The sequence below is a fragment of the Blennius ocellaris genome (genome assembly GCF_963422515.1).
Source record: "Blennius ocellaris genome assembly, chromosome: 6".
NCBI classification, from domain to species: Eukaryota; Metazoa; Chordata; class Actinopteri; order Blenniiformes; family Blenniidae; genus Blennius; species Blennius ocellaris.
In genome coordinates, this window is record NC_137655.1 from 14,520,944 (window position 1) to 14,809,301 (window position 288,358).

At 41.1% G+C, this 288,358-nt stretch overlaps 12 protein-coding genes across 21 annotated transcripts; 7 read left to right on the plus strand and 5 right to left on the minus strand.

Moving 5' to 3' along the window:
- Window positions 1-2,703: 2,703 nt before the first annotated feature.
- Window positions 2,704-9,710, minus strand: tra2b (transformer 2 beta homolog). Of its 6 annotated transcripts, none has more exons than XM_080498244.1 (8): window positions 9,571-9,710; window positions 7,534-7,603; window positions 6,875-7,014; window positions 6,626-6,794; window positions 4,213-4,328; window positions 3,809-3,931; window positions 3,618-3,691; window positions 2,704-3,508 (listed from the first exon to the last, which is right to left on the minus strand). In XM_080498244.1, the coding sequence occupies exons 2-8, from the start codon at window positions 7,581-7,583 to the stop codon at window positions 3,443-3,445; spliced, it is 738 nt and encodes a 245-aa protein (XP_080354370.1). In that variant the 5' UTR covers window positions 7,584-7,603; window positions 9,571-9,710; the 3' UTR covers window positions 2,704-3,442. The 6 variants fall into 6 exon arrangements, with proteins under 6 accessions (XP_080354370.1, XP_080354368.1, XP_080354367.1 ...); XM_080498242.1 differs by lacking the exon at window positions 7,534-7,603 and adding an exon at window positions 4,450-4,638 and having other exon boundaries at window positions 3,618-3,688; window positions 9,571-9,704; XM_080498241.1 differs by lacking the exon at window positions 7,534-7,603 and adding an exon at window positions 4,450-4,638 and having other exon boundaries at window positions 9,571-9,704.
- Window positions 9,711-11,742: 2,032 nt separating this feature from the next.
- LOC308131452 (uncharacterized protein) lies at window positions 11,743-17,162 on the minus strand (the record flags this gene model as incomplete). Its single annotated transcript, XM_080498180.1, has 15 exons — window positions 11,743-11,875; window positions 11,956-12,037; window positions 12,121-12,299; window positions 12,374-12,491; window positions 12,581-12,730; window positions 12,812-12,871; window positions 13,039-13,090; window positions 13,178-13,269; window positions 14,386-14,510; window positions 14,587-14,668; window positions 14,821-14,999; window positions 15,142-15,259; window positions 15,356-15,511; window positions 15,592-15,643; window positions 17,040-17,162. The coding sequence occupies 15 exons, from the start codon at window positions 17,160-17,162 to the stop codon at window positions 11,743-11,745; spliced, it is 1,701 nt and encodes a 566-aa protein (XP_080354306.1).
- Window positions 17,163-18,708: 1,546 nt separating this feature from the next.
- On the plus strand, window positions 18,709-22,961 carry ankzf1 (ankyrin repeat and zinc finger peptidyl tRNA hydrolase 1). Its single transcript, XM_080498736.1, has 16 exons — window positions 18,709-18,756; window positions 19,096-19,241; window positions 19,312-19,430; window positions 19,512-19,614; window positions 19,688-19,884; window positions 19,973-20,082; window positions 20,378-20,531; window positions 20,777-20,999; window positions 21,099-21,197; window positions 21,281-21,445; window positions 21,550-21,681; window positions 21,791-22,073; window positions 22,191-22,302; window positions 22,386-22,553; window positions 22,635-22,705; window positions 22,821-22,961. The coding sequence occupies exons 2-16, from the start codon at window positions 19,121-19,123 to the stop codon at window positions 22,945-22,947; spliced, it is 2,184 nt and encodes a 727-aa protein (XP_080354862.1). The 5' UTR covers window positions 18,709-18,756; window positions 19,096-19,120; the 3' UTR covers window positions 22,948-22,961.
- Window positions 22,962-23,434: 473 nt separating this feature from the next.
- Window positions 23,435-27,988, minus strand: glb1l (galactosidase, beta 1-like). The gene is made up of 16 exons (XM_080498735.1): window positions 27,826-27,988; window positions 26,924-27,084; window positions 26,684-26,834; window positions 26,211-26,271; window positions 26,043-26,137; window positions 25,781-25,961; window positions 25,627-25,685; window positions 25,421-25,542; window positions 25,200-25,240; window positions 24,981-25,099; window positions 24,824-24,898; window positions 24,654-24,743; window positions 24,419-24,532; window positions 24,160-24,291; window positions 23,742-23,969; window positions 23,435-23,641 (listed from the first exon to the last, which is right to left on the minus strand). Exons 1-16 carry the CDS (start codon window positions 27,925-27,927, stop codon window positions 23,438-23,440), a joined length of 1,935 nt encoding a protein of 644 aa, XP_080354861.1. The 5' UTR covers window positions 27,928-27,988; the 3' UTR covers window positions 23,435-23,437.
- An 11,839-nt stretch (window positions 27,989-39,827) lies between these two features.
- myo10l3 (myosin X, like 3) lies at window positions 39,828-94,279 on the plus strand. Its single transcript, XM_080497657.1, has 41 exons — window positions 39,828-40,056; window positions 53,869-53,967; window positions 63,627-63,785; window positions 64,463-64,650; window positions 64,763-64,897; window positions 65,159-65,283; window positions 65,401-65,414; window positions 65,494-65,578; window positions 66,581-66,687; window positions 66,997-67,126; window positions 67,981-68,099; window positions 70,886-71,032; window positions 71,434-71,534; window positions 72,014-72,080; window positions 72,708-72,800; window positions 73,908-73,976; window positions 75,961-76,043; window positions 76,132-76,240; window positions 77,109-77,189; window positions 79,282-79,406; window positions 79,603-79,717; window positions 82,652-82,758; window positions 84,280-84,705; window positions 84,800-84,830; window positions 84,922-85,749; window positions 86,489-86,612; window positions 86,916-87,159; window positions 87,254-87,349; window positions 87,552-87,645; window positions 88,121-88,176; window positions 88,384-88,526; window positions 88,615-88,809; window positions 88,975-89,132; window positions 89,620-89,743; window positions 90,164-90,461; window positions 90,569-90,776; window positions 90,908-91,044; window positions 91,216-91,339; window positions 91,427-91,882; window positions 92,248-92,439; window positions 92,700-94,279. Exons 1-41 carry the CDS (start codon window positions 40,036-40,038, stop codon window positions 92,802-92,804), a joined length of 6,318 nt encoding a protein of 2,105 aa, XP_080353783.1. The 5' UTR covers window positions 39,828-40,035; the 3' UTR covers window positions 92,805-94,279.
- A 1,034-nt stretch (window positions 94,280-95,313) lies between these two features.
- pttg1ipb (PTTG1 interacting protein b) lies at window positions 95,314-98,592 on the plus strand. 2 transcript variants are annotated; one of them, XM_080497705.1, is made up of 7 exons: window positions 95,314-95,424; window positions 95,633-95,688; window positions 95,773-95,881; window positions 96,172-96,274; window positions 96,730-96,795; window positions 97,135-97,181; window positions 97,508-98,592. In XM_080497705.1, the coding sequence occupies exons 1-7, from the start codon at window positions 95,328-95,330 to the stop codon at window positions 97,534-97,536; spliced, it is 507 nt and encodes a 168-aa protein (XP_080353831.1). In that variant the 5' UTR covers window positions 95,314-95,327; the 3' UTR covers window positions 97,537-98,592. The 2 variants fall into 2 exon arrangements, with proteins under 2 accessions (XP_080353831.1, XP_080353830.1); XM_080497704.1 differs by having other exon boundaries at window positions 98,018-98,592.
- Window positions 98,593-99,059: 467 nt separating this feature from the next.
- Window positions 99,060-102,002, plus strand: sumo3b (small ubiquitin like modifier 3b). The gene is made up of 4 exons (XM_080498214.1): window positions 99,060-99,186; window positions 99,671-99,799; window positions 99,927-99,998; window positions 100,927-102,002. Exons 1-4 carry the CDS (start codon window positions 99,166-99,168, stop codon window positions 100,990-100,992), a joined length of 288 nt encoding a protein of 95 aa, XP_080354340.1. The 5' UTR covers window positions 99,060-99,165; the 3' UTR covers window positions 100,993-102,002.
- A 4,372-nt stretch (window positions 102,003-106,374) lies between these two features.
- On the plus strand, window positions 106,375-154,444 carry fmnl2a (formin-like 2a). 4 transcript variants are annotated; one of them, XM_080498025.1, is made up of 28 exons: window positions 106,375-106,961; window positions 121,211-121,294; window positions 124,675-124,755; window positions 129,226-129,302; window positions 131,771-131,854; window positions 132,951-133,103; window positions 136,863-136,971; window positions 137,197-137,273; window positions 138,297-138,390; window positions 139,484-139,558; window positions 142,510-142,620; window positions 142,865-143,014; window positions 143,236-143,337; window positions 143,475-143,787; window positions 143,988-144,185; window positions 145,144-145,164; window positions 146,147-146,271; window positions 146,399-146,601; window positions 146,876-147,110; window positions 147,212-147,280; window positions 147,365-147,445; window positions 147,537-147,666; window positions 147,816-147,979; window positions 148,062-148,163; window positions 148,552-148,647; window positions 148,986-149,109; window positions 152,174-152,273; window positions 152,672-152,808. In XM_080498025.1, coding segments are annotated over exons 1-28 (3,273 nt in total). In that variant the 5' UTR covers window positions 106,375-106,847; the 3' UTR covers window positions 152,673-152,808. The 4 variants fall into 4 exon arrangements, with proteins under 4 accessions (XP_080354151.1, XP_080354150.1, XP_080354153.1 ...); XM_080498024.1 differs by lacking the exon at window positions 152,174-152,273 and having other exon boundaries at window positions 152,672-154,444; XM_080498027.1 differs by lacking the exon at window positions 145,144-145,164.
- Window positions 154,445-155,012: 568 nt separating this feature from the next.
- Window positions 155,013-168,516, minus strand: prpf40a (PRP40 pre-mRNA processing factor 40 homolog A). Its single transcript, XM_080498391.1, has 27 exons — window positions 168,501-168,516; window positions 166,516-166,596; window positions 166,212-166,355; window positions 164,563-164,646; window positions 163,198-163,216; window positions 163,093-163,112; window positions 162,898-162,939; window positions 162,663-162,773; window positions 162,202-162,322; window positions 161,881-161,905; window positions 161,510-161,749; window positions 160,392-160,497; window positions 159,345-159,409; window positions 159,081-159,245; window positions 158,208-158,316; window positions 157,976-158,126; window positions 157,737-157,870; window positions 157,503-157,617; window positions 157,107-157,198; window positions 156,876-156,992; window positions 156,612-156,749; window positions 156,407-156,502; window positions 156,245-156,331; window positions 156,080-156,170; window positions 155,945-156,006; window positions 155,718-155,873; window positions 155,013-155,506 (listed from the first exon to the last, which is right to left on the minus strand). Exons 1-27 carry the CDS (start codon window positions 168,501-168,503, stop codon window positions 155,417-155,419), a joined length of 2,664 nt encoding a protein of 887 aa, XP_080354517.1. The 5' UTR covers window positions 168,504-168,516; the 3' UTR covers window positions 155,013-155,416.
- Window positions 168,517-194,480: 25,964 nt separating this feature from the next.
- rprma (reprimo, TP53 dependent G2 arrest mediator candidate a) lies at window positions 194,481-194,789 on the minus strand (the record flags this gene model as incomplete). The annotated part of the gene is made up of 1 exon (XM_080498653.1): window positions 194,481-194,789. One exon carries the CDS (start codon window positions 194,787-194,789, stop codon window positions 194,481-194,483), a length of 309 nt encoding a protein of 102 aa, XP_080354779.1.
- Window positions 194,790-199,982: 5,193 nt separating this feature from the next.
- Window positions 199,983-239,919, plus strand: galnt13 (polypeptide N-acetylgalactosaminyltransferase 13). The gene is made up of 12 exons (XM_080498392.1): window positions 199,983-200,253; window positions 204,823-205,114; window positions 214,610-214,778; window positions 218,182-218,348; window positions 220,619-220,826; window positions 223,203-223,373; window positions 224,002-224,119; window positions 225,995-226,175; window positions 227,605-227,744; window positions 229,958-230,056; window positions 230,982-231,116; window positions 239,382-239,919. The coding sequence occupies exons 2-12, from the start codon at window positions 204,973-204,975 to the stop codon at window positions 239,520-239,522; spliced, it is 1,671 nt and encodes a 556-aa protein (XP_080354518.1). The 5' UTR covers window positions 199,983-200,253; window positions 204,823-204,972; the 3' UTR covers window positions 239,523-239,919.
- Window positions 239,920-250,691: 10,772 nt separating this feature from the next.
- kcnj3a (potassium inwardly rectifying channel subfamily J member 3a) lies at window positions 250,692-272,950 on the plus strand (the record flags this gene model as incomplete). The annotated part of the gene is made up of 3 exons (XM_080498630.1): window positions 250,692-251,369; window positions 252,156-252,372; window positions 272,355-272,950. 3 exons carry the CDS (start codon window positions 250,692-250,694, stop codon window positions 272,948-272,950), a joined length of 1,491 nt encoding a protein of 496 aa, XP_080354756.1.
- Window positions 272,951-288,358: the final 15,408 nt, after the last annotated feature.

The following is a 288,358-nucleotide window of genomic DNA, read 5'->3' on the forward strand; positions in this document are numbered from 1 at the left end:
ACTGCTTACATTCACAGCGAAGGGATGGGCTTAAAGGAGAGCGGCAGAGGGGGTTATTTCATCAAATCATAATAAGGGCCGTGCCTTGGGTCCCTCCAGGCTGGGGGGGGGTAAAAAAAAAAAAAGGGCTACTGTGTGGAAAAGCGACTCCTTGTCACTGTACTTGTCGACTCAAACAGTGTCACCGATCCCCCCCCCCCACCACCACCACAGTTTGCCTTTTATTTATTTATGAGTGACACGGAAATATGGATATATGGAGCGAGTGTGTCCAATCCTGGGAGAGGACACCTGTTTCAGATATTGATTACCGCCCCTATGATGTTTATGAGGCTTTGGATGCAACTTAAATAAATAAATTAAACAAAAAAAAACGTGTGCGCAGTTTGTCTTGATACAATTATTAGACATTAAAGTAATTCGCAAACGTGATGGCAATTTCCCCATCTAACATGTAAAAGCAGGATACTCTTTTTTTTTTTTTAACCCACTGATGAGGAACTCCATACACTGTCCTCAGGCTACAGACATAGTGTAGCATCTGCGTCCTTTCATACATGTATTCATTGTGGTTGCAGTCTTGTAGGTGTGTCTGCATCTGTGTGTGTGTGTGCATGGGTGTGTTGAGGAATATGATTGAATGAGAGATTTTCAAACATAAGCCAGCGTGTCATGTGGAGGCTGTGGCTGCAGTGCCTCCCTCATGCATGGATGTGTAGTGTTGTACCTACACCCGTCAGCAGAGAGAAAGGGGAGGAGCCTGGCGGCCTGCAGCCATTGAGTGTTGCTACATGTGACTCGCCCCGCGCCTTGGAACGTTACTGCCACCCCGCCTGTAGTGCAGCCAGTGCCAGCACCAGGAGTGACCGGCCCTCGCCTTTGTTTACGTCAGTGTGTGTGGACAGAATGGACGTACCCCCCCCCCCACACACACACACACACACACACACGCACACTGTAGGCCCATTTACAGCTGCTTGATTACTTTGCAGATGACATCCCCGGCTGCAGCTGAGAGCCGTCACCCACAAGAGATGCTTCCTTCTTCATCCGAGTTCAGAGGGCCACATGCAGAACAACGAGGGGGGGGGTGTCTATTTCTAAAAAGTTAATTAATGAATGCAACATTTGTATGGCTGACTCCTGATAAAAAAAAAAGCAGTCAATTAATAGTCATTAATCCAATTTGGTGCATGATCCATCATGCACGTTTTCATCAAATCACTCCTTCAATGCTGCTTTAATGATGTCGCTTTAAATGCTGCATCCTTGATGTCTCACTCATATTCTCAGGTGTTAGCTTTGTGTAGTGTACACTGTGATCCCAGGTGGCTAAATCAGAAAGTGTTTTTTTTTTTTTTTTTTTAAAGCAATTGAAGAAGCTGAGCATTTTTCTTCTTTGACACTTCACATGGTCCCTCTTTGGGCTGAATCAAACCTCCAGCAGGGCGGCAACAGGTTTTGGACTGTATGTTTGACACCTGTTCTTTAAATTGTGATCAAACGCAGAGGTTACTTACAATCCAGCTTGCTTCATTTGGTCAAAACCAGTATATAATTAAATCACCTTCACATACATTCTGCTGTTATTGTTTGGTGCAAATACAGATACATTATCAACTTCTTTAGAGCCGCATTACTGACTAGACGAAACAAAACTTGAACAAGTTGACACTTCCTTTTTAAATTGTAACAATAAAGACCCTGTCAACCTCAGCGTTTCTCTTGCTCGTGGGCATTTCTGGGCGGAGTTTGGACATTCTCCCATCACATGGTTCATCTCAGGGTCTTCCAGTTTGCTCTCACGGCCTGGAAACATGCTTGTGGTCAATTGGTGACTCAAAAGTTGCCCCGAAGGTGTAAACATGATTGTATACTAATTCAAAGAATATGTGATTATTGCGGATCATGTGCAAGAATACGTGACACACTGAACCAGATCCATTCATGTGTTTTACGTCGAGTCCAGTTGGGTCATTGTGCTGATAAATCATTCACCCACCCAAAAACATTGTTTCCAGCCGGAGGAAAAATGAACCAGTGCTGGTTGGGATTGTGACACTGAGCAAAAATACCGACCAAAACAAGGAACACATGTACACACAAGCTTGTGGTGGAGGAGGGAAATAAGAATGCATTTTTCAAGGTGTGGTGAGCGGCGCGATGGGATGTTAACAGGGTCTTTTCACACAGTCTGCAAGCTTTCAGGATTTTAATTGGCATTACATGGAATAGCCCCCCCCCCCCCCCCAACCCCTCATACGCCTAAAACTTCACTTCTTTGCTTTTATTAATATGCATTATATTGAGAATTCAGTCCTGAGTTCTAAATACAAGTTTCTATTTATTAAACGTGGCAATGGATTTGCTCACTCTCAATCGGTGCAAATTACCACGGCACCATTCAGCACGAGAGATTTATACATTCCCACTCTTCTGTAACGCTGTTAAATCCAGTGAGAAATTATGCTATCTATTCATATTTGTCATGTTGCACAATAAAATAAAACCTGAAGCAACTTTGAGGGACTGTCAGCTTTACTGATCGCTTCCCTTTTTAGGTTGTTTTTATTCTGAATGACAAAACACGGAACCTCATCAGGACAACTCTCTTAACTTGCACTATTTAACCAAAAAACAGCATCTATTGTCTTGAAGGAAATCAATCCCGGAGCAGATATTAAAGAGTCTGAAGAAACAGAACATAAATTATGTTTTAATATCGTTTGTAAAACAATCCTGAGTAAATATACAGTTTGTCATTATTGAGCCTTTTGAAAATGGATGTTTTTTTTCTCCTTTTTCACCTTGAGTTAAATAAAAAATAAAAAAAATAGTTATATAAAAAAAAAAAATCCAGGAGCTCATGCCTTGCCATCGTGTCATGAATGCTGAAACAGGTTTGGTCACCTCTGTGACCAGCAGGAGTAGACGTTAAACGTCTATGAAGAAAACAAAAAAAAAAGATGTATTGATCCATGTACAAATACAGTCAAAAGTCTTTAGAGTGAGTGAATATTTAAAAGGATACTGGCTGCTATATGGTGAGTAAGCAGGCAATAAGAATCAATCCAAATAACTTAAACAAAGAATGGGGCAGAAACCACCCAATGAAAGGCAGGCTGATGAAGCCTCCTTGAATAACGTACATGGTTTTGTAGGAGGCAAAACGAAAAACACGAGTCAAGGTTGAGAAACAAAAAAAATACATCTTTCATTTAATCTGTTTGAAGATGGATTTTTCACTCAGTTGGATACAACAAAATTCAAACATTTACTGTATCATTTAAAACATATCTAGAGATGTAAAAAGAGACCAGGAGAAACTGCTTCAGATCCGATGATTGTGCACTATTACTAGTCTGAGAAATAAAAAGCATTATGATCACATTGAAGAGAAAAACAAAAAAACAAACAAACAAACAAAAAAACTACTGTGAGATCACTCATATCGCACGGGAGCGTGAGCTGTGTGAGCTCGCCAAGAGGAGAAATGGTCAATATCGACCTGCGGAATAAAAGAGAGTGATCAGACAAAAAGCCACACAGCTGCCCAATCCCAGTAAAAGAAATACCAACAACCGCAGAACACTTGATCGATCGTGAAAAGGACTTACGGGGAGAATAGGATCGCGATCTGGATCGAGACCTGTAAGGCCCTCCTCTGTAGTACGGTGACGGAGATCGCCTTCTAAAACCAGGCAAAGCAAACCGTTTTTTTTTTTGTACAATTTTCAGCTTCATGTTGTCCAACAAACAAACACCCCCGACAGCAGATGATCATTTTAAGACGAAGAGCGAGAGTCACCTGTAAGATCTATGGTAGTCCCTGTCGTCGTAGCGATCGTAGCCGCCTCTCTCGTAGCCGCGGTCGTAGCCACGGTCGTAGTCGCGGGAGTTGCGTCGAGGACCACTTGGGCCACCTCCGCCACTGAGAAAGACCACGTTTTACATTTCAGGCTTCAATTTACAATTTCCTACCCTCATTACCAAACTGCTTTCATGTCCTATGAAAACAACTCGCGAATCAATACCCATGTTTAACAAGGAGCCTTTACTTCCCGAGTTTTCACTCGTCTAAAACTATTTTCTCCGCCTTTCGCTGTTTGGCTCGACAGTCGCAACAGCGCCTCGCGGATCGAAACCCTGCTTCTCGTCAACCCATCTAATTATTCCACACAAGCAGCCTTTGTCAAGCGTCAGTCGACTTACTATGTGGGCCGTCCCATGTAGATTCCAGGGGTCGGAGTGTGAGCTCTTTTTGTGATGGAGAAGTCCACCCTGATTCTTCGCCCGTCCAGCTCCATGCCGTTGGCCCGGTCTTTCGCCTGACAGTGAATGACCATATTAATTACCACGGCAGACAAGAGGACCACTTTGAAAACAGGCCTGATGAGGGTTTTCGTTTGTCATTCGCTTAAGATTTAGCGCCACTCCAACTCTTGTTACCTCATTGGCATCGTCGGTGTTTTCGAAGTAGACAAAAGCAAAGCCCCTGGAGCGCCTCGACTGCTGGTCGTACACGATGCTGACGTCCGCCAGGGGGCCGTACTTCGAAAACACTTCCCTCAGATCTCTCTCTGTGGTGTACAGACTCAGACCGAACACTCCCAGGCAGCAGTTTGGATCTGGATTAGCCTGGAATTTTTTTTTTTTTTTACAAATATCAAGATCTGATCGTGACCATTTTGTGGTACAATCATCCAGTAAGGTTTCTACAGCCTAACATGACAGAGATAACTGCCAGAACAAATAAAAACAGTCGATACTGTATGCAAAATGGTGCTTTTTCCCCCTCCTCTCTTCCTTACATTGTGTGAAGATGTCAGTTCTGTTCAGTGTCCGTATTCTTCAGTGATGTCACTATCTTGGTTCCATTCTGCACAAAGCACAGCCAAAGCTTGCCTTTGTTACTCATAGGACCAGCTTCCACCCATCTCGCTTCTTTATCTGAACTATAGTCTCAGGGTTGGCATCTGCGTCTGTCCTGCGGAATCTTCGAAGGCAGTCTTTATAGAAGTTGAGACCCGAATGCCTTATTTCACTTAACGCTACATTTGCTAAGAAAGAAATGCTTCTGCATCTTCCGGGATCGAGTTTCTCTCTGCAGCCCCGACTGACAATGCAGAATTGCTGACCCTTTTTACGAGCCAGTGCACAGCCTCTTATCCTGGAGTGCCACCCTTCTGCTACTTCCATGGTCAAGTGACGACTACTTAAGAGGCCCTCTTCCGCTTTTAAATCAACATTTTTAGACTTGCATTTATGTGGTATTTGATTTTTCGGTTAAATTCATTTATCACTCAATTCACATGTGCTACTTTTATATTGTTCTTTGACGGTAAATGTGGTTTTCAAAAGTGCTATACAGATTGAAGCGCTTACTGCGCTGCATTCCATGTTGATTTAATTATTTTCCGCCTTCAAAAATAACAAGTGAAAGGCATAATTGTCTTCATCGGATGCCCCCTGGAATTCACCCTTTTCCGAATTTTGTACTGTTGACAAGCCAACACTCCCCGGGAGGTCGGACACTGGAGAGGAATGGGGAAGTGACATAACAGGAGGAACGCTTTCTCTCAATCCACAGGGAATGCTGCATTTTTAGATTGTGTTGGTCCTTTGTTTTGAGGCGATTTTCAACACAATGATCTAATATACATATAGTAGTAGACCTCATACGACATTGTGTGTCTACACAGACATACGTTAGTAAATCATCCACTACGTCATGTAGACGAGTCCCTACACACATAAGTAACTACTAGCATATGTCTACGCTGTAGGTGTGCTGGAGCAGACATTCAATATACGGGACAGGTCGACGGCAGAGTTAATTTATTAGTCCCTCATTCGTCCTCCGACGGGAAATCTCTTCACCAAATGGACCGTTTTCAGCAGCCACACAGCGCGGCGCTTGGAGGAGGTGATGGAGGGCAGGGGTGTAGCCCAGGGAGTCACGGTGCAGGTTGTTTGGACTGTTGGAGTAAACCACAGTACCGGAGGGAACGCACACACAAGGAGATACACACACCACACAGAAAGGCTCCTGCCAGGATTTGCATTGGGACCTTTTTTTTTTGTTTTGTTTTAATTTAACTGGGGGCTTCTGGTTGTGACTCCCTGTGGAGTCAGGACATGGACCACATCAGATCTACAGTCTTTATTCTGTCGTCTCCCATGGTAACTGATGTGGGCACAATTTCGTCGCCTTGACGATCATTGTTGACGTCTTGTCTTCAGACCGAATCTGTGCCATAGTTGCTGGGTTGATCGTCAATAACCCCCCCCCCCACCCCCCAATTACTTGCGGATGATGGCAGTATGACAAAAACATTTAATAATAAAAATACTTTTATTTTGTACTGCTTTTTAAAATATAACTTTCCAAATGTTGATCTTTGTGGCTTCTTATATTGTCAAAGATGTGAAAAGTAACTGCATAACGTCCTTTTAAAAACATTTATTTTTGCACAAAATCAACATTTTCTTTAGAGCTTTCAAGACCATCCGGATGTGTAGAAACCCTGTGTTTGAATTAAGGTGGACAAATTCAAACAGCCTGAAAGAATTTGGGTAATGCTGCTCACAGGGTTTGCCCAAACCGAGAACTAGTAAGACTTACACGATTGCCGATGTGCCTGCGGCGATTGGACATGGGTGAGCGACTGTGGCTCCTACGTCGCCGCTCGCCACTGTAGGACCTACTGCGAGAGCGGCGGCGATAAGACCTCGAGCGAGAGCGAGAGCGAGAGCGGCTATAGTGTCTGCGTGAGCCGCGGTGGGAATGGGACCTGCGGACACAGCAAAACTTTTATTTAGCTTCCCGTGGTCGTGGGCGTCCAACGAGACTTCTGGTGGGCTGCCAACTCACCTCGACCTGGACCGAGACTGGGACTTGGAACGGGAGTGGTGGGAGCCTTTTTTTGAATGGGCGGGTGAGCGAGCCGGGGAGCGGCTCGCCGACTTCCCCGAGCCTCGAGGACTCGCGCTCCTTGAAGCGGAGCGAGACTCCTGAACAAACCACACACACCAACACGCATCTCATCAGTGCATTCACAGTCATGGAGCGATCATCCAAAAACATTTCTACATGTTACTGATTAAGATAGGGAAGAGTACAAGAACAGAAACTGAATTTAAGACATAAGACTTACAAATGAAGGTTAATACTAGTTTATGTAGTCATGAACAGTCAGACAAAATTATGATTACATTTATCAATACAATATCAATTAGACATGGTTGAAAATAGAAAATTGCAAGTTGTTAAATAGATGTGGAAAGGTTAAATTTAATGTGTAGTGTATTTAACAAAGACATGCACGCTTTGACAAACAGATCAGAAATTTACTTAGCGCAGTGACCTTATCCAGATAACTTCCTTAACTTCATTTCTGTAACTTCATTACTTCACATTATTCTTCTTTCTTCAATTGTCTTACTTCTTCTTACTTCCCCCATTTCACACAATGCCCACACTTCTTCCCTCGTCATGATTTAGCATGCATTGAACATTTCAGGTTCACACACGTGAGCTTCATATTATAGACAATAAAGTGGACATGAGACTTCTTCCACATTTTCTTCGTCCAACCTTAACCTTAATGAAAAAGAAAAGGATGAAGAATATATGACTACAATTAAAACGGCACGCTTAATCAACTTTGATGAGTTATTGTTATCTTATGACATGAATGGGAATGTTCAAGACCACATTATACAAATTATCAGGGTTCAGCTTTACAAGTATTTCATGTTCAGCGGTTCTTCAATCATTATGTACCACAAGCCGCTTTAAGCCAGAACTGCATGAAATATCAAAACATGTGAACAATGACAAGAATAAACTGGAGGAGTAATAATGTGGGGAAATAAAACGCTGCAAGAAACCTTTGGCTTTAATGGGATGGCAAACACTCAGAGCTATACATGCTGAAGAAAACGCACAATACTAAACATGAACACTGATCACTTTGTTTAATGAATGGATGTGATCCAGTACAAAAACTGCTGCAAGACCTGCCTTTACTAAGACAACAATGCTCAGTTTTTGTTGAGATGGAAGAGGTTGTATTTGTCTACATGTTAGGTTTTGAGGTTGTAATCTGCAGCATACTGAAGGTGGTGAAGTTAGAATATTTTGGCCAGACGAGAGGATAATAAAATATTACAAACAAAGTTTATAATAAGGAAGCAAGTTCAACATCATAGCAAACCACAACCTCAAAAAAAAAAAGAAACAAACACATCTCCGAATTCCTCAAGCTAAAAAGAATATCATCACCTTAGTAAAGGGCAGAGCAGCTGTACTAGATCCTCGCACATCTTTTTTTTTAGACTTAATCCCGTCTTTAGCGTTAGAAAATTCCGTCAACATTGTTATAATTTATGTCATGTAGCTTGAAAGGCATCCTCCTGTACAGCAAAACCTAGAATTTGATCCAATATCAATCAATGGAGCCTTAATTTTCACCCCCCAACCCAATCACTGCTGTGTTAATGGAAACCCAAAAAACCTCAAGATGCAGCTCCAATCATTCGTATTGAGCACCTTCAGCAAAATACAGATGCAAGTGTTTTAGATTTACACACACTACAAAAATTCAAAATAAAACACGTGAGAGACTCAATGGGACAAATCTCTAGTACTAGAAGAAGTGATGTTTTCATTATTTGCTCTGCATAAACTTCTGCAGGCCAACTCTAATAAACATAAACACACACACACAAACAAAGTTGCCCTTAATTTTGAAGAGAAGCTGGTGGGATGAGCAGCTGAGGCAGGAGTCAGACTACACTACCAGCTTTAAATAGACATGCAAGAACTGAGGGTGCATGAATACAAATGAAATGGAGCAGTCTGGAGGCTGTCATATTGATATGACAAGTACTTCCCCACATAAACTCGTGTGGCTTTACATCAAAAACAATGAGAGGATGCAATTAAACTACATGCTACCACATAGATGTGGTTTGGTTCGTTACTTAAGGCCTGAATCAAATGAATGAGGTTTAATAGAGCTTAAAAACATTTAACATTTGCGTCAGACGGGCTGGAGCGACGTGAAACTAATAAACGTGCGGACGATATTTCCCTATTGAAATAATTACCAACGGGGCATTCATCTTATTAACCAACGCAGTTAAAATAGACGAAAACGAATTTTAGATCTGTGATTAAATCAAACACAGAACACGTTTTTTTAGTGGCCCGCGGTGGTTGTTTTTGAGGGTAAACTTGCGCAGCAGCTTCGTTCATTCAGACTGAAGGCCTGAGGCCTAACTCCCACAGAACAAGCTTCAGCGACCGCGTAACAAGCTGGCCACAGATCCACAGATTAAATAAGTTGACGAGACGTGGAGAAATTGCAAACAGACGACATTATTGGGTTTATCCGCGTTCGAGATTGCAAAACGAAAACAAAGAGATCAGTTTCGACTCGTGAGTGCATAGCATGCTAAGCTAAACAACATTGCGTTAACAGGCTCTGCAGCGTAAACGTCTGATCACTTAACACATTAGTGGGGCTTTACTAGAAGCTACAAAGCAACGAAGCGAATACATACCCGGCCTTTGTCGTTATCACTCATTTTTAGTGAGAGTGAGTGTATTAAAAACAGAACTATCAGCCCGCTGCTACCAGCTAAAGCTATGGCTACATGTGCAGTGGCGGTGTGGGCGGGTGAGTGCGGCTGGACTGCGGCTCCTCCCTCCGGTTCTCCCTCCGGTTTCCCCGCCGCTTCTTTCCGGGGGCTGTGGTTCATCCTGCAGACCCCGCAACAGTTCGTGCATTCAATTAACCGAGCCCCTCACACACACACACACTTGTGGAAATCACACAAAGAAAATAGTCACATTTAATCTTAATTTACTGATTGTAACATGTTTCCAGCGTTAGAAGGTTTCAACAATAATATTTGGCACTGAAATGGCAGAAACGACTCCCACAATCTGTTGTGAATGTTTGTTAGGGATAGATTGTTGAATTACAGCACATCCTGCATGGATGGGAAACAGCCACGAGGCAGTGATGAAGACCCCCACTGATCCCATGGAGAAGAAAGACAAGCAAGCCCAAAACAATATAAATTGTGGTTGTTTTGTGTCTCTGTCTTGCAGATGTTTTCCACTTTGTGGTCATTTGTCCTCTCCTCATTGACTCAAATCTCCTTTTGAGTCTCCTGTTCGAATTGATTTGTGACTGCACTGTGTTTCTTTCAAGTCATTTTGAATTGTTTATTTTCTTTTTCTTTCTTCACTTTGAGTTTCACAATGTCATTTTTGTCATTTTGTCTCATGGACCTTGTGGTCATTATACACCCATTTGTTTTTTGCCATTGTGTGTCTGTCTCTTGTTGATAGAGTCTTTCTTTTTGGCTCATGCCATATGTTAATGCCAGAGACTTTTACGCCTCTCAGCCCAGCAGTTGTGATCATGTCTATTGGTCACATGTAGCTAATATCTGGCCATCCATGGCCACTTGGCCAGCCTGCATGAGATGAGAAATTATTTCCATCCATCCATCCATCCATTCATCCATGCATCCATCCATCCATCCATCCATCCATCCATCCATCCATCCGTTTTATCCTGGGCAGGGTTGTGGGCTGCTGGAGCCAATCATGAGTGAGACCAGGGAACACCATGGAGAGGTCATCAGTTCATCAGAACTTGCTCATAAAATGTGAATATAGTATATACAATGCATGCAATACCACTGCTTTGTTTTCATTTTGACAGACAGTTTGGAGATTCTCCAGATTTACGTACTGAACTCCAAGGTGAAGCCATGCAACTAGTTCAAGGGAAACTGACACAAGGACAAGGTTTGCAGTTTGGATTGTCATTTTAAGAAAAAACACAGCGAAAAACAAGAACTTGACTGATGAAGAACAGGACGCTTATCAGAACCATCTGACATTTTAGTCAGGCATATTTAAATATTGAGTAAAATTGAGGTCAATCTATTTTTCAGCCGTCCACAGCAGTTCCTGTTTTTCATGTGGCCTCTTGGAAAAAATGATTGTCCACCAATGATGTAGATTTTAATCAAGTTTCACTGCATTTTTATTTATTTTTTTAATGGTGAGAATTATTCATCAGCCATTCTGTGAAGGCTTAATGAATATATCACCTTCATACATAAAGGAAAAGCCTTGTCAGTTTGAAAACTTATCAAGATGCTCCACCTGAAAGCAATTTCATTATTACAACACAGTAACGAGACAAGATCTTATTTCTTATCCATTACTGGAAACAACGATAGAAGCAAAACAGACCATCAGTCTCACTGGTGTGATTCTTTTTATTTATTGCAAGAGCAAAATAAATATGAAGGGGGTCGATAATGAAACAAACTGATTCAAAGACCGGATGCAATGATCTAGAAGGTGTCAGTTACACACAAAGGGACTGGTCAGTGTTGTGTCTGACAATTTATGAAGAGAAGCAGCAGTTTTAGTCTTAGGCGGTTATATCGCTCCCCATTGCAGATTTTTAAAAAATCAGATTAGGGTCGAAAATGAATGAGCACAAGCTAAAGATACATACTCGGCATTGCTATGTCTAAAACCCATATTACAGAAACACCCATGTATTCACTCTGGACTATTTCCCACATCTGACAGGATGTGATTGCCCAATCCAATTACTCATTGGCACCTGCAGCAAGGAGAAGAGACGCAATGAAGTCAAATATTTAGACTTTTAATCTCCTGCTGCCAGCGTCTGTATGGATTCACGTACCACAGTTATATAGCACATTTATCTTGTGAAGATCAAGTCCACTGGGTCCATCTCGTTGGCCAATAGGAATATAGGGATCAGGTTTGGGAATAATTGTTGGACCGCCATCTTCAGAGAAGGCATATCTGAAAGGATGAGGTGTACAGTGATGATGAAGCATGGCCATGAAAATCACACACTTGCTTTGCGTCACAGAGCAGCTCACCTTCCATAATGCATCACAGAGTTGTAGTCATAGGGGCTGTTGAGATTGTTTGTCACCTGCTTCCTGAAGTTGTGCATGTGGTCTGCGAAAACAAACAAAACATCCAATCCAGTCCAGGAAAAGATTTGGATAACCGAAATCCGAGAGGTGATTGTTTATTCCGACCTTGCATGATGTTTTTCCACACAATTGTGACGTAGTGGTCTCGGTCTGAACGGGATTGCTCATGTACAAAGCCAAGGGCATGCATCAGCTCGTGGGCCGCCACTCCTGACCACATGCATCCTGGAGTCTGCAGTGACAGGGTCTGACTTCCCCCCGTCTGCCCCAGAAATGACCAGCAGCTTGGGGGCAGAGAGATATGATGTTATTGTGCAAATCCACATCACAAACAGCCCTAAATGGGAGTCACGCTCACCCATATCGAGGCTGAATATCAAGGAAGCTGGCTTCATGTGTGCGATGAATAAATTTAACACATGTTCCGGAAGAAATGTCTTGCATCCCTGTTTCTATGGTGATTCTGTCCATGTCATCTGTCATTAAAAAAAAAGAAGATCAATTTGAATTCAAGAATATGGTAAACTGCATTTCTAACACCTTTTTTTTAGAGTGAAGTTCTTACCATAGATGGGTGACAGGATGTAAGGCACATAAACAAATCCATCCACCGATTTGGGCCACAAACAGGCATTACCGGGGCAGTTAATGGCACTCCTAACTGAAACTGCAATGTCTCCATCTCTGAATGATAATCCTCTGGGGGCTCGAAACCCTGATGAGAAATTTTGCATTTGAGTAAAGGTCATAATGAGATAAAGAATTGAACTAGAACAAGGATGCACTGCTTACTTACTGCGATTGACTTCCAGGATTTGATCCATTGCATTGATGTCCTCAAAGTCTGGAGTTTCATCTGAATACAAAAACAAAGATGAACTGAATTGTCTTCTGCTCCCATACACATACATTCTTTCATCAAAAGACTGTGTCCTGTTATCTGCATGCATTGTAAAGCAAAAGTAATAGTAAAGTCTTTGTAATGCTCACCTGAGTATTTCTTTAATTGTTGCAAGAGCTCACCTGAGTATTTCCTTTTCAACCTCACTTTGCCTTCATGCACACCTGTAGAATTCTGCCACACAAAAGTCCATCTCAATATATTTTCCCTACAAAGCATGGCAAGATAGAAAGGGGGCATTCACTTCCCGATGGTACTGACCTTAACAGGCAGCATGCTCGCCTGTGTTAACAAGCCAAACAAAACAAAAAGAAGCATCGTGGGAGCATACATGGCCACGGTTGTGTTTGAGACTGATTCACCAGTTCCAGTCCTTCAGTGCCGCAGTGCTTCACCTCTGAGTCTATATACCAGTTTCTCCTCTGTTGCTCTGCACTGATTGGATCCCCACTCTGTAAAGAAGCATGATTAAGACCTCTCATCATCCAGTGAGTGTAATTTACTGAAGTCCACTACTGAGCCGCATCAGGTGGTCCCTTTGCTGACCTTCACTTGTTGTCTATAGTTATCGCACATGAGATTCAGCACTTTCCGAAATGAGACGCCTGAAGATGTTTAGCTGTTGTATGGCTTGTGCTGCACCTCAGCAGCTGCTATCAGAATAACTGTCCACCCAGTCCCAACAGACCAGCAATTTGTGTCTGACTGAGCAGGCAACCAGTGATTTTGTGATCTACTATCAGCTGATAACGGCGTCGATAACAATAATTTTGCCACATGGGTAAATATAATCATAACAAAACCTTATCCTTTTCAAAATATCATTCCTATTTCAATCAAGGGGACAATTTTGACAGAGACCCGATGAGGTAAAAGCACATGTTAGCATTTTCTACAACCTTAGTTATTACAACTACTATAAAATGTCTGCATCTGAGTGAAGCAACAAATATGAACTCATCCGTCTATCTGTGTGTGTGTGTGTGTGTGTGTGTGTGTGTGTGTGTGTGTGTGTGTGTGTGTGTGTGTGTGTGTGTGTGTGTGTGTGTGCGCGTGTGTGTGTGTGTGTGTGTAATGAAGTTCATTTACAATCAATATTCTCCATTTTTCTTAGGTTTCATTGATAATAGGTTGATTGGAATACTTGATAACTTGCTACTATAAAGTCTTCATCATGTTCCTCTATCAAGCGTTTACATTATATCAACTCCATTTGTTTAAATACACAAAACGACACACAGTCTGGATAAGTGCAGATAGAAAGCTTGAATCAATCTTTATTGAAATAATTCACGTGATTCAAAAGCAGCTAATAAAATCCGATTTCAGTACAGTCCAGCTTCACGTCCGTTGTCGTCAGTTAATTATCATCGACGTCACCTGCAGAGAGACAAAAACCAATTGAAAGATCGGCACAGAAGCACACTTTCAATATGTTTTCCCCATTGTCCCCATTGCCAGGCACGAACCACAGTTATAAAGTTTGTTGATCTTGAGCTTGTCGATGTGGCTGAGACTTGATGACTGGCCCAGTTTTATCTTCTGGCTGTTCTTGGGGATGATGGTCGGCTCCCCATCCTGAGAGTATGCATACCTAAACAAATACATAATACATTTCACTCCCTAAAAATTCATATATATTTGTGATCCAAAATGAAGAAATCACTTACATCCCAAAGTGCATGATTGAGCCATAGTCATAAGGCAGATCCAGATTTTCAGTCTTGAACTTTTCAAAATTCCTCAGTCGATCTGTTAGGAATTGTAAGAGGTTGTTTTCAAAATCTTCTAAACGCTGGTTTGCTATACAGGTATAGTGACATGTTCATTATGAAAATTGACATCGAAACAGACACAGTTCTAGGGAGTTCTCCTTGTACAACGTCAACCCATTTTAATATTACCTCTCCATATGTTTGGCCACTTGATGGTGACATAGTTGTCTCGGTCAAAGCGGGACTGCTCATGCACAAAGCCCAGAGAATGCATGAATTCATGAGAAATCACTCCAACCTGCAGGCACTGAGGACTCTGCAGAGACACTGTCTGCCGTCCACCACGCGAACCAAGGTAGGACCAGCATCTGGTTGCATACACGGACACAGCGTAAGTTAGTCGAGAGTATAGTGACACGGAATGGGGAATCCATTTCTAGACACCACTTTAAATTGAGCTTATCTTGTTTTTACATCATGGCATTAAACCATTGAGGGGCTAATGCTCACCCAGATTGTGGAATGATGTCAATGTAGTCTCTCTGGTGAGTCATAGCAACGAACCGGACACAGGTGCCTTTCTCGACATTCTCCATTCCTTTCTTTATCAGCTTTGTCTCCATGTCAGCTGTTGATTGTATTTTTTTTGAAGAGGGTGAAAAGGTTATAGATATTTTGTAAAAACTTTGTAAAAACACATCAAACAAACACTAAATTCACTCACTGTATTCAGGCGAGACTCTGTAAGGAACGTAGACATGTCCATCAACTGATTTAGACCAAAGGCAGCTGCGTGCAAAGCACACTTTGGAGCGCCGTCCACTGGAAACGGCAATGTCTCCTTCTCTCAAAGTGGTTGTCCCGTCTATAACTCGAGAGGCTGCCCCATAGGCGGGAGAACATTTAAATCCCTCACAATTCTCATTCCGCTGCATGTTGCTTCAGTTTTGTGTCACTTACCCAGGAACTCATTGGCTTTAATGATTGCATCCATCGCCGTTTCATCCTTTAGCTGTTCGCGCCCTTAAAAAAGAAAAATAAGTCAGTGCATGTGTTTTGTCAGTGCAATTTCACCTGCACTGACAATTTAACTAAATGCAAATTGTTACCTTTATACCCAATGGGACCCCGTTTTGGACTCAACAAAAAGTTCTGCAAAAACAACAATAACACATTCATCTGCATTTCTGTCCATTTGTTTGTAAGTTAGTTAACGTGAATCTCGATCCCATTCATATTTACCGGAGCTTGAAAAGCTGAGACACAGATGGAAAACATGCTCAGGAGGATAATCCGCTCCATCTTTCCCAGTCAGACACTGTATGCCTTCAGTGTTGCCATTTGACCTCCGCTAACACCCATCTTTATAGGTGTTCCCAGCCACTGTCCTGAGATAATACCCATGATTATCTCAGGTAAATGACAGGGTTAGTGTTATTTGTTTGTGAGAGAGTTTAATCATCAAATTAGTTTGATTTTTCCATAAGAAACATCTTCAACACTGGCATAATTGGAGGTCTCACTGTGTATAATAACAACTTAACCTCAACAGCTAACTTTAAATGAAGTGTTTTAATGTTTAGTGCAGGTTTGGTAACAACAATTTAAGGCTTTAGACGTTGTGTACATTTACCATGAGGGTTGTTTTCTTTTTACTGATACTATGTTTACCCACCTTTCACGTGCGGCGTGAAATGCGTGTTTATTATATAATATAGGGGCATTATTGTAGCAAAACTATGAAGTGACATTTGTCAATGTGTGAAAGAATTTGTCAACATGAACCTGATTCAGCAAAATTTGTGCAAAATGGAGTTTTCAAATGATTCAAATGGTTTTCAGATTAGAAGGAATTCTAATCTAATCTATATTTGTACATGTAATAAGGTTTATCAATAAAGATATTCATTGTTGGAACATCTATGTTTTTGGCTGAAGTGCTGTAAATAAAGACAAATCAGTCGAGCTGCTTCACCATTCACTGACACCATTTAAAAAAATATTGCAAGTAATACAAATGTACCATACAGCTATACATTAGACTTTTAAAGAAGTCTATTACAAAGGGGAATATACATTCAACATTGACAAAAATGCAAGAATACCTTTTGAATAAATACATTAAACATAATACAAACGTAATTTTTTTTAAAGATAGTAATTGTTTGGTGTATGAGATAGAGTTGGGACGTATTGCTCTATTTCTGACTTAAACAGAATAAAAAGAGCTGAGAATTTACACTTGTGGGTGTAGAATTGATTAACAAATAGATTAGATTTACTCAATGTATAGTCGAAACCAAAAAATGGAAATTTGGTAGAACAACGCTAAATAATTGTTACACTTCTCCCATGAGAGGATTCTTGGCTGTAATATGAGGGTCTTTTTACCCTGAACTCAGGCTTACAGGGTCGTTCATTCTGGCTGTTCCCCGATATCCTGCCATCAGGCAGATCTGTGCCCCAGAGTCTGACTGAACGCACGCGACTTTGGGTAGAGATAAAAATGGAATCGGATGGAATCCCGACATCGTCGCCCGCGGTAAGTTCGTGTTCATGTTTTGTTTCGGTTTGCATAATTAGTGAGACGATAAAAACAGAATTTTACAGGTATATGTGGACAACTTCCATTAGCTGAGTTCATGGTGATAGGTAATAGCAATGAAAAGCTGGTGAGCTGGCTGTCATAACAAGGGATACATTTACTCAAATACCTGTTTGTTCCATATAGGCGAGAGTAATTATCTACCATCTATCAGGGGTCTACGAATACAAAGACACTGTATCTAATCTTGCATTCATGAATTACATTTCAGAATGGTAAACATTACATGGTATTTTCAGCTGATTATGTTCCTGATTTAAGCATTTTGATACTTCTTATACAGCATTTTCACACAAATCTTTACATTTTACAATACGATAGAATAGATTAGAAATACTTTATTAAACCCAGAGGGGAATGATTTCAAGCATTGCTTCCACAATATAAAGAAATAATGTTGAATATCAAATTTGACTGATTAACATATAACTACAGAGAGGATTACATTAACTGGAACACAGCAAACACTGTTGCTTATGTCCACAGGAAAGACTTTTTAGCCATTTATCCGCTTTCTAAACAGCTGAGTTTACTAGTACCTCTTTACAAAAAATGTCCGGTCATATTTCCAACACTGCTCAAAGACTCTGTGACATTGCGCCATCTGATGTCTTGTAGAAGGAATAGCGAGAGAAGAACGGGGAAACAAAGCAGTTCGCAGCCAAAATGGACGACCCTGTGAGCCTTCGCCCAGGGTACAGAAACCCTAATGTTTGCACTCTCTCGCTGCAGAAAAGTAGCAAAAATAAGTGGTTGTGAATTTGCTTGACACGAACGTGTCCGTGATATAAATAAATCTACAACCTTCGCTTGCAAATAAAAAAACATATCGCCCGAACAGGGACTTGAACCCTGGACCCTCAGATTAAAAGTCTGATGCTCTACCGACTGAGCTATCCGGGCTCTGAAAATCGAGCATTACAATTCAGTTATTCAACTTATCATATCACATGCCCGCTTAGATAATATATAAACTGAACAGTATATTCCATATAATTATTTCAGGATTCTACGTGTGAATAATGCAAAAGAACCTTTCTTCAAGATGAACAGTGAACTGCCAGAGTGCCAACGTGAAAAATGTCTTGAACAATGGCGTGCATATCATGCACTTCAAAAGAAATAGTATTCCGTGACAATCAAATACAGTGAGTTACGTCAAAAAACATTACAATCTGGGAAAATTACACGACACAAAGAAAGTACAACATGAGTGGCTTCGAATCACCGTTATTCCATCGAGTATTAATTTGTATTAGAATATTTTCTGCTTGTGAGGAAAGCATTTCCCTTTCTGAAGAGTTTTATCGGGTTTTATAATTCACATGTTGATGCTGTCGATTAGTTATTGACTATATACAATCAAAAAGAGATGAACATTTAGAGTGCTGAGTTTAATTCGTGATCGCCACACTTCTCAAGCCTTATTTGACGCTCACGAGCTTCCGTACACATGTCAGGAGGAAGCACACGGAAACATGACGTTCGGCTGTGACTTTCATCTATGGTTCCTTACAGAGGTAAGTGCCGTGTTTTACTTTTAAATGACTTGATTTTAGGAATACCGAATGTTCTATTATTGACTCCATGTTACGGAAGGTACGGAATATATATTTTTTGTGCGCCGATTACTATTATCTTCCAGCACTACACGTGGTTACATCAGCTTTATAATGTCAGCTGTGATAGTGGGAAAAAAAACAGCTTGAAGTTGTTTTCAGCTCGGGACAAAATTTAGTCACGTCGGGCTCAAAGTAGTTAATAATAGGTGCAGGTACTTATTGTGTGTAAGTCCATACCTGGTCTTACGTTTCTGGAAAACTCTGTAATGGTAACTGTGTTTGTGTGTTTCCTCACAGAAGTGAAGAAAACAACTAAAAAGAGATGACAGCTTGTCCTGAATCTCGCTCTGTGTTTGATCTCAGCTCACACGAGGAGCTGTCTGGACTGAGACAAGTCAACAATGAACTGAACAACGATGTAAACCCTCAACCAGCCTCGGACAGTATGTGTGAATTGTATGTTCACTGTGTGTTATGAGTGCTGCATATTTCACCGCTTGTCCCTTACTCAAGGTGTGGAAGATATAGGTCCCGAGGATGACAGACACCGAGACTGTAGCCTGGTTCGGGAGGTGTCAGACAAGATGGTTTGCTCTGCCTGTAAATGTCCTTTTATTAACCGGGAGGAACAGGTGAGCGCAATACTTAAACTCCACTTCGCTCAGTGAAAATAGCATCTGTTCATTTATCGATGAAATGACCATGTGTTTCAGAGGGAGCACTACAAGCTCGACTGGCATCGCTTCAACCTGAGGCTGAAGATGTCGGGACTGCCGCCTCTCTCAGCGGAGGAGTTTGAGAGGAAAACTGGAGCAGGTGAGGAAACCAGAGGCCGTGCAAAGACTGACTTATTGTCGCAGCTGATTCATCTCCAGTTATCACTTCACAGGAGATCTGTCCAGTATCTCGGGCTCAGAGTCCGATTCGGAGGACGACTCGGAGAGCGACAGTGCGGAGACGAGTGGCAACGCCACCGGCACTGATAATGAGACGTCAGTCTGGAACCACAGGCTCTCGAGCAAGGTGGTTTTCCAGAATGCGGCAGGAGAGTATTTATCAGTATATCGCTGCATACTGCAGGGAAAGGTAAGGGCCAATTTGTGGAGTTCAGTCTGTAATCTGTTCACTTTTTTTTTTTATCCATATTTATTCGTCTGTTGCTGTGACATTTTAGTCGGCAGAAGAGCACTATGTCGGAAGCTCTTTGCAGTTAATGAGTAAGAAGACGGTGTGGGTGATTCTCATGACAGGCGGAGGCCACTTTGCTGGTGCCGTTTTTGAAGGGTAAGTGACACATTATTGGTGGTTTTTTTGCTATTGTACACGTTCAAATCTATATTGAAAACACAACAAGACAGTTTCTCTTTCTTCATTTTTATTCTGTTCTTTCCTGAATAAAACTACCCAACTGGTGTGTTAGGTCATGCATCATCATATCATGACAGGACCACCCTTTTCCTAAACACACTAGCATCTTGGCATATTAACTGTAAATCTAAAAAGTCACTTACCCTCTTTAATATTATTAATCTACAAAAACAGTAAATCACCAACCCAATGAAATGTATTGATGTCACAGAAAACAAGTCCTTCAGCACAAGACGTTCCATCGATACACGGTGCGAGCAAAGCGAGGCACTGCTCAAGGACTCCGAGATTCTCAGAACCGAAGTCACACCCCGAAGTCCGCGGGAGCTGCTCTGAGGCGACACAACGAGGCGGCACTCGTCAAGGCAAGATTCTCAATCATTCAGCCGTACTGTCGCTGCGACCTCCCTCGACATGACCATGATGTCTCTTCCGTTTTATTCATACCACACGAACAAAGTGAGCTTTCAGTCTGACGTGCATTGAAAGCATCTTACAATAATATAACCACAATTTGTTTCGTCACGGCATCCGTGGTTTTGGGCTTTTATGTTTATTTAGTTAGTTTTTCCGGAGGCAGTTGCTTTCACACTTCTGTAACTTCATGCAGGAAATTCAGGATCTTCTGGTAACTTGGGCCGAACACTTGAAAGACGCTTCTGCGATCTTCGTGCGAGCGCCGAGCTACAGTAAAACCATCTTCTTCAGTGGCCGCGCGGCTCCCCTCAACAAGAAGGATCCCAGGATTTGCACGATTCCCTTCGCCACACGCAGGGCAACGTTTCGAGAGGTGCAGCGTGTACAACTGATGCTTTCTACTGTTCATGTGTACAGTAAGAAGAGCTTCATACTCTCAATAATGGCTAATCCTCTGCATTTTTTTTCTGTGTCGTCAGTGTTTTAACTATTGCTTGAAAAATATCTTGCTGCAGGGAAAAACACAGACTTGTCTGCGATTTTCAGTCCACCGAAGAAGGCATGGAAAAAGTCAGTCAAACCCACAGCGGAAACAAACACAGATAAAGAAATAGGTACATTTACCTGTGTGGATGAAATGTCCCGGCATCCTGCAAAAGTGTAATGTTTTTTTTTTTGTTGTTGTTGATATCAGCAGGAGAAAAAGTTGAGAGCTCAGAAGAGGATGAGGGTGGAGATATTAGACTGGAGATGGTGGAGCTGACGTTAGGAACGCTGCACCTCAGAGAGTCTGAAGTTTATCCCCACAGGCAGAACAGGAGGAAGAGGAGGAGGAGGAAGGAGGCTAAAATGTCAAGTGAAGGTGGGTACGATAAGGTTGAATCAGGTTAGATGGTCAGTCAAACCTAAAGGAAGTTGATCCAACAAAATGTAACAATTCTAAAATTGCCTTTCGGTCTGGGACAGAATTAGGAAAGGCGGAAGCAGAGCATCAAGACGAGATGCTGCCAGAGGCTACAGCGGCAGAACACACTCCTCAAGAGATGGACTCGCAGAACCGAAGGAAAAGAAAAGCGCAGAGTGAGAAAAAACACGATGGTGAGTTGGTGTATGTTCACTGAGGTACACCCTTTTCTCAATTCTGCAAAAACAATGTGCTAAATGTATGAAGAAGTTGCTTTATTAACTGGCTTTTTCTGTGTCGTAGACGCTGTGGGTGAGCTTTGTGATTACGGCCTGAGGGATGCACTTTTTACCGCCTGCAAGACCGGCGATGTGGACGCTCTGCGTGGGCTCCTCCAGCCACCGGAGGAGACGACGGAGAGTCGTGAGCGGTCTCAGAATGACCCTTCTGATGTGGCTGGTCCGATCAGTCTTCTTAATAAGCCCGTTGACTCATCAGGGTTCACTCTGCTGCACGTTGCTGCAGCAGCTGCACAAAAGGCAGCGGTCAGGCTGCTGCTCGACGCAGGAGCGGACCCAGCCTCCAGGTATGGCGATTTTATTATGGTTTCAGTTTGTTAAAAAAAAAAAAAGTCAATTTGATCATTTGCCGTCAATTTGATCATTTGCAGCAGCTATTTAGGATATTTTTGCATCCCTTACAGGGATAACAAAGGGCGGCCGGCATATATTGTAGCGCCTGACAAAGACACGCGTAATGTGTTTCGTAAATACATGGGAGAAAATCCTGACAAGTATGACTACAGTAAGGCTCAGGTAAGAGTGGACTGTCAGAGAGTTCACACCTCATGTAATAAATATGTGCAGAAAACTTACGGCATGCTTCTTTGCAACTGAAGGTCCCCGGGCCACTAACGGCTGAGATCGAATCCAAAAAGACGGAAAAGAAAAAGGCCCAAAAGTCACAGAAGAGACAACGAGATAAAGAGGTCAAGGAGGAGAAGAGGAAACAGGAGATGGAGGCCGAGGAAAAGCAGAGGTTTGCATCCCTGACGGATCGGGAGAAGGTGTGTAAACGTATATTCAGTGATTTACTTGTTTAAAAAAAAAAACTTTGAAAAAGTTAAATCCCTGTATTTTCATTGCAGAGAGCTTTGGCAGCAGAAAGAAGGTTAGCAGATCAAGTGGCTGCAACAGGAGCCGGTGTTTCTAATGTCAAGTAAGTTTCCCTAAAAGCTTCCAGTGAATTCAGCTAACATGTGGGACTTGGGGCAGTACTGCATTAGCCTCAATCCAGATTGGTGTAAATGTGTTTTTTGTTTTTTTGCCAACAGGAGGTGCTGGCTGTGTGGAGAATCTCTACTTGGGAAAATCCCATTTACCTACCTGGAGTATTCTTTCTGTTCTCCTCGTTGTGTCCAAACACATCGGAAAACAAATGCCCCTCAGAGCAAAACCTAACACCCATGTGAAAATCAGTGTCATTCTGAGAAAAGCTACTTCAAATATAATTGGATTTCTGATTTAGACATAGATTTTTTTTTTCTCTATTTCCTTTTCACATATTCATACTTTAGATTTGTTTTCTGTCAAAAGGAAATGAATCATGAAATTGAGGTACAATGTATTTACAAAAATGTATGGAGAAAAATGAGATATAACAAAAAAAAAACTTTATTGCATTTTTTTCTTCAGGCTAAGTTAATTTGAAAAGTCACAATAAAGTCGTCATTTGATCACAGTTGTTGGCAAAGCTATATGGGACGGTAGATTGTATCTGATGGAGAATGATTGAGTATGGCAATGCTGTATTAAAAAGTGCTACACATACTTTGCCTGAGTAAAATCCTCTTGTGAATCCTTAGAGAAATACTTCAACACTTGTCAGGATGGTGTTTCTCCAGCTGAAATGTGTGGAAAGTTCTTTTGGTGAAAAACTCATGGAGGTTTGTCAAGACTTTCCAGCAGTGATGTTGAGCAGAGGCCGGTCCATGAAGAGGACTCGGAGCTGCGACGGGGCTCTCTCCAGCTCCAGAACTGTGATGTTGTTGGGAAAGTTGGAGCTCAGTAGAGGGCCTGGGACATACAGAGTCTTCTGAGGGCCCCTGGCCGGCCAGTATCGTCCCAGGTTCACACCATTAATCCAAACCTGACCCTGATGTTAGGAAGAAAAAAAAGATGTAAACATTCTGAACGAGACTTGCAATAGATTCTTGATTCTCTAGAAGCATGAGCGAAGCCCACATTGAATTGACCTTTTTCCATTCATTGAGCTTGAGGAAGGTGTCCCACGATAAACCGTTGGGCTGTAAAGTCCCCGTGTAGAAAGCTGGCCCCGCAGAAGATCCTCTCAGACGGGAAGGAAAGGACTTCGGAGCGTCTGAGTGCGGCCATCCCGCAGAAATGGCTCCGTCGATATCCAAAGGGTAAATTTGCCAGTCTGTCAGTATGTCTCTACCAACGATCAAGTTGCTCAACAGGCCCTGCAATACACAGTTTAGCACCATCAAACACTGAGTAACATGAGCAGTCAAACAATCTCATGACGTAAAAAAACTTGGTCTGGGATGAAGGGTATGGTGTGTGAGAGGTGGCGGCGGGCCTCGATGTGCTTCAAGCTCGATGTGGGGGATTCAAGCGTATTCAATGTGTGGTGACTGATTGCTGCCTTGCCTTGTAGTCATTGATTTTGCTGCCAAAGTTGACTCTTCCCATGTTCTCAACGAGGATGTCGATGGTGTCCCCTCGCTGTCCAGTCACATTCATCACCAGCGTCGTGTCTCTCTCCAACAGTCCCTGGTAAACCTGTTGGTAAACCGAATATCAATGTTCACAGCCTGACATTGTCAAGCAACCCTGATGTTTTTTTTTCCCCCATGACCGAAAAATCTGATTGGCTGGTTGTTAACAAACGTTCACTGTAAGCCCTTACCCCATTGACGGACACATATGCACGGTCATGAACCCCATTCAGTGGAGAGATAAGTGGCGTGGGCTCCGAGAGGTCCCGGGGCAGCGTGGTCCGATACAGCATGTATCCATAGTACTGAGCACAATAGATGTGATGGGTTACAGACAGAAACGGTCTAGAAGTTCCCCATGTTTCAAGGGGTTTACGGTCACTACACTGCCAGTCGCTCTCCTGTTGTTGCCCTCAGAAAACATACCTGTTTCAACTCTTCGAACGTCAGAGGGTGTTGAGATTTGACCGGTCCCAGAGGTGAAATAATGTTCAGTAGTTCACTGAGGTTTCCAACCTGTCACAGTTCAACCAAATTAAGGAACATTAGTTAAATTGTGATTGTGTCTTCTGGAAACATCACCTAAAACATGCTACCTTTTGGAGGGTGACAAAGCCATAGGCAAACTTTGGAGTCGCTGGAGGCACGGGTCCAGAGGGAACCTCTCTGAACTGATGGGGAAACAGTGATGAATTAATTGACTTTTAATCAGGACATCAATCTCTGTGGGAGGCTGCTTTAATCAGATTGTACCTGTGCTATAATGTCTCTGATGGCCAGCAGCTTCTCAGTGGGGTCTCCCGCCTCCGTCAGCGGGGCGTCGTAATCGTAACTTGTCACCACTGAGCGAAACCTGGTGTCATGATCGGCACCTTTCGTGGAGAAGAGACGGACAGTCAAAGGCAATCGCTGCACGGCCAGCCGAGCTCTGAGCTTCATTTTGTAAACGGCAATATGGTCAAAGAGTTTTACCATTCCAGTAGCCAAAGTTAGTCCCTCCTTCAAACATGTACCTGGGAATTAGATGCTATGTTATTAATGTCCATTAATATGAAAACATATTTTTTCATGGATGTGAATCAAAGCGTTTTCTTAAATAAATTAGTAGAATTCAATAGCCACGCAGGGTTTGGTGACATTTCCTTTTTCAAAGCAACACTGATATTTTAATCAAACCAAACTTGTAGACATACATGTTGACGTTGGCCCCCATGGCCAGCATATCTCTGAGCACACTGCCGACCTTCTGAGCGTCGACCACAGCGTGCTGATCCCCCCAGTGGTCCAGCCAGCCAGTGTAGAACTCCGAGTTCACCTGCAGCATAATTTATTCCAAACTTAATTCAATCTCGTTTGCCTGTACAGCACATTGACATGAAATAATTGATTTATGACATACCAAAGGTCCTCGGGGTTCAAATCGCCTTTGTCTTTGAAAAGCATCAGTTATGTTGGTGTCTGAAGAAGAAAATAAATTCCAGACAACTTTCTTAAGTTAATCCAGTCAAATTGGGTGATGCCATTTCATTATTGCGCCGTACAATCACACCGACCTGTGCCAAAGTCCACAGTGGCATATAACCCTTGCAGGGTCCCGCATGTCATTTCCTTGTCTGTGTTTCCATCAGTGGTGAACAGCACAGTGTCTTCACCCAGGAAGAATTGGAACAGCGCTCGCAGGTGACGCATGTAGTTATAGTCACAGGCAAAGTAACTCCCATACTCATTCTCAACCTGCAGTCATTGGGATTCATTAAAACCAACGGCAATGAGCAAAATATCGGATAACGTGCAGCGACACAATCAGCACTCCACCTGGACAGTTATGATGTTTCCCCCGTTGATATAGAGCCACGGTTTCATTTTGGGGAGGAGGACTGCCAGCCAGTTGCTGACTGCCTGCAGATAATCTGTAGCAGGAGAAACTAATCAGTAGTGCGTTGAAAGTAGAACAGACGAAATACACACAGGTGTGTGTTTTACCTGTGTCGGCTGAACGAAGGATGGTGTTTGGTTTTTGAAGTAACCATGCAGGCAAACCTCCCTGGAGTAAGGAATATAGAGATAAACCAACAAGTAGTCTCTCAGTACATGATTTTAATGTGCATGGTCACAAGGCACGATATGAAGAATAACATGATTTTAATTCATCAAATTCAAATACATGAAATCTAGATTGAATCTGTGTAGAATACCCTGTTGTAGTGATTATGCTGTAATGTGCAAGGTCTAGCATTTTTATTGCTGTAGAAAGTTGCTTTTATGTTTAGCTTCCAAACAATATATTGTCATGGGGTATTATTGCTCACTCTGGCAATAAGTAACTTTGTTACATGAAATGTATTTCATTTCCAGGCTGTAAGCTGATAGAGTGGCTGTAATCTGTAAAAAAACAAAAACAAAAACAAGCCAACAAAAAAAGCACGCCTTCACACAGGAAAGGTTACATTTCTTACCATTTCCCATTCAGCACAGATGTATGGTCCAGGGCGCAGGATGACCAGGAGACCTGTCTGGTTGGCCAGATCCAAGAAATGTTCCAAGTCTCTGTCTCCGGTGAAGTTGTAGATGCCCTGCACGGCCTCATGGTAGTTCCAGGGCACGTATCTGTGAACATGTGGAGTAATAATGGGATGTTTATTAATAGAGTTCAGTTCGCGAAATAAAAATGTATGAGTGTAATGCGTGCCGCTTACACTTGGACAGCATTGAGTCCTGTCATGTACATCTTCAGGAGTCGGTCTTTCCAGTAGTAGTGGGGAATCCTGGAGTAGTGGATGCTGCCGGAGATGTACTGAAAAGGCTTCCCATCCTTTAGGAAACAGTCGTTTTTGTAGTCTATGGAGAAAGATCTTTCCTGGAAGAAAACCCATGTTGTCACTCTACTGACATTCTGTAATTTCCCCTTAAATCTATATTTATTTAAGTAAAAGTGGTGCGGCAATTTCAATTCATAAAGAAATCTCTACTGAGTGTTATTGAAGTGTACAAGGAAAAGTAAGGTAGCCAGAGAAAACCTACACATGCACAGGTAGGCACCCCAAGCTTGGACTCAAACCAGGGATATTCACAAGCATCTTTAATGTAAAGGGGCCTTTAAAAAACCCAAAACTTTTGAGAGAGTTTCACTACTCCAATACAGGAACTACAGTGAAAGGAAATAAAGGAACAAGACCACAGATGCCACTGCAATTCACTTTATACTGACAGCAATACATAATAATAATTTGATAATGTGCTATAATAAACATCTTGTACTAAGCTCAGAGCTGAAGGAATGTACAAATAAATAAAGAATCAATACAGTACAAGATAACGCCAAAGACAATTTGACAAGCTCTGTTATTCTCACTGTGAATGACTCATTACTTTTGAGGCATGCACTACAGGTAAAGGACTTTGGGAACGATGTTAAAGTCCGTTATAAAAAAAAAAAAAAAAAAAACATCCACCCATTACTGAAACGTGACATTTAAATGTGATCGGGGAAGGTTTCCTCTTTCTGAACATGTTGAAAACGCACGAGGGACGTTTTAAGACACACACGAACGATCAGCTGATCTTACTATTATTATTATAGCGGAGACTTCCTTCTTACCAAGTTTCCACTGACAGCTGAACAGACAAAGCTCCCGGCAGTGAGGAGAAAGACAGCAGCAGCAGCAGCAGCAGCCATATCCACTGCTTCCCTACAACTCATGCATCGACATGCTGCGTTATATACTATTGTGACTGCAAAATAAAACTTAGCTGCAGCATGTCTGTTGTCTGTGGAGGCGGCACTTCAACAACGTCCTGCGCTCTTCTGAAACGCCGTCATGTGATTTCCATTGATCGCCTGCAGGGTCCTAAAGTCTGCCATCGCTCGGTATATCGCATAGGCATGGTATCTCGTATTAGGAATGTATTTTTAGTCAAAGGGATCGCATCTAATTTCACACCAACACATTTCTCCCATATTCCAACACGAAAAACAATGTATAATTCAAATGAAATTGTTGGCAAATAAACATACAACTGATTACCAATAAGAACAGTTCGATAAAGCTGATAACAAAATACAACTAATTGGAAGACGCGTCTTTATTGGAATAAACAGAATAAACAATTTAACTTCTAAACACTTCTCAGTGTGATAAACATGTTTTCTGTTTAAATACATTTTTTTTTGCTTAACATCATATATCTGAAAAGATTACAAAAAAAAAGTGAATAAGTCACATGAAAAAAACTGTGTGGACAAATGGAAAATCCTTCCACTGGATGAGCCTCACAACATGGTGTCATCCTCTGTATTCTGACAACAATTCCCTTTGTATTTGGCACAGTGGAATGACAAAGCAGCCAGTTCAGGAATGGCTTGCTCCATTATTCTTTCCTTGCCACCTACACCTGTGTCTGTGCACCTTTTCTTCTTCATATTTCAACTGACCATCATTTAGATGTCACAAATGCATTCTTAAATATTCCCAGCTGAGACACATCCGACTTAAAAGCTGGCCCAGTGTACCATGAAATTCTATTTGCAGTTCACGTTTTATTTATTGAAATTGTTTGTTTTATTGTAATGTGATCTGTTTCTAGGGCCCTGTTACTTTATTATTTTACATGCTAGAAATAGATTCTTATTACTCCAGTTATACTTTGATGTCAGATAATTACGCCATGAGATAATTGTATTGCCTTTATTGACACTAGATGGCGCTTCAATACCAACTGGAGAACCAAACCGCACCGTCTCAGGTTTTCATATGGGGATTGTTTTTATTCTTAAATCCTGACATCATTAAGTGCTTTCTTATGCAAGCGTTCCATCTTTCTCTTTGGGTTGCTTCCTCATCCAACTCAGTGTCACAGGGAGCCAATCCTAAGATTTTGAGTTGCTTCAAAAACACTGTGAAAGGAAATGGGAGAAACCTGAGGTTTGCAAAAATCGGCCTCAGTCTCTAACCTGCAACGTCACTTTGAAACAAGACTGCGAACCACCACAACACTGTGTATCTAGGTCTGAAATAGTGCAGTTGAATGAAATAGGGACAACGCTTTTTTCAGTCTCAAAAGATTGTTTGGAATCTTTAATTTATAGACTTTCTTTTTTAGTCAATTTCACTGTATCAGAACTAATTTTATGCTCATATGAATTTGGACACACACAAATCCTCTGTGAACCATTAGATTAACAAAGAGCTCTTGAGAGGGAGCAAAGTAATGTTGCTGCAACACATAATGGGATCAACAGTTTATCTCAGTCTGACATGTAAACACAAAGCACTTCATCCTGCTAATTTGGGTTTATAATGTCTTCAACAGCTTGCTGGCTGGTCCCAGTAACACAGAGAGGCCCATTTGCAGATGCTTTTGTTCTTTTCTTTTGGTCATCTCCATGCTCTTTGCAGTAATGATGGCCCAAACCCTAATCTCATTTCCTGGCTCTTTATCAGCCTACATTTTCAGAAAATTGAAAGGGGGGGGTGCTCACAAATTGCAAATGGTAACAGATCTCCACTGCAGATAGGACCAAAGCCCCTGGCTCTGAGCCTCATTAGGCCACTGTCAGAGACAGTTAATTGTCCAGGGAATGAGAGGAAGAGCAACATCCATTGGCTTGTAATTTGGTCATGAGCATGATGGTGCCTGAGGAGCGCTCGTCAGCATCCCATCTTTGAATCCCCTGAGCTTGTAGAAAAACTGTTGTTCAAACCACAAAAAAAAAAAAAAAAAAAAAAAAGGAATCCCAGTGGCTAATGCACTGAGGACAGCACCAATTACCAAGACTGCAGGAGAAGTGTATGTCTGAAGGACGCAGAGTAACAAGCATTAGAGAGACTGTTGTCTCTTATTGCTCAGGTCACAGACAGATGAGATTAAACTACCATCCTCACAATGCAACAATATGAAATCAACCTTTTTTTTTTCCAATTCAAACACTATATTTTCAATTACCTTACAAGGTATCTCTGGAGACTTTCAAATAAAGACGCCTGCCTCCATTGTGCCAGGAGAGCCAGAAAAACACTCACCCAAGGGTTGGGCGTCATGAAATCATCTCTCCAGAGTCGGTAATTACATTAAGCCCCTCTGGCTCCCCACCCCCAGAAAAAAAAGCCCTCTTTGTAGTCTTGCTGGAAGCAGGTGTACTTGGATATCCTCTGCTCCTTCGTACTCCCACCTCCACCTAATATATTTTAGTTTATGTGCACCAGCAGATGTTAAACTGGACCTCCACCCGTTTTATCCCTGTCGTGACGAGCACCACTCAGCTAATGAAAACAGCAGTTTAATGTTTTTATAGTGGTGACATCAGTGTGAGCGGCTGACATTGGACACTTTATGTGAAAGATGGTTTAAGTAAAGCTGCCACAGAGACGTCAGGGAGGTACGTTATGAGAAGAACCTAATATTTTCATCTCAACTTGACTCTTTGAGACGGATTCATCTTTTTTAGACTTTACTTTATCGATCTCTAAGGGGAAATCATTTCTCAGCATTTAACCCTTATTATTCAAGAGTTGACCTTCACTACACGTTCTCGGGGTAGTGGGCTGCCACAGTGCAGCGCCCGGGGCTCCGTCAGGGGATTGGGGTGTTCCTCAGGGACCCACAGTGGTAACCTGTCGGTTGGATTTGAACCTGCAAATGTGCTCAAGTTTTGTTCCTCTAACCTCAAAACCACAGCTGTTATTATATTAAATACATAAAGACAGGTGCTTTTAAAAAATCTTAACATGAACATTTGGCGCATCACTTTGCTGTAGATTATGGAACATCTTTTTAAAAAAGTTAATTTCAAAATTTCCACAGCTTTATGACTGGGTATGTTGGTAAGCTTTGGATAAAACCTTACTTGAGCGTATTTTATTCCACTTTACCATCACATAATTGCAATATGACAAATAATCAGGCTCCATCCGCTCAAGTTGTCATCCACAGCTTGTAACACCCGAACCACCTTTTATAAAAGAAGGATTTGCAGAACCTTGAGCTCCTCCATGACAGCATCAGTGATCTGAAGTTAGAAGGCACAGTATTCCCAAAACTCTCTGGAAATATTTATATGCTTTGTCCATTATATGTACTTTTAGAACTATAATTTAATTCCTGTTTTTTACTGTAGAAAACAATCCAGCACCGTCCACCTTTGATTACAATGGCATCAGCTTTCTTAATCCTCTTTATCTTGAGCGCCGCATTCTCTCATTCCTGATCTGAACATATAAGGTCAAATGTTATATATTCACAGAACTGAGCTGCCTGTGATTCATACAGTTGAATCAGATGTCATGCTGCAGCCAAATGCCTCACCAGTCTTGGTATCAGTTATGAGATCAGGACCCAGTGAAGGGATGTACCTTGTCTGTTTTCTCAGGCTCTCGATGACCAGTGAGTCACTGCTGCTTTCACTTTAGAGCTAATAATGTGGAGGCTGAGAGAAGCTGATTCTGAGAAACTAAACAATAAACAAACACATGCCAGGAATATGACAAATGTCAGATGCTGTGTTTTCATTGAACGTCTCACTTAATTTTGCAGCTGCATTTTTAGCCCAATTCTGCAGATTGTTTTTGAAAGCAATCAAAACATCCATGTGAATAAATAGGGAGTGCTGCTATTAAAATATGAAGTTTTGTAAAGATCCAGGAAGTTGTCAGTGGAGGGGGGGGGGGTGTGAGGGGGAGATCGCTGGCACACATTCTTCGGTCTCGAGGAAGGTGTGGTATGCATTGAGGGCCGAGCATGTCAGAGGAGGAATGTTTGTGGTGAGATATAGTAATATGTGCTGCCAATTGGAGTTTTTTTTTTTTTTTTTTAAGATACTGATAAAGTGAAAATATTGACATTGAATCTCATTCCAAACTTTCTTCATCCATCTGATTTTGGCCATATGTTGACCAGCAGTTCTTGTATTAGTTACATTGATGATATGACTATTTGTAATTACGATAACTGCATATTTGACAACCATGTGAATGTTTCAATCTGAAAATGAACTATTTTAGGTTGAACAACTGGCAGCTACAGCGAACATAAAAACTATGTTATTTCACAAGATTGAATTCAAGAAAGATAGATAATGTGTATTGGAGCTAGTATTCTGGCTAGTTTTTCTTTTCCTTTTTCATACAACTAATTTGTTTTGATCAGAATATATGACATTTTGCAAGTTTTTCAAGTCACACATCTTTGTTTGTTTGAGCGCACTATTTATAAAAATTTTTTTTAAGTGTATGTATCCACTTGTAGAAAAAAATGGAACAAACTTTAGCAATCATCACATCAGCCGAATTGTTGTCACTTATATTTTCATCATCTACATGTTGGCATAAAAAAACAACAGATCTTGTTGACAAAGGTACGAGTAGCACTTCCAATTGGAGATCCGTTGACTCTGCTGTTCCCGGATCAGTCCTGTAATTCAATAAATGCTATGCTCAGATTTGTCATCGACCAGATTTACCCAATAATGTGCTGCTGTCTCCCAGGGTGATGTGATAAAGATTGAATCACCTTTGATGATAGTGTCAGATGTTCTATTTTTATTTCAATGTCTCTGCTCTCATTGTTTCGTCCATCTTACATAAACCAAATCTGATCCAATCAGTTTTATATCGTCTGCCCCTCCATAAAGCTCTGTTCACTGGACGTGTCCCATATTCTGATCCACTGCTCCCCTGACACAGGAAGCCCCACCCGGAAAGACGCGTTAGTGCAATGGCAATTTCACGAGTGAAATCTCACCCATCACATTATTACATTCATTTAAAATATGCCACTTTGACATCATACACGATCCTTCTTAGAGTGGAGTTCTTCTTGGCGTTCTTGATTGAAAGAGTTTTACAAGTTAATGGAAATGTGAAATAATTTTTTAGGATATCTTAATGCTGTGCACATTATTAGGACATCCAACGGCACAGTTGTATTATTATAGTGGTGCTCGTGACACATGAGCAAACCTGTCAGCACTGTGTGGGCCCATCTGATCATGATGATTAGATTTAGATTAACTTAATCAGTTTAGCTGGAAATCAAATGCTGGTGGCGCTCACACATTATCCCTTGTGATAAGTTTCTCCATTACTATCGTATGTATAAGTCCAGTATTTTCAGTTGCAAGCGTTTCATTGTGAGAGCGATGTGATTTTCAGATGTTATGCAAAAACTGTTCTTAAAAAAAAAAAAAAAAAAGTGGATTTATGAATGGCAACTAGAAACAGCAACAAAACAGAGAAAAACCAGCATCATGAAAACAGTAACAGATCCTCATTAATAATAGCAATATTGCAAATATACCACAGACGCTGAGGATACGGGCTTATGATAATGTTGTTGCTTGACGTTTGTCAGAGGGGCTGAACAAAGTGCTGCATGTGTAAAAAATTGTTCAATTGAATTAGCACTTGTTCACATGAACATATCAGGTAACAGATAACATCCAGCACATGGAGCAGGACTGAGAGACAGCAGCTGTATGGATGTTTTCACGTTCAACAAAATTGAGGCACAATGAGGTTAGTGAAACTTCAATATTCAGCAGTTGTATTCATTTCATGATTACAATCAGTTACTTGCTGCTAAAAGTAGTTTTAGTGCTGTAATGCATTACTCCATTCCCAACCACGATGACACGTAGCATCTTTTATATGAGGTAATGTCTGTTTCTGGCTAATAACATTTTTACATTTACACAACATCTCAAGTGAAAACACATTGTTTTTGTATTTTTGTTCTAGAAAAGTTGTGTCTGTTTCCACAGAAATGGCAGAAATGCTGAAAATAATGTAGTTTTCATGTGGATGCTGTCAGTTGTTTCTGTAATAAAACCACACACATGCATGCAGAGAACAGTATGCCAAGTAGACATTTGCATGGACAGATGCTATTCCGGGTGACTCTCAACTATAAAACTATGTGCATGTGCAGAAGAACTATTTACTATGGCTGTGGTGCACAGTGGAGAGTCGGAGCGCTTTCAAAAAAGTTGCATTTTCAGTGGTTCTGAGCACCACTGCTGTGAGTTTACACCTCATGTGACAGTACAGAGTTGGTCACACCTCCACCGTCCTTTGACATTCTCATGACAGTTTAGATTGACGTGGATCATCAGTGTTGTGTTTTGGTTGAATGAGACTTAACTGACTTCAGGCCTGAATCATGAAAGGCAGTCTGTATCATAATGACATAACAGTCGGATCAATGGCTGTTCTTGTTACCCACTGTTCAGGCAGTACACGGAGGGATGCTTTAAAAAAAAAAAATCATCCAATTGCTCGGTAAGTGATCATCATTGGTTGTGAGTGACAGCCCATTTCTGTGGAGAGACCAATCAGTCACTCCCACTCAGTGGGAACTCCACCACGTGTGCTCAAGCCAGACTATATACATCATTTGACACGAGGTTGTAAAAAGGGTACTTCACCAGTTCTCAATGACTTTGCCTGAGGTCTTGTCCACCAATGGGAGTGTCGCCACAGACTCTCTGTCTCCATCACCCCTCAGGACACACAATTCCTCACATGACATTCTCTTTTTTCAGTTGGCTGTCTAATGAATCCACAGGATGAGAAAAGGTTGAATAACCTTTACTTTTTTCTAAATTAAAAAAAAAAAGGTATTTCATGGACAACCCTTACAGTACATTGCTCTGCTGGTATGTGGTGATAGAAGCCAATCGGTGACCACAGGCTTTCTCAAATGGACCACACTGTGAGAGCAGGATGTGGGGGGGTTAAAGATTGAACAGTATTACTGTGCTGCCTGGCGGCTACTCACTTACAGCTAATGAAGTGAAACACTGGATAGATCTTTAAAACCTTTTCCTGCTATTAGATATCCTTCATCACCCTGTGATATTTATGGCTATTCCTGCTTTAAATTTTTTTTATTTTTTTTTATTGAAAGTGTCACAAAGACAGAAAGATGTTTACCTTACTTGTTTTTTTTATTTTAAGCAAAAGCAAAATGTTTATATTTGTCAACTGGATAAAGTTACGGTACAATGGGGTTAAAACAGCTAACCTCCACCGCTTCATACTAACTTCAGTCTTTTTTTAAAGAAACCGTATACTAATAAATGCTTAAATACAAACAATCTAATGATAATATTATAGATGATGCAATTTCAGGTTCAGGTGTGGAAAACCTTTTTAAATCATTAACACAATTCATTCAAGCAGGGATTTTTAATTTTGAGACCGAAATTTGGGTGCTGAACTTGTTCAGATGTTTCAAGTTAAAGAAAAAAAACAAACCTACAAAATTACCCGGGATGGTTTTACAGTGGAGTTGCTGCAGGACTGACAATTTCTCCCTATGAAAACAACTGGATGTAGTTTTTAGCTTCACTTAGTAAAATGGTCACTTTGCATAACTGCTCATTTGTCAGCGGAGTCACTCTACATTGTGACATGAGTGATTATCCAAATGTTGTATGTAGAAACTGATAGCAAGTGATTTCAAAGTAAAGGTGAATAGATTTGGCTGGAAATGATTTGGGATATCGGTATGTGATATTTTGGTTGATTTGTTGTGCTGTAATTGATATTGAAGGGTGTGATGCTGTAAAAATATGTGAATTAAATTTTTTTTTTAAAGAAAAAAAACCAATATGTCCTTTAAATGTGCATGTCTGAGCTTGAATGATCATGCAGTGATCTGTTTGTGTTTATGTTTACTTCACCTGCACAACTGCAGGTTTAGACCACAGCAGGACTGAAGAACAGCAGGTCTAGTCCCGTCCCCCGGTCCCTGTGGGAATGTCCATGGCCCAATGGATGTTTTGTTCTTTGTCTCCTCTCAGGTAGGATGAAAGCACACTTTGCTCCCATGCACGTCTTTGTCTCTGTGCCTGGCACACTGTTATATCCCGGGTTAAATTAGTCACTGATTCATAGAGCTGCTCTTTGACTATTGTTGTTGAGTTTTGGGAAAAGTGCAGTGGGTAATGCTTGGTGTGTACAGAGCTAATGATTAAAGGTTTAGGTCAAATCCTGAGGAAAATGATGTGGTTGTTCTCAGCACAAAGCCTCTACTGCAATGTATCACTGAGAAATGTGCAAACCGTTTCAAAGCTTACTTTGTACTTAGCCACAGAATGATCTTTTAGAAGTACACTATAATAAAATTTACTTTCCAGACATTTTAACTATACTTTAAACAGTCATGTACATTAAATGGTAAACCACTCCATTATATATATATTAAAAAAAAGAAACGTCTGTGTATCAGAAAAAAAGACTTTGATTACAGTGTGTGTTCACATGATAGCAGATGATCTGTTTTCAAGTCAAAATCGGGCAATTCAGGGAAGTTTTTCAGTTCATCTTAATGTCCCTGTGCTACATTACCTTTGGCACTGTGCAGGTATTCATCCATTATGACTTGTTCAATTGCTAAAGTGTGTACAGAAACACAGATGGACACTATTCTCATTTGGCTCTCAACAGTTTAATCAGTGATCACCAACTCACAGCAAGAAGCTTCTCAGTTATCTTACCTGCCACGATGCTAAAGCCACATGTTTCATATTGCCATGAATTGGCTCATGAATATGAAAAAAATACATTATCGTTTTGTTATGAAATAATACGCAAATACAAGAACAATGCGTCACATATCCAGAGTCTGAGCGCAACATTCTGCCATGCCTGTCTATTAGCCGCAACACAGTCAGCACTGATTACATAACAGGAAACAAATACAATTTACTCGTCTGGATGTCTTGCACGACTGTTCTGCATAGATTAAAGTGTCTGCCTGCCCACTATTATCCGGCGATCACGGCCGGGTGGCCGCTCTTACTGGCATAAGGCTGCAGATTAAAAAGCTTGTGTTTGCTGGGATTGATTGTATGAGCTTAAAAAGAAACCCAAATGGAAGTCAATCTAATGAGAGTGGGGTGAGTAAAATATTGATGCATTTGAGCTCAATAGAGCGACTGTTGAAATTGTAAGCTATATGGATCTTTACATACACACACACACACACATACAACACTGAATAGACTGGCATTGAAGATGGTTGGGTTGACATAAAACAGACAAAAAAGGTTCAGCAGGAGCCACACAATCTGAGACCCAAGGACAAAGGCTGAGGGGAAGGAGACATAACTGATAAACCTTGCAATGCATCTAATTTGAACCAGAAATACCGAACTAGAAACAAAAATTTACATCCAATAAAATGCCTTTAATAGTTCCAGAGCCAACATTACAGCCAGCATTCATATTTTTCACAACGCAATAGGATTTCTTTTCAACAAATAAAAGGAGAAAGTCATATCAGAAAAAAAGGTGTTCAATGACCCCCAGATTTGTTAACCCTGAACCCCTCTGGAGGGCCACTCCACACTTTGAAAGTCTTTAGTTTTGTGTGATCTTTTTGAATACCGGTTCCAAACTACACATAATATTGAAATGTATTTTTGCAAAAAAAAGCAAATGTGGGATTTTTCTTTTTGTAAGATATTTGCAAAATTGAGGCAAAAAGCAAAGAATATCATTTAATTTGATAAACATCAGAAACACACAAAATGAAAAATGCAAAAAAATTAAAGAGGAATACATTTAACAGCCTTGAACACTTTATGGAAGGTAAATTTAAAAGAACAATGAAAAACTATTTTATTGAATCTCTTGATATGTCACTCGAGAAAGAGTCTTGTTTTTTTTTTTACTTGAAATATAAAAAGCAACCCTTATTAATTCTATACTCTGTTTTGGTCTGGTTTGTTTCTATAGTCATAACCAGAAGTGTTTAAATTTATGCCATGCATCTGATATGCCTTTGGGGGCAGTGTTGAGCCGACAGCTTCAGAGTTTGGGACCTTTTTATGGCTCATTCTACTGATTAGGGTATATTACTTTTACATTCAACAAAGATATCACGCGTTGGACATTTAGTCATCAAAAAACTCATGAAACTCCTATACAAATTACAATACTGTTTTTGTTTTTGTTTGTATTTTAGAGATTATTGTTCCTAATTAAATTAACCAGCTAATGCCACCAAGGATTACTTTCCATAGCCATGTGTCTTCCACTTCTGTAGAAATAAATCTGAGTGTTTTTGTTTAAATTTGTAGTTTAAATGCAGATTGAAATATCGACTCAAATGATCAAATACAGGGAATAGAATGTCATTGGGTCTCATAAACTAAAGACTTTAAAAGATGTCTCATCATTTCCATATGGAAATTGCAATAGTCTGGGTCTGGTAATATTGTCTGGTTGCAGTACCCAAAAACTTATTTTGATGGCAGTGAGAAGGACCTCAAACATGTGAATAAAGATTAGGGTCACTCCCCCATCCTCCAAAATTTATGATGACTTTTTTCTCAGTATTGTGAAGATCAGGTCAGCAATATTTATGTGTGGATTGATACAAAATATTTCAGATAACACATGTTTTTTTAAATTGAATACCATTGATTCTATTACTACTCATACTGTTTTAAATAGACAGGTGATATTTGGTGATTATTTTCTCTGCAAAAATAAAGGTTATATGAACAGTTTTTGTCTTTTTTCCTGCAGGTTGCCATGATTTCTTTATCCACATTGATTTGTGAGGCTGATAGGGCTGTATAAGTGTTTCTCACCTGCTGGAGCTCAAGGTCATCATGTAGAAGGCTGAGAGGTTGACAGATGAAGTTAAAGCACTTCATTGTCACTGTTACAAAAAACAATGAAATTCAGTTAGGCACCCTCCGTATTAAAAGATAGATTATATAAACCAATGTTAAAAATATAGATTTGTGAACAATATGAACAAATGAAAAATGTACAAAAAAGAGATAACAGAAAATATGGACCTGAGCTGTGAACATTATACACCATAATATTTCAAATGACATGGTGTCTTCTTAATGGCTGATGGACGCAATAGACCACAACAAGTGACGTCATCACTACTGGAAGTAAAAAAAAAAAAAAAGAATAGACTGCATTGTTGGAAGACATTATTGGAACCCCTGCTGAAAAGCAGTTTGTCTTCAAATATGGTAGCATTAAAGATAAATCCCTGATGCCATGTGGGAGCAGTCTTTTAGGAGGATAAACTACCTGATTTATCTTGAACACAAAATATTATAGTTTCCCCTCACATATGAAGCGTTTGTACCAGCTGGTCCACACCAATAAGACATTGGGTAGACAATTGCTGACTAAAATTAAACCTTGCTTCGCCTCTTCCCCTTCCTCCTGGGTTTATTTTTCCCAGAGGAGGAAGTCAAAATAAAAACTCTGCTCGGCTTGTGTCCTGTGAAAACAGTATGAATGGGAGTAAAGCAAAAAACAAAAACAACGTAGTAAATACATTGGTTGCATCTCTCTTTGTGCCTTATTTTCTCCCCCAACATGACAGAGGTGCCTGTGAGGAAGATCACGGTGCAAGCGTTGCCAATCCATCCTTGAACTGAGCAGTGGGGCTCTTTGTAGAAAGCAGAGACAAAGAGGGCGTATGCGGGCCGCCGGAGGCTCCTCCTCCCTGCATAATGACCCGGCGGCTGGAGGCTCCATTGAAGCCGGCGCAGCGCTCAAACCAGGCGCAGCAGCAGCAGCAGCAGCAGACCGGCCGCCGCCCGGCTCGTTCCGACGCGGCGCACGCTCCTCAACTCAAAACAAACAAAACAAAACAAAAGAAAAAAAAGTGTCCTAAACAAGCCGCGAGATGTTTTCTCTCTGAGCAGAAAACAAAAGGTTGATCGCAGGGAAGCGGATGGGAGTTATTTGGGAATCCAGGCTGCTCTCCTCCTCAGCTGTGGTACCCTGAAGTCAGACTACAAAGAGACGAGAGGTCGAGCCCGGACAGGATGGATAGTTTCTTTTTAGAGGTAAGTTCTCCACAATTGCAATACTTTAGAAGTTACTTTCCTGCTGCCTTGGAGAGATCTTAGTCTGTTTATTTATTTGTTATGTTTTTCCATCCCGTGGCTTGATACAGCTTTTTTTTTTTTTTTTTAATCCACCCACATTTACCCACAGTTTTGGTTTTAATAGCTCATTTTCATTATTATTTATGGGATGCTGTTGATGGGGGCTCCCCACATGTCCCACCAAGCCTCTGATACACAAAACCCCCCTTTGTTGTTATTACATCACTGCCAAAGACCAACATTGCAGCATCAAGCGGAGCATTTTCCCTTTATTTGGTCATTTTACCGAGTTATGTAGTTAATGCTCTTGTCTGGTCCTTTCTGGGACGAGTTTGCATGTTCTGCCTGTGCATGGCTTTTCTATAGTCTGGTTTCCTGCAATTGCCTACAAACATACCTTCAAGGTTAATTGGTGACTCAAAACTCGCCTGTACATGTGAAAGTGAGTGTGTGTGGCTGTCTATCTCACTCTGTTGCACCCTGCCTTTGCCCAATGCCAGCTGGGAGTGGATCCAGGCCCCCAATGACTCTTTGATTTTGAAATTGGATGAAGCATTGTAGAAGATGTAAGGATAGAAAGCATAGCTGGCTCGACTTGCCAGTAAATGCTGAGCATGTGCCCGTGCAGGCGGAATGTGTCACCTGCTAATCAGCCCAGACTCCAGCACTCACGCACACTTAGGGGCCGTGTTAAGGCCGGCTCTCGGTCTGATTTGTCATCAGCTTCTGACTCACACCAGGCCACAGGCACTCACTCAGACAGATAGAGAGCGAGCAGGGATGCGAGTCTCCGCCCCTCATTCACCTCTGGTACCTCTGCTGACAGGATCAGCCCCCATCTGCTCTGCGGTGATGAGCCGTGTTATGACTCAGGATAGGTTCAGGGTGACTCCTGGGTTATGATCTATCTGTCTGAGCTGCTTCAAATACATGCAATCTATTTTCTAACAGCTGCAAAGTGACATCGGTTGTAACACTGCAAAAAAACCAGACAAAAAACAATTGGCCAAAGCGAAGTCATTATTGATTTTGCAATCACATTTAGTTGGATTAAACTTCGTGAATCAGTAAATTGGAGTTATTTATTGTACTCTCTTCAAAGTGTCTACTCTGCGATATGTCATAAGATAGACTTAAGTCTTGCGCTTCTTCAACCTAGAAAGCATCCTTCTGCATCCATTTATTAAAAAAAAAGTCTCTTGGAAATGTCAAACCACACTTTACTGAAACTGCTACTATTTGGCTTTGCAAGCAGCCAACTGTGTCGTGAACAGATGGATGGGAGCTGGATTCTGAGTCATAATCTGATTTTATTAGAGTGATATGCTTTACAGAGAAAGGTTATTATTTCAGCTCAGCTGTAATTTGTCCTTTATCCTCCAGCCATTGTGTGAGATTTCCCCAAAGACTCACTCCACTTGGTTTGTATCTAATGTTGTTAAGTATTTTGTTTAAAACAAAATAATACAAATTAAATAATAATAAAACAAACCCTGAAGACTCACTCTGTTATCTTTCAACCTGCTTGAAACAAAACAAAAAACTTGCTGCTTCCTATAGTTTTGTTGATGTGTGTGAAAGTAAAGAATTACTTAGAATCACGAACAAGGTACAGGGAAAATAGCATAGAATATGCGTACAAAAACAAACAAATCTTGACTATTCCACTTAGAATAGAATTGAAAAAACTAATAACTGTTGACTGTTTTGCAATATTGTAAAATATACGTCAGCAATATGAAGTGATGGACGACTGCAGCACAACTGTTTTATCCATGTTGGTCATTTCTAATCAAAGCTGAGGCATAATGGATGAATGAACTGTCCTGTTTTGTTGTTTTGGTCACATGCCAGCCTCTTGAATGCCACAGTGCAACAGTGTGGATTTAATTAAGCAGCATTTCTGGAAGTGAAGTAAGGCCAGGATTAAAGTCTCCTCTTTGGGAAATTAGTGCAGCAGGATGTCTCATGCATGATTTGTTGTATTTCTACTTCTCAAATAGCTGGAAAAGCGTAAATATTATCATTATTATGTTTGGCCATGGATACATTGACCATGTAATTCAAAATCGACATCTTTCTGCACCCTACCCCCCCAAAAAAAAATTTGGAATCTTTTTTACAGAGTGAAGTTCATGAAGAGCAACGCTTGTCACTCAGTTGTGGTCAGTGGAGGCGATGATGACAGGGGTGGGAGTCTTAGCAGAGTGAGAGGAGTGGCAGGTACAAGGATGTGGGTTCAAGGGTTTATCCTGAAAAGCCCATCCTGTCCGTCAGTGGCGGCTTCCCTCTCAGGGCCTGACACCATAAGACCCTGAGCACCGCTGCCTTAAGTCCACGCCCAATCCTTCGAATGGACGTGACCCACCAACACTCTCCGACACACGTGGTGTGTCGATGTTTTACGACCGGCTGCCTGCTAGACTGTGTCATCCTATTCTTTTCCACGTAGAATGAAATGTAAACCATCCTTTTACATGCTGACATGCGTATATTTCATTGTGGAGTTTAGTTTGAAGTTGCGTTTATAGATGTGTCTTCTCGTCTCTCATCCCGTCACCAATGAGAACACTATGAGGTCAGACGCACTCCTCCACATAGGATCACCTCTTCCGAAATGCTATACCTCTGTCAAACATCCTGTTGATGAAGCTGAATCCCAGTTGTTTTCTAAACTTGGTAATCGGTTCTTTTATAGCAGCAGCTGCTACGAACAGTAAAGCCACACGAGGACTCCTCCGCTCCCGTTAACTCCTTCCTTGCATTACACAACAAATTCCTTTCCCCAAAAGATCCTCTGACAGAGGGAATCCCAGATTCCCGGCCCTGACCCTGCAAATTCCCGGTCATGGCCGCCTGGCGTCCACACATTGTAGAACTGCGGTGGCAAAGGATTTAGGTTTCACACCATGACCGACACCACTGACCCCCCCTCTGTCTCCCCCGCAGACACATTCTCTCCATCCTGAAACATCCCTCACTGCCCTACGTGCTGTTTATGTCTGGCTCTCTGAAGCTGGAGCCATACATCGGCATGCTGGGTAGAAATTCTGTGGCGAAATGGTAACGTGAGAAAGGCCAACCTGTTGTAGTTGGACTATTTTTCTCCAGCGATGTTGGGGTCTTTTTTTTTTTTTTTTTACCCAGTTGTCACTTCCTCCAGCTGCCACTTTAAAGAGCTGAGAATCTGAGATCACTGCTCTCCACTTCCATGCAGATGGCTGATAGGGTAAGGAAAGAAATCAGGAAGTACAGTGAGGATGTGAAGACGGAAGGAAGGAAAGGTTAAAAGGTCACAAATGGGCCATGCAGTTCTTTGAATCAGTTCTGAGCAGCCATTCGAGTTGTAATTAAGCTGTGAATGGGAATTGTGTGTATGAATTAGGGGTTTTTTCAAACAATGGTGTTGAGGGTCTTAAAGTTGTGGAGAGTTAACTGCGCCGGTTGTTTATGATCAGACAGAGGAAGGTGTTATTAAGGCAGTGGTTTGTGTGCTTGTCAGCAGAACTCCTGCAGCTTTAGTACAATCTGGAGGTGGTTTAATCTGTCACAAGAGCGCTGGGGCTAATTAGCGGCAGCCATTGTCTGACTGCTCACCAGAAAACATGGATAATCCTCTCTCATAATGACACACATTTCTAGCGTTTGGAGAGTTGGTTTGGAAACCACATCTTAATAAATGATTTGGGAATTTCCTAAGAATCTGTTAAAAACAAACAATATTGTAACTGTGTTTTGAAGCTGGTCACAACACTGTTGTGACCAGCACTATTACTATTACTATTGTAACAACACTATTACTCCTGTTTCTAGCCTTTTCACCTCTGGCTTGTGTTTGCCTTCCCTGTGAGTCTATCAGCAACCTGACCCCCCGCCTATCAATGTGTTGACCATCACACAGGCAACCCGGTGCTGTGATAACCTCCTGCCGACACCACGCTGTTGACTTTAGGTTCATCTGCTCTTCAGACAAAGCTGTCTGTGTTTGTGGTTATAAAAGAAGAGGAAACCTTCATATTTGCACAGTTTCTTCTCTATCAGCAGATATTGTAGCATGGGGCATGTTTGTATGGGATCTCCTATGGTTGTGTCACCCTCAAACCTGGAGACATTGTTTAATCGTTTAGAAGACTTCCATCGTCGTTAGTTGAATGTTTCCATTAGGACAGTAGAGTGATTGCTGATTGTCTGTAACTGTGAGCAAAAAAACAAAAACAAAACCTCACTGCAACTGTAGAGCTCACAGACAGCCCACCTGGTTTCAATCCACACCCGCTCATTAGACACCCCTCACTTAGTGTTTAACGGTGGAATATTACTCATTTTTTATATGTTCACAAGACCCAACACCCATCCTTCCTGCCCTCCCTGTGACTGTGTGTTGCTCTGGGTGTGTGTTTCACTGCTTTATAATTCCCTTCAGGACACTTGTGCAAATCTCCAATATATGTGATCTCGTTCAGGCGTTGATGAAAGAAAACATCCCATCCAACGGTAATTTGTGTGCCTTATGAACACTTTGACATTCGTTAAAAGAGTCATTTCACATTGTGGGTGGTATGTTTCCTCCTTAGATAGCTCCAAAAATCAGAACGGGCAACCTTAACTTTTCTAATAAAACCTTAAAAGTCAACCTATAACTTGCCTGACTTGAGGATCAATATTTATTTAATCAGTAAAAATGAGATATTATCGGGGTTTTTTTTTACTCTTGTTTTCCTGAAAGGCCACATCTGTATGTCGGTTTGTATTTTCTGTACTTAAAAAGTGGTGACATTTTTTCACCTGGACTTAGGCATACATTAGGAAAATATGTCAAACTGTGCTTTTCCATGTCAGTGGACGTATTGCTGTAATCCAGTCGATCTGTCACCAGAGATTTGTGAATGACAGGTTTGTTCATATCGCAGGCTGACTGCATGTCTCGGTTGGTCGCTCATGTTACTGCTGCGGTATCTGTGTTTGGTTTAAAGTTTCAGGTATGCTGTTCCATCTTTTCTTTAGATCTCAAAGAGATTATAAGTAATGCTGTTCTCTATGATTACCAAGAGAACACAGACTGTAATCCCAAAGCACAGCAATCTTCACAGATTTGTGTGCAGTCTGCCTGTCCATAATTCATATCTAGTAAAATTCTAAGTTTTTTTTTTTTTTTTTTTATTTGCCTCCCCCTGGTCCGGCTGTAGTAATGGACATTTGTTGGCCTCCACCTTGGCCGTCCTACCTGGGAGACGTTATGAGATGATAATGAGTGTCGCTCAAATCCTCTCTGTTCAGAGGTCTCATCTGGCAGCTTAATAACAACCAACCTGTGATTACTGCTCCCAGCCCAGATGTTGACTTTCCTTTTTTAGTCCCCTATGATTACTCTGCACAGAGGCAGCCTATTATGGGATGGAACGTATGACTCTCGAACTTGCACCACCCCATCAGCATAGATTAAACACATTGTGACTGCCACATGGGCATATGCCCTGAGGTGGAAAATAGTTGGGCTTTTTTAACTGTTAAATTGTTGAGTCTCTCGTGATGAAATTACTACCAGAGTTGTAATTTCTGAACCAATTAAACGGAGCGTGCACCCTGTAGGGATTAAGTACACATGCCATATTGCATGGGCTGCCATCTAAGTAGTCTCACTGGAGCAAACAACACAGCATGGCACAATCCACAACCATGACATGTTAGCTTTCCCATCCATTCCCAGTCTGTTTTATTGGGTGTGGTGGGGGGTGGGTGTGGGGGGGTGGGTGTGTGTGTGGGGGGGGGCATGTAAGCCTGGAGCTGTTCACAGGATGATACACTGAAATTCACATAAAGAGGAATGTCCGCTGTGTATGTTTATCTCTCCCCCTTGAACCCGATGCAACACATACTTCCTGTTCTGAAAAACATTCCCCACATTCCCAAGCTAAAGAGAAATTTGAGCATTTTATTAGAGTTTATAGATTACATAAGTATGGCTAATCATTTACACACTTGCATCACATTGACCTCTACTGTTCCCAACCTCACTCATTATAGATCATCTTTTTGAATGTGATAAAACCAGAAATTTGATTTGTTGCCCCTGTGTGTTTTGCCGAGAAAGAATTGCTGATGTACTTAAAAAAAAAAAAAAAAAAAAAAAAAGGTTTTTTTTGTACCTCCAAAAATCCAGAAATGTCCCTATTGTCTTGAATGCCATTGCTTATTATGATTAGTTGGTTGTTGTTTTTTTCGGACTGTTCATCTTCATTATGGCTTTATCCAACATCAGGCATCAGGCACAATAGTCAATCCAAGATTACCATAGATACTCATCACAAAACAAACACAGAGACATGGACAACCGCACACGTTCACGCCCACAGTCAGTCGAAAGACCAATACACTCATTTTGCATGTTTTTGGACTGTGGGAGGAATCCAGTATACCAACACAGAAACTCCACACAGAGAGATCATGAAGAATCCACAAAGAAAGGTTCTCAAAGAAAGGTGATATGACGTATAAGCATGGCTTCTTCCCTTTTGTCTTTCACCTTCTATACAATACATCAAAAATGCTGCAAACTTGACATTTGCCGCCAACGGAAGTCTCACTGGACAGATTTTAAGCCACGATGAAAGAAATTGTCATGAATGTCTATCTTCAGTGTAGACGCCGTGACCGGAGCCTTGATACTTTGTTAGGGGTCCTCTAACCTCACAGAGCCACCTGGCCAATCGTGCCCCAAATATCTAATTCCGATCCAAACCCTGGCAGCACTGCCTGTGCAGCATTCCTGGAATATCTCGGGAATTCCTGCTGCGTGACGGTGTAGCAGTCACATAAATAAAGAGTGAGTTGATTATGTGGAAGCCAGACAAGATGTGGAATGGCATGTGATTAGATGTTATGATTCACGAAGCTAAGCTTAAAATCCAATCAAACGTACAGTAATCATATCATTTGTCTCTGATTTGCCCAATCCTGCAACTTTCTTTCTTGTTTAACAGCATCATAACCCAGAGATCAGCTCCTCTGCTTTGATCACTCAAGAACAGTAAAGGAATAAAAAAATATGCTGACATGGGATGAGGGGGTAAAAGCAAGTCTTTGTGCCAGCAGTCTGTGGCAGAGATGCAGGTGAAGACATAATTTGTTATGCAAATTCTCTTCAATGCACTCATTAGCAAGACAGTAGATTAGCACTGTCAGACGATAATAGGGAGGTGCCTGCCACTCCTCCCTCTCACACACACACGCGCACACACACACACACACACACACACACACACACACACACACACACACACACACACACACACACACACACACACACACACACACACACACACACACACACACACACACACACGCACACGGGTCTTTGTTATTTCATATACTCATATCAAGGTTGTTTCTCAGTTCATTCATTAAAAATGATGATAGAAATTGATTAATCGATAACAGAAAATTGCTGCCTCAATGTGTGTGTTTGCTCTCCATTAAGCTTGTGTCACAGTTGCATTCCTCATGTAATCACTGCGAGTCGTCCTGTGTTAACTAAACCCATTTTTGAATATAACAATGATGCATGGCAGACTGTCTAGTACTGTTAACTGATGACAACTCTTCTCTTATGGCCATCCGCCTATAAATGTGTTTACAGCTTGCTCTGCAGGGGGCTCAGGCTGCTCTTTGGAGTCAAGAACAATTGATGATTTTTCTATTCACCCTCTGCCCTCCACCGCAGGCTGGGGAAGCCCTGCTCCCTGTGGGACTCCTCCTCCTCCATTAGCTAATTTCTGATCAGCTGCTCTCTCCATCATTAATTCATACGTCTTCCAGCACAGATGCTCGAGGTTGCCTTTAATCGTCTGATTTCTCCCCTCAGTTGCCGCTCCTGCCCAACCCCACCCTTACCCCGCGCTAGCGTTGGGTATTGGCTGAACCAGCTACAGAGACAGACGGCACAGTGGCAGCATGTAAACAAAGGAATAGGAACATGTTGACAAATTGACATTTAGCGTCACACATCTGGTGAATCTTGACAACCAACAAACAAGTTGATTGTGAATCACTTGCATCCCTTGTTTTCAATAAAAGTCAAGCTGAGGTTCTGCTGTTTCAGGAGGTGAAGCTTATTTTTTCTAAATCTTATAGCCAAAGACAAGGACCTTTGCCCAGATTCGCCTCTCACCCAAATTCAGCCTACTTGTTTAAGCTTACCCACTGCTTTAGAGATTTGTCCTTATTCGACCCACTCAGAGTTCAAGGAAGGGATGCAGTTCGGATTCCTAAATTTAGTGGCAGACTGTTTTTTTTTCTTCTAAAACAACTTCCTGTTGTTAGAAATATTACTATATCTGATATCCTGAGCAATGGAGAAGATCTGGTATTTGATGCGTTGCCAAAATCGCCAGTCCACTCAGAAAGCCCAACTGGGTGATGATCCCATTTACTCATGGGGCGCTATGCAAAATTTCCTTTTGGTTCCCAGTGATGAGTCACTTCAGTGACAGTCTGCATTCCAATATTTGTTAGATTGGAGTATATTGACCTTCTTATCATATAAACCACGTTGCAGTGTTCTGTTACATTCCCCACAGCTGCTTCTTTGACTGACTCAATACACCATCTTGTGGTACATACTTGAATTATAAGGCTAAGCAGGTTGGGGTTAGTAGGAAAACATTCTGGTTTTATTAGGTACACAGTTTGTTGTTTTGTATCCTTATGCTGATTATCTGAAGTTATTATATTATATAGTACACCTTTAAAAAAAACAAACCACTGGAGAATAAGTAAATAAATTATGATGCTTTAATTATGCAATGTCAGCATGTTGACATGTCATCGGCTTTTCACAACTTGATTTATTGCAGTTCTTACATCTATTTAACGTTTCAGAATCCAGCCGATATGTGAGCTCATATTTGAATTTAAAGAGCCCTATATCTGTAAAAAAAATCTACAAACAGCCATCACATGATATAACTGCATGTGCTGGTCTGTTTACACAGTAAGTGCGTGTGTTTCAACCATTACTAAGAAATAAGTGTCCCCACACTTAATTGTTTTTTCTATTTTTCTAAATTAGGGTTTAAAAATTAGGGTTTAAAAAACTAATAGTGTCAATATAAGACATTTCAAGTGGGCCGTTTGACATAATTTCATGTAAATTATGCCGTTGATTTTGCACATGGGGCGACTTCACTTTTTTTCCTCTCACTTGTGTAAATACTGTCTTTGTGTGTAGATTTTTTTTTAATATGTATTGAAATAATATTTGTTGAGCATCTTTTTCTAAATCAGGTTTAAGTGTTCAGTGTGAACTTGGAGTTTGTACAGGCAGTAGCAGTGCAACCAAAATCAATACTCAGCATCAGCAAACGTTCTGGGAATTTGAGGTGGACAAGTGAAAGCGGCCACAGGTAGGGTTTCCTTTGTACCAATGTGTAGCCGATAGGCACGTTACTGTGTTACATTTATCTTCCTCCTTATCCGAGCCCAGCGAATGATATGCTTGTCAGGAATCCAGCTGGATGAACTCTTGGATTCTACCTGCAGCACCAACAGCTGTTCACTGGTGTCCCCTCGGCAAGCCTTCCCCCGGAACCACTCTGCCGTCCAAGAAATGAGCTTATCATAACTAATTGTTCAACTGTGTCCAAGTCGGGATCAGTTAATTAGCTTTCTTTTCTTCTGGCTGATACGATCACCTGATACTGCCTGCTCTTACGCCACACCGTAGGGCAGAGAAAGAGGCTTGGCACCTTGTACTGTGTATGTCCTAAAATATTTAAGGGACACTCATTAACAAATCTCGGAGCTGGATGTCATTATACAAGCTGCCGAAACTTAAGCCTCTGACTGTGGGATCACATCATTCATGTCGGGTGGTTTCTGTGTCAGAAAGCATGATGGGATATATGCACGTTGGCTGTTTTTTGGTGGGTCGCGTTACTATTGTCCACCGTTTTGGCTTCAGCAGTGCTACATCTGCAGCATTAGGTATCTCAAGCAGGAAATGTTCCATTGACCAATTCTCTTTCTAGGATGTGGCGCTGCGGACAAATTACCCGGCTCCAGGGAGCTGATGGGGGGTCTTGCTTAGGGAACCACAGTGGTGACACATTCGCTGAGAAATTTGAACCCGAAAGCTCCTGATCACAAGTCCGCCTCTCTAAACTCTCGGCCAACTGTTCTCGACAACACTTAACATTTTAGCAAGATCAGTCAATTTTGTTAACAAATAAGCACGGTACTCTTGTGATTGGTTGCAAAATGGTTTGTTGTGCTGCAATAGGCAGTTCCTGTCTGGGGGACCTAACACGAGCCGATACCAGTGGTCCTTTGTGTCCCAGCTGGCTTTTGTTTGGGGTATTTCCGCCTGGTTAATTTCTGAGCCGTCAGTCAGAGGTGGTTGCTTTTGTCCTGGCGTGGTGTCGGGGCTCTTGAGGATGGAGCAGAGAAGGGGGAGGAGCTTTAGTTAGACCATCTGTTGCAGGAACATTTCATCTTGACTTTATACCCCCTGGGTTCAGACTCTTTGGACACACACACACACACACACACACACACACACACACACACACACACACACACACACACACACACACACACACACACACACACACACACACACACACACACACAAAGATGCAAACAAATGGGCATACACATCCGATGGTGGCTGCACTGAGCACTCCAACCACCAAAAACCTGTCCCAACAATTAAGATACTTTCATTCAATTAATTAGTATTGCAACACCATAGAGTGGGTGAGTGTGTGGTTTTAAATATCAAATTGAGTGTTGCTGACATTTGGATCCAAAAGTAGGCACAAAGTAACGTTTTCTTTTAAGCCTGAGTAACTGTAGACAATTAATAATTGAAATGGGTGGGAAATATAACTAGGAGGTTACTTGTATTATCACAATGAGACGTCATCACCCAGCATTGACTGTCCATAGCGCTAGCTTAAGTCTTCTCCAGAGATCGTGTCACCATCTGCAGACGCTGCTCTATCATGCCGAGTCAGCATTACTGTCTTTATGGTTGAGCTTGGCACTGCCCATTTTCACCATATGTTGCTGGCTCATTTTATTTTTAGTATCTTGATCAATATTCTAGAAATGTGAACCATGTTACCCGAGCATGCTGCTTGGAAGAGTTTATGAGGTGATGACAAACCCTGTTTCTAAGAAAGTCCTTTATCATCTTTCACTATCAAGACTGGGGGATTTTTTTATGTGATTCACTGAAAGGTTTTCATTGAAGCAATACCGGATTGGGGGGGGGGGGGTGGAAGGTTACAGCATTATGAACCATCCCTGTGATTTCTTTGTCCCAACTTGCCTGCTGTCAGTATTTAAAAAAAATAAAAAAATGTTGTCGTATTGTAATCAAGATAGATAGCATACAACTGTCTCTTATCACTGTTAAAAGAGTGCAAAGGACCTCTCCATTAAAAGAGGAAGGGGACCAGCAATATTCTTAAGAGTTCAAGCCCATTCAATTTCCAGTTACATAACAGCAACTGATCTTCTTAAAATCTATAGAGTAAACACTATTAATCCCCTCAGTGGACTTCAGTGAACTCACGTGAAGCAGCTTTTCCCTGAACATGCCTGGCATACTAAGCCGGTGCCAGGCAGACACAGCCAGTCACTGGTGTGGAAGTCACCAATCGTCTCATATTAAATGGAAACTGCTTCAACGGTATGCCGGCGTGTTGCCGAGAACTTTTGTTGCACCTTTGTGTCCTGATGTTTGTTTGTCCACCTCTTTGTCCAAACAATAGCGAGGCAGGACATTATCAGTAGGCCCGCACCCTTCCTCCCCCCCCCCCCCCCCCCCCCCCCCCGCCACACTCTCACCCTCAGCCTCCTCCTCCTCATTTAGACGACCCCCTTTATCCCACTAACCGTAGTCCCCTGTGGTCTGAGAGCCACATTTAGCTGTGCTCCATTAGCCGACTGGGAAAAAAAAAGAAACCTTGATGATAGAAGTGGGTTTTTTAGACTGACTGGTTAGAAACATCTAATCACAGGCCCATTGGGCTTTTAAAAGAAATAAGTCCTTATTCAGATGTGTTCCTTGTTGTGTTTCAGCAGATTAGATTGCCCATAAATAATGAGCACATTTAACAAAAGGTTCTTGATCTTTTCTCTGACCCTTTTGGCAAAAACATTGTGCTCAATCCACGGATGAGAGCGCACACGTGGCAGCCTGTTGTTAATACTTAATGAGGATTGATGTCTAGAAGTGGTGACCTTGTATAAGGTTTCCTAGTGGAATCCATGCATATTGATCTTTTCTGTTTTATGCTCTGCTGGACACACAATTCACTTATGAGCCATGCTTCACTGACCACCTCGTCGGTGACAACTGTGATGAACAATGTTGTTTAGCTGGTTATAGACGAGGTTTCCTGCAGGGGAGGTCAGGACATATTTCACTAAAGTAGTTTTAATGCTGATTCAAAACATTTTGAAATGAGAATAATGTTCATGAAGCAGATGTTTATTTATTTGTGAATACATCTCTAGCACTGTGAAGGCAAGTGACTGCCTTGGTTAATGCTAAACTAATAGAGGCCGCGGGGAGCAGGACAGAGAGACAGCAGCTCTACAGCAGTTTCCAAACTTCAGTATTTGTAATTACGCCATAATGTCTTAATAGAGATTACCGGTAGTCACAGTTGCATCACTGCCAAAGTTGTGGTGTTACACTCAACACTGTACCAAAGATATTTTCAGGCCCTGCTAGCATTTGCTTTATGTCAAAAACGCTGACTGGAACAGTCTGAATTGCCTGGTATAAGCTTTTTGCCGAGAACCAAAAGCATTTATTACAAGAATTTTGGTTTAAAGACCATCAATTTACTAAAGATGTGTTACAATCTCTCATGACAAATGTGGATTTATTCATCCAAAAAGTTGAGACCACAGGGGAAGACTGCACAGGCAGAGCTTTGTTCTCGTCTGCTGCAAGTATTCCGAACGCAGCCTCGTCTATAAATGTACACACTACTGTACGGAAATGACAGTCCGTCTGAGCAATCAGCCTGAGATTCCTGTTATTGCTCCCAGTTACTGAGCAGCAAACAAACACGTCTGGGAAGGTCAGTGACTCCACATGGATACACAAACACAGAAAACCAGGAGGCCTTTGTTGGCTGCTGCCCTGGCGCTAATCTCTGTCTAGAACTAGGATCTCATCGGGGATCATGATGAGAAGTGTGCTGTGGATTGCCTGATGGAAATACAGAAAAGAAGAATAGGTGGCAGGCAAAGAAACATCCATGTTTATCTATTTTCTGAAGTGGCAAACACTCATTTTGGGGCTCATATTTTCTTTTAACGGAGTAAAGCAGCCACAGCAGCAAAGCCTCCTTGACAGTTTTACTGAGTGTGTAAGAGTCTAAGCGGTAGTTTGAGCCTCTGACACACCCTCACCATGCTGGCCTGGCACACAGATTGTTTCCTCTGAAAGGGAATCACACTTTAAAAGGGGCATAATGTCAGCCTGGGTGAGGCAGTAGCAATGTGGCACAAGAAATCCTGGGGAAAAGCTGAAAATGGAAAAAAAAAAACAACACACCGAGAGAAGATGAAACCAGAAGTAGAGATTTTCTCGGAATAAAACTCTCATTCCATTCCCAGCACATTTAATAATACTTGAATACCTGTATGTTTCCTCTTCAATCTACCGTAACAAGTTTCACAGTTTCTCGGGGAAATAAATGATTCGCCATGTTCAGATGTAATGTTGTGATGCTGGCTATTGTGTTGCAGGGGGCCCGTGTCTGGCTGAGACACAAAGAGCAGCTCCTCCCCTCCACCGTCAGCTGTTGTGACGATTCCTCCCTGGTCCTCAACACAGACTACGGGAAGGTAAGAATTTTCCTTGGATTGCATACCTGGATTTGCATTCAGCCGCTCTCTAGTCTCGCTATGTCATTGTTCCTTAATCAGAAAACTGCTTTTTTTAAAAATTGACTACTGGATTAAGTCCCCTTTTTTTTCTAATCTCATCGTAAAAACTAAATCTTAAAATCAACAGAATAACAAGTCTCTGAACCGTTAAAATAATAGCATCATTGCCACCACTGTATTTCATAAGCCATAACCAATCCAGTATACATATAGTATACACCTTTGTTTTCTATTAAAACAGCACAGGGCAGTATGGGAGTGTGGCCCATTGTGTATATGCGAGGACGGTGATTGTTTGTCCACATGTGCTTCATTTAAGCACTCGTCAGTGGGATCAACACCTCTTATAATAAAGGAAGAATGACAGGAATGGAGTCTCTGTGGCAAGTCACTGGCCTGAGCTTATCTTTTTGGCAGTGTATAGAGGTCTTTGTGTCTGGAGGAAATCCTGTTAAGAGAAGGAGGGATCGAGGGGGTTGGGGAGGGCAGACTGAAAGAAAGAGGGAGGTGGCAGCAATGAACTGACATGAAATTATTCCTCAATCAAACGTGTGTATGTCAGAGCCTCCGGTCAAAAGTGAGTTTTTGTGGCTCGCCTTTGTTCCAAACAGACCTCTCAAGCAGTACATATGGTGATCCTTTAGGTCATGTTGAGACGCTAACTGTCCACATAATGAGTCCAAATCCGACCACAGGTCCTTGGGATACACAGATTGTCTCTGCCCACAATAGGAAGTGTAAAAGCAACATCAGGTCATACTTGGTCGTGTTTCTTTTGACAAACCCACAGGAAGGATGATGCCATACTGAGATTTCCCCCACCTTTTGGTGATGTCAGTTTTTTGGGGGATTAGTTCAAGGCTTTCATAATTTTTATCAGTGTCCAGGCAGCCACAATCTTTTCTTCATTTTCACATGCAGTCAGAGACCAGCTGCTATACATAGTCCCGTGTGTATATATACTAATGTTTTAGATATTTCCCCCAAGTTTGATGAACTGGGAATGAAGGTAAAGGGACAACTGTCTTTACTCCTCAGATTCAGAATCAAAAGTACTTTATTCATCCCGAGTGGGATTTCTTTTGATGTAGCTCCACACAGAATGAATAGGACAGTTAGATAAAGTTAAATGAGTGACATTAAGTTAAAAGTTAATATATACAGTGTTAAACTCATTTCTTGTGACACAGGGTATACATGATGAAAAATGACTTTCTGGTGCAAAATATAGTGAAATGTCCAAAAAGATTCTCCTGTAGCTATTGCATTATTATTTTTTTTTACAAACTCACCCTGACAGTGTGGCTTTGAGGCTAATGCTTGTTTTGGGTTGGGTTTTTTTTAGCAATGAGGTAGCTAAATTTCATAGCGACATCAGCAATATCGTCCCGAGAAGGAATCTGTGTCCAAAGAATCCCTCATAACCAGGCAGTTTACCATCCATCCATGCATCCATCCATCCCTCCAGCCATCCAGGCTTTTTTATCATTAATTTTCTGTTCCCCTGTTGGTAAAGAGTGAAAACCACATGCACTACACTCAGTGACACGTGAATCAGAAAATTATACAGTGCTTGCTCCATGCAGCATATGTTTACAGTATTTAGTGGGGTTTCGCTGAGTACAAGTTCCATGTGGAATATCTGAGACTCACTGCGAGGTAGAAATCCTTGAAAAATGTGTTGGAGGGAACATATGAACTCATCCATGTGTCTCTGTAATGTTTTCTGTGGTCAGTGGTGGGGATGCTTGCAGTGTGAGAAGTTAGCCATGTATTTTCAGAAGATGGCTCTTGATTGAAGGAAAACAAGTCTCAAATATATTTGACCGCCACAATTGGCTTAAAAATAACATGAACTGTGATGCCATGGACTTTTTTTTTTCTGACTGCTGTTGCTGCAGGCATAGAACCCTACTGTCTCACATGCTCTTGACATGTGAGCTCAACATGTTGGTTATCAGACCAAACATATGGGAGTCTCCTCTGTTTCTCAGTCGGACGAGTCAGCAGCCAGAATGACAGGAATGTGTGGCTGAGAAACAGACCGTCTCCACCTTCAGGATCTCTGGCTGACCTCATGCGATCCCTGATCCTACCAGATGACTTTTTTTTTTTTTTCAGCGGTTTAAATGGCATTTCTGGATCTATTTGCTATCGTTTATTTAATCCAGCGACACGACTGGGATCAAAGTATTACACGTGGGTGTGTTGTCTGCTGGTTTGTCTTTGTTTCCTGTGTTTTAATGTCAGTGTGCCATGTCCGAGGGTGTTTTCTAAATGCATTGTGGCAGCGCTGCCCACTCAGCGGATGGGATATACTATTTTCTGCTGCCTCAGCGGCCACGCTAAGGTGCAGGCCCCAGTCTGAGTGCTCAGTTGGACTCCAGGGAGCACGAGCGGAGTATCATCTCCGACACGGCCTCGGCTTTAGCCGGCTCCTATCACATGAACCATCATATCTTCATTCATTGCTGTCTCTTTCCACACACAGTGGACGCTACTACAGACACATCATGACAGAGATAAATTGATGTGTATGTGAATTTTGTGCACAGCTGAGTTAAGAATTAATGTTTTATCTCCAAATGTAAAGAAATGCAGGGAGACAGTCTGTCATCTCACCTCGATACCTGCTGCTTGAGATGTTTCAATTTGTCCAACTGAATAATGTGTTGATCATTAACACTCCGAGTTAATAATTTATCATGTGACAGCCACTGTTGACTTTATCCTGTGATAAAAGCATCTTGTTGCTAGAAATCCTTTGGCAATTACTGTTATAAAATTAATAACATCTTTACAAATACTGAGGTTTCCATGAGCTTGTTGCTTTTGCAGCTTTTTCTCCACTGTTTTGGGATGAAACATTAGCTTTGATTTCAGACTTTTGTTGCTGCTTCTGCTAGTTGTAATTAAAGATGTCTTATGCGTCACTGTATAAACCTGCATCCCTGTTTAGAGCATTTAATTTCGACAGAAAACATGTTCTTTCCAAAATTTTTAGTAACCTTCACAACACTGATGACACCTATACACGGTAAAACAGGAAAATGTGTCACTTGTCGTCAGGATTTTTTATTAAGGAAATGTATTGACAAAGTGAGAAAACAAAATCTGAATTTTCATTTTCTGATGCTCTGGCCTTTTGGTGATTTGGATAAAGTCGGATGGCCCTTAATGACCTTCACTTATCCTTTGACTTTGACTTTAAATCAGTCATGTTTCTCAGCCGTGTTAATAATTAATCTCAATACTAAGTATTTGTTTGTTTTAGTTTCAAGATTTCCTCCAGTACCAGTGAATGAGGTGAAATGTGACCCTGACCAAGTGTGACTGCTAAAGCTGTCCAGCCCCTGTAGACATACAGTCTCTGTGGGTAGAAATAGGTCATTGATGCCCCCTCGGTCTTTTCTGGATAATTAGTCAATGGAGCCATTATGTGAGCTTTTATGTGAGTGATGCACATTCACGAGTGAGCTCACAGAAATAACACATTCAGACAACTGCAACTGTTAGAATCTGTGCATTAAGCAAACACATGTTTACTGGATTGTACACAGATAATTGGATATTTGGGAATTATAGTGTGAATATGTTTGCCTGATTTTTTTTTTTTTTTTTTTTAAACGGCTTATAACGTATAATCCTGATAATGGTATTTGTTTTCCCACCACGACCCCTTAGTCCCCCGCCCCATTTCTCCGGGGTCTGGGCGGGATCCCCCTGTAGCAGATGGATTCACTGTAAAGAACAAGAAAGAAAAAGAGAGGCAGGGCAAAAAAAAAAACAGAGGGACAAGCGAGACTGTGTTTGTACGAACAGGGCTGTCATTTTGTTCGTGCCCATGTGTTGCTCTTAAAAGCCTGAATATATCTCAACTGTAAACCATAAGTGTTGAGAGCCAAACCGCTTGACTCCACCTACACGTGAATATTCAGTGGGACTGAACAAAGCCAGGCAGCAGGGTGTGGTTTCTGCCAGGAGGCAACAAAAGGAAAAAGGCAGTTGAGCTGCAACAAAGTTTTAAAATCACTGCTACCGTTGCTACATTGTGAACAAAACACTTTAAGTCCTATTTGGTTTATAGCATTTTAGCAAAACATCATAATTTTTTCTTCTCAATTCATTCACATTCTGTCCAAAGTGGTGTTAATGGAAAAAAAAAACTTTCTTTTCTTTTTGAAATAATGCAGCTTTTACTTTTAATTGTTTTCTAACATATATTTTTTTTATTGATCAATTAGGAACTTATCACAAAAGGACTGAAAGCATTTTTATTTTTTTATTATTCAAAACCAGAAAACTGAGTGTTTTGCATGATTTTGGTCAGGGTGGGATTTTTGAATAAATCAGAGGAGGTGGGGATATTTGCAAAGAACGGGAGGGGGACTGGCATTCCCTCATCTATGCAAGTTTTGAAAAGATCATGGTAAAATGGGAATAGAAAGTTTAAAACTATTATCATGTCATATAAATACAGTGGAGACAAATGACAGTGTGACGGGTCCATCGACTGCTGGTCCTTTATATGAATGTTTATCTGCAGGCTTTCTATATTCCTTCTCATTCTGACTTAATACACAGAGCTTTCAACAATATAATTTATATTGAAAATAATCGAGAGTCATTCAGGTAAAATCTGAACGTGAAACAAAATGCATCATCCGACTTTAAGGTAGTTTGTTAGTTCCACCATTGATGAATGTTAAGTGTCATCTCTGATTTGCAAGATGAAACTCGAACAAGAGGATGGTGAAGATGATGGTTTTATTTGAAGACGACAGATTGTTGTATCAATGGGCTCATTGGACTTGAACAGTTTCACGCCTAGTCGACGCCAGCTGCCACGGGTATATGTCAAATATGCAGATTCATGGACTGATTTGTAATTGAAGATAAATGAAATGAACGAAGCTGTGGAAATAACTGACTAATTTTTCCGAGCTCACGACACAACAATTTCTGATAACGCTTTCCACTGTCGATTGTTGTTTTCTCTTGTTGCCTCGTGTTGAGCCGCGTGGCCGACCGCTCATAGTGTCAACACCGGCTCTGTTTGATAACAATTGATTTGTACAGCAAGCTACTTTGCTAATCAATCATGGATCACATGGATGTGGCATGAAATAGTCTCCAGCTGTCATGACACCCCTCAGATCATTAACATTGATGAGGCAGTGCGCCCTCTCGTGGAACGGCCCACTGCGGTCATTGTCAAAGAGCTTGATGAGATGGGTATCTCAGGGTAGATTAGCTGAAAAGCTACGCTTTGTTCTGACATTTTCACAACTTTACTAACTCTGATAATTCAGTCCGTTTCAGTACTCGGCCAGTTGATGTGTTGTACTTTGCTGGTAGCGCCACGTGGGATGACGGCGGCTGTGAGACAGCTTACAGAGGAAAATTGTTCCAGTATGCAGTACTAACTGTAATAATGGACTCAAACGGTACATTACTGCACCCCATAGGGCTCATAGAGACGGAAATGGACACATTAAAAAGCAGGGTATGTCTACCGTCGTCTACTCGGAGTTTGAGACGCTCCAGACACAAACTAGAGTGTTAAGAAAGATTGATGAACATTGAAGAGCCATGCTGTGGTCGTGAGGACAGTCCTTGTTGACTTATCTTACAGGAATGTAACCAACATTGAAACCGAGCCCACGGTGGGGTAAAACAGAGGAATGTGAAGCGTCCTTTGATACTGAAAACTGCGGTTCAGTTTCCTCCGAGTATCTCTAATGTGTCAGGCTGGGAAAAGTCCCAGAGTCTCGCGCCGTGAAATCTGAACAGTAAAGTATTTAAAGAAGATCAGAAACAATGCCTTCACAACGTGATGTGGGAAAGAGATAAACGCCGAGCACTTACGCTCGTGCTCGCGCACACAAGAATGTGAAGGGACACATTCTTGTGTTATGCTTGCAGCTCTTTGTGTGTTTTGCCGGAGCTGTATTTGTTGTCTTGACCTGAAACTTGAGGTGAAATTGAGAGTGTAATGGAGTCCCTCTGCTTCTCATTGTTTGTTAACCTGTATTATCTTTGCTCCCGGCCACCTCAACACCACTTTGAACTTGGAACTTTGGGAATGTGGAAAATGCACACATAGGCAGGGGGTCCTACAGTGTCTGTGTTCTTTTTGAGACATTTCAGTGCGAAATGGCCAGTAAGTCTTTATATACAGTCCATAACTGTTGTAATAGGTATGTCAAACCTACAATATATGCAATACTAGAAGTGTTTTCTTTTTGTTTTCTGTTTTGTTTAGTTGAATTAATGATAATTGAATTAATAGGCAATCAATCCTACTAGATAAAGCCTCCCCCTCCCCACTTTCAACATCACTGCTGTGGTGGATGTGGGCCACTTAGCAAGAGGAGTGGGCGGGGTTAAAGCCAAATGTTTAGAGACATCTGGCCACAAATCTGCAATCTTCTGCTCAAAGGATGACATCAGCGCTCATGCTGCTATTCTCCCAAAGGACTTCACCCATTTACAAACCTAAATAACACAAGAACATGATGACTGCATTGTTGTCGTGCGCTTCTCTCAGCATACCCCCTTTGTCTTGTGGCCGTCTATAAAGCTGAAATGGTACCAATTCAGAGCAGGCTTATCGTTTCACTTTCAAAGATTTCTAACATCATTGTCTTTATTTAAATTATGAATATACAACAGATAGAAACGGTTTTCAGAGGTTTCCATCTCTATATCAAGGGGGAAAAAAACACAGACACACAAAAATCTTCAAACTTGTGGGCACTATAAACTGATTATGCTAGTGCATTATCATCCACAGGATTTGGATCATTATCTAACTACATTTCTCTCAGCTTGAGAAAACCTTTATGAGTGCTTTACCTCATTAAAAGCTTGTATAGCTGGAATCCACTGCTCTTCTTTACTTTTATGGTCGGCACATTTTACTCTGCCGGAACATTCAAATAACAGCGTTAATGTGTCAACACTGTGTTAATTTTGCCATTTATCCTCTGAGCTGATGGAAAAATGTCTTTATCATAAAGTTCTAATTCAATTTATATTATATTTGCCACGTTATGATTTGATTGCTTATCGTTTATGGTCTGCAGTAGTATTTATTGATATTTACAAATAATTGTATGGCTTTCTAGGTCTGTCTGTAGAGTTGAAGTGTGTGTGTGTGTGGGGGGTGGGGGGGGTGGGAGTAGCTTGTTTTTTTTAATCTAAAAGGCACTTTAAATTTTTGAAAATAGATAAATAAATAAAGGTGTTATTAATTAATTGATTAAATCCATGTTTTGCTGCCACCTAGCGGTATTCGTGACGTATTTAACCAGTTACAGGACTGAATTACATGAAATTAAAATAAATTCACATAAAGAGCACAATTTCAAGAATCATTTTCTTACTGACTGACCTTGTTCATTAAATATAAACATTTTCAGACACAATTTACATTTTATATAATCTTTCTGCTACTGACATTACATCATTTATACTTTCTAGTGTATTCAAAAGAAATTAATTTGTCAACAAATCTCTGAATTTTGGAATAATATTGTTGCCACACATTACTGTTACTACTGTTTCATTGGCTCAAATGTACAATCAATATTTTAAATGGTTTTTTATACGTTAAAGAGAAATCCACAAAAGAAATCTTAGATATTTTTTATATTTTCATTTGATCTTTGTTCACCTCGATTATCACATTGTGACTAAGGTCTTTTTTTCAAAAACAAAGTCATTTTATTCAAAATAAAATTACTGAAAATCAAAAGTGAAGAAGCGAAATGTTTTACTGTTTAGCACACTTATATAACAATGAATTGTCTGATTTTCAGTGGCTTGCCATTGGTAGTTTGGAAGAAAGGTAAACAAATGCAGAAATTACCAAAGACAGTTGCTCAGTTTAAATATATAATTATGTACGTGGTTCAATCCAAACTTGATCTCTCTCTTTTACCAAAAAAACCCAAAACAAAACATTTGTCTCCGACTCATTACTTAAATCAATGAACTCTGCCCTTTAAAATCTTTCTCTAACACTTGATACAGAGGCCCCGAGGCTGTGTTGACTCAGCAGTTTTTTCCCCCCTGCAATCCAATGTTCACACCCAGCTGGGACCTTCTCGTCTCTGCCAGGGGAGGCAGCAGTAATGCACTGGGACGCCACAATCCCAACCTTGTGTCCATCAGCATTGATTTGGACACCACTTCCCATCAAGTGACCAAGTGGGTCGTTGTCTGCCTACTTATCTCATCCCATGTCTCGTGCATTAGGGGGGGTCTGATAGCCAGAGAGTCTCTCTGTGGCTCGCTGCTGGTTAATGTGTCTCTCTGCTTCACTCAAACCATAAAACACACTGACCGATCTGATCTACCTTTCAAGCACACACACACACACAAAAAAAGAGCTTTGAATGTCAAAACAAGGGCGTCTCCAGACATCACATTCACTCCACTGCTGCTGCTGTCTCAATGCAGCGCTGTCACACAGTGGAAGACTTATTGTAAAGCAACAAGGAAGTGAATTGGACAGCTCTACAAGAGAGGTCCAGACATGAATTAGGCTGACGTTCTTTGCCTGTCAGGTATGTCAGCAGCAGGCTCAGACAGGCACACATCAGGGATTCAGTCTGCTTTTTAAAAACATTTTTTTTATTATTATTATCTTAGTTCTTCCCGCCTGTGTGATCTTTTGGATCTGCCTACCAGCAGAGCATACAGCATAAGACTGATGCTGTGCCAGGAGTTTGATTAACATCGTAAACCTCATTTCCTGCCCAGATCTTTCAGAAGTTGACATTGTTCATGCGGTATTCAGTTGGTTTGGTGAAAACATTCACTATGCTGTTTTGCTCGGCTCTTGTGTATTACAATCCTGAAACAATCTGAACATATATTGATCGCCCGAACAGCACAATCTATGATTCATGTTTGGCTGTCTAACCTTTTAGCACCTAAGGCTACCCGATCAGCACGATGTTGATCAATAGCAATTTCGATAAAAGCAAAGGTTTACTAATAGTGGTAGGACATCATCCACTTACTACATTGATTATTGACCCAGATGTTTAATAATAACTCACCGCATTCGGTAAACAAGTTTTAACTGTTGAAATAATAAACGTCACAAATGTCAACTGGTTCTATATGTTGGATTTTTATATTCTCAGATTTTGGAGTTTTAGTGGACAAAGCTAGATGGAATTTGTTATTTCATTGAGACTGGGGGGCAGGGGCCTGTTTTTTTTGTGACATGAACTGATAATGACAATTGAATGTATGTCGTCACCATGTCGTCATGGTGTACTGAAGACGATTTCCAGTGTCTTGTTTAATTATGTCCATTTAATCAGGACCACAGGAGTTTTGGATGGCTAATATTAACCGTTTATCCATCCATCCATCCATCCATCCATCCATCATCCATCCATCCATCCAACCATCCATCCATCATCCATCCATCCATCCATCCGTGGAGTTGTCTTATAGAGTTCTCTACTTGTTGAAACCTGCACAAAAACTGATCTCACGTAACTGTAAGGCTGTTGTGTAAAGTTCAAAATGTGATATATAAATGGATAAGTGATTTTTTTTTAAATTCAAATGGGTGTGTGTGTGTGTGTCTGCAGGTTGTCCACCTCCAGAGGGATGAGCAGAGCAGGGAGACGGTGTACCCAATGCACCCCAGCAGCATCAGTGGAGTTGAAGACATGTCCACACTCACAGAACTGCATGAAGCCGCCATCATGCACAATCTCTTTCTTCGCTATCAGAAAGATAACATCTATGTAGGTCCTCCTCTGTGAGCATTAGCTCATTTTATAAGATGGACTGTCTGATTTTGCGTTATTCATGAAAAAATTAAAGTCAGGAATTGAAGGAAAGGCAAACAGAAAAAAAATTAAAAAAAGAAACAACATAGAATATACAGATAAACCCCAGGACAAAATGAACCTCTGTGGGTGTGGAACTGGATCCCAGTTTTGTTTGCTTCACCCAGCCCGCACTCTCACAATAAAACACTGAGATTCCCATGAAACGCTATCCAGGCTTTATGGGAATAATCACTGCCCAGAGACACATGGTAACTACGTTTTTAGAAATCCTATCTCTTTAATCTCATCTCGCAAGGCTTCACCCGCTGTGTCTGCATAGCATCGCAGAGTGGTATCATCGTGGAATGATGACCCACAAACACACTTTCGTGAGTCACTTTCCCCCAAAGCGCATTACTCTAGCAGGACCAGTAGTTCCTAAAATATGATCAGCCTCACTGCAAACTAGGACATACGCAGTGGTTAAGGAGAGTCCCCGACCCCAGGTACTTTGTCAGAGGAAGGTACTGAGTGGATCCATTAAACCTTCACATTGATTCCAATGTTGTGTTTTTGTTTTCTTTTTTTTGGATCAATGATACTGATCTGCTCGTTTACATCTGAAAATGTAATTTTTAAATCTCTTTCAGACCAACATTGGGTCAATTCTTGCAGCGGTAAATCCCTATAAGCAGATCGCAGGCCTGTATGACGGCGTCGCAGTCGACTTGTACAGCAAACACCAGATGGGGGAGCTGCCTCCTCATATCTTCGCTGTGGCCAACGAGTGTTACCGCTGCCTGTGGAAGAGACACGACAGCCAGTGTGTTCTCATCAGGTGAGGATCTAGTGTTTTTTTTTTTTTACAACAACGACAAAATATTTGGGAGAATTAAGAAACTCAAGCACGATTATAAAATGATCGACTTCCATGTCCTGTGCCTCCTCAGTGGGGAGAGTGGTGCCGGGAAGACAGAGAGCACCAAGCTGCTGTTGAAGTTTCTGTCAGTGATGAGTCAGAACTCGGCTGGTACGCCTCTTTCAGAGAGGACCATCAGGGTTGAGCAGGCCCTCGTCCAGAGCAGGTACCAATATGCACCCCCATTAACGTATGGCATCAAGTCTGTTGAGGTTATTTAATAGGGGATAAACGCTCCACTTGTCTTCTTGTTAACTCCAGTATAGCCATTTGATGAACTCTTTTATGAAATTCACGTGTATTATTAAAGTTACTGACTAATGTGCAACAATTAACACGCCACCCAAAGACACATGAAGCCTGATCGATGTCATTTAGATAACTCCAGATTGTTACAGTTGCTTGATTGTGCTTCTTCCATCTCCAGCCCCATTATGGAAGCGTTCGGCAATGCTAAGACGGTGTACAACAATAACTCCAGCCGCTTCGGGAAGTTCATACAGCTCCACTTTTCTCAGAATGGAAACATCCAGGGAGGCTGCATCATCGATTGTATCCTTCATACATTTACTCACACCTGCTTGAAATGAACGTCGTCTTTGTAATTTTCTGCCGCGGATGTACGACCACTTAATTTCCACTGTTAGTCCTTGACTTTACACCTATCAGATTTGCTGGAAAAGGTAACATTGTTGTTTAAAGGTTCAGTGCTCAGTAAGTTAAGTTTTGTTTAATGCTTATTAACCATCTTTTCCTTTAAAGAATCGAGTGGTTCGGCAGAATCCCGGAGAAAGAAACTATCACATCTTCTACTCGCTGTTGGCGGGAGCAGGCAAGGACCACCGAGGTTGGTTTATACCAGTGCTTCTCAAATGGTGGGGCGAGCCCCCCTGGGGGGGCGTGGTGGGGTGTCAGGGGGGGCGTGAGGCAGGCGCGACTTTCAGTATTAGTGTCTTTATTCATGCTTGAACGATAAAAAAAGGGCCTCCAGCTCATTTTATTAATTTATTTTGATAATCAGGCGATTGTATGCAGAATGCTGGTGCCAGCAAATCATACAGTGGTTTATACAGATCAATAAATAAATATTATCAGGTTCTCAATGGTAGTACAATTTGGGGGGGGGGGGGGGGCTGAAATTTTTTTTGTCCTCTAGGGGGGGCATGACAGAAAATAATTGAGAACCACTGGTTTATACAGAGTTCACCTTGCAGCCAACTGCATCGGTTTTCGTCACTGCTAATCCTCCACTGCACTTCAGACAAGCACCTTATTTATCTGCTTTTAAATGGAATCTTAAGACCCATCTCTTCTCTTTGGCTTTTAATACCATGTGAGCTGATATTAAGGTGAGATCTGATACGCTCATATCATCATCTAAATTCAGAATCAGCAGAGGTATTACTTTCACATCAGGTTGCAACGTCCAGCAGTGGGTGGAGAAATACAAGTTCGATCAGTGTTCAAAATTATGGGCAGGCAAGCCACTTCTTTACTCTGACAAATATTCTATCCATTTTGTCCATCTTCTGATGTAAGGGTCTGTCCTTTCATCACATGAATCTTTTTTTTTTTTTATGATTTCAATCCAGGTGTCCACTGAAGGCGGGCTTGTTTATACTATTTAGAAAGTAATTGCATTCTCTGCTGATGCTGTTAATGTTTTCAGGGGGGAAGCTGAAATGTCTTGTTTTTCCTTCTGAACATTTCACCTGAATACAGTGATTGTCATGTCAATACTGTAGTTACTCATTTCTGTTTACAGCACTTTGTGTTCCTGTGTTATCCACATTAGCTAAGAGGTTTTATGATGATTCTGTGTGTGTGTGTGTGTGTGTGTGTGTTGCAGACACGTTCCTCTTGTGTGAAAGTCCCGAGGCTTACCATTACCTGAGCCAGTCAGGCTGCGTGCAGGACAGCAGTCTGGATGACAAGCAGCTCTTTAACAGTGTCATGGTAAGATGAAGATTCTGGAACTCCTTTTTAAAACAAAACAAAACTGTAAATCTCCTATTTGTGCTCCAGAGGGCGATATAACCCTTTTTCATATTTTTTTAAACACTTCTATAATAGTCCTTAGCCTCATTTCTGGAACACACACACGCACGCACGCACGCATGCACACGCTCGCTTTGAAGGCACATTTTTTTAATCACACTCCCAATGATTTGTTGTCCAGTTTATCTGTTGTGAGCGAGGAAGCTTTGACATTTCTTGGTGATTCTTCAATGTTGACATGCTGGATATCTTGATATTATCTTGCAGGAAGCGTTGAAAGTGATGGAGTTCACTGAGGAGGAGATCAGAGATGTGTTCAAGCTGCTTTCTGCTGTCCTCCAGATGGGCAATATTGAATTCATGACTGCTGGTGGTGCTCAAATCACTTCCAAAGGAGGTAAAAGGAGTTAAGTTACCGGTAATAAAAGACCGATATGCTACACAGTGTGTTTGATCGACTTTCATGAAGTTGCAATTGCTTGAATGTGATTAGTGTTGTGGAAAGTTTGGTAAAAACACAGATATTGTGAGCTGCCATGTTTAATGTCAGGCGTGTTTTTTTTAACCTTTGAATTTTTGAGAAAACCCATAAAAGAACAGGGTAAAACTATGGAGTCATTTGATTAAATTATATTTTTTTTAGCAGAAGAATTATAATCATAAAATGAGTTTCACTTCAAAAGCTATGACAGTTGCAGACTGGATATGAAGAACATGATGTATAAATCCCAACAGCCATAAAAATAATGTCAAATAATGAGTAAACCATTAAGAAGTTTTACCTCCACTCAAAAAATGACTTTTAATGAAAGCCATGTTAGTATATATTCAGATTTTTGTTCTTCGTTTCAGTATTCCTGATTCAAGTCTGATGGAGTTTATTGTGGGAATAATTTGCTTTATGAAGCAAAGAACTGTTTCTGTTTTAACTTTGGACCGACGTGCAGTGTGTCTCATTCTCCTTGAGTTTGATTGACGTTGTACGTGCAGACGGAGCCACGGACAGGCTGTAACATGAGCCCGAGACTCCTTTGTTCCCTGAGTCTGACCCCTTTTGTAAAGAAACTGTGAACTACAGTGACTGCACACCACCACAGCCTGGCTAACAGAGTAGGGTTTCCTACGACTGTATAGGGTCACCGTCTATATGTCACGTCTGTTGTTCGACAGCAGTTGGAGTTACCTGAACTGTCTGGGGTCTGCACGAGTTGTACGTACACTATACTGTAGGTGTGCGTGTTTGTGTTTCAGTGGTCAGTAACGTCAGCGAGCTGCTCGGTCTGGACTCGTTCCAGCTGTCAGAGGTTTTGACCCAACGCTCTATGATCCTCAGGGGAGAGGAGATCTGCTCCCCCCTCACCGTGGAGCAGGTAACAACATATCAAAGTCTAACACCACTCCCTCCCACCCCATCATTGCAGGAATCACACATTTAACACGTAAAACCACCATACTTTTTTTTGCTGCTTTTCCATTCTGATGTCAGTGTATAGTCTTGGGATTGAGGACTGTCAATTCATCATCATCATCAAGGCACTGAAACACACTGTGGATGCAAAATAGTTATGCCCTCTGCCCACTTATCCCCTCTCCGATCCTGGTTGACACACACACACACACACACACACACACACACACACACACACACACACACACACACACACACACACACACACACACACACACACACACACACACACACACACACAGACTTTCTTTGCCGCGCTCCACCACATGCCTCCCCAGATCCCTTGCGTGACTCCCAGCCATTTCCTGCTTTTTGTCTGCCAGATTCCAGGCACAATAAAGCCATCGTGATAGTGATCTGAGTCAAAAGCACAATAGTCCCAATGACTGGGGGGGGGGTGAAGTCTGAGTCCTACTCATCTGGAGGCAGTGCAGCCAGGCACCAAGACGTGGCGATAATAACTCACTTGAGTCTCTCTGCTTTACATGTCTGCGTGCCGAGTCTGTGATTAATATGAATATTTCATAAATCTTTATTTGCGTGTGTTATCCTTGACACCATAGGCCACAAGAACTTTCAGACACATGGCATAATTCTTCGGGGCCCACTCTTCTCATAAATGTCAGCCTATATGCAGGACGGACCTTTACTATTATCACAGAGCTGCGAAAGCCACAAGACAGCTTTTCATGAGCAGACAAAGGCCTTGTGCTGTCACCCTGTTGCTGCTTGTTCTGCCTGGCCTTTGAAGCAACTTGTCTCTTAATAGAGTTCATTATTCCCGTCCTGGAGTCTGCAAGAATGACTTCTTCTCACCAACAGCCAGGGGTCACTCCCCCTCAGAACTGCCTTGAGTAACCCCCCCCCAGTCTCCCTCCGTCCCCTCATCCTGGACAAACAGCCATTCTTCTCACCCCTGTGACGGAGATCCTGGAGCCACCGCTGCTCCGTTCACACCCGCCGGTTGCAAGAGGTGACTGGGAATGATAGATTGCTCAAAAGCACAGAAGCATTGTTGTCCCAAATACAGTAATGACTGCCACGCTCTCGCTTTGTTTTCAAATCAAGCACAGTATGTATGCAGGAAGTTTCGCTGGCAAGCTTTTATATTCATACAAAGACGAATGTCTGGCTGTAAGGCTGACTTAATGGCAGCTGGAGCACAGCAGGTGACAGTTCACCGCTGATTACAAATGGATTCGGTTGTTTTAGGGATAAATGATGAGGGTAACTTATCAAAGTGACTGTCATGCTCATCTTTCTTCTACAACACCGAGTGTCGCGGGTTGCTGGAGCTGATCCTGGCTGACTTTGGGCAAAATGCAGACACTAGGCAGGTGAAATACATAGAGAGGCACGCACACGCACGGCTATTGACAATTTCAGTATAATTTACATTGACTTAACGGACATGTGTTTGGATGGTGAGGAAAGGGTGAAATATCTGGTGAAAAACCATGCACCCAAAGGAACAAACTCTATGCTAAAAGACCCCCAAGTTCAGACTCGAACCGCAGATTTCTCACGGATAGGCAAGAATGTAAACCACTTCTTCACCGTGCAGCCATTATCATGTCAATCAGAGTAAAGGTATCTTTAGTCACTGGAGACTTTATGGTGATTCTTTTTCTTCCTCAACAAGCCTAAAAAGTTTCCATTGTAATAGTTTAAAAAAAATCCCAAAAACGTTTTATTTATTCTTTTTTTTTTTTTTTGCTTTTACCTTACATTGTGTGCAATGAATACTGTGCACAATGGAAGTTGAGTCCAAACTTCGTATAATTTTATGATATGACAATAAAGAATCCTTGAATCCTTGAATCCTTGAAATTTATGGACGTTCAATGCTTTCTTAAATACCTTGATGTGTCTACATTTTTCTTACATTTTTCTTAAATGCAGAAATAATGCGACCATTAGGGAAGTGGTGGTTTAGAGGTCAGGGGAGCAGACTTGGGATCTGAGGTTCGAATCCCACAGCTGTCAGGTCACGGCTGTGGAGCTGTGAGCATGACCCTTGACCCCCAGCATCGACCTGAGTCCCGCACTGTGGCAGCCCAACGCTCCTAGAAATAGGGTGGGATAAATGCAGGGAAAGAATTTCCCAAGACGGATCAATAAAGTAGGAAAAAAACAAAAGTCCATTGTTATGTAGGAACTCATAAAATTGGTTGACAAATAAACTAAAAACATAGAGGGGGAAAAAAAGGAGTATTATGGATTACCTCTGTGTGCTGACTGAGGTTTTATTTCCTTTTGCAAGACAAAATTAAAAAAAACAAACTAGGGACAGCATGTTTGTGCAAAACTCTGATTGGTCTTTGTTTTCACATAGATTTTGTAATATATCACATACTGTCTGCGGTGCATCACCCTTCAAATATGTCGGTGACAAATGATGTGTGTTGTGAAAACAGTCAGACGCTGGCATAAACCGTCTTTTTGTCTCCAAACCACTATATGTTTTATGGACACATCACTGAGGCTTCACACACACCATCAATCAAACAGTCACACATTTCGCTCAGTCTAACCTCTTTTACCACCATCTGATAGAACTGATGATATGTGTGCAGTGTGGGGAAATGTTGTGTTTCGGAGCCAGTCTGCAAAGTTTCCTCTCTCCTGTTTTCTGTTCCTGACTTGCTGTTGATGGTGTCCTTCATCTGCTTGTGTCACGATGGGCAGGCAGTGGACTCGCGGGACTCTGTGGCCATGGCGCTTTACTCTCAGTGTTTCTCCTGGATCATCATGAGGATCAACCAGAAGATCAAAGGGAAAGACAACTTCAAGTCCATCGGCATCCTGGACATCTTTGGCTTTGAAAACTTTGAGGTGAAGGCCCACTTGTCGATTCATTCATTCGCACAGCTACTTTTTCTCCCTATCTTTTGTAATTTTTCTTTTTCTTTGCTTGTCTTTTTAGTTTGCTCCTATTCTGTCTGCTTGTTTCCTCACTGGTAATTGGCCACATGCACAGGGATCCTGATGATTCAGATTTCTTACTTTTTTACACACAGAACACTTGAATCATTGTGGTTTGACGTTTTCAAGCCTACATTGACTAAAAAAAGAATTTTTTTACTGTTGACAGCTTGTGTCCATCTGTTCTTTCACAGAAACAGATCAGCTTTAAACTTTATTTAAAGCAGATTATTTGTTTTAAATGTGTAGAGGGTGGCTTTAACTTGCAATAGAATTGACTGTTATGTGGGGTTTTTGTTTGTGTTTTGCAGGTGAACCGGTTTGAACAATTCAACATCAACTATGCCAACGAGAAACTCCAGGAATACTTCAACAAGCACATATTCTCATTGGAGCAGCTGGAGTATAACAGGTCAGTTATCTTAATTTACATCTCAGACTTGTGTATAGACAAATGCTTTGGAAGAAAAAAAAAAGTGGAGGTTTTCATGCCCTGGAGACCATTCTCCAGAGAGATAGGGCTGGGGGTGGGTGATGAGTAACCTCATGACGATATAGGCAAAGTGCCAGACATTTGGATTTGGCTCAGTTTTTCCCACAGCCAGTTGTTTTCTGGCATAACAGGCCAGTATCCTGGACATGGCTCATTTCATCACATGTTCAAGCTGGATAATACAGCCATTGTGTCCTCCCGATCGTTTGTACTTGAATGTACTTCTACACATCTTACTATGGTGTGTGTGTGTGTGTGCGTGCGTGTGTGCGTGCGTGCGTGCGTGCGTGTGTGTGTGTGTGTGTGTGTGTGTGTGTGTGTGTGTGTGTGTGTGTGTGTGTGTGTGTGTGTGTGTGTGTGTGTGTGTGTGTGTGTGTGTGTGTGTGTTATCTTGACAGGGAGGGGATCCAGTGGGAAGCCATAGACTGGATGGATAATGCCGAATGTTTGGATCTCATCGAAAAGGTAACGGTCAGACCCTGAGACAGCAAAGTCATCACCAGGATTGACCACTAACCACCAGCCAGAGCAGGGCTGACCCAGACACCACACTGTGCTCACACTGACTCCCATCTCCCAGCCTATCATTACAGAGTCTCATTTTGCCCGTTGTTTGCATAGTAACGAACACCAGTCAGCGGTCAGAGGTATGGTTGAAGTAAAACATGAAGACAATTTGTGTTATTTTACCACCATAGTTATAATGATGTTAAAACTGAGCCTCTACTGAGGCTGGCTTGTGTTGGAAAGAATTCTAGTTCAAAATCACATATAAGTAAGCTCAGAGAGAGAGAAAACACACTTTTTATCCCTACATATACTCCTAAATGTATTAGATGATTGTTGCAACATTAGTTTTGGTTGTGTGTAACTTCAGGAATGTGAGTCGGACTCGTTTTGCCAAACCCCCTGCCTGCTCAGTGAACCCTGTTTTTAAAAAATAAAATAAAAGTGAATGCATTGCTTTTCCGTTTCCTGGATGTATTGTTATATTAAAAGCTGCCAGATGTGCCCTAATAGGATCATGACTAGTTCCATCATGACTGTGGTAAGTATTACCCTCTCTGCTCCTCTGTCTGTCTCCCCCTTTAGAAACTGGGCATGCTGGCTCTCATCAATGAGGAGAGTCGCTTCCCCAAAGGCACAGACTACACCCTTCTGGAGAAACTGCACAGCCGACACGCAGTGAGTCCGTAGGCCGACACTGGCGTGGCCCTTTCACACATGCAGCAGCTCCAGAGACAGACCCTCACAAAGCCTTAAAAATGACCCATATCTGTGCTCCAAAGCTCCTTAACTGCTTGTTGAGGAAATGCCTTCGCCACCCACCGATCCGGAGAGCCTCAAAGAGTTAAAACTGTGTCCTGGCTGATGAAACACGCCTGCTGCGCTCAACGTCTGTGCAGCACTTGTACACACTCCCATGCTCTCGCTGTCTCTCACGTAGAAACACAATACTGAAACGTGATCGGCCATTCTCCTGGTCTGATCAGCGTTTTGTTCTCGCTGAAAAGACATCAGACTTCACAATAGCTGATGGAAAAAAAACAAGAGAGGGAGAGCTAAGAACTTACCTGACCTTTCCCCAAGGTGTTTCCCCTCACTGATGATGTATTCTGGAGCTCATTGTCCCAGGATTATTCATTTCACCTCATGCAGGGATCATCATGAAACTTTCTGATAATACAGCCATCATATGATACCATAGTAGATGTATTTATTCATTAATGTTAATAACTGTTATTCAATTTTATTTACTGTGATTGCGAACATATTCCTTCTTACTTTGAAAGTGGAAGTCAGGTGGGTGGGTCCTTGTGTGTGCGTTCATGTAGGCCTGTAGGCGTCACATCTGTCACGCTTTGCGAGATAATTATTTGAATCTGTTTCAATTACATTGAACACATTCAGTTTTAAAAATGTATGTTTTAAAAAGACAACAGTAATTCCCTTTTCTGACAATTTCTTGTAAATCCCTTTTTGCTGGAAACATCCCTCCATCTGGTTTCTTCAGAAATTGTGCCTTACTCATGTAGATCGAAAGTCAGGCATTGGAAAACTGCGAGGCACATTTTTCATTTATTAAATTTAGACATTTCAAAGTTTTACATTCATTTTAACAAGAAAATAAACTTCGCTGTAGCCTTGCATATGTGACTAACCGTGCAGTTGTCCTCTATACTCCTGGAGCACTCAGTGTACCCAGTGGGGTATTTAATGTTATCACAGCCAATCAAATGAATATGAACAACATTTCTAAAAATGTGTGGTCTCTTTGGTCTTTCCTGCCAGACAAACCCATACTATGTGAAGCCCAGAGTGACTGACCACCAGTTTGGCATCAAGCACTACGCTGGAGAGGTAATTAACAAAACACACACACGCACACAGAAACAGCTAAGTACAGCAAAAACAGTTTCTTTTGCTGCCTTACTTATTAGTTTTGGGAAGTGAGGTAGTTGTTGGATGGAGTTGGATCGTCTTTGGCAAAATCTTCTGCAGGACATCGTTGCCCCCCCCCCCCCCGGTTGCAATTTTCCCTGAGTTTGGAGAAAAGCTGCCTTTGGTGACACGATGACAGGATAAAGTGTAGGAAAGGGGCAAAAAGAGATCAGGAGAGTGAGGCAAATGCAGAGATTGAATGGGGCTGAAGGGGAGAGTGGCGTCAAGGATGTGGGGCATTTATAAAGAATGGCTTTATGAAGCCTGCCTGAAGACAAGGTCCCTTCAGTGTGATCGTGGTGGCAGCTCAGTCACAAGCTTGGCAAGGATGACTATGGTAATGACCGTCCAGGGAGGACAGGGAGGGCAGCCAGTTGTTTCTCTCTCTCTATCTCTCTATCTGTCTGTCTGTCTGTCTGTCTGTCTCTCTCTCTCTCTCTCTCTCTCTCTCTCTCTCTCTCTCTCTCCACTGTGCAAACTTGCTTCCCCTCAAAGATCCCTCTGTTAAAGCTGCTGTCGCTGGGAGTTTGGTTGAGGAAATCATAGCATCCTCCGAATGATTTGATTATCCCTGAGGCCCAGAGAAATGCACCTAATTCTATTAAGTTCCCCGTTGTCAAATGTGAACATTGACACAAATAAAAATCTCACTATATCCTATGAGCACATGAATTGCAATTTCAACATTAGTGTCTGAAAAACAACTAAATGGAGAAGCAATATTGAAAATATCATGTTTAATAGACCAAAACTTTTGTCGTGTAGGATCAGCTGTTACTTTTAGCACGGCTCCTGCACTGAACTGTGGGTAATATCCCTTAACAAAGTAATTTCTCAACAGAATCAGCAGAGCATCCTCATTAACAAACCTGAAACTGACTGGCACAGAGAGCCTTTTGTATGAGTCTGTTTCTTTTAGAAAGCGGTGGAGTGTAATTAGACTGTCTGCAATTTATAAATACATGTGTCGTCAAGTTAGGATCTCATGGTTCCCCATGAGCCTCGAGGTTTTGGGAGTGGGGGATGGGAATTGTGTTTGGGCGGCGTTATACAAACAAAGCTGTGAATAGAAGCACATGCGTGCAACATCAACGCACTGTACAAAAAGCTAGAGTAGTTTATGTGCTAACCCGCATTTTCGCTATACGTGAATTAAAGTGAACCGGTGGATCAGGGGTGAGTGCAGGAATGCCGTGTTGTTTAAGACAAAGGCTGAGCAGAACTCAACAGGTGACTGCACCAACACCGACGAGCTCTGCTGTGCCTCACAAGGCCCGCCCCCTTCGTTTTTGTTCACACCAAGCCTCAGCCTTGTAAATCACTCGAGTCGCACAAGGGGCATACGTGTGAACGTGAAATACGGATGCTCAGTTTCTATGTACACGTCAAGAAACAAAGAGACCTTTTTTCTCCCCTATGTGCACTAATCTGATCTAATGAATTACTACATGTAGTATTTTACAACTGGACTTGATTATACAATGCCACATTGACGTGCATGTTATCGCCTTTACATGTGTGGCAGTTTGATGTGCAGAAGCTCTACTTAACGGTGATTTTCCAAACATATGCAGACTCATAGCTTTTCTTTTAATTGTGTTCTGCACAAACTGTCTTATTGTATCAGGATCAAATCCTGCAGTTATGAATAGTATGCTAATGACAAAGCATTAATTGTTTATGTGTTATATTACATTGCATGTTAAGGATAGCAGGAACTGACATTTCTAGGTAACACTTTGTCCATCTTGTTTTACGATTGGCAGATCTTTTCAAATTCAATATGTTTCTATTTACTTTAGAGTGTTTATGTCTTTCTCTTAGCTCACATAACTGTTTATGCATTTTCATCACTCTAAGGGCTTTATTTCTCTTTATTGTTTGTTTGTTTTCAATTGTTTAGGTGCTTTACGATGTCCGTGGGATCCTCGAGAAGAACAGAGACACTTTCAGAGATGACATCTTGTTTATTCTGAAAGACAGCAGGTAGGCGCCGTGCACACTTCTGCCCTTGATACTCGCTGAATGCAACTGTCTGCAGCCACATGTTCTCTTCTGCATTGTTTGCCTGCAGGCTTGACTTCATCTATGACCTCTTTGAGCGTGTTGGCAGCAGAAATGGAGACGAGACCTTAAAGATGGGTACAGCTCGACGCAAGCCCACCGTCAGCTCTCAGTTTCGGGTAAGACAGAAATTTCCATGACCTACATTTCTCTCGAAGCTCCGCGCTCATGACTGTATGACTATGTCATCACACTGACAACGAGCTAATTGTCTCTCAGGCATGTGCTACTGCGTACAGTGCTCACTTAACCCTTAACATTGCGCTTGTTATCCTGGCATGATGAGTGTGAGCGCGAGGGCTCGGAAGAAAAGTAGAAGACTTAAATTATGGAGATACAGAAGAGGAGGAGAATGCTGCCTGTGTATTTGATCTGTAGCCGATGATGGGTGATGGGCTGTGTGAAATATGTGGTTATGAACTGAGCTGGGGGTGGAGGACTTAGCTTAGCATTTTCTGACTGCAGTGTGGAGAGAAGGAGCAGGGGAGGATTTGGCAGGCTGCCCTAGCCTACAGTTCCTAAAGCCAGGGGATTAGGGTTGATGGCTGGGCAGAGAGGGGCCAACCAGGGGCCAATCACGCTCAGCACTGCCAGGCCAGGCCTCGCTGGAGACAGACTGTCTGAGGCAAGCAAGGCTGAAAGACTCAGAGGTTCAAGGGTCCTCTGACTGTATATTTATGTCTGCATCCTCTATGCTTTATGGAAGTGATTCTGCAAGAGGTGAACCGTCTCAAACTAAATATACTCACCACTTTTACATTGATCCTTTATAAGCTAATGTTGCACAAACTTGTACTTTCCAATCAAGAAAAATTAAAGTAAGCTTTTGTTTGATTTGTAGGCTTTATTGTTGTTCTCATAGTTAATAATGCACTTATTGGCTGTCTCCTCTTTGCAAAGTAAACCACACAGAAACATAAATCACTGGTAACGATGTCTTTTTTTCACCACCTTGATTTCTATCCTCTTGTTGCTGCGTTCTCTCAGGACTCTCTCCATTCCCTGATGGCCACACTAAGTGTTTCCAACCCCTTTTTTGTTCGCTGCATCAAACCAAACATGGACAAGGTAGGTCATGCAAATTTCATTATACTAAAAATGTTAGTAACCCTGCCAGATCTTGTCAAGGTCAGTGCCTGCAAAGTTAAAGCTCCTTGATGCTATTCATAGTCGCTACTGCTCCGAGCTGCTATTGGTCTTGCCTCAATGCTCATATGACTCCAAGCGTGAAAAAAGTATTTGACTCTGATCACTGCATTGTCGTATAAATGATCCACAATGACAAATGCTTCTTTGCCTTTCTTACAGCAAATATTTCATTTCTACTGAACTCATACCGCAGTATTGCTTTCATGCAAATATTTTTTTTTGTACTTGCTCACATAAAATAGTTAGTGTACAGTGTATCAGAACATTCCTGTCACTGTGCTGTACCAGAGGTCAAAGGTCACGGCTGGTCCCTCCAGCTGCAGCCTCTTGGCTGATGCTTCGCTGATCAGACTGCATCAGTGGAATGCTAAGAAAAGACCACAGTAGTGTGGCCGCGGTGCTGCGTGCAGGACGTTTATTTACCACCTCCACTGCTGATTACCACATGCGAGCCATTTCAAAATATTTGCTCGCCATTATTGTGTGGCGAGTGTTGGTTTTCTTTAATTTCCCTGTGAATGGCTGCGGTGTTTTGACATCCTCTTTGCTACTGTTCATATTGCACACAGTGTAGTGAGTGTCCTCTGCTCTCGACTCCTCGCCTGATACTCTCTTTCCGTCATTCCACACCTTCTCGCTTACTTGCTAGCATGGAAACTACACTGTTGTCCTCTTACGCTCTATCTCTTTACCCACCTCCTTTTTTTTCTGCCTTTCTTTCTATGCCCCCCCCCCCCCCCCCCCCCCCCCCCCCCCCCACCCGTGCGTGCTCTTGTTGGCTCCACCCCACATTCATTCACCTGGCTTCGGCTGGTCAAGATTGAACAAGCCGTGCCTCTGTTAATCCTGCAGTATGACAAGATGGCATGCACAATCCTCTGGCATGATTACATGCATGTAAATATACACATAGACACAGTCACGCACAAAGAGTATGTTGGGTATTTATATATACTTGCCTTACATAAAAGCACTGTCACTGAGGGAAGGTTCGGCTTGTTTTTTATTGAAAAAAAACTCATGATGCTGTAGCTCTCCCAGCTGCTTATGTCTTATGCTAAAGAGCAGAGAGGGAGAAGTTTGTGTGTGTGTGTGTGTGTGTGTGTGTGTGTGTGTGTGTGTGTGTGTGTGTGTGTGTGTGTGTGTGTGTGTGTGTGTGTGTGTGTGTGTGTGTGTGTGTGTGATTTTGTGCATGCAAACATGCAAGTGCCTTTATTATCCAAGTAAGTCTGTTTCCATGCATAGTAGCATTAGCTTGTAATTAGATTGACACACTGTGGAATGCTGTGGTCCTGTACAGGGCTTATCCAGCACTGTGTGCCCTCTGGGTGACAAATGGCCTTCGTACGGGCTTGAGAGATTGGGCAGCCTGTGTAGAGGGGCGACAGTCATCACAGATCGTCCCTGATAAGAAAGCCGGAGGATTATTGGTAACACAGAGCTGCGAACAAAGCAGCTGATTATTTCAGGGAGAAGGGCCTCCCCGTCTATCAAGGTCTTGCTCAACACTGTTCAGGTTTCTCCTTGGATAGTGTGTGTTTCCTTTTTTGTAACCTGATTGTTAATGTAAAATGATAGCACTCAACATAGTAATTTACTTTTTAGTTCAAGTTTAACTCGACTCAGCAGTGAGGGCACTCAAAGGTGTGCCTGCACTATTTAGCTGTCTCACGTCTCATACTAAGTGCAGTGAAGGGCTTTTTTTTTCTGAGGGAACACATACTTTCACACTAGGAACCTGTCCAGGGTATTCCCTGCCTTCGACTACAGTCGGCTCGGATTGGCTCCAGTGGCCCATAACTCTCAAAGTGAACAAGGCGGTGGAGAAGATGGATGGATAGATATGTACTTTGCCATCAAAACACCAGTTGTTCTGAGTTCTCCATGCAAACACAGCTGTTACAATTTTTTTTTTTTAAATCTCCTGGAATCAGTGATCTGGTGGTGTTGAATTCATTACGATTGAATACAAATTGCTTGCTGTGTCAACTTTTTTCATTGTGATTTACAGAAGGCCAACCAGTTTGATCCTGATGTTGTCCTGAATCAGCTGAGATACTCTGGGATGCTGGAAACTGTGAAGATACGGAGAGCTGGCTTTCCTGTTCGTAGAACCTTTTCGGACTTCTACAGGAGGTCAGGACAATAAAGCAGACTCACACGAAACACTGTGGGAAACAGCTGAATTTGATTCAACTAAAAAGAAGCAATCAAATTAAAATATTACATGTGAAATGCTGTGGGAGACACTGTTTTGTAGTTGTTTTCATCGGCTTCCTCTCTGTTTGTGCAAATATGTCAATTTATGTCATGGTTGTGTGTGTTTCCACAGGTACAAGATGATCCTGAAAAACAAAATCCACTTGGGAGATGAGAGGGAGAATTGCTCGGAGCTTCTCAGTCTTCATGACAAAACCAAGAAAGAGTGGCAGCTGGGGAAAACAAAGGTGCAGCACGTAAACACACATGAACTCGTGCATACACAGGCCCAGACTTGTTTTTGTCACTTAAAAGGACATTGGATTGATTTAAACTCTGGGTACTTTGTGTAACCATAACCATTATCCCAACTTAGCTATATAACACTAAACCTAACCCTCATCCCTAACATTATCCAGAAAACAAAGTCTTAATCCTGAAATGTAATCTTTAACTTGGTGGTGAGAAGCTCTTTGTCTCCAAAAATGGGAGACTGGTTCTGTTAATGTGACTGTGTGAACCGATATTTGTCCCCTCGCTCGTAGTAATGTACGCAAGTACTAAGACATGCACGCTTGGGCCCGATAGAGTGGCAGTCTTAAAACAGACATGAACACAGCTGGGCAGGCTGAAGGACTAGTAGGTGAAATGTCAGTTTATGTTTTCCTGCAACACTTTGCAGGGCACGAGTTGGTCAAGTGCATGGTCTTGCAATTTTGCATGAAAAGTTAAATCTAAAAGTATAAACCTTAATTTTTTTTGTCACAGTTCCTTAAAAAAGAAATCTGAAGAGATTTAAAAAAAGAAAAGAAATAATAACAGTAAAACTTTTAATCTGTCATCTTCTGAAACCAAATGTCTCTCAGTACATAAAGCTGGTTTTATTCCCAAGCTGTTAATGTGTCCCACTGTGGCAGTGACTCATGTCCAGGAGATCTTTTTGACCAGCTGTGGTCAAACTGCAGCTTTCTTGTTGACAACCGCAGGGTAACTTGGCTACTCTTGAAATCCCTGACACTGTTACTGTAACTATAACCCATTGCAGGTTGTGGGGGTGGGGGGGTGAGAGGGAGGGGGGGGGGGGGGGGCTTACAGTAATCCTGAAGCAGCCTTGTTGTAGCTGGAAGACTTTGAGCATCCTGACACGCACTGAGCTGTTGCTGTAATAAACTGAACTCCCAGTGAGTGATTTGGAGGGAGACTGCAGTGATTAGAAGCTGCAGCAGCACAGAGGTTAAATGGAAGTCACATTTCACACTACAAAGCTTGAAAATTCATGATGGAATTCACATTTGTTGCAACACAGCTCTCAGTGATGCTTATCTATTTGTCTCTCCAGCCTTTTAATTCAAACAACCATAAATCCCCCTTTCTAACCACCAGATCCATTTGTCACTGAATGATTAACTTGAAATGACTTGCTCAATCTGGACAGCAAAACCTGTTATACTCTACATAAAAGGCTAAACGAGAAAGAAAACACTAAATGAAACAGTTTTTGTGGAGCTTTTTTGAACTCTTGCTAAATCCGCCTTTGACCCTTTGCTTCTTCCTGCTCTTAGTTGTGGTTGCTGTGTGGCTGTTAAATTACGGAGACATTACAAGTCTGCTGCTACCATTTTGGACAGTTTGGTTGTAATTCCCAATTTGGCAAGGCCACCGTGAGCCGTGTCAGCTGTGCACATGGTATGGTACCAGAGCGAAGACAAGACAAAAGATGTTTGATGTGAGCCACATGTTTGGCTCCTTTTTGAATCATAACCACTAACGTGTGCATGCCTATGTATATTAAATTTCTCACGCATGCACATAGAGTACATCTCTGGAGTCGCTGTGAAGTCTGCAATACATCCACCCTGCAGGTTAAACTATGTGTTTCCAGGATCAGCACTTTGACGTTTGGCTGACTCTGCTGACTGCTTCGCTTCAGTCAGTGTATATATTGAAAAAGAAAAACAGAGAGGCCAACTTTTTTTTTTTTTTTTTTTTTCAAAAGCAAACCTCTCAAAAAATGCATAGTGAGGTTGAGGATGTGATATTTCGTGCATGTGCTTGTGTTTTTAATGGCAACACTATATTTTGGGGTTTAGGGTAATGTAGTGTGGCTTGTGGGAAGGGGGCTACATTTCCTTTGGAGAAACAATCTGTGTGTAATTATATACGTGCCGATTGTGTGCAGAGGAAGTGTGTGTGCCGAGAATTAGGAGCCTGGGTGATGTTGCAGGGATTGTGTGTATCTGTGTGTGTATGTGTGTGATTGTGAGCCATTTATTTTACAGACGAGGGAAGGATGTGGACGAAGAGGAAGCTTCCTCCTCTCTCACAGACTTTACAGAGGCAGTTCAGGCTGCAGCTGTTGGAGCCTTTGATTAGTGGAACATCTGGGACACAAACGCGCACACATTGTCACTAAAAGGTCTTTTCCCCTCCTCGCAGACTGATGATCCTGCTGGCCAGATACAGATAGTCTCGTATAAACCCTCAGCTATTCTGGCCTGTAACCATAATCAGACTAAATCTGATTATGTTTTTATTAAAGCCGCGTTAGTGCTGTATGTTCATATTTCTTGACTGGTTTAATCCAAGAGAGGTTCCAGCTTCCTGGATGTCTGATGGAGAAAGTACCAAAGTCTCCAAGAGTGAAGGAAGGGTTAACAAAACTCTTTCTTTTTTCCCCCCCTTCCTTCATGAGAGCAAGGAGGGGTGTGGCTTTCTATCTGGACACCAGCCACCATCCCTCCCCCTCATCCCTTCATCCCTCCTCTCCCTACCTCTCCCATCCCCTTCCCCTCCCTCTCTGTGCCTTTCTGCCTGTACACAGTCGAGCTCCCAACGCAGTGGCAGCAGAAGGCAAATGCTCAGGAAGGACGTCCGGACACAATGAGGCTCTGCAGCAGCACTCGCCCTGCAGTCTCACTGCTACTTTTCCCTTCGGCTCCATTCTGCAGTCAGGGAGAGCAGCTCATCTGCTAGCCTCAGCTGCACCACAGCTTCCTCTGCAGTGGGCGCAGGGTGCTGCCAACAGACAACAGGGGCCCCCTCACATCTCTGTGGGCCCTCTTTTACAACCTCACCAAGAAGAGGAACTAATCCATCCCATTTTGTTTTTCCTTTCCCCTCACCCTCACTTTTCCTTCTCTGTGCGTCTCTCCCTGGCGGCCGTGGCACTCCTCGTCCCGCAGGTGTTCTTGAAGGAGGCCCTGGAGCAAAGGCTGGAGAAGGAGAGGGAAGAGGTGCGGCGCAGGGCTGGCATGGTGATCCGCGCCCACATCCTCAGCTATGTGGCAAGGTGAGTGGTGGAGAGTGGAGGAGGGGTGAATGAGTGGCAGCGACAGTTGTCAGTGTTTGTTTTGTAGTAGAGGTGTTCAGCCTGTGTGTGTGTGTGTGTGTGTGTGTGTGTGTGTGTGTGTGTGTGTGTGTGTGTGTGTGTGTGTGTGTGTGTGTGTGTGTGTGTGTGTGTGTGTGTGTGTGTGTGTGTGTGTGTGTGTGTGTGTGTGTGTGTGTGTGTGTGCTGGGGTGAGGGCAGATTGTGTGTGTTTGTGCAATGCCTTTGGATACTTGTTTACCTTTTTGTCAATACATGCATGTGTGTTATGTGGGCTTCAATCATGCTGTTTTGCTCATGGGCCAAGTCATTACAAATTGTGCACCCAGCTATAATCCAAACGAGACACTTTTCCATCTGGGTCTGAAACCTAATCGGGAGTCATGAAGAAATCTATCTTGTCATCCATGAACTCTTATTGACAAGTAAAATAAATCAATTTACTCTGGACAAACTGGAAAACACTGCGTGTTATGTGAGATGACTTTATTAGTTGCATTTCAATACTCAGAGCCGCAGGTTTTCCTGGGTTAAAATGTGATTTTGTAGATGTGCAGAAAACAATATAATTAACAATCAGTGCATATGGATAAGATGGTGCTGCAACCTTAGGATCTATTGCAGCACGAATTCATTTGATTCATTGCCCTATGTTTCAGTTACTCAAATGGCTTTATTTCAATAAACAGATACTATGTATAGGTGTACACTATATCTTCACCGATCCACTCTGCTACCTGACAGACAAGATATATTTCAATATGGTTGTGTAAAACTCTGCAAGCACAGACCTTCATAGACATGTAATGTAACCATACTGCACCTGTACTCTACCGTGTATAACGTTACATACAGTCCTCTGTAAGGCTCCATTTGGAAACTATAATAGGACTGATGACAGCGTTCAGGTTGTGGCTTTCCTTCCCTTCCGAGTCATTTGTACGAAGGACTAAGCCTCGGGACATTCCCGAAAGCCTCAAGTAAAGGCTTTGTACTATTACATGTAACATTATCTATATTTTGAGTCTGTTCTGAGACCAGTCAAAGGCCGTGAACTGATTGCTGTGGAGACTATGTCAGGTTAGGGGGGGGTCAAAAGGTCAGAGCTGTATGTGTGGTCCTGAGAAAGTCACGTGTGTTCATGTATGTGTGTGTGTGTGTTTATATGTGTGCGTGCGTGTGTGTAGTCAATGCATGTGCTGTGTGTGGGTGATTGGGCATAGTCACAGGGCTAAACACAGCAGCCCACACTGCCACAATAGGAACAGTACAAGCCCATCAGACCCCGAACATCGCATAGTTCACAAAGCACGGCCTGTGTACAAGATTGTTTATTTAAACAGAAACCACCCCCAATGGGCATAATGAGGGGGCCACGTACAAAGAGATTTGTGGGAGGAGGCACAAAATATTACAAGATGATGTTAAAAAAAAAATATGTTGTTTAAGCTGAATACAAATGTTTGTGCTTGATTTTTCCAACAGGAAACATTATAAGAGGGTTCTGTCCAGCGTCGTCACCATCCAGAAGAACTACAGGGCCCACTTTTGGAGACGTGCCTTCCTGCGTCTGCGCTTGGCCACCATTGTCCTGCAGAAGCATCACAGAGGCCGGGTGGCCAGATCCCTCTTTTTACAACTCAAGGAGGAGAAGCAGAGGCAAGAGGACGAGGAGAGGAGGAGGAGGGAAGAGGAAGAGGAGAGAAGGCGTGTAGAAGAAGAGAAAAAGAGAATGGAGGAGATGGAGAAACAGGAGGAGGAGAGAAGACGGATAGAAGAGGAGGAAAAGCAGAGGCTAAGGGAGGAGGAGCTGAAGAGGAGGGCAGAGGAGGCCTCGTGGAACGAAGAGCAGAGACTGATGAGGGAGAAAGGAGACAAACAAAAATTAATGGCGAATGGAGACGAGATAAGGTACAAAGTTTGAATATTTGTGATTTGCTGGAATCGACTTGGATTAATGCTTTAAATGTGCAACGTGACTGAAGTCTTTCTATTTTGTCTTTAGGAACTCATTGGTGAATGGTGCTTGTCAAAAGGTAAATAAAGTTTCAAACATGCGGCACAATTTAAGCTCTTTGGTACAAACTGCTTACATTTGCTTTCCTTGCTTACTCATCTTGCCAACAGAAAGAGCTTGCTCAGACTTTGTCCCACAGCCAAACATCGGAGGAGGAAAGCCGTCAAATGGAGGAGATCCTGCGACTCGAGAGGGAGATTGAGCGTCTACAAAAGCAGCAGGAAGACGGCGTGTCCCTCCTCGGTGATGTCTCCCATGAAGAGCTTCGACAGATGAGGAATGCTGAGATCTACAGGCTGGAGAAGGAGGCTTCTCGTGTGGCTACAGAGTTTCTGGAGCTGTTGGACTTTGGTGGCCTTGAGCCATCCCTCTCGAGCGAGGAGAACCTTCATGACCCAACGGAATCCACTGCTCCTCTGGCCGAGGAGGAGGTAGACGAGGGTTTCCCTGCCGAGGACGAGTGCATTCCCTTACCTGACTTTCCTCCTCCGGCTGCAGTTCCTCTTGACAAGGAAGTATTCCACAGTATTCCCCCTCCTCCGCCTGCCTTTGCTGAGGGAGTAGTGATCTCTCCATCTTCTTCGTGTTCTCCTGCACTCACAAACGTCACCTCTCTTACCCCCAATGGACTAGATCATGCCCCTCTGCTGACAGACTCCAAACCCCCCCACCTTCCTTGTCCTCCGCTGATCACTAATGGAGAATGGAGGCCATGCCAGAGCACTGGCAGTGGATCAGACTTTGAGCATGTGAATGAAGACGCATCCCAAGCAAACTTGCCAGACGCAGAGTCAGACTATGACCAAGAAGAGTTTGAGGAGGCTCATGGGAGCTCAGGCGCTAGCACCAATGACGGCCATATAACCGACGAGGACGTGCTGCGAAAGTCCTCATGCACCCAAAACAGCCTGGACTCCTTCAGAGGCAGCTCAGACTCAGTGAGAAATAACAAGTTCACAGTAAATGATGTCAAACTCTGCTTAACTGTTAAAAAGTTAAAATGCACAGCATTTCGTTTTCTCATCTTGTAATCCAAAAGTGTTGTTGTTTGGAGTAACACCTGAGGTCCATTAGAAGTAGAAGCAGCGGATGCAGACAAAAGAGCAAATGGCTTCTGTGAAACAGAAGAACTTAAATGACTTACTGTGGAACCTAAACCAAATGTAATTTCTGCATCAAAGGAAACTTGCCCCATAGTTTTTGACTTTACTGGCGCACAGCTAGATTTCCTCTGTGTATATTAAACTTTCCACACATCACCTCAAGGAGGAAATCCTGCTCCGCAAACTCAGTTGCAGGTAGCTTTCGTACAAGCCGGGATCTTATCAAAAGAGTCAGAAACCCGGTGAAATACTGTTGCAGTTATTTGCTTTGGCTCTGCTGATCCTGCAAGTCGAGCAAAGAGCTCAGAGCTGACGCTGTTAGATCAGCAAAATGTCAAGAGTGAAGGGGCATTGCTTTATGTGGTGGCAGGCTAGTGTGTTTGTGTGTGTGCGTGTGTCTGTGTGTGTGTGGCGGGGTGTGGGGGTAAATGATTTGACCTGTCCTGTTGAATACAAAAATTACAAAAAAATATTTTTTTATTTACTTTTTACCTTCTCATGTTAGTTTTACTGATTCCACAGTGATTCCCAGCATCATAAATTAAGTAGGGTTGTTTTTTTTTCCCTGTTTCAGTTCATTGACAGTGATGAAGACAACGACGGTTATGTGGACACAGATGAGGAAGTTTCTAACGGGAGAGTGAATCCACTGAATGGCAGCGGGCCTCCATACTTTCACGGCTACCTCTACATGAAGAGTGAGTAGCAGCGTCAAACCACCAGAAAGCCACAAGCAGATCATTTCTGCAAATAGAGTTCATATATTAGATTTGATCAGATTTAGAAACATTTTGTAACACACTTCCTTGTTCTTTAATTATTTCCTTTTGTACTCTTTCTTTTTATGATAGGCTTGTGTAGCTTTGTTGCAGACATGTAATTCAAATGCGTATGTTTAAGTATAAAAGATAGTTGTTAAAGATGTATTCCATGTCTCCTATCAAAGTGACATTTCAAATGTCTCTATTCTTCAACCTTGTGCATTTCTCCTTTCTTTACAGGCGGTCTAATGATCCCTTGGCGGCGGCGATGGTGTGTCCTCAAAGACGAGACCTTCATGTGGTTCCGGGCAAAGCAGGACTCTGTCAAATCTGGCTGGCTTTATAAGAAAGGAGGAGGAATGTCCACTTTGTCTCGGCGTAACTGGAAGATGCGCTGGTTTGTGCTGCGAGAGTCAAAACTAATGTACTTTGAGAATGATAGTGAAGAGAAGCTTAAAGGAACCATCGACGTTCGCACTGCCAAGTAAGATGCCGTACTCTTTATCATTTGGATTCTGGAATCAATCAAACACACGGAGTTGGGTATCAACTTGTTGGTATCCTTTCTGCGTTGGCAGGGAAATTGTGGACAATCATGAGAAGGAAAATGCACTGAATATTGTAACTGAGGAGAGGACTTACCACATCTATACAGAGTCTCCTGAAGATGCCAGGTACATTACATCTGCATATTCTGTGCAACCAGCCACAACTATTTTGTCAATAGTGTTTTTTCTTTTTTTTTTATGAGTTCACTGAAGAAGCTATGCATGGAAGTAAAGTTCCCCCTTGTGGTTGCTGTATGGAACTTCATGCATAGATTGCAATTCCGTGTTAACTGACTTTTCCTTTCTGAACTCCCTCTGACCCACCCAGTGGTTGGTTCAATGTGCTGAGCCGAGTCCACACCGCCAGCCCGGAGCAGCTCATGGAGATGCACCATGAACAGGCCAACCCAAAGAATGCAGTGGTTAGTGCTGTTTTACCTCTCCACTGACTGGCTGCCACAGCTTCAGCTCTGTTTTCCAGCAGTAGGGCAAAAGCATGTAACCAAATCATCAAAGATTTGATGGTTCAAGTCTGAGTCATATAGTCATTCAAACTACAGAGGAACAAAAACACACACACTACCGGTAGTCATTGGTCATTATTTGGATATTGGATGATTGCAGGGTGTTTGTTAGAAATGAAAGTAGTACTAAGCCTTTTTTTTTTTAATAACATACCATTTGACCGTTTTGAAATATTATGACAGTAAAGAGGCTGAGTCCACCAGTGAACTTTCAGAGAATCATAACTTCCCCTTCACTGCACAGGAAGTCATTTCTCACAAACTAGTCAGTCTTGGTTTACTCTCAGTGCTTTTAATGTGGATAGACACAATAATTTACTATGGGGACTATTTAGCAGCTAGATAAACATCTTTCTTTGTTTTCACCTTTCAGGGCACTCTGGATGTGGGCTTGATTGATTCTGTTTGTGCTTCTGACAACCCGGACAGGTGAGGAATTGGCAACTGATCTTACCCTGAATTTGGTCCCACCTCATCTATAAGCACATGTTGGTATGAGGATAGAGTCCTCTTAAGTCCTCACCCCGATGTGAACAAAAGTTGTATTTAAACCGCATCTTGTTGTTTACATTCGTGTGCATGGGAATGAAACTAACAACCTCGGGTGACATCTGTGTGATGTTTTCTTTCTGCCAGACCAAACTCATTTGTGATCATCACGGCAAACCGAGTGATCCACTGCAACACTGACACGCCTGAGGAGATGCACCACTGGATAGGCCTGCTGCAAAAATCCAAAGGAGACTTGAGAACTGATGGACAGGAGTTTTTAGTCAGAGGTCAGTCAGTTGTGCTGCTTTGAAATGATTTATGTGCTCACTCAAATATTGGTATATATATTTATATATGTATATATCATCCTGACAGGTTGGCTTCATAAAGAGATGAAATCAGGAGCTAAAAGCACTTCTCTTAAGCTGAAGAAGCGCTGGTTTGTACTCACCAGTAATTCCCTGGATTATTACAAGTCATCCGAGCGCAGCGCCTCTAAACTCGGAACCCTGGTGCTCAACAGCCTCTGCTCCGTGGTGCAGCCTGATGAGAAAGTCTTCAAGGAAACTGGTCAGCTCCACATCATCCGTTGTTATATGCATTTCTTCTGGTTTCCTTTCATAAGCCAATATGTAGAATATTCATTTTAGCATTTGGTCTTTTAGACTTTTAGCTTGCCTTGTGCTTTACTATGACTTTATCTAACTGCTTGCTTCCTTTTTTCTCTCCACCCAGGTTACTGGAATATAATCGTGCATGGTCGTAAACACTCCTACAGGCTTTACACTAAAATGCTGAATGAAGCCATGCGGTGGGCAAATGCTATACAGGGTGCAATCGACAGCAAGGTTCCTATTGAAACCCCAACACAGCAGCTCATCAGGGACATCAAGGTAATATATTTTTACTTGACGCAGTCTCTTGTCACTGATAACTGTTGGTGTCTGTGGATTCATTTGGCTGTAATGTATTTCAATGAATTCGCTGACCTTTGTAAGAATAATAATGCATGTTTCATTCACAAACAGGGATTGATCTTGTAACTCAAATTCTTTTCAGTCATGCAAACCATTGGCAGGGACTCACTCTGTATTAAAGTGAGGTATTTGTTCTCACTGCCTGTGTGCTGTGGTCTATCAGAATGAGCTTTCACAGACACAAACATCTTATTTATCTTTTACTTCCAGCAAAACACCTCAGATTATATCCTGTTCTCACTGTTGTTTTTAAGCCTATTATCTGTAATATGATCTTCTATTTTTTTTCTTCTCTGACACATTTCTGCATAACATCTCCAACATTTTTGAATTCTTTGGAAAGATGTCAAATTGAACAAATGATTTAATAGCAAGACCATTGGCTGTTCTTTTGTGTGTTTAGGAGAGCAGTCTGAATGTGGAGGCCGTGGAGCAGACTTACTGGAGGAATCCCATCTTGAGATATACCCAACATCCTTTGCACTCCCCTCTTCTACCTCTGCCTTATGGAGATGTCAACATTCACCGTAAGTCTTTCACATACAGCCTGAAACCTACTGCTATTGAAAAATCTGTTACTGTTAAAATCTGTTACAAGCATGTTTCTTTAGTCATATTTGTGTACATGACTCAGGATATGTACTTCTCTGCCCAAGAAGCAGAACCTTAAAAGTGAAATACAATTAATTCTAATAAATTAAAACTCATTAGTGGGTCAAAAGATGGTCATTTTTAATTCAGGACTCGGGACGGAATATTTCATCACTTGTATCAGGACATTATACTTCCCAATGGGGTATCTGGATGTACGGTATACTCCAGAAAGCTGCAGCTTAATAGTTTTTTTTATTTAGAACAAAAGTCAACTTGATTATGAATAGGGAAAACAATAATGACAAAAATAAAACATGTTTGAAAATAATTATTTCCCTCTTCATCTTCTTCAGTGCAAAAGGAAAAGGGTTATACGAGCCTGCAGGACGAGGCCGTGAAGATTTTCAACTCTCTGCAGGAGATGGAGGCTGTGTCCGACCCTGTGCCAATCATCCAGGGAATCCTGCAGACCTGCCAAGACCTGAGGCCATTAAGGGATGAGGTTTACTGTCAGCTAATCAAACAAACCAATCATGTTCCGCACCCCAACAGTCTTGCCAATCGAGCTCACTGGCATCTCTTGACCTGCATGAGCTGCACCTTTCTGCCCAGCAGAGGCATCCTTCGCTACCTCAAGTTTCACCTGAAAAGGTACCCGCCTGTTGAGAACAAAGGATAACTGCAAAAGCCCCATGATCATATTCACATTTTTTCTATTCAAGACTTCTATTTGACTTTGCTTTTGTGCATTTTCCCAGGATTAAGGAGCTCTTTCCAGGGACAGAAATTGAAATGTTTTCCCATTTCGTCGGTGAGTCTCTGAAGAAGACCAAAACTCGGGAGTTTGTTCCCTCTCAAGAGGAAATCATGGCCCTGCTTACCAGGCAGGAAATGACCACCACGGTCTACTGCCATGGAGGAGGCTCCTGCAAAATCTCCATCAACTCACACACCACCGCCGGAGAGGTAAACAAGCTGCCGTCACTGTGAAATTGGTCATTGTATGGTTCCTCTGCAAACTTTTGCTGTGAGTTTATGTCTCATAATATGGTGAGAAGAGAAGAAGCCACACTGATACTTCGTTTTTCTCCATTCAGGTGGTGGAGAAGCTTATCCGAGGTTTGGCCATGGAGGATAGCAGGAACATGTTTGCCCTCTTTGAGCACAACAATACTATTGACAAAGCTGTGGAAAGCAGAGTCCTGGTGGCTGATGTTTTGGCTAAATTTGAAAGGTGTGTGTTACACTACAACACTTGCGTTGCTCGTACCATCCCCTGTGTTTCATTGTGGCACAATGCGTCTTTTTTTATAAGCTTGTAGTTCTGTTATGAGACAGATGCCTTGAGATACACTGAGATATGTTTTCAGGACATGATAAAATAAATAAAACTACTGTATCGCAGGCTTGCTGGCAGTGAGGAAGCTGAGCACGAAGGCCAATGGAAGCTGTATTTCAAACTCTACTGTTTCCTGGATGTGGAGAGCATGCCAAAGGAAGGAGTGGAGTTTGCGTTCATGTTCGAGCAGGTCTGTTTTCCTGAGCACACTTCGTGTCAATCATCATTTCTTTTTTTAAAAGCATAGTTGATATCCGTTTTTCTGCTCTTCGTTCAGGCACATGAGAGTTTGACCCGAGGCCACTTCCCTGCTCGAGAAGAGACCCTGCAACACCTTGCTGCCCTCCGCCTGCAGTTCCTTCACGGAGACAAAGCACGGGTCGTGTGGAGCCTGGAAAGCGTCTACCCCGTGGGTCGCCTGCGCAATCGCATCCTACAATTTACTAAGGTGGGGGGAGCATCTGGGTCGGGCCAAACCCTGGAGCGTCGGAGGACCAGCTTCTTGGATGGGACACTGCGCCGGGGGCTGAAAACTGGCTCGATGAAGAAACAGCGCATGGAAGAGGAGCAGATGTTGGAGATGTGGATAAAGGAGGAGATGTCTGCCACCAGAGCGAGCATCGTGGAAAAGTGGTCCCGCCTCAAAAGTCTGGACCAGCACCAAGCCATGCTGAAATATATGACTATTATCAAAGAGTGGCCAGGGTATGGATCAACATTGTTCGATGTTGAGGTAAGTCCTTAATCATGTCTCGGATGTCTGTGAAGATATAATGTTGCCATTATAAACCTGTGTAACTTCAACCTTAAGACAAATACTGTACCTCATGGCCTTACCTCCATACCTCTGCCTACTAACCCATAACAGCTCTGTCTCTTTAAGTAAGGACTTAAAACATCACTACTGCTATTTTTATGTAACTTCTGTAACATGATTAGAGCTCTGGAGCTCATTTCAGTGGCAACCATAGGGAAATAGTTTTCATTTTCTTTTAATACAGTGTTTAATTTCAGTGAGTCTTGTATGGCCTGTATTCAAACTGGCGAACAAGTATGTTTTGTACTTCTGATGAGAGTCATTGGTTTGTGTCCTTGCAGTGCAAAGAAGGAGGTTTTCCACACGACCTCTGGCTGAGCGTGAGTGCTGAGAATGTATCGGTCTACAAACGAGGAGAGCCGAAGCCACTGGAGACCTTCCCGTACGAGCACATCATCTTCTTCGGCGCTCCGCAACCCTGCACCTACAAGATCACTGTGGATGAGAGAGAAATGTTCTTTGACACACCACAGGTACAGATTTAATCTTTTTTTTATTGAGCGCAAGTGTGTTACTACTTTATAATATGTTATTATGAACATATGGAAGAAATAATTTGAATGTCAGCAATGAATAAAGTAGGATTTATACCTCACATTATGATCAAATTTGTGTTCATTTGCTTATGGAGTTAGAAAAAGCAGTACTTTAAAAAATATCTGTTCTGACCTTGATTATGCACATTTCTTTTATTTTTAATCATTTACAATCTGACCAATTTCTTCATTGACAGGTTGGGGAGATCACAAAAATCATGAAAGCTTACATCAACATGATTGTGAAGAAGCGCTGCAGTGTGAAGTCTGTGTCCAGTTACGGAACCAATTGGATCAGGTGATTCATTGGACACAGCAGGACATGTACTCGCTAATCATTCATCTGACTCCTTGCAAGGATGGAGAGAAGAGATTTCACCTCAGAGGTTATGACTTCAGTTATGTAGCAACACGTACAATCTCCATCCAGACAGACACACACACACAAAAAAACATTTTGTTGCTGCTTCTGGAAAATGTGAGCATTCGAGCATCTTTACAGCTGCCCCAAGTGTCCCTTTCGTCATGCAACGTCCGAATTTGTTGTTTGCTCTCATTTTTTGGACCCGGTCATTTGTCATCTGTTACTTGAAAAGCAATTACAGCATCTCTTTATCCATTTTATTGCCATTTCTAGAGAAAGCCAAAAGAGTTTGCTCACTCTTTTGCCATATAACCTTATTTTATGGTTGAAAACTAATTTATATTTGCATTTGGAAATTTAGATTTTCATCCAAACACACACACTGTGTTGGCACTGCCCATCAATGTTTTTTGTTGTTGTTGTTGTGTCCGGTTATTACAGCCAATTGTTCTGATTGTTTTACTGAAGAGAAACTCTCTCAGGTTATTGGATATAATAACTGTCTCCCATCCAGAGAGATTAGATCCCTTTGCCTTATTCAGGTATTATAGCTATTCCAGTGTAAATGCGGCCTTGTGGAGCAGAACATAAGAAAATGTTAAGTGCTAGAATTGATGTCTATTTCTGCCATAAAAGTACTTTGCAACTGTCGTTAGAGAAAACAAAAATACAGCAAAAAAAAATGAAGAAAGTCACAACACCAGTAAAGATGAAACACCTACAAGCACGGCAGTCCAGTGCTTTCACAACGAGGCATCAATTCAAATGATTAATATGATTTATTTCTGCTTCCATCCAAAAACAAGTCCTCTTGAGTGTCTCTTTGAGCACTGATGTCGTGCTGATGTTGTTTTTTAAAAGTATGCATGATAATGCCTTTAGCAGTACGTCTGTTACTGAAGAGTGTTTGCTTGTTTGTAATGAGCTTTGCAATGACGTTCGGGTGGGGTATTTATTTACTGAAAGCGTCACCTCTGAGGAGTGAACACTGTGCTCCAAATGCACTGATGCAAGTCTGTTAGTATTCGATTAACTGAAGAGCAATACCCTGAGCTCCTGTTATAGCCTCACTAACCAAGTGAGTGTGTGCTGTCCTCGGCCCTTTGTAAACGGACACAAAAATAATCGGTTCAATGCCAACCGACCTCCAGTATAGTCCATGATGAGAGCAGTCTGATCTCAGCATAATGAGCTTGGTTATTTACCTCACACTGCATCACTGTCTTCCATTGCTCTCCGACCGTACTCACCCAGGTGCTCTGGTCAGCTGCCGGCGGCCAAACCAGAGACTGATCTTGCCATTGATGATGATGACTGTATTTCTGAGATTTCTGATTGTTTTGAAGAAGAAAGATCAGAAAGTGTTTTATATCAGAATTTAAAGATGCTTTAATAAATTATTGTATTTCAAGAGCCGTTTGTTATTGTGTCCTTTGATAATGGTGAGAAAGCCTTTGCCCAACAGTGCAGAAAGACTCGTCGTCTTTTACAAGTAACGTCGCATTTTTCCAACACTCACCTTCCTTTGAGTTAAATTGGAAACACAACGTGAATAAATTGAGGATTATTTTAATGTATCCTCAATTCTTTGAGTAAATCATATTTAGAATACCCTTAATAATAATAATAATAATTTAGCCCTCAGCAAACTGTAAAAGGTTTCCCCTTCCTGTTGCCTCCCAGTTGTCAGCTGGTATTAAACCCACATGGCCAAATTAATAACTCTACACATATAAATACTTGATTACATACACACAATTACATCGGAATTCTATTTCTTTAGCGTTACCTGCAAGAACCATAGCTCATAAATGTGTAGGTAGGAGATATATAGTATGGGGTACCTTCCACTATTGCGGCAGGGATAGAAGTTTCTTCAATCTGAAACCTCTCCACCAGATGCCACTATTGCACAGGGTGGTCCTTTAAATTGACAAACAGAAAGTTTCCATTTCCATGAATTCGGGAATGCCGCCTATTTATTTATTTATTTATTTCGAACGAAGGAACAATTAGCATTAGATGAAACAATGGAAAACAAAAATAAAATGTATGTCTAGATAAGTGGGTGTATACTTAAGATACAGATGATTTATTCGGGCCTAAGGCCCCATGACTACCGTCGGCCTTCCCTGTTTGTATAAATTAAAAAACAAACAAACAAACAAAGAAATGTGATTTCTTTACTAAATGAATTCTTTCACTTGGATCAAATTGTTTTGTTTGTTTGTGGGGGTTTCTTTGTTTGTTTGTTTTTTACAAAAGTGAAACCACAAGTACTTCCACAATATCAGAGTGTCTCCCACCTCCAGGAAGAATAACCCAAAGATGTGTTCAAGGTCCGACGTGTCACTCCGCGGCTATTTCCTGACACCGGTTGCAGTGACGCCGCCCTCGTGCAGCAGAGGTCCAGCCTTCACGAGCCCTCCACTCTCAGTCCTGCTCTTTCACTGCTGTCACCATGTCTACACTTTACAAACTCTCAGTTTTTATCACGATTTTCTGCGCTGTTATTCTCAGCACACACGCGCAGACCTCGACCCCTGCTCCTGCTCCGGGTAGGTTTTTATTGTTGTTATTAATTAATTTCGGGGTTTTTTTCTGTTTTGCTGTGTTTTGTTTCGCTCGAGTGGAGTCAGGAGGCTGTCACATGATATGTCAATGGGAATAAAAAAATAAAACATTTATCTCCTCCTTTAATCAGTTTCGAAACGGACTTCATACTGCAATAAACTTGACTTTGCTCTGTATTTCACTCACTTCCAGTGCCTTGTGTGTTGAGATCCAACATCAGCTGTGACGAGTGCTTGAAGAATGTGTCTGTAAGTTTTCTGCAGTGCCGCCACATGCGTCCATGTAAACCGGAGGATCATTCACTTTAGTCTTCGTGTTCTTGTTTGTTACAGTGTTTGTGGTGCGAGCCCACCAAGCAATGCTCTGACTATCCAGTGAAGAACATCTTGCCCCCCAGCAGCATTTGCCCGCTGAATGATGCACGATGGGGGGTGTGCTGGGGTAAGACTGAAAGAAACACAAGGATTTAACCTACTGGATTTTTTTTGTTCTTGGTCTTTCCTTTCACTATTCTCAATTGTTAAAATGATGGTTGTTGAAACCGTGTGGTATTTAACCTTGATAGTGTGCCATATTCTATTTAGATGACCTAAAGATGACCTATAATCACTTTATAGGTTTGTGAGGAACCTTCTCCACCGGGTTCCTCACAAGTGAATATTTGACTGAAGATGCAACTGTTGCTGAGCATTGAAAAGTAACTCATCTGTGTTTTTCACTGTGGTTTACAGTAAATTTCCAGATTTTGATCATCACCATGTCCGTGCTTGCTGGGGTCCTGATCATTTCTATCCTTGTTTGCTGCTTCTGCTGCTGCAAGTGTGAGAGAATTGGGTAAGCGTGAAGTCACATGAAGCACTGCCTATAAAATCTGGTTCAACACAGCAGGAGGAAGAGGAGGAGGAGGAGGAGGAGGAGGAGGGAAGAAAACACAAAGGGCTGTTTTTCTCTGAGGCTCGGCTGATACCGCTATCTCCAAAAGCCTGGCAGAATGTGTGGCTGCAGTTGAGCTGTGACAATAACTTCACTTTTTGTCTCGGGTGTATCAGTCTCTTGTAATTGGGTTGACTGGGAAAGACGAATGGATAAGAGGGCTTACGTGAACAAGATTCACAACTGTTTGATGGTTTTGTGCAGATTAAATTCAAGATAAACACATTTCGCTGCTTTTCCCTTGAAGGGGATCCCAGACCCAAGCCTGAGAACTGCTGATCCAGCAAAAAGTGAAAGAGAAGTTAACTTCCCACAAATCTGAACAATATTTGTTTTAACATGTCTGCATGTTGTAGGAACAAGAGAGAAGATGCAATGGCCGAGAAACAAAACCGGGCCAGAAAGGACCGTCAGAAAGTGAGGTAAATAGTCAGCAAAATACAGTTCTTAGAATGTTGAAGCAGTTCCTTCGTGTCGCGATAAGGGTTGAAAGCAGCAGAGGGTTGGATATGTCATTTCCATAACACACACTCATGACTATACTTATCTTTATGTGATAATTTACCATCTACTCTAGCTGTCATTTTATATTACAAACATTCTTTTTTTTTAATCACAACTTGGAATGTGTGTTGCTTTTAGTCGATACTGTCACAGCAGTACTTTGTCTTTATCCTTTAGCCATCATTTGGACAGTGTAGGCATGCTTTCTCCCAGTGTTCTCTGTTGTCTAACAATTCGTCTTTGTTTCCTCCTCTCAGAAGGACAGAAATGCAGCTGAGGCATGATGAAATCAGGCAGAAGTATGGTGAGTGTCCGCTCTTGTTTTTTTTTTGTGTGTGTGTGATTTGAGTGGGTTAATACATGTGAATGTCAAATGTGAAGAAGGCTCCTCGTTGACAGCGTGCACATCCATGATCAGACAGCAGTAACATTCATCATGACTGGAGTGGAAAATTAAGTAGGGGGGTATGGTAAAGACAACAAATGTGATCTTATAGCCCCATCTACTGGAAAGAAAGTTGCATTGCTCATATCTGACAAAGTAGAACTCAATTTATTCTACCCACCCTTCTGTCCACCCATCCATCCACCTACCCACCCACCCATCCATCCATCTTCTTTCCTGCTTAGTGCACACGGGGTCGAAATATGGAAAGTAAAGAAGCCCAGACATTCCTGTCCCCCACAACTTCCTCCAGCTCATCTGGGGGGGGGGGATCCCGAGCCGCTCCCGAACTGACTGAGAAATCTAATCTCTCCAGCGGGTCCTGGGCATACCTTGGGGCCCGGTCTCAGTTGGACGTGCCCACTAGACTTCTAATGGGAGGCGACCAGGGGGCATCCTAATCAGATGCCTGAGCCACATCAACCGTGTCCTCTCAATCATGAAGAGTGAGGTCTGCCACCTTGCGAAGAAAAGTCATTTCGGCCTCTTGTATCCATGATCTCATTCGTCACGTCATGGCCCAGATGGTCATGAGCACTTGAACTTAACGAATCGGACATTTGTTATTTAAACACATCTCGGATCATTGCAGCCAATATAAATACAACATGCATGGGAAAAAAAAAAGAAATCTAAATTTCTCAGTCTCGTCAGTGTTGTTGGTTTCCTGATTTATTCTTCATTGCTCTTCTCAGGTCTGGCAAAGGGTAATCCATACACCCGTATGGACGATGATTAGGAAGAATGTCAGCGATGATGCCAGTAACACTGTGATACAGTGAACAAGTAGCCCGCGGTAAACTGTGATGAGCTGGGTTGAGTTCAGTGGGGAAGTGCTTGTGAAACAGCTCCTTTACCTAATTTTTCTTTTCTCTTTTTTTTATCAATGAGTGCTGTTTACATAATTTCTTGTGATATGAGGCCCCAACTAGTTTAAATCAAACATTAAAACATGACTGATGAGTTTGTCTTCTTTCCACAAATATCTTTTTTTAAACTCACATTGTCTAATGTAATGTGCAGCATTGTTCGAATGTGATCAAGGTCAGTTTCTATGTGTGATTGTGGTGCTAATCTTAGCAGTTTATTTTATGCAGTTTTTTTTTTTTTATAATGCACATGTACAAAGTACAATACTACTTGGGTTAATGTCTGAAGTTCAAAGTCTATTTTTCTCTATAAACCGTTTATATAACAGATTTTTCACAAGTATCAGAATGAGTTTTCATAACTTTATTGAATACAAATAAACGTCTGCTCTTGAACTGCATGTAAAACGTGTGAGCTTTGTACAGCCTGTATAAATAAATGATCATAGAATTCTCCATTAAATGCATACCAGGTTTCATTTATGGCGCACATGTTTCCATATGACAATATCATTAACTGGTAACGGAAACTGTCGAGATGGACCATTTCTCCACTTTTTCATTATGCGGTAAAGTATAAGAGTGATGGAATAAAATCAGACAGTGGATTAAGAAAGGAAATCTCACTTTCTACCCTGAAATTTATGGGTGCGTGAACTTAAACTTTAACTTAAAATATTGTTTATCATCTGAAAAAAGAAAGCAGCACAAACGATTGGGACTATTTTGACTGATTTTTTTGCGAAGGTCTTCACCTATGTCACGGGAGCGCGCAAATTACCATCCGCGTTCACGCATCCGCGGTCCCGAGGAAGACATGGAGCACGTGACCCATTTGCTCGAATTACATTTCAAAATTTGGGTGCGCGCTCCTGCTCCACACAACAAGACAGAGAGCCGGAGGAGCCGAGCCGCCGCTTCGCCGCAGTCCGTCTGCTCCACGCTAACAACAAAACGCCCGACGAAACGGCAGGATGTCCGATGAAAAGCCAAAGGTCGGTGCTTCGCCTCCCAGACGGAGCGCGTCGCCGTTGTTCTGCGTTGTGAAGCGGCCGGTGCCGGCTGCCCGGTAGCGTTAGCTTGTGGCGCTAAGCTAGCCCTCCAGTTCCCGTGTTTGAGCGCGTAGAAAACAAAGGTTGAGCAATTCTGCGGACGTATCGACTTTTGGCGCACAGTGTATTGTGCATGTAATCTTCATACATATATAATATACACACGTCTTGCGAATACCACTCATGCTGCTATTGTTCAGTGACCATGTTTGCTCGTGTCGATATGAGAGATTTCCAGGGGAAATGAATGGATTGTTCTTTTATCATTTGCGCCATTGTGGCTGTCTGCGTCACTTTGGTTGCAGGTTAGCTTCCTGTGCTAGCCGGTGTGTCCCAGCAGGTCGTGAGGATGTGGTGAACTCCCCTCCAGCCAGCAGCAGCTGTGTTTCCAGTGGTGGAGGACTCATGGGGGGACTTTGTGTTGCAGGAAGGGGTGAAGACGGAGAACGACCACATCAACCTGAAGGTGGCCGGGCAGGATGGCTCAGTCGTACAGTTCAAAATCAAAAGGCACACTCCTCTCAGCAAACTCATGAAGGCATACTGTGAAAGACAGGCAAGTCCCCCATCCTCGGCCTCTGCAACATCACCCCACATGTTTTCTTAAGGCTGCCGTCTCTCTGTGTCATCAGTTCAGTGTGTGCAGAGTCCTTCAATGACATTTTCTGTCTCTGTTCTTGCAGGGATTGTCAATTCGTCAGATACGGTTCAGGTTTGATGGACAGCCCATTAACGAAACGGACACACCTGCACAGGTTGGTAAAGCTCCACATTGAGCTTCAGTGCACACTCTTAATATCTGGATTTATAAATGAAATGGCAAATTAACTTAGTACGGGCACGTTGAGTGTGTTTATCCATGTTTTGATTGCACATTTTTATTCAACAAAGAAAAAAAAAAAACATCAATCCACCGCTAGCACCTGTAAAGGTCAGTAGGTCATCACAAGCCAAATGCAGAGAAACAGACACTGCCACTCACTTGTTCTATACGGAAGAACTCAACCAACACTTGAACCAGGGTAACATGAGGCCAGGGTGCTCACAACGACACCATATTGTGTTCAGGACAAACTTCTCTCTTCGTTGAGGAACACCAATTTTAAGAAAATTATACTATGCAATTAGAATGTTGATCTAAGTTTCAGGGGAAAGTACTTATAGTTTTAGTCAATCACCTATACTTCAGGATTAGCAGCTTGCACACTTCGGCCACTGCTTTATTCTAAAAAGCGAGAACAAACATGCAGAGATGCACAGTGACACTGACATTGGCTTTTGTGATGTCGATATTCTTGTTTGATTTTTACTTTATGCAACCAGTGTCAAGTATTGAATCTCGGCTTTATGAAAATCTGACTATTTTCCAACTCTGGTTACATTGATTTTATGTAACTTAATTTCAATAATGATTATATCTTTCAAGCAACATTTTTAGACGGCTTACTCTAAACATTTGAGTGTTTCGTCTATTTTCATCCAACATAAGAAACCAAAGGTAAAGAGTTGCATGGTGTTCATCCTAAACTAAATTAGTCTGAAGCACATTGCTCCTAATGTGGATTTTTATGAAGAGACAAAAAAGTGTATTTCACTATATTGCACGTTAAAACATTTATAGACATTTTCCATATCTAACTTGTTCTGATAACGATGGATCTGTGAATCTGCTTGTCGTTGCAGCTGGAGATGGAAGACGAGGACACTATTGATGTATTTCAGCAACAGACTGGAGGAGTGTTTTCTTAAATCAAATTCGGATTCATGGAAGAACTTCAATGCCATGTTTTTTTAAATGCTGTATTTGTTTATTTCTGTTTTTACTTACATTTTTTTCCCCTCCCTCTTGTTCCAGGATTCAGAAAAAGGTTTTTTTTTTCTCCCCCACTTTAACCCTTTACTCAAAAAGGATCATTTGAACATTTGTCCAGGACAAGGACACATCTTATCTCAGATTTGTCTCCTTGTGAAATACTTCCACTGCAGTTTTGTGATTATGGGAAGACCTGCATGTCTCAAATCATAAGCTGAATTACATTTCAAACGTTTTCTAAATTGGTGTGAACGTTCAAATTCAGAACAAAACAAGACCATCCTTTTTTCTTTCTTTTTAAAAAAAAATTTGTTTACCTGTTTTGACAATATATGTGGAATGCCGCTGGCTTGTCGACTGCGGTAATCTGCCTATAAATGGGAGCGACATTATGACATTTGTTGTGTAACTTTTAATCCTTTTTGTCTGTGTCTGATGTACCTGCAGCAAGAGAAATGTTTCCACTGGGAGAGATCCACATGAAAGATTTACCTCAATACTGTTGCCCTCAAACGCAGATATAACTGAAAGGAAAATAAAGTATGGTGATGTTTCTGGACCAAAAATCCCAAATGAAACTTTTTTTTTTTTTTTTAATAAGTGATTGGTTAATATTAAAAATGTAGATGTGAGAAGATTCCATGCCATTGTGATCCATAACATTACACCGTGTGGAAGTAAACGGTTGTCTGCATGGGGAAATCGGTGTTCTTCAGGACCTTTAAACACACGCACCTCTTCTTTGCCAGGCCAGAAAATGTTTCCACTTTGGGTTTAATAATTCACTCGGTGTAAACAGAGTCACATGTACTGCGTTTCCAATTCCAGCAAGCCTCTTAAAAAGTCTATCATAACTCTTATCGGCGTTTTCCTTGTTTGATGCTTATGTGTTAGAAATGTTGGCTTGTGAGATGACATTTTAGATTTGCATGGTGACATCAGCGGATAATCCACTTTTTTGTACATCTGTTGTCCCTATACTGTATACAATAAATATAGTTTGATACTCAGCGCCTAGAATTGCATATCGGTGACGTTATTGCTCTAACGGGTGAGAATAAACGTTACATTGGTTAAAAAAATTGTGATTTAAATGAGGTGATTGGTTAAATTTGGTAGGATTTTTTCTACACCAGGGGACCATTGACGAGTTGTCAGCATTGGGTCTTGGATCTAGTTTACCACTACACACGGTGTAACCATGAAAGACTAAAGATATGTTAGGTCTTTAGTCAAAACAAGACTTCTCTGTCACGTCCTCCACTGCTTGATCCAACACAAGGTTGTAGGGTGCTGTGGTGCCTCAGTTGGGTGAAGGTATATCGCATGAAAAACAAGACAACCACACGCGCACATTTAAACCAACATGCTCTTTAGAATCACCTGTGTGCAGCTCTACAGGCCTCGTCTTCTGCTTACCGTCACTCAGGCTGTCAATATGCTTCACGTACATTAGAGGGCAGCATTATTCTGAAGATATTAACAAGAACCGCTCACTCTTGCGTCTGCAAGGCCACTTTGATTCAATCACTGAATTCTGCAGCTTTCAGAGAATAACAACAAAAGAAAGTACAAAGACATAATTGTTGCTCCACTCCAGCTCTGTGAAGACCGCAACTCCACGAGCCTCCTTCAAGAGAACTTCATTTCACAGATGTTTCTAAACCAGAAAGCCCCATGTGGCCGTTCAGACAGTGGTCTGATTGTGCTGCTTTTATTTTTGGCACCTCTTGTGCATTTTATATTTCCAGGAGGAGATATCGGAAGCCATTTGTGTTTTCTCAGATCTCTAAGGAACGCAGCTGTATGGTACCCCCCCCCCCCCCATACTTCCAAACACCCACTGGTGTCTAATGCACACACACTGGAGGAACATATAGCGTGCTGTTTGGTGAACATAAACATAAATATTTCAGTCTGTTTTCATTATCTTTGCAGTACATCCTGCTCATGCTTTGAGACTTGCTGGAAATAAAACAAAAATAATGCAGACAAGTACGAATAAAACCATTTCGGGGGGGGGGGGGGGGGGGAGTGAAAAACAAAATCAATTCTATAATTATTCCAGACAGTAAGGCCACTAATGTCAATCACTGTACTTTTACTTATGCTCTGTCACCATCAGCAGTGTCAGGAGCACTTAAGATTCAACACAACCTCATTTGTTTGCCGTCAGTGGAAAGACTTTGTGTTATTGCTGGAAAGCTTAGTCATTGTCTCGCTTCGGTTATATGCTGGTTAATTGTTATTGTACAATAAGCACTGAATCTTTATGGTTTAAGATAATGGGTGGATTATGACGTCAACCAACACATGCATGCATTTATTTCAGGGGGAAAAAAGGGACAATTGTTTTAACATCACAAAAACAATTTAGATAGCGACTTTAAAAATACACAAGAGCCTTTGTTGCTATAGGGAATGACATGCTAGTGAAATGATTTAATCAATTGTTGCTTCGAAAATGAACCAAACAACTACTAATTTGGCCACATGTTTTGGCAGGTATCAGTCCAGACAAAGCTTTATCAAACTCATATATATATGTGTGTGTGTGTGTGTGTGTGTGTGTGTGTGTGTGTGAATATTTATATATAGCCTTAAACAGTATGATTCCATTTGTGATCATTGCAATAAAAAAAAGCTAGTAAGACAAAAAAGGGAATAGAGATGTATTACTCATGCCTAATTTATCTTTTATAATGTAAGAAATAAACTATCAGTTTTTTAATTTAATAAAATTTTTTACGAACTGTGACGATCGCCCTGACTGCCTGAAGCTCATGCGTTGTGCCCATATTTTGTAATTATATGTCCTCCTCCCATGACTTGTTTGGAATCTGAGCTGGATCATGACATCATTACAAACATGTTGTTTTTATGTTCTGCTTATTGTAAAACTGATGGATTCCAAACTTATTTTCATTAACCATAAGCACCATAGAACCACACAGCATTGCATTGAATAACTGGTAAATGCTGACCATGAAACTGTGTCTCCCTTGAAATGTTATCATTTCTAACTGGACATGGTGGTAGCACTGTTTTCATAAATAAAGTGCATCCAGTGGGTAAACATGTGTTGCAGATGCGCAGCACAGAGGGAGGGGAACCTCAAACAGAGCAAATGAACCTAACTCGTGACACTTGCTGATCATATGAGGTCAGTCAGCTGTGCCTTGCATCCTGAATGCGTCGAGACAGCCGAGTTCAGATGCGACACCCTCCCCAACAGAATCGCTCCGGCAGCCTGAAAGAAACCACTGTGCATCTGGAGAACCTCTGGATTCTCTCCAGAGCTTTGGATGCTGATGTCACCCTCTTGTGCGTAATGATGTGGTCCCCACCCTGACCAGATCACATTTCATTGTAATGCATCTCCAAGATCTTGAAGTGGAAAAAGGCAGATACTCTTATTTTGATGTGTTTTTCTCTATAAATATACATGGTTATAACGCAGATTTCTCGAAGATTCGGAAATGATGATGATATTGACAAATGACAAAAACAAAGTAAAATTCACAACAGAGGGACTTTTTTTTTCTGACAATGTGAAAAAGTCCATTGTGACATTTGACAGTGAGCCACAATGGTATGACTCTGAAACTCAAGCAGGTAAATCAAATTCATATTTCAATACTTATGTTTTGTTGAATTTTTTCTTCTGCTGCAAACGAAAACAGCAAGTCTTGGTTCATGTAAAAGTTGGACATTTTCTCTAAAAAAATCCTTCATATGTACTGCATGGATACTTTATACCAATAACATTGCGTCCAAATACATTCTATCATCTAAATTCAGTTCAGTTGTTCTGTGAAATGAATTTGTATTTTGTGCAACAAGTATTTAATTCAACAATAAAACAAATACTTTGTTTTCACATTAAGTAAATTAATCATCTCGCCTTTTGTTTAATGAAAAAGTGCCAACGTCATTTGTCTTCTTCAATAATTTTGCTTCGTAGAACATATATAGTGATTTGACAACTATGGTTATAAATAACCATGTCATTCAGTTGAAAACTCTCGTCAACAGAATAGACATCACTTCAAAGGTTACCGGTCGGTTTACATTCCCACAAGCTCCTATGTTCATGAACTTTGGGTTATGACCGAAGGAATGAGATCAGAGATACAAGTCAAGCTTCAGTCAGCCTATTGAAGACATGCCTGGTATTCCTTGCAGTTTGTCACCAACCACTGACGTGCCCACTAAGCAGGGGAACAAATTAAAGGATAGATCCACTCCAGTCTTTTTTTTTTTTATGAGACAAACTCTTAACTATCATGCTGTGATTTCTCAATAGTGGTTTTTATTAACCCCCCATAGGCATAGCCTATTGAATGCTTCACACCTGCAATCCCATATTGCCTGTACATACCTCTGTTGTAAGCATGTGCTGTTATGGTATATGGATGGATGGATTGGTGGATGGACGAATGGACCAGTGAAGATGGTTAGGATAGTCAAGTCAAATTACTTACTAATGACACAGAAGAAGCACATTTTGAAAATTAAGTATCCAAGGAGGCATGTCTAATGTCATATTTTAACACTGATTGTGGAAGATGTGGAAGACATATGTTCCCTCTTTCATTGGGGTTCTCCAGGGAGCTGATTGGGGGAGGGGGGGGGGGGTCAAAGGTCTTGCTCTGGGACCCACAGTCCACTGTGGGATTTAAAACCTGCAAACATGCCCGATGTCCACTTCTTTAGCCTCTATGCCACCTCTGCCCCAAAACCTTCCTCATTTGACCCATCCTATTATTAGGAGTGGTGGGCTGCCGTTAAAGTACCTGGGGCAGCATGTGAGGGAAGGGCAATCACTCGAGAAAAGACAGCGACAACCTGTTGGATTTGGAAATCAAACCAGTCAACATGTGAATAGTACATTTTGAGTTTAGGCCTCATTGCCCCTGGTTGTAGGAGAATTTGATGATGTTCGTGTAATAAATGAAAGAATACTACAAAGCTGTTGCTATTTGTCGGTCACACAAACAAGTGGAAATAATGAATTCAAGTGCAGTCCATTCAACTGTTTGAGGGGCCCCTCACCTTGAGGCCCCAGTGGAGGGAGGGGGGGGTCCCTCAAGTTTGTTTTCTACAGCTGGACTCAAACTACCACAATGCAACACCGAAAAAATGTTATCTCCTTAGCTACGGGTTTGGGAGCTACGCCCCGAGGAGGAGTGGGAGGCTCGCCTGTGAAAGGAGTCATTGTGGGGAGGGATGAGAGAGTGTGGACCCCCCCCCCCCCCCCTTCCCTCCTCACTCCTTCACGAGCAGGTCAGCAGTGGAGGGATTAGGAGAGACTCACTCACTCACTGACGGGGGGGTGAGAGTTGCAATACGTCTGAATCATGCCCGTCGTCATTACTACCGGCTGGGAGTGGAGCCGAAATTGTGCAAGATTCGGATAACAGCGAGGGAGAGAGGTCGGTGCGGGTCGAGTCACGCTTGAAGGTTCCTTCGCTCCGTTCGGGTGCGCGCGCGCGTGCGTTTGGTGTGTGTGTGTGTGTGTGTGTGTGTGTCGGGGAAATGTCTGACCCGGAGCTCCGCCGGCCGCTGCTGCTGCCGCCCCGACCCGTCGCTTCATAACCTCCCTCACCCACTCACATGTGTTTCATGCTGGAGAAGAAGAAGAAGAAGAAGAGGAAGAAGTGACCTGGATAAACCTGCGAGCGAGCGCGAGCCGAGCGCGGCGTGCGGGTGATCGTCCCTCATTCTCCTCCACGAGCGGAGCGCAGAGAAAAAGTTGTGCTCGCCGGTTGAGGGGAGGAAGGAAGGAGCCATGGGGAACGCAGGGAGCATGGACCAGCACCCCGACTTCAGGGGCCACAACATGCCCCTCAAGCTGCCCATGCCGGACCCCGGCGAACTGGAGGAGAGATTCGCAATCGTCCTGGTAAGAGAGATCAAGATGTGGACTTCTGAGTTCCCGTGTCTTCTCTTTGTTCCCCTCCACGCTTCAGTGTCCCTGGGACGGGACAGCTGTGTGTAGGTTGGACCCCTGCTTGTCCAGCACGCCTGATCCTTTCTTTGTTGTACAAAAAGATCAACTTAAAAAAAACAAACAAACAAACCAAAAAAAAAAAAGTGCCTATTTAACTTTGTTCCAATGCGTAGGAGCGCTGTCTGATTCTTTGAACCCATATTGTAAAGTTTGTAAAGTTTTCTTTTGGTGTTTTTGCCCCCACCCAAATCCGAAACCAACCAGATCGTTTTCGGGTTTGAAACTATCCACCAGTTTTTTTTCAACTTTCCTGAAAAAAAATAAACAAACAAAAAAAACAAACAAACAAACGCATCAAAGATACTATGATTCTCAGTGGTCTTCTCATGCAGCAGCCTTTCTGCTTCTGTACATTTCCAAGAGCAGACACACGAGACACCTGCAGTCTTTACATGGCAGATTGTTGGTGTAACTGCTGTCTCTCTCCTCCCCCCCCCCTCCCTTTAACTTTATGAGTCCAGACGCCGGATTACTACTGAAGTTTTAAGTGCCCAGCATGCCTGGTCTTTTGCAACATCTGTCACATCATAAAGTGTCAACAAATCTGTCAACAATTATGTCACCTGCCTGGACATTCCTGCTGATCTGGAAAGATGCGCCAGCCTTTGAAACAATAATAGGTTGAGGTGGAGAATGGGCACTGTGAGATAGATTGGGAAGATGAAGACCGAAAGTGGAAGGAAAGTTTTGATTGGCCAGCATGTTGTTGACGGGAGTCTTTTATTGCCTGCTGGAATTGTTATTGAGGTTATCAGAGGCTATAGCAAGTAGGTTTTAGTGTCCCCTGCGCACTGCTCTCCATTCCAATGCATAAAGACCTGCACAGCCAGGTGAAATTTGATAGCTGGCAAAATGTGGGTCAAACATGATTGTGGTCTGGTCTGGTGCTCTCATTCACATTAGCTGCTCAACAGTAGGAATTAGACTTCAGATAGCTTGGTCTTACCCATTATAACCTTGTTCTGGACAGAAGAAAGATGATTTTTTTTTAAATGTATTTGTTTATTTATTTATTTCTTGTCACACAGCAAATCGTTTTCCACGATGAATGTTGGTGGCACAGATCTATTCGTCACCGTAAGCCCATTACAAAAAGCCGATCAAGTTGAGGTGGAAGTTAAATCGCTGGGTGGCGAAGTGTCGTGTTGGGGTGTGATTGTTGCTTGTCAGACTCTGATGAATCCCGTTGTGTGCTGGGGGGAGGCAGCAGGCTACGGGACGGGAGGCTTGACGTCACACCGCCGAGAGGATTTGGGCCCTCGTCTTTAAATCGCATCTACCGTCAGTGTCCTACATCATGTCATCATCGAGAGTTGACCCTCCTCAGGTGTGACGCCTGCGAATAAGAAAAACCACTAGGATCCATGTAGTTTACTTGCCTAAGCTCTAGTCATCCTAATTCTTTACAGAAAACAAACCGAACTCTACCTGTCTAATTGGAGGATTTCCGGTACTGGTCTGCAAAGCTGATCCTCAAAGCATGTCATAACACCCCCCCCCCCCCGCCGCCCCCACCCCCTTCCTCCTCCCTGCTGACAGCGTGAAGCCTCGGCTCTTGGCGGGATGGAAGCCCTCCAGCATTTCAAGAATGTAGCGCTATAATCACATCATTTAGTGTTATTGACTCCCATTTAAATCCCAACGTGTGTCAGCTGTGGCCGATGGCGGTTGAGTGGCACTATGTGACTCCGATGACCTCACTTCAGGTTGAGTGGCTGATCATTAGTACGATAGCTCGCCCTCCTCTTTGTGCTCTATCAGTGGTGAACAATGCTGATGAGTCAAGATTAAAGTGTACTCGGCTGCTGAGCAATGGATCTTTCATCTGCTGGTTAATCATCAGCAGACACAACGTTTGATTTTTAAAAAAAAAACAAAAAAACCCAAACAAACAAAAAAAACTTAAGGTTTGATCTTGTGGTGTAATCTATTGGGTTCTCAGAGTTGGTTAAAGACGGCACTGTTTACTTGCTGCTTGTAGTAGATTTGATCAACAGGCAATCCCCAGATCCCAGCAGGGAGTGGTTTGGATTAAAGACTTCGGCTGTATGCGATCACATTCAGCCGGTCACCTGAAGTTCTCATCCACGACATACAGCATTCCAGTGTCCATGCGGCGCGATGTGAAAAAGCCCCCTTTCAGATCTCTGCTCATGACTCCCATCAGCTGAGCTCGCCACAACCGTGTGTAACCCACTCGTAGACGATTGCTGGGACTTTACATGGTTGTACAAGTGATGCTTAACATGTGTGAGGAAGGATTTGGTTCTGTTTATGAAATTGTCGACTGAAGGTCAAAAAACTTCAGGACCTTGTGAAGTTTGTTTTTTTTGTCAGTTTTCTCTCACAAGATGAGGGAATGGGCCTTGAACCCAAGGACAACAATAAACAAGCTGTGTATTGAGGAAAGCTAATCATTTTATTTGGTCTACACAAGAAATAAAAGGCCTCACTAGAAAATAGTTCCTCTGCCATGTTTTCTTGTTTTTCAGTTTGCCTTTGGGGGACAGAGTTTGTTTTTTTTTGGGGGGGGGGGGGGGGGGATTAGTTTAACACTTTAAACTTCAAAAAAGGTGCACAAGGGTTTGAATGCGTTTGTTGTTTCAAAGCTGGGCAGAGTTAAAGTTTAACCCTCCTTCCCCGGATAAGCTTGTGTTTGGTGTTGTGCTGCTGGTTTACTGCTGTCTGAGCCGGCAGTTTCTACTAAATGAAAAGCCCCAAATAAAGTTCTCGTCTCGTGAATCTTCAGAGCCAAGACGTGATCTTTAAAATAGACTCTGGCGAGTTGTGATGTAAAACCGTCATCCTCGTGAGGAATGACTCATTTGCGTACACGTGTCCTGAAGTTCAGTGGAAATCAAACCCAAAATTGAATTGGTTTTGAAGGAATGCAGATTTCCATACTGACGTAGTCACTCTTATTCACTTTTTCTTCTGCCCTCATGCTTAGCATGTTCTGTCGGTGTCGGTTGTCGTCGTGTTTGCCCACTCAGTCTCGTTGCTGTCGATTTAGTGACATAAGTGCACTGCAGAAGGCTTGCGCATGATTATAAGTTAGTCTTCTCAGTGTTTAATCTGCACATTACAACACTGTGATCCTCGTCAGGTTACATCATGGCTTCTTCAAATCAACGTCCCGATTCATCCATTTACCCTGCATGCATTTCCTGATCAATTAGACGCGATTTCGCCGGCTATTAGAGGGTGCTTCGCAGAGGGGCTCTACCACTCAGCCAGTCCACAAACGGCAACTGAAAGCATGTAAAGTGAAAACAATCAATCTTTGTGAGTCACATGTACAGTATTAGTCGGTCTATATGCTTCACATTGGACCAAAGGACGATGACTCTGTGGGACAGGAATGTGGCCTCCATTCTGCCGCTCTGCCGCAGCTAACCACAGAGTTGACGCGGAAATTGAATTGCAGCCACATCCAGGATGCCGTCCGCTTAAAATCTCAGGGCTGTGAGCGTTCGCTGGATAGCATGACCGCTATCATCAAAGCAGGCAGGTTTATGGTCATTACTTGTTAAATGACATATGGGAGACTGCAGGCTTAGCTCTTCTTGTTGTCGCTGCTCTTCTCAATAGTCTACGCAGATTACGTCTAAGCTGCTTTGTTTAAAGGCTGCTGAGGAGCCACGAGCTGCTGCCGTTTCTGTTGTGAGGTACTGCATCTGAAATGTGCCCCCCTGATTAATCACAAGAGTAGCCCTCATGTTCAGACCGAGTCTCATTTGTCACCCTTGACAGATCTGGAGTCGTTGTGTTTTTCAGCCGTGTGGAACTTTAAGCATAATTGCTTCTCAGAAACATGAATACTCGCAAACAGAATTTAAAGCTGCCGTTAAAATTTACCCTGAGTATGTGTTTAAAGCTGATTGAATCGGGGTTTTCTTACACATAAGTAGTAAAACTTTATGCAGAAAGGAAATGGAATCGCTCATAGTGACAAACAGAAGATCTTTCAGTGTTTTTTGATTTCATGATCTGCAAACTTGGTTTCTGTTTCATTGCTCCCTCTCAAGTTAATTTCCAACAACAGGTAGCTTATCTTAAAAAAAAGTGGAGCTAAAATTTTCGGATTTTAAAGTACATTAAATACAAAATTTTAAATGGATGATAAGTTTTTTTTTTTTTTTTTTTAACTGTCAAGTGTGTTTGGAGTGAACAGAAATTTCTAAATAAAAAGCAAATGTATGTCATTTAGTGGCAACTTCAATACCTGTTGTCAGTTAAGGTGTCATTCTCTTGTGTGAAGACACTAAAACCCCCCATGTGTTGCAGACATATGTGGAGCCAAGGAAGTGACTAAGCTCGCGCTCAAAACTTTTTTTTCATTGCGACTCTTCATTAAAAAGCCGAACAATAGGTATTGTCTGAGGCGCAGAGGGTGAACAGTGGCTGAATCTCGTGCATTGGGCCCACGGGAACAGAGACGCTCTTTATTCAGCTTGGAGCCCAAGACGCAGCCTGGCACTGGACCCAGACCCGGCGGGGTGCAAGAGGCCACTGCACGCACCCATATCTGTGTGTGTGTGTATGTGTGTGTATGAAGCTGTGTTTCTACTGTGTCGGATCCCCTGGATGCTCACCCACCAATTAGCTGTAACAGAGCTGAGCAGAAAATGCCTGGGGAGCAACAGGATCTGGCAGACAGTGTTCTGGCCTTTGCAGCCCCTCAGAGAGAATGCGAGGTGCTGTGGTGTGTTAAGTGATAATATGCTGCTCAAAACCCTGAAGCATAGCCTGGAGGCATCTTCCCTGACTGGCAGAGGGTCAGCTGATTATGTGAAAGCAAGGTCTTTTGGTTGTGTGTAAGGGACCGCTGAGCCGAAACCACCGAGGCTTCAATCCAGCATTGTTGCTCGGGGTTCAGTTTTGACATCTGCACATTTGGGGGGTTTGGGGTTTGTTCTGTGCTGCGTGGGTGGCAGACTCTGCTGGGTACGCCAACCAGACATGACACATTGACTTCGGATTACCTTTGAAACCTTTCAACAGCTTTCAGTGTTATCAAACCTGGCTATAACAGGAGTCAACCTTCAATTGTGTGCCGGATAAAGAGCCCAATGCATCAGCTGAGAGAATGATGATTCAATGGAACCTTTCATTTCATGATGGAAACCGTATGAGAAGAAGGAAAAAAAAAAAAAGAAGCAAATATTTCTGAATTTAATCAGTTTTGATATCAACCCAGAGCGATTGTTCTTATAATAATATAATGACATTGAAATGTAGTTCATTTAGTGCAAACTGCAGATGTTCAACAGTGCAGCATTAGAGAAAAGCGCACTCCGGATCTTTCATGTGCTTTGCAGTCCATTGTGAGCGTTGTCTTGCAGGACCGGTCCAAGTTTTTGCACAAAAGGTTGAAAGAGTCAGGGATCTGTGGTAAAGTGCACTATGGTCTGGTTATGTTCAGGCTACAGATTAGCAGCTTTTGATGTTCTTGATATTGAGCTTTTATCAGAATTGAAGTCCTCAAACGTCTGTGTCATTGTGACAAATTAGATGTTGATGATGTTGTGACGTTCGAGCCAGCTTTGTCTTTGTACCACTTAGGTTGTTTGCGTTCCTGTTTTGGTGGCCTTGAGATTCATTTCCTATGTTGACAATTAGATTTTACAATGAACTGCTGCATCATAATAGTCTGATTTCTTTTTCTCTGCTCCACTCTCAGAATCTGAACGGACGTGTGAGGCCTCATGGGTTTGTCAGTAGATATTTAGCACTTCATAAACCATGTTGGCCTGCTTTGAACATATATCACTGTGTCCTCAATTCAAATTTGTGCTTGAATACTTCTGTTGTTGCAACGGCTCAGATGTTTATTTTAACACGGCCCCATTTCTTTTTCAGTTTCTTCTTCCTGGAGGCGTTTTTGTCTTGAGACATATGCTGCTATTGAAACTGCCAGAGTCCAAAAGGCAGGTTTTTTGTCGGGTAACGACTTGCCAGAATTAACATCTGCAGAGCAGAAAAGGGAGGTCCACTTGCATTTGAATGTACTTCAGCGCTTATTGCCAGGGTTTGATTGAGGCCCCCCATCAGACTGTGAGACAATGCAGCAATCTGCTGTTTCAGGTTTTATTGCGCAGAAGAAGCCTCTTACTGTGGAGGCGCCAAAGCTCAGTGACACTGTGGCAGGAGTCGGGAGTCAACACAATGCTTTTCTTGTAGGTACCAAAGCCACACAGTAAAGTTGAAGGTGCAGCCCCCACTGTAGACCTCCAGTCTTTTCATACTGTTAAACTTTGTTGATGTCATGTGGTTTGACCGTGTGATTTTCGAAGAGAGCAGATGGGATGTTTAAAGGGGGCAGATAAAAATGAGGGGAAATACTAGGCAGATGTTAAAAACCATATTCATTTCAGCAAAACATCAAGGTTTAGAACTTAATACTGGAGCAAGAAGTTAAAGTGGTGAAAGTAATGATGTATTAATGTTGACAAAATCAAATGCAAGAATGTTATCAATGTTGCAAGTGTGCTGGCTGCACTGAATCAGCTGGGAACTGGGGAAGTTATCATTTGGGATTGTCCCATTTCCCAGTTTACAGTGTTCACATGACAATAAATAACAAGCAACATGGCCACCTGCTATATTGGTGCTGTTAATTTATCTCCCCAGTGATGACTATAATTTAGCAGAAGAGGGAATGTGTAGACCAGAGGGGATAAGTCACATCCTGTTGTTAAACCACCATACAAATATTTCATAGTTGCTGAGATCAAAAATATGTTTGAAGGATATTACACAATCTAATGACACAGCGGGCCACACAACATTACAATAAATAATAACACAACAGAGGACATATAAATAATGTAAATGGAATCAGTCAATGACCCGTGATGTTAAAATGTTATGATCTGATGTATCTGATAACAATCTTGCCATCTGCCGCTCCGTGTACATTAATCATCGAATTAGAAGAAATGCACTTTGTTGTGTATTCTTTAGTGTTCAAGGGATAATGGTTTCATATGTGATGGTTGAAGGTCACTGCTGTATTTGGACTTTTTAACAGTGATCATCCCTCATAAAGAAATGTCAGCAGGGCTGACAGAACTATCATTCCAGCTCTGATAAAGTAAAGCAGACCCCAACAGTGTCGTGCAACCCCCGAGTCCAATCGGTAAAGTGTGAAAGCAGTTAACTTTGAAATGTCGTGGTAATAAATTGATGTCCCAAAACACTGAAGATGCTCCCAAACTTTTCATATCAACACGAATAGATGAGAAACACACAGCCTTCAGGATTTGTGCCGATATCTGCGACTTTCGCATAATTCTTGAAATTACTGCTTATGCGTGACTGCGTGCTGAGCTATGGATCTCACTCAAGGTTTTTAAAGTGTGTGTTCATGTGTGTGTGATATGTTGAATGGATTATAAAGTAGAAACAATACGTGTTCTATAAAATATCAGTTTGCACAGTTTTGTTTGCGCCCTCACTTTTTAGTTGAGTTTCCTTGAGTCATTTTCAAATTTGTTCTTTGAGCTAAACAACAGTTTGGATTCATATTCATTTTTGAGCTCAAACATGGACTCCACCTCAGCTCAGACGCTTTCGCAACCTTGCAACATCTGGTCTGGCCAGAGCTCCTCTGTGTTCATGTATCACTTGTTTTATTTGGACAGCTTCCTGCTGCTCCGGAGCGTCTCAATAATGTTTCCGGTATTTGGACGACATCCAGCACTGAAGCCTGTCCTTTGAGCCAAAGTGTTTTCACCCACAATGTAAACATTGCTGTGGTGTTTTCACAGCATATGGTATAGTTGCCCACAACACAGCCAATGGAATTTTGTTGTCGTTATGGATTTTTTTTAAATGTAATCGCTCAAGGAATATTAAAAAAAAAAGCTATCGGAGAGAAAAGCTTGGGAGGACAATCAAATTTGGTGGTACAGAGGACGTTAAATTGGATTGTACCCACTGACAGCTGCTGTTTATCAGAACAAGATGTGGTTTGTTTCATTTTCAATCACCCATATAGTGTGGCATATTCGAGGTAAGGTATCCTACAGTGCTTTATGCTGTTGGTTAAATGGGTTGTCCCTCAGAAATACATCAAGTAAGCTCATCCAGAGATCGCATCCAGTGAATTTGAGTATGTCAAAGGAGGTGTGACGGGATGAATCCATCATCAGGCTGGTGTAAATGAATGAATGAATGAATGAATGAAAAGCCACTGGAATGTGGAAGACGAAGCACAAACATTCACACTCACCATTTGGTCAGGAGGCATCTGACTGAGCAGCTCCACAAACACAAACGTTAGTGTCGGGTCAGGGGGTCTCGGGGATTACAAAGCTAATCTGAGGACAGACAGAAGACACCTGTGCCCCCGAGGAACGCCGAGGATTAGGGAGCCACACTGTGGTAATGAAGGGAAGGCGGCTCGCTGTGGACAGCACATGCCTCAGAGCCATCCAGCCTCTATCTTTCTTAAGTGGGCACTTATCCCCGACAACCTCCAGAATGGATCCGATAGAGCTTGATTCTTCTGTGTCTGAGCTGCAATGCTCCTCGGCCTCCCCGAGGGCTGGATGTGGAAACCCAGGGTTTAAAGTGTATTATTCACATGCTGTTGTTGTGCAATCATGCATTATTTGACTTCAGGGATGAGAGTGTAGAACATCGACTAACCTTGTTATGAAAATGTAAATGACTTAAAACACAAAATGCTTCACTGACTAATGAGGCAAGTATTGGGAAAGAACTGAATTCCGTCCATCCAGTCATTTCCGGAGTGTTGAGCAACTTTCGTATATTTGTTATGACTAATTGACTTTTATTACAAAGATGTTCTGCATGGCATCTGTAAGCTCGTAAGTAAAGAGATTTCATGCACACAAATGAATGAAAGGTTGAATCATTGCTTTTATGCAAGAGAGGTGTTGCATCGTCTTGTTCGTTCATCAGTTAGATTTTTCTTGTATCATTTTGGTTTAGAGTGCTGAGGGAACCTGTTCAGATGGTTTGGATCAAAAGAGGCCGCGTCTACTGCTGTGATCTGAGTTTGTTGTTGTTTTTGATTGCAGCGCTTTAGCAGGGAAAAGCTCAGAGAAAAAAAAGAAAGACGGGAAAGTGTGGGTGTGTCTGAAACTCTTTGCAGTCCCTAAGGACAAATCATTTACTGCCTGTGAGAGATATTTGAGTCGGTGTGACTGAGGGATGTTGCTCTGCACACGTCTGTCAGTTTGCCTGCCTTTTGTATTGTGTAACTCAAACAGCAAAGTGCAAGGCACTAAATTGCATGTTTTCACATACCGGAATTTGTCTTGTGCATGCTATAAGACAGGACTTTTTGATGTAATTCAGTTCTTTTGTTTGCATTCATTTGAGACATAATGGCTTCATGTCAGTTCACAGCAGGTAGTAATCTTCATAAGTTACAGTCAATCTTTAGTGGCTCTTTACGGGGTAATAATGAATAGTTCAGGGCTTGTCTGTATAACGAGTTTGACTCCTGGAGCGCAGCTTTGTGTCATGATGAAGTAATCCCCATAAATGAATTAACACTGTATAAATCTCAGTCTCAATCAAAGAGGCTGACATTATAAAAAAGGATAAAAAAAAAAAAAAGAATTCAATATGGCTCAGAGTATGTACCGTTATGCTTTGGTTCTGTATATTTAGTTCTGTGACGTGGTTTAAGGCCTCCTCTGAGCTGCAGCTGTGTTTTATAGGCGTATAGCATTAAAGTTTTGGCCAGCCTGGTTATGCATTTATGGAATTATTTTGATTGGAAGTTAGAGCTGGTGAGAAAGGTTTTGACTTTCCAATCACTGTATACACAGAGGGCTGTTAACATATATTTGGCTCTAAAGTATTGAGTAATGGACTCTTCCTTATGAACAGTGACACTTCTCCCCAGCCCCACCAGCCAGCCTTCAAGTGGGTTTGTGTGTTTGCTTTTCTTGCCAGCTGTGCTGTGACGGCAGACCTCCTAGGGTGGTGGGTGGCTGGTGGGCTTCGAGCCAGCTGTCTATTTTCACTCTTTTTATGACTCAGGCTGACTAATGAGAGGATACAAGAGCACTAATAAGTTCTCTCTATTTTTATGAACCTTGAGTCTCGATGCGAGTTAAACTTTGACATCGATTGATATTTGTAGCGAGTGTTAAACTCGAGCTGGCTGCCGTAGTTAGGATTGATCTTTTCCAACGGTCCACTGTAAAAAATTGTCGCAATAACGTGCTGTCGAGTTTATGATTTATTTTTTTAGATTAAACTTTCAGCTTCGGCTTTTGTGTTTTTGTAGTTTTTGTTTTCGTTCGAGTAAGCTCCAAATAAATTAACTCACAAGCAGTACAGATGTGGGACAGCTGGTTTGGAGGCGAACTGTGAGTTTGGATTGTATGAAGTAAAACTCACATTTCACAGGAAGGGGTTGGGGTTTCAAATTAATTCCATTATCTTGATTTGGTTGCTGTGTGCAGAGAGGTTGTCTCTATCTTCAACAATGTTTTATTCTCGCACAAAAGCCTTGTGACTGTTGAATTTGTTACTTTGACTTGATAGGATACAAATCCCCATACAGCTGACATAATGATAGTTGTAACTGATGAAGTATCTTTACAGCAGGTTGTGAACATTTTGTTTGCCAATGCATAACATTCACTGTGCACATGTGACCTCCCCTGATGGGATTACAAGTTATATTTATTCATGTCAAATCAAGTGTTTTGCATCAAAGCGATGTAAAAATGAGTATTCAATTAGTGCATCCTTGTACTGGGCTTGAGGCATGTGATGTGATGTATCTGGCACGAGTTGTATCAAATCATAGTAACGTTTTAATTGCTGCAGAACTTACTAATGAGCCAAATGTAGTGTGTGCTCATAGGGGTGGTCTGCCATCAGGTGTTGGTGAAAACGTGCCCGACTCTCCTCAGCAGCACCCCATTAATAACACAGATGCACAGATAATGTGGTTGCAGACATGGGGTAACCTGACCCCAGCGAGCTGAGTGCCTGTCACAGCTCATTAGCATTGGGATGAAATGAAGGCTGGTAGAAGTGTTTTTTTTTTTTTTTTTTGCTTTAGTTGGAGCCTCACCAAGCAGGAAGCCCACAGCTCAGTGCACCCACGGCGACTCAGCAAACCACCCGGCAACCCAGGCCAAGACTGTATCCAAACAAAACAAGGCAGAAATGGAGAAGCGCCTTCATGGTTTACAAGCCGTTATCTTGAGGTTGCAACAAAAGTACCTCTGTGTGTAATTAAGTAAAACTCTGAGAGGATTCCTATCACTTATTGTAGCCCTCCACTCAGGTGTCAAATTGTATTTTAATGCTTTTAAGGGATAGAAAGTGGACACAAAACCTTTTCATCCAGTCTGCTGCCAGATTGAGTCAATAGAGCCCCCTGGACTCTGAATTCCCTCTCGTCAGCACGGCAGCGATCAGTCGACTTGCTGCTTCTGCTGAATGCTAATTTGATTTCCTGGTTGTTCGTGGAAGGGGAGTCTGTGTGGGCTACGCACTGCACCTCTACCTAATACAACTCAACTGTTTGTGCCTGAAATTGATTTTTGTGGGAAAGACACAGATGTTCAGATAAAGCCAAGCTGCCCCACTATTTTCGGGATTTCTGTTTGTCTGCAGGTTTGTTTTCGCTCCTATGATCAAAAATGATTAATTTGAACTCCACCAACTGGTTAACTGCAAAACTGTTATGAAGAGGAGCCTCATTTTTAGAATGCTGTTACAGTTTCCAATAGTCTTGCTCACCAGTAGTGGTTGGTAAGCCAAGCAGATGAAAATAATCCCTTCGCCCCTAAAAAAGCTCTCGACATTGATTTTCTCTTGTATATGGACTCGCTTGGAATTAGAATGATTGTGTGTAGATCAATAGCTCTACCTCATTGTAACATGCAACAAATTAAAAGGTTACTCCCATGCACGCTTAAACACCCAAACAAGTTCAGGATCAGGATCAGTTTACAAGCATATGGTCTGGTGCCAGCTCCAGATCACCTCTTCATGGAAATAGATTCGATCAGAGGATATTCCTCATCAATCTTGCTTTCAGTCCCCCTCTGAGCTCCACTGGAAAATCCAGGAGTAAAAGAAGAGGGTGAGTGGTGATCATGCTGATAGATGTTCCATCTCAAATGAGGAGGGGGGGCGCTAAGCTTTGCAGATCATTGTTGCTACACTTGCCCATTTTCTGATCAGTAGAAAGGTTTTTGTTTTTCACAACCTGAAATTACAAACTACAGAACATTTTGTAACTTGTCTGTGTTTGCCTGCACATGCCTTCAATATTTGTATTTATTAATTTCTGGTCTGTAAGAAGCAGTTAGGCAATCACTCCAAAGCCGAGCCATGCTCATCACTTTTTGCCTGCATATTTGGCATTTTATTTGCTCCTCGTCACACTGTAGGTGGTGCAACTCAATGTTTAGTTCACTGTTTGAAGTTTTCATAAATAACAGGAGGGTGGACTCGGTGAGTCATACCTCCGTTGGATAAAGAGTGACATTCGGACAACTGCAGCGGCGTCTGCACATGAAGCCGATGCTGTTAAAGTGAAACAGCATGAAGACGGGAGTTGTGCAACAGTTCTCTTTTGGGATGAGGGAGACTTGTTTTTCAGTAACAGTGGGCCACATTTGACCTGTTTGAACAATACGCTCACTGAATATCATTGATGAGGGTTTTATTTTTATTGTTATTGGTAGTGGTGACCTCACTAACTACCTTCTATGCATTTGTGCAACGTCGAGCTGCTGTGATGACCGAATTGCCCCATGTGGGATTAATAAAGTCGGAGCTAATCTAATCTAATCTAATCTAATCTAATTTAATCTAGATTCTATGTGTTGTAGTCACATAAGAAACAGCCTTTGATATAATTCTGTTTATTGCCTCAGTGTTGTGATGAAACTCACTGAAGAGGAACCTCCCTTTTCCAGAACCGTCTCTACTTGGTATTTTGAGATTTTTGTGATATCTCGTAGGGCTGAACAGTATATTGCACATTACTCGTCACATGCAATGTCAAAACAATGATTGAACTGCTATAAATGATGTCTCTTTGCGCTAGGCTATCCTACTTTGCATATCAACATATACTAATCAGATGGAGCATTACTGACATAGTTTATGCCGATAACAGATCATATTTCACATAGTTTTACAACCGTACATCGAACCTAACCTGGTGCCAACAAGGCAGAAGTCAGAAACTCAAAAGCACAAAAAAGAAAGGGGGAATCACTAAAAATAGCAACTTCGCTTTTAGCTGATGATGGGAACTGCAGATATATATATGATTTTCTCGGAAAAAGGAAGTTGTGTCTGGTTAAATTTGGGTCCAAAAAAGTCTGCATTTTTATTTGGAGGTCCAACAAAATATCCACATCTTATACTTAAGATTTTTATTTTTATTTTATTGTGGGTCATATTGCAATACTTGATGATATTATACATTTTGTGTGTTCAACTTATATTTTGCAGCCCTTATATTTAGTGTTTTTGCCAGAAGAAGTAGCCAGATGTACAGTGCAAGCCGACCCCTGGGAGCAGCTGAATAGACTATCATTATCAGAGTTTTGTGATCAAAGTTTCGAATGAGCTGGAAAAGATCTTCGCTTTTAACTGTGAACTGTGATGTCTGTCGTGAAACATTCCATGTTTTTATCCTGGGCTGATGGGGAAAAAAAGTCTTCTATTTTTTTTCAATGGTCTGTTGGAACCTAAAAACTGTCAATTAGAGGAAGGAAAAAGCAGCTGGTCCTTAAATAAACCAAGGCTCAAAATAGAGCCGAAACTTTCTTCATATGTTTTTCATTTAAAAAAAACAAACTGTGATTTGATTTGATTAATTCATAATATCACCTTTGTTAAAGTCCTGTTTGAATTATAATGTTGTTTTGATGAGCTTCCTTTGGTTCACAGATGTGCCACAGAATCTCATGTTATCTACTTATACATTGTTAAGTGGTTATAAACTGGTGCTGATAACCTGTTTCAAGGACCCGAGTGTGTTTAAAACATGTTTTCCTCATGTGGCAAGCAATAAGTGATGAATATAAAGAAATATCTTCATCTGGGCTCAGAATCTGTGATGATGTTTCATTATCCACAAGTAATTCATTTTGATTTTTTTCCCTCTCTTTCAGAGCTCAATGAATCTTCCTCCGGACAAAGCACGGCTGTTGCGGCAGTACGACAATGAGAAGAAGTGGGAACTAATCTGTGATCAGGTGATAATCAGTCACTCGTCTGTTATGATCTGTCATAGCAACACTACCGAGTGAAGAATGTTAAAAACGGTCTAACAAGCAACCTCTGGTCAGCAGTGAACAATAATTTTAGATCTGATTCAGATGTCTGAACTATGTACCGACTTCCTGGTCCTGAGCAGGTCCATCATGGCGTGTCGTGACCAAAGCACCTACGCTCCGTCGCCCTGCTTTTATCCCATAAGCTGGTCACCGGTCTTTTCACACCGCCCTGACTTCCCCGGTCATGTAGGTTAAGTGGCGCAGCAGGCCGGGCACATCAGTTGGTCAGTTAAAAAAAAAAAAAACTCTTAGTGGTATTGGTGTCAGTTCCGTGTGAAGGAAATAACAGAGGGTGCATGTTGTGCAGTGGGCTATGGTCTGAGCGCTCCACTCACCCTGCAACGTCCATGCCAGTGAGTTTTTCTGCCTCCTTGAGCAGAAGAGAAAAAAAAAAACAACCCATTGTATATCAAGACCACCACCCAGACAAACTGTATTGGTATCTACTGACCCTGAAGGGAACTGTGCCAGAGAGTCCGCCATGCTGCTGACCAGCTGTCAGAGATCCTCTCGCGGTCGGCTCCAAGCTGTCAGACCCGACGTGAAAATACTTGGTTTCCTTTTCATTGGCAGCAAAGTAACTTCCAGCAACACTGCAGCAGTGATTGTGCTGACAAGCATCTTTTTTGGCCATGCTTTAAATATGTTTAGCATGTTATGAATCAGTCAATGTTTACAGTAAAGGGTGTTGTCATAATTTGACTGTGAAACATCAAATGCTGTGTTAAAACGAGCTCCCCAAAGTCTTTCCTCCTCTCGTGTTTTCACCAGCAAAAGGTTCATAAAACATTAGAAAATGTCTGAGGGGGGGCATTATTAGAATTAAATATAAATTGTACAAGACAGATAACTGCAGTGTAGCCCATGACTCTGCAGGCAGCTCAGCTCTGGGAGTAAATAATTATCTGTCTCATAGCTACAATAAATCTCCTAATGTCACCATGGCAACATTGATGGAGGGCGGCAGAGAGGCTGAGACAACAGGTATGTTCTTTTTGGAATAACCAGTCCAGCAAATGCCATCAAAGGCTGAAATATTAAACATCTTCCCTCAACTTATGAATCCTTATGAAAAATGAAGGATAATTGTCCAGCTGAAACTTCCCGAGGAGAAAGAAAGCACCATGATGAACTCGTCAGTGTCAAATCCTGAGACTCGCATGACTTTTTTTTATTCACCAAGAGCATGAAAAGCTTTTTCCAGAGATATGCTGTTTAAATCTATTTATGCAGTGGAAAGCCCTCAAATATACCTGTCGACTTAGAATTAAAAACTGTTTGCTTCACTTTGATTTGAACGGATTCCTCTTCTTCGGCTTCAGCTGGAAATGCAAAGCAAGAAGTTGAGCTCGACTCTCAACTTTAATATGAAAAAGTTTTTTCAGACAAGCTCTCCAGCTGCAATAAAGCATGTTGAAGCTGGTTTATATATGCCCCTTAAACATACCTGCTCTCTGTATGATCATCATCCCCTTGCTGTGTTTACAACCTGTTGCATTCCTGACATTGTTTCTCACACATCAACATATACTGTATATCCTTGTCAGAAATTTTTTTTCCATTCTCTCATTCGATTTCTATATTTTTTCTCCTTTTTTTTTCAAATAATGAAGCTCCCAAGCAGCGTTAAGCTGCATGTTTCTGTCAGATAATCCCTTTCCTGACGCTGCTCTCGTCTTTCCTGTTTTTGTGTCCTGGACGAAGTAGAAGTAGGCGCCCTCCTGAGGAGAACAGATCTCACTTTGCTCATGTGACCTTTGTGAGGCAATTTTAAAGATTTGGTTGTTCTTGGGAGGAAAGCGGTTTAGAAATTAATTCATTTTCACTACACTGTTGAACTCCATCCGGTTTGCTGTGGTGCAGTGAACATATCTCTATTAAAATGTCTTGTTGTCAGTAGTGAAAAATCATGATGATTCTCCGAGCTGTTTGTTTGCATCAGATGCAGAAAACAAAAAAAAGCTGGAGCAGAAATAAGCTTGTTGTTTATTTTTTAAATTTATGAAACATTAAAAACAAACCAATGTTTACCACTCTCTTAGGAAATCTCTTAATGGTTAGTCATGAACATCCTAATGCAGTGCATCAATCGATCAGTTGAGGTGATCTGTGGCTATGTAGTTTTTGTTTTGTCAGTGAAAGTGCTCTCCGGTTTAGGTTGTGTGTCGTTAAGCTGTGAAGCTCTCCAGTCGACACCTGAGATGATTAACCACGGATAAAAATGGACACGAAACTGTGCAGCCACTTCCTGATGTCTGTGGTTTTATTCTGGAGCCACGCATGAGTTGACTAATTGAATGTGTTACTTGCTGATGGTGCTTTTTTGAGCACAAGTTTGATTTAGGGGAAAACAATTTAACTTATGACAAACACACAGATCTATGTGACTCTTGTCAACTTTGCTATGTCTTGAAAATCTAAAGTGTCGGACATGTAATTTTGACCTTGTCAAATGTGTGTGTCTTTTATATCAACACTAGTAAATTAGATGTAAGTGAAGTAATATTTATTTGTCCTGATTTCCTTCTATCCTATGATGCCGTGTGGTTGATCACAGAACCATTAATGCTATTGGAACTGGGTGCTCAGCCTGATCCAAATACTGATTCCCGTTTAACACACTGAGCCAAATCCAGTCTTAAGCTCTTGTATTTATACTTAGAACGCTATGGTGTGACCTCTTGTACTTAACACATGTATACACTCACATTTACATAGTTGTATTCAGGAATCACTGGTAGGTTTGATAATGCTTTATAGCACGAGGTGATTTATAACTTCCTGAGGTTTCCCACAGAATCAGATATTCAGATCCAAAAGAGAACCCAAATAATGAAGAGTTGCATTCACAGTCAAGCATTTGTATCAACTAAAAGGGTTCATTGCTTCGAGGTCTTTACAAACATGGCACATGTGACATCGACGTCCAAAGAGACTTCTGAATGAAAGAATTACCCGCTCTATTTTCCTTTGACCTTTTGAGAGTGGAACCAAATCTTTGGTTCCCATCAGCTCAGGATGACTCACGAATACAGTCGTCTTCTTAAAGCCTGCTCAACTTTAATCTGAAAGTTTCAGTGTCAGCAACAATTTACCGTAAACTGGAGATGTTTGCTGACTTGTGCCACAGAGACTTTTCTCATCCTGTCCTATAAAGTTGCGTCATCCTAATGAATGACACAACTTTATATTGCAAAATGTCCAATTCCTGCTCTCATTTTTATCTTTTATATATATCTCACATCTGTTTTCCTGTCCTTCTGCTCATGTCACTGTTTTGTTGTCTCGTTTGTTCACAGGAGAGGTTCCAAGTGAAAAACCCGCCTCACACGTACCTCCAAAAGCTGAGGAGTTATCTGGACCCGGCAGTCACAAGAAAGGCGAGTGCCCTTGCTCACATGCCATCCTGTTGCGCTGCTCTGTCTGTTCCACTGCCGCAGCTTTTCCTTCCCTTTCGAACCCCCTGTGCTTGATCCAGGATGTTCTTAGAGCTGAGGACAGATTTCACACAAGACTATAGTTACGACAGTGTGACCCCGTGAGAAAAGGAGACTGTTTATCCGTAATGTCCAGGTTTGGGAAAAACCTCTGACCAATCTCAAATAAGGATGTTATGTGTTCGACAGCATGCTGTCTGACAATAACGGCAGAAAACATGTTACTCGAAGGCAGAGGGGGTGTAGACTGTCTAATTGCTGCCTTGACGCCACCTCGCAGCATTGTAAGAGAGATATCGGGGGGATATGAGGAGATTCTCAGCTACATGATGGAAATTACCTTCTCTCATGTAGGCAGCAAGTTCTGGCTGCTTTCCTGGATGCTTGGAGGGGAGCAGTGGGGACTAAAAGGAGGGGCTTCATGAAGACATGTATCAGCCAGCTCCCAGGCTTTGCCAAAATGAAGTCTTTTTTGGCCTGAGCTGTGTTGGGAAGGCCGGGAGGCCGGCCTTTGTGATCAACAAATTAACCAATGGACTCTGCCAGAATAATAACAAATCACTGAATAATAAAATTTTCACTGACTGGAATTAAAAATGTAAATTATAAAGTACTAGATAGAGCAAAATGTAACAAGCGAGTGTATGAGGGCAGGTTCAGTGTATAGATGTGTATAGATTCTGAATGTGTCATTAGTGGTACTGTAAAACTAGTGTCAAAAGAAAAGGCATTGGAAACATGGCAGCTGATAAATAGGTATTCCTGTGGGTTTTTGACACATCTCAGAGGATGTTACACTCCTGCAAGCAAGAGAATGACGCAGGTCAGAGCAGACAAAACATGCCAAAGTCAAACTGTATGCCGTATTATGCAGGCTTGTTTACATTTTAGTGTATGCGACTAGAGATTAAGGTTTAGTCTTTGCTCCTTAGTTTCCTGTCTACAGTCCAAAAAATGTTGGGCATGTGTCCGAGGTGCTATAAATCGGTTTCTGTGTGCTTGGGATTGTTGCTCGTCAACGCACTATTTTTTTAAAGGTTGATGTTTAGATGGAAAAATTAGCACTACTCTCGTATGCCGATTAAATATAGTTCTAGCCAGGAGCTGCAAATCTCAGATTAGTAAGGATGCGGACAGGGGCCAAGCTCTGTTGAAAAGTAACAGAATCCACCTACCAGCACTCTTAAAGCTCACTAATTAACTTCATGTATCCGCGCTAAGACTGAAGGGTAAAAACCAAAACAAAGCAAAAAAACCACAGGTTAAGGGAGCTTTAGAAGTGCTAGTAGGTGGAATTGTAGGCTGAGATGAGCTGTCCACCCTCTAATTTTAAGTTCATAGTTGGCGTACAAAGTCGTCTTTCCTCATGACTAAGCTTTTTTTTTTTTTTTTTTAAGATGTCAAACTCTTCTTGGAAGGAGATGGTGCCTGTGTTTAAAGCTTTGTGGGCACAAACAGTCAACACAGTCTGGCGGCGCTCATTCGGATGAAACCTTCACAAATATTTGTCTTGGGGAGTTGATCTGAGTCACAGAGTCTTTATTTTTACTTTTATTCATCTAATCTGTAGCTATGTGTGTGTGTGTGTGTGTGTGTGTGTGTGTGTGTGTGTGTGTGTGTGTGTGTGTGTGTTGTGTACCCATGGAACCTTTACCCCATTTTGGCTCTCCAACTTCCACTCTCTTACGTTGCACATGCTTTGTCTCACAGAAATGAGCAATTTTTTGTTGAATGAAAATATTATTACTAACAGCTGTTGGGCCATCGGCAATAAAAAGCATGTCTATAACTTGAAATACCCGATAAGTCTTTATATATAGTCGGTAACCAGTGTAGGAGCTCTCTTAATTATTTTGCACAAATTCTTTATTCGTTTATTTTATATAATCCCAATCACGTCTGTTTCCGTTCTAAAAATGCCTGTTTTAATGAGATTTTTGATCCTTCGCTGACTTTGGGGGGGAAAAAGTCATGTTGAGACCCCCACAATTCTCTTGCTGCTGCATCTCTTCCATGTCCCCCAAGGTTGGCCCTCCTGTATCAAACCACCACGGGTGTTTCCCGAGCTCCCGTTGGCTGATATATTGACTGTGTGGTTTCTAACATTTGGTCTGATAGGCTGAGTGGCCCACGTGGGATTGTGGAAAATCCGGCTGACGTGAATCCGGGGTCTCGTCTTTGTCTTGATCAAACCCCTGAAGAGGACAGGCAGTGAATGGAAGAGGGAAATGGAGAGGGAGGGGAAAAAGAAATACTGAATAATAAAGAGTGGGATAGAACAGGAGAAGGAGATGGACAGCAAATGAGACAAGAGACAAAAAAAAAAGAAAAGATGCACGAGAGCATGGCAGAAGAGAAAAGAGTTATGGACTTCTTTCTACATTCCTGCTCCATCCCCCTTTTCTTCAAACTCAAACAATTGCCACTTTGTGTCACTGAGAGAGAGCTGGAGGTCATTGCCTCTGCTTTCCATAGGCAGGCTCCGGTGCATTCCTCTGGGCAGCTCCCAGCCAATAGGCAACCAAGGAGGAAGAGCTCCAGTCCAACTAGTCCCCAAGAATGTATCAGCCATTGATTTGTTTCCAGCATGACCCCTCCTGAGCTCACACTTTCCAAAATCCCTCTTGTTTTTTGGGGGTTTTTTTTTTCCTACTTCACACTCTCAGCGCTATCTTCCTGCTCTTAGTTTCCCCTTTCACTTCTCCCTCCTCTTGTTCTCCTCTCCCCCTCATGCCGTCCTCACCCCCTCTCCACACTGTCTGGGCTCCTCTCTCTTCCTGCTCTCCCTGTGCTGCAGCTGGTAGCACTTAAAGTGTAGAGGAGTGTGGTGTGTTCGGTGGGGGCTCTGGGAGCCTGCGCAGTACCCCGAAAAATGCTCCGCTTTCCACACCAGCAAATGACTCCTCCCTAATAAAAACACTCTGTTTCTCATCTGCTCATGTTCCAAACACACACCACCGCCCAAGCCCAAAGACACAGGAAAGAGAGAGAGAGAGAGAGAAAGAGAGAGACTATGGGAAAGGCTCTCTTCTCAGTGGATATTAATAATAGGTTAACACAAAGCTGATCCCCATCTCCTCCCTGATACAAACACATCATGGAAAGTGAACAGGCCCTCCAACCCTGGGTGGATACCTCTTCTCTTCGACAAATGATCTAAAAAAAAAACAAACAACTGTATTCAAATGGTATTATTTGTCATATACACAGAAACACAGGTTTACAATCGGTCATTTTTATTTTACTTTGCTCATGACACACATGCATCTTTAAGTAGTGGCCAATATGTACGGTAGTCAAGTTCCCAGTTATGAAAATTGTACATAAAAGCAGCTATATGAGGCCAGAAAACTCCTCAGCTCGAGAAACTTTGACCAAACCTGATTAAGCGGGATGTCCAATCACTCCTCTATTTAATTTTTCTTCCTTAATAGTGTATACATCTACTTCACCAGCAGACCCGACAAAACAATGTTTTTAAAAGTTGAAGTGAAGCAGGGCTGCTCCTGCTCAACAGAGGCCTAAAAATAAGTTTGAATCAGTGAATATGTATATTTATAAAAACCTACAAAGAATAAGGCTTACTTGGGGTAGTCAAAAAATCTCTCTCTCCTCTCCTCTCCTCTCCTCTCCTCTCCTCTGATGTAACAGTTTCACTCTCTTGCCTCCATCATCAGGGATTTCCCTCTGCTGTCACTCTGTGAGCTTGGTTGATCCCCACCGGTCATTCACTTTGCTTGTTTTGTTGCTGCCGTTACATAACCGCCTGAAGGGCCTTTTGTTTTTAGGGTTTGCTGTTCGCCTCCCATCAGAGAGTGAGAGCAAAGAGAAACTCACTCAAGTGCTCGTGCTCGCTCTCTCTCTCTCTCTCCCGTTGTTTCCATTTTTTGTTCACGTTATTTCAAACCTCCCTGGATGCCGGTCACACACTTCATCTTGTCGCGGTAGCCACAGTAACACGACAAAGCATTTGTGGGTGCGAACCCAACAGCCATGTTCACGTAGCTGCTGGGTGTCTTGATTGAGCCTGACGGGTAACCAATTCGGTGACTTGATGTTATCATGCTGCTTCCAGGAGGGATTAGAGTTATTTAAAAGCCCATCGTGAACCAACAGCAGCAACATGAGCAGATTAAAAATAATGTGCAATTTCACAGTTTCCAGTGAGTCAGCTCGCCTTCGCTTTTAGCCTGTTTAATGGTTACTTGCAACCGAAGGGATCGTTTAACAATCTCTTATTTTGAAGTAAGTGCTTGGGTTCACGTCTAAATGTCAGTGCAGTTACCTCAAAGTCTGTTTGCCTGACTTTCAATTCAGAAAGTTTTCCTTTACCAAAACATGTCCGTTTTACCACATGTTGATTTATAGCACTGTGATGAATTTTTACCCCCTCCTTCTTCCTCTCCTCCTCAGAAATTCAGACGGAGGGTACAGGAGTCCACCCAAGTCCTGAGAGAACTGGAAATTTCGTTACGGACAAATCATATAGGGTGAGTCATTGCAGGACTGCGTGAAACATGTGCCGTCTTCCGTGTCTGGGGTCTTGTATTGGATTCAGAGGGAAAATTCGAGCATTCCAGACAACCAGAGACGCAGACGTTGACATTAACCACCACCTCCTCCACCACCAGCCCCCTATTCCTATCTGTGCTCTGACCTAATATTACACTGAGAGCCATGTGGGGATGCAGAAAAGATGAATTGATTGATTGTTTTGGGGAGGCGGAGACGTGAACAGTCTCTGGAAGGAAAACACATTTTTGCCTGCAGTAGTTTCAATGCTTCTCGTTGCCATCCTGAAAAGATGTTAGTATCTAAAGAGAGCATTGTTTCACAACAGCTAAAACACAGGCGGATTCAGGTATTCCAAGATAACAAGCCTTAACCTGCTACGGCTGGTATTGATTCAGGGCTGTACAGTCAGTGTTGAGGAGAGATCAATATCTCTGGGGTTAAAATCTCTGGGGATCTCGGTGTTGTGTCTTTGTGCCGATCACAGGGGTTGTGTTTCTTACAAGGCACCCTAGCATTGGACAGTTTTACTGCTTTCTATTGGTTTTGTAATTATTAAAAGTACAGCTTTCCATCACTGGTGCACAAATTATTATTATTATTGTTATGTTATTGTAATTGTTTTTCATTTTTAACATACCCGTACTTGTCTGTTAAGATTTTATTGGGTTTATTAGTTTGCGTACAGCACTTTGGCTCCCTGTAGTTGTTTTAAAGTGCTTTGTGTTCTTTTTAAGTGTGTATTTCTGAGCGATGTAATAGGTGGGCGGTCACCTCAGACTTGGTGACCCCTTCAAGGACAGGAAGAAGCTGCCATGAAAGGAACTGCTGGCCACAGACTTTTCTAACAGCCAGACCGGTCTTTAATCTGAACTTCAACTCTTAAACCTTCTGTTTTTCTCTTTTCCTCCCTCCTACACACATATTCCTTTCCTTCAATTTGTCTATTTCAAATATTTTCATACAAATTGTCTCGTGTCTGAAAACAGTGTCTCCCACACTCCTAACCCTAACCCTACACACAGAGAGAATGTGACTAGATTACATAAAAAACAAAAAAAACAATTTAATCTGGATTAGACAGTAAACCTTAATTGAGAAATAGGGGGATGGGCCGGCCACTCGGGGTAGGGAAGCATAATGCCACGCTGTCAGACAGTGAATAATTAAAGCTTGTCTTCAGAGGTGAAATTTTATCAATCATGTTGTCTGCACATAATAGAAAGTTTGTCCCTATACGAGCCCTGCAGATGCTAACCCCGGCTTGCTGCCTATCAGTATCTGACATGGACGTGGTCACCAACATGTGGTGAATGGGAGGATTGTTGCTCAGTGTCCTGTGGTAATGATTGCCATGTGGTCCATTGAGACCACACCTCCCAGTCCTTTTAAAACAGAAGTGGCCCCTCTGGCCAGCAGTTTACTGGATACTCCTGTTAGTCCTATTCAGACTCGTGTAGTTACACCGCGGGGAAGCTAATAAATAGGCAGCTCATGCATTTCTAAAGCAGGTTCGTCTTGCGTCTTTGCTTAGTGAAGTGCCACTCAAACGCCTGGTTGTGTGTGATTATGTTTATGCGCTCCAAATCTCTCTAATCACTCCGCAATCACGCCTGTCGAAGTAAAATGAAATGACACATTTATGGGAGGCCATTAAATGAAGAGTCTCTGATTCGCCTCATGATGCTGATAAAAATGAAGGGAAAGCAACGCATAGTGAAGGTAGCGGGAGCATTCCTGCGAAAAGCTCGGCTTTTCTGAGCAGAATAATAAGTGAAAGCACGTGAAGTGCTGAATGGGTGGCCCACTTGAGTCTCTGTAAGGAAGGTGAGAATGGGCTTTTGAGCATTCAACTGGGCTTGAGTTAAAAACGTATATGCGTGCGTGTCTGAGGGAAATGGATAGTAGAGAGGCAAACTTGATAATGAGGATGTATTTATGCATGTGTGGATGCCTCTGTAAATGCAGACACATACATGTGTGATGTGTTCGCTGCTCAGATCCCAGAAGCTTTGATGTCTGTCAAACTGTTTCTTCAGATTCAGATTCAAATACCTTTATTTATCCCACAAGGGCCAATTCATTTGTAGTTCCCAGTTGTACATTCACATGCATGCATTTGGTCATCACTCATTCAATCTGTCAGGAATTCATCCAGGTCAGCTATGACCAAAAGATTACAAGTAATGTTAGACCTCGCATGTGTTATATAATGCACAATCAAAACCAATCAAAATGGAAAAAAGGAAAAAAGATCAAACGTCCCAGCAGCAATATTTTAAATCCCACTAAGATGATCCCAAACAGAAGATGAGCGTTAGCTGGAGAGTTATGTTCATAAAAATCTTGAACTTTTTTCAGCTTCCAACTGCTTTTTTTTTTTTTTTTTTTTATCAAATAAAAGTATCCCATTTTGTTTTCTTGTCTTTATTGTTTCACTTCTCAGATGGGTGAGAGAGTTCCTGAATGAGGAGAACAAAGGCCTGGACGTGCTGGTGGAGTATCTGTCCTTTGCACAGTACGCCGTCACGTAAGTTACTTCTATCGTCCACGTGCACGAGCAACACAACGCCGCCATTCTGCACGGCTGCTGACGCTTCTCCGCACACAGCGCCGGCACCACCGGCACTGATGTCCGCTTGTCAGAAACACTGAGTCACTGGAGGCACACTGGCACTGTGTTTCATACCAGCCATATGCTTCTATTCAAGGACTGAGTTGGGTGATTATTAGTCATTCACAAAGTGCCCGTTCAAGTCCAGTTAAATGTTTTATTCAAACCTTCCATTTCGCCATATGTTATTATAGGTTATCCACATTACCAGCGGTTAGCTGTTAAATGGTATTTTCCCAGTGCAACTGCAGTGGCATGTACAATTCATGAAAAGGACGAGTCTCAAATAGCCAAGCCGAGCACAAAAAAAGACATTAGTGGCTTGATTGCTGCCAGCAATCACATGATTTATGTAGTCATTACTAGATTTCGGTAGAATCGGATTCTATTTCTGCTGCCTCCTTCTGGGGTCGCCACAGTAGATCATGTGATGCGGATGTTTAATTTGGTGTTAAGTTTTCGCTGATTTAATACCAATATTTTTTCTAAAAGAATGAGACTAAATGGTAGTATTATATTGAAATTGCAATGCAAAACCAAAATAAATTGCGGTATGGCAATTTTTACCCCCCCATTATTATGAATATATTATTTGGAGAGGTATTGGTTTTACATAGTTGTATTTGTTGTCAAATCATTCATGTTTTCTTACTTACATTTGTGTATGTTGGCTGTTCCATCATTTAACCACTGAAGATGCTTCGCCTCATAATTCAGTTTTAGATGTCCTTGTGAAAATGTTTTGTCTTGGTTGTGTTTAAAAAAAACCCAAACCCAGATCATATTAATATAGTGATGAGCTTAGCAGATGTGGCTCATGTTCTCAGCGTAATATGCCCTCGGGCAAGACGACAAAACTTCAAGTTTTGGTGAAGCTTGCAGAGGAGTGAGAGTCCATTTCCCTTGTAGTTTTCATCGATAAAATCATCAACTGTCGTGAGAACGTTTGCTGGAAGACGAGCTGCATCCATGTGCGCTGTGTTGACAACGTCCCGTTTTGTGTGGTGCGCAGCTATGATGGGGACGGTGTGGAGAACAACCCCGACCTGCCCATGGACAAGTCGAAGCCCTGGGGTCGCTCGATAGAAGATCTGCATGGGGGCACTCTGCCGTCCCCCATTACTGGAAACGGTATCACCCGAGTCGGGAGACATTCCACGTTAAGGTATGATACAAACTACTGAACTCGCTGGTTGTTTCAAAGGAATCTCTGTGCTTATTTGAGTCCTTTTAATGCTTCTTTCTTCTCGGTGTTTGACTGCAGCCGTGTGATTATTTTAAGAAGTCACACATTTCATAAGATGCCTCAGTCGGTCCTTTGTGTAGTCATGAGGTCTGTAAGACTTTAAATGGCTTAAGACGCATGCAAGAGGAAAATACTGCTTGTCCACAACTCTTCCCCCATGAAACTCCCGGCGCACAATCAAGACACGGGCCACGATTCTCTGTCTGTGGCAGAAGAAACATCTCTCAACAAGGACAAGTGTCTTTCCAGAGGGTTACGGGGGTTATTGTGTTGTAAACACCAAAGAGACTCTTTTAACTGCAAATCCTGTGTGCTGAGGATTTCACAGCAGTTTATTCATAAGCCCATGCTAATATATGCTCTGAAGCACAAATCCCATTCATTTGTGCATTAGTTCTCTAATCCGCCCTGTCATACCATTAACGTTTGGGCACAGCACTCGCACTGACTTCTGTGACCTGTAATCCTTCATTTTGAAGAGGTTACCTTGAACACTTTTTACACAATGAGCGCCATTGATTCAATAAAGCGCGTGTCTTCTTAACATGGAATTCTTGCTCCGTGATAAGTCTGAACTATTTTTGTCACAAATTGTTGGTTAAAATGGTTTTTTTGAGCTAAATATGAAACAATAATACAAGAGTGAAAATCAGTGTTTATTTGCATTGTTTTGCCTTTTCGACAGGAACCTTTGGGGATCAGGTGAAGTCGTAAATCATCTGGCAACAACAATGTTTTCATTGTTACCATGCCAGAAAAAAAAAAGAAGAATGCAATTACTACAAATTTAAAGTACTGAACTTCAAATCTGAGTGACAGGTTTAGTAATGGGATATGTCTGTGCAGATATCAACACTCCATCAGTGAGAATAATCACTGAATCTAATTAATGGTTGAATGTTAGTGTGACTGCACTGGTGTCACAATTCAGAGACAGGTGGAGCGGTAATACCCGAGCTCTCAGTTCATTTCTTCATGTGAACATTTGTTAGAAATTGCTTATTCATAGCTTTATTGGGAAGATTTGTTTTGTAGAGTGTCTCAACCCCGTTTCCTTCGATCCTGATAAATAAAAATGCTAACTGCTTTAACATAAGCAATTCATGCGCCATAGATCCGCCTTTAATGTGATTTTAGCATTAATTTGTTTATATTGTTCATTCACTTCTTTTTGTTGCCCATTGTTTTCTTCTTTATATTGGGAGCATATGTATTCAACATGTGTTTTAATTGTATGGGCATAATGTCAGGCCTTCATTGACCCTGTCTGCACTCTGCACTTCACTTCACATAAACACACTGTCCCTCCAGATGCAACTTTAGTCCGTCATCACTATGGAGTATGTAGTGTATGTGTGTCCGGTGTTTTCAATGAGGATGACTCTATCTTCTGTTTTGTCCCGATGTTCTCCGTAGTCATCTGCTCTTTTGTCTGCCAGTCTTCGAGAGCAGGCAGGTCTCAGCCTCACGCTGTTGGCTCACAGTGAGCTTTTCTGCTGCCATAACCCCATGTCCCTATTACACAAACACACACACACGCACATGCACACACACACACACACACACACCCTGCTTCATTGTACTTTCTACCTCCCTGCTAGCGCTGCCCAGTTTATATGTCCCGCTGCCTGTGTCGGGGATGTGAATTATTTGTACTGCCCACCCGCCCCCCTCCTCTGCCTGAGACTGAATTCTCCTTTCCTTGGAGCAAATGGGTTTTTCTGCATTCATTGTTCCTGCTTCTGCCTCTATGTGCTGCTTGTGTGGTTCCCGAAATGCATGTCTGTGCAGAAACCAGCCTAGTTTTTACTACAGCCATAAGCTGAACAAGAGTCCAGATAGATAATGTATTTATAAAAACGTCTGTATTTTGGATCAATTATCTTATAAATTATTTAATGTCACATTAATTATTGCTTCTGCTCCCAATGGATTTTCAATTCTTAATGGTCGCCTTATCCATTATAAAGGCTCTCTTCCCGCTTTGCTCTCTAGATTAGGCTTTAATCTAGAATAATAGATACTCATTGATGACTATTAGTAAATTAAATCTTGTCCTTGTCTTCCTCGATGTCTGCCCTCTTGAAGGACACAAAGCGCACTCAACTGTCCAAAGTGTTCTCAAATAAGACGGTATGTCTCCTGAGGTACATGAAGATGGCTAGAAACATGTAGTTGTGTTAGAGCTCTGCCTGTTATTATAGATGTAGTGTTTGATGTTTTTTTTTTCTTTTTTCTGTGGTGGTATGTAGTGCATGTTGTGAGGAAATGCACAGTTCTTTTGGTATCATATACTGAAGACGAACATTCTGAATATTTCACAACTTCTTCCTACCCAACAAACATGAATGGAATGTTTTACTATTTTTATTTTTTTTTACCATCTATGACAATATAAATTTAATGAAAAAAAAGTAAGATTTGATTGTTTATATGTTGTGCATGTAGAAATAACACACATTTGGACCTGTATTTAGATTGTTGGGGGTAATTTCTCTCGTGTTTATTCTCTCATCTGACATCTTTGTACAGTTTCTTGAGCTTCTTATTTTCTCTGTTTACTGTGCTAAAGCATTTAGCAACACAGTGTTTTTCTGTCTAATGTAATACATGAAGTTTAGTTTAATCATTCCTAACATGTCAAAGCAGGTGAAGGTGTTTCCTTCTGTCGGCGTTGTGTAATCAGTTATCATCACTGTACCATATGATGGAAAAAAAAAACTTTGTTCATTGAGTTCCTCCTGAAGTTGACGCATATCAGTGTGACTGATGATAAACAGGAAGAGTATAAGTAAAAAAAACAAAAAAAAACAGACAGAAGTCTTTTAAGATAATATTTGGGACTGTGTGATGCGGGTGCTCCAGTTCTGGCAGAAGGAGTCTCGTGAATCCACAACGTTTAGGTTCATAAAGGAAAAGAAGTTTTCGCACTTGACCACGGATCCACTCTTCTGAATGGAACAATTGTTAACACATAGAAACACACGAAGATCCCACAATAAAATAAACTAAAGTGAATCCTCTGCTAACTTTCTTGTCAGAACTCCTCCATTACCTTGAAAGCTTTAGTCCTTTTCCTGCAGACGCTGGCACACTGTGTTGTGACTCACAGAGTCGTGGCTTAAGGCACGGGAGCTGACACGAATCGACATGTCTATAAGTAGCCTAAAGACAGATTTTTTTTTTTTCCCCTTAACTGAGGCTGGTGATTGAGCCTCGTGACAACAGTCTGAACATAAGTTGTTAACTCTGTTAACTCCGCCTCTGGATGTCATTCAGGAATACTCCGGCAGTTTTCCTTTGTAGCAGACGATACGCCACGACGAAATACCTTGTTTTTAGTCAATATAAAGCTGCACAATCATTGTGCTGCATGCAAATGACCCGCTGCTATTGTGTTAGCTGTTGGCGTAATCTTTGTGAAGGACATTCAATTAAAACAATTGAAAGAAGGCATCCTGTGGCTCCATGTGTCGCTGCAAGACTATATGGTCTTTGTGTCTGTTAATGTATGCCTGGCAGTTTGTTACCCTCCCAAAGAGAAGGAGATGCTGTATAAAGACGACTCATTTGCCAATAACGTCTGTTTTCTTATCTTATTCTGTTTATCTTCTGCACCCTTTAGTTCAATATTTATTTCCTTTGATCACGAGCGTGTTTTATTTTTTTCTCTTTTAGATGCAACACACTGCCAAGCCGGAGAACGTTAAAAAACTCCAGACTGATCTGCAAGAAAGACGACGTCCACGTCTGTATTATGTGCCTGCGCGCTATCATGAACTACCAGGTCAGTCCTCTGCACTCTGCAGGAAGCCTCACATCCACACTGACCGCGGGCCGAAGCTCACTTCTGACGCCAAAGTGACGCCAAATTCCGTTTGCTCCACTGCAGGATCTCCATATTTGATCTATTGTTGTGTATAAGAATCCCCTGTTGCTTATTCAGTGGCTCCACTTCTCTGTTAATGAGCTCGTTTGTCCCCGTCTCTCTCTTTCGTTGTTTGTCTTCCAGTATGGTTTCAACATGGTTATGTCACACCCACATGCTGTGAATGAAATTGCACTAAGTCTCAACAATAAAAACCCAAGGTAAGTTGAAGTAACTTTAAATGAAGTTCAAATCTTCTTTGTTTGTGAAAAACACATCCAATGTTTTGAAACACCTCGCTAATGATGAGTTTGAGTTCAGTTCATCACACCTAAATATTTTACCTGCTTGGACCCAGATCAACAAAAAACAGGCACCTGCACAGTCTGATGCTGAACGAGTGTCTTCGTTGCTCAGAGGCACATTCATCCCAACAGAATAGACGGGTCGTGGCACCGCTGGCACTCTCCACTCCACTGACTGCTCACTGAGACAGATACCACAACAACTAACTGCCTTTAGTGTGTGTGTGTGGTTGTGTTTTTGCTTCATGCCCCTGGGGTTTACGATTTCCTCAAAAGTAAATGTGGAAGCACTTCACATCACCTGTCACATCCTGTCTCGTCCGGCTGGAGAAATCCTGCATGAGCGAGCTGTGGACGGGATGAACTGAACGTCTCTGTCATGTCGGCGTCGACATAAACAAACATAAAGCAGTGCTGCTAACTGTCTTTCAATCCAGTGGGGGCATCGCAAATTTGAAGCTTGTAACTGATGTCATCAGTGTAATAACAGATCCTCATAATAACCTTAGCTTGAATCAGTACACTTGGTCTATACTTGTTTCGAAAATACAGAAAGTGGAAACAGTTGTTTTCATGCAATTACACAGTTTTCCACTGTATTCAGGTTACAATTAATTCTGCCATTATTATTAAAAACTCAACGCTGTGTTTTAACAAGGATTTTAAAATAGTGACTGCTTTTAAAAGTTGAGTGAATTATTGTCTTGCAGCAGAATATATCAGTCAGTTTTAAATGTAGTTTTGTTGTTTGGACTCCATTTTGTTTTTCTTTCTTGTGTTTTATTTACATTTTTATTTTTTTGTGTTCACTTTTTTGCCTTAATATCCCCTGTTCATTTGTTTGCTGCACTTTGAATTGTGTCGACCTGCATAAAAGGTTCAATTGGGGGAAAAAAATAAATAAAGAAGAGCTTTGATTATTTCCTTCTTGTTTTACAGGACCAAAGCTCTGGTCTTGGAGCTACTGGCTGCAGTTTGTCTTGTGAGAGGAGGCCACGAAATCATTCTCTCTGCGTTCGACAACTTCAAGGAGGTACGAGCCGCTCGTAGCGGCGAGGGCCCGGGCTGTGGTGTGGGGGTGTGAGGAGTAAAATATGTCATTAAATTTCGACTGTGCATGCGGTGACTCATTCCTGGAGGAAGACTCGTGAGACCTCTTTTCTCCAAATGAACTGTATCGAGGTATTAGCGCGATGCACGGTGACCCAGTAGTCTTCAGAGGAACGAGCTTCGTGCATGTTGATGGTGTCTGGTAGGTTGCATCAAAGTTGAGCAAAGTAGTGAGACGCATGTAACGGATCGCCCCGCCCGAACCCGGGATGATGTGTTCTGGCTGCGGGAGAGAGGAGTGGGAGGTTTATGATGGAGTGGGCGCGAACAGCCGCCCCATTTTGGAGCAGAGAGCCCAAAAAACTCAGGCCGACTGCAGTCAATGTAATATTTACACCCCTGAATGAAATATTGAGCGCTGCTCTCAGCGGCACTGGCATTAGTGGGAGAACCTCGCTCTCCTAATGAGATGAAGTTTGAGAAATGGTTGTTATTGTACGAGCAGCAGGAAGTATGTGAGGACCATGATTTCACCGCTCAGGGTTGGGTTTTTTTTTTTTTGTGTGTGTGTGTTGTTTTGTTTTTGTACTCGGCTGAAAAGTGACACTCTTATGTAATGGTAGAAGATCTTTTCTGCTTTGTGACTTTGATACGTGGAATAAAAGAGGCTGCACGCCGAGGAGGCTCCAGGCTTTACACTAAGGTTTTTGGATACCCTCCCCTCCTCTTTCTTCTTCCCCTCCTTCTCAATTCTTTATCATGCTCTTATCTCCCCTCATTGCCCTCCAGATGAACCGACTGAACTGCAGAGCCTGCTCTCTCCTCTGCTTTCAACGCTCGGTCTCTCCCCAATTCCACTTCAAATAAGCCTTCAATTAGCAAGCGAATGCTATTGTGTTGTGATTAAAAAGGTCAGCCAGATATAAAATGAAACGAGGAATATGCTCTTTTCATGATCACATTTAATGATTAGTGTGAATTAGTTTGGCACCAGATCTGCTCACACAACATTTCAACTATATTACTGTATGATTTGTTTCTTTTTTTGTTAAATGTTCTGTATGTTCATTTTGCAGGTGTGCGTTGAGACACAACGATTTGAAAGGCTAATGGAGTATTTCAAGAACGAGGACAACAACATTGACTTCATGGTGAGTGTGCACACACACACGCACGCGCACGCATGCACACACTCTTAATGGCTATTGATTGCTTGCAAAGCCTCAAAGATCCTCGTCAGCAGACGAACCGGAGATGACCTGTGAGCCGAGGACGCTCGGACCGAACGTGCCGCCTCATTTACAGGGTAACGAGGGTCACTTGAGTTTAGAGAGAGAGGGTTGCACATGAGTGAGTCACACTTACAGTTAACCAACCTGTTCTCGCCATTATCCTGCATTTTTTTTAACGCTTTCTTACTTTTTTCAATGAAATATTTTTATTGTTGATATCTTTTGGTTTAAAAAAAAAAAAAAAGTGTACAATTGAGGTGAAGAAGAGAGTGCAGAGGCAGGAGGGATGAGTGTCGGCACTGATGTGGGACAGAAAGATGGCAGCATAGACAGTCGTGAGACTTTCTATTATTCATGGTTCGGAGACAATGGCCAGCCTTTTCCTTGTTAGTGAGCAGGAGGGAAAGGATTAAAACTCAACAGATCAGGGGGACAGATAAGGCCAAGTAGTTTCGAGAAATCGCTAGTGATGGTTTGGACTGGCGCTAACAAGAGATTGTCGATATGTTAGACAATAGAGCTGCCAGGCAGCAGAAGAAGAGAAAGTCCTCAGAGGAGATTCATGGATGTCGTGAAGGAAGACATGGCGATATTTATTTCCCAGTATAGAACGAGATAGAGTGAAATGGAGGCAGATAGTCTGGTGTGTGCACCCCTGATTGGAGCAACCATAAAGTCATAAAGTTTGTCGCTTCATTCATACAGAAGGTTGTCGGATGAATTAAAAGTATCTCCAGTACACAGAAGGCGTCTTAGATCACTTACTCATCACTAACTACCTGCAAGTATATTGGTTACACTAATACGCAGCATCGGAATCCATCAATGTTGTGTCACTTTAAGTGATGCATTTACAAAGTTAACAATGTTCAACCTTGTCAGAGGACAACAGAGGCTTTAATTTATTCATATTTTTATGTATTTATTTTTTTGCCTTGGCTGCACGTTCATAACGTTCCCATCCTTTGATTTGTTAGCAGAGCTGATAAAATATTAGAACCAACCTTTGATAAGAAGCAACCATGACCTTGAAAAGCCCCCCACTGTGATGCGTGATGCACATTTATTGGTCCTTGTCGTCCTGTTTTGTCAACTATTTTGGGGGCCACACTGAGTGCTGTAAACAAAGAAATGCTATGATAGAGGTGTTTAATCCTCGAAGGCCACAATCCTACTCCAACACTCCCGGTTGCACTGGGCGCTTATCGTCAAGGTTTCTGCAAAGCTTGAGCAAAGAAACACTGTAAGCATGGAGGACTGTGGTGCTACACGACCAGAATTATATACTTTGACCTTGTGTGCTTATGAAATCTGTTTTGTTTTTTCAAATCACTTTTCTTAAAATACTGCAATAATTTGGCTCCCTTTCTATTTTTCTTAATTCAAACCAATTTTATTTGACATAAAAGTTGACTACAATTGACATTTGCCATTCAAGCTTTTTTCTAGTTCTAATAGTTCAGCAACATGTTTCTTAATGTTTATTCATGCATTTGGCTCACGAGAGGCTTTTCATTTTGACATGATTCGTTTCGAATACTTTGATTTGGCAGACAACTCATGCTTAAAATCATCTGGCCAGCTTTGGCTATGGTGGAGTACTATCTGTGGAAAAGTCTCCATCTTTGCCTGCAGTGTGGATATTTCAAGCAATAATGTCAACACAGTGGCCACAAATTTTGTGATTGTCTTGCTGAATTCTCTGCACGTAAAAAAAAAAAAAACAGCACGGAATTCTGTTCTGGGGATGCTGAGAAAGAAAATCCCCTCGATTAACCAAGTTATGTTGCTTTCTTGTTTGTTTGTATTTTTTACTTTTTAGGACGTTAGTTGAATGAGTAAACTGATTTTTTTTTTTTGGAAACATAAAAATTGTTTTCATAAAACACAGTGTCTTTTTGTTGTTGTGAAGTAGCACAAATGAGCTTTTCCACTCAAGTTTATTGTTTACTTTCGAGCTTTTACCAACTTGATAATATCTCAAAGTAGAGACGACTTCCCTCTCAGTTTCATGCTCCAGTATTTCCAGACTCAGATGCTGTGTGAGGTTTGTCATCACACTACAAACTACAATACACAGTTTAGTCTATCAAGCACATCTCTGCGAAGTCGCGTTGCCAACTCTGTGAATTTCTGACCAAGTAATGCAAATATTAGTCTGGCAGAGAAGAACAAAAGACGCAGTGCAGAAAGCGATAGCTTTTTCATGATGTTTTATTCATCATACACACGTCCATTCAAATGGATTCAGATCAAATTGATAGCAGATGCTGTGTTTGAATTAGTCCGCAGTCAGATTTTGAATCAGACTTTTCCTCACAGTCCACTGATAGGACGTCATCTGACAGCAGGACTCAAGCAAACAGCCTGTCAAAAGCTGCCATGTCACCCTGAAACAAGTGAACTTCTTACGGGGAGTTCATTAAGCCTGTGCGTGTGTTCTGAGGAGATCCCTCTTGATCTGTTTCTGCAAGTTCCCATAAGGCAGCCAGCGCTGTTGAACTGGCTGATTTTGTTAATTTGTTTTCTCAGATCCTTTTAATCTGCTTGATAAGCCACTCTGCCAGCCAAGCGGGCAAAATAATGAGGATTTATTCACGCAATTTCAGCGGAAGAGATATTAAAAGCCAACTGATAATTTTAATGAGCATAAAACCAAATTATGTAACTGATGTACCTACAACATCAAACCTGTGTGTAAGTCTGTCTCGCGCCACAATGTAGTTTGCATTTCCATGAGATTGTTTGTGTGTCATTATCACACATCACCTTATTTGATTACAGCCGAAAATGGAATACCTGCGGTGCTTTAAAAGGTATGCATAAACTCTCATGTGCTGACTGGAATCTGTGTGTTTTCCCTTCTCCAGGTGGCATGCATGCAGTTCATCAACATTGTGGTGCACTCCGTGGAGGACATGAACTTCAGAGTCCATCTACAGTTTGATTTCACCAAGTTGTGTTTGGACGACTACTTAGATGTGAGTTGGGACTTGATACTGCAGGAAATCAGACAGACATCCTGAACACTTCCAGTCTTATGACCCTGAACAGACTGTCATTACAGCAGCCCAGAGACAACAACCGCAGCAAAAGCAGCTTATAATGGCTTTTCCATTGCTTCATAAAAATTTATTTTTACAGAAACAAGCCCACTGTCTGTCTTGTGCAATAGAATAAAAAAAAAAAATTAAAGCTCACTCTGTGTTTTTTTTTCCCCCACAGAAACTCAAGCATACAGAAAGTGATAAGCTGCAGGTCCAGATCCAGGCCTACTTGGATAATGTTTTTGACGTCGGTGCTCTTCTGGAGGATGCTGAGACCAAAAATGCTGCCCTGGAGCGGGTGGAGGAGTTGGAGGAGAACATGTCACATGTAAGTGCAGTTCAGTGGTATTGGAGTTTGGTGTGAACTTCGTTTAAATCTCACCCACCTGATAAATCACCCAATCGTTTCCATGACAATTGTCTTTATTCCATAGATATATACATTTTGCTTTGTGACTCTGCTGCGTCTTATTGTTTGCCATCATTTAAGACTTGTCAGTGTAATTAGTGTTTCACTCTGCGATTGCTTTTCCTTCTGTTTCGGGTAAGATGACAGAGAAGCTGCAGGACATGGAGAACGAGGCCATGTCCAAGATTGTGGAGCTGGAGAAGCAGCTGATGCAAAGAAACAAGGATCTTGAATCCATAAGGGTTGGTTTCTCTTCATATAGATAAGCTGTTTGAATATGCATTTTGTCCATCTATTTAAATAAAAGCTTTGCTCTGCACTAGTAGTTCCAATATAACATTTCCTTGAGTACATTATAAGATAACTTGCTTCCTCACAGGAAGTCTATAAAGACACCAGCTCGCAGGTGGTTTCACTGCGGCAGATGTTGAAGGAGAAAGACGAGGCGATCCAGCGACAAAGCAACCTGGAGAAGAAGATCCACGAGCTGGAGAAGCAGGGCACCATCAAGATCCACAAGAAGGGAGACGGCGACATCTCCATCCTGCCTTCGCTGCCCTCCGGTCTAGAGAGTCTCCCTGCTGCCACGATGGGAGGAAACGGAGTAGCCATCAGTTCAAACCACGTAGCCATGGCAGCCAGCACGCCGGTCCCGCCTCCGCCACCTCCGCCACTGCCCGTGAATGGCTCACGTAGGTTCAATGTGACCTCAGCAGTTTTTCGTTGGGTAACTTTGATTTGAGTCACAGAGCAGATCTGTGACAGCCGTCGCTGATGAAGCGAGTATCAGAGTCCAGAAAACAAGCAATAATGTTTCTCCGTGTGTCTTTGCATTTCCATGCACATCAGGAAAAGCTTCATGATATGTATATCTGACCTCTCTCTCTCGCAGTAACAAACGGACCCTCATCGGCACTTGAAGCTGCAGCAGCACCCCCGCCACCTCCGCCACCGCCCCCTCCGCCTCCACCTCCACCGCCAGGACTGTTCTCGGCGACATCAGCCTCTCTGCCCCCTCCGCCTCCGCCCATGCCCCCGCCACTGCCTGGCTGTGGGACGCCCACTGTGATCATGAACTCTGGGTTAGCGGGTAAGGTCAACGCACGCAAAAAGAAATGCACACCGAACCAGCTCTCGGCCAGGCCGAGGAGCGTTTTCCTCCAGACAACGTTTAAAACAGTTCAAACTAAAATGTCTATAACTAAATGTTTTTGTAGAAATCAATGAAAATAAATACATGTTTGTGGTAGCAGGTGTATATAAAAACTGATGGAACTACCTGTAACTAAACCCCAGCAGCAAATGGCTTGAATTGCCTATCAACTGCTGAGCAAAATCTTCCAGTGTGAAAATATAGACGGGATTTTGAAACACATTGACATTTAATTCATTGTTGTGGCCGGCCTCCCTGGGAGAGGGCTTCAACTTCCCTTGCGGATAAACATCTACCTCAGCAAACTGAGCAGTAATATTGTAGAAAACGACCTCCGAAAGAGCTGCAATAACATCTTGGTATAGATTCCTGTGCTTGCTTGGCTTCAGTTGCATTTTGGTCAAAATGAAAATATCACTGAAGGATAATTAGATTTTCTTTTGCTATGTACTAATGCTACTCGGGCAGTTGTATAATACATTTATATATCAGAGTATTTAAAACTAAGGTTTTCCATCTGTGTTGACTTTTTTGCATTCTGATACGTAAACAAATCCTTTTAATACTCATTGTGAGAGATATTTAACCTGATCATCCTCTGGTGAGTAGCTGGAGCGTATTCACCACTCTAACGTGAACACGAGCATTAATTTCTCAGCGGCAGCCTTTGAGTCAGGGAACGCAGCAGCGCCAGTGGATTCATATTGATTCCACGACTCAGTAAACAGTCGGACCCCTGCTAAGTTTTATTTTTAGAATCGCAGATGCTTCGCTGCAGCGTGCGTTTGAGATGTGCATGTGTAATCATTCTCACTAACACTGCTGACTTCTTAATGATTTCTCTGTGAATTCTTTCCTCTTTTTTTTCTTTTTTTTTTTTTTCTCTGCCAACCAGAGGGACCCATCAAACTTTTCTGTAGGTTCTGCCTGTCGTGTTTTTGGTATTTTGTTACCGCACTGTTCCCTCTCTGTCCCACAAGTTTTGAAAATGGTATTTTCAGTGTCCCAGTTGGAAACACAACAGAAAGTTTGACTTCTTTTTAAATTATTCATGACGTTAAAGTTTCTCAAACACCTTTTCTCTTCTTGTTTTGTTTTTTTTTTAAGTTTTGCTGTGAAAACTTTATACGGTTTTAACCAACAAAGAAAATACCACATTTCAAATCTTTGCATGGTTTAGTCTGACTCTTTACTGTAATGTTATGAGTGTATGTGCGTGTGTGTGTGTTTGTGTGTGTGCGTGTGTGTGTTTACATGAATGAAACATCACCACATCTCAATAAGTGGGTTGCATGCTGAGACACACTGTCCCGCTGCGGCTGGTAGACGATTGAAGTGATAGCCATTGCGCAGATCTGGAACTGGAATGCTGTTTACGTTTCCCCTAACAGCGTTATCTCCCTGTCCCTGCTGACACCTCATCCCTGTGGCGAAGCGCGGCGCCACCTCATCCCTCGGCTCCATCGAAGCAGCCCCGGCGGCTTGAAATCGCTTTAATCTTTCCAATAAATAGTTTGTCACCCGGCCCAGTAGGAAATCCTCTCCATATAGTCCATTTACTGAACAGGTGTACCCTTTGGCCTGTCTCTGCTGCCTGAGGCCAAGAGCCTTTCCTTAAAGACTAAACGACGCCACAATGCCTGCTCTTTTTATGCTGAAGGATTTCTATAGACACTGGAATCTTTAATGTGGAAGCAGAATGTGTATTTTTAGTTTTTAGAAAGTAGACAGATATAACATAAAGACACCAAAAGAGCTGTACTCGTGTGTGTGTTACCAGTCCCAGGAAAACCATCCACCTTTTCCATCTGCATGTTTGAATGTATGTATTTTGTGTCGTTGCACACGCTGGTTGTAGATTGCAGTGACACTGTGCTCACTCGTCTTCTCTGGTGCAGCTGTTAAGATCAAGAAACCCATCAAGACCAAGTTCCGCATGCCTGTCTTCAACTGGGTCGCCTTGAAGCCAAACCAGATCAACGGGACCGTCTTCAATGAGATCGACGACGAGAGGATACTTGAGGTAAAACCGTCCTCTCACTCATCTCCTCCACTGCGTCGTCCTCACTCAGGCTTCCAGCGTTGTGTCGCCGGTCCCAGATTTTATTCTCATTAAAATGGCACATTAACGGTTGTACGTTGTCTTTCAGGATTTGAACGTTGATGAGTTTGAGGAGATGTTTAAGACAAAAGCCCAGGGCCCGTCCATTGACGTCACCACCAACAAGCAGAAGGTCATCCAGAAGGGGCCCAACAAGGTGACCCTGCTGGACTCCAACAGGGCCAAGAACCTGGCCATCACACTGAGGAAAGTGGGCAAGACGTCAGAGGAGATCTGCAAGGCCATTCAGATGTAAGCATAGAAGCCTCTGTACAATATCAATGCATATTTTATTTTTTTTATAGAGGTGACACGTCACTCTAACAAATGGTAGTTTTAGAATTTTTAGTATTCTGTAATGTATTTTTAATTAGAACAGTTTTTTTTTAATGTAAATCCTTCCATTAAAGCAAATATCAGAAAATTATAGAGATTTTCTATTTTCTCAGCCTTTTTTTGTGTTTTTTTCCCTACTGATGCTTCTCTACAAGTAGTCCACTCTTCCTCTGATCCTCTCATCTTCCAGCTTTGACCTCCGGACGCTGCCGGTGGACTTCGTGGAGTGTCTGATGCGCTTCCAGCCGACGGAGAACGAGATCAAAGTGCTGCGGCAGTTCGAGAAGGAGCGCAAGCCCGTGGAGAGCCTGACGGACGAGGACCGCTTCATGATGCAGTTCAGCAAGATCGAGCGGGTCATGCAGAAGATGACCATCATGGCCTTCATCGGCAACTTCACCGAAAGCATACAGATGCTCACACCGGTGAGAAAATAAGCTTGTCACTTGATTTTTTTTTTGTGGGGGTGGGGGGGATTCCTGCGAACGTAAGAGTGACGACGCTGAAAAACTTTGCTTCCTCACAGCAACTCCATGCCGTCATTGCAGCATCCGTGTCCATCAAGTCCTCCCAGAAGCTAAAGAAGATTCTCGAGGTAAGTGAACCTCACACAAACCGAGCAACATGCTGGACGCATGCGGAGATTTGGTTTTCATTTCTCGCCGCTCTTATTCTGTAGATTATCTTGGCTCTTGGAAACTACATGAACAGCAGCAAAAGGGGAGCGGTGTACGGCTTCAAGTTACAAAGTTTAGACTTGGTAAGTCGCTTTCTTCTTATTCAAGCAAGACTTTTATGGTAATTCCGTGACGGTTTCTTCACATCTGTTTCCCCTTGTACTTTCTCCACAGCTACTCGACACCAAGTCGACAGATCGCAAACTAACACTATTACACTACATTGCCAACGTGGTGAAAGAGAAGTACTCGCAGGTTTCTCTCTTCTACAATGAACTGCACTACGTGGAGAAGGCTGCAGCAGGTGAGCTCCACGTGCAAATATTCCAGTCGTGGTCATACTGCCACATAGACGGAATCTGTTCGGCTCTTGTGCTCGCAATGTTTTCCACAATTTCATTTTTGCGGATAAGTTGTGTGCGAGCTAAGTCCCCCCCCCCCGCGCTCTCACAGTGTCGCTGGAGAACGTCCTGCTGGACGTGAAGGAGCTGCAGAGAGGCATGGAGCTGACCAAACGCGAGTACAGCATGCACGGCCACAACACCATGCTCAAAGACTTCATCACACACAACGAGAGCAAGCTGAAAAAGCTGCAGGACGACGCCAAGATCGCACAGGTAATATGAGGAACAACTCGCTCAGAGCTGCCACTGTGGAAAGTGTTTCTCTTCTCTCTTTAACCTGTCTTTACTTTCACAGGACGCCTTTGACGAGGCGGTGAAGTTCTTCGGCGAGAACGCCAAAACCACGCCTCCGTCTGTTTTCTTCCCCGTGTTCGTGCGATTTGTGAAGGCTTACAGGGTGAGCAGGATAATTGTCTCACGCACAACCAGTGGGAAGGCGCACACCTGGCAGGCTGACTGGCTCCAGACTTAATGTGGCTGCAAAGAGGCAGCATGTGCCCTCTCGGTATTTTCACCACACTGCTGACTTTATTTTCCTTTGCAACCGAGTTAAATCCCAAAAAGAAAACCAGAAGCCATTATTGCATTAGCGGAATTACGTATGCCCACCAGGTGGAAACGGAACGCAGCGCAGGTGTGCGGCTATTCTACAGAGTTGTGCAAATGCTCAAATTGCTTTCGCGGCTTTCTCTTGTTCCCCCCCCCCCAAAGCTGCTGATCAGTGTCTCTTTACAAAAGCAACTTTTCTCGCCCGCAAAAACGATGCGACTGTGTGATCCCTGCAGCAAGCGGAGGAGGACAACGAGCAGAGGAAGAGACAGGAGCAGATCATGATGGAGAAGCTTCTGGAACAAGAAGCCATGATGGAGGAGGACCAGAAGGTGAGTCTCCCTCTCCTCCACCTGTTGTCATAATTCCCGAGGCGGGAGGCCTCTGAGGAGTAAGCTGGCCCCGCTTCCTTCGCCTCCCCTCCCGATCACAGGATTAGCGGAGCACCGACCGCCTGCTGGGTGTACTTAAGTCTAGCCCGGCCGCCCGGCACCCTGCTGAGACTCGCCAGCAATTATACAAACTTCAAATTATACAATGGTTATTAGGGACACACATGTTCATGATTAAAGAATGATGACATGAAAAAAATGACATAAAAGAGTGAGAATCTTTTGGTCGCGTTATTTGTCGGCGCCGATGTTAATCTGAAGTTTGTTTTTCCTCCCAGTCCCCGTCCCACAAGAACAAGCGGCAGCAGCAAGAGCTTATTCAAGAGCTCAGGAGGAAGCAGGTGAAAGACAGCCGCCATGTCTACGAGGGCAAAGACGGAGCGATCGAAGACATCATCACCGGTAACGTCACCTGGACGCGTCCGCGGTCTGCGGCCACACGCTGACATCGCAACACGTACATACTGGGTGCTCTGCATGAAGCTCCGCTTCTACTTTGAAATTCAGTCTTTAAAAAAAACAAGATTCTTAACCAACTAACATGACGACTGGCTGTTTTAAAAAAACAAAACAAAACAGGTGTTTGAAAACCAAAGGTGCAAACACACGCCGACTGCTATTCCAGTGCATTAGACTCAAAATGTCTGATGACTGATGGTTACTCATCTTGCTTTGTCTTTGCTTTGTAACGTCGTCTCTTTACACGGGGCCGGGATATGACTATCTCCTGAGTGTTAATCAGCCATCAAATTAGTTTTTTCATTGCATAAAGAGTACATTTAAAGCATCCATTTAAAGGGGACCTGTTATACTTTTGTGTATTTTCTGTCTCATATCATTATTGGCCACTTGTACAATCTATCATCATGCAGTGTGACACACCTGTGGCCTTTGGAAATGTAATGATGTTTATTTTTGCTTGAGATCACCTCGAGATTAGAATTATTTCTATGTATTTTGAGGTTGATGTTTGCAGTGTTTTGAGCTGCACTACATTTCATTCTTTTTTTGTTTTGTGTTTTGGGAGATTGTTCCTTCATTTGTATTCACGCTGCAAATAACCCATTAGATTGTAGAGTATTATTATTCAGTTGTTGCTGTAAAGGCAGTGAAACGTCCATCCCAAGCGTCATAGCTGAAAAAGATGTGAACTGTCTGTGATTTATTTTAGTTTCACTCTTTCCAACAGATTTTCATAGATATAAAGATGTAAAGATTCTAGTTGAAGTTGCAACGGGAAGGAAAACTCCTCAATTATGTTTGTACAGCTTTCTTGGGTGGAAATTCCTTAATTTTTCAATGATTAATTTCCTATAAATGATCCATCCCTCCATCCATCCATCACATCAGAAGAAATAGGGATTCTGGAGTCAAATTACAGATGGTCAATGCTGCATGTTGGTGATGGACTCGGCATGCCTGGAAGCAGCAATAAGAGTTTATACAGTATAAATACATGAACATGAGCACAGCAGGTCCCCTTAAACTGCTGATTTAAGGACATTTTTAATTTGTTTTTGTTGTTTTTTTTAGGTGCTTTATATAATTGTACAGCTACGTTTTGGATGTGCTCATTCTATTCACTACTTAGTGAATATATATAGTGTAATATAGTGTGCTTGTGAATATTATTATACTTGCAAAATCTAAAACACACTAAAATAGAATTAATAATGACTGCAGTCGTGTAGAAAGTAGCTAAAACTGGCTCAAACAGCTGTGACTGAGTATTTTACCACGTCGGTATCATCACTCGCTTCACGTTAATCCCCATTTCAGTATCAAATAGAACTTTGCTGTAATCTGAAGTTGCCTTCTTCGTTTCACTGACGATCTCTTCTTAACACTCCTCATAAGATGTGCGATCTTCCCAGGCCCTGATGCCGCCGTCGGGTATTTGCTTAGTGCTAACTCAACGCTGTAGGAGTCTGCTTTACTCATGTTGTGTCTGTCTTGTTTTGTCCTGGCTGTTGTTCTTGTCGTTGTTCTCAATGCAGTGCTGAAGACCGTGCCCTTTACCGCCCGCACGGCCAAGCGTGGCTCTCGGTTCTTCTGCGAACCCGCTCTCAATGAGGAGTACCATTACTAAAGCTTGTAGATCTCTGTCTCTTCTCAAAGGTTGCTGGAACAAAAAACGTTCTCTTCTTCATGTCTTTCTCTCTCCTCCCTCCTCGCATGCCCTCCTTCACACTCCTCCTCTTTAACCGTCACACTCTCACACTTCGGACCCCCCCCCCCCCCCCCCCCCGTCGCATGTGCACCGTGCCTGATCTCATGGTTCCCGGAGACACACTCCTGAGTGTGTGTTTGTTTCTGTGTGTGTATATTCACGTGTCTTCTCCCACCCCGAGCATGACAAGGTGTCGGGGTGGATTTATTTATTTATTTCACCCTTTTAGCACACCTGCATGACGCCTGTCACCCACAGTTATCGTCATTATAATTTTTTTTTTTTTCCAAGCATAATGTCACAGAGAGAAACGATCATCAAACTTGCTCTCATCGGTGGTGGCGGGAAGTGGGTTGCCCCACAGAAGGGAGGAGGCATGCTGCCATCTCGTGGCCATACACTGAAAACAAACAAGAAATCTAACCTGATCCGTGCTGAAATGGTTCTATTCACTTATACACGTACATTTGAATATGTACGCGTATAAGTTTGATCATCATTCACACCGTGACTAATGTCCTGATGCGTGTCTGTGGCATTATAACTTGCTTTTTCCATGTTCCGATCAGTGTTTTGTTTAAAAATATATGAACGATTGTGTCTCCATTACATTGTTCACTGTTGGAACTGCTTCTGGCATGCCGATCGCTTCATCCCTGCTGCTTCTTTCCCACAATGCACCCTTGTTCCACCAGCTAGTCCCACGCAACTCGGCTCGCTGCCGCTGCCTGGCGACGGGCCGGCGGTCTGCCGGGCTCATGACTAACCTGCATTATGATAACATGTTGCATCACTGCAGTCTGCCTGCATGTGTGTGTGTGTGTGTGTGTGTGCCACTAACATGCATCCAGGTGGATTCACTCATTCATCCATCCATCAGTGCTGAGTGTCTTCCTGGCTGCGTTGCATCCTTTGGTTTGTTTCTGGTGATGGATCCATTCAACATAACAAGGCTGTTTGTCCTGGAGTTTGTTTGTTTGTTTGTTTCAGTTTTCACTTGCTGTGTACTCTGGAGGTTGAAACGGGCTCTGCTCTCATCCTGCTGGCAGCCACTTTGCAAAGCAGTCTGGGTCTAGTGACACACACAAAAAAGAAGGAGATATGGAAGCTTTTGTCCTCCCCTGCCAATTGAAGCAGTTACCCCGCCCCCCCCGTAGCTGCGCCTTGCCGCTCCACACGCAGCTCGCCGCCTCTCTGCTTTGCCCGCGCCGCTGCTCTCTTAGCAAAGCCGCTGTGAAGGCGCTCTGGTCGGCCTCCTCCATTTTTTAACCTTCATTTTGTCTTCTTTTCATCTAGCTCTAAAGAAGAATAATATTACTAAATTTCCCAATATCTACTTGAGGGTAAGGAAGTCCTCCAGTAGCAACCCTGTAGTGGTGGATGTGTCCCAGACCTGGCAAGCATCTCTTTATTTTACCTCCTCTCCTGGTTTTTATTTTTTTCATTTAGAGTTTTTACTCCTCCTTGCCTGTCCCTCTGGTTTCACACTGTACATTGTAGAAAAGATGCATCAAGATGTTTGGTCGCTCTTTTAGGTTTCTGGCAGAGTGACATCCCCGATAACCCTAACCCCCCCCCACATAGCCTGTAATCCCCAAAGACAGCTGACCTGCAGACACTTCTATGTGAACGTGTGTGTGTGCGTTTAGACCTCACACTGCTTTGAGAGTCAGGCTGCCAGCACTCTGAACATGTGGGCTCATCAAAACACCCTGACAAGATGACTGACGGCTCTCTTTATCACCCCCCCCCCCCTTCCTCCTCCTCCTCCTCCTCCCGTCACTCCTCTCACAGATCTGAGGAATCAGCCGTACAGGCGAGCGGACGCTGTGCGGCGGAGCGTCAGGAAACGATTTGACGATCAGAACCTGCGGCCGGTGAACAATGGCGAAGTGGTCATGTGACGAGGGAACTGTGGAAGTGAAGCGGGAGGGAGGATGAGGGGGAGGGGAGGAAGGTCAGGGGGAAGGAGTGACAGAAAGTCTGATACAGAGTGAAGGACGGCGAACGAAAGATGACGAGTGTTTGTAGCAACCTTTGAGTATGTAAATATATTACATAAGGATTTTCCATGCGTGCGCTTTAGTGTCTGAACACTATGAAAGACTGGAACATTTGCGGGACTGAATACAAAGTGTCTGAAAGGTTGATTCACAAACCTTCGACAAGCCAAGTGCCTGAACCTTTGTTTTGTGTCTCATATCGACGCTGTCTTCTGTTTGTCTGTTGACGTGTTGGTTTTTTTTGTTGTTTTTTTAAATAATCTCACCTGAAGCAATACAACTCGACCTGTCTTGAATATAAAAACATGTAAAACTGGACATGCAGTGGTCTTACGAGCCACGTGAAAAGAAAATGGGACAGATAATGTCGAATGTATGGGACGTTTTCCCTCCAGCTGTTACACATAAAAGCAGTGAGCTTCTCTGTACGTTCCCGTACTTGCGTCCATTCCTCTTCCAAGACAAATGAGCTCAACTGGCCCTTTTTTTTTTTTTTTTGGAACATCTTACGATGTTTCACTCAAAGGGCTGATGATTGAAATTCATCAGAAAATAATTAAAAGTCTACATTTGGTAGAGATTAAGAGGTGGGTGAAGAAGGATAAACTAAAACAAGAAAACCAGTTTAATGTGAATTTATAGCAGATTTATCCATTTAGTTTTGTATTCATTAAAAGCAGTCGGTCTGCTTGTGTGCATTTGTGGATCTGCAGTCTTTTATCTGGTTTCTGGGAACAAAGGGGCCGAGTTAACAAAGCCTGAACAGTCGAAACTGCTTTAATGCTACTGGAAGATTTCATTGAAACTGGACGTTATTCGGAATTGCATCTCTGTGAAACACTTTACAGGTTTAATATTTCCAGGCTGCTGTGTCTACTCACTATACTGTAATTTTAATGTATAGTATTTAACCACTGAAGATTCATTTAAACTCATGTTTTATATCTGTGTCCATAATCATTAAAAACAAAAGTACACCACACAGATGTTTCCTAAATGTACAGATATTTTGCTACAATGTTTTCTCTCCTCTTTTTTTTTTTTTTTACTTAATTCACTTTACCAGATGGTTAATATTGTACATATTGTTTAAACAACAACAAAAAGTTTTCATTGCCTTGTGCTTTACAACTTGAATGTTATTTTAACTTATAGTTTGTTTCCACTTTTGTATATTTAATTAAGCCAAATGCAGCCGGAAATCAACGGTAGTGTTTAATCACAGGTGCAACAGCCAGCCAATTGTGATTTTTTTTTTGAACGTGTTCCTATGTGCCGCACTAACCATGAATACGAGTCTCCCGTTAGCGGAGCAGCTTCAGTGAAACACCCTCCAAGAATCCTCTCCGCCGAAGCACGTCATCACGTTCATCTTCCGTCTCTCCGCCCATCGTTTCTCAGACCGGATAATACTGGCACGTTTTTTTTTTTTGTTTTGTAAACTTTCACCAGAAATGTATTTTAGGCAGTTTGTGCTTTATTAAAATAACAAACTTTTTTTTTTCAAGAAAAAGATAGGTGATATGAGATTTTCAACAAAATATGAACAAATAAAACTATTTACAGTGAAGACAGAAATGTTCATTTGTCATGGGATCGTCTGGATGGTGGGACCTTCCTGACGAGTTTGCATGTTCTACCTGCGGTCACGTCAAACTGAAAGATAAATGGAGCTCCGTGTCGACGTAACCGTAATGGACTTTGACTGCTGGGATAAGCTTGAGGGCGGTCCAACTTTTCACCAGATTCTATTATTTAAAAGGTCTCTTAACACTCTTGAGCTGTTTTCTGCACCAAACTGTCAGGATCCAACCACAGATAAACAAAGTGTCTTGTTCTTGAGGAAAATGAGTAAAAGTTATTTACATGTCACAGAATCAAATGTGAGGCTGTGATTGGTCCACACTGTTTGCGCCACACAAAACTTGACATGGGAAGAAGTGATAGACTAATACTGTAGCGCGAACAGCATTTAACCCTTTATAGGGTGCCATTAGATCAAATGACGACTTTGAGAAAATGTGTGAAACGAATCCAAATTCAGGCTCACTGCCGACATCATTGTGTCAGTCGAGATCAGCTGACCAGCCCCATGGACGTAAATAAAACTCCAGCCTTTGGCTTCATCGATTGAAACAAAACTTTATTACATTTAACCGGTCTTCAACAAACGCACCAATTAGAACATCGAAGTTGGATCCAACCAAGAACATTTCTCCAAATTTCATTTCTGATGATTTTTCTTTTCTCTTCAGGGAAGAGGCAGTCAATGTGACAGTGAAGATAGTATAAAAAAAATTGGCAATGGAAAACATCTAAACATACTACGAAAGAGTACTTGAAGCTAACGAAAGACAACTTGATATTTAACCATGGTTCAGCCTCCTGCTATTAATCAGTCACAATTAAGAGTGTAAGCTCAGTGTAGCGCGTTGCCGTGACGGTCCGAGGGGGGGGGGCGGAGCGAGCAGCGCGGTCGGACCTGTGTGGGCGGGGGCGCCCGTTTGCAGAGGTGCGGAGCCGAGCGGAGGCGTCGTCACGGCGCGTCCAGCTGCTCCAGTAAAGTTCTTCTCCTCTTCTCCAGCTCGCCTTCGCTCAGCTCGCTGCCCGACGTGTCCCAGCCGCCCTGGCACAACGCAAGTCGCACAAAAACTCAGCAACACAATCGTTAACGCACAACGTTACGTGGTGTCTCGCGGCTGTAGGCCGTCAGGGTGACGAGACCACGGCGGGATTTAATGGACGAGTCTCGTTTTCCAACACATTAACATGTGAGGCTCAGCCATCATTAAAGAAACCAAAAAACAAACTCATCACAACAACTAAATGGAAATTACCTCTTCTTTGGGTGCTTTCCTTTTCGGGGACTTCTGTTTCGATTCAGCGCGAGATTTCCCCCGAGACTTGTCGTTCTCTTTATCTTTCTCTGCATCTTTTTCACGCTTCCCATCTCGCTCTCTCCCTTTCTTCTCGTTGTCGGAGTCCGGAGACGCCTGGTGGCCACAAGTGGATTAAACACAGGAACCAGTGAGGGCAACCTCTCGGCTCCTTTCTGCGTACTTACAGACTTGTGACGTCTCTTCTTGGCCTTCTTCTTGTGCTTCTTGGACTTTTTATAGCTTCTCTCTGGTTTCGGGGACAAAACGTTGGCGTCAAAGGTGCATTTCTTCTCGACGGTGAAGTGGTGGAAAACACTCACCGGACTCTCCGCTGGAGGAGCGCTCCGACGGGGATTTGGACTGCGATCGCTTCTTCTTCTTGTGGTATTCCTCCTCTTCAGACTCCGAGCCCTTTCCGAACAAAGAGTGAGTCAGGGAATAAAGCTACAGCAGGTATTTCTCGTCACCGGGTGTTTGCTACTAACCGATCGAGAGCGGGATCGTTTCCTGTGGTGCTTCTTGGACTTCTTCGAGTGCTTCTTCGTCTTGGAGTGGTGATGCTGGCATTCATGCTGGAAGTCAACATGTCATTTTACCTCATTGTGTTGATCACTAATTATTTGACTTCAATCGCCACCGAAACTTACCTCCAAAACATGCATGAAATCTTTGAATATTCGTTTCCTCTCTGACTCCAGAGTCACGTCTTCGAAGGCCGACTCTTTCAGGAACCTCTCTCGGACCTGGAACAGCAACACACCGGTCAGTGCATCAAACTCTTTGAATCGTGGGCGGAGACCGCCGCTGTGCCTCCAAACCAGAGGAAGGTTTTGTGTGCAGGAGACGACGTACTCCCTCCCAGGTCACTTCTGGCTCCAGCGGCGGTGTGGCTTGCTTCAGCATGTTCTTGAACGCAGCTTCTTTCCTCTTCATCTTCCTGGCTTCTTCCTTCTCGCGCTCGCGGTCTCTGGCTTCGGCTTTCTCCAGCAGCTGCAGAGGAAAAGGTCCAAGGATAGCGATTAATGAAAATGTTGCAAGCTCATTCATATAAAACTGGTCTTCAGTAAGACGAGCGCTGAGCCGTGGTGCATGAAGACAAATGTGAGGAAGGCTTACGCTGTTGAAGGCCAGCTTTATATTTCCCGCATCCAGTGTGGTGGCTCGCTTGTCTGAGCTGATGACCGACCCAAAGTCATCGAAGCTGGTGTTGACCTCAACCAGGAAGCCTTTGTCCTGAGGACAGACATGCGATGCATAATCATAACAATTGCTTAAAGAAAAAGCACTAATTACCAAGACTATACTTAAATATAAAAATCTCCAACAGCGTAACAAACAGACATTTACCTTGAGTATATCTTTGATGATTCTTTTTTCATCATGGTAGCGAGCTTTCAGGTCTTCCACGTAGAATTTGAAGAGGTCTAAAGGAGTCGAACCTGCAGGAGACACCGCGTCGTTACAATGCAACTCGTTTCCCATTCAGGAAAGAAAATGTGAATTAGATCCGACGCCGCAAAGCAGAACAAAAAAAACTAGGCTTTAAAACAATGAAAGTATGTGTGAATAATTTAAAAACAAATGTTAAATGAATGCGAGTAAAGAGACGAGAGCAAGCTCATCCAGCATTGATGTGCTCCTGTTCTTCACATGTGTGTGTGTCATGTGCTGCAGAGTGCAGGCCACCGTCACGTGTGTCGTGGGGACATGAGGCGCCACATGTCCTGAGGCCGGCTGTCCTACCCGGCTGGCCCAGCATGTTGGCGAAGCGGATGTCTGAGCTCAGGGTCGGATACATCTCCATCCAGGCGGACATGGAGTGAAGCTGGCCGTGGTCGTGCAGCTCGTCAAGGAATTTCTGAGAGAGAAAACAATTCAGGAATTCTTATCTCAGATATTCAGCAACGAGACGACCGTCAAATCTCGATGCACATTAAACAGAAGTAAATTAGATCCAGAGCTGGTTTTTTGTCTCACCTGGAAGGCTTCTCTGTTTTTGCGTTGCCGTCTTCTTTCTCGAAGGAGAGTCTTCTGTTTCTCTTCTTCCTCCTCCTTCTCCAGCGCCCGGATGTGCTCCTCAAAACAAATAAGGGCGTCTTCCTTGTCCATATCTAAGAACAGAGAACAACAACATCAGCAAGAAGAACAAATACAGGCATGTGAATGGTGCCACTGTCTCAGCAATCTTTTCAAACTGCGAGTTGCTGCAGTCGTACTTTGCAGCTCCTCGTCCTCCGCGAAGGTGGGGTTGTCGAGCAGGTACTGCTGGGCCTCAGACCAGGTGGTGCGGTACGTGACATTAGCCATGTTGTCCAGAATGTTCTTCAGGGCTTCCCAGTTCCTCTTCCTCAGCTGCTTGGCTTGTTCCTGCAAAGACGTGAAAGCGTGCCGACGCTTAACGCCACATCTTCACGGGAGAGGAATTACGCTGCGGGACAAAAGATTCACCTTTTCTTTTTTAGCGAGATAGAACAACACGTCCTCGTAGATCTCCAGCCGGTCTCTCTCGGGAACGCAGCTCCACACTTCAAGCTCAGAAAATATTTGTTCCGCTTTCCTGGAATGGAAGTGAAGATGATCGGCTTTAAGAATACGTTTCACACAAGGAGCCACATGATGGCGACATTTCCCAGCTCAAATTGCCCAGTGACACATCAGCGTCAATCTCTGCACAGTCAGTCACATGAACGGCGGAGAAGAATTGATGCAAGAGCTCCGGGAATATCAATAAAAATGAAAGTAAAGATGGAAGAAGTGGTTCATAATGTTCAGTCGATGCATTCAATTTGCTTGGCTACTTGACAAGCTTGTTAATTACAAGCGCCAGGCGCCGTGATTGATCTCAGTGAGCCTATAAGGACACACCGTCGGGCGGCCGCGCTATCGCTGTCCTGCTGCTGCTCGTCTGTCAGCCCAGATTACAATCCCTGTGCCAGCTGATCTCTGAAACTGGATTATTGTCAAGGTCACCGGTCGATCGTCCGGAAGGATGAAGTGCCCAAGCAAAGAGAAACCTCAAGTCATATGCAGCATCGAGTCCCAACTGCAATGTTCAGGTGTCAAGTGTGTGTCACTCCTCACAGGAAGGATTGAACCAAGTAAAAGTCTTAGTGAGTAGAAAACGTGTGACGAACGGCAGTGCGACAGCTCAGAGGTTAAGCGCAGGCCACTGATGTTGTAACTGTGTGATGGCGTGATGCAAAAGCCACACATGACCTTTTGTTGATCCAATCTGCATAATCATATTGACAATTCAGGGAAACGCCAATCAATGCAGGGAAAAAACACACATGTTCACCGCGACACTACTGTAGCGCTCACTTGTATCTGGTGGTGGACGTCATCTTGTCGTGGTTCTCCAGGAATCTCTGGAAAGTCTCTTTGGACTCCTTGTATTTGATCCTGGCCTCCTCCTTCTCTTCCTTCTCCGTTTGGACTTTGTAGGCATTGAATGCTTGCTTCTTTTCACTCAGTTTAGGAAGTGCACTGTGTGGATAAGAGAAAGAGGGAGATCTGAAGTCAGAGATGCTGCTTATCTACTATTGTCGGTAAATGGGATGAACTCCAGCCAGGAGGATGCGGTACCTGTAGCGAGGATCATTGATTATCAATTTCATGGCCTGTTCCCAGGAGGAGTTTGAAGAGACGCCCTACAAATGCAGAAAATAAAATAAAATCACATCAACTTCAACCAAATATCTTAAATCACTGTCCAAATTACATAGCATACTAAACAGCAAATGCAATACAATTAGCTTTGTATGAAAAACACAGAATAGGTGGAGGAATAATGCTGCTTTGGTTTGCTTAAAGTCAACACACACTCTTAATTACTAATAGATGCTGGTTAAGTGGTACAGAGTGGCAATAATTTAAGAAGGACTTATAGAAGTGGCTTTTCCGAGGGAGTGACTGTCATCCATTATGAACCGGTTCCACTACCTGCCTCTGCATTGTCAGTGATTGTAACTCACTGAGGCGTGCCACTTTCTCTTACTGTCCTAATCCAAGATGGCCCCCGGCCTTTGATCCAATAAAGCTAATCATAAAGACAGAGGAATAAGGATCTTTCAGGGAATGGCAAGCAATCTCAGAGGAGAGCTTTGTGCACAAAATTAAAAAGCATCCAAATATAGCCGCATTCAAGGTTGGTGTCGCCGGGCGGCCGTGTCACAAAGAATGTCACTGCATGTCCACGGCAACAGCAGGTGAAGCTTAGCGGAGACCTCCCAGGGGCTCACGGGGAGGAATAGGGATTAGATCCAGATCAGAATGTTAAACACATCGGGCATTATCAAAGACCGTGGTGGTAAAAACACGGTTGGGGAAAGAAAGAAAGAAAGAAAAAAAAAAGGTCACATGTTGTTTACATGTGTTGTAAGTAACACTATCAGGATCAACAACAACTCAGACTATCTTCAATCAGAGGAGCCCCCAAATAGAGTAAGAGCAGACACTTTGAACTCGTGAAAATGCTGCGACGCGTCGTCACAAGAGTAATTCTTTTGATGTGCATTACAGCGAAGCCTTGTCTCTCGGCAGAAACAGAGAAAGGTGACTAAAGAGACAGTAGAGCCCGTTGCCTGCAGCGAGTTCAGCGCCGCCATAAAATCCCTCGGCAGCCAGACTTACCTTCTCCTTGAGCAGCTCTTTAAAAGCCTGCTTGGCCTCCTCTTTTGTGTTCCACTTGTAGGTTTTCTTCTGAAGTTCAGGCCGTTCTTCTTTTACGACTTCAACACTGAGAACAAAGGAAGACACCATCGACTTAGTTGTGTAAAAATAAAAAATAAATATTTCAGACAGTGGGGATTTATCACACCGACACACACACACACACACACACATATATAAAACAGCCAACAATGCTTTCATTTTCCTGTCTTAAGACATATGATTTAAACCTCATGTCTCGAGACAGTCCCTCCCTGTGTCAAACCCTGGGCTACTTTTAGTGATTTAGAAAACTCCTGGCCTGAAAAACAGTACAATGTTTAGTGGGGCTCCATGCAGCAGTGAAAAATTTTGTGGGAGAAGGAGATAGAAGGTGACAGTGGAACAGCTCAGGCAACCGTTTACATTTTGATAAGAAACATGTCACTTGACATTGAAACCGGTCAGAACCACATCCGTTTCCAGCACAACTACAGTAAAGTAAATCAGAGCAAGCAAATATAGAAGAGGTCTTCCATGTCAACATGTCAGAGTATTACACAGTAGCGGTTCTCCAAACTCTCACGACTACAGACGGGTTTGGTTTGACCTGATATTCTGTGGTACATGTGGAGGGTAAAAGCAGCACATCAATTTTGTACAATTTCATGTTTTATTCCCGACTTGGATTACTATGAAAAGATGGCGATGCACATTTAGAACACTACAAGAATATTTCTTTATGCAAGACTGCTCCAGCTCATTTGGATATAGTAATCTACATGACTTAATTAACATTTCATTCTTTTCACCATACACCTTTCATTACGAAGACGCTATGATCTGAATGTGGTTGCAGATTTGTGTCAATCATGTGGTGAAACGCCAGCGCTGTGCTCCAGTTACACGTTACTAAAAATTCTCCTATTTGTTGTGACTTTTATTGAGCTCAATGCAAACTATTCTCAGTCCATGTAGAGATCCACAATACGACGGAGTGCGCCCTGTGCTGTGCTACAGCGACATGAACCAAAACTTCAGTGTGTCTTGTGTTTGCTGAAGTGCTCACACAGTTTAAACAAGGGCCCATCACTGTTTACCTTGCCGTGCCCTCTGCGACTGCTGTACTCTCGGAGGAAGCCACAGGTGCATCCACGGTCTTGACCTCAGCTGTGTGATGCACGGCTGGCTGAGACAGGTGCTCCTCTGAGACCACTGTCGGAGTTTCCACCTCCATTGCCGTTGCCATAGTCGCTATATTATCGGTTTGCACCGTTGGAGCTACAGCACTTCCAAGAGCTGCTGCTGCTGCTGCTGCTGCCGCCACCGCATCGGACGTTCTGAAAGCAGACCGTGTTGATGAACATCAGTTTCATCACCGCACAGGGGAAACATTTTTAATAACTGTTGTATTTGTTCACAATATATAGCAGCGTGACCAGCACCAGAGGGTAAACAGGAAGTTCCTTACCCATTCTCCTCTGCTTTGATCATTACTGAAAGAGACAAAGGAAGAACTATGAGGATTCTTGTTTGTATTTCAAAGTACGTATCAGATGAGTGACTGGTGCAGATATGGAAGAATTCAAAGGACCAACACATTCTATTGTATTTATGCTCCCTTAAGTCTGTACGTACCCTCTAATTGCATAAAGTAATTGATTGAACAAGCAAGCAGCAAACCATTATTCATGCTGTTAAAAGCTTAGCCACAGACAGTAACAAGGCAGAGTATGGAACATCACTGCCTTTCTCAAGACCGGCATAATGTCATCAGGCAGCAGCACTTTACCTTCAACATCCTCCAGCTCTTTGGGTTTGGTCCATCTCGACTCTTTTGTCTGGGAGTTGTAGTAATAAGGCTTCCCTGTGTCTGACTTGTACTCTTTCCAAGGGCATTTGGACAACATTTGCTAAAAAGGGAAACAAAGCCGTGAAAATAAATTAGCGGCAATAAACTGCGGTGAGTAAACTGGTGAAATACAATAAACCGAGAAAGCAACATTTTAACATTTTACAGTGTGTAAGTAATAATCTTACAAAACCTTGTTTATGTTATTGTTATATAAGAACATCTGGGGCGTGACACATTTACAATTTATCTAATGGTGGCTGTCCCTGCTGAACATCGGGTTACACTGATGCTGCTCATAGAGAACATGGATGTAAATACGTCTGAATAAAAAGTGCCTCTTCACAGCTGCTTCATAAGCGGATAGCAAACACGTTATGTAAGTGATAAAAGATTTGCACCTCTGCAGGAGATTTGAGATCCTCGGGTTTCTCCCATGTGGACTGCTTGGTCTCGGTGTTATAATAGTAGGTCTTCCCATCCAGTGATTTGTGCTCCGTCCACAGGGATTTCTGAGGCAAACAACAACAAGACTGGAATCAGCCACTTCATTTTATTTCTTTGTATCTGAAATCCATTTGCAGTCCCTGGTTAATATCATTAAGTTGTTCACACATCCTGTCGGTATGCACCAACCTTCTTCGGCTGTTCATCCTGTGGGGATCCATTAGTTGTACTCTGCAGAGACGAGCAAATAGGAGGTTGACAGACGGCCGTTACACAGAAGACACAAGGCAAATTATAAAAAAAACATGGATGACGGCACAAAACTGTCAAAATTAGTAAACATGCAAACTTCTGCATGTGACTGCAAATTGTGGTAAAACTTACAGATGTTCCAGGAGCAGCAGCTGTGTGAATAAAAAGAAAGCGGTCAAACGTACTTCTGATGAAGACAAACATACAAAGTGTGGTTTTTTTTTATACTAAGCTTACCTGTGGAGTCGACGCCAGGCTGTAAGAGGAAAAGACAATGTTATTACTCAATCATTTACTCTATGAATCAATGTTGAAACAGGAGATTCACATCGACATGCCTCTACCTCATCATCAGTAACAGACTTACGATGCACAGTGGATTGGAACTGACAAAACTAACCTGATTATTGCATGAGTGTCACAGAAAAGTGCAGCATGTCAGTTTGCATAACTCTCCCTAAAAGTAAAAATAAACAACCCAAAATAAAATGGTTGAGAAAGGAGTTTCATCTCATCTTTCTTTTTGTACAAGTTAGCGCTCTCAACTCGCAGCAAAAACACCCCCAGTCGACTTTATTCTTGTGTGTGGACGTTGCTTATTCCCCCTGTGTGCGAGTTTGTTTTCTGTGGGCAATCCTTTGTCCTCCCACAGTCCAAAAACACGCAGGTTAATTGGTAAACCAAAAATTGCCCATTGCTGATTGTGAGCGTGTGCTGGATGTCTCTCTGTGTTTGCCCCTTAATGGACTGGTGACCGGTTCAGGGTGTACCCTGCCTTCACTCATGGTTAAATGGCTACGCTGAACAAGTAAAGCAATAGAGTAAAAAAAAAACTAAAAACTGGATGGATAGATAGTTCTCCTATGGTTCTATTAATTACTTGGTTCAATTTACCCAAAGTACCTCCAATTTGCTCGTCTGTGTTGCTTACATGGAAGCCACTATCGTGTGTGTGTGTGTGTGTGTGTGTGTGTGTGTGTGTGTGTGTGTGTGTGTGTGTGTGTGTGTGTGTGTGTGTGTGTGTGTGTGTGTGTGATCATGAAAAATGTGTTGAGACAGCTCAAGCGGAGTAATGCTCTAAATAGGTTTTCTTCCACTCAGTTTTTCACGTGAGGTGAAACCTCTCACTCAGCATACACACTCTACTATGAAAAGCTAATTATCTATTATCATTTGATTTCAGAAGCACCCTCCTTCCCTCTTTTGGTAATATTTTATATCCTATCAATATAAACTATGTTGCTCAATTGTGCCATTAATCTTGGGTTGTAACAGTCATTCCCAACTGAACCAAACCAAAAATGTGAGAAGTGAAGTCACGCTGTGACCACGTGTTAAATCCAATTTTAATCTGTGCTTTGCATCTAAGTCGTTTCATTCCAATCTGTGAATGACGAGTCTCCTTTTTTTTAAATTTAAATAATGAAATCATCAATTTGTCAGAAGCACAAATGCTACTTGGAAATGTAAAAAATCAAAAAAACATTTTTTTGAATTCCCCCCAAAACCCAGGCTAATAATTTAGGAATGGCACAGGTTCTAGTGCATCTTTAAAACCGTGTGATGCTGTGCACAGGTGAGAAATGTCGTGAGGAAAGTTACCGGTCCCGTTGGCTGTACAGCAGCAGCTGGTATGCGAGGAGGCATCATCATCCCGGGCATCATAGGCGGCATCATGCCTGGCATCTAATAAAAGAAACATCATGAAATATTCATGCGACATTTCCATACGACCAGGAGAAGGCAGGCAGTATTAAGACCCAGTGTGAAGCGGGGTGTCGGTGAAGGTTGCTCGCGACTGAGGGGTGAAGGTGAGACGAAGCCGTGTCTGTTCAGCTTATCCAACACTGTGATTCCACAGCTTGTGATCAGAGTAGCAGCAACGCAAGCGTACTTACACAACATCACCACCTTTCTTAGACACGACGACACCCTGATCAAACACCCGTCCCAAGATTACACCTATTTATGTACGACAGCTTCATAACTTGCTTTAGAATGTGACCGATTAGTCCTGAATGAATAAACACATGAATAGACTAAACATGTAGCCACTTCAGAAGCCTCTAATAAGTAAAAAAAAAAAGAAGAGGGGAATACCAAAAAGAAATAAGATTTTTGTTAATTCGCACCTACAATACCCAACGATATCCACATTTGTACAGCCATGTGAAAAAGACAAGAAATGGTGAAAAGATATTTTTAGCAACCAGTTAAGTCTGAGAAACAAAACTTCAGTTTAATTCAAGCCAGTTTTCAAACAAGTGACAGCAAAAACACGCGTGATGTGATTAAATAATCCTTGCACACACAACAAAAAAGACTAAATGTCTATAGCAAATCTGTGCAAACCCAATGTCAGTCTCTAAATGCTTCTGGATATTTTTCTCATTTGCTTTTATGGATTTGCTCTAACAGAACGTTATCAATTTACCCCAATTTAATGTAATTGTTTTCCTGACAGCTTTTGTCTGCTTATCATCTCCAGCTCACAAATTGTGAATTAATCAAGCGTACTCTCAATACACTTACTGAGTGTTTAATTTAGCCAATTCATTGTTACCGAATATCTTATTTCTTTTAGGCTTAGTTTCTTTGGATGAAGATTTTTACTATAACGAGAGTGATACATTATAGTCACTATGATTGTTATTGACTAGGACTTCTTGATGAATGTTATGAGCATTTTTTCCATGGGGATCCACCTCAAAAACTCAAAACAAAAATCTAATTTCAGCGAGGAATATAACGACACTTTATGGAAAAGAGGCTGAATTACTTTTGTTGTGATTGCTCTTATTTGAAAACAACAAGCAGGCTTCTTTATATGGGTTTAATCTGTGAGTTTTATTTTCAAGACAAGAGAAAAGTAAAGTGTTTCTCTTTCTTTGTTTAGCAAATAGATGTATTGATTAGCTTTTATACCTGCCAGTGCAATTTGTCTATGACGGAAGATATATTAACACGTGAATGTTATTATGGCCACAGCAATTAGGACAAAAACATATACAAATTAATATCGCTAACGGGCTGAGAGAACAATTAAATATTGGCATTTTCTTCAAGCACCCAATATTGTGCATCTCTTCAGATATCTGTGCATGAGCACAATACAACAAAAGACGAGACATGTAAAAGTCACGTGGCACTGAAACTCACGTCACGCTTGATTGTTGCAAAGCTGCTCATGAGAAACTTGCGCTGCTTTGAAGACTCAATAAGAAGCCATTTGAGCGAGAAACAAGGCTCACCTGTCCCATTGGTGGCGCCCCCATCGGCGGCATTATGCCTGGGGGGATTATACCGGGCGGCATCGGTGTCATGCTGGGCGGTCGTTGTGCCATTGGAGGCATTCCAATGGGAGGGAAGTGAGGCGGTATTCCTGGTGGTCCCATCTAAACACAGGGTGAGAAAGGGGTGAAAAAGATTTAATAAACCAGAATCGTGGACCTATAAATTTGACCAGTTTTAGTTTATTCAACCCTGCAGGATGATTAGCAGCAAAAAGTTGCTTCTCAAAAAAAAAAAAAAAAAAAGTCTCTGTTCGCGACTTACAAATGAGGGAGGTATTCCTGAGGGCAGTACACCTGGATAAGGTGGCGCTTGACTCGGGCCACTATTAGCCTCCGATGAAGACTGTCATGAATAGGAAACACCACAGAGTTAGTGAACTCACATAAGCCAGTGGTGTAAAGTTGTTTTTTTTTTTTTTTTTTTTTTAATAAGACGTATTTAAATCAGAATTATTTCTGAAATATAAGAGTCAATGGTGTTCTTGAGATTTAAAATAAAAAAAATTTTTTGGGCAGCTGCATGCACAATCCAAGTTATAGTAGGGTCAGTTAATCAATTAGCTTGTTGAAAATGTTGAATAAAACGGAGGCCATTTCGTTCATATCCTTCCCATTATGTGTAATAAACCCTAACACTTGATCATTTCAGACAGGTTAATCCTTTTGGGTTCATTTACAATCCTTTTTGGTAATAGGCAGCATATCTGTTGGTTGTGGCGGTTGATGGCAAGCAATGTGACAAGCAATGTTACACGTTAACAACATAACCAATTGTTTGTACAATATTAATAATAAATATCAGTAGCCAACTCCATTTGTTAGCTCTTCGGGAAATACATAATTGCATATGTACACTGTATATCTATCAAACCCATAAATATTTACCATCAGTATTTTCAAACAGCAGCATCGTCCCACCATAGAGATCCAGTTTTCATGTTAATTTGTATTTGTGTACTTGTGTTACACATCAACATAGAATAATTAACATGTTTAATCCTAAACGATTGCTCCGCTGCAACATAAGCATAAGTACATGTACATCAACAGAAAATTGAAAAGTTCCATCAAAATCTAAAATTTATGACACTTTGAATCTGTATTGATTTCATTGTAGTCTCACACAAACATGTGCTTTAAGTGTTTGACATGCTAAACCTATTAATCTGATTATGAGACCAATTGCTTCCATACAATCGCCCCTTCATGGAGATTCTGTGAGATATCAAAACGTTTTGCGAGATGAGATTTTTGGATTCGATAAGAATTCTAGATATCGCAGCTAAAATATCTATGTTGTACTACATGATACACCATGAATATATCTTCCAGCTCTGGTGAAATGAAATACAAGTGACAAAATGTAAAAGCAACTTAACTTTAACCGAAGAACGTCATTACATATTTGTTAAATAACACACCTGGCACATGAATTCTCCTCTGGGATTAATTGAGTATTTATAATGAATTCTAAATCCATTATTTATAGTAATTTCTCAAATTTTATAAACTGTTGTATCATTTGACAGAAGATGGGGAGAATTAGTGTCTGACTGTCCTGAAACATTGGCTTGTAAATGACTATGTTAAACATGTTAAAACCAAATAACTCAACTCAACGTTTTTATTCATTTTTAAGTTTTGAGGATTTCAATGTGGGTACAAAGTTATACTTCCAGAATAATTCCTGGTCCCCCAGTGAATCGATGATTTCCCAGTTATGTTGTACTTTGTCCGAAGCAGGAGTTTCTCAGCAGTGTACACATTTACCGACATTTTAAAAGCGAGGGTAATTAACTTTGTGAAGGTTGTGGTTTGAGTTGAATGAAATATGTCTAAATCCTGGAACATCGCCTGGTAACATGCTATTAAACAAACTAACTTCACACATGTATGGATACATACTTGTATGATTAACGTTTAGAATTATAAAGTCATTCTGAGCAACATAAAGACGTTGAGCACGATTAACAAAAAAGACTAGTGAAGTAACATCTTTCCCTTTCGGTGAAGCCATTCACATCCAGGATTTAGTCTGCACCACTGCATTATGCCGCTAAGTTAGCCCCATGCTAACGCGAGCTGCTAACCGGCGGCTTAGAGCGTCTAACATCAATATACTGTGATTCAGGCTTAAGAGTGGCTGCTAATAACGCTGGAAAAGCTGGAAACAATCAGAAATCTACTTTTGGTGGGTTTCGTCCATAACGATAAAATAATTATTTTCTTTGAAACAACCACACTCACCATGTTGACGAGACAGTCGGCGAGCACCCCCGACTGGTTTGGGCACGTCTCAACAACGAGCCACCTGATTGGTTCAGCTCAGGGTGAACGTTGAAAGGTCAAATGTTAAGTCTCTGCAGAATCCTACTGCGTGAGAAATACGCATAAATGCGCAACAACGTTCGGAAACGATCCGCAAAATACCTGAACGATTTCAAAATTAATTTAGCAGCGTCTGTCTAATAGGATGATAGAAAACAAGCATTATGCACCACCAGTATGCTCATATTAAAATCTACTATTAAAACGATTATGATATTATAAAATGAGTAATGAGATTTTTTTTTAGAGTGCAATTACACATTTTATTCAAAAGTGTATAGCTGTAGAAAGAGGTCTTTAAAACGCGTTACATAATTTAATTCAGAGACACAAAAGTATTCTTGGCTCATTCTGTACTCTATAATGACTCACTTTTTTCTTTATTTAAATTTGCATGCGCTTTAGAAGCCTCCAAAGTAGTGGATTTGAATTGGATTCCAACAGTCAGCATTCAACCTCAAGCCATCACACAAATCAGGAAATGCATGCACTTTTCAAATTCCTTCAAATGCAATATGGTGCACACAGTGAAATGGACCATTACCAAAGTTTTTTTTGAGCCAGCAAACGACAAAAAACAGTATGTAGAGAGGAAAATATTCCCTTTGTGCTTAATCAGCTGCATTAAAGCCACAAATCGTCACTTCTGTAACTTTAGGCCTTGAAACAGAACATTGGGAAACTTTTTTTCCCTGTGAATATAGTGAACATCTCTAATGATAATGTCAAACATATGGCCCATGGGTCATAACTTTTCCTTTAGTTTAAAGGGTAAAATCCCACCAAGAGTGTCACATTATTGAAAACAAAATGGGACACATCCTTGTAAACCTGTTTTTGTAAAACTCTTCGGGCTGACTACAACATCGAGACCCAGAACATAGCTGATTGTAACATGATGTTGCTGTGAAAAAGAAACTACTCTTATTGCTGCCAAAATTATATTGGCATTCGGACAATGCAGTACCATGGTTTATTATTTGTTCATGAGCATTATCACATTTTACTCTGATTTAATTAGATGTAAAAAGCTGCAAACCACCCCCCCCCCCCCCCCCCCCCCCCCCCCCCCCCCCCCACCAACAAGCAACAGACTGAAATACTGTAAAGCTATGCTAAATATCTGTAGTTGTCAATATCCGTAGGTTATAATGGAGATCAAATCTGACAGTATAAAGCCTCTGAATTAAGACAAATTTGATATCCCTCATTGGTAAAAAGCTGATTTGTAAACGATGGCAATAAATGTTTAGCAGGACAGAACACATACTTACAGTAATGTAAACTATGCTATGATACTAAACAGCTAGAAGTGTATGCAAGAAATTACAAAAACACATATTAGAGTAAATAATTCATAATTTGGGATAGTTATGTTTTCGTAATCTATATTTACACCATGTCTGATCGGCTTGCTTATTTCACCACCCCAAAATGCCAACAGGTTAATAATTACACAGTTTAAGTGTCTACTTTTCCTTTATCAATTACTGTTTTTTTTTCTTACAACAAAGAAACTCACTGATTCATATTTACCCTTGTTTAGAAAACACATTTCAATTGTGCATTTTCTTTTCATACTCAGTTGTTTGTCTGAGAAAAGTTCTTTGAATATAAGTACTTTGGGCAGGTTTATTGAATCTAATGATTGTTATTGACAGTGTTATACAATGATGTCCAAATGTACATTTTGAGGAAAGGTAATTGTACTTTCACTTGATTCATTTCAGGTGGTACCATCATTGGATTCTGTGTGATGTGATTCACCCATTTGCAGCCACTGCTCTGAAACCAAATGAAGACAAGGTTGTTCTCTACTCTGTAACAATTGATTTTCTTTCCTCATGTTATTGTGGATGTTATAACAGGTGCCCATTTCAGACACTGCCGTGGCTGGTGTTCAAGCACAGCAAAATTACCTTGGTGAATTGGGGATCATTTGGAGAACTGGCTGTGATTTTCCAATTATTGGCTTCTGTGACACAACTCTTTGGTTGTACAGGGCTGGAATGATTCCCTGTGACAGTCGCAGAAATTATAAATTGGTCGAGCCACAGACTTTTACTGTAGGCCTAAATGCCATTCGCGTGGCTGTGGTTTCTAGCGTTCTATTTTTCCTCGCTTGTACATTCAGGCCGTGTATTCTCCTCTCCAAACAAGGTTAAACAGTAGTTCACCCATTAGGATGGTTATCCAGACAGAAAATTACCCTGATGGCCTTGTGAACACGTTCATATTCATTTATTGCAAATCACTTTTTCTATAAAGACACCACGAAGGCAATCTTTAACATTTCAAATGAGCAAGGACTGTACTGAAAATCTTCCAAAGTGATAAATGGTTATTACAGATGTACATGACTTGCCGTTTATCTATATGCCTCCCTCTGCGGCTATTTGCTGAAGAGTGCCATCGAAGTGTGAAGCATGCAACAAAGAGTTGGAAAACAGATGAGCCCTCACTTGAAGCCGACTGCAATAAAGTCTGATGCATTTCCTGACAAGCGGTGGAGAATTTCCTATCCATTCTCTTAACAAGCCCAAAAAGGTGACAGAGAGGAGCCGTGATGGATTGAATGTCATCGTGATGATGGGAGTCAGTCAACCATAGTGCATCAAACGTAAACATAAAACCAGCCATGAGTCATAATTGGTGATGGATAGATAGATAGATAGATAGATAGATAGATAGATAGATAGATAGATAGATAGATAGATAGATAGATAGATAGATAGATAGATAGATAGATAGATAGATAGATAGATAGATAGATAGATAGATAGATAGATAGATAGATAGATAGATAGATAGATAGATAGATAGATAGATAGATAGATAGCATGAAGAGCCGGCACCATGGAGACGTCAGTGATGGAATCAATGTGACTTGCCCCGCTAAGAGCAAATTTCACTCTGTTTAAAGATCTGTACTTGCAGAAATCACAACCAAATTTGTATATTCTAGTTGCCACAAATGTCAAAGATTTTTCCACATTGATTAGCTGCTGAAACACCCTTTTACCGACTCCCACATCCCAACACATATTTCCAATAAATGCATGGATGTGCCACTTCTACTGTTTTCTAACACAGTTTGACTGGACCTCATTCTGAGTGTCTGTGTGTGTGTGTGTGTGTGTGTGTGTGTGTGTGTGTGTGTGTGTGTGTGTGTGTGTGTGTGTGTGTGTGTGTGTGTGTGTGTGTGTGTGTGTGTGTGTGTGTGTGTGTGTGTGTGTGTGTGTGTGTGTGTTTGATTGATTGATTCACAATACATGAGGTGGTCAATGTGTGCCTCTGGTCTGAGTCCAGCCTGCTGCTGACCTGCCTTACGGGAACTTTTCTCTCATCTGACAATTGGCTTCCTGTCAACCATGTTCTCATTATCTATTAGCAAAGCGCAGTATTACATTAGGACTGTGCTTTTCAATCTTCCCTCCGTTAATACAATAAAATTAAATAAAAAGGATCAGCCCCAGCTCTGTTTATTTGCTATCAGCCAGAGACTTCACAAAACAAAACAAGCAACGACGGATTTGCTTTGCAAATAACTACTCATCTAGTGGTTTTTTTGTATTTCATTCAACTTTATTCAGTATTGCAAGGATTTCACACATCTCTGCCATCTTTTAGTCTGCCATGACTATTGTGATGATTAGCCTACGTGCAAATTGAATTGCTCTGATATGCTGTTAAAATGGTTTAAAAATGGGACAGAATGACCGACTCGGATGGTAAAAACAAAGGTTCTACTTAATGAGTTTCTGCTTTCCCGTGTGAGTTGTATGCCTGTCAGTGGGATCATTGGCTGTATTTCAGCAGCATAGCAGGAAGATTTAGGAAGAATTGAAACCTATTCAACATTCTATTAACGAGATCCGATTTTTTTTTTCTGAAAATAAAAACACAAATCTGGTCTGTTAACCAAACACCTTCTGTCGGGCGTGTGTGTGTGTGTGTGTGTGTGTGTGTGTGTGTGTGTGTGTGTGTGTGTGTGTGTGTGTGCGTGTGTGTATGTGTGCGTGCAAGTTGTACCCTGCCTCCGCCCCTATGTTGGATGTGATGGCCTCCAGCCCCACATGACACTGTTGTGTGATTGAAACTTGGGGATGGCTGCTGACCAATGGAGAAATTACAGTATAAGAAAAAGCTTGACCCTGTAGATGTTGATCCTGAAACTGTACAAAATCTCCAGCATGCTATGTGACATCTGGTTCATGTTTGGGTTTCATGTGTGAGTTCATACTTTTCTAAAGTTTCTAGTAGCACCTGTTCTGCAAAGTGAATTCTCAGCCAGATTTAAACAACTATTTTTGGTACTATTCCTCGCTGGGTAGCAATTATCACACACCAGTCAGCACAGAAAGCTGTTGATTGCTGAGTACCAGCTGATCACAGACCTTCTTTCTGAAAGAGCTGCTGATTTCAAAGCTATCAATCACTTAGGTCACCTGGTTTACTGTACCTCCCTTTTGCATTGCTACCCACCCAATCACCCACACAGACATACTGCATAGGTAATTTCAGTTTTCAGTTTCTCATGGAGATGAGAAGAAATAATGCATGAGCTTGACATCAGCATCCACTTTGAGTTCTACAAGTAGAGAATGCCACATGTTGATTATTTGGTCAGAAAATTCAGACACTATAAATTGTAAGATCTGTTTAATTTTTCCTCTCAAAAAGAAAAACAAAATGTTCTCAGAGCTTATTGTTAGCATGCTAACAAACATTGTCCGATTGAGCTGAAATTTGGTAGGTGGCCTAATGGGGGTGCTGCGGTCACAAACCACTAGGTAATTAGCTGGATTTGACGCCGTTTTTTCAAAATAAAAGTCACAATTTTTTTTTTTTTTTTTTTTTAACTTAGTCAAATATTTTTAACCGTTTATAGCCACCACCCCCGACGGGCAGTCTCGAGGTCCCGTCCAATGCTGCTTGCAGCTTAAATTTTTGTCTGTAATTTCACTTTGATCTTATAGGGAAATTGGAAACTCTATAGTCTCTGTATGTAATCAATATCATGGAAAAGGTGGGCATTATGGATTCAATACACTTAGTTTAAAAATCTATCTAGCCCCCTATTAAATATGTGCTTGACTACTTGGGTTAGCTGATAAGATTGCAATAACTCTCCTGTCCAACACACGCAGTTGCTTTATTTTAGCAGGAAATCTGGAAACAGTAGGAAACAGATAAGGAAGAAAACAAAAACAAACATAATTTGCTTCTGAATCACAAGACAACAAACACACAGAAAATGACAGACAGACTAGCTGTTTCCCACCGAATTCTTATAAAAATTATTTCAAAAAACCTTCAGGAAATAGGACTTTAGTAAGATAAAACACTGGTGATTCATTTCTAGACCTTGAGTGACACCCACATGGCTCTCTCAGCCTCCCCATTTCTCCCACCCCCATTTCAGCACGAGGGAAGATGATAAGTTTGATTAAAATGACCATCGTCACATAAAACTTCCTTTTTTGAAATCTATTCACAGCATATTTTTTCCCCACTGGACACTGCATATGGTTTTATTTAGTGTTCATATGCATAATTTGGGCCCCGCTACATGTGACAAAGGATCTTTAAAGCACAGTTTCTGATTAGATATATCCGAGGTAGAAATGAAAGTGTGGAGCTGTTATCCAGACTGATGTCCAGCTGTGGACATGCTCTCGCTGATGTGTCTGTGCCCTGTAATGAGAGGATCGAGAAAAAAGGTGGGGAGCAGTGGAAGCAAAAAGAGGATGCCGCAGGGATTACAAGTAATAGCAGCCTGGGAAATAGACCTTTATGCTCCATGTCCCACATTTCAAATTTTCTGCAAAAAATATTCTGTTGTTGCTGTGTGTGTTCCTGATTGCACTGATGAAAGCTTTGCAAGGACCACATGGTGTTTGGAAATGTCTTGGCTTATATGGAGCAAATAGAAGTTTATCTGAAAGAAATAAATCCACTATTTCAGGTTTTTCTCCGGACAATTTGAATCTCTTCAGGTCAGATGGTTCATGATAGCTTCTGTGGGGATATTCATGCATTGTTGTGGGCTTGTTTTTGGACTGTGTAAATGTGAAGTTATTGTACCTGATAATGTGTTGTTGGGCAGGCGAGGAAGAAACACACATAAAGGTGACCATTACTTTGGAGTCAAAGGTGTACAAATAGAAATTAACATATATGGATAAGCATTCGTCCTACTTCTGTACCTTGTTATTCTACTCAGGATCGGGGGGGGGGGGGGGTATATGTATATGTATATGTATATGTATATGTATATGTATATGTATATGTATATGTATATGTAGATTATAATATTACATAACCAAATATCATCATCAGAAGATGTTACTTGTTTCAAAAATGTTTCTTGGTACTAAGTACTTGAAATTTGCAATGTTTAAAATCAAGAGTGAATGAATTCAAAAACTGTGTATAAACAGAGAAATGCATGGTAGTCTAAATGCCTGCTTGTTAATTTACACTCTCCTATAATTGTCACACTGATGATGACTGCAGCTCTTTGTCTCGCTGGCATTCCCCCGTGTATTGAGATATAAACAATTCCATTCATACATCCATCTTCTACACTGTGCACTCTTTAAAAATGAGGGAGGAGTTCAACTATTTAAGGAAAACTATTGCATTGAACTGCTTATAGTGTGTTTCTTAACTCAAATAAAAAGAAATAATGGTGTTGGCAAAAAAGACAAACATGTTTTGTTTCGATAGATTTCATAAATAAAGTTAATATTACCAATTTACTTTTGAAAATGTTCACTGAAAAGAAGAGAAACACATTAAACATGTGTCTTTTAAAGCATGTAAAGCACTTTGTGCTACAGAATGTATAAAAAGTACAATACAAATATAAGGTAGTTAAGACAATTTGGACCTCAGGTATAGTGCAGTAGATTCTGTATGATATATCAAATTGTATTGAAATCGTCACAATTAGCACACATATTTATCAAGTATTCCTTGTTTAAAATTCATGATTGATTGAGGGATCTTATCGTGAGAAGAGTACATCTTTGGTCTGTGGAACTAACTGAGGAAACCCACACAAGTAAAGGAAGACCAAGCAATCAAGTTTGCCAGTGAGAAGTACAGTCATTACATCTAAGTTTAATTAAAAATGCAATTGTCCACCAAATTCTGTGCAGCATCACAAATGCTCATAGTCAAAGGAAGTTATGCTCGAACATGAGATGATTATTTGAGCCACTGGATTTTTTCAGCTTATCTCAATGAACAGCGTGTGGGTTACAGAGTAATCTCTGGATCAGATGTGGCTTTTAAGAACACTCTCGCCACACAGCTCTCACAAGATTACTTTGAAATGTATAGGCTGCTTTCAAGAGAGTAGCCCATTTAAACCCATCTAATATTAGTCCTATCTCTGAGGAGCAGCCGAGGACTTTCTTATGCAGCATCAGAGAAAAGTAGACAGAATCAATAAGCACATTGACTTGCACTGATGAATGCAATTGCTGTTATATAGTCCCTCCTCTCTTCACGGAACATTGTGTTCCAAACATGAATGAGCGGTCAATTAGCTATTACAGTGCTCATTTGTCTGTTATTAATACCCTGCTTGTCAATCAGACAGAGTCACTCCATGGAGATAATAACGCTGACGAAACCTTCTGAATCTCAATGCATGTGAGCCGTCACAGGCAATAATCAGTGGGAAAATATTCACGATCAGAACTAACTATAGGCCTGATGTGACATCTGTTTGTGAAACTGAGCTTGTCTGTTTTGAAAGATTGCCGTGCTCAGGTGGATAACCAACATCAGCTGTGGAATGAGACACAGAGATCCCAGAAGGGACCACGATGGGTAGTGTACTGTAAAATGGGCCATTGGTGGCAGGTTCACCACACCTTGTTGAATCCCACAATATCTGATGAAAATGCTCATTCAGAGGAACCGTTTGACATCTGTTATGAAACAGAACTGAATCTGTAAGAGACAGGAATGCTTCAAAACATCTGGCAGTACCAATTAGACGCGCAACGCTGATCGCTTGGACCACAGGAGAACAGAACAAGTTTTGAAGTTATAGTCATAGAAGTTAACTTGGAAATACATTATTTTGCCACATGAATGAACAGATATAGAAAGGGGTCCTAATAATATACTCACACCCTTAAAATTGCCATTGCCGACCGTAAAAATATCGGGAAAGATACGACTTTTTTTTTGTGCATTACCTGTTATCCATCTATATTCTATAACACTTCATCCAACTATTCAATGCAGGCCATGGTCAATACACTGAGGTGGCGGTTTGCACGCTTGCTTCACCAACAACACACTAATCAATTCTATGCTTAGATCCTGTGTGAGGTTTGCATGTCTTCACACACAGTTAGTTTGAGTGCAAGTGATTGACCCACCATTACATAAGGAACCTATAAAGAACAAAAATATAGAAAAGTCTCTCCTTTTTATGTCAATAATACAGGTACACAAACTAAATAAACACCTTTTTAAGTCTTTTGAAGCAAAAACCGAGAGAAACATTGAATCTCGCTAAAATAACCTTTTAGTGGACACATTTAATGGATGTGTCAAAACCTCATTTTCTTGTTCTGTTGTGTGGCCTTTTTGGACTATATTATTACAATGGAGAGTCAGCTGTGGTGATTTTAATTGAAGCGTCACTTTTATTTATTAATGTGTCATTGTTTTAGACATGTTCTTATATGATAGCTGTGGGCATGATGCAATTCCCCTCATCACATTTTACCTATAAGAAATAGAATTATAATATATTTATAGGTATTTTTTTTCCTCTTTTCTTTCATTGCCGCTCTACTTTCTGACCCACATTGAAAACTGATTTTCAAAGCCGTGTTAGGACCCATGAGACCCTCCAAGAGTCAGACAGACCCGTTGTCCTCCCAGATGTGACACCTGACATGGCGTTATAATTTTCAGCTCACTGAGAGCACCTGCTTCAAGTCTGTAATGAGTATGCAAGAGTTTGCTGCACATCAACCACATGGCAAAAAAAAAAAAAACTGCTGGAAACTCTGTACACAGGCAGAATGTAATGACCTCCAGCCTGAAGCTTGTCGGGTGACTGCTTTTAAAACCATTCACCACCTTAACTCCTTGTCCACATGTGAGATGTAATTATATTGTTGAATTAAGCTGCCACTGGCAGGTTGTGAGCTATTGTTTTCTGTAGGCCTCTCTTCAATATACATAGTTATTTTAATTATTAATCCACCCTGCGTGACCTTTTTCTTGTTTGCTTTAACGACAAAGAGAAATGTGATTTATTTTTTAAAATCAAAACACTCAATTTGTACATTTTCATATTCTAATCCAAGAAAACAGACTTACATTTATATGATTAGACAATCTGTTTATTTCTTACTTCAATTTACTTCATTTTGAAAGAATGATACTATGGACTAATTGATAATCATTTGTTCTTTATACAATGAGAATGACAGCTATATGTTTTGCCTCATATTTCTGTTTGCATATCGATCTACTGTTACACACCCTGCTTACACCCCTTTCCATGGAGGTAAACCCTTTTTCAATGTAAGCTGAAAGTACTTTCCAAACAACTTCCATTTGTTATAAATCATGTCAATTGTGTAAAGATTTCCATCTGTCACTGTATCATTAAAGGTTACTTAAAGCTGAAGCTATTCTGAATGAGAAGTATCGGTCTAAATCAAAAGTGTCCTTGACTTTACTTTGAAGATATCTAAATGTGTTTTTTGCTGTGAAAATATGTAATAAATCTAACACTGTGTAATAATTGACGATACTAAAATAGTGTCCCACGACTTAGGCCGCAGGATTCTGTGGAATAACGAAGTAATGGCAGATGTTGAAGAGAGAATGAGCCACATGCAGCCTCTTCACAAGGAGAATTAATTAACTCAGCCAACTGAAGTTAGCGGGAGGAATAAACATAATAACTAAACAATGAAAGAAATTTGAAAAAGAATTAAATATTAAAGGGAGATGTCTGTTGTTGTCGTTGTTGTTGTTGTTGTTGGTGACATGTGCAAACTGAGGTTTTGTCAACCTCAGTCATGCAATGCCTCGGGCCACCATGTCGTCTCTGATGCTGCCGGACCTCGGCTTGGGAACCAATGATATACAGTAAACATACAAAGTTATGTCACAAATCATATTATCTTGAACATCTATAGCTCCCAGGCTTTAAGGAAAACAGTTGGGTTTTTTTTTTTAGTGAGGAAGGAACAAAAGCTGTTTATGAAGTGGAGAATTTTACAATTTCTCAGAGCTACATTTCATCCAAATTGGCCACATCTGAATGTGTCTGCACCTGACAATCCCTGATTGTTAATTAGACATCATGTTGAACTGTCATTCACTGTTTGCCTGACTTATTTAATTTGCTCCTTTCCAAATGCTCCATTCCCCCTTATCTCCAGGAAACAGTTGGGCTCGAGCCATCTCCCCACCAGCTCTCATTTAGGCTGCCACAGTTTTGTTGACTTCACACATGGAGCAGTCCCTTTGTGCTGTTTTTCAGAGACTCCGATAGTGCAGGTCTGTCCTGTCAGACTTGAGACAGTCGTTTAATTAAAAGACTGTTGTTGGATGTTTTTCACTATCTAGCCTTGAGCTATAGCACTCTCACTTCAAAGGTCAAGTGGTTATAAAGGCACAGACTGTTGCTACATCATTTTCAATGCAGTTCCATTTGATCAATGACGTCGATGACATAAAAAAAAAAACTTTTGGTCACATTTAAATAGAGTTCGTCAGCATCATTAAATACTGCCCCCTATCTTCTGCAGACTGTGACAAATGTGTGATATTAATCAGCATGATAATGTTTAATTGTTTGGATAACAGATGCCCAAATGTCGCTGTAATGATGCACCCCCATCACTGAGCACAAATAAACGCCCTGCAGCTCTCTCTGAAGGCTCTCGTGATCGCTGATATGAATTTAGATAAAAACACACCACACGATTCATGTCAAGTTTTAAACTATTTTCAAAACAAAGGAAATGAAACAAGGATGCCAGAAAATGCAGCGCAGACTATTTTATAGAACTGTACAAACAGGCAACTTAAGAGTTCCAACAAAATGTTCCCTGTTGTGCCATTTTCCACAGTGTTCAATTACTTGCACCTGAAATGACAACTTCCTGTGTTTAGCCTCATATTTCTGTATACATAAGGATCTGCTGTTGCATACATGTGTGGCTGACCTGGAGCTGCAATACACAGGGAATACTACTTATTTCAAAATACACAATGTTTATAAATCAGGGTCACTAAGCTCAATTCAAACACATTTCTATAAATCTACCCATTAAAATGTGAAAAGTCAAAGTCAAACTATTATATAGTTTACTTGTATCACACATGTTTGATGTTTGTTGAAAAATATTGTTCGGGCTGATTCACCAGTGGTAACTTGACGTTGCGACAGAAATCCAGCTTACAGATGTAAAATACTAGACACATGATCAAAGTGGCAGTCACTTTCTATAATTATTGTAATGAGAAACTATTACAGGAGAAGGTGAAGAAATCTATCAACACATGGCAGCAGTTGTGTAAAGCAGGTAGAGACTGAACAAAGGCATAAAGACTTTTGAACCGACTTCTCACCTGTGGCTCATGTTTTGTTTGAGCATGATTTATCAATCTGAATAAATTGAATTAAAAAAGTGTAATGAGAGGCTTATATATTATATTGTACTGATTAACAGTGACTCTCTTCCAGAGAGTCAAATCAGTTAGTTTTTAGAAAAAAAATATTTTCTACTCAATATAAACATTTGGTCTTACTGTTTTTGTTAAAATTATTTGGCTGAACACTTATGAATGAAAACCTTGCGAGCACAAAATGATCTGTCAGTCTTACTTTTCCCTTCATCATTCAAAACTGTAATTGGAATTGTGTTTGAACTGTGTACCTTTATCATGCATTGACGTGTACGGAAGCCATTGTTCCATTTTGGCACTCATTTCCACATTCATTCATCTTTGAGTGTTCATATCACTGGAAAAGAAAGAAGTCCATAAAATGCACACTCTCCAATGAACAATATTCTTGATAGGAGTGCACGTGAATAGTCACTTTTTCCCACTCGACATCAAGTAAAAGGTGATCAAGGACAATGCAGTCATTCAGCAAGAGTATGAACAGGAATTTACCAGTGATTGTGGTGTTATTGTTTGACTGGCAGCTGCTCCTTGTTAGAGTCACTTATTAAATCTGCAAGCCCACTCACATGCTCATTTCCATAATAATCTTTGAGGGGTGTGATGCCTATTATCTTATGACCTGAACATAGAAGCAAAGGTCAGGAGCGAGAGACATTACTTCATTTTCGGATGACTCGAAAGGAAAGAACTTTCCTCTGAATAGCAATTTGTTGCCCATGGAATGCATGTGATGCTTTAACCATAAACAAAGTCAAGAGCTCACACTGGCCAGGGCTGAATCAACCAGCTCTCTGCTCTGAGACTGCTCTCACCGTGTCCCGGCTACTGAATCTCAGCATGTCAGTTGCCTTCTGTCAAATCTGTCCGACCTGCCAGTCACATCAGCCTGTGTTCAAAGGCTGATGTAACGTGACAGTTGTCAAACCCATGCAGCGTGTCATCTCCACATCTATCGAGGAAAGTGCACTGTATTGCTGGAAGCTATCTACAGTATTCCTGTTAAAGAATAGGAGGTTGTCCATGTACAGTCTCCTTTCTGGACTAATCTGAGTTTTCGTACTGATCTGAGCAGGTGTTTTTACAGAAGAAGGAAATCCCTCTACCAAGTAAAGTTTATAAAGTAACAATTGGAAAATACGGAATTCTGCAGGATGTGTGCATACAATATGAGTTTTCACCATTCACTCTTTGACGTCATATTCAAAGGGTGGAGCTTTTCTTGATTGGGGACGTTGAGCCTGATGAACATGTGTTTAGTGACTCATGCAATTTTCCAGCAAGCAGCCGCTGATTAGGTTTATATTTGTTCCTCCATTCATTGTCATGATTTGTACTTGAGTCCTTTGTGGACAAAACATCAAACAAGAGTTAAATGCCATCTTGCATTAGTAGCTTGCCTGTTTACACCTTTACAGTCACAACCTTACATATAGAGTCGAGAGGAGTCTCATGCTGTTCTGCCAGTAAATAATTGTTGAAATTGCAATTTCAACAATTAAACATGTCAAGTATTATAAATGATGAGAATATGTGTATTTCAATAAATAAGTTGTATTTTTAATCTGGATGTTCCGTGCTTTGATGCAGAAGGTGTCCATACGAAGCTTCATGTATTACTTACATTGGTATAATTCTTCCAATAATGTTAATCAAAGTGCTTTCATTTCACAAGGTGGATTTGAAACCCACGCCCTCGTGCAATGGTCAAGTGATTTGTACTTTGTATAGTTTGCATATTGATAATTCATTGTAACTTAGGATGTGTGGAGCAAATAGACAGAATGTTGACATATTAAAATCTTGATTGGGTTTGATATTTACAGTAAGTTATGCCAATTTTTTAAACCTAATAATCTAAACATCTACAACCCAGGAACTGACAGTAAAAAAATCTTGTGTTTTTCTAATAATGTCCCAATGTGTTTTATAGACCAAGGTGCAAATGACCCTTTCTTTATTTATCCTCATGATGGACATTTTTAACGCTACAGTTGTCTGCTTTCACAGATCCCTGGCGGCTCTACCCGCAGAGTATTTCAAGAAGAGCCTCTGAAATTGGATGCCGCAGAATTAGGAGTGTATTATGAGGTTAACCAGGTTTGACACCCTGGACAAGCAGTGGGCACTTGTCTCATTTTCTCTCTTTTGACCAGATGCCAGAGCAGTGACATAAAATGAAAATGAGTGTTTGATTGCAACATGTTTGTTTAAAAAAAAAAAAAAAAGCCTACAGAAATGAGAGCTAAAAATATGACTTGGTGAGACACAAAACACAAGCTGACGACAGTTAATTGCTGTACCTGCCTCTCTCTCTCTCTCTCTCTCTATCTCTCTCTCTCTGTCTCTCCCCCCTTTGTTTCTATGTGTCTTGTTGCTATGTACACGGCTATCTGCCGTATTATCATTCTTCAGTATACACATTATCACATTTATAGGTATTATTAGAGCTCAGTTTATGTTCTATTCAGCTTGGAGCAGTCTATAAGGAACTGATTACAAAAACGCTGTATTTATTTTGGTGGGTGTGGGATCACCTCTAATGTTGTCATTCAAGGGAGAGATGAGGGTGTCTGGAGTCAGTGTGAGAGCCTGGTGCCACTAAAACCTGCTCTCCTCTGACTACAGCTGACGTGTTTTGACATTGCTGTCACCAAAATGAAAATCTGAAAGCAAGCAGAGGGACACTGAGGACCCAAGAGAGAGTGCCACGGACTGAGAGGGAATAGGTAGAGGAGAGGATTGAATAATATTGAAAACTGCAGGTACAAACACACAAATATAAATGCAGAAAACAGACACATATGAGTTTATTCACCACAAAGTCCTCTTATTAAACTACGTAAACAAACCCAGTCTGCCGGAGAAATCTGGCAGCTGACACATCCTACTATTATTTCAATTATAAAATAAACAGTTTTTTTTATATGTCACCCACAGTTTTCAGAGCTTTCATACATCAGCAGCTGACCAGAAATAGACTATGTAACAGAGACAGCTTGTCATACACTCCCAGGGGTCTGCCAGAGCCATAACCTCTTCAGACAATTTATTCATGTACTGTATGTGTGCACAACTTTTCGTGCCATACGTGTGTGCGTGCATGCGCGTGTGTCTTGGTTGCATTGTGAGTTCTTCGAGTTCAATAACCCCTGTATGCCCATTGCTGGTGGGCCTCAGGAATGATTGCTGTCACTTAGCTGTCAAAGGGCATTAATCCTAAAAATCCACACACAACATCATGCCGGAGAATGAAAAGTGCATATCTCACAGTCCCTCAGAGCCACTGCGTTATCTTGTCAGATTTCTATGATTAAAGAAGATGGAAATATTGTCTCTTCTTTCCCAGCCGCTTCCACCTATTTCATGCCATGATGCTCTCTGCTCTCCCGCACAGTCTCTAAAAATAACTTAACATGGTATGACAGCACATAGAGTGAGCTGCTTTTAGAAATAAAGAAATCTTCAAATCTTTAGACCTTTAAAAAACCAAACAATAGCCAATTGCCAACTACCAGTATCTGACATATGATAACGTGGACTGCCTTGGAGGTTAGATGTGGATGATGTGTAAGAAGTAGGAAGGTGCAGGAGAGTGCTACCCCCCCACGCCTGGGTCACTCCAACAGAGACCTGTTCAGCCTTCACTGGCTGTCAGCTGAGGAGTTTCCAGTTGAACTGCTTTACCTCATAAGCTTGTTCTGGTGGCGACAGGTCCATGAATGTCAGGAGTTCTTTTTTTTTTTTTTGCAGTTTAGAAGAAAGACTCTTTGCTGATGTTGTCAATTGTGAATATTGGTGAAACTGTGATAGTTTTTCTGCATGTGCAGAGTTGCGTAGCACACGTGACATGCTGTGGAAAATCCTATGGATTCATAAATGGATTCATCCTAACCCTAACCCATAAATCAAAGCTACTGGAATGAACATGAGGGAGGACATGGCTCTGTGGTACATGTGAACTAAATCTTGGAATCTTTGGAACAAAATTTCTTTTTTACATTTGTTTCTTCAGCAGTGTATTGTTTTGTGGTTTTAAGTTGTATCTATCAGAATTTTTATTGGGGTGACGCTGACGTCTTATGTTTATGCAACAAGATCATTAGAACAATCAAGTTTTGTGGACATTTTCCAGGCTCAACTGACCACAAGCAAAATAAAAGTTTTTGAGCCAGTCCTTTAGACAGGTTTGAAAAGTACAAAGACAGGACAGATTCTTCATGTAAGGTACTGGAGAAAGTGCTGTTGACAGGTAAATGTGAGAAGAGAGGTGTAGTGAAAAGCACCATCGGTCAGGTGAAGCCCTCAGGCATTGTTAAGAGACTGATCACTTCTGTGAGGGTGAAGGGGCCGAGGTCAGAGTCTGAGTCGGGGACACCAGCTGCAGTTTCCGAAATCGTCTCGAAGTGCAGGGCACAGATTAATGATGGCCATGATGATCTTGTGCCTCTCTAACAGCTGCAGCGGCTGGCCAGGCCGATCACACCATCAGCATTTCCATTTCCACACTTTATGAATATTTCCACAGTACGACACCTTCACATTCATTGATGGGACATGTTTATACCAGTCTGAGATAAAGGCAGAGAATTTGCAGCTAATAAAGCAGAAGCATAAAGAATTAGTCTGAAAAGAAACACAGTAGTATAGGATTTGATATTCAACATTTCCTCAAAGAAATTCAAGCTCTTTAATTCAGGTTATAAAACTTATCTAATCACAAATGCTTTCAAAATGTGCTCGAGTGTCTATGCTTCAGAATTAAGAGAAACATTTGGAGTTGTCTTTGTTTACAGGTTGTTGTACTTCATCAGCGACATTTAGTCGCATTGTGCTGTATGCAGCCCCTCGATTAAAATATCTCTCAGAACCTGCATTAAAAAGAACTGTTACAGTGGCTGCAAACAGAAATCTTTATATATATAGGCAGGATATCCGAATTTCATATCATTCTAATACCATGTCATGACTCCAGCTACACTGCAAAAGCCACCCACACAACTTGATATCTGGTCGGATGCAAAAACACTCCTCCCTCTATTAGCTTTTTAAATTTCTAATCAATTTCCCCTCAAAGGAACCAGGCATCCTAATTAATAGTTACAAAGGATAGAAAACAAGGAGAGGAGTGGATCAAAGCTTCTCTTATACGAGCCAGGTGCCAAGCTCTGGCATCAAACCCTTTTTTAATGTGACAATTTAAGCAGCATTGTCGATAATTCATTATATTATGGTCAGGCTTCCTCTTTTAATGAGTTGTTTTAAATATCAGTACTAGTGGAACCACAATCACATCACCTAATAGTCATGAACAGTGAGTGCATGATTGGATAACCACTGCTTTAGATGAGCTGCACGTGCACTTTAGATTAGTTGAAAGCACTAATGTGCTACTTGAAAGACAAATAACATGTTTATCGCTTTTGATAAAATATTCACCAAAGAGAAACTGTCGTCATTTGGGGAATCCTTGTGAAGAAAAAGTACTGTTTTGTGGGTGGCAAACAAAAAAAATTTTTGGTTTCTAAACGAATCCTTTGACTAAGCTACAGTCTTCAGTGTAGGACTGTTTGTAAACCTGAGCTGATGCAAGATGACACAGTCAAACAGGCTGGAGTTTATTGGTCGTAAGATGGGGCTGACCTTTCATTTGCAGGAATAGGCAGTGAGGAGAACAGAACAGCAGAGGTCTTTTAGAAAGCAGCTCCTGGAGTGTGGCAGGCTGGATGCTGATCTTTTGTGGCAGCTGTTGTGTTGTAAAGGTGTGTGTCTGTTAACTTGGAATGGCATTTCACACGCACTGCTGCAGCGCTTCATGGCCACTGCTGCACCTGGTGCTGCAGGTCCTTATAGTGAATCAGCTCTGGAGAAAAGCGCGGCGCGCTCACAGTGAAGACACACGACACATGGTGGAGGCAACACATTGAAGGCTGCAGCTAAATTCAAACAAAATAAACTTGAAAGCAAGACGTTATCAAGGTGGCCTGTGTGTGGCCAAAATCAATTTCCTAAATAATTTACTTCTCTTGAAAGGACATAACAGATTTGCATCAGTTGCCATACATAAGCAACTTTAGAGAAGAGCCACAGACTTTTACGAGTGACATTTTCGAAGGTCACCCCATATATTAACTATGAAGTCACGCATGGCTTGTGAAGTGAAGTGAATAACTCTGACTTTGACTGATTGACGCTCCTTCTTTGTGCTCAGATAGCATCACTTGCAGAGAAATAACATTTCAAGTCATCTACTTTTCTGAATGACACTCTCTCTATACAGATAAATCTTTTCTCTCAATGCGTCCTATCTTTGCCCAGGAAAAGTGTCTCCTTGAACAAACCTGACATTTATAAAATGTATTCTTTATAAGTCAAGTCACCTTTATGTATAAAGCACTATAAAACAGCTGTGGTAAAAAGTACAATGGAAGAGTAAAAACAGTAAAATGCAGTAAAGCAAACAATGCGATTGACAACAATAAAACCAGGCACAGAGTCTCAAACATGGTTGAAAGCCAAGGAATAAAAATAGGTCTTAAGATTAGTTTTAAAAGTGGACAGTGAGGGGGATTGTCTGACGAGCAGTGATAGCTCATTCCACAACAGAGGGGCTGCAACAGAAAAGGACCTATCTATGATCCGCTCTGAGCTTTGGTTTGGACCTCGGTACCTCCAGAAGCAGCTGATCAGCTGACCGGAGGCACCGAGCAGGGGTGTAGGGGTGTACCAGCTCAGAGATGGAAAGGGGGGGGGGGGTAGACAGACCATTCAGAGATTTAAAAACAAATAAAAGAATCTTAAAATGAATTCAAAAAATGCACAGGCAGCCAGTGGAGAGAATCCAGAATGGGCGTTGAAAAAGTCATATAGAAGAGTGAAATAATATAATAAGAAAAAAAATATTTTTCTTAGTTATTTTAATTTCATGTTAAACTTAACGAGAATGTGGTTATTTGGCCTGTCTCTCTGTGTTTAACCTGTCTAGGATGTGCCCTGCCTTCACCCTCCGGGATCTCTTCCACCCTTCATGCCCTTAAGTTGAATAAAGTGGTGTAAAAGGTGGGTGGACGTTGCCATTATTATGTTTTTTTATTATGTTTTTTTTTTTATTAGTATGTTTGAGATCAAGATCATTGTCATTCTCCCATGTAGTGTGGTATCTTCCTATTGGAGTTCAACTCGCGGCTTAAATAGAGGAAGTCAGTGACGTGACCGTAAAGCACCTGCAGACAGAAGCGGGCGATAATGGAGGCAGGCCTGAGGGAGGATGAGCATGCAGCACCGTGAGAAGCAATTTGAAGAAGCTCAATAAGTCATGACCCTGTAGAGGTTTTATCATATGGCACTCAGGCTTACTCTCATGTGCTGTGACAGGACCAGGAGGTGCACCATTAGGCATGAATTCCCATGGTACAGCATCAGACCTGAAACAAGGAACACTTCGCTCATCTGGCAAATCAGATTTGACCCACGATTCGTGCTGCATGCAGACAGTATGGAATGTAAAATCACTCCACCAGCATTTAGATGAAACATTACAAGATCTTTTACAGTCTTGTAGAAAAATGTATACATTGATATCCATTATGTATTGTGTTTGATGCATGTGTATATATGTATTTTCAGCAACAAACAGCATATACATATTCACATTTATCTGTAAACATTGCATGGAAAATATATAGATGCATTCAGGATGATCACATGAGGAAATACTCTATATTGTAGTACAAGATGGTTTGGCCAAAGGTAGTTCATTATCGGTACAGTGACTGAGTGCAGCTGACAGCTGGGGCAGGGGAGAGTGCCACGCAGACAGGCAGGACACCGCTGCTTGGCAGGCAGGTCCAAACTGTCACAGCTCATATCTACAGTCAGGACTGAAGAAAAAGCTTCTCACCAGTGCATCTTTGCTCAATCAAGAGATCCACTTATCTCAAAGGAGCGCATGCTTATTGGTGACGTTGTAATGATTGAGTGTGCACATTTGTGTGGTTTTGTAAACACTGAACACTGATTGAAAAATCTTAATTTTCTGGTCAATTACAGGATATCTGACTGAGTAACATGTCTTCTATGTCACGCAGAGCTTGGGATGAAAAGTGTTGATGAGCCACACCAGTCTGGGATGCCTGGCGTCAAACCAAATTCTTTACTTCTCATTATGGCCAATCGGAACAATAGAACAATACAAGAGGAAGAAGAAAAAGAAAAAAAACCAGAGGGACTTTTGTGTTCTGTTGAATCCATCTGAGAAATAGGAATACTACAGCAGGAAATGTTCAAAGGTTATACGCACACAGATGCATACTGATAAGGTGACTTCAGGCTTTACAGGGTTTTCTTAAGAATCTCTTGTGACACACTGTTCAGTACACGAGTAGTTGTAAAGTTCCCCTTCTAGCACTTTGTACGTAACCAAAGCAAGCAAGTTGGATAAGGTCAACGTGTATATACTGTATATGCTATAAAAGTGAGAATAATAGTAACCAAACATGCAAGAACAAACATATAAATAACAATGTACTGAGACAGGAAGTTCACTAAATAATGCACATTTCTATTAAACATCATGCCGATTAACAACTTTTACTCTTTACAACTTCCATACATTATTGACAACAGTCCTCAAGCTCGCAGGCAGCTTTGCATAAAAAATGCGGTGTGCAAAGTCTGAGTGGATTAAAACATACATCTAATGGTATCTTTAGTTGATCTCGAGGGAATTAAGCGAAATAGTGGCAGAGCGTACGTAGAAAGTGTTCTATACAGATGTGTTGTGGGCTGGTTTAAGCGCTTTAGGCAGAGTGTGTGAGGATCTCTCTGAGTGTTGATGGTAAAGATTATAACGCTTACACAATCAGTAAACAGCACTGTGTGTGTGTGTGTGTGTGTGTGTGTATTTCTATGACAAATAAGAATAAGCGAAGTCTCCACATCTGTCAAATGCGAGTTTGAAGTTCACTTGAAACCTTTTTTTTTGATAGCAGGAAAAAAGCAACCCCTGATTTTCCATTTGTGATATAAGTACTCTCTTGAAAAGGTTATTAACCAGTGGTAATAGGAGAACCTTTCCTCTGAAAGCGAAGTAACGGTTCCCTTGCAGAGACAAGGCTGCACAGAAGTTTATGTAGCTGCCAAAGAAGAGCAGGATTAGAAGGTCAATAAAGCCTGAAACATGCTCTGGTAAAAAGTGAAATGGATCACGGGGTCAATATTGCATCGTCTATGATTTTTTTTTTAACGTAATGACCTGTCTTTAAGCATCCACATGACTGCAGTGGCTAATGAGTTCTTGGTGGCCATTTCTGAGAGCTCACCTGCATTTAGTGGTTTGGTTTGTCTGATCAACACAATTGGTGATTTGTGAATTTCCAATAATTAATGTAGAACATGATGTTTCTTTTTTTTTCTTTTTTTGCAATGGATTGCTTGTTGAGTCGTCTCTGGCGTTCTTTGGATTTAGCAAATATGTGATGTGTTTGCCAACTTTTAACTGGAAATAACAACCCACTGTGTTGAAAAGTTGGAAGCTATTTTTTTTCTGATGTTTTGCTTACTGCAGGAGACACCTTTTGAAAACGAATATGTTCTTTTTAAAAAAGAAAACATTCTCATTGCTACATCCTTCCTATTTATGTAGATGTAAAGAATATGCCAGTGAGAGAAATGAGTTTATGCCGGTAATTGAAAGTGCAGGCACACACACGCACACACACACACGCACACACACACACGCACACACACACGATTATAGTACAGCGTTGGTTTGCAGGTTTGTTTGGCGTTTGAAACAATCAACGGTGCAACAGAGCCATGACTCATCCCATAACTACAATCTGAGATGTGAGGTAATGCAATCACTCTCCAACAACAGTCTGCGTGGATTTATCACAGCTTGACTTCCACAATTACTGCCATTGTCGCAGGATCCTGATGCCACATGACGTTGGCAACATCTGGTTCAGGCAGAAGGCATCTTACTGCTGATGAATGATCATTTCAAAGTATTTTTTGCTCACAAAAAGTAAGAGCTGTTAATAAATTTGAGGTGACATATGAAACTTTTCTTTTTGAAGGATCTATAGAGACAGATGAAGACTATTTTTAAGTTCTCAATTGGGTGGAGAAAAACACAGCAATTGAGATAGTACACATTAACAGTGTGCGTTGACAGTGGCACTCCACAGAGAAACAATTCGAGAAAAGATGGGAGATGAGCTGCTGGGGAACAGAGAACAGAGGGGGACGACTGTGGCTGCTTTGCTGCTATTTGGAGCATTTAGTCGCTATCCAGTTCATCGACTGGACCTCTGTTCACCAGCCAATCAGAAGACAGAAAGCCAGGACTCGAAGCCTCTTTTAGCCCACAATCAACACCCTGCAGATGCTGTCACAGTTGGTCACAGCCCACATACAGTTCACATGGGATAAAGTGACCGGATGCTGTTTTGACCTGAGCTATACTGGTGATGTACTGTAAGTTGCTCCAAACAAAGCACAGGTGCACAATAAAAATGTAAGCAGTGTTGTTCTTTTATTTATTTATCTATTCATTTGTACTTTTTTCACCCACAGCAATATATCTCAGAGGGCATATGTGAACATATCGTGTTACTCGGCAACTGCAAAGATTTAAAACCACAGTTTTGTTGCTTAGGATTAGAGCCATTGGTTTTTAAAGTGTAAAACTTTAAAAACTCTGAAACCAATCAGCATATCTTAATGCAAGAAAAGGTTATAGTACCTTAATTACTTTCCAATAATTGTAGTAGTGTATTGTGCCACACTTTGAACTGCTCATTGATTAAAACACATGACACAATGAAGATAAAACAGAGAGTTGAGTTACTGGGTTTTCTGTTAAAAGTATGGTAAAAACAAATTTAACAAAAAGTATGAGCATTTCTGTAAGAGCGGTTAGTCTTTGGAACATCTTGGAAGATAACTTAAAAAAATCAAATACACTTAAAACATTTGAAAGGCGGTTATAGCTCACTACTTTTGAAAAATATTGAGCTCAGGAAGGACGAGATTAAAAGTAATTGTGTTCCCTCAGAGGACAGTTTATGTTTGGTTTCTCAGGAATGGCAAACAAAATGCAAGTTTTTGATGTCATTTTTGATTCTGTTACACTAATTTAAGCTTTATGTATATTACGTACAGTGTTTGGCAAAATAAGTTAAACGTCAGCCTAAAGTCTTTGGTCTACCTGTTTTTTTCTTCTTTTTTTCTTTGTTGTTGCATTTTGTATTTGGTTTACCAAATAAACTATTACTATATTACTATACTAGATATAAAGATGCTGACATAACTGACTTACCTGATTTAGGTCTGTCTGTGTCTGCTGGTCTGAGGTCAGATTATATGAAGCGGCTGTGGCTGAGCTTCTTGTCTTTCAATTTCTGGGTTGCAGTTTGAGCCCCTACTTTAAGTTAATCTGAATAGTCAGCAAATCTAACCAATCTGGTCTCCAGTGGATAGTTTTCAAATTCCATTTTATTTGAATTAATGAACTTAAAAAGTTATAGGGAATAAGTTTCCTCAGATGTGTGAGTCGAACTAACTTGTCTACAGATAGACCTGATGAATTAGACCTGCGCTTTGCCTGGCAGAAGACAAACCGTTTATTGACAGCAGGACTGCCAGGAGTGTAGATAACAGTTTGTTGCTAGTATCTCTGAAGCTTTGTGATAATAGCATCAACTGTCTATCAAAAAATCCCTCTCACAGTGGGGCTGCAGTATCTTATCACTGATAAATTACTTTGTTTTTTTTGCTTTTGTTTTTTTTTTTAATCTCCACAATCAATCAGATTCCAATCTGAATAAAAGAGTGGGACACGCAGCAGGATAACCTAACAATGGTTAAACTGCAGACAGAAGATTGCTCTCTGCAGGACGTTTAACAACCTCAATACATTCCCTCTGAGCTCTTCGCAGCTCTTCCTAATGAAAGCAATCACACAAAGCCAGGTGAAAAACTTCATGTGACATGAAGAGAGTGGCTCTACTTTGTCCTATACTCCTGGCAACAAGAGTAAAGGTACTATTTATTGAGGGAAAATTTTAACTGCGAGAAAGTATATATTTTAATCACAAAACGTCCCCAATTCTTAAATAACTGGTTGGAGAACCAATCCAACTCCACAGACTCCTGAGGTGAAAAGGAAAGAAATAGTAGCTCAATTTTGAATGTCTATATATATATATATATATATATAGATTTTGGATCAAGGATAAGGTAATCTAAATCAATCCTACTTATTTAATCCCCTTGGGGTTATTCCTTTTTCTGCATTTGCCCATCCTGTTTCTAGGATGTGGTGTGCACCAGGGAGCTGGTTGGGGTTAAGGGTCTTGCTCAGGAACCCACAATTGTGACCTGTCCACTATGGGAATTGATCCTGTGAACTCCTGATCCCAAGTTCTTCTCTCGCCTCCAAGCCATCGGTCTTGATTCTCTTCAGCTAACACATTGCTCGGACCGGTGGGAAGCCATTACAGCGCCCAGGGAGCCTGTGAGTCGAGGAGCATTGCTCAGAGCGCAGTAGAGACTCTCACAACCTCTCGGCTGTGGGAATCGAACAAGTGAATATCAGATCCTAAGACCGTTTCTCCAACCTCAAGGATCACGGCTCACACACTTGTTGATCCCCATATAGATTTTTTTTGTTGATAGTTTGGTATTTACTCCATTTTGCATGATGGATCTAATAGCATCTAGCATTGAAAATCTATGGTTTCAGCACAGAGAGATTCCCACAACTTGGTGTGACATGGCAGCGGTTACTATATTTCATCCATAAACATAACACTTGATCAGTCTAACTTTGATCTAAAACATATTACATTTTCTTTATTATACTATGCTTAAAATGAGGTTGACAGTGAACTGATCGTACATCGAATAGCTCTTCAGCCACCAGCCGCATGTGTTCCTCCATCAGTAGACAGAATAGCACTTTATCAAACAGACAGATCAGAAAATCAAAACCGTAGGAGGAGGTTGTTACTTTGGTGAAGGACATTTTCAGAGAAAATGAATTGAGAGGGGTTTTTTTTTGTTTTTTTTTTAACTGTGTCCAGAGCACAGGTGGGCAATCAAGACAGCAGCATATTGCCTGATGGCTTCTTCCTCCCTGGGTTGACAAGACAAGCCATTCTCAAAGCTCCTGGGGAGCGGGTGTCCAGGTGAATCAGGGGCAGAGGATGGCAGATGTTTTGACAGAAGGAGGAAAGATGTGAAACTGTGCATAAATCAAAACTGGACCCAGACACCCCCGATAATGACAAGGACCCTTAGAAAATATTGTTGTCATTTGGACTAACCCTTTTTCAGTGAGTGGTAGTACGTTCAATAAAGTGATTTGAATTCATCTTTGAATTGGAAGACCATTAACCAAAGGAAATGGTCTTTTAGTGAACCGGATTTCTCTCTGCCACTAACATGAATCCATGTAAATTTAACCCCCCTCCCCCCTCCGGAAATTAATAAATTACCCTTGGTGTGTCTTGTTAACATAAAAATGTACTTATCAGTGCGTTTCTGAATTTAAAAGCACTCGAAATTTAAGAGCTTGTCATTTTTGCTGGTGAATTGTCAATTATGCTTTGGCAGAGGTTGTGATGGGAAAATATTCATGCTAAAAAAAATAAACCTTAATTATAAAGAAAAGCTTTAATTACAGGATCAATTTATTCAAGTGAACAACATACACGGGATGCAGGGCTTTCTCCACCGCCCACGCATATACACTCATACAGTTATCACTATAGATCCAGAAGATTATCTTTGCATATTGTATGCAAAATATACAACATGTGCACATGAATTTTATCCATTGCATTTGCAATGTTAGATGTTTATCGTTAAGCAGCAAATACAAAGACTTTGCCACCAACAGGACAAAGATCGCTGCTGGACAGAGCTACTGAAATCACAACAGTGCATGACTGAATACTTAACAGAGGCTTGCAGCGCACTAAACCTCTCGAAGATGAACAAGTCTTTATTGGCATTAAAAAAGGCATCAAGAGACGGTGACCACTTGTGTGCATCAGTCACCTGCAAGGTTTAGGTACCACCTCTATATGATGACCGTTCCTCACAAGTTTTTTTCTTTTTCTTTTTCAATGACCAATATAAAAACAGGTCCATGTTCACAGAGTGGGACCATCTCGCTTGTCTCCAGTCTGATCAGAGTGTCAGTCAGTAAGCTCCCACAATTACCGCCTCCGTTTCTTTTGACGGTCTTCTGTCGGTCACCAAAAAGTTAATCATCCCCTCGGACTTGATGAGAAGGTTACAGCCCAGGAAGAAGATGCCAAACACCACGGTGAGGGACAGGACGCACATGACGGCTATCTGGACGACCCTCATGATGAAGAGGCTCCTCTCGTCGGGAGCGGCCGCCACGAAGCCGTTATCGGTCACCACCGAGGAAAAGTTGCAGCAGAAAAACTCCCCGGTCTTGTTGAATAGTCCGCTCTCAGTCTGGTTCAACCCGGTGTTATTCATCTCTACTTTTATTTTTTCACTCAGTTTCTCTCCACTGTGAAACTTTCAGCGACCGGAGACGAGAGGCTGAGAGAGGTGGATGAAGAAAAGGCGCGCCTCCCGGAACAATCCCCCGGAGAGAGAAACGGCGATCCGGTGAGAAGTGAGGATGAGGAGGCGGCGAGTTGGAGAAGTTGCCGTCAGATCACCGCGCGCAGCTCTTCTGGAGTTCAGCAACAAGACGCGTCGGCATCGCATCGCTGGGGAGGGTTCGCTGCTGTGGCGAGTTGGCAGTTTTCAATGAATCCGCCAAGCCCCGCGGTTAAATAGCCACACAGTACCTGGCTCGCGGAGGAACGGGACGACACGACAAGAGCGCCGCCACGCGACCACACTGCGCGCACGCGGCGCCAAAGTGCGTGTGGGTTATGTAGGACATTTTGTACCATGTCTGTTATGTATGTTTGTGCGTCTGTGACCTGCCGCGTGTCGGTTTGTGGGTTTACGTGCATGCGTTAATGCAAACATATGTGTTCGTGGTTCATTAGATACTCCATTAGTCTGTTTCAATTGGCCCCGTGTCAGAGGCAAGCCAACATGTTAATGGGTTATGTTTATGTTTATGGTTCATTATAGGGATCACTTACCGTTCAAACAAACAAACAAACAAACAAACAAACCAAAATAAACAAATGACTTTTCTTCCAGGCATGCAATACAAATGCCTTCATAAAACCCACAAGTATATGACAAATGGAAATAAACAAGACTGTAAATCCAGTTGCTCCAATACATTAAGCTCCTTCACATCGCAAACAAAAATATGAAGAAAATCAATTGAAATATAAATCTCAGTAATATCTTGACGTTTGTGAGAACCAAAAAATAACATGATTCTGTTGCATGATAAGCTTCAAATCCTCACAGATTCATAAACGTCTATTGTTTTTTTTGTATTTGAAAATATATGGAATCTTATCTCATATAATGTTCTCTGCACATTCTCCACATGCATACCTCTGTAAATAGCTGCTCTTTTGATGCCCGACATCATATGAAACAACCTTCAGCACTAATGCTTATCTGTAACAACTGATTTTCATTGTTCCCAGGGTTATTGAGATATAGACATTTATGTTAAACACGAGCGATGTCCATGTGGTCTGTTGAGTTTTGTGCATATTTGATAGTTTCACGTGTCCTGCTTGTATGTCTTATTTATAATTCCTTGATTGTATCAGCGAGCTTCAGATCACAACTCTCGGCAAATGGTTTCACATATATGAGACCTTCGTATGTTTTTCTGATTGTTGGTGACTTTTTTTCGTATTTTTGATTTATTCTTTTAGTCTGTATTGTTCAGTTTTACTTTTAAAAGAACACGTATTAGTGATATGTACATGCTTGGTCTATTGGAACCTTCTAATGATGTGATTAACATTGTATAGAAGTTATTCACCTCATCCAGCTTTCTTGGTGGCTCCGCCCCCTGAAATCTGAACGGTCACTTACTCCCACACTAATTGATGTCAATCATTATGTAAACTCGCTCCCCATCACAGCAAAAAGAAATACCAACAGCGCCTGAAAGTAATTTGAAGAGAAATAAATGTAACTGATAGTGGCATTGTGGCTAGTACTCCTGCTGCATAGTGAAAATCTTTCTGTGTGAAGTTTGCAAGTTTCTTACTTTATACATGTGTTTTTTCCCCATTTTTCTCCCAAAGTCCAAAAACTTGCATTTGAGATTAACTGACGACTCGAAACTGCTTGTTTGTGGAAATTTCAATGTGATAAACTGTTTGTCCTGAGTGACATGTCCAGGACAAACAGTTGTCCTGGACATATCTCAAGCTGAACAAAAGATGAATGGATGGGCATGTATGTAGTCCAAGCCCCAAATAGTATGTTGACAGTGGATAATGTCGTCATTTTCTCAGAGAAATAATGCAGGAAAGCAGGACACAAGCTGAAGGAAAATGTACATTCACTGAATGCTATTTAAATATTTAAAATTCTTCAAAAATGTCAGAGAATCAATAGAGGGAGAATTCTTTATTACATTTGGTGTCTTCCTGAGTTTAACTTTATGTGACTGTGACTCCAGGCAGGTCATTCTCTGGATGACCTGCTCAAGACCATTCAACGAGCCTGGTCACTTTGAAAGCTGTATTCGATGATGTAATAGCTCCTCTGCATAGATCATAATGTTTTAAGGGATTTGTTTTGTGATAAAGCAGTGGTAGATCATTTATGGAAACGGTCACAAAGTTCCTTGTTTGAGATCGTGGTTTGTAAAATCCCATAGGCTTCAATCAATAATCAATGTATCCTATCATCATTTTTTCCCCCAGCAAAACTTTTATTTGCTGTTTTTGCTGTGGCAGGAAGTGAAACTATTGTCATCAGATATACTTATGCACTATAAAGGAATCTCATGAAGTGCACCAACATTCACAGTATGCGTCCTGTAAACTGTCAAATGATTATTTTTACAAATTAAGGGTCAGCTGTTATGTTTTGCCTGTTTCTTGAAACATACGTTCCTCCCAACCAGTGTACTTGGACAAAGTCTTCCAGTTGAAAAAATAATAAAAAAAAAAAACCAACAAGAAAACCTGCTTGTCATATTTGTTATGTAATTTATTATCGGCCATAGAATTATCCTTGAAACTGTGTTCATGTAAAACATAGATGTCTCCTAATCATAAAATAATTTTTCTAAGCAATTGCAAAGCAATTTCCTCCTTTCCGTTACTAAGCAGCATCTGATCAGGCAGTGACATCTGGTGGACATTTTGAAGTTAGTATGAGAACACTGCTGGATTATTTGCATCCAGTAATGAATGGAGGAGATGCCTATTTCTCTGTGCACAGACTGCAGACTGTCTTAGTCCAGTCAAACTGCAGAAAAAGTTTCATGTGTTCCTTTGAGAGTCTCCGCTTTTACATTATTGACAGGCTTATCATTGTCAGTTGGGTATAAATTAAATGCCCAGATCAGATTTCTTTTACCACACCACCCAGAATAATGTTTCACTACGAGCTGTAGCAGCAGATGGCAGCATTGTTTAGGAACGATCCAGCAAAAGCCTGCCCTGAAAACACAGTGAGGCAAAGCACACTGTCTGTGTGGAAAATTAATGAATTGGCTCATAGCTGTGCACACACACGTTGTATGCAATGTATGCTGACAATTTCCATGTTTATACACGCCTTCCTGGCTGTCAATTGCTTTATTGTTCTTACTATTGTTTTTGTTGTTGTTTTTTTTAGAGCAAGTGCATAATATAAAAGCAAACATTCACTTAAAGACTCCCTGAGAGTCACTTGAATACAATTTGATGCAAATTAAGAGAACGTTTTTGATCTGCAACAATTTTTGAACTTAATAATCAGAAAAAAAGTTTGTAGTAATTTTCAATTGAATACCATTTATGTGACACTTCTGTAGTTTATATGGATTAAAAGACAATAAATGGTTCACTGCATTCGTGTTATACTTTTAGGACTCTCCTCTCACTGCGAGACGGTCATTGGTTCAAACACTGGCTGGTCCTTTCTGTGTGGAGTTTGCATGTTGGCCCTGTGATACGTTTACCCATCGTAAGGTGTGATCGGCACCAGCATCGCACAACCCTCATCAGGGTTATTCAATATGAAATATGGATGGATGGATGGGGTTCCAGAGAGCTTCATGGATTCGGGGCAGCAGGAAAACTGAAGTGGTTCGAGAGATGCTTCTTTATTTTTTCCTTTATATTTATAGAGAAACAATGACACAAAGATTCACTGGAAGGTAAAACTATTATATAATTTCTTCTTTAGAATACACATTTTAGAAGTTATTTGAAATAGATTCTAATTGAAATGATGTAATAAATGTTAGTGTGAAACCATACATTGAGATCCAAAGAACCATTAACAATAATGTCCCATGAACTAGTAGTATTTAACCAAAGATTACTACTTGGCCTGAGAAGAAGCAAGTGCTAAATGAGAATTAGACAAGTTGGAGGATATAATAGGATCTATGAGGTGGGGGAAGAAAATAAAACAAACTCAAGTTTGAAATTATAGGACTAGATTTATCATACGTGATTTCACTTTGATGGTATTTTTGTGTTTTTCATTGCAGAAAAACTAAAGTAAACGTGATTCTTGACAATGCCAAAACTGTTTTTTTTGTTTTGCACCAGTGAATGTGCTCAAGATTTGACGATGTTCACAATTGCACAATCAAGTCATTGGTCATTGAGAGGTATCTTCAACATTTCTTCAGATCAAATTGCCGCCAAGGAAAAAAAGGTTGCACCAACTTCGCAATTCCCATGTTCATTTCACTATAAGTAGGTTAATAGTAAAGATGTCAGTGGCACCCCTCTTCACTTTCCAGTGTCTATCTCAACATGTACTTGACTGATCATAGTGTGATAAATGAATAATTATTATTTTCTCAATCTTTATAACCACTAATTTGACATTGTCCCAAGTGACCACAGCTGGTTATGGGTGTAGGAATGGTACACCCTCAACACACTGGCAGTCCATTGCTGGGCAAACGAAGAAAGACATTCACATCAGCTGGCATTATTCTCTTCTCTTCTCTTCTCTTCTCTTCTCTTCTCTTCTCTTCTCTTCTCTTCTCTTCTCTTCTCTTCTCTTCTCTTCTCTACTCTTCTCTTCTATTCTCTTCTCTTCTCTTCTCTTCTATTCTATTCTATTATGTTGCAGCACATTGGTGGGAAAGAACTTAAATAAGGTCACAAGATATGAGTGTCAGTTCAAGTCCAAGCACAGCAAACATCCCTGGCAAGTGTTTGAAAGTAACACGGTGTGCGTTCAATCCCCATCAATACTGTACATTGGGTGCAGAGACGCTCAGCCAGTCACTCAGTCTGCACTTGCAGCTTGAGAGAAATTCCGGTGTGTCGCGTCTCAAGCGCCGCACGCGAAGCGCCTACATTTACCAGACAGCCCCGACGCTCCTCTTGTGAGCGGCGTGGCTGTCAGCCAATCAGAGAGGAGGCGCAGGGCACTCGCAGGTCGGTCTGAGCTGAGGTTAGATTGCGCCGAGAATTATCTCGCCTGTCCTCTTACCGTTATACTCACTGGGAGAACAGGTGCGGGGAAAGACGTGCGCAGCGCGCTCCGCACCCGGACGGAAATAAAAAAACCAAAAACAAACAAACAACCTCCCGACCAAAACACGCATCGACTCAAGCGACTCTACTAGACACGATCCAAGAAGAAGGAGTCCAGACAGGAGCCATGGGAGGCTTTGCAGGACGGACTGTGAACTGTACTCCGCGCCGGAGATGGACTCTAACTTAGGTGTCGCTTCCCAGACGTGCTGCAGGCTCAGTTTGCACAGTTTTGGATGTGGTGGTTCGTCCCTGCGCGCTCGGTCATGTTGTCCACGTTCAACACGTTGCCTGAGCGCGAGGCTGCGGCGGGTCACCGGTTCACTCCAGCTATAATCTAGGTAAGCAACGAGTGTCCTCCTTTTTCTGTTTACGCGTGCCACCTTGCAAAAATAATACCATGGACCCATCGCTCTTGAGAAAAAAAAAAAAAAAAAAAATGTCAGCATGAAATGGTGACCATGCTGCTGATGTGACGGCTGAGCTGCGTGTATATTATCTGTGTGTCATCAGGGGAAATGAGCGTCTATTGCTCCATTGCTGTTGTGGTCGTGTTTGTTTTGTCTTTCTCATGCCCCGTCCTTCCATAAATTAATGAATTTTGGCAATATAGGCCTAATATGCATTGGCACGAACATGGGCTGATCCCTCATGTTTGCATAGATAACATCACCACGTATAATTCTAAATTCTGTGTTGTTTATCCTATAAAATAAGCTACAGTCATCGGCCTAATGAGCTTACTGAGATGAGCCCTCTAATCACCGACTGTTCATGCGATGGCTGGGCAATTTTCTCCACTTGAGATGGTGAGTTTGTGGTATCAAATGCCAGTGAGTTACCTATGATTCAAACTTAAGCGTTCATTGTTTCAGGTGTACTGTCTTGCGTTTTGAGTCTGTCTTGACAGTTTTGACAGTTTTCAACGTGAGGCACAACAGGGCCAATATGCTCAGCACTTTGTGCACTCCACTGTGGAACAAACTGTGTATTTCAATTAATGTTTGGGAATTTCATCTCATTTGGGGTCCAGCATGCTGATGTAACACATTGATGGAAAGCCCTTTTGAAAATACTGCTTAATTAAGTAGAGTAGCTCCAAGGACCAAAGATAGATGAACAAAATGTCCATCACGTGAGTTCTAACTTTTTTTTTTTTTTTTTTTGCAGCAATTCCCTCATATCCGGTAACAAACGCCACATTTTGACTGGCTGCATTTCCAATGTGGCCTGAAGTTCTGGGAGATGCAGGCTGATGCTATAGAAAACAGCAGCTAACATAAATGCACAACACCTCCGATACAGGGGGGTTGTGATAAGAGGAAAGTCATGCAGCAATGACACCATAAAATCAATGGAAAGATCTGGTTGTGTATTTGATAACCGTAAACATTGTGGAGGTACTGTTTGGTTAGTTTTGAGATTGTGCTTCATTGTATAGTTCATGTGTGAATATAGTTCATGTGTGAATCTATTTCCAACAAGGGCAGGTGAAGCCTACAGCCAATGTTATGATATCTGGGCCCCATTCCACAACACTGACTACCTTTCCAGTAGGAAATGTAAGCACCCGAAATTTGACTGGTGTAAGGACTTTAAAGTATTTTCTTTTCCTCCACTAAATGTTGAAGTACCTATAAGCGCAGCATAGAAATACTTTATTAACCCCAGAGAGAAATTGGTTGCAGTGTTACTCCACGCAGACAGAACAGCAACTCATTGACGAAGGTCATGGCTCTTGTTTGTGGAGAGAAACAAAGGTGCAAACGCAACACTTGATCATTTGTCTTGTCCAGCTTCTGTCACGGCTCCATGCTAATGTGAGGTGTGTCTTGTTACATTACTGTGGAACACAAGTTGTTAAATAACCTTTCATTTCACATCAGAGAATTCATTATCCCGGTGAATAATTAGGCAGTGCTTAATTTAACTTGTAGCGTTTCACCAGGCATTTCACAATATAGAGCGCTTCCAACAACACAATTATCTGTCACTTGTGAAAGCGGTTAATACCCGATGAGTGAAACCTGTCTTGACAAGACAGGAACAGTGTCGTTTAAAGAAAAAGGAAAAAAAAAAGAAAGAAAGTGAGGTATTTTTAGAGCCGTGCATAGCAGACAGGAAATATTCCTCTGTGCAGATGGTTCGACTGATTGAGTCAGATATCTCCGGACAGGACTTCATCAAGCTGCTGGTAGTGTGTTTGGTCGTGTCGTAGCCAAACATGTTTGCCACAGATGAACCAAAGCAGATGGTTTGAGATGCAAACAGACAACATTAGGCAGAATCATCGTTGATCTGCGTGTGCGTGTGAAGGTGATATCCTACACACACTTGTGTTTCAGCAGAGATGTATCCATTTTGTTGATTACACCTATTCGATGCAATCCAGATGTACAGATATCTGCTGGGGTTAAGATCCACTGAAAGGTGCATGAATTCTGTTGGATATCAGCCACTGCACTGGGATGCCAGTCTCCATGCGGCTGGACAGACTTTGCCTTGTTTTTGAATGTGATAAGAGTTTGCCCGGGGCAGCCGTGTCAGCCTCTGTGATGGACATTTAAGACGGAGTGCGTGTGTGTGTGTGTGTGGTGCACAATCATTACCATGCTGCAAGTGGAAGATAAGGGAAACGGTCAGATTCCCTGCAGGAGATGCTGCAGGCATTTTCCACTGTTTAAAAAAGTAACCAGTAATGTAAATGACGCCCATGTAATTTTGTGATTCAAAAGACAATCACGTTCAGTGTGTGTTCAAGTTTTAGGAATATGGAGAGGCTCAAGTCTTTTTGCTCCACCGTGTAGTGAAAAATATATGTGCTCCAGACCAAAGTGTGTATCGAAGCCTGTATTCCTGTTCTGCATGCTTAAAGACTCCTGGCTATTCATGTGTTTGATTCTGTGCATTTGATTTGCTGAAAGCATTTTTTTTTTCTTCCCCTTCCTGCTATTTCTATTCTGATCATACTTGGACAAGCCTTTCAACAGCAAAAAAGCTATCATTTCATTGGAGTAGAAATCCTGTTTGACAGGAAATTATGTTGTTTTTCATCTGAAATGTTGTGAGGCATACATCCCATGCCAATGAGAAATTTTAACTCCTCAAATTGAGTCCGGTATTAAAGTTCTCCCAGATGGTCCTGGCTGCACCACGGATGAAGTGGGAGAAGTCTGTAAAGGGGAAGTGAGCATTCACTCATCCTTTCAAATGGATGAATGTAAAGGGTCTGTGGTCAGCCTAATGCAGGAAGTTGGGTGTGACCTCCACTGGACCGTCCTTCTCGTAAAAGTCTGCATGCGGCTGGAAGGCAGTAAACACACATATAAAACCAAGGAAGATAAGAAAGTGGAGATTTTATATTTTGCTCCTTGAATGATTTATGGTAAAGTGGGATACTCTCAGCGGTAATATTAGTTGATCTTATTTACTGTACAGACAATATGTTGGCCTTTGCAGGAACTGTCTAAAAGAAATGTGTCCCGGGTACTTTTACAATCGAGAAGGAGTAAAGGTGTACTCTTAAGAGACTTGCTATGAGACTTGCTTAGACGGTGGAATCACCAGCAAGGAGGTTTTATGTTTGACAGACAACAAACTTGTTGATATTGATCTTTATCAGGATTTTAAAGCTGCAGGTAGGTTAAAAAAAAGACACATTTTTTAACTCGTACCAATTCAATTTGATTCATTTTTTTTCAGCCTTCTTAACTTGAACATATCAACAGAATTTTGATGATTATTATTATTTTGGCATTTTTTAAATAAGATGAAACTGACCCCTGCAAAGGGTTTTGACTGATCTCTCTTACAACAGGTGCATAGATGTACTGTATGTGTATGACTTTACAGGTGTTACTAAAATCCCCCTTTTAAACTACTGACATACATATTTATTAAAATGACTAACATGACAACAACAGCGATGCTCAAACATTACTCACTTAAACATCACTCACCAGAATTGCCAGTTCCCCTAAAAAGAATACTTTTACAAATGAATCCAGAGATTATTTTGAGGAAAGTGAGAAAAAAAATATATGTCTGTAATGAATGGAAGACAAAAACAAAAATGTTTTAAGTGAAACTAAAAAACAAAACAAAAAAAACATTTTGAAAAAGTTTCCTATAAATCAATGTGATTAAAATTCAATAAATATAATATTTTAAGCCTTCGTTGTATTGTTTCTCATAACTTTAATAAATCCCCAAAATACCATGCCCCAAAAATATAATTGTCCAATGGTTTTCCCTTGTTTACTTTTTTCGAGAAACATGCTTGAAAATAACTGCCCAAACAACAACAACTACAACAAAAAAATCCATAATAAAACCATTATTTAAATTCACTCTATTCTTCAAACAAAAAACCCTCAGTCAACACTCAAGTGATTACTCATTCTGAATTAAACATTAAATGATGGAGTTTCTGTACAAACAAGGGCTGGTTGTTGTCTTTGGGCTTTTTGCAAATTAACCTAACAGTATTGAATACATTAATTTACTTTTTTTTGTGGAGTTTTTCTGAATTCTAACCCTTTTAAATAAAAAAACAAAACAAAAACTCTTATCAGTCAGCACTGCTCGTGAAAAGCAATGGTCTCGTGAAAATACAACGTTACAAATCAAACGGAACAACTTTGGCTGCGAGACATTTGTGATCCAAACACAGTTCCAAGTACAACCAAGTTAGTTACAAGTGACCAATATCAATCATGTCCTCAATGCCCTTGCAACATTTCGGATGCTGCTTCTTCACACAGAAACGATGCAAGAAATATCATAAAACAAATTGAATGATATTTTCAGGCAGAAGCCTAAATAACGTTAGCGACAGTAATCTTCCCTGTCGTTAGGTGTAACGTTTCGTCTCATTGAGTTGTTTTTTTTCTCCCCCCTCCCCCCTGAAGGATGACACCGCCTGCTCGAAGCTGCACAGTCTTGCCCCCATTTCCTCACCCCGTGTCCCGAGTTCACGCACCTCATTAGCAGCTGGAGGGGCGACCGAGCGCTCGCCGCCAACATCTCCGTTTGGCTGAGCCCCCCCCCCCGGCGACGTGATGCGGCGGTTCGTCTACTGCAAGGTGGTGCTGACCACCTCCTTGGTGTGGGTGCTGGTGGACGTGTTCCTGCTGCTGTACTTCAGCGAGTGCAACAAATGTGACGACAGGAAGGACCGCTCGCTGCTGCCCGCGCTCCGAGGTGAGTCCCAACATCTCCAACTCACAGCAGCGCAGACATAACCACTACATTTTGGCTCAATATTTGCTGTTGTAACAACATTTTTTTTTCTCTACTGCATGTCTATATAATGAAGATGCTGAGTCCACCGTTGAATATAACCTACCCTATGTTTCAGAAGGCCTGTTTACTACATTAATACCATAAACGATAAGAAAAAAGAAGTCATTTGTGCGTCTAGGTTTGATCTAGTGCAAAAAAATGAGGCTTAGTGAAGGGAAAAGTTAATATTTCACAACCATGAAAAATGACATTTTATACAAATGAGGGTTAGACATTAGTTGTTGGTCTTCATTTGGGATTTGATTGCCATACAGATGACTGAGAGTGTTTCCATTATTTTAGTGTTGTAAGTTTAAAGCAGTGTTTGTGTGGTTCTAAGCCAGTCCCTGAGATGAACCGAGCACACCGTCTCTTCAGCCGGGTTCATTTCCTTACATGCCCTCAGGAGCCAGGTTTCTAAGAGGCTTACTAATCTGCTTTTAAGGTTAGAACGAGGGAAAGCTTCGAGCTACTCTGACTGATTACCATGACAATTTTCATGTTACTTTGGAGTTACTTTGCTCATGAGATTAATGTTAAATATTACACATTTTATGAATATATCAACTATCTATAAGGAGGATTTCAGACAGTCCCCCCCCCCCTATAGCACATGTTTAACATGTAATCTTTGTTCAGTATAATATCATGCAATTAGCCCACAACCGAACATGTAATTATTAATCTGACACCTATTTTGAAGTTAATTTCTGATTCTTTATTCAAATCCTGATAAGCTTTCACAAAGTTTTCTTTCACTGACTTAGAAAACAATAGCATAACTACTATTCATTTAGAACCAAAAGATAAAATATGTGGAATTACAATTTTATCCACATCACTTATGCCTGGTAATCAAATAAATAAACATCAATAACAATATCATTACTTTCATTATGTAATATCTGACCGAGGTTTTGTTGCATTATCACAAGGATTGTTTTTCCCACAGTGGATAATGGTTGAGTGATGCAAAGTGTCTGGTTACCAGGTGTATAATAACCTTTTTAAGAATGTCAGCCTTAAATTCCTGATTAGCTTCAAATCAGTGATTTTCCTTTCACAATAATAAAGTTTATGGCTCGTGGCACCTGGTCATCATGCTAATGCAAGTTTGTATATTTACCTGATGGTTGTTTGAAGACATGCTGGAAAGAATTAAAATAAAGGATGCTATGCTAAGTCACGTAGACACAGGGTGTATCTGCAATATAAATAAATGCATTTGTTTCTTCCGGTGCCTCATTGCGCTTCATCAGAGAGAGATGCTTTAAAAGAATAACACTTGCTTTGATTATCGAATCTCTCCTCGGCGGTTTGGGCCAACGCTCCTCGAACATCCCCATTGAATTGAATAAAATCTCATAATCCATATCAAACCATTAAAGAAAATAGTGTTTTTATTATTTTTCACAACAAATTGGCTGCTTAATAACTGCTATTTTAAATGTAATATCACTCATCATAAATTCACAAGATGCACACCCAAAAGAAATCATTACGCAGTTTAATAACGGCTGTACACTGTGATTTCGACCATCTCAGAAAAAACGTTGGGCATTCGTGGCAATATCTCCGATTGTGACTTAAATCTGTTGTCTTGTGTCGGCGACAGCTGCGAACAAAATACAAACGTTGCTGCAAAAAACTTCGCTTGAAAACCAACGCAACACCAAAACAATAGATTCACAAGGACGTGGAAGTCTGGATGACGTCAACATTTCCTGCTCAACTTTTATAACAAAACGTTTCCCTGAGCGTAAACGCTGTTGGAACAGTCGCCCGATTCGTGGCCGGCTTTATTTACTCACGCGTCTCACACTACATATACGGCGCAGGATGATGATGATGTGGGTTTGTGTAATGTTTGTAGCTGTTGTCACGTCTGGAGATTTATTGTACTATCTAAGTTTATTAAATCCACATTGTACAGTGTAGTCAGTAATGCACTCATTAAGCTGTACAAATTAAATAATAATAAAAAACCCTGCTGAAGTCTGCAGGAGTTTTACAGATATTGAAAGTCACTCAGCTCTCTGAATCCTTCTAGCAGGTCTTTAACATAACCCAGTCCATTAAGGTCTCATCTGTGCCTCCATATAAAAGTTCTTCTCCATCTCTCTCTTATTTTTTTTATACATGTATTTATCCCAATCTAAGATCGTTATGATGATAATATCACTTTTTAGTCATTATAGAGCGACAGACGTTGCGGTGCATTGTTTGGCTGAATTGTATCTTCCCTGATTAGTGAACAATATCTGTAAAATCAGTGATGTCTCGTTTGTGGAATTACTATTTTTCGTCTTGGTTCATTTAAATGTTTGCAGTGCTTTTTCCTGAATTTTCCACGGGTTACACTGGACTGAATTTTGGTGAAGACTGCTCCACTTCGACTCGTGTCCGCATTATGGGACTTTCACATTTAATAATTCAGTGTTTTTTTGTTCTTTTTTTTCCTCTTCATGAAGTGGAAAGAACAGCTGAATAGTTTTTGATAATGAAATTCACTTGTTGTAAATGCTATTCATGTCTCGATAAACCAACTAAATCCCTGAAGTTAATCCTATCTAACAGTGTGTAATTATTTGAGTAAGAGGGCTTTTGTGGAATTCGTATGCATTTACTGATGAATTGTTAAGAAGATTTAGATTTCCCCCCCACAGCTAGTTCTTCCATAGTCACAAATGTTACATAACTCTCCTTTGATAACTTGGGCAGTTCAAAGCTCAAATATTCATTTGCCCTTTAATTTCTCCTTTTTCCTAAAATCAAAATATGCTTTTAACATTTGTTCAAAGCTGCTTTCTGCCTCAAGCAGGAGACTAAATACAACATTATTGTATTATATTTTTATTTGCAATCAGCCACACAGAGAGGTTCACAATCAAAAGGAATCATCCTGGGATATTTTTAGGTCACTTGTTTTTTTTCTTTGTTTGCAAAAAAAAAAAAGGGAATTGGGATTCAAGCACAGTATTATTTAATTTGAGTTATCAACAGCTGTCACAATCTTTTCCTTTAAAATAATTCTTCTTTTTGCCATACTCTTGTTCGGGGTTGCTACAGACCGTTTCTGTGTTCTGTGTCCTCCTTCCTCCCTCACTGCAGCCATGAAACTCCTCGCTCCACTCTTCTCTTGCCTGGCAGGTTCAACCTCAGCATCCTTTTTCCGAACACCGCTATCATCTCTTATGACAAAAGCCACGTCAACCTCGTATCTTTCACTTTCCCACTAAACTGCCCATCACGAGCTGTCCCTCTAAGGTTCTCATTCTTAATCCGGTCCATTCTTAATCCGGTCCATTCTGCTCACTCCCAATGAAAACCTCCTCATCCTCAGCTCTGCCACCTCCAGGTCGGCGTCCTGTCTTTTCATCAGTGCCTCCCTCTCTGAAACACACAAACTACTGTAGACTTTCCTCTTCAACCGTAATCAACGAGGACAAATCATTGATAACCACGAGAGATAGAAGATTAATGGCTTCCATCATTTTCCTAATTATACCTCGGAAGTAATCGTTCTGTCATGTTGTATCTCCATCTGTTTTCTGAGCAGATGGCTGTCATTTAATGGCAACAATAGAAACCTATTGCCATGTACAGTCCATCATTGTAATGACAAGACTCTCAGGTGAGAACGGCTTAATTATGGCTTCACAAGTTGTTTTGCTTAATGCCTTTATAGGATAAATGTTTTTCAGCTTCTTTTCTATACTAGCTAAAGAAATGCCATTACTCCCTGGGAACATGTACTTTCTCAGATAACATATTTAAACATGATGTTTGATCCTGGTTGCACTCACGAGAGGTGCTTACTGCTATGTTGCCTACAATGATAATATGTTGCTGTGAGCATTAAAAAGCACATCAGAGCAGAGTCATAGCACTCAGCGTGTTGACGGTTCAAGACGAGCCTCTCTGATCTATAATGTGATGCCAGCTGTGCTCGGGTTGCAGGCAGGAGGCAAAGCAGCAGAAGGGAGAAATAGAGGTAATGTATGGAGGCGTGAGAGTGGTTTGAACCCGAACAGGAGCCTCCAGCTGTGCAGCATTTCTCAGGAAGCTTTTTCTAAGTAAAATGTGAATAAAAATAGCCAGAGGATGTTGGAAGCCATGTGATGAGGGACAAAATGTAAAATCTGCCAGGAGGTACGTGTGCTTTTGAAGAAGAAGAATCTTCAACCTAATAACAATTCAGCTGCGACAGTCGGGATGCTCTATTACAACCAATAGTGTGTAAAGTGCAGATGTCTTGTGAGCAGCAAATGTGACAAACATCCAGAGCTCCCCAATTAATATCATATCAAAATAGCACGACAAATAATTGTTGTTATTTTTCACAGAATAGGAAGAAAGTCAGTGAAACATGGAGAATTTAATGTGTTTAACACTTAAATTTAAAGTAAATTACATGCTGGTACACTTTGTGCCGTTATTATTGGACACTTTTCTTTTTAAATGCAAATTAATGCATCAATATGTAATAACGACTGACTTCTGCAAAAGGTTGAACCTTTGCATGAAGGAGCGTCATTTCTTTCTCTTTTTAGACCTAAATTGCATCATCTGAACTTGTAAATGAGGTCGAGAACTGTCATTAGGGACACATCAGACGGACTTCTCGAGCTAAGGATCTGAAATGAAATAATTGATGCCGACAAAGCGGAGAAACGCTATTAAAACACTTGACTTCCAGTTTGCCATTTCTCCTGTCAGAATTGAGAAGGCAAAATAACAGTTGAAGAAGTCTGCAAATGCCAGACACCGTCTGACAGAAGAAGAAACCCTTCAGATAAAATTGCAATGTTATGTGACGGAAAGACAAAACAAAACTCCCACACGGCGGTGAAGGAGCTGCTGGGAGGTTTCGCTCATACAGCGGATGCTTGTTATGTTCTGGGTTGTGTAACGGATAGGGATGGGTACCTTTCACATTTGAACCGATACGGTACCGATACCCGGGAATCGATACCGCTGCTCAACGGCATCAGTTTTTGATACTTTTGTGTGTTAACCACATAGTGTGGTCATAGAATATGTTACTTTTTCAATCTAATATATTTATTATTCAGTATGTCAACTTTAATAAACACAACAAAACAATATCCAACTGTTTGTGTTGTGACATCGCAGTTGTTTCACAAATTTCAACATGAAAACTCTTTACTACAACTATGCAGTATTTTTTTCTTAATAATACTCAAATTAAAACACAGCCCCCTGTCCTCCTACTCCTTTCCTCTGGAAACATTGTGATGGTAGAGCTGTAGATCTGTGATGGTGGATCTGAGGCTGTCAACTTGTGCACTTTTCGGCCTTGAGAAAAATCTAGAGCTAAACCAGGAGCTTCCTCAGATAAGAGGTTTTTCCACCACTGGCCTTGCACTTCAAGTCACAAATATCGCAGCGAGCATAATCTACATTGCTTTTGAAAAGTGGAGCCTCTCGAGCATTGTCTAAACACACAGCTACTGACATCATTACCCTGCTATGCCTGCAATGCTGTGTTCAAGTCCGGCTTATAAAATAGGCTGCTCTTCCACTCCTTCAGTCACAACGATGCGTTTATGTACTGAAACATGGTACAGTTTGATTTTATGTGATTCGGTACCCGGTAGTACTGACGGAATTGGGTCGGTACATATAAAAGTACCAAATTTGGTACCCATCCCTAGTGATGGGCCGATGGTATTGGGTTTATTTGAACAACGAACGACAATCAAAACCCATTTGCTGCAAAGGAAAAAAGATATCAGATGGATGACCTACACTCAGATCTACAATTTCTTATCCTCCAAACTGTCATTACTGAGATTGAGTCTCTCGTATCTGAAAGGTAAATATTACCAACACAGAAATAGGATATGCAGTCAGATATAAAACACACACACACACACACACACACACACACACACACACACACACACACACACACACACACACACACACACACACACACACACACACACACACACACACACACACACACACACACACACACACACACACACACACACACACACACACAGTGAATTGCGTATGTGTCAGCAAAACATTAAGTGTTTTCACATCAACATACTTATTTGATCGATATGCTAATGTCATTAGGACAGCTGTGTCAGTATATCAGTGACTTAACAGGCTAAAACGTTGGATTGATTCCATCATCTTTAGATCCTTTAACATTGATCACGTTTCCTTTTATGGGATTTTCGCTCCCTGCACTGCTTGGTGTAAAAATAATCAGCAACATTCCTCAGTTCACTGAACAATCAGCTCTCTGAATACGAGCTGTGCTTCTCGTATGTGAGCAGATCCATGTTTTTCGTATTGTTGCCTCTTGACCGATGTGCTAATTGCCAGACCTTAACTAATAGGTACCTAATATGATCAGGACCGGAGGAGCCACCCTGTATGTGCAAGTGACGGATCAGATCTGTGACTATACCCTGTTGGGGATCCGGTTTCCTGATCCTGAAAACCACTTGCACTAAGACTTTGACTCTCCAGCAGAGAGATTAAATGTGTCATGGTTACAGTAGCTGGAAAACCATTGGCAGGGATGGTTAAATGGCCCTCTGCTCACCCAATTGCCTGCTATTAGGAACCCAGCAGGGTGGATTGGACGAGCTGCATGTGCTCTGACACCTGACCCTCTGAAATTATGCTTCATCAGGACATTTTTGTACTTCCCACTGTTGCGCATATATGAATCAAGAATTGGCAAGTACATGCTGAGATAAGTCCACACAATCCCCAAGACATTTTTACTGAAAAACCTTGAGGTCATTGTGGTGCTGAAATTACAAGTCAGAACAATAAGTAATCATAAATCAGAAGGATGAAGCATGATTCCCCCTACATTTATGTTATTTTGAGAGTGAAGTTAAGTCAAAGCATCTGAGATTTGAAAATCACTTTTATTTATACTGAAGGGGCAAAGTTGAGAGGTGAAGCCAATACCTGGGACAGCTTAAGTGTCTTGAATGTGATTTTTATCTTTAATTTAAATGTAATTCCAAACATTTCACCTTTTGTGGATTGGAGTTTTTGCTGTAAACTGCCCTTAATTCCCACCTAATTACAATTCAGATAGCATCACCAACACTTGATAGGTTGTGTAGTATTCTGCTATTTAAAAACATTATGTAATAATGATATAATAATAACCAGAGCACGTAGGATAGAGTGGTGAGAGAGGGATTTACATTGCTTTGTGAAAGATAAATCTCTCGAGAGGTGAATGCTGTCACTTGCAGCAAGAAACCAATTCTATGTTCTTATGGTTGAGTTTGTACAGGCCTTAATTTATCAATCAGCTGTGATGATTCCTTTATTCCACCAAAGACACCAAACATCATTTGGAAGTTCCTGAGTCAGATGCACTGATGACTGATGGCGTACCTAATCTCTATAACCCAGATGATGGAAACTTAAGATTCCTTTGAAACTCCTCACAAAATATGCCATCTTCAAAAATGTTATCTTCTTTTCAACAAAAATAATTGTGCTTCCTGTTAAATGTCATTTAAACCTTCAGTAATGTGGCAGTGTCGGTCTCCTTCCTTCACCTCGGTCTCTCTTCTGCAAGTCAGGAGTTCATTGCAGAGTTTTAACTGATGTGACACACAGACAACACTTAAAAAAAAAGAAGTCATAGATTTTTAAATGGGGAACTAAATTTAGAAAGTTTTCCCATAACATTTAATGTTAAGTGACAGGTTCTCTAAGTTGTGCATGCAAACTCGTGCCTTTCTTTGTTTGTGAATCAACTCACTGGCAATGTTGTCCTGGGTACATCAGTCTCTCTTTAATCATCCCAACCATTCTGAACTCACACTCACCTTCACCTAATTCTCTCCATGGGCATGTACACTTATCAAATAATTCAGTCATCAGTGAATTTTACTGTAGGCTTAAAAAAAAACTTTCTAAAATTGTACTGAAAATATTGTCCTTTCTACTTCAAGCTGCCTCAAACAAAGTTAAATTCTTTTGAGTACAGCAGTGTTTATAGCATGTTGGTTTACTTTTATTTTCAATACCTTGATGATATTTCTGGTATTTCAAGAACACATTTCAAATTCAACTGAAATGTTTAATACTTAATTTTTCTTATTTTATTCATTTTAACTTGAGTACTTCCTCAGGGAGAAGTTAAGTTAGCAGTGCAGTTGATCCCAGGGCAAAACACCAGGCAATACAGTCCATCTTCAAGCTATCAAATCAATACAATCTACCCACGGTCCATTTATCAAGCAGTACAGCTTAGTGTTGGACAGTTCCACTGCAGTTCCTGCAGAAACCCTGCTTGACGGCCTCCTCGTGTGACATGTTTGTCAAGCTGTGTTTATCCACTCATAGAATGATGGACTGCAGCCTGGCTGAGAATGTGTTTTGATGGTCACTTGGCTCAATCATCCAGCTCAACTCTTCAGCCTCGTCCATCAGTTGTGATCCACGGTCCAATCGGAGAGTGTCGTCAGCGCCGTAAAGAAAAGAGCAGGATTAGTTGAGGTTAACAGTCCGGCTGGTCTCCACAAAGGATCGTAGGGAATCCTCTTAACCCAGAGGCTGCGCAGCTAATGTGAACTGCGTGTCCCCCATTTCATGGAAATCACTGCTTCTGTTCTAAGAGATTAATAGAGAGAGTGAGAGGGCACAGTCATAAATCCATCAAAGGTAAATAACCTTTGGTGAAAGGAGCTTGCTCTGTGCAGCTGCAGCAGCAATCCTCATAATGCTGAGGTCTTGCATGCATCTGAATGCAGGAGTGTGGAACAAAAAAAAAAAGGCGACAGCAATTGCAGGAATCATTTTGATCTCATATTACTGTTCATCTATTTATACATTTTCTGTAGTTGCTGCATTTTGAACCTTCCTAATACATCCAATGAAATTAAATATAGTTGGCAGGCTGTAGAGCACTTAATATCCAGACAGTATAAGCCAAAGCAACCAGAAGGGAGCTTAGGCAGAGTGCCTGCACTATCTGTGTTAAAGGTTTATATGCAAACATATTCTCCATTTTAATGGTGTGACCTTTTAATGAATTGAGAACTATCGCAATTTCTGTATGGGCACACTGCTTACATGTTGCCAAACCTTCTGATAAATTAAACAGTAAAGCTGCTCTGTTATGTGTACAATGAGGTGGATAATTGTTTTCTTTTCTTTTTACCATTCGAGAAAGTGATCCTTTAAATATCACAAATATTTTCTGTTTTCATCACATATGTATTTACTTTTTTGTCCACATATCCCACTTGCAAATAATGAATCAACAAATAATATGATGAAATACAACTTCCCTCAGCTAGGACTTACCAATAAAAGCTAAAACATGATCTAGTATAATACATTATGCATTTAACAAAATAACTGTCTGTGTTTTGGTCCACTATGTTCCAGCTGTAATATCTCGGAGCCACGAGGGTCCTGGCGAGATGGGCAAGGCAGTAAACATCCCCAAGGACGACCAGGAGAAAATGAAGGAGCTTTTTAAGATTAACCAGTTCAACCTGCTGGCCAGCGACATGATTGCGCTCAACAGGAGTCTGCCAGATGTGAGGTTAGACGGGTGAGTATGCGCCGGTGTCTGTCAGAGGAAAGTCATGAATCACACTACTGCACTGACCTCTTCTCACCAGCAGGTACCAACATGTACACAGGCAAAGACACACCAGCTTTACGTTTCTCACTCTGCACCTGTGCTGCCAGCAGACTCTGCTACCTCTGATAGAAATCACACATTTCAGGGCGCTGTGCTCATTTTTCAAGCAGCAGATATATTCAGCTGGTCCACTCCTCTTTTTAGTGTTCTTCTTCTTTTTTTTTTTCTTTTTTTTTTTCACAGGCGCATTTTGGAATATGTACAGACTCAAGCTGGGTTTTCTCGACATTCATCCAGTATTTAGACAGAAGTGTTATATGGCTAGATTAAGTGTAGTGAAATGAGTCTCAGTGGACTTTCAGACAGTGATCCAAGGTGTTAAATCACCTCAAATCATTCTGATACATAAATAACTTACTCCAACTTTTGATTTCATTACATGCTATATAGATTACCTGACATGGTATACTGTATATCATTCAAGTTCTGTACATTAATCCTGACATTTCCATAGGGCCGTATACCTAAACCATTAGTTATTTAGGATATTTTTTTACGTGAAACAGGATGCTTCTTTGTAAAAATGTTAGCTTTTCATGGAGACAATGGTTTTCACTTTCCATTTCATTTCCTCATCACTTTAATTAAGTGCATACCAAAGACTGCCTGTCAAGTGAGAAATGAGCCATCACATTTCTTTTTGAACTGAGACAAATCATTATTTCTTTTTGCATTACTGAGAACATGAATGCCACACATTTTTCCCCAATGAGGAAAATGTGCAAATCTGAGCACCATTTCACTGCATAGCTCAAAAGAAGACCTCCATTATGGTGGAAAAGTCCACATTCAACATTTCTTTTTCTTCTGTCCATTATGGTGCCATCATTCGTGCAATATAAATAATACAGCAGCTGCATGACAGAACTCAGCTTAGCCCAGCAAAATTTCGCCAGCTGTGCAGTGAAAATTATCTAGAAGTGGCAGAATTGCCCGTCGTTACCGCTGAAAAAGCAATAACATTTAGTTTTAGAGGCAGCCTCCTGGCCTAGTTGTGTCAGTCACTGCTGTCACATTGAATCGACGGATTGAACTATTATTGCTGACTGCTCAGGTGGCGTGTTTTTGTTTTTTTTTCCACCTCCCACTTCCACGCCCCCTGTCGTACAGGCTGCTTTTACCGTCCATCTCGTCCTCTATAATATAGTCAGTACTTTGTGCTACAGCGTCAATCCTAGATCACCTCTTTCCTACCCTTTGGATTTGACAGACATCATAAAGACAAGAGCATATCTGTCAAAGTGTGTTTATCTTTTTTTTGCTGACGTATAAATCTTCTGTGATCATGTTTTTGATGACCCCCGCTGGCATAGCTGTAGGACACTTTTCGTACTAAAACCAGCCGTACAGTTTTAGACTAACACATGCTTGGCTTGTATGCAAGCATGAGGATGCAAAATCCTGAGATGTGATTTTCGTCACATTAAAAGTCGTTGCTAGTGTGTCAGTGTCTATTTCTAGCATTTCTATATTGCTTCATTTTATATTTGTTTGACAAGAACTCACAATCGAAATTTAGAAAGGCTTAATAGAAACACACGTTTTTAGTATTTAATGCTTTATTAGCCTGTCCAGCTGTTCCTTTCTCCAGGGCTCATTACAGTATGTCAGTCCAATTTAGGCTACAGATTTGCTTACTTTTCACAATTGGGATTCGAGCCTGAGTCCCACATATTCAAGCTCAATGTTTGATGCATCACCCCGCAAATTGACTTCCATTTTCCAAGTAAAAGCCTTTAACCAGCATGACTCATTGATGCTTTTTATTGATTCTATAAGCTATTCAACACCAACTCTTTTGATGTGAAATGTATTAGAATGTCTTGCATCAATCAACATTTAATATGATGCAAGATAATTTTGCCCTGCTTCACTTAGTTTTAAATGAACAATTTTTTCATATGTTTTTTTTCTGGTCTGCTGGTAATGTGGCTTTTATCGTCATGAAATGGGGATACAATTAATGTTCCTGTTATGAAAATTATCAAGCAGAAGACATCATACTTTGATTTGAGGAGAGGTTTAGCACAACTTGTCCAAAAAACCCCAAAACAAAACAACAAACAAACATGTTTTTTAAAGGTGTACAGGAGGATGTTCTTTTTCCGGGTGGATCATCAAGACTATTGGTCCTCCCAATTGTCAATCATTCTGGTGATATATTACATAAGGCCGTCGTACGTGCTCGTCCCTAGATAGCGTGGATCTATTAGTTTTCACTTTCTGCGCATGCGCGCTTTCAGAGACACGAAAACATGTTTATTCACAATCCCTGATTACGGTTGGCTTTACACATATTCTTTTAAAAATGTTTACTTGTCGTAAACAGACTTTCACTTACCGGTGGCGAGTCTGACATAGTGGAAAAAGTGCAAATCTTCTTGTAAAGTGAGCTTGTGTGAGCGATGCCGACTTGTGACTTGTAAACAGAGCGTGCACGAGGAGAACTGGGCTCGTGCACGTCTCTCGCACACGTTTTAGTAGGCGTTCCGTCTCGGGAGCAGGTAGAGCGTTACGCATGTGCATTTTTTCAAAAAATGGAGAGGGCGGTTCTTTCCTAAAATTCGGGAAAATCCTCCTGTACACCTTTAAATATTCTCCTTGGAAAGGCAGGGACGTTTGAGATTTTACAGTAGTAAAATTATCATTAATTGGCTAAAGATCCCACTCATTAATCAGATGTTTTTGGTTTTTCCTCATTTGGTTGCGAAATAAGTGACTGGTTAAATTTTTGTAGTGATACTTCACACAGTCACAGATTTACAGCGATGCCAGATCTATAGAACACATCTATAGAAAATTACAAATAGAAAATAATGTAATCATTTGGTATGACTCTCATCGCTTCATGCTTTATCCAGACAAGTGCTATAAAGGGCTGAGGTGTATCCCCGGCAACACTGCAAATGGCAGAGCACCTTGCACACGTCTCCAGTCACAGAAAGACACACATTACAGTCACCAGTTAGTCCACAAAGCATGTGTTCAGATTGTGAGAGGAAGCCGGAGGCGGCGAGGTTAAACCAGGAACATTTTTCGCCGTGAGATTACAATGCTAAGCACCGTTTCCTTTCATGATTTCAATCTCATAAAACACCCCCCCCCCCCCCCCCCAGATTCAGATTTGCTTGTTGTCGATGTGAAAGTTGCTATCCAGTTGAGCGGTTCACATGCATCAATGCGCACAGCTGTAAATGAAGGGGTTGGGGAAAAAAGGCTCAGACTCTTGGCTTTCGAAGGGGGAGCGTAACTCTCCATAGACCTGTAACTCAAAATCTACAGATAATTGCTTCTTTTATTGTTCTGGCAGCTGTAAAACCAAGGTGTTCTCAGACGACCTGCCCAACACCAGCATCGTCATTGTGTTTCACAACGAAGCATGGAGTACCCTGCTGCGGACCGTTCACAGTGTCATCACCCGCTCTCCCAGACACTTGTTAGTGGAGGTTGTGCTCGTCGATGACGCCAGCGAGCGAGGTGGGTTGTCTGCTCTGTATAGCCAACAAGTCATCCGATAACTAACTGATCATTTAACTCTGCAATTGAGCACACAATGTGTACAATTTAAGATATTGTGGAATGATGATGGATGAAAAGCATGGCGCACAAAGCTCATTATAAGGTTTTCCGATTCGGTGTCATTATAAAAATTGGTGTCATTACAATATCATCAAGCAGAGTGTTATAATAAAATGCCACAGCTTTCTGCAATAATACCACTGTCGGGCTCTCAATAACTGACCAGCTTAAAATTGTAGTAAATATCTCCAATTCAATAAAACATAGATCATTGCTCATTCTTAAGGAGCATCAGTTGTAATGAAAGTAATTTATTTCTCTGACATGCAGTTTGTCATTTTCTGGTATTTTTCAACTGAAAGGGCTCTGGCATATTTGACAGGCTGCAATATTTCTCTATTCAGACCAGATAAAACCAAACGGTAGTAGTAAACTGTTTTTAAAATGAGGCATTGACTAAGAAGATGATAACTAACGAACCAGTGAAAGTTTCTATTTAGTTGATGGGGGAGTAAACCTTTAGTGGACAGGGACAAGGAGATACTTTGTGGGTTATATCATTCCAGAAAAACAAATTACTCATAGAATATCTGCGTTACAGCATGCAAAGGACACTGATATTTCCATTAGAAAAGCTTTGTAGCAGTGGTGCTGTTAATGTTTGTTGAAAAGTTACAAAACAACACAAAACTGAAAAATTATGAATATATTATCTTGAGAATGAATGTCCAGTGGTTCAAATTAACATGGAGCAGAGTCTGTAGAATTAAACTGGTTGAAACTAAACCAGCACAAATGGACCAAAACAGGTAAAATAGTATTGAGACATAATCTTCAAAAAAATTCAAGGAGCAGAATTCCATCCTGAGGCCTCATTGGTCGCATGTCGATACATAAAACATTTTAGTTGAAACGCACAAAAAAATCCAGGAGGTTCATTGGAAACATGAACTTATGAGCACTTACAAATTACAAGGTAAACTCATAAAACTCAATAAACTCGTGAATTTATAAAGTTATCTCCTTTACAAAGCTTGAACATTAGTTGTGTTCTGTACAAGTTCTGACATCCCAACTGAAACCCGATAAACCAAAGGCTCAGTGGAATGTAGGAGAATCAAGAGTCAAACTAATGGACCTCTTGGATTGAGGTGAGACCTTTCAGGTTTCATCTGTCACTGGTTTTCTACAGCGAAGCATTTTTCTACATGTTGGGAGTAATTGTCGACGAGCTAGCCAGAGCTCACTGAAGCATTTCTGTGTTTGACAGCTGGTGTGCACGCTGGCGTCACATAAAATATAGTCGGCTATTTCTATCCATTCTTTATACCTGCTTCATCCAACCTTAGATCCCTGAGGACATTGTATAATACCTGGTCCACCGTCCATCACAGGACGAACAGACGGATAGATGAGAGCCTCATACACCTGAATTTAGAGACATTGGTTTCCTTAAACGCATGTCTAATGAGTGGGAGGTCCCTGAAAGACCCAGAGAAAACCCAAGCGCACACACTACCAAAATTTGAGTACGGCATAATTTTAAGATGTTTATAAAAGGTATAATTTCTGCTCGTTGTTTTGCTTTTTATCTTATTTAAAGATCCTCACCAAATGATAATGAATGTCTGTGGGTCACAGAAATTAAATCTTCTCCCCTTGTTTAATGATTTAATTAATTGCTGTAAATTAGTTTCTCTATGTAATTATATTTCATCTGCTCTCTAACCAATTAGGACCTGAATTACCGTTTGTGTAAGTTCCTTTTGTGACTCGGTTGCAGTGCTAGTTCTTCCCTTTGTGGTGAATGGAGTTCACTTGTACAGTGGTTTTCCCACAGATTAAAAAGGGTAATTCTCATGGGTTAATCACATTCATAACAGTCCATTCACTGGGAGCAGTTTGGGGGTTTAGTGTCTTGCTCAAGGACACTTCATAAATTGGGAATTGAACCTTCCAATTAAGAGAATGACCACGTCACTCAGATTACAGTATTGCTTGTTGTATATTTGTACCAATAATGTATTAGTTTAAACTAATACTTTTCGTTTGCTACATGAAACTTGCATGGATCTGTTGGTTTAGTTACAAATGTAAAAATTCAGACTTTCAGGTTGGACAAAAAAAAGATTATTTCCGTGAAGAAAAATAGTCCCACCAGCGATCAAACTGTCTATTGCCAAATGTTTTATTGAATGTCTTTTGGGTAAATTGCTTTGTTGTGTCAGACTTCCTGAAAAAGAAACTGGAGAACTACGTGAGGACTCTGGAGGTGCCGGTGAAGGTCCTGAGGATGGAGCAGCGTTCAGGGCTGATCAGGGCCAGGTTAAGGGGGGCTGCGGCCACAACGGGTCAGGTCATCACCTTCCTGGATGCGCACTGCGAGTGTACTGTTGGCTGGCTGGAGCCCCTGATGGCTCGCATCAAAGAAGACAGGTAGGAGACAAAATGCTCTCTATTGCATTGAGAACACATTCTACGTCGTCGGAGCTGTGATGTACATCGCACCGCTGTGAAACTTGTCAATGCCAGCCAATATAATCTTCTGCCTGGAGCATCCTAGAGCATGCTTTATTAATATCCCTCTTATCACATTTCACCTAAGTTGCATCATGATGCGCTTGAGCCAAAGCTCAGGCTGAATATTGATGGGACAGCAAACTGTCTGTTATGAAAACTCGATGTGAGCCTGACGCTGCTGATAGGAGGCGATAATCACTCTGCCTCTGCCGCCGCCTCAGAGGAATACCAGGCGTCAGTTTGTGTTGCACTATCATTGTGTTCACCCTGCAACCACCAATGGACGTACGAGGGAGCAGAATCGAGATTAACACGGTCAAGGACACGCAAATGATGACTCTAAACTGAGCCTTGTATTTTTGAACAGTTTCAGCATTTTCATTGTTTGCCGCTTTTTCTCCAGATGGATGTGTTGACAATCTAATTAACAAAAAAAAAAAAAAAAAACTAAAATGAAACTGGCGAGTTGTTATCTGCATATTAAAATTCTTTTGGTTCCTTATTTGCCCTCTTCAGAAAACACTGTGCTGTTTAACGGGGCGAGGGTGACATGAAAGGATGAATGGACTGATAATGACCCCACTGTGATTCATATCTTATCTGAGATCAGCCTCATTCATTTTCCCTCGAGAAGCAATTAGTATTATGACTCAGAATATTATATTATGGAGCCATCACACATCGCACATGTGTCGATGTCTTTCATTCTGGTGCAGAACATAAACTGCATGTCAACTGCACAGTCACATGATTGATGACACAGGCTGAGCAATAGGATTCAAAATTAAGCTTCAGGATATGGTTAAAATCTAATTTGTACAGTGCTGTGACCGCCCACTGACCTTTACTGGAGTGATTTAAGGTGAGAACTAAAACAGTTAAAATCAAACTAGGATTGAAGGAAAGGCAAAAAATAGGACAAATGTCCTAAGTCATCATCTTTTGTAATGGAGTAAACACTATAAACAAACAAAAGCAACAAACCAAGTGGAGCAAAAATTACTTCACACACCCAAAAAAATCAACAGGAACAAAAGCTTCGTCCAAAGTCTTCATCAGGCTTCTCCGTTAAAAAGGTCCTTGTGCATCATTATTACTAATTGTAACAACATTTTTCCATGACACATAATTATTTTCGTTCCTGGTATGGAGTGAGCCAACACAGACACATAACAGACTTTCCAGTCAGTCGTCTTGTGGTTGACTTGGTTTATTCGTGAAATCATGAGCATAGCTGGTTTTTCGATAGGAAGTTTATTTTTCCTAGTTTTGAACTGGTTGCTCTTGCCCTACCCGTGCCCTCCTCAATCCTGTGACCTATGCCCTTTACTTATGCAACCTGTGCCCAACCACTGCCTCCAAGTGTCCAAATCATGCAACAACAAAAAAATAAATGGCTCCTACACCAGTACAATAGTGATACCAGTACAATTGATTAAGCGAGCATGAAGTGAGTTGTGGTAATTTCATCATCTTTTAAAGCTGTTTTCATTAATTAGTTCTGCACTTCATGTATGTTTAGTAACTGCTATATTATTGTCATTTACTTTATTCATACGATTTAGTTTCAAACATGATTTTAGTGAAATAAATACATCAACATGCAATACAATACAATGCAAGCTGTTTGAAAATGAGCAGGTGTAATATTCTTACGTCTGTCTAACTTCAAGTGATACCGAACCCTGGTCTCAGGTCTTGTGATTGATAAAGTTGATTTCATTTTAAATTGGTGCAATTCCAAATTTAAATGTAAACCTCAGTCCTTTTGATTTAAACCTGTATGTATAGTAGTTTTTGAGAAAATGCATTTTTGTGTAAATGGATTGGTATATTTTCTCAATGTTGCATGATATACTTTATTAAAACTTGTTAAATTTTCACATTTGTCATTTGACTCACGTTTGTGTGATATTTCACTTCAGCATCCATTCAATTCAAATCCAGCCCACACTAATACATATATGGCAAAATACTTTTATTGATGTTACCTGGAAGTAAATGGTTCCTGGCTTAATTCATAATGAGTGCATTTTCTATATGTGAATAAATCCTTGAATTTCAATATTTTGGGCATTTGTATGATCCCTAAATGCCAAATTATATGGCTCTCTCTTTTAGGATATATACTGAATTTATGAACGATTAGGGTTTTTAAATGGCACACATAGTGTGTTGAAGCGAAGTTTTAAACCAGAATGTGTTTCCTTTTTACATTTTGGGGTGTGGCGACCGTACAATGCAAACCTTTATTCATGTTTAATCTGAACGTTGCATCTTCTTGTCTTTCAGGACTGCAGTTGTGTGCCCCATCATAGATGTTATCAGTGATGAGACATTTGAATACATGGCCGGTTCAGACATGACTTATGGGGGATTCAACTGGAAGCTGAACTTCCGCTGGTACCCTGTTCCCCAGCGGGAGATGGATCGGCGCAAAGGCGACAGGACACTTCCTGTCAGGTACTGTCTCCTTGTTTTAAACTACATTTTAATTGTTGTTCAGAGCAATATCTATGGCTATTTGTGTCTGTTGGTTTGTAAGGTAAACCCCTGCTTCTATCATGTGGTGGCAGATCACCACTGAAAAAAAAAACACTGATGAGATTTTTTTTTTAATTTATTTCTATGTAAAGTGTTATTTTTATGCACAGCTAGAAATAGCTCATTTCCCTATGTACATCCCACTAATTCAAGCAAATGCCTGAAAAGCATCAGCAGAGATGTTATGCTTCGCTTTTGTAGTACGGTATAAGGGTTTATATGTTTGAAAAAAACAAAAAAAAAACCTGAATAGAAACTGCTTGCCGTCGGTTTTTTTGTGTCGGCGTCACAGAATGAGGAACAATTTTTCATCTGTATGCAAATCACTTTCAGCCACAAACAATGTGTCTAATTTAGGGCTGACTTCAACATAGCATGAATTCAAAGATAAAAGTAATTACCCCTCCAAGGCTTTATTTCAAATCATCAAACAAATTGGCCTTTTATTATATCCAGTGAGATACTAACGCGAGCTGCGTGCGGGGAAGGACTTGTGCAAAAAGGCTTTCTGTGATTTTTGGCTCTTAATCCGTTGTGTCTCTCGCAGGACTCCAACTATGGCAGGAGGTTTGTTTTCCATAGACAAAACATATTTTGAAGAAATTGGAAGCTACGATCCAGGAATGGATATCTGGGGTGGAGAGAACCTGGAGATGTCTTTCAGAGTGAGTAACTCTTTACTTGACCACACACAGTGGATGGCAGTGAGTGCGAGCCAATTTCCTCATCAGTGTAAACTTTTTTTTTTTTTACTTGGAGCCGAGCCTCTTTTCCTTCAGACAATATGATGTGTTGAATTTGAATCATCTCACCTGATAATGTAAAATTGGAATATTATGTGATTACCTCATTTACAGAGATGACAATGGAACAGATGGATTAGTCACCTATTAATTGAAGTATTATATCAACCTCAGTGGATGTTTACCAATGTGATGTCATTTCTCTATAGGTTTAAACGGCAGCAAATAGGCTCAATCATAATCTCGTAATGGGAAAGATTTTTACCATTTTAGATCCCACGAAACTGACGCACATCTGCAGTGTGTGCACCACATAATAGAAGATGGCCACTTTAACCTGTATAAAGATCATGATCTTAGTTTAGTGTACATACATGTTTATTAACTAGTTCAAAACACAGCTGTTTGAGAAAAAAATAAATTGATTTTACACAAAGACAACACTTAACGGAAAGTCAGTGTCAAAGTTGGTTCTTTTGTTGAGAATGATGGATGTCAGTTTCGGGTTTACAGGGCAATTCAACCAAGGATGCCGCTAAAATTTCAGACGAGAAAGGAAGTAGTGGACAGACGAGCATAGAAACATTTGCATCCCAGAAGCTGTTCAATTCTGCTGAAAGACAAGTGGGAAAATTGAATATCTCTGAGAAAATGAGCTTAGTCTCGTCACTATGAGATGCCATTAGAGAAGATCATAAAAAGAGAATTATTTATAGATGAATGAATACAACTTATGAGTATGTTGTTGTTTTTTTTGTCTGGCAATTCTGATGTTAAAACTGGGTTAATTCAGAAATCTCATAAGATGCTGTTTCAAAGCAATCTGCTGTAGTCAATCAAATGGACTTGCAGTAAACAGGTGGGAGATAGGATATATTCGTTTCTTTTTTTCTTTTTCTTTCTTCCTACACTCGCCCTAATAGCCTCGGGGAACTGTCTTTACACTTGGCTCAAAGCGGCACACACTGCAGCGCACATGTTTGCTAATTTCAGGCCAATGCAGTTGTTTTCCCGTCAAGTGCCTGTGCTGCTTAAGTAGCAAATGTACTTCTGCACATCTGTGCACCCATGGGTGTGCTTGTCTTAAAATGAGGTGAGGTCAGGCACATTGGTGGCACATTATTACCTTGAGGCAACAGAAAGCAATTGTGGTATCGACCAAACACGTTTTAACTCTATCACACAGTTTTTTTTCTTGTTATTCTAAGGGCTTAGAGCACTGTGTGCACGTAGATGGGGCGAGTATGGAGGAGCTGAATTCGTGATTGCTGTTTCAAGGATTACGTTCTCAAGGTTAATTATATACTGTACCTGCTGCAGAATCTTATGTCTGCGTCTGCAAAGCGATTCATTGTTTGATACAGTGAAAGTAAAGAATATGTATAGTTTAAAAAAAAAAGTGTATTAAAGAGCAGCTGAGCTCCAGTTGTCACCTTCACTTATGTTTGGCTAATCTACCCCTAGAGACAGTAAGGATCAATAATAAAAAGTTTCACTTTATCGAAGACTATACAAGATGTCATTATGATGATCGGGTTGATGTCATGCCCCAAGCAAGTGGATTGATAATTCATCCTACCGTATATGCTCTGCTGTTATAAAAGTAAAAATGACATTTTGGATCCCAAAGGCGCAGCTGCCCTAGACTTCAGATGGTGCAGCTTCGGTGGTTAAAGTCAAGGCCCTCTCTGTTAATAAATTTGAAGTACACATTTCAGAATGACATTTTTCAGATCACCTTAGCATCCACAAACGATGATCAGAATGCCCGTCTACATTCTCTTGGTTTGCATACAGATCTGGCAATGTGGTGGCTCTTTGGAAATCGTTACGTGCTCACACGTGGGCCACGTTTTCCGGAAAGCCACGCCGTACAGCTTCCCTGGAGGGACGGGACAAGTCATCAACAAGAACAACAGGCGGCTGGCTGAAGTGTGGATGGATGATTTCAAAGACTTCTTCTATATCATATCACCAGGTACATGAAGCAACAGAACCTGCTTGAGTCATTGTCTTTGTGAACCCCAAACTGTAGTAAGACACATTGAAGACAAGCTGTAAAATAGTGAGTGTTTTATAAGTTTCAAGGAATGCATTGGTTAATCATGTATTTAATTGATCTATTATTTATGTGTGTGCATTCTCCAAAAGCAGATATAAATACTCATTAGCACATCATCGGTGTCCTACTTATGTCCTTATGGATTTTTGTAGTAAAGAGGGAGACTTGTCTATTCTTTTTTTTCTCCCATATAAGTTAGAAATGGTCTTTTTGTCCAACAGAACTCAAACATATAGGGAAAAGCTAAAACAATACGACTGTGCAGATTGAGAGGAAAACCTCACCATCTGTCAACTTCGTAATGTGATTACCATTTAGCAGCCAGCAGTTTCTCAGAAATCTTTGGATAAGTGTTTTAGATGCCACGCGACATATAAAGGATCATCTGTAATCCACCAATCTTAGAGCACAAATTGTGACCTTCTTCCACTGAGGCAGGAGGGATTCTCCATGGGCAGGTGTGCAGACAGAGCCCAGGCTGTGATGGATGAGTTTTTCTGCGCAATGTAGCCCTGCAATGACTGTCTTTTCCTCCAGGACATTAGAGAGAATGATCTGGGCTGTACTGCTGCCAGACCTCACTTATTGGCACAGAGGAACACAGTATGTTGCCCAGGCAGAATTTGGGAGTGGCATCTAGTGATCCTTTTTAAAAGTGCATCTCCCTCCTTGTCCCTCCTCAACAGTGGCGATTTCAAGATCAAAGAGGCTATTCATCATCTGCAACATGTGATGCTCAGACCCTACAGATCACGAGGAAGAAAAGGAGAAATTGAAGCAGTGGAGAAAATGTACCCTTTAGCTTATTCCTTTTATCTGCCGAGAAGAAATTTCTATTTCAAGGAATCACATCTAAAACATTATTGGTGTCACTGCAGAAGCTCTTCGCGTCGTTTTCCTCATGTTTGATTGATAACGTACCTTGTTGTAGGTCCCGGTTGTTGTGTGGTTGTACTGTTCCCTCATGGCAGTAATTCTCTTGTATGTGGCTCGATCCAGGCTGGCAATTTAACATCAAAGTCTTCAAGAAATACTCTCAAGAAAAACCATATGCTTAATTTGTTTGTAAATGTGTGCACCTCATTGCTTTTGAGTCTGTATTCAAGTTATCAAGGTTGAGGCATCAGACAGCATGATGCTCAGTACTCCACAGTTACTTCAACTTTAGGTAAAACACTGCATGTAGTAGTGGAAAGTGTTTTTTTTATGGGGGGGCCCCTGGTGTTCAGTCATGTTATTGCAACATTACTATCCTATAATTTTCAAAACAAAAGATGTAATCGCTAAATGATCATGGTCACTGGGACATGTTGCTGATTTCCCGTCTCCGTGTTTTCCTCTGCAGGCGTGATGCGGGTGGACTATGGAGACGTCTCTTCCCGTAGAGCCCTCCGCGACGCCTTGAAGTGCAAACCGTTCTCCTGGTATCTCGAGAACATCTACCCAGACTCCCAGATCCCGAGGAGATACTACTCACTTGGTGAAGTATGAGTGCTCTCGTACTCTCATCTTCTATGATGCAGCTGATACACTGGCTGCTTCTGCATTCAGGTTTGTCCTTGTGGCTTGTGGGCTGTGTTTTCAGAGGGCTGATACAAGCTGCCAGATAAATCTGAAAATCTCAGCATCCAGCAAAGGCTTGAAAAAACAAGATAAAAGGAAACATCCCCAGCTGTTTGTGGGGAGCGTGCATGGTAAACAAATACAGGGATGTTCATATAGTCTGTATTGATCCTGCTCACATGCTTACACGGTTATATTATGCACACTGTGGAGGTAAGATAAGGCTCATGCCTGCATTTGACACAGTCTCTTTGTCCAGATTGGGTTTAACGCAATGTGGGAAAATGATTTTCAACAGACATTGACATTTTAAAAGTTTTTTTTTAAATCATGTTTGAAAAACAAAATGAAAAGATGGATTATAGAATATGTAACATTTCTATAGTATTAATTAATGGTGTATATAGGAAAGGATGGTGGCTCAAGTGGTTCATAGATTATGTACATTAATGACATGCATATATTTAATTTGTTTTAGTTGTTTTAATTTTTAAATAATTAGAATTTCATTCCCACTCAGTCAGAATATTTCCTTACAGTGACCCGAATTTGCCTCCCGAAACACGTGGCAGCGTTTTCCACAGCAGTGCAGCATGGGGTAAAGCTGGCGCTGACATCAAGTATGCTGTCTGAATGATAGGCGGGGGCCATTCAAAAGTAATGTCAGTCGAGGAACTCGTGGTGAAATGAGCTTGTAATCCTCCAACAGTCATACAGCTGAGGATGAGGGGATTTTTTTCTTCCCTCTCTGTGCGCTGCTACACTGCAGTAAAAGCGGATTCTCTCAGTTTAGCCACTGCAGCACCTCTCCCTCCCATCTTCTCCAAACCACAGTTCCTCAGACTTATTCTCATCCTTCATAACACACAGTCAGCCTTTCCTTAACAGCTGGAACCATTAGGTGTTATATCACTTAATTATGAATGCTATTCTGTTCCTGCATGATAGGCGTAGCAGCCAAGGCAACCTATGTAGTCAGCTCAGCTTTATCTTTGGGAGTGTATGAGTTCATTAAATTGCTGAGTGGACTGTAAGATAGCCAGTCAGAACCGTGATAACAGGGGTTACTTTGAACTGTGGAGGGACGTGTATTTCTCATTTCACCTTTAAAAGTGCATATAATTATTAGAAGTTTGACTTTGCGACGCATCTGTTAAATCTGTCGTCGCACCTTGAACCTGAGAATCTCATGGATTCTGACCGTGCTCTAAAATTGGCTGTAGTGGCGACAGTGACCATCAGTCTGACCACAGCATCTTTAACTCTGTTACACAGTCAAGAGCTGTGCAAAAATGATGGGCAATAGAAAGTGAAAAGTGAAAAGAATGCTATTCATGCATGATGCATGAATAGCCGGATTTGATACAAATGTCTTGTGCAACCTTTAACAGCGTCCCCTTATTAAAAGCTCTTTCGAGAATGAGTCATGGTTGTGATGGTTTGACCTCCACAGAGCCTTGGTCTCAGTGTCTTCCAGCCTGTGTGGGATGACGCACACAGATCGAAGGGTCTGACCCAGCTTACATCCACAGGAGACATGTGGTTACTTCTCAGAGGTGTTATGAACAACTGTTAACAAGTAGATTGAGATGAAGTCTCCAACTGGGGACCTTGAAACAAGGTTCCTATGAAGCGGGAGTTCTAACCATTACACCAGAGTCACTCTGAATATTGCGAGAAGAATAGTATTTTCCAATTCGTTGAAATTGCATTTTGTCAGATCATTTAAACTCTTTACGATTACATTTTTAAAAGCATTCCTTGCATTGGTCATCTCTATATTTAACTGCCTAAAAACAATCAAAATAATCAAATCCTTTTTGATCACATGTCTCATATGTTTGCAGTACATTATTATCATAATAATAATAATAATAATAATAATAATCACCAGACTGAAAGGTTTTACCTTTTATTTTATTTTAGAATAGCATTTACTGTGTTATTTCTTTTGGCGATATATTCAAATGTATTGTGATTAAATGTAACATTATCAATGGAATACTTTGCATACTCCTTTGCACCAAATTATCATGTCCAAGGTACAATTTCAACAAAACATTTCATGACTCCATAGCTAATAACGCCATCTAAGTTCTTCAGATTACCTTTAATTTGAACATTTTTGCCCGTAGATCAGAAATGTTGAGACTAACCAGTGCCTGGACAACATGGGAAGAAAGGAGAATGAGAAGGTGGGCTTCTTCAACTGCCATGGCATGGGCGGAAACCAGGTGAGGCAAAAATTATATGCATCACGTCATATGGTTACATTAAGATGTTCAAAGTTTAGTTTATTTAATCAAAATCCTCCTTTTGAATCTTCTATTAGTATTGGTTAGGTCAAAGGTTTTTTTCAGGAACTAAATTCGAGCTAATTATTGTGAATCTTACCTTTGACACCTTCCCAAAAAAAAAAGAATGTCTTTAATAGTTTCTCATTATGATGACAACACAGATTTATAAAACCTACATTTACCCATAGACATGAATGTTTTTTATTATGTGTGGCGTTAAATTCAGTCAAATGTCTCCATAATTATGTTCAAACACACCCATAGTGTATACATGTCTATAATTGAATTGATTAAGACATTTCTAAAGTAACATTTAAACTAAAAGTATTTAAAAAATAATATATTATGGTAGTTATAGATGAGACATTTTTAAAGAAATGATTGAAATGGTAAAACAGCTTTTAGAAATTTTGTTTATGTGAAATGCATCAAAAAATAGTGTATTTCACTGTTTAAATGTAGTATGGAAATGTTTTGTATTGAAAGAAATTAAAAATAAGTTTTGAAAAGTTAGTGATTCAGAAATAGTAAATAAAGTAGGATCTAATCATTTGCAAATCTTATAAAGCCACATTTTATTCATCAGTTCAACATAGACAACATACCAGATGTTTTCATTTTATATAAAATATTGGACCACTTTGAATTTTATAGCAGCGACACATCTTAAAAATGGTCAAATATGTCACTTTCAACACTTTCTTATGTTTGACTGTGAATAAATTCTCGATTTGTAGGCTTTTAATATCAATGCATCCTGCTTTCGTTGTCATTTTATATTCAGTATTTTTAGATTCGAGGTGGTCAAATAATGTTACTAGTGCAACTGAATAAGAGAACTGAATAAGATGTCCTTCTCCAGGTGTTCTCCTACACTGCGGATAAAGAAATCAGGACCGATGACCTCTGTCTGGACGTCTCCCGCCTCAACGGACCTGTCATCATGCTCAAGTGTCACCACATGAAGGGCAATCAGATGTTTGAGTATGATGCAGAGGTAAGATTGACGTTTTCTCCTGCAAATCGCTTAATTCAACATGAAGTGACCATTCCTGTCTGCTGATGCACAAAAATCACTGAAAATCTGAGCAACCATATCCTTCAGTCAAGAAGAAATTACATGAGCAGTGTTGCACTTGGAAGAGTTCAGTCGTGGAGGTAGTGGAGTGCTTTTCACCCGCCACCAGATGGCACTGTAGTTTTTTTTGTTGTTGTTTTTTTTTTTTTCCCCTTTGGAAGCTGCTCAGATATTGAGTTACTATTTCCACCCAGCAGCTGTGTCTTTCCTTTCATCTTCTCTCATTTGAAATAGTATGTTGGCAAGTGGGAATATGATTTTAAGGTAAGCTGTTTAAAGTTACCCCCTCTTAAATACCCCCCCCCCCCCCCCCCCCCCCCCCCTAATTTCACAGCTCGTGTTTCTAGTATTGCACAATGTGTGCTTATGGTCCAGTTACATGTGTATGTGGTTGTAGGTAGATGTAGATACATCTTTGTGCGAAGTGGATCATTTTTCCAAGAGAATGTGAAATGTGTGTTCAGATTTGTAATCAACAATGGAAAATTTCTGAATAACCAACACCATCAAACTATCTTCGGTGCCACTTAGGGTGGATAAGGGCCCTGCTGACAAGTGATGAAGGTAGTGTACAGCCTAGACAGGTCACCAGGCCATCACTGGTCAAACTCCGTGAAACGGTGACAGTCACGGGTTTAATTTATATGTAACACGTAAGTTATTATCCTCCAGGAAAAAACTGAAATACCCAAAGAAAACTAACACATGTATAGAAAGAACAGACACAGAATTGAACCAGTAACCTTGTCACTATGAAGCCAGAGTGCTAATTAATAATATGAATTTATGACGTTCTTCCTGAACTATTTGCACACTAAAAAAAACATTGATCTTGATCAACATTGTTTCTTAAAATTATAAGTAAAATATCTAGATGAATCCAGTGCAATATAGTAATACAATAGACGAGAATAGATATTACTGACAGTCTGCTTCACAAGTTGACAAAAAAAATTAAAAATAAAAGAACCAAATTATACAGAATGAACTAAAAATATATTATTATTATTGTATATATTGAGAAGAACCCCCCCAAAAAACTAGATTACATTTTTATGTTGTCTGGTTTTTTTGGGCAGCAATGTAATTGGGATTTACTTGTAAAAGATACTACTGAACTCATAAAATATTCAAACTCTCTGTCACAGTTTGCTCAGCTGTGGTGCTGCAGCAGAAGAGTGAAAACAAAAACGACATGAAAAAAAAAAAATCCAGCATCTTTACTAGGAGGGTTCAATTTACTCAGTATTTTTGGTTATTCTAACAACAATTGAACTTTGGAAAAATAACAAACATTACAATTAAGAAATGAGCCAAATATAGAAAGAGAGCAGGATGAGAAAGATATTTGAATCTCTTAGGAGTACTTGTAATATTCTCCTTTAGCCTCGCTGCCACAGGATTCAAAATACATTACGGATTATACAACTCAAAAAGCATTTTTATATTAACTATTTATACTTGTAAGGCACCGGGAGATGGTTAGCGGAGACTGCAGAGGATGCAGTGTTGTCTGTGAGAGATTGAGATGTCCTATAGCTGACATGTTGATATGACATGGCGAGGCAGCCCAGAGACCTTTCCATCAAGGACTGAACAAACCCAAAGAGAAATCCTTTCATTACACTTTGTTCTCTGGGTGCATTCTTGGAATGAAAAAGCTGAATAATTCATAAATGGAGAGGTCTGGTCTCTGTTGTAAGCAGCATTGGGGGTTCACCGCTGTCAGTGATCAAGGTTATTTTTAGCTCAGGTGTGAGTGACAGAGGCTGAATCCTCGGTGACTACAGTGCCATTAACATTTCATCTGGTCATCAGTTTCACCGTCACAGTCATACCTGACTTTTCCATATTCCCCATGTGTTCATTCACAGCAGTGACCTTCTTTTCCACCTGCTCTGCTGCTTACAGTGTTTTTCTTCACCATCCATCAAAAAGGAAAAACAACCTAATGGAAACACTACAGCCATTGAAATCATAGCTCTCTGAATTTACATCTGCGAGTCAGCTTTTTCCTTTGCTGCACATATGACGTTTTACATTAGCGCCAATTTTTTTCCCCCCATTTCTATACAATGACAATATTGCATCACTGTTGGTTGATTGGTTTTCAGGAAAATGTTGTTAATGAGATCATTTAAGAAAGTGAGTCAGGCAACAAATGCATAATGTGAAATTACATGCCTTTAGTAATCTTGTAATGAACAGCTATTGCAAAATGGGATATGAAGAACATAAATACTCTTTCATTGGCTTTTATTCAATTTTGCTCAGTCTCGTTTTTATTTATTTTGTTTTGCACTTTGTGACATTAAGAAAACATTTGACAGGAATGACTACAAATAAATGAGAAACAAAATGTAACCACGATGAATATTGCTCATATATTTCATGAAACATCTTCAAAATGAAACAAAGATATTACAAAAATTAAAATAAATGCATTCAAAATAAAACATTTTAGAATACAGTGCTTTCCAACTTCTCTCCTACAAACTCCAATTTGCTGAGTTTTCAGTGTCCCTTTCCCTTTCCTTTAGCTTTATGTTGTGTTCATATGTAGTTTTTATAATTGACTGCTTGTTTTAGGCAATATGATTTCACATCATAAATTTCATACATGACTGAGATCCATTGCCAAAGTGACCAGTCTATAATAGCAATACATAACAATACTCATCAGTATGTGGTGTATCTTGTGTTAATATTGGATAACTGTCCATTTATATTTACAGGTCATGTTTTGAACGAATACAATAAACACAATAAGGAATCTTCTTTGAATAAATGTCAATACAACATAGGAGATGTTTGCCATCTTCATCTTCATCCTCATCCACTTCATTATTCCGTAACTTACCTCCACAACTGTGTGTCCCTATTCCCTGTTCATTGCATGCAGAAACATACCTTCCTCCACATCATCACCCAGTCATGTCTGACCATCAGTCGTCTGGGGGACGGCTCGTATGGCCCCACCGTGGAGTACTGTAACGACAGTCCGGTACAGTCGTGGATCCTCCACAACTACACTCGTCTGGAGGTTGCCAGACACCTCTACTTCAGTCCCACAGATTATTTTCTCTAACCTCACATGTGCTCAGTGCAGGCTGTGAGGGTCCTCAGGTGAGCCAACGTGTTTGTTAGGCTTAGAATAGAGGGTACTTATTGTAACTGCCCTGTAGCAATGTGGTTTTGCTGTGAATTGCTTTGACCTGTTTTGGTGTTAAAGTCGCCTCTGTAGCTGATTCCTGTTTGTCTTGTTAGTGAGAACCAATGACATTGTGACTTTTGACTTCAAATCATGCCAGGAAGCCTTAATTGTCTTTCACCTGTAACTTTTTAGCAAAGCAGTGACGCTTCTACGTATAGGATGCTATCGAAGACGGGCGGCTGTGGATCGGTTGGTAGAGCGAGTCCTCTTAAGCAAACGTAAAGCGATGGGGGACTGCTGAAGCGGTGGAAAAGCACTATAGAAGTGAAATCCATTTCCCATTTTACCATTAGCTCTCATGTGCTGTTTATTTTCTGACATAACTGTTTGATTTTGAAGTGAGAATATACTGGCCATCCCACTGGACAGCCTCCACTCGGTGAATGATGCCCGAGGTGGAGGAGAACGTGTTTATTTTTAGCTGACGTTCGGGGCTGATTGAAATGGGCTTGCCATTGTTTACAAGTTCTTTTGAAGTGATCCTTCATTGTGAAGCTACCTTTCATGGCCCTGGCCGCTCATGCCACTCTCTTATTGGCTGACGGCAGCTGTGTACACCGCGCGCCATGAACACGTTGTAAAACCAATGAATCTCAATCATTCGCGCCTTTCACCAACCAGCCTGCCCATCTCCATACTTTTGTAAGAAATGTTCTTTGGATCTATGTGTGTCTCTCCATTTCGGTGTGGTTATATCTCCAGTCTGCACTGTCCAAGCAGGGTGAATTGAGTAAGGAGCTCCCAGGACCGCTGGCGTGTGTCAGAGTTGTGGCAGTAAAGTGACCTGCTGTTCGATGTCCTGATTTCACTGTTCACACGCCGAGGTCCTCCTGGCATAGCGAGCACAAGACGAGAGCACATACAGGACACCATTAAACCAAATGAGACCGTTGCCGAGCCTGTGGTGAGATAAAAGGATTCTGCTGTTTTTGTATTTCCCACAAAAAGCAACTCAGCCCTCTAGATCTCCTTCACAGTCAGTGACACGTGAGACAAAAAAAAAACCACAAAAAAAAAACCCGGCGCCTTTCAGCGAGTCCAGTGCGCTTCCTGGTGACAAAGACGATCCTCTTTTGCAGCCGGGGCTCGTGGTTAGAAATCTCCCTCTTTTAATTAGCTGGTCTCAGCTGTGCATACACTCAGTCACTTGCTCTGGAGACACTGCCTGGTTTGCTGTGTGGCTGAAAAATGAGTTTTTTTGCCCTCAAGCAGTCATAAAATAATTATAAGTAAAGGATAGGACATCCACTTTTGCGAGTAATTTCATAAAATGCAGAACTTTTTTTTTTTTTTTCTTATCCTTATCATTATATTTCTCCTCTGTTGTCCCTGCCATTAGAGCAAGTTTGGGTCTTTGAATAGAAGAAGAAAGATCTGTTTTCAGTGTTGCCTCCCTTATGATTTATAGATTAGATCTACCTTAAGATTCGAGAAGCGAGCTGGAGTATGAATAGTCAAGAAAAAAGCTTTCAGAGGGAGGTATTTGTTGACGAGGCTGTTTACTTTATGCACAGGCTACAAAAAAACTCTGTTTTCATTCAGAAATAGCAGCATATTTAATCCCACATTCATCTTTGGATGTGGGGGGAACGTTGCTGCCGAGGTGCAGTGATGTGACAAGAAAAGCGGGAAAAGTAAAACATCGGAAGTGGAGAGAAAATCCTTATTGTTCTTGTCTTTTGGCAGGTGTGTAAGGTCATATGCCACCTGCTCTCTTTGTACTGGCTTTGTTTGAACAAATCTGCCCCGTAGGGCGGTCCGCAATCTGTACTTCAAGAAAGAGGTGTGTGTGCGGCGTGTACATGTGTGTGCACTCCTTTGTATCCAGGCAGAGAATGTCAGGCCCTTGTGTTTTATAGCCCGAGATCAAACATGGCCTGAGCGTCTGTGTGAGCTCATTAGTCTGAATATCCTCTGTCAATAGTCGGTGCACAGTCTTGCTTTAATGAAGAATTGTACGTCAACCACAGGATAATAAAACTCATAGGTGCTGGTTTTCATGCCACAGACGATGGTTTGAACTGGATCACGTGTACTTCCTTTTTCACATGCACTGTCTCAGAATAACCCCCAAGATGATCCTTTATTAAGATGCAGACCATTGAAACTTGGGTTCTCTTTATTTTTGATGCAGATTTTCTTTTATACAGCCGTACATGTTGATGCATTACTACGCTTGCATGATGTTTTAGTGGCACCTAATGCGATTTTCCAAATTTCTCTCACGGCATTGTTTCCCACAGCAGTGACTCTACTTCTTCTCCCAAACCAACTTCTCAAATCCTCTATCCCTCTGCATGTGATCATTAGGACAAGAAGAGCGATGCGAGAGATCAGCAACATTGCGGAAGTGTGTTACTTCTGAGGGAATGAACACAAATGGTTAATCAAGGCCATTGAGAGCTTTCTTCCATTTGTTAGTGGGGGGTGTTATCTCTGGAGCCTGCATGGCAGGTAGCCACAGAATCTCTCCTGTGGTACACGCTCACGTGGGGCTGGATGAGCTCAGCTCTTCACAACAGGTGTGTTTTTTCCACTTAGGTCCAGTCTGTTTTGTCTCCCGACTTTTCAGGTTTGTGTGACAGAGCAGCACAGAGAGTGAGAGGGGAGAGGACTGACTGTGGAGTGCAGCAGAAGAGAAATACAATAATTGCAATAACAATGGGCCTGTTCGGTTGAAGTGTCTCACTGAGGTGTTGTGAGTATGACAACAGTCACTATAGAAGAGTCTTGAAAATGAAGCAACTATATGGGATTCAGCCCAGTCATACATAGTTTGTTCTTTGAAGAAGACCGTGTGTGTGTGTGTGTGTGTGTGTGTGTGTGTGTGTAGGGGGGGGTCATGTTATGGTACGTGTTTGTGTATATAAAATCCCAATACACAATAGAGATGTGGCCTGGTTACTTGTGTTTATCTATCCAATAATTCATAGTATCATTGCTTCCTAGTTTCCAAGTTGGGGTTCAACTATCTGCCCTTCCTGGCCAACAGTAAATATTATTGGTGTCAGCACATTTCACAACTTTGAAGCTAACCCTGTGATGTCATGATTAAAGCGCACAGCAATGAATATTGAATTTACTTTCATCAGGTGTGCGTGACATCAAATGACTCGGGGAAAACTGCTGCATGAGTAAACAGCTGTTTACCTACAACTTGACTCCCCAGATTGTCACTGAAGGTGATTTTGAGCCCACACTTACTGCCGACATGAAGCAGTGCAAAATGTAGTGCGAGCCTCGATCCCATTTACACACTTAAGCAGTGTGCGTTTTTCCATCCACCGCTCCCATCGTTTAAAAATAGCAAATGTAGCTGCTGGCCCCGAGGGCTATTTTTTTTTTTTTTTCTTAAAATGATGTGTGGTCAGATGCATTGGGGGTTTGTTGCTATCTTAAGGCAATGGAAAGTGCCATCTTAAGTCAATGATGGAAATTTCTCATGTTTTGAGGCGTTAGTTTTACCAAACCTGTGAAGTCTTGACTGTTTGTGGAAGCCTTTCCTCAAAGTTTGTCAAATACCCACTGCAGGATTTTTCTTCAAAGTGTGGCAATTCATCACCACACATGGCACTGATCTCTTTTAACACTGTGAAAGATATTATTCATTTTTGATGGTGTGCTTTTGATATTGAGACTTCAATGGCTGTATTGTGCGCATACCTTCTTTTTTGAAACTCAGATAGTGAAGGATCAGAATCTGCAGCCAGGGGAGTTCGGTGGTACAAGTGTAGCTTCTGAAAAGTTTTAACTTCTCGGGTTAACATTTTCAAAAATATAAACATATCAAATTATAAGTAGCTTTATGCAGCAGTAGCGAGTCGTTGTGACACCAATTTTACAAAAATTCAAAGGAACTGGACGGGAGACCGTTTTTGGAGCCTCTGTTGTGTTTACTGTTAAATCTTCAATTGTTCTTCTTGGTCTGAAGAGACTGGATGCTGTAAGCTTCTTAACTTTTATAGATATCAATTGGATGACATAATGGCTGCTAACTTTACAATTCAAAAAGAAAAAAATTACCTGCACTTTTTATTCAAACACCGGTTTCTCTGGGCCTTTGTATATACTCACAGGATTATTTTTTTTATTCTCATCACAGAACACCTGTTATTTCATTCTGGGAAGTTTGACCTTATAACATTTGTTCTGTGTTTATGGAGTGTTTCATTTTGGCCAAGAACCGCAAAAAGCTATTAGGAAACATCAAAACTGATAAGAGTTGTGTTGTGGGAGGATTATTACTAGCATAGTCAGTTGCCACTCAAAGAAAACATTAAAATGACATATTTTACTATCCCATCCATCATACTGCTTTAACCTAGGGTCACATGACCCAGCAACCAATCCTCGCTGATTATTGGTGAAAGCGGGATACACATGGCAAACGTGATGAGATCCCACATATTCACATCTGAAAGTCATCTTAAGTGTGTTTTTTTTTGGACTGTGGGATGAAACCGGAGTGAATGAAAAAAAAACCCTCTCCGACGCACTGGAAGAACATACCAACCCCTCACAGAGAAGCTCTGAAAGCACAAGACTGTAATATTTAAGAATATATGATGCCTAGTTTAAGCCTCAAGGGGAAAAAAAAACAAAAACAAGTGTTTCATTCTCTCCATCAACAAGAGCCTGAATCCTCACAGCAGCCTGCACGGTCTATTGTACCAGGGGTGGCATTTTACTTTTTTATTGCCTGGAACACCTGCTGTCTTGATGTTTCTATTGTTTTGTTTTTTTCCTGCTCTGGCTACAGTCTAACAAGCTCCAGCTTATTATCCGAGCTGAAGGGTGAATTTATAAAATGTGGGCAATCGATGCTTTGAAAGTGTGTCTGTGAAGCTTCATCAGAGTTTTTCATGTAGATTCCCCTCTGTCCAGACGGATGAAGTACAGTCGACGAGACAGACAAATGTCAACGCATTATTGTTACATCTGTATAATTGTTTCCCTCCTCCTTTCTCCAGCGACTCACTCTGCTGCACGCAAACAGCAACCAATGCCTGGACATGCCGTCCGAGGAGGACAAGATGGTCCCCACCCTGAGAGACTGCAGCGGTGGCCGCTCTCAGCAATGGCTGCTCCGTAACATGACCCTGAGCATCTGATCCCTCACCTCACTGATCAACCCCCCAGCCCCCCGCCCGCACCTTGTTCCTAACCAGACATGGCTCTCCTCACAGTCACCAGGTGGCTTTTAACACACACACACACACACACACACACACACACACACACACACACACACACACACACACACACACACACACACACACACACACACACACACACACACACACACACACACACACACACACACACACACACACACACACCGTACCTCTTGCTATAACCGCCCAGGCAACAAATGCAAGGATCCAGACGTCAGCGGCTTATCTTCCGTTGAGGAGGCGTCTCCTCTTACAGCTCGCCAAAGGTTCGGGAGGAGCTGCACCTGCCATTTTGACAACACGACAAGCTGTAGCTTTGGGGACCTTGTCACATCCTCGCCGGGAGAACTGCGTGCGGCGGTCTGTGTGTCGAGAGCACCGATATCAAACAATCGCACCGCGTTGGACACCTGCTCGTCGTGCATCCGCCGGGCTGCTCAGACCTCCGCTTAGCTGCTGGACAAACAATAAAACAAAGGAGCTTACATTGCATTGTAAGTCACGTCTCTGCAATGGTCTGTGATGTTGATGACCTTCCTTGTGCTGTGTCCAGGCGGCACATTAGTTTACCTGCTGTAGGTACAAGCTTAAAACATGACGGCCTACCGCTGTTTATCGAGTTTCCATATGTGTGTCATGCTGATGAGAGAGCCTCACCAATATTGGATTTATGAAGTCAAATCTGATGTTGATATTTGGGGTGGTGGGGATAAAGTGGAAGAATTCTGCATATCATTTGCAGGTGTATGAACCCATTTTTGGTAAATGTGACGAGACCACGAGCTGCTTGTCTGACAGCATTGATATACATATATTGACACCCTGTCCACTCTTGTGGTGCTTTCTTAAGATGAGAGCATCACATAACAGTATTGCCTCCCAATTCTGACACAGGACACCATCCCATCCTCTGCAAGAAATCAACATACTGTGGCATTAGTTTTTTCTGCCATTGTCATCAGTTTGTATTCATAATGATGGTCAGCATGTGTGAAAGTAAAACCTGGTCACACTGGAAATCACGAATGCAGGATGAGCTTTCATTTAATTAAAGGTATTGGCCAAATATATTTAAAAAATATTCTTAAGCATATTTATATTTCAGTTGTGCTGAATTGAAAACCTTTTTTTTTTGCAAGTTACTGATGGTACGTCTGTGTTGAAGATTTCGAGGGAACATCTATATTAAATCAACATATCTTTGAGGTTTCTGTTTTGTAGTTTCCTGTTGAGGTTGAGCTCATGGTAAATTCAGTGTGAAGTTCCATGTTAGTGTAGAACGTATGTGTGGAAAGATTTTTTTGGTTTTTCTTCAATTCTCCTGTGAATTCAGCAACACCCAGTTGGCAAGACTTTAAGTAGAATTAATTTGTTGTGAATGTCAACAATTTTTCTGAAATAAAATGGGGTTACAATGTACTATCATGGACAGTTGAGAGTGTATTTTTCATCAAGATTTCAGATTATTGGACAATCATGAAAAGTCATGATGTCTTCAAGGCGAAGAGTTTCTGTGCCTTTAGAAAGTGGGTTTTTTTTGTTGTTTTTTTGTGAGGGCCGATATGGTTTATTCATCCTGTTAATAGTCAAGACTGTTATTTGTGTTTTCATTTAAGATAAAACACGCTGACATATTGAAATTAAAACAATTGTTTAACCATATCTAGATCGCTGTCATCAATTCTCAAACACTCACTCATATTGGACTCATCGGGTTATTAATTGTCAATATTTTCCATTCCCCAAAGCCGATGTGACAGGTATTTTCCACTTTGTTGTAAGCCAATGTACATAATGCTGGTTAAAGTTGTTTCTGGCACCATTGTTGTACAAATAGAACTGATTATTTTTCTAAGATGCTGTAAAGCTTGAAGTCTCCTCAGTGAAAGAGACATTGAGTGAAAAAATGATCACGGGGTTTGCAATGTTTTTTTTTTTGTTTTGTTTTTTTTAATAGATGTAATAAAAAAAAACCCAGTGCATACCTTCTGTTTGGAAATTACATTGTGCTTTGTAAAACCTCATCGGTCAAACAAAACCAGGTCTCAGTCTACCTACGGACCTTCGGCACGTGTACAAAAGTGAAAAACTATCAATGCTGCTCGAATCTTTGCCAAGCACCTGTTTGGCAGACAGATTAAAAATCAAGTTATTGTTTTTCATTATGTTAAAGTGCATGGTGTCAAAATAGGAATGTAATGTTTCAATGTGCTGGTTGCAGTGATGTTACTTGTTTGTACATTCTGCCTTTTTTTTTTTTTTTTGTAACAAAAATAAAAACCTTTACAAAACATAGAATTAGCATTAATTTTACTCTCAGGCAAACTTGATTAATAAGCTCTTAAGGCCTCGGTACCTCTCATTGTGTAGGCTTTACAAATGCAGTAAATTGTGGCCTGTCTTCTGCAACAACCCCAATACAAATGGATGCTTCAAGTGGTACCTTGTAATGGATTTTCCCCTCCTCTTTTGTCTATTTAGTGTGAAGGACCTTGCCATTGTCCACTGATGAACATACAGCACATTGGACCGGGGCCATTAATCTGGGGACATTCATGTAAGGAAGTCTTGACCTTTCAGATGTCTTTGCTTTGTTAAAGTCTGAGGGGCAAAATTACTCTCTGAAGAGGATACAGAACAAAGAGCCTGAGACTTGAAGGAGATGAACGAAGAATATTGACTGTCACAAATGTGAATGTTATATGGTCATCATTAAATCACATATTACATTTTGATATAGCTTGTTTTACTTTCGTGAATTTGATATGTACTGGTGTCAAAAATACATGTTTATACATACAGTAGATTGCATCCATTCATTTAATAAACCAACCTCTTTTCAGACTGGGCTCTGAGGCCAGTGGATTTAGAGCCAGAATATAAATATCCATTGGTTTTTGTGATCAACTATTGTGTACAAAAAAACCTCAGTAATAAAAAAGCTTTGTCAGGACAATGGGAACAATGATGCAGCGGTTTTCCAATAAGGACATCAGCATGAAAACTACTTTGCTAAAAACAGAATTTAAGGTTATTGAAATGAGTAGAATTTTGTCAGAAATACAGCAATAAACACATTTTAGTTGATTGTCCCAAAAGTGGCACAAGACTGTTAGTTGTGAATCCCAAACCCTTCCAATGGTGAACCCTGGTAATCGACTGAAGACCCGCCTCTTTCACAGATCAACCAATTCGTGCAGAGTAGAACATAACTTAGCCTGCTGCTGGCCACCTGGAAGAACCACAGGTTCAAGCCACACATGATTTGGTTAAATGTGACAATATATAATGTCAATCATAAAACCCATGAGTCAAAAGCAGTCCACAACAGGCTCCAATCCGGCCCAGGAACAAACTAAGCAAATTCTAAACATTAAACGTTAAAGTGTGATGTTATTATTTCACTAAACCCCTGTTTACTGGAGCCTGAAGACATGATATATATCCGACTGTATGGACAGTAGAACTACACAACATTAGCTTCACTGTATCATAGCTGTTTGCTTGCTTGCAGCTGGTTTGCTGTGATGTCATGCAATTACTTGATAAATCTATTTCTTTTAAATTCTTTTCATTGTGTAGTATCATCTAGAAAGAGGTCCTCACATTTGAGAAAGGAACTAATAATAATTGTTGAATTGTTCATTTTCACTAACTTGACACTGACTGCTTTAAACACAGTCCAACAGTACATTAGGTTTTGACTGCCTGGTTCAGCTGGAGACGGATACCATTGTAATATGCGCACAACATTCATATGAAGACACTGGACACTCTGAATTGTTTAAAGATGAATATGCAGTTATAGAAGGGATATATCAAGGCCCACTGTTTTGTCTTTTATTTCTTTGATCAAGTATGTCCGAAATGTTGCTTTTTATTCCAGCACAGACAACCATTCATCTTCTATATTGCTTTATCCCACTTAGAGGAAGACTACTTGACTATCCAGAAAATAGAAAAAAAGAATTCAGAAAACAGTCTGTTAAACATTGTCCCAGAAGATATTGTATATATTTGGTGTCCTTTGAAGCATTTAAACAGAATCGACGAAGCGTGCTGGAGTACGAGGCATTTTGCAACGTCCGGTCCTCTGTTGGTTATTATTTTACTTCCTTGCTCAGTTTTCAACTGAACATATCTCTTTAACTTGTTGAAGCCTTTACATTCAACTAATAATAATTAATATTTGTGGCCTTTCTGGGGTTTACCCAGACATGAGTATGTAAATCAAAGAGAAAACTAATCTTCTTATCTTGTCTTATGATTGACATTAGATATTGTCACATATAACCAAATCATGTGTGGCTTGAACCTGGAGTTCCTCCAGGAGGCCAGCGGCAGCAGGACCATTACAGTAAGTGTACAGTAAGTTTACTCCAGAAAGGCTAAGTTATGTTCTACTCTGCACTTATTGGTTGATCTGTGAAAGAGGCGGGTCATGATTACCAGAGTTCACTATTGGGAGGGTTTGGAACTTTCAACTAACTTCTCTTTCCCCAAATTTCCAAAGTCCATTTTAGCATACAGCTCTACAAAATAGTTTGGACTCTCTCAAGAAACTGCAGTTGGTTTATATGGCCTATGATTAGAATAGAAAAGCAGTTTCCATTCAACATTAACAGTTCAACAGCCTCATTTAAACGGGGAAAAACAATTCCCTGTTTAAATTAAGCGCACTCTTAGTGCATGTATACTGTACATTTTCCTTTCCTTCACAAAGCATTTGGATTAATAATTCTGCAGACCGTGTGAGATAGCCACCGCAGAGGTATTAACAGTTGTTGCAGAGCAGACAACACACCACGGCTCACCACTCTCTCAGCAGGGGGACCCGTGGGGGACCGACTGCGGTTTCAGTCCAGCTCACACCTGTAAGAAGCCAAACCCAGGCTGGTTAACTGGGCCTGTGAGGATAAGATAGTGGGTTTGTGGACAGGCCAAAGGGACTCCATTAACGGGTGAGATGGTTTAAAATAATAGCCCTAATGGAAGTCTTATCTGTGGCTATTTGCGGCTGGCTGTTGCACTTGAAGGTACAACACACTCAGCATGGAGGCCGTACACTTTGCAGCTATTTAAAGCGTAGACTCAGGGAATATCGAATAAATCTGACTTTGTCTGGTGACCTTCAACAATGTTACATCTTTTCCAACTCCCTCATTTTAAACATTTACACATCTAAATCTGCTCTATTCTGATGGATTCCAGATTTCTTTTTTTTTTTTTCATAGTATGCTAGAATGACACATATTGTTATTTGGTCTTTATGCATTACAAAAGGCAGCATACAAAAAGCTATAGAAGCTTCTGTGTGTTGATTTATGTGAGAGTAACAGGATGGCGTGACATTAGTGTGGCAGGTCTGTGGTCTGCAAACACTTGCTATGAACAAAAGGTCAGAAAATAAAGGACACAGTTAAGAGTTTTGTGGCAAGTGATTACCTCATATAATTTAGAATCTTATTTCAGCTTGATATTTGCCCTGTCTGCAGTTTGGTAACATGTATGCTGTGTCAATAACTAAATGGTGTATAGTAATATGTATTTTAGTTGCTTTTTTTCCACTATTTATTTAGAGTTACAATAGTTAGAGTGGTTTTCAAGGTGTGACTAATCCGGGGTTTGCTAGAGAGCCACAGGAGGGCAGAGAAGCAGGAACTATTTGGGAGCTGGGGTATGGCTTATTTTTTTTCCTTTAGAAGATGTCAGGCTAACTATAAATAAATGAAGGGTAAAACTATTATTAATTTAGTTAAAACACACATTTTTAGAACCACATTTATTGTAAGCATAATGGTGAATTAATATACGATACATTTATAACAGTTACAGCGTATATATAAAGACATACCAAATATTTCAAATTGATAGCTAATATCTAAGTAGCAGGAGGGGAAATATGTTGTTATTTGAAAAAATGTGAATAAGATTAAGAGTTTTGACCTTGATAAATGCTGTTGCTGTATTCGGCAAACACAAGCTTTTTTCACTATTCTACAGTGAAGCTTTAATGCAAGTGAACATCCAAAGCAATTGAACACTTTACCAGTTTGATATGTGATTGTCTCTCTTCCCTGCTTCCATTAGACCATCATGAGAAGAAAGTCTTAACACTTTCGTGCCCCGACTTCCAACATCGTGCTGTACATTTTCTGTTCTATTTCTTCGAGTGTCTCTGGTGAGCCTGATTGTATGCTGGCCTGTCTGTTCAAGCTCTATATGTGGGGTTCCTTCAACTAAGAGAATCCAATAATGGATCGAGGCAAAAAGGGGGGGAGCGGGGTTGGGGTGTGTTTGGTGGTGGGAAGGGGGGGGATAATCAACCCTCTGGATGTGCCTTTCCTTCTCACTTGAGACCAAAGGAGAAATCCTGCACTTAATTGTTGAGGGGACCTGAAGTTCCAGAGCGCCTGCATTGAAAAGCAGCTTTAATTAGACGTGGTTTGAGGCCAATATCTCCGAGGGGGTCAAATGCACAACCACAAGAGGCACACAAACACACACACACACACACATACACAGAGAATATTGTACAGTACCTGTGTGTAAATGTGGCGAGCTCGCCATGGGATTCAACTCAGACATTTCTGATGTATGCTTGCAATCTCATGAGTAATTTTTTTATTGATTTTTAGGGAGGAAGTAGCTCCTATGTGATAATCTCCTTTTAGCGACGAAAGCAGTGATTAGGAGGAGGGGCCCTGCTGCTTTGAGCAGTAATTGTGTAGTAATCAATCATCAATCTCCAGGAGCTGTTCTGCAAAGCACTCCTGTTCAGATTCTATTTTTGACTACAGCAACAAATAATAAGGTCTTGCTTCTTATGGGGTTAGAAAAACAGACATAGTTCACTATAACAATAATCCCATTGGCCTACAAGTGTATTCATTAATGATTATACACTGAATCTATGACTGACTGACAATAAGGGGCATCATCATCGCTACGTAAAATGTATTTCCTTTTGTCTTTTTTGTGGTTGAAAATTTATGCATTTTCTTTTACCCACCAGCACCTTTGATGTCATTTGATCACCAGATTTCAGTTTCAATTTCATATGTCCTCCTTCATATGGCCTCCTATTTTGACCCAGTTGACTTGGAATCACGGCTGTGGAGAAGCTGCTCTACTTCACGTCACATACCAAGCCTCATATTGCCTCCGTATACAAGTGTATTTCAGATAATTTAAAACCCCAACATTTGCAGGGAGACCATCATAGCACATGTCTTTTATATGAAGGAGATTGTTTGCGCAGCGTCACCCCCCCGCCCCCCAAAAAAATCAATATTGTAGCAGCAAAATAAGATTACAGTGAATTTTGAGTGAGGACGTCGCAAATTTGTGTGGGGTATACAAGAACGGAGTCATCGAAGCCAACATCAAAGCTGAGGCGGTTCTTCCTGCTCTGTCTCTGATTGTAGAGATTAGAAAAGAAGATGGAAAATTAGAGAAGATTGTCTGACGTGATTGGCTGATGTTCCTGAAGAATGACCTCAAGTGCTATCCTTAGTTGATTCAGACAGGGGGACAAATGCATCCAGTGTCCCACATTGGTCTGATTAGATTAATAAATCAATTCCATCCTCACCCGCCCATCAGGTTTTGCCCAGGCTATTTTTAAGAAATGGGTTACAGAGGATCATCAAAGTATTTCTGATCTTTGACAAACATAAGCTGGACTTACTGTAGGTTCCATGGAGTAAACTGTTTGGAGGAGGTAATGGAAGAAAGCATTAGCTACGAATGATGGGGGGGGGGGGGGGGGGAACAACTTTGTGCAAACAAAATGTGCAGGATTTAAAAAGAAAAAAAACATTATCTCATTAAATGGAGGCTAATCTGCATATATTCCAATTTGGGGCACGGTGTTATACATCAGCTGCCTTCTGGTGTGTGACAAGAACAAGCCCGGACCTTAACCTCTTTTCTTGTCTTGAGCTGTCACAGACAAAGCCAGTGTGTGTAGCAGAATCCAAGAAGTGTTTCTGTGTGGCTGAAGATGTTTGAATAATTGCTCAAATGTGGGTTTCTATAGAACTCCCTTATGGCCGATCATTTCCAGGCACATGCCTGAATAGCTCTTCTTGACACCCCATAGTAGATTGTGCAACTGTGACTGTGAACGAGTGATCCTGAAATAAATCCATGTGCAACCGAATCGTGTGAGAATACACTGCTTTAAGAAGCTAAACAAATTTCATGAGACAGTAATCCATTCCTGTAATCAGGACTATTACATAGGAATCACAGTTGTATCACTTAAAGACCCTGAAAACATCAATCAAATTCATGCTGTGAGCAATAGAGCTCCCACATGAACACTCCATTTTCTCATGATGTTTTTTTTTTTTTTTTTTCTATTCAGTGCTCCTCTCACTGGTAGGCAGGGCGAAGAAAAGAAATTGTGTCACATGCTGTACCTCCCATAATGTGTCAACATTTGAATGACAATGAAACAACCAACCTCCGGTGTACTTTCAACTTTATTACACTGTTATGAAACGAGTGCAATTCAAATTTTGAAACAAAACTTAATTTGTCCGATTGAATGTATTTGCTTTCTCTAAAAGTACTTGCAGGACAAACACTTTTTGACAAAAGTTGGTTAAAGAGTTCTGTTTCGCTGTGTGGATACAGCAATTAAAAATTTGGAGCTCATGGTGCTGGCTGACTGGCTCTTGGACAGTCCAAACTAATAGTCTTATTTTTGCTCAGCAAATATGTGAATAGTCTCTTCCTCTTAATGAGGTCCAGGATGCATGGACTGGATGACCCGTGTCCCCTTGCACTCATTATAAAAGTCTTGCACAAGCTGTAACTAATGTTCACCTGGCAATTATGATGACCTGGTGACTGATGGGGAAATCTTTTCCTGTCTGCCTCCCTCAAGAGGGCTGAATCACACAGCCTCGCAGACAATGCTTGGAGGCATCTCAACTTTACACTGTGCTGCCATGCAGCCATTCATTTGGAAACGGTTATGTCAGTCCTCAGTGCTGTTTTTAGAAGCCACCATTTGTACAGTTGGGCTTGCTGGGCTTTGACTGGACTTGGAATTATATGTGGTAAACCGCAGGGAGCAAGAGGAGTGGAGGTCGGTTTTGTCTGTAACCAGGCTGAAATAACAGCATATTGATCGCTCTTAGGCTCAGACACTCCATCCAGAGATTGTTAACAATGAGGTCAAACGCTAAACATTCACAGTTTAGTTAGGCTCCAACAATGCTGCATGGCAATAAACATGGAGGAAATGTTTTTCAGTGAATATACCTCTAATATATATTGTCTACTGACTTCCGTGGACTCCCGAGGATAAAAATACATTGATTAACATAATACAGTATACCTCCTGCTTTCTCAGCCAAAATGCAACCTGCAGTGATCACTGATTTCTTAATGATGTGATAATTGTGCTTTTAGCGGGGGAGAAATACTTCCCCAAAAATGCTAATTTATCACAGGAAAGAGCACAAAATTCAATGGAGGAAAGAGAGAGGAAGAGGCATGAACTGTTTGTTAGAGAGGTTGTGGTGTGCTGTTCATCCTGCCTCGTGTGTTTGAGAGACAACGTGTGAGTCTGGGTAACTATGGTGTGGGTGTATTCCTCCATGGCCATGATCTTGGTAATACGATGAGTGAATTCTGGTTGCAGCTTTTTTTTGTCCCCCCTGAGATCCAATACAGTTTGCTTTGAGTGTCAGCTGCTTCCCTACAGAACGTGTTACCCTGTGAAGGTCTCAAGTGTGTAGCATTCACTGAATAAAATGTGTGCAGTCACCCATGGGATGGAGAGGGGGGGGGGGGGGGGGGGGGGGGGTCATCATAGCAGGTGACCCAGAACAATCACCAGTAAGGGAAGGTGCAGATGTTTTGAAAAAGAAATTAGGAGAACTGTATTCTGAATTATGAAACTGAGGGTGTGTCTTTGCAGCCTCTTTGCAACAGAGATAAAGGTGTATATACGGCTTGTAAAATGTTGAACTGTTTGAAACCATTTTTTTCTAAATATTCCCAGACCTGATCTAATTCGAGTTGTAAATGGTGCGTTTTTGTGTAATTATCTGAAAATCCATCGTTACATCCCTGCAGTTTCACATGTTTGATCACTTGGAAGAAGAAGAAGAAAAAAACTGTCAAATCAGGCGAACCCTTCTTCTCTCCTCCTCCAAATTGCCTGTCTTTGTAGTACCACTAGGCAACAGTGAGTGCATCACTGGAAACGTGGAAGTGCGCAGGAGCCGAGCTGGGAAAACGACGGGAAAGAAGGACCTCAGCAGCCAAAAGAGTATCTGGTGGATTTTAACCGCTAAGCCATGAGAATCCAGCCGACATTCGTCTGAAGAGACGGGGAAAGGTGCCCGAAAAGAACCTGGCAATCTGCGTCGATGCGCGCAGCCGAAAATGACGACAGTGGGACAGTGATTCTCTTCTCTCTCCTCCTGCTCGTCATTTTCTACAGTTATATGCTCGGATGCAATTTATCTCCTATGTATACAGATCGCAAAGGAAGGACTGGAAACCAAATCGTCTCCAACGCAGCGGCGAGTGCGCACAGAGAAATTTCATCCTGGAGTCTGTTCCCAGCGAATAATTACGCAGAGATCTCTGCATTTTATGGACCGCTGACGGATTTTAAACTTTCCCATGAAAACTTACTCCGTGAGTACAGGTCGACATAGCCCCAACCTTCACGGGCGATGAGTAATCCACGACGCAGCAACTAATAAACCTGTAAACCTGGACTGGGTCTGGCGCGTTTGGATACCTTATCCTGTGCGTCGCCTATTCTTTTTTTTTTTTTTTTTTTTTTTTTTTTTTTTATGGCTTCCATCTTTAGGGTTTGTGAAATACTCGGACATTATTGATATTTAATGGCTGTAGAGTGTAGCAACAGTAGTGTGTGGCGAAAGAGGACTGTACAAATCTAAGTGGGGCGAAGACATCGCACTTTTATCGTCTTAAGAGGACAGATTGCGCACGGGCACTGACGACTGCAGCAACTACAAGCCACACTTTCTTTCTTTCTTTTTTTTTTTTTAAATCCAAAAAAAGAAATAACATTGAATCATTTGCTATTTCTTTCGCTGCTGTCATCGTAGTATGTCTGCACTTCGAAAGAAATTTGGGGACGATTACCAGGTAGTGACCACCTCATCTAGCGGGTCTGGATTCAATCAGCCTCCCCCGGAGAAAAAGAAGAAGAGGCAGAGGTTCGTGGACAAGAACGGGCGATGTAACGTCCAGCATGGGAACCTGGGTGGTGAAACCAGCAGATACCTCTCAGACTTGTTCACAACACTCGTAGATTTGAAATGGCGCTGGAATCTATTTATTTTCATCCTCACCTACACAGTGGCTTGGCTCTTCATGGCCTCCATGTGGTGGCTCATCGCCTACATCAGAGGAGACCTCAACAAAGCCCACAATGATAAGTACACTCCATGTGTGGCCAATGTCTACAACTTTCCCTCAGCGTTCCTCTTCTTCATAGAGACCGAGGCCACGATAGGATATGGCTACAGATACATTACAGACAAATGCCCAGAGGGGATCATTCTCTTTCTTTTCCAGTCGATCCTCGGATCGATCGTCGATGCATTTCTGATCGGCTGCATGTTTATCAAGATGTCTCAGCCCAAGAAAAGGGCCGAGACTCTGATGTTTAGTGAACACGCGGCGATTTCTATGCGTGATGGGAAACTAACTCTCATGTTCAGGGTCGGAAACCTGCGTAACAGCCATATGGTCTCTGCACAGATCCGCTGCAAATTGCTGAAAGTAAGTGTCTACTTCAAGTCGGGATGTATCCTGTGTCTTTTTTTTCTTATTTTCTTTTTTTTTTTAATAGATATCACCACTTGTTTGTCATGGCCTGGTTCAAGTATTTGTTATAAAGAAACTGACACTGAAAAAGGCACACTGATATGTAGGCATACTCCAGATTGTGCAAAAGACAATGAAGCACTTATTAATCAAAGGTTTGTTTATTTTCCAAACATTTCCGAGGTGAAATGGATACAGTGATGACAGATATCACAGACAAGGCTGGGATTTCCTTGTCATCCACCTCACCCACCCCACAACTTTTAAACATTCACAATGCACCTTCTCCAAATAACATTTTAACATCCAGGACTGACATACAAGTATTACATAAATCTTACAGATATTGGAAGATTGTTTATCATTGGTTTTCATTAAAGCAAGCCTTCCTGTTCTGCCTTATTTCCATCTCCTGGTGCAGTAGGTGAGTATAAGCCTGATTATACCACAATTACTCAGAAATGAAAACCAGGTTATTTGATTTGGTTGTTGTCAAAAATGTACACATTACAACTAAGTGGTGCATCACAATCATGCTTAGATGGATGTTCCTCCACTATTGATGTGTCTTTAGACTAAATTTAAGGGTAATTTTTGTTTCTGATCGACTGATGATTGAAACCGATCGCAAAAAGTGTGAACATCTCACAGAAATGCTCTTGATAAGCAGAAGATAATGTGTCTTTGTCCTTTTCCCCTCCCCTTCTAAACATCTCCGTCTCTTTCTGTATCTTCCTTCAGTCTCGTCAGACGCCTGAAGGCGAGTTTCTTCCACTGGATCAGTTGGAGCTGGACGTGGGTTTCAGCACCGGGGCAGACCAGCTCTTTCTTGTCTCACCACTCACAATCTGCCATGTGATTGACACCAAAAGCCCCTTCTATGACCTCTCCCAGAGGTCCATGCAAACAGAGCAGTTTGAAATTGTGGTGATACTTGAAGGAATAGTGGAGACCACAGGTGAGTAGCAACAAGCAGTCACGTTTGACGGGCCGGCCTGGTTAAAATGAGAGAATTATAGTCTGTTTTCCAACATGCAGTGACTCCAGGCGCTGTGTAAAAGAAGATGTACTATCTAGTTTTCATGAGACTGTATATGCATAACTCCACAACAAATGTGATGATATTGAGTTGTTTATTTATTAATTTTTTTTAGGTATTTATAGCTGACATTCAAGAGGACTCAGTATTGATCCGTTGATTGCATTTCATTGATTAATATTAGTGAGGCAAACACACAAAGCTGCTAATAGCAGAAGTGGTTGGCATTTATAAATTAGATTTGATTAATTTTGTGTTGAGGGCACAAGGTGAAATAAGTTTTACATTGTGCATTTAATAACCTTTTGTGGAGAAATTAGGGAGGGCTTCAAATGACATATGAGAGTTGAACACTTAAACTTCACCTCGTCACAGTTAGGATATATATTTATATATATATATATTTTTTTTTTTCCTCATCTGAAACGAATGCTATTCCTCCGTCTTTGTGCCTGAACAGCACTTACCTCATGGCTGCTGTTCTCAGAGGGGGTAATAATTTGCTTTCTATGGTCCCTTTGGAATTAGGGAACTCTGTTTCCACAAGATGAGCAATGCCCCAAGTAAAATTCTCCACTGTGGTCATTTTAAATTCAAACGATTATTTGACACACTTGATATAGTGGTGCAGGGAGAGTTCCTTCAGTGCTACAGACTGAATAGTGGAGCAATTGCAATGGGCTGGTTCAGAGAAAAACAGCATATGGAGATGTGACAGGGAGGCTTACAGGCTTAGACTGCAGATGGTAATTAGCGAAGACCTTCAATTCTTTATAGATAATTATGATAGTGATTTATTGTGGTTGTATTAAACTTTAATTCCTGCTGTGATTTGACACCTGACCCTGTAGCTCCAAGCATGCAGCATTTATGCAGTTTCATTTTGAAGAGAGAAGACATGTTCTCAAAAGTGGCGTAAATTATTAAATTATGGTAATATACCACAGTATGTGGCATCTGTACAGTATCAGAACAGTTTCTATCACGATTAGTTCAGCTCATTATCAATTGGGATCATAAGCAGTGAACACTGGCTGTAAAAATGGTCTAAAGTTGCCATGTGTGTGTGTTTTTTTAATTGCCAGAATAATTGGATGTATGTGTGTGTGCTGTATGTTCAGATAATTAGCACAAACATCTTTCATGTAGGTTAGAGGAGAACATTGATTTATCATTATCGGATTAGTAGATATTTTTAGGATTACAGTCTCACGGAAGCATGTGTCATCATGTCATACTTGGCCCGGTGATTTTCTTTTTCAAATGGTATGCTCATATTTGCACTTCACAGAAATGTCTTCTTTGAGGAGCTGTTGTGTTTATGTCAAGTTGGCAGGAAGGCTGATGTAGAAACAATCTATAGTTAAAAATTGATGTACAGTGAAAGTCTAAATCCTTAGACGCTTTCATTTCTGGCCAATGTAACTCTGTTTCCATGGCAACCTCTCCTTGAGTATTCAGGATTGCAGCACTGCACCTAAACTTAGGTTTTTTTTTCCTATGGTATGGGAAGCATAGCACTATTTCAGTAAAAAATCATGCAAATATGTGATGCTGAACATGAAATGAAACGTCTGTGCTGACAGCATAAACTGGGATTAGGGAGGATCTCTTCTGAAATATGAAAAGCACACGGAGGCGTTACTGTACTGTGGAGCAATGGGCAGCCCAGGTGATACAGGAGAGGAAGAATAAGATGAAATATTTATGAGAGCTGGTGTTTACAAGTGAAAAACTGCCCAACTACCCACATCTATTTTCTTCCAAGTCTTTTTATTTAAAATTTGTAATGTGTGAACACAATGTCTGGAGCACAAGTTGAGGCGAGCTTAAAGCTTCCTCGTCACTGCCTCGATGGCCTTCCAGTGACAGAATAACAGTCACAACAGGACACACTTTTTGACACAGTAACCTTTCATTGCCCAAGATCATCCCAAACTATTGGGTTAGTTCTCTTCATGCACAAAAGAAGAAAGCAAGAACATGAACACATTTTAGAGTTGCTCAATTTCAACTTCTTCGCTGTATAAAAGAGCATGAGCTTATCCTTGTTTCTTTTTGAAATTGAGCCCGAGGTCTTTTTGATCAGCACCTCAACATGAAGCACCTTCCAAAAGAGACATGTAGGATGTGTGGCAGCAGCAGATTCTCTTCTGGAATAACACCAGCTGTGGCTTTGTGGTATTCAGTGAGTTCCTAGCGCATCTGCGGGATGATGCCGAGTTCCTTAAAATAAATTGTCTTTACGTCAGGTTGCAGTTAAAAGTACTGTACTTGTTGGCTAAGCTAGCTGAGGGGAGGGGGGGAGAAAGCACTAATGAGAAGCCCATTGCAATGACTTTTAGATGAGTTAACAGCACTAACAAGAGTAATGTCTCACAGTCACAATCAATATGTGCAACACACACCACATCATTCCCTGACAGGCGCTTTAACAGTCTCGCCGTTTACAGAGTGAATGTGTGTGTCGGGTACTGTGCGTGAGAGCTCCTTCCTCTGCGTTAATTTGCTGATGTGGATCTCAGCACAATAATACCAGCCTCAGTTACTTCTGTGTTATTTGAGCACTGCAAGTCTGACAGGTGTTTGGATCAAGACAGAGGAATTTATTCCATCGAGAGGCAATAACAAGTAATGATTGCTGCCTGGACACTGGTTGTCTCTCTATGGTGCTAAATCCAACTCCTGATAAACAGAAGTGGTTCTTTTAGAGGTGTGATCAAATGTATACTCTTATTGACATAGGATAACTCCAATCTCTGAATTCAGGCACGCTGTTATTATATCTTTCTCATTTTGTGTTTTAATTCTTTACATTTTGCATTGTGAGCCATTTGACACTAAACCGATTGAGATTGAGCCGCTGCAAGGCATTTATAACAGCTAAGTTACAAAATGCTGCAATATCCTGGTTACAATGACAACAATTCACTGTTTCATAATCCTGCTATTACTACTTTGAAATATTATACTGCTTATGAGATTGGCCTGCCACTGGCAAATTATCTTCTTTGTCATACACTTATGTTCTTGAAGTATTGTATAATGTGCAAAATTACATACAAAACCAGCGATATCAATGAGTCCTTCACATTACTGCTTTTGCTTCGTCTAACAATTAGAACAGTTAGGTTAAATTAAAGGTTTTTACAGACATGACACACAACGGCAGCAAAGTTTTATCATGACAATGATAATGTATGGATCATCGCCAATTTGTTTAATGAGATAAATGTAAATTGAAATGATTTTAAATCTAAACTATTGATCATATGTGTTCAAATAAATGGGATGAATGGATTTAACTTGTGTAGCACTTTTTCACTGCTTCAACAGTTTCCAAAGTGCTTTACATTGTTAGTCACATTCACACAGGCACTGACACACCGGTGACGGTTGCTGCCATGCACGGCAGCGCAGCCATATGGAAGCTCACTTTTTATGTTCAGGCAGACTTTCCCAGGCTGCTCAGTTATAGCAGTTCTTTATTGTAAGTTTATTAGCCGTCACACTATGTGATGTGGATTTCCCAAACTTGGGTTCGACTTGGTTTGGCTGCAGTCTGTCTCCACAGAAACGGAGACACATTTCAATACACTAGAATAACTATGTTATTTTGTTTGTCATCTACGTGCACATCCTTCAGGAAATAAATCAATAAATGAAGCAAACCAAGAATGGAGTAGTTGTCGTAGTAGCGTTCAAAGTTGTTGGTTTTTTTTCCTCCTCGGGAATCTGCGAACTAACTTTTTTGCTGCATTTGTGTTGGTCGTTAGTTGCTGTGACTCGTAGCAGCAGTCACGCTGCCATTCCCAGTCTTTCATCTGAAACATGCAAAATCGCAGAGTATAGAGGCGCCTCTCTATAAATGCTGTGAGATGACTTCTACCAAAAGTCCACAGGCGAATTGTTTGATTAGATTGCTCTCCCCTGTATGCATTTGTTCTAAAGTATGTGCTTGCAGCCCCTTTATGGTTGTGTTTAGTGCACTCACAGCAGTTGTCTTGGTTTAATGCTGAGGTATGCAGTTTCTGTTTAAACGGAGCAAAAAGCCAAAAACTTTATGGAAGTTTAGTTCAACATCTGTCAGTTGGACCCATGTCATATCTGTTTTTCTGTTGTTTATTTATGTTGCGTGATGTACTCAGTGCTTCAGTTTCAGTCAGGGTTTTTGAAGGTAATTATTACCTGTTGAAGTTACAGGTACGTTTTCAGTAGTTCAATCTCCTACTGTTTCAGTTAAAACCTCCTGTTCCTACTAGAAAGCCAAAGTTTCCTCAGGCCTACTGGGTTTTGTGAAGAATAGAGTTCTTGATTTTAGCACTAAGTTCCTGGTTTTATCTCATAAATTGATCGTGTTCATAACAAATAAATTGGTATTGTGGTGCACATATATTTCTGGGTGATTTAATTAAACTATTCCCCTGTGTATGGACCCGTGATACGAGTGTATGGTTGGTAATATGTATTGAACTGGATTCTAGCAGTTGCATATAGTCATGCTATACTGAAAAATTAGGAAGTATTGTCAAAGAAAAGAGACAACAAAATGGTTTCACTGGCAGGAAAATCAGGAATCATACATAGCAAAAAGCAATACGTATTTATTTGATTCCGTCGGACTCACATAAACACTGTGGGAGCTAATTCGACTCTGGGCTTTTTGCTGTGTTGTCATGTTCGAACTGACACCAATAAACCCCTTTATTATTATAAAAAAAACTTTTTTGTGGTAAAATAACCAATATGAGCACAATTTTGTGATTTTGATCAGATTTTTTATGGACAGAATTTTGACTTTGTTCAACTGACTTTGTGTAAATGCCAGATACACCCTGGACAAACAGACAAACTACTAAACACACATTCAGACTGATGGGCCATTTTGGAATCACCAATTTTGGTCAGATGCAAGTTTTTGGTTTATGAAAGTAAACTGGAGTACCCGGAGTAAACCGACTTACAGGGAGAACATGCAAACTTCACACAGAAGGGCCCTATATAAGTCTTACCCGGACCCACACTTTAGCGGTGAGACCAGCGTGTTGATCACGGCATTGTGTTTCCCCACTATGGAGGCAGCGCACCCAAAAGAAATCCTTGTATTTCTTGGTGTGAAATTGCCAAAATGTTTGCTGTCGCGCATCTATGATGCACTGTTATTATTTTAGCACTTTGGGTCATTTTTACTGTTTAAGCTGCAGAATGCAGGATGACCTGTCTTTGACTCGCTGGCTGATTCAGAACTACTACATGCAGTCTCAAAATACATCAGAAGTTTAGATAAGTGTTCCATTAACACCAGTAGAGCTGCTCAACACTATGAAAGCTTAAATACCAAGCCAGAGGCAATCTGTTCATTAGTGGGGCTGATTCTTGAGAGCCCAAAATAAACTGTAGCTGCCAGTAGCAGACGTTTAGATTCCTCCAGCCATGGAACTAATCAGTGTATTGCAACTAAATTAATTTTATGATTTACACAACACTCCTGTCTGAATGCCATCATGTCTATTTTCTGAAAATCCAATATGCACGTATGTTAATTTCAGAACGTGCACTTTTCACATTACAGACGTAATAAGCCAAACAGATAAACAAGCTGATGGTTTATTTGATGTGAAACTCATTTCATTACAGAAGTGAAAGAAAATCTGTCAGCACATTAATTTGCCCCTGAAAGTGTGTATAGTGTTTTTGGCCTAACGCGGTGCGAAGCACAACATTAAAATCTTTACAGTCTCTGAAAAGTGTTTTTAAATTCACTCATCAGATATGAAAAGCAATGATTCATGAGCAGAGAGTGTATCGTCAGTAATAAACCCTTTATCTGCTCAGAGAGATGTGACTTTCATGCAAATGTGTGGCGTGTGATCATGACACTTGCTGTGAGATTTACAAACTGCTGCAGATACGTCATGTTTAGAAATATTTTCAAGTACAGTTGCCAAGCTTTTTGGGGGGGATTTACATGAACAAAACTTGCTCCATAAAACACTCAGCTGTGCTAAAATTCATGGAGCCATTTGTATTTGCTCAGTGAGTTTTCAGTTAGACTTTACTTTACTCTTCTGGTGGCGTGGCTCATTTGTACCGCAGGCAAACACATTGTGCTTACTGAGCTTGCTAATAATCTGCATGCTGTACACCAAAGTCACATTTCACCGCTTGACATTATTACAAGGTAAATGATGGGGAAATGATCAAAAACACTCCTCTCCCTTCGATTAAGCCATGCATTGATTTTGATTGTTTTGAAATATTTCCTTCAGCCCCCTCTTCTTCATGCTGCTTGCAAGGCTTTCTTATGAATTACTGTTATAGAATGAAAAATAGAATATCCCAGCTATCTCCTCATTTTTAAATGTGTGTAGGTGGCAGGGGTGGCTGCATATAGACAAGATCAGCTATTAATGTTTATTCATGTGTTTTCATGTGCATAATGTAGTGTGTTATTGGAGAAAACAGCTTTGAATAATGAAGTGCCTACCTGTTTGCCAAATACATGAAATTGCACAGAGTGTCTTTTGAATTAAGTCTGTGTTTGGGCTGATCTTTCATTGCTAAGAGTCGCTGTAGTAAATGTTTAGATTTGCATGTACACACATAGACAAATTCATTAAAATTCATGAAGAAATGTTTGACTCTGAAATTAAAGATTCAACCATAAAGTGAATGGGCCACTTAGTTTAGGTAAATGCTATCTACTTACCTGATATGCTTTATATGAAGTCAATTGTGGTATAATAGTTTCGTCACAGCTTTAGCTAATTTCTTGTGAAGTGAATACAATAAAGTGAATTGTGTACAAAATGGAATTAGACATCGTTATCACTCTGATGTAGACTGGTAGTAAAGCCAGCTACCATAATTAATTGGAAACATTTATTGCTACTGATTAGCACAGTAGCCAATGTCATGGCTCGATCTGTGTTTTATCATCAGCAGCAGTAATTGAAATGAAAATTGAGAGTGTTCTGTTCTGCCAAAGGCCTGATGGTTTCATTCACAAGGCTAAGAGGTCAAAGCTCTGGAGGCACGGGGTCACCTGACGTCATTAACTTCACAGCTAAGGTAAACACAGGCGTAAGTGAAGCCAGGAAATGAGCCGGCTGTGAGGGGGAAAAAAGTGAAGAAGCCAGCCATAATTCATTTCGAGCCATTACGCTGATGAGAACTTGTCGTCTCGCCTCAGCGTCGTGCTCCTTTCTCCAGCCCTGCGGGTCAAAGGGTGAGAGTGGGTTCAGAGAGGAAGGTAAATCTACAGCTCAGGTGAGAGCAGGAGTTTCCAATAAAACCTAATGTACTCAGGGTGAGGGATCAGGAGAGAAGTGGTCTTCCCCGTTGAACTGAGGCAATCAGCTGGATACTGCACAGTTCTCTTCTTAAAATACATTTGACATGTTCATTTCACTATATTAACAATATCTTCCTCAACTACATGCCTTGGTGCATTGAATAATTCAGTGGAACATAGTTCTGTTGTATAGGACTAGGTGTTAATATCCCCCTATAGATGCATACCTAAGGTACCGACGAGACACTGTGGGATGTCCAACAGAGTAATGGCATCCTTTGGGTTATCAAGTGGGCGGCCTCCTTCCTCGGTGTTTCGCTGATAGGCCCACGACACCTCCAGTGGGTTCAGCAGTGAATCCCAGTGTCCCAGGTTCACTCCCTAGATGCCATATACTCATTTGAAGGCCCAGGTGGAGTCCTTTCTCTTCATCCAGAGCCACTAGCTCCCCTTACATACATAGGTAATGTTTAGTGTCACGAACTGATACACTGATATGTCGCGTTTCTTATTACATTCAGTCAACGCCAACAAGCCTTAGACTTGTAGTTTCTATTACAGTTACACAAGTATTATTTTGCTCTACTTGAGTAAATCATTCATTTGAGCTGCATTTCCTGGATCAAAGTTGCTGTAGATATGATGTTATAATCAAGTGATTTGAGTAGATTTGAGATAGCCTGCTGATACAGGAGTTGCAAAAATTGAAAAAAGAATAGCAAATTCTTTCTACATGAAATGCCAAGCATCACTTCACAATCACTATGCAAAAGTACAAACTCACAATTCATGAATCCGGCAGAGAGGTGCCAGTTCGACTAATCTTTAATGCTAGATTACGGCAGTGTTGTTTCATTGATAGTATAATATTCAAATATGTTTGTAAAAGGAAGACATCCTCCTTCAAGTTCAGTTTAGAGACAATCAAGCACCTCTTACACTGTTTCAAAGGCATCCTTCAGGTTTGTTAACATCTCCAGCAGGTATATATTGTCATTTTGATCATCTTCCCTAACCCTGTTGTTGTAAATTCATTATGTTTCTTTGTAAAGGATGTTTTTATGGAATCTCCATAGATTCAAATACTGCTGTGAACACTGGGAGCTTAGTTTTGCCTGCATGTTATATCAAGTAACAATTAAATTAGCTTTAGTAATTTCACAAAAAACAAACACGATTTTTCAAAGATTACATGCTTGAGTTTTAACTCTTATGTGTACTGTACATACAGTAATTGCACTGGGGATGAACTCCACATAATGGGCATTGCACTAAACCAGCTATGACATCCTGGATTCATTATCCCTTTCAGATGAACTTGCTGGCTTCCCAAGGGGGAGCATGGTAATTGTGTCTTCAGGGATTTGTCAAGTCCCTGTTGGATAGCAATAAATCACTGGTGGAGGAGGAATTGTGGCAGGCCTGGGATAAACCTGCTTGAAGAAAGCAACATCGTCGTAAAACACGACTTGTTAAACAGCGTTAGAAATAACTGACCAGGTCTCAGTTGCCCATCATGTCATGAGACGAACACCTCTTTGGTGATTAGGAGCACAAGCTGAGGACCTCATCCGAACTCCCATAACAATATAGGATGAGCTCCATGGGAGAGCATTGGCTGGCCACAGCTGCGATAATGTTGTGCATGCCTGTTTAAGAGGTGATCACCCTGAAGAAGGTTGTGATGCACTTCCAGTGTTGGTCACCGGCTGCATTGATTGTTGGAGGCTTGGCTGTCCCTGAAGTGCAGCTGAATCAATCCATAACGCAGAGCCACATGAACCTGTTGTTCTCTGGGCTCGTCTTCTTTGCAAGGCCTTCCTCCGGGATGTCTCTTTCTTTTTTCGTCACTCAGACATGCTTGAATTTACCGGATTAATCTGGTTTCTATCTCAAGTGACAAACTTGTAAAAAAACAAAAAACAAAAAACAAAACAAAAAACCCACACACACAAAAAACAATAGTCAAGCACTGTCAAAATTTGTGATCACTCAGGGGGTAAAGCTCCTTTTATGGTCAGCCCCTTTCCAGCTGCAGCTCCTCTTCATGAAGGAGGAGATCTAATAGCCGTGATCAATATGAGACAAGAGCTTTCACTCGGTCTGTCTGTTTTGTGGAAAGAAAACGATTTTCCGATCATTTTTAGCACTCAACATACACTGTAATGAGGATACATTTTTCATACTCTCAGTCAGTGTGGACACATACGTAGAATGATTTTTTTCTATATGACCAATAAGGGTTGTTTGGCCTGAAGGAAATCCATTGATTGGCATTTTGCTCAACTGATTCCCTTAACGACAGTATTCAGCACAGCCTTCACTTGGTAATATGTGCTCTCCCGGCTGTGTTAATGGCCCACAGCCATATGTTCCTCTAGCCTGCCCGACACCCCACCTTGTGTGGAGATGGTTGGCAGCCCTGCTCCTATTCCCTCTCCTTCCTTCCCTTTCCAACAGCCTCCTCACTCAAGCAATTGCCTCAGCATCCAGGCTCTCCCCTCCCCCACAGCAGTGCACTTCCCCTGCCTTTTCCCTCTATCATCTCCCTTCATGTTCTCATTGCTCACGTTGTACGAGTGGAATGGAATCTCTGTGCTGCAAACAACTGGAAGCCACCTTCGCTCCGCGGATTACGCACAAATAAAGTGTTTAGTCGGGGGGGAGGGGACTGATTTCCATCTTTGACAAGTCAAACTGTGAAAAACAGGTCACTGAATGCTTCTGGATTTTTCTACACTTTACCACTTCGTGGTGGTCACCATAGAAACAGATCATGAGGACTTGTGGCCACAATAGCAGTATCTGTTTAAAACATTTAAAAAAAAAATTGTACTAAAGATACACGTTTTTTTGTTTTGTTTTGTTTTTTACTGAAAAGAAGTGAAAATCTGTTTTAATAAGCCAAATTCATTCAGACCTCTGAAGTAAACTCCTCTCTGTTCAGGAGACCTCGACGTGCCACTCATCATCCTCTTATTCTGCCTCTTCTATTATCGAAGCCTGAGCCGGCCTGGCACCTTGTACTGTCGTGACAAACAATCCCAAAAAGAATGCGATGGCATTATTGCTCCCCTGTTTACAAAAAAATTAAGAACTGGACTTCATTTTGTCCACATACCTCATCCTCATAATTTGGTGTTGCGGCAGAGTCCTTTTCGAAGATCGCCTTGGCTGCAGCGAGTGCCTGACAATGAAACCAGCGCTCGGATAAGAGGCTGAATCTTGGACAGGGTTGTATGGTGGCACCGTGTGTATGTAACATCTAGATTCTCATGCTTGTTTTTGCTAGCATTTTTCTCATACATAACACTTGAGCTGTTTTCACAGCCGTGATAGACTGTCAGGGGACTTTTGCTGTGTGCGTGTGTGCCTGTGTGTGCGTGTGTGCGTGCGTGACTGAGTGAAAGGGAGAGCCAGACAGAGACTTAGCTTTGAATAAGGAGTTTATCTGTGATTTTTTTCACTGAATATAAGGTTGCAAGGAACTCTTTGACACCCACCTTCCTTTTTTTCAGTGACTCGCACTGTGAGAGTTCATCTGGAGAAGTCATTTGAATAAGCCTTCATTTCCACATAGCTGTGAATTTTGAGTGCCATTTGCTTGTTGCCCGTGGGTTGCTTAATCATACAATGGCTCTGATTTATTTATCCGAAAATCTAGATGGAGTCTCCTCCTGCATGATGTGATGGGGCTGAAATAAGTAGGTTTGTCCCACGACTGTGCTCTGTCCCCAGCGTGTCAAGTCCAGATCTGTAACTGAGGATCTGCCTGAGCCAGGCACCAAACGGATACGATCCCGTAGCTTCTTCAACCTGGATAAGTTCCTCATAGACAGCCAAGTCTGTGAATACCACTTGTGTGTGTGTGTGTGTGTGTGCGTGTGTGTGTGTGTGTGTGTGTGTGTGTGTGTGTGTGTGTGTGTGTGTGTGTGTGTGTGTGTGTGTGTGTGTGTGTGTGTGTGTGTGTGTGTGTGTGTGTGTGTGTGTGTGTGTGTGTGTGTGTGTGTGTGTGTGTGCGTTTCACCTACTATCAAGAAACACTGGCAGGCTGCCGCTGAGTTTACAGTGCTTTTCAATTCCAGCCACCAAAGAACCCATTTTATCTTTGCCGTCACTCCGTTTCACTTTGTTAGACCAGAGAAGCAGCTCGCTCTGTCTTATCAAGAGAAGTGTGTTTATTTAGAGCCCCAAGCTGAGATGGCTTTTGGGCATCTAAATCTCAAAGTTTATTCTTGACACAACATCCTGCTTCTTTGCTTTTTTAGTCCACAGACTATTTCGCATGCCGTACGGTGTGGATAGAGTGCGGACGCATGTCAGAATTGTGAAGTCATTTCCAAAGTTTGTTTCATTTCCTCATATTTGAAGAATACCTGGAGACTCAATATCAATCACAGCCGTTGTTTACGTGACCAGGAAAGATCACAATGTTACTAATTTGCAAACACTGATGAGCAAAATGTTTTTTTTTTTTCTGAAATGGACTTTTAATGAGAGGCATTTTTGTATCTGTCTTGAATTTGTGGATTCAGCAGAGGATTATTCTAATGCCATTCATGCTGTCACACGAATATTGCATATCTGTTGAGCCCGGCTCCCACAAAGAAGTGTTGGGAGAGCTTCTGATGGGATTTTATTCTTTTGCCGGATTAAGATAGACATTGGTTGGTCAGAAAAGATAATACTTCCCACAACCTGTATACTATATGTAAACATTTCTGACAAATGGAACCTCATTAAGTAACTTTTTTTGCTACACTTAATATGGTTGTTTATTTGACAGCTTGAGTTTATATGTAAAAAAGGGAAAAAGCGGTTAGTTGAGAGTAATTTCATTTACCTTTATATTATTAGAAATAAATACGCGAATAGAAATATAATGTAAACAATCAGAAATGTAATCAAAGACTTTGGTGTTTAATTACAATAATAAAAGAAAAATATCCACATTGTAGTATGTGACCATTAGATTATAAGAATAATAAATTGTTACTCCTTTGTTGCCACATTTGCAGCAATGTATGCCACATTCATAATTAGCTTGAAAACTATAGTATTTGTTACTCAAAGCAGCAATAAATTATGTTTTTTAAAATAATAGAGGCTTTGAACAAGCAAAAAATAAATCAAATATTGACATATTTTGACATCAAGACATTCTTATGAAGTCTGTGAACTAACATTTGGCTTAGTATGTCTTCACAAATCAGAGGAATATTAGTATTCGTTTAGATGCTTGTTTCTGGCCTCCTGAGAAGTCTAAGCCTGCTATTTACTGTTGTTTTGGGTCTAAAGCTCTTTAGCTGCTTACTGTAATGGTTCACTACATTCTCCAAATAATTACTAACTGTCTATTTTTTGGAGAGCCAGGCTGGTTCTGTCCTTTTGTTTGTGCTTAAAAGTGATGTTGATGAGAGTAGCTGTGAAAAGTGAAATTCAAACAATGAGTTGAAATGTACTACAACCCTACAGCAAGCGGAGAAAATGGAATTAAGACATTTTTGTTAGTGTCTTACACTAAAAGCAACTCTTCATGCATTGTTCATACAAGTGTAGTACATGTTGCCCGCTCCTGTGATATTTTTGCCCATGGTGTCTGACAGCTGCTCCGACATGACTAAAAGACGCCTTGCACCACTTACACCAAGAGTGTCAAACTCATTTTAGTTGAGGGGCCACATACAGCCTGACCTGATCTGGAGTGGGTTAACATGATAGCAGAGTAATGCAAACGTAATGACATTTTTAAATGTTTCTTTTTGTCTTAATGTAACAAAGTGAACCCCCTTTTTTTTTTTAAAGAAACAAATTGAAAGATATTTTTAGAAAAACGAGTTTAAATGAAACATTATTGCATTTATTACAATGCCACCTGGGGCAAAATACAGTGAAATGTTATTTGATACTATTATTTTCTCTTTTAATTCCATTAGATTCAAAAATGTGACAGTTGACTTGACTTGTTTTGGTGCTCTACAGCTGCTGGAAGATCTGAATGCCTCTGTGCCACAGTGTTTCTCCTCAGGCTAATGTTGGCAAAAGCCTGTTGCTACTCAGGGAGCGTGATTTGTGCAGCCTTCAGCATGCATGTGTTCACAAATTCACACTCCCAGTATGGCTTTGTGGTTGATGTGGCATCGTGAGCAGAGAGGTTTGGTTTTAAGGCTGTATGATCTTGAGACTCGGGTATGCATTATGTCTGGCACTCTGAACATTATGCTGCAATCACGAGTGATTAAGTTCAAAACAATAGTAGCTTTAAAAAAAAAAAAGGACAACATCTTCATCTAACATTTCACACGTTGTCGTGTCATCCTGCGGGAATCAAATGGACCGGCCAGCCGGCCTGCGGGCGATGACAAGCTAAAGGACCGATGGTAGATAATTTGATTTTCTGTCTGCCCCCTATTATCATACACTGATAAAAATGTCAACAACAATGGCAGTGTTATGATTTACTAATTTGTTACAACAATTTCAGCACAGGCATCATTTTTTTCACTCCTGGGTGTACATAAAAACATCTAGTATGTTTTTTTCTCCTCGTGAAACATACAGGCTTTTTGTAAAATGACCAGAAAATGATTACAAATTATTTTATAGCAGGGGTGTGTTGCACAATCCCCTTTAGCACGACTCCTTATTGAGAAAGGCCACTCCACTGAAGATTTGAGATGTACTGATATTGCCCTACACTGAGTCACAGAGGGGAACAGATAACCATTTACTGAAATTAGAAGTGTAATAGATCCACAAAGTTACACATTTCTCTCCTAATGGGCTGAATGAAGAATCGCCTCCTCACAGATTCAAATGCTGTTTTCCCCCTCTTGGCTTCTCCTCCCTCACTTTTCCTAACAGAGCGGCTTATGCGTTTCTTTATTTACCTGAAGGATGAATGAAGCTGCTTTTGTGTCGATTCGCTCTTGCTGTGTTAATTTAGGCAGAGTGGCTGAAAAGAAAAAATTCAGTCTACAATTAATCAGGATCATTTTTATTTTTCTTCAGTGTCAGACATTTATCAGAAATGCCTACTTCAGTATTCCAGAGTCTGATTGGCATTTTAAGATAGCTCGATCAAGCAGCTCATATCTACAAATATCACAACCCTCTAATGAAAGAAAATTGGCAAATGTTAATATGATTTGTTGATTTTTGTCTTTGTTCACTAATTGGATTAATTGGCTGATTAGGATTCGTTACCTGGCAACGTGTAAAGGTACTGTACGTGTAAAATGAACAAACAAACAAACACCAGCGAGAGCTGAATAAATATACACAAAATCAGGAGAAAAAATATAGCGACCCAGGACTGATGGAATAAAATGATAAGAAATGAGCAAAAATAGCATCGCAACATATTCAGCTATTTCATTTTGGAATATAGAAAAATCTCCAAAACCTTTACTTTTTTCCACTTTATAAATAAACAGAAGCAATGAATACCTGAAGATTGGAATATAGTCTCTTCTGCTGGGACAAGGAGGAAACAAAAATCCCAAACCAGATTTCTTTGTCAACAAGCAGAGATGATAAATGAGATCAGAGTCTGTGCGGCTGTACGTGAGACATCCTGCTGGTCAAGTGGATAAGGAATCAAGTCATTATATTCCAGCTCCAGCATCTTATGCTGCATTCAAGCTGGGATAGTAACGGGTCAGGAAGGTCCAGTCTCCCAGTTCAAATCATAATAACAATCAGCAAGGCCACCTTGTAGCAACTAATAATGTCTGGCTGATAACGTAGTATCATGCCAATAGTGTGATAAGATATTTGATCAACTGTTGTGATATTATTTTGCTAAGAGTGAAATAAATTATCACATGATAGAAGCAGCATTAATGACATACTCACAGTAATGTAAAAAAAAAAAAAAAAAAAACTTAAATAGGGCTGAATTTCTTGTAAATAATAGCTTTTTGTGCAGTTTGCTTATCATAATAGATGGGATAGTCATCCTACTCATTCACACTCTCTCAATCATGATTAAAAAAACTAATTTTTTTGCAACATTAATGGCAAAAATTATTGTATTATTGATTGTAACACACCTCAATAGTGACTATACCTGCTGTCTGAGTTTAGAAAACAGGCAAACAAGCTCATCTTTACATTCATCAACCATAAAGTAAATCAACTGAAACTTAGAAGGTGAAACTAGCGATTAAAATTTTCAACAGTTACCGGTAATATATATTTATAGTTATAGTAAATCAAGTCTACTGGTGGAAAGAAGGAGTATCATAAGCTTTGAACATGGGGGAAAATGAGAAGAAAATCATTTCACCTGCTTCTGCCTCCTGGAATTCTGCAGGACTTCCAAATTTCTCAGTTGGAAGTTTGACCATGTTCACATGTATTCTGGACACAGCAAAAAGGGATGTTCACCTGCACCCAGTTAATCATCACTACATCAATACGGTGTACTCAAAACAGAGAGAACACACCTCTGCTGCTCCTCTCGAGGTCGCCACAGAGGATCGTGTGATGTGGGACAAGTTTGATTCTTTTCCTGACTCAACCTGGGGGTTAAGAGCCTTGCTGAAGGACTCATCGTGACCAGTCTGCAGCAGGCATTTATTGACAAGCTTGTTTCCCTCCAGGCCACCACTGCCTTCAAGAATGGCCTCAGATTTAGTAAATTATCGGTATTACACAAGGTGTGTACAAGAGATTGTCTGAATTTGTCTTCGGGCCTCCCGTTTCACTCCTTTCCTTTCGTTAACGGATGTCACCGACACATCTGAGATGCTGTGACAACAGAGGTCTTTTTCTTCTGACTGCTGTGATATTCTACTGTTGTTCCCAACAGCACGCTCGCACGCACGCACGCACGCACGCACAAGACTGTTTGTTAGTAGGGTTTGTTTACGTTCGCCTTGCTTCGTGTACATTTATGGCTTCAATGCTCGCAGGATCTCGGATGGTTCAACGCGAACAGAAAACAATGCAGTGTACTGTAAGAGTGATGGATGATAGAGGAGGGGAAAAAATTGCTCTGCACTTTATTAAAGATGACAGTGGTAATTTGAGCTGTGGGCTCCGCTGATGAGACGTCACCAAAATATATGATTTATTTTCTCTCTTGGCCAAAAAAGAATGCACTTTGAGCCTAGTCTTTTAGCGCTGCAGGAGGTCGAATTTCAGTGACAGTAAAACCACTTTGGTCTGGCTCTGGAGCTGCACAGACGAACCGACCCCATCCTTAGTGGCAAATCCACTCAAAGCTGTTCGGATAGAGGTTTTTTTTTTTTTTTTTTTTTCTTTCCCTTCTTCTGTGATGATCTTATAGACAGACTTTTGTTTTGTGTCATGTCACTGTTACTTTTGACCAGACTCAGCAGAGGAAAAGGTTTGTGGCTCTTGCATGCACAGATTCCGACAGTTTTGTTTCCATAGAAACACTGAGTCTTGGGCAGGCGTGTATTTTTGAGTTACATAAGGGTTTGCCAGTAATACGACATACAATCTGATATGGGTATTCTCATTCGACTGGATTTCTATTTTTAGGAATAATACATAGTAACTGTAGAAAATATAAAAACTGTGGGTCAAATTTTCATGCTGCTTCAGTTTTGGGCTCTTTATGGCCACTGTGTAATGGGATCTGAAGGGGTTGTGTGTCTAACTGTCAAAATGTTTCAGTTTATCTAACAGGTTTAGATTTGAACCAAAATTTGAGCTGTGCTGTAGCCTTGCTGAAAGTCGAGGTGCACAGTTCATCGCTGTTGCCGTGTCTGTTACACTGTGTGCCATATGAATGTGGGCGTTGCAAAACAGCAGGTCTTTCACAGCACAATTGTACATATGTGGTGCAACCATGTCTATAATTACACGCGACTCCAACATCAATCTTTGAATAATGTATGCAAATTAAATATATATTAATGGCCATGCTCAAATCTAGTGCCATCGTTTCTTTTTGAAGCCTGATTAGAACATCCACATCATAGAGATTATTGTTTTGTTTGGTGGGCTGGGTGCCTTGGGAGGAGGGCGTAACAGGTTGAACAGGGATTCATCCTCGGGCCTGCAGGGTTCACGGATTTCCAGAGATCTCACACAAACTCCTACACCATCTGCACAACCAATAGAGCATTATTAATAGAGATAAGATGAAGCTATTTAAGTGTGGTGTATTAATACATCTACCCATTGCCACTGGCATTTTCATTTCACTTCGTTATGTTGTTGTTATCGTGCACCAGTTAAGTCGGTATTAATATTTTAGTCCAGTATACACACCACAGATGTCCAGTTAGTAGTGCTGAATTGATTGTACTGTTCAATAACGCAGGTTCACATGATTCCTTGTAGTGACCAAGTCGCTGGTATAAAACCAAAAGAGAAAGCATTTTACGCTTTCATTTTCACTGAATCTATTGATGTTGGCTTGTTGATGGTGACTGTTTTGGCTGTAGGCAGTTTAACAGGATCACTATGCAATAAGATTTCATTCACGCTTAACTCTCAATCACTTTGGCCCTGAAGTTCTCATTAGCTTTGCCCACTTTGTTCACTGCTGCACACTTCCATATGCCTGAAGGCTTTGGGACTTGGACGCAATAGCGCAGAAGTAATACTTTGAATACCCTAAACGCACTTGATGTTCAGTCTCTTGCACATCTGTGATTGTGTACAGGGCTGTTATCAGTGAATTATTTTATGACCTTGGGAATCGGGGGGGAATCACAGATGCCTCTTGTTTCGATGATGACATCCTCAGCAGCAGTGTCTCACTGTGAACGAGCGCTTATTTTAGTTTGGATCAAAATGTCAATGCTAGAACAATATCAAGCCAGTAATTAAAAGATGTGATAATAACCGACTGCAGTCACTGATTTCCTAAAGGATTTTTTTAACAAGTTTTAGCGTGAGTGTCCTGGTTATCCCTCCTATTAAAAAAGGCACTTCTGTTCCAAAATGATATATTAAGAAATATAGTTGTGATGTACACCTCCCTTCATCCAATCCTCTGCTATCCAGCCTTGTCCAATTTCAGATCAGAGGATTCAGGAGGTGATGTCTGGGTGACGACTGGGTACACCCTGAACAGATCGTCAGTCCATCACAGGGCAAACACAGACAGACAATCTCACTCACTCACATGCACACCTTCTGTCAATAGAGTCACCAATAACCTCAAACACATGTTTTTGTATGTACAGGCAGAACACGTCTCAACTAACCGGGCACATTTCTGTTAGGAGGTGAGAGTGCTAACAATGTACTTTATGTACTCGCGACCACATGTAGTGAGAAATTAAAACTGAGTGTTCAGCTGAACGTTAACTGTGCAGACATGGATAAGCAGAGCAGTTTGATACGATGCTACTGAATAATGGCGATGAGTAATCGCTAATAAGCATCCAATAAGTTTGCATGAAAAAGAACGTTTCATGTTGTTTAATTCAAAACTCATGATTGGACTAATTCCAATAATTTGTTCCTGGGGATGGGAGGTTGGTTTTAAAGCATCGTATTTAATCCCCACAGTGAGAGAACAATTACTCTAAATGTAAGATATTCTGCTGTCACTTGCCACATTTGCAAAGTGTGGTTGAGAGTGCACACATAAACCCGACACACTCGACAGGGGGCTTTTTTCTTTTCCTTCTTAACATTCAATAGACAGAATTTACCCCATTGAACCAAATCACCACATTGGTTATGGCTTAGGAATGTTAAAATGCAGATAATCTCGACAGTTTGTGTGTATTGGATTAAATTTAATTCATTTTATTGTGTGAGAAAAAGATTGAAATTTTGATGAAAGCGAGACCTCCTGAAGCTTTTTCCTGCAGCCATTATTTCTGTGAGTTCTCCTCTCCGGCGGTTTTGATTATCTTAATCCTCTATCTTTTGTAGCTACGAGTCTCGCTTAAGGCCTGGACTGAACTGTTAAGCAGCATAAGAGGTGATATGAGGAAGACCTCGTTTCCACTACAAGCTGTTTTTTTTTTCTCTTTAAATCTTGAATTGTGTCAGATAGAGATTCCTGGTTTCTAAGCAAAAGAAGCAAAAACAAACAAACAAACAAACAAACAAACAAAAACCCTGAAACAAAATAAATCAGAGAATCTTCATTTGAGTGTTTAAATATGTGATGAATGGATGGGCAGGTCTTCATAAAATGTAAAATCAAAACAAATAGAACCTTTTATGAGTGTATATTTAGTCATTCTCATAAAACACAAACACTTTTAATTATTTTTCAAGTTGTGCTGGAAATTGCCCATAAACTATTGTTCATAAGTGATTGTTCATAAACACTTGCTCATAAACAGCATTTACTGAGCAGAAATTAATTACGTTTTTTTTTCACTCGTGGGGCTGGCTTTGTAATACAATAAATGCTTATTTACAGAGGTAGTTTTGTTTGCTTTGTCATGTAAAAATGGTGAGAGTCCTGGTGAATATAACACATTACTAATTCCTATGGAACAGTGCCAAGTGAATAATTAATGCAGTTCTTTGGTGTTTAATAGCAGAGTCGTTTAACATTTCGTCTTTACACATTAGCCTCCACAGTATTGATCTAAAGCAAGCCAATTAGTCGTCGGCTTTTGAAGCTGAAAGTGATTTTGTGTGTTTCTGTTGACAGGGATGACCTGTCAAGCGAGGACGTCATACACTGAGGACGAGGTTCTGTGGGGACACCGCTTCTTCCCGGTCATCTCCTTAGAGGAAGGCTTTTTTAAGGTGGACTACTCTCAGTTTCATGCCACTTTTGAGGTGCCCACTCCGCCGTACAGCGTGAAGGAACAAGAGGAGGCCTTGCTCCTCTCCTCGCCCCTCATGGCGCCGTCCCTGTGCAACAGCGGCGAGAAGAACAGCTCTCTGGACTGCCTAGAGACCCTGGAGGACAATGACAGCACCACCAAGCTGCCCACCAAGCTGCAGAAGATCACAGGTCGGGACGGCCTGCCCAAGAAGCTGCTGAGGATGAGCTCCACCACCTCAGAGATGACTTACAGCTTTGGAGACCTGCCGATGAAGTTGCAGCGAATCAGCTCGGTACCTGGTGTCTCTGATGACAAGGGGGCTGGTAAGGCCTCCAAGATCAGCACAGAGCCCATGAGTAAGTCAGTGGCGGACTTACCACCCAAGCTGCAGCGACTTGCTGGAGGAGGAGGGGGCAGGATGGACGGACACCTGCCACCTAAACTTAGAAAGATGAATTCAGATCGCTTTACATAAAGCGGGCAACATATTTTAACTTGTGCCATCCACTTTTGTTCCCCTTCCTGAAATCCTTGTACTATTGCTAATTTATTAATGGACAATATTCTTATAATAAAAGAAATGTAGGATTTGTGCACAAGTACCTTATATGACATAGGGTGATGGAGTTGAGCACATTTATCCCTGGACGTTAAGTGTACATGCTGAAATGATGAAAGACCTCTGATTTTGAGTTCATTTTATTTAATTTTTTCCTTCTTTTTTAAGGACAATGTACAATTAGCACAATCTGGCATGTAAGAAACAGCGCATGTAGAACAGAATCTCAATAATTTCTGGCATGACATTTACTAATATCTTATTTTACAAAAAGAATTTCATTAGTGGATTTACAGACAGTGGAAAAATTGCACAAAGCCATATGATTTACATCATGGAAAACCTACATTACATGGTTCTAATTTGTGGTGACGAAAGGCACATACGTTTGTTTTGAGTTGATTGCTTTTGTTGTTTAATGTAAAGTTGTGGCAATGTTATGTTGATTGCATGCTCCTCTTATTGACTTAGCTATACAAAGGTAATAGACAAAGATGTTTAGCCTTAACTATATTACCTTGTTTCCATTTTCATGTTTGTTCACAACTGTATTTTTGGTATTTCATATATAGACTATTTTACCATGTACAATTTTATGACTTTATTAGATGATCAAATGCAGAATATGTTGCTCGACGATGCATTTTACACATAAAAATGCATTATTAGCATCATATGACCTATCTGCCTGGGCACAATGCTATAGGGGATTTTCACATGCTTATTAAAGTAACACTTAAGTTGAAAGACTCAATACTCGTACTTGATAAGCACAAAACAATCATTATATACAGTAATACCCTGTGATATTAGAAAGCGTTTATGGGCATTTTGTCTTAAATTAACTGCTTAGAGCAGTAGTTTAGTACTGTGCAATCACTTTGTTCCAGTATACAACAAAAAGACAATTTACACTAGGCCTGTGTGGTCATAAAAGACGCTCCATAATAATTTCAACTTAGGTGTTACTGGATAGAATTGGTGGGCCTGTAAGAAAATCATAATCTTTGTTTTAAGGGCCCATAATATCCCTCCTCTGTGATGAAAGCAATAATATTATAATGACTATAATCTTTATATAGCCACAGGGTCTACCACAGCCCCATTAGTTCTGTTTACTGAATCCATGCCATGAAATCTGGTTTTCTCGAAATGCATCAAAGACATTGTATGATACCCAATCTCTTCAGGAATAAAGATCTGACGTACCTGTTTAGTATCTTGCTACTTCGACCAGACGTAACGCATGCTTTGCCCAATCAGTCAGTAAATGATTACCAATATGCTCATTACAGGACGTGGCCAGAATGATGGAGGACCAGCAGCACTCCTCCTTTTCTGAACAGAGCTCACCTGTGCAGCTGCATCGACTATGATATTGTCAACATCGACCCAATGCTAAGCACACTGAATCTCACTGATAATACCACTTTTGATTGTCCCATATTAAAGGCATTACAAGTTCACGTTGACATTTTGGGAAATGTGGCAGTGAATCGATAATACTGAAGTCTCCTTCCATACTTGGTTCTGTCCACTGGTGATCGATGTCCAATGTACCAGAGCTGTGATTTCTCCTCAAGCTGAGCAAAGTTAGCGCTATTCTGGTTTTCCAGCTCTAATCTGCAGCTTTATGTTTAGCAAGCAGTTGCCAGTCTCTTTCAAATGTCAACATGCCGTATATGCAGTTCTTCTTAGATCACATCACTCCAAATCCATCAGAGATCTACCCTTTATTGAACAAGTAACTGTATCTTGGTAACTCCTGCATCATTGTATGTTTACTTCTAAAATATGAAAAAGTTAAGGAACCACTGGAAGTGTGTGTTAATCATTGAAAAAGCTATTACCTTTGTTGTATTTATTATAGTAGAAAAATAAGACACTGGTGTTTCCCCCCGTTGCTTTTACTTCTCCTATTCTCCTGTAGTGCACCTGATTGACGCATTTATCGTTGAATTATGAGGAAATATGAAATATGCATGGATATCAGAACTAAATTGGAAATGGAAGTGTGTTTTATTCATATTCAAAATAAGATAGTGAACTATATTCAGTGCAATATATTTGAGAATAACACATTGCATTGTTGAGCAGCTGAACCTAATAATGGATAGAGAATCTTTCATTATAAACAGTGACATTTTTATTGTTTTGTTCAGTTTTATATGTTTTTGCAGGAGATTTGACTGATATGATGTACTGACTTCATTGTTTTAAAATGTGGTGTACTCTTTAAAAAAAAGACTTCTCAATAATATATTCTGCAGCTTAAACTGTATTTAATAACAGACTTACAAAGTATTTAAAATTCATATCTGATTCAAATTAGGTTAAAATGATAATTGTTCCAATAATACAGAGACTTTTGATAATTCTCGGTTGTCATTGTGCCTCATTGTGTTTGCAAATGCAATAGAGAACATTTACATTGTTCAACAAAACGTTGGGGGATATTGAGCTTTTGGGTGAATTTTCAGGATAAACCTAAAATGCACAATGACCTTTTTCTGGTGAACTTCATGTGACCTTTTTTACATTTTTGAATGCAAATGTCCAACTGTTCAATGGGATTTTCGCACAACTTACTTTTCTCTGACAAGGAGCTTAATGGCAAAATTCAACAAACGGGTGTTTGATCCATGAATCGACCAATACATGTCAACACCAACCACACTTAATTGAGGTGAGAGGCACCAAGTGTCACGGCAGACCATTGGAAACTATTTATATCAGTGTGGTCTACCTGCTATATGACCTGCAAGGGTACCTGAGCACATCACCCTGCACAAGCGTTATCATCTTGCTTGAGCCAGGGAACCTTTATGCTGGACGAGTGACCAGTGGGCCTCAGTACTGTTCTCTGAGGAAAATCCAGTCACCTTGAGCCGAAATGATGGCCGCCAACGATGTTGGAGACGTCAAGGAGAGTGCGATGCATCAGCCATTGTTGTGACCAGATGAGCCTTTGCTGGTGGTGTTACGGTGTGGCCAGATGTGTCCAGTCAATACAGAACTGCATTAAATTTTGTGAATGGCACAGTGACATATCCATAGTCTTTATGTGAGCAGTGTACGTGTATTTTTTTGATCTGATCTGCAGACATAGACGGTGCTGTTAAAAAGTGCAAACATTCCAGATTTTTGTGCCGAATTAATACTGAACATGTGCCACAGCAGATAACTGGACCACAGCCCTGTCGAATATCTGAGGGGCACAGATGCAAATCGTGTTTGAGATGATCCTTTTACATTTAGTGCCACATTCTGCTGAGCTTTTTTTTTTCTCCCTTACCCAGAAATTGAAAGATAATATATTAAAGATAGATGGTACTTCTGTACATTTCTCTTGTCTGATGGACAACACGTGCAGGCCTGCGAATTGATGTGATCTGTTTCTAAATGTGGACAAGGACTGAGTCAGATAAATGATCCCACTTCGACATAGAGTCAGTGCCACTTTGAGAAGCCTTTTCTTCTGGAGCTTTCATTGTTTGATCATCACTGGTGCTGTTCACATTTCACAGTGCACCCTTGGTTGCGGTTAAATATGCAATGAATTGTGATTGTATATCATGAGCTACATAGTACTTGTGGAGATAAAGCCAATGCCATTATTATAGGTATCAGGAACAGTTGGGCTAATTCTGTCTTTATCCCAAGATAACCTTTTCCTCTGAATTTCTCCAATAAACCCATAGGATGAATTGGAATATCAAAACTGCTGATGACATTCTCCTCTCACATCCTGGAGACGGGTTACAAATCCCTTGAGGCGGCCTGAAATTGGCACTTGATCTGCCAGAAAACAAACACCCTTTATTGTGTAAACTGGTATTTATATTTAATTTATTTTTATTTGAGTTTTCAGTATTGTTCCTTCACAGAAATAGCGTTCAAATAAATTTTTTTGACACAGGCATGCTTGGAAGATGTGGGTGGACTGCAGTGTGAACCATCAAAAATGGTTATTCAACTGTAATAAAATTGTGAAAAAAAGAAAGAAAATTAAAATGAGCCATATTTTGATAATTTTCAACCATTTCTGACACAAATCCAACCTCTAACAAAGAATACAACTGGCATCGCTTGATAATTACAGGACATGTTAAGCACAAGTATCCTCTGGCAGCATTTTCAATTTCACTTCTTACTTTCTATTGAACACAAAGGCTTTTCTTAACTATGCCACAATATTAAAACAGTGATCCCAGTTAGAAAACTACCAATTTATTTCTGCTTTGTTAAGTAGACAATGAGCGTAAACCCTCATTGAACATTCAAAGTTAAATATGGCACGCTGACTGGCTGTTTGAACACTTCTCTCACTTCTCAAGCCACATCACTATGTGCCAGAGACAAGATGGAACGATATATGACACATCAACTATGAAGACTGGTGCAACATAAGACTGAACTGCTGGTGGCTTTGCACTGTTTCACACGCTTAAAAAGTGAGGCAAATATTCTCCGGTCAGTATAATGTCTTGTTGTATTTCCCTTTCATAACGAAACATAGGAGTTTATAATCACTGGACTCGTGACTGTTTAGTACAATTATTTATGATATTGCAATATTGAAACCATCCAGCTGAATTCAATTTATTTCTTTAAGCCTTGAAAGTCGGCAGTTCCTACTAAAAGTATTCAATTTTTACCGCTGACCTGAACATAATCTTAGCATAATAGCCTGAAAACATTACAGAAATTATATTTGACCTCACAGAGAAGCCTCGTCGAAAGAGAAGTCTCACCATGAATCTATCATGGATGATTTGCAGCCGAAAGACAACATCATGTCTCGACTTATCTTAGAAATTTAAATGAGCGCAGTGTTGGAAAACAGGAGTGAGACATTGAAAGTGTGGTATGATTTATTTGTGTGACCTATAAATCCAATTAATACAAAAAATTACACTAAATGTTAAATACTTTTAGTAGTTAATTGCACTGCCAATGGAAGGCTTTTGATTTAATGTAGGTTACTCATAAACCTTATCTATATTCAAAGCACTTTTGAATATAGATAAGAAATAATATAATTGTTACACATTAGGGACTTTTTTTTAAAAACAAATGTAGATGCATAAGTATAAGGTTTTTCTGCAACTTCCAATGTTACGTCATTATGGTCACAGACAATGGCACCTAGAATTTTTCTACAAAGGAATTATTGAAAGTATGGCTTCAGAAATCATTGATTGATGATTCATTCACATTGTGGGTGTAATCTTTGATTTTAAACATAGCAAAGCAGATGGCAGGATGTGCATTAAAATATCGGTAAGATTTCATACTTGAATAAAATATGCAGAAAAAGTAGACATTTTTCAAAATGCTACTTCATTCCATTTAGGTTTTGCAAGTACTTGTAATTCATTGCTTTCACCCTATATGGTGGCGGTATTGCGAGGGCACAGCCAAGGATAATAACATACTTGCTCCATGGGAAGTAAAACGTTAAGGCCGGGCACTGAAAGTACAAGGTTCCAAATAAAAGCTAAATACGCAAGAATACAACTGTGTTCCAAAGCTGCATTCTAAAGCTTGTGTTCCATCATTTATTAAAGACATCTCTATTTTTTCAGCATCCAGCAATTTCTCTTTGCTAAGCTTTGCTAAGCTCTGTGAACACAGTTAATCATAGCCAAGGAAACACAACTTGAAGCAGACAGGCGGTCAGGCTTTGGATTTCTTCACACATTGTGCATGGGGGTGTAATTAAAGTGATACTCTGCTGTGGGGTGTGTTTTAACCCTCTCAACAACCAACTAATGTTGGTGGTTTCAACCTGATTAGACTCTACAAAATGTGTTGTTTATTATTGTGTTTAAAATGTAAATAGCCTGCACTTCCTCTCTGTGCCACTTGTCAATGGGTATACGTGCAGCAGCCAAGTGTTACTTTAGAATAAATCTGACCCTACATTGTTGTCATATTGTATAAGTCAAGTTCTAACTCAGTCTGACAATACTAATACAGCAGTGACTCTTTTTATGTCTGTGTGTTACACTCTGCTGAACCTTCTGACCACATTGCAAGACACATTGCAGTGAGAACTTAGAATGTGAAGGCTGACAACACTGGGCAGCCGAAGTGTCCAAAACCCACCGTTGCATCCAGTTCTACACACAAAAAAAGCTGCAGGAATTGTAGTGTAAAGAATATTAAAAAAAGAAGAAAAAACAAAGCCCCGAACAGATCTTACCTTCTTCTTTCTCACCTCTGTGCGCTGGGCGGCTGAATGTAGCGCATGCTCATGTCACAGTGTCAAAGAAGCTCCAGCTAATACAAGATGCCGTCACACCATTTGTGATGCTGAAGGTGTGCTGGAGGCGGGGATTCCAGACACTGTGGAGGTTTGAGCACTAATTCTGCTTCACTAACCTCAAGTCTGGGTTTTGTAGCTTCTCCTGTTACAACGATTTATTAAAAAATATATTAAAGTAAAATACCTTTACCTTTAATCTCAAAACCTTGTCGAGGTATCACTGACTTTAAAGTGTACATTTCCATTCAGTTTATCTGTTGTGATAACCACATATTCCAAACAAACAATATGACAATTACACTGAGGAAATTTGCATTGATGGAAGTAAACTTATTGGTAGCATGAGTTTATACTTAAGACAATCTAAGGCAAATTGTACCTAAGTATAAATAAAATACCCTCAAGTACCCCAACAAAACTACTTTGTTACAGAAATATGACTTTCATCCCGACTTATCACATGCATACTAATTGGCACAAAAACAAGAAAGACCTGAGAGAAGTAACGAAAAAGAACAGACAAGTAAATAAACAAGCAAGAGGTATATATGGGATATGTTTATAAGAATAATCATAAAAATGGGAAAATGGATATTTAAAGATGAGTTTGTGAACCAGCTATTAAATGCAATGTTGTGTCTATCTTGTACTTGTCACAGTCAAATGTGTAATGTGATTCTCTCCCTGAAGACTTAAAATAAGAAGCCTGCTTTCCTTTACATCTTTTTGAAATTCATAAAGTGGCTCATTTACTCCCCCCCTCCTGTTTGGGTGGGCTCAGTCCAGAAAACCCTGTGTTGCCGGCTCACTGTCGTGGCTTTTAATGGGACATTTGATGGAACCGAGCCACAGTTAACCAAATTAGCTTCACCTGTGCTATTCCTGCTCCGACAAGTCAAAGTGTCTGCTGCGGAAGCGATTTATTTCAAGCAGTAAATCTGCTCTGCTTATCTTCATATGCAGCCGGGTGTGTGCCAAGGTAAAACAGAGGGCTTCATGAGCACGCAAACACAAGCAAAGAAGGCTTAGCGAGTGGTCAATGTAGTGATTGACTTTATGTTTTCTTTTTTTTTTTTTATTAAATTTTTTTTTTAACGATGCTACACACAGTATCATTGGAGGTGTGCGTTTCACCAATCCTCCAATCCGTCAGTATGAGTGCAAATGGGCGTTAGAGACTTCAGTCCTGCCCCTGTTATCTCTGAGCACACACTGAAAATCCAGGAGATCTTTATTATTCAGCAGCCTGTCAAAATGAGCCCCGGCTCCAATGCGAACCTGTTGGATTGGCGGCAAAATTGAGTCCTGTCACACAAGTGTTTTCAAGCGGTGATCTGCTTCGAGTTGTCAGATCAGTTTTAAACCCATCCGGCCACAGAGTAAATCAACTTTTCAGGGCCGCAGTCGTTTCCGATTCATCTTTATTGGCGACTCACCTGACTCATGCGCTCTGGGTGTGATTTACTGAGGTGCGGGGTGGGTCAGGAAGCTTAGTGCTCACTCTGGCTCAAGGTGATCGCAATATCTGCTTCATGAAACAAATATGAGGGGTGTTACACTGTTTGCTGTTCAACATTGCCTTTTGACACCAAACATAAATTGAAGTCAAGTTACTGCAGGAGGCCACCGCTTGTGGGAATAAAATGATAAAATTCTGAGTTTACATTGATATATTCTATGATTTATTCATAGAATTTTATATACTCTTAGTCAGAGGGATATATCAGGTAGCAAGAGAACATTTTGTTCTCAACACTGATGGATTAGGCGCAGGGAAAATGGGCAAGGGAAACACATTGAGCGGGTTTGACGAGGGCAAAATTGTGATGTCTTGACAGCCAAGTCATAGAATCTCAAAAACTGCAGCTCTTGTGGGGTGCTCCCAGTCTACAGTGGTCAGTAACTATCAAAAAGTGACCAAGGAAGAAAAACTGGTGTCAGAGTCATGGGCAGCAAATGTTTGTTGATGTAGATTAGAAATGAAAGCTGCCCATGTGGTCCCATCCTACAGACAAGTCAATACACCCCAGACTGCTGCAGGAATGTCTGAATGCATTGCGTTTGCTGCATCTGTTACAGTTGTTACGTTCAAGAAGCATCCCACAAGATATGCTGTAATATCTTTTTTATTCACAATTTCTGATCATGTGACTTCACAGCATTTTCCTTTAGAACTTTACAGTCCATTACAGATCCTCATACATGGGTGTCTTCCTGCGACAGAGCAAAGGGAACAAAAGACCAAACTGACAGGAAGATGAGAGAAGTGCATTACAGACAGCAGAGAAGAGCCAAATTGGTGAGTGGGATGAATTATACATTTGTCTCAATCCTTCCTATCCTGTAAGTTTGCAAAATGACAGTGATCAAAGTTGAGTCTGGAAGGGATGGTATTAAGGGGGAGATTAAAATGGTTGAGAGTGTGTAAAAGAGAACACCAGAGGGGGATAGAGGATATTTCTGTCTCTTGTCAGCTTCTGTCATGACTTGTTTTACATTTACACTTTCCCTCTTTATCCCTCAGCTCCTTCCCTGGCAATACAAATAGGTTTTGATAATTCGACGTGGAAACAGCTGCCACAGCCTAATGCAGCTGGGATGGAGACTGCGTACGTTCACACACGTCTACACAGAGAGAGATCATCCCCGCCCCTAAAGAGTACTGTTAGGAGACTGCAATAAATATGGAATGAGAAGTCACTGATATGAAATGTATCATCCCTTATCCATCATTTTAAGTGTCTTTATATTCCTGCTGTTTCCCCATTATGTTTTCATTCCTTCCATGAACAACACATTGACTTCAATTCATTTCTGTCACGCTTTTTCCAAAGTAAACTGTAAATACTCTTTTCCAAAGCCTAACCATTACCAATCTAACCAATCTTCATCATATCAGCCACGTCTACTTGTAGCTTTTGTCCAACTTGCACATTTCTGAAGATGTTTTCATCTAAAATGTGATGATTTCCTCATAGAAATAAGGATAACTCTCCATGATGTGACTAAGCAAAAAAAAAAAAAGAAATATTTAGCACCCCACACACACACACACACACACACACACACACACACACACACACACACACACACACACACACACACACACACACACACACACACACACACACACACACACACACACACACACACACACACACACACACACACACACACACACAGTCACAACAGATGCCTTGTCTCTGGTGTATTGTATTTGTAAGATAACGGGCTGGTGTGGGCGTCTGCAAAACAGCTCAGTTTGCACCTGAGTCAAAATCCATCTCTGCTTTAGTCGCCAGCAGCGCAGGGAAAAGGAGCTGAGTAGGACACATCACACTGAGCCCACTCTCTCTGTAGAGTACTCAGCCTGTTTGCCTGGTGCTGGTTTTGTGTGCTCCTTCCATTTCATGTATGTTTTAAGATCAGCACACAACCGTCACCCTTCTTTGCTGAAAATACTTTGAGCCAACGGAGGATCAGGTTTCCTTTTTGCTGTTAATGTAAGGCAATCCATGAAACTATGATTCTCAGCAGAAAATCTTTCTGAGGTCATTGGTGTAGTAATTTGGTTCGAACAAACAATCCGTGAGCCTTTGGACAAGAGCAGTACATTTCTTGATGTGATGTAGGAAAAATCTGCTCAATACTGAGACAAACTACCTATCATTACCTCAGTGGAGTGATATAGAAAAAGCTACAAAGCGGCCTTATCTAAATAAATGGCCATGAGGAATGTTTCTGAGGGCTGCTGTGAACAGCTCTCAGAAACGATGACAGGATTCATAAATCCTGCCACCTTTTGTCCATCCATGTGGTGGATGCACGCTTGAGGAAAATGACTCTGCATACTCGAAGGGCACCAAATAATTGTGGTGCTTCAGGCACAGCCAGTAGGCCTGAAATAAAACAAGTGCTCTCTCACAATCCATGCCTGCTAAAAATAAGCCTGATCAGACGAGGGTGGCGGATTCTCGGCTGCATCCTCTGCTCTGTGGCTGTGGAGGCAACTGTTTGATGAGTGTGGAGCGATGAAAAAGACATTGCACGTAACTGCATTCCTCTGTTCCTCTGCAAGCGTGACATACAGTACATGAAGGATTTTCGTCTGGCGCACGGTACCCCAACGAGTCATTTTGTACACATCCCACATAAATATAAAAAAATCTTGATATTTGCAGGGGCAATTTGCGAGCAGTGCTTGCATTGCTCAAGCAAACTATGTGATGTAATCAAGCTAAATGCACACACAAGGATCGGATGTGTACAGTACTGGTATTTAAGGGAAGTGTTTGAGCACTTCTATCTGTAAATTAGCAATTAATGACGCATTTTAAATCCTTCATAATGAGGGGTTCCCCGTGAAACACTTGTTACCTAGCAACTGCAACCAGAACACATTGCATCTGCATGTTTCCAGGACTTCACATGTTTTAATTCAAATGTATATTTATTCTGCAGGCTCCAGGTTTTTTTTTTTTTAATGTTTTATGCCCCCTGTAATAAGCAGTTCTTGATTGACAGTTTCTCTACATTTTGCTCTGCCGGGGTAATATCCACAGTAGACTGAAGGGTGGTTTCACATGGCTGAGCAAAGTCTCTGCCCTGCTGTTGGTCATTCACTTCATCATTGTCTCTTCACTGCCATTGCAGTGTCTGTGGTGGCAGTGCGATGAATATTTCAGGAGTCGACACTGTGTTCCATTTGTTACTTTGGTTGTAAACAGTGTTGGACTCTTCCCCAGGTAGTCAGGTGTTTACATGCTGCCAGAAAACTATTCACTGTACACAAACACTTGGCTGGCAACTAATGAGCAATTACAACAAATGCTATTTGGCACGAGAACCCATTTGTTTCACCTGCTTTCTCGTCTATTATGTATTATTAGCAATCAATATATAATTTTTTTTCTGTGTTTTAGATTTATCATTATAATATGTAATGACAAGAATACATGGATCCCAAACACGTAATTCCATTGCGAATATGTAAAACATAAACATGAGAATTAAAATCTGATTTGTGTCTCCTCAGTATGATTTCTTTAAGTGCACACTCTGCTGACCATTAATAATCCACTCTACATGCTTTAAGGTTGAGATGCCAGCTAGTTATAATGCCGAGATGTTGGACAGCCATGCATTTATAGGCTATGTGGATTTGCTAGACGTAGCACTGCATGTAATTCATAATGCACTTCACTCCCATGCATTTTTGATGTTATAGAAAAATAGAGCAGGCTTACAGCCCCCACTCTCCTTCACCACAGGAGCCGAGTCTCCCATTGGCGTTCAGCCTCAGGGAGCTGATTGGACTAAATGTTGCAGAATAAAGCACTGTTTCCCTTCCCTCTTAGTCTTCCTTATGTGCCAGGGTCACATAAGAACAATGGCAAAAAAAACAAAAAAAAAACAAGCTTAATTTTCTTCCCCTGTCATTTTGAAGGACTGGTGAGATCAATAGGGGGACATGAGCTATGATAATTAAGACAGAGATGAGCCGTGGAAGGTAAAGTCACTTTTAAAATATGTGGCTTGTGATGAAGGTGACAAAAGTGTCGGGGGTGTTTCAGGCTAATTGCCCCTCGGGGATAAATAAAGTTTTTTTCTGATTCTGATCCTAATGAGTTGCTGCATCAGAGCTAAACAAAAGATAATTGCATATACACAAGAGGAAAAGAAGAATTCATTTGTTTACATCTCAGCAGCAAATTGATTGACTGAATGATTGACTTCCCCGACTATTAAAACAAATCTTGAGAAGAAGTGCAGCTTGTTTTTGAGGTGATTTGCTCAAACTTACATTTGACCCTTCCCTCCTTTCTGCACACGTCATTATTAGAGAGTAATACTGTAAGTAATGACGGGGAGAAACAGTCTTAATTGGGGTAAAAAGGGGAGCACACTTCCTGCAGGCGATGAAGTCGAATGTGGGTGAGTGTGATAGCTTTCACAGCGTTGCATTTGAAAGCTCCATTCAATTATGGACCACTTGTCAGACGGAATAAATCATTCAGCAACTGTAATGCATAATGCAGTCAAACAAAACTTTACTGCAAAAAATATTCCCGTGCTGAGGAGATAATGACCACGGTGGTTTGGAGGGCTTGTCTTACCATCAAATGTCAAACCACATCAACACATAGATGAAGAAGATAGTAAACAGAAAGCTGCCCAAGACAAAATAAGACTCAAACAATAAACTATTAGATAGCATTAGTGTTGACGCTTGCCACTTCCATGATTTAGACTGCCATTTATGGACACTACAGAGGCATTTTAAAGCAAATTCTGCATGTTACAAAGTCACACAGGGGTTTGTTTTCTATCATGGAGATGATAAAATGAAAGACTGCTTTTAAAGATGTGAGCTGGAGGAGAAAAAAATGGACCTAAGCTTTTGTATATGACAAACATATAACAAACCCCATAAAGATGTTAGGAGTTGATGGATTGTTAAAATGTAAAGATTTATAGGTAAGCATTTAAAGACAGATCTCTCTCAGAAACAAAATTCTATTAAGGTGCACTTCTGGTTTTGTAATGGATTCTACCCCCAGTACTTCCAAGGAAAATACTGCAAAATGCCCTGCCAACTCTTATTTAAACTGACAGGTAGGTCTGAGGGCAACTGTCCCCTCAAGGACAAACATCCGCCATCTGAACCTGGAAAGCTAAGCTGCTGTAAAATAAGAATGTCACACACAGCAACAGCTTGTTTACAAAGGTAAACCAAAGATCATCACAGCAAGGGGAGTGCAAACGGAAAGGTTCAAATCTCATAATGAGAGCGCGCGTGTGTGTGTGTGTGTGTGTGTGTGTGTGTGTGTGTGTTGGGATTTCACAGACTTTTTTTTATTAATTTTCCACATCAACATTCATTTTAAATCTGTCAAATGTCTTTCAAACATGCCTTTCAGCAGACTATTTCACAAAAATACCACTCAAATACAGAAACAGAAAACTTTGCTCAAAACTCAGCGTCAGAAGTTGTTCGAGAGTTTTCAAAGCTGTTGCTGGCATTGCTGTGTCATCAGTTGAGGGAATTATTCATTCTGGCTCAGCTCAAAATATGCTTACCATCTGCTCCATTTTATTCCAGTGCCCAACGCGTGGCTCATGTTTAATGTATCTGTGCTAATGGCATCGTCTGCGTACAGTACAATGGCCAGCTCGACATGAGGATATCAGGGGAAGCAATGGAGGAGACACCTAGGCTGTATGAATAACTTCAAAAAAACCTTTTATCTAAATCATTTGCTCCATTGCCTCTGACGCTGACAACACCCGTGAATAATTGTCCTTCAGAAATAAGTTAAAGGCCATTACCATCTCGCTGCTTTGCCATTTGAAAGGCACGTTATCAAACATACATATGACATATTAGTAACATATCAGTACTTTGACGACACTACAGACATATTTATGGTCTATATAAATCCTTTGCGAGGTCAAGTGTGACTCACTCTAATAAGATTATTCCCCTGAGTAAGATATGCTGGACATATGGAAGTGGGATATGTAATGGGCCTTTCAGGCACATTTGCTCATGCATGTACGTGTCATATGCTAAAAAACATGAACATCAACACATGCACCCACACACACAAACTGTACTTTAAGTTCATTTTCAGAGAAATATTTTGAAATCACAAATCAAGCACAAAGCACCCGACAAAACCTTGCAAACAAGATGTCTGAAGATACTGCGTTTGTTGGTTCCCAAATAGACAGTGACCTTCCTCTAACAGGGCACTAATTCTCACAGTACAAGAAAAAAAAAAAGGAAAAAAAGAAACCCTTTTAACTCAAGGTTCAAAATTATGAATTCTCACAGCTTCAACTGTGCCAGCAGCATTACTTTAGTTCTATTTCCTATCAGTAGTTATATACTACGTTTTTATAACACACACACACACACACACACACACACACACACACACACACACACACACACACACACACACACACACACACACACACACACACACACACACACACACACACACACACACACACATATATATATATACAACCCGTGAAACACTGAAGGGTTAATGAGAGAGAGCACAGGGGAGCATGGGATGCATGTTTTCATTGCTTTTTGTTTTAACTTATGAAACACAAACAGCCCATTGCATATCACAAACAACTCATAAGTAGTCATATAAAATACATATTTAAAAACAATAAATCATTTCAATAAAAATGGACAAAATAATGAATCTGCTGTAACTGAATATATTTCTGATAACAGAACTACCTTTACCTAAGTTCATAACTAGTCTGCAAAAGTTGTGTTAAAATCTTTAACTGGAGTCAGACCTGATGGACATTGATAAACTATAATGTCATGAGTTCGAAAACAATTAAACTAACTACACCGGTCAAAACAACTACTAACCTGCAGCTTTTGTGTGGTGCTCCTGGTGTGCAGTGTTGTTTGTAAAAAGTGGATGAAGTAAAACCCTCAAGAAGGACATTGACACACCTTTGTTATGAACTAGGTTCTGCATGATTCGATCCAACTGGTGCTGAAACTGCAGCAAACGGTAGTAAAATACAGGTTTTGGTTGAAAAGTGTCATGGTGACATGTGTCATACCACAAGGGGGGACCTAGACATCATATAGTCATAATATTATGGCTGACCAATGACATTTCTCTATCCATAGTCAAAGAGGACCTCAGTTCATGTAAAGTTCCTCTTGTTAATTCAGTCACAGGATTGACTCCTTCGATGACATCGCATGTCCTTTAGTACATATGTAAGTGACTTGGAATGTTTTGCTCACACTGACACACGGTTCTAATTTTAGTTCTAATTTTATGCATCTACTTTCACGTGGAAAAAAATACAAAAAACAACTCTTAATACACAGTATAAATATCACATATCACACAACATTTCACTGGCAAAAAAGCCACAGTACTTTGTATTCTTGCAAATATTTGGCTCTGGACACATGAAATATGTGTCGCCAAACCCTCAGCAGGACGAATTTCAAACGCACTCTGTAATGTGCCAAGCCAATCTTTCAATTTATCGCCTAA

Excerpts from the sequence above, each read along its gene's own strand:
- tra2b (XM_080498241.1), bottom strand. The coding sequence starts at position 9,594 with ATGAGTGATAACGACAAAGGCCGG. Across the intron at positions 4,329-4,449 it reads ACACCGACGATGCCAATGAG|GCGAAAGACCGGGCCAACGG; the intron begins GTAACAAGAGTT and ends ATTCACTGTCAG. Across the intron at positions 3,692-3,808 it reads GACTACCATAGATCTTACAG|AAGGCGATCTCCGTCACCGT; the intron begins GTGACTCTCGCT and ends GCCTGGTTTTAG.
- ankzf1 (XM_080498736.1), top strand. The coding sequence starts at position 19,121 with ATGACAGCTTGTCCTGAATCTCGCTCTGTGTTTGATCTCAGCTCACAC. Across the intron at positions 20,532-20,776 it reads ACGAGGCGGCACTCGTCAAG|GAAATTCAGGATCTTCTGGT; the intron begins GCAAGATTCTCA and ends AACTTCATGCAG. Across the intron at positions 22,706-22,820 it reads GCCGGTGTTTCTAATGTCAA|GAGGTGCTGGCTGTGTGGAG; the intron begins GTAAGTTTCCCT and ends TTTTGCCAACAG.
- glb1l (XM_080498735.1), bottom strand. The coding sequence starts at position 27,927 with ATGAGTTGTAGGGAAGCAGTGGATATGGCTGCTGCTGCTGCTGCTGCT. Across the intron at positions 24,744-24,823 it reads GCTTTGTCACCCTCCAAAAG|GTTGGAAACCTCAGTGAACT; the intron begins GTAGCATGTTTT and ends GAACTGTGACAG. Across the intron at positions 24,292-24,418 it reads CATATGTGTCCGTCAATGGG|GTTTACCAGGGACTGTTGGA; the intron begins GTAAGGGCTTAC and ends GTTTACCAACAG.
- myo10l3 (XM_080497657.1), top strand. The coding sequence starts at position 40,036 with ATGGATAGTTTCTTTTTAGAG. Across the intron at positions 53,968-63,626 it reads TCAACACAGACTACGGGAAG|GTTGTCCACCTCCAGAGGGA; the intron begins GTAAGAATTTTC and ends GTGTGTCTGCAG. Across the intron at positions 66,688-66,996 it reads AGCTCTTTAACAGTGTCATG|GAAGCGTTGAAAGTGATGGA; the intron begins GTAAGATGAAGA and ends ATTATCTTGCAG.
- pttg1ipb (XM_080497704.1), top strand. The coding sequence starts at position 95,328 with ATGTCTACACTTTACAAACTCTCAGTTTTTATCACGATTTTCTGCGCT. Across the intron at positions 95,425-95,632 it reads GACCCCTGCTCCTGCTCCGG|TGCCTTGTGTGTTGAGATCC; the intron begins GTAGGTTTTTAT and ends ACTCACTTCCAG. Across the intron at positions 95,689-95,772 it reads AGTGCTTGAAGAATGTGTCT|TGTTTGTGGTGCGAGCCCAC; the intron begins GTAAGTTTTCTG and ends TGTTTGTTACAG.
- sumo3b (XM_080498214.1), top strand. The coding sequence starts at position 99,166 with ATGTCCGATGAAAAGCCAAAG. Across the intron at positions 99,187-99,670 it reads TGTCCGATGAAAAGCCAAAG|GAAGGGGTGAAGACGGAGAA; the intron begins GTCGGTGCTTCG and ends TTTGTGTTGCAG. Across the intron at positions 99,999-100,926 it reads AAACGGACACACCTGCACAG|CTGGAGATGGAAGACGAGGA; the intron begins GTTGGTAAAGCT and ends TTGTCGTTGCAG.
- fmnl2a (XM_080498024.1), top strand. The coding sequence starts at position 106,848 with ATGGGGAACGCAGGGAGCATGGACCAGCACCCCGACTTCAGGGGCCAC. Across the intron at positions 147,111-147,211 it reads GCATACAGATGCTCACACCG|CAACTCCATGCCGTCATTGC; the intron begins GTGAGAAAATAA and ends GCTTCCTCACAG. Across the intron at positions 147,281-147,364 it reads AGCTAAAGAAGATTCTCGAG|ATTATCTTGGCTCTTGGAAA; the intron begins GTAAGTGAACCT and ends CTTATTCTGTAG.
- prpf40a (XM_080498391.1), bottom strand. Across the intron at positions 162,323-162,662 it reads ATCTCAAATCTCCTGCAGAG|CAAATGTTGTCCAAATGCCC; the intron begins GTGCAAATCTTT and ends TTCCCTTTTTAG. Across the intron at positions 157,199-157,502 it reads CAACATGCTGGGCCAGCCGG|GTTCGACTCCTTTAGACCTC; the intron begins GTAGGACAGCCG and ends TGTCTCCTGCAG.
- galnt13 (XM_080498392.1), top strand. The coding sequence starts at position 204,973 with ATGCGGCGGTTCGTCTACTGCAAGGTGGTGCTGACCACCTCCTTGGTG. Across the intron at positions 218,349-220,618 it reads CGATGACGCCAGCGAGCGAG|ACTTCCTGAAAAAGAAACTG; the intron begins GTGGGTTGTCTG and ends TTGTTGTGTCAG. Across the intron at positions 220,827-223,202 it reads GCTCGCATCAAAGAAGACAG|GACTGCAGTTGTGTGCCCCA; the intron begins GTAGGAGACAAA and ends CTTGTCTTTCAG.